Source organism: Erithacus rubecula, assembly GCF_903797595.1.
Source record: "Erithacus rubecula genome assembly, chromosome: 33".
Taxonomy (NCBI): domain Eukaryota; kingdom Metazoa; phylum Chordata; class Aves; order Passeriformes; family Muscicapidae; genus Erithacus; species Erithacus rubecula.
The window spans coordinates 952,907-1,218,162 of NC_136683.1; the positions used below are offsets into that span (position 1 = coordinate 952,907).

A 265,256-nucleotide genomic window follows, 5' to 3' on the forward strand; every position below is an offset into this window, starting at 1 on the left:
TTTCACACCCTGCCCTGAGGAGCTGCAGCTTTTGTTAAACCTCAGAGAATGATGGCACAGGAGGACAAAACCCTGAGCATGAAAGAGAAATGAGACAAGGTTGCAGGGATTGCTTTGTCTCAGCCTTCCAGCTGGGAACAGGCTGCCCAGAGTTGTGTCTGCCCCATCCTTGGAGGTGTTCAAGACCAGGTTAGATGGGGTTTGGAGCAACCTGGTCTAGTAGAAGTTGTCCCAGCCCATGGCACAGGGTGGAGCTTTAAATCTCTTCCAACCTGAACTACTCTGAGATTCCATGATTCTGTGATTAAATGAACTCCTTGAGCCCCAGAGAGCATCACTTCCTTATCTGCAGCCACTGAACTGCTGGAGCTGATCCCTACTGGATCACAAGTCTTAAACTGTTCTTTGGCACCCACACACATCCTGGCCAGTCTTCACAGAGCATGACGTGTCCAGGAATGAGCAGCACCTGTGGGACCAATTCCTGCTGCTTTTGTCCAGAGAAAGTCTAAAAGTTCCCACAATGGCCTTTTCCTGATCAGAGCTGCAGCCACTGCCATGCTGTGACACTGTTGTCACTGTCAGAACTGTGCTGGTCTCACCCTTCCAGGCCAGTCCAGCCCAGCAGAGCCCTGAGATCTGCCATGAGATCTGGATGCTCCTTGCTGGACCCCAGACATGAAATCTCTCTGCAGAAACCAGCTCTGATGGAGGAAAGAAGCTGGTTCTTCTGAGAGGCCAGGGCTGAGCCTCTGCTGCTGCCAGCTAGGTCTGAGGCTGCCAGGGCATCCCTGGTCCTCTGCACCACTCTCCCTTGGGCTTCTCCTGCCCAGCATCCCCCAGGCAGCTCAGAGCCCTGTGCCATGGCCACCAGGTATGTTTGGTGGGGGGCAATGGTGGTGATTGCTCAGCAGTTGGGCAAGATTCTGCTGCCAGGCTCTGGACTGGTCTGAGCTTCTTCTCACCCAACTCCAAGCTCCCTTCTAAAAGGTATCCAAAGGGTTTGAGGTCGTAGAGAGGGGCTTTTGCAGGAGAGAGGAAAAGCCTCTCTGTGGCATTAGTTATTTCCCTATGGGATGAGCCACCTCAGAGCCCTGTGAGGCACCAGGCAGGGCTCCAAAACCCCCTGCCCAGTGGGTGCTCTTGGCTGTGGGCCCTGGTGCTGTGGGTGCTGCAGCACCAGAGCTCTGTGCACCCAGCTCTGCTCCTCCTTCTGCCCAAAGTGTTCTTCCCCCTGCTGGGGTCTCAGCACTGCTTGCATGTCCCTGTGGTCAGGATCCAGCCCTGGGCTCCCATTCCTCCTTCAGGGCCAGTCTCTCAGCTGGAGGACAAGAGTGGGGGCTGGCCCATATGACAACAGCCCGTCCCCACAGCGTTGCCATAAACCTGAGCTGTACCCAGAAACAGGCATGTTTTAAACTATGGCTTTAACCTGTTCACTGTAAAAAGTGCCTTGGACTTTAATCTGAAGAGGTCAGTATCTAGAAGTATTTACCTGTGTTGGTGTGTAAGGATGCAGCTCTGTGCAGAGTTACACACACAAATATATGATCTATACGTACATCTACCAGTGCCTCAGACCCTCTGTTCTGCAAGCTGGGAGAGCTCTTTTCTTTCTGCCACTGGGGCCGACTGTGGAGTGATGTTGGGGGCATTCCTGACACAGGGACCCCTTGCCAAAGTGAAATTTTGTGCCATGAGGGTTGTGCTGGGTTCAGTGATTCCCCTCACCGGTGCTGAGCTGTCCTGTTCATCCCTGGGAAAGCAGCTCTGTGCTTCTCAGGATCCACCTGCACAGTTTGGGAAGACCCCAGTGAAGGGGATACATCCCTGTTCCCCTGTGCAGAGGGAAGCTGAGGCTGCAGTCACATCTCTGGACCTCCCCATGCCCCCTGGTGCCTTGTTTTATGGGAGCAATGAGGGGTTCTCCAAATACCTGCTCTCAAAAAGGATTTTTGGTTCCCAAGTTCTTGGGCTGTGCCTCAAGAAAGGAGTGTAGGAGGTTGATGGTGTGGCAGATGCTCTTTCCTCTGGCTCTGCACTGAGGCTCCCCATGCTCATTCAACTCTGCTCACACTGGGCTGCTGCCTCCAGTTTATCCCTCACCTTTAAGAAAAACATAGACAAAAGTTGTCTGGGGTGCAAAGGGCACACAAACAACACTCCCAAAGTGAATGCATTGATTGAGATAAGGGGAAGCTGGATCCTTTCCCACTGAGCACCACTCTGAGCCTTGCTCAGAGCCTGGCAATGGGGCACTGCTGGCTTCAGGTCACTCTGAAGATTGCAAGCTGAGGGACTGGTGCCCTAAATTCCAACCTTATATGCAGGCTAGGAGGATGCCTACAGAAGCAACTCCCCTAGCTAAGCATGGTGTTGTGGGGCCAGCAGAGAAGGGGGAAGAGGAGGATGATGTGCAGTAGATAAATTGTGATGAATCAATAGTTTGGGCTTTTTTAGTTTTAAGATAATACCTCTTAATCCTAAAAATATTAATCCTAAAAATACTCTCTATCAGTGAGTCCAGGGGTCTCTCTGATAGGTGATTAAACCCTTGGAGCTTCATTTCCAGGATTAATGGCTTAGTGCCATACAAAGGCAGCTGTAGTTCTGATACTGCCCACGAAGCCAAGGCAAAACATGTTAATCTTTATGTGCAGCATTAAATCTCTTTTTATTAATGGCTCAGGATTAAAGTTTTTCCAAAGAGAAAGGTAATAATGGCCATAGCATGGATCTCCACCTCCCTGTGACTGCCCTTTACTTTCCCAGTCCCAGCAGTGAGAGGGAGGAGGAGGAGGATGCCATTGGTGTGAAGGTCTGGGCATCTTTACACATCCCAGTGCAATGTGCCTGCATCAGCACTGGAGTGTGCAGTGACAGGAGGGGAAGTGCACTACTGAAGAAAAGAGGTAAAAAAAGGGGGGAGGAAAAAAAAAAAAAAGCTATTGTTTTGCTAAACAGTTCCTTACAGATATAACTTTTATAAACTGTGGGGAACTACTGGCCTTCCAGAAGGTAGAGGAAAACCCCAAGCAAACAGCTCCACAGGTTTGAATCAGCACCTGCCTGCTGGGAGCCAGCAGGATGTGGGAGGAAACTCCTGGGGGCGAGGGAGGGGCAGGCAGGGAACTGGGGCTTTGGATCAGCCTTTGCCTCTGCAGGCAGGCAGCTGCTCTGGCACTGAGCTACAGCCTCTAAATGCTGGCATTTCCCCAGGCAGGAGCTGGGAGCCTCACTCCCTGCAGAGAAGCTTTTGCTTCCAAGGGCATGGGGTGGGTGGTGAGTGAAGAGGAGATGTGGGTTCCAGCTGGGCAACTCAGATCTGGTCCCCAGCTCTTGAACCCAGGAAGAAAAATGTTCAGGAAACCCTCTTCTGCACTTGCTGCAGAGATAAAATGAGGTGGGGACCTGTCCTGTAGCTGTTTCCATCTTGAATGTGCTCCTTTTCCAAGGTAAAATTGAGCTCTGCTGTTAATTTATCTACCCAGCCTTGGTACTCCTGGCACCAAGGGGCTCCTTCATTACTGTTAATTATCAGCACAGCAGTCTGAGGTCTGCAGGCCAGATTGTGGGCAATATCAGCCAAACAGCTTGGAACCAGGAGAACATCCCCTGAACCCTCACAAACCCAGGGAGGGATGCCCCAGCTCTTGCCAGAGGCCATTCCAAAGGGAGCAGTTAACTGCTGGACAGTGACAGTGCCACTTCTGCAAGGCTGGGACTGTAGGCAAGGGCTGCCAGGATGCTTTTTACCTTCTGAGTGCTTGCATATCAACTTCTTCTTCTTTCCCTGTAATTCCTGGGAGCATCCACAAAGGATGGAGCTGCTGAGGGGTGAGGCTAATGTGAGTAGTATGTGTGTCCCTTTAGGTGTTTGATGGATTGAAGAAATCATCTCAGTCTCCCAGAGGCTGCTGGCCTGGTGTTTGCACAGTAAGAAGAGTTTTTGAGCAGGGACAGGCTGGAAAATGATACTTTGCTACTTAAAGGATTGTTTTGGGGGTTTCTGCTGGGTGCAGTGACTGTGTTGGAAAAACAGCAGCCATCACAAGCCAGCTGGTGGTGGGGGCTTTGCTACAAAACCCCCAGACAATTTGTCACTTCATCCATTATGATATTTCAATATAATAGCAGCCCAGGACCAGGAGTGGGGTTCAGCTCCTGGGTCTGCTGGGGAGAAGCTGTGAGAGGAGAGCAGAGTCCCCACAGCCACCCAGGGGGAGCCCTTGCACATCACAAGGACCAAAGAATTAAAACCATAAAGTGGCATTGCCAAAAGCACTTGAGATGTGACCAGGTGCTGCAGGGGATGAGGTTTGACATTGCCACCTAACCTGTACCAGTGTGTGCAGAGCCTATTTTCATGAAATCACAGACTGGTTTGAGCTGGGACCTTAAAAAATCACCTTGTCCAGCCCCTGCCATGGGCAGGGACACCTTCCACTAGACCAGGTTGCTCCAAGGCTCATCCAGCCTGGCCTTGGACACTTCCAGGGATGGGGCAGCCACAGCTTCTCTGGGCAGCTCTGCCAGGGCCTCATCACCCTCACAGGGAAGAATTCCCTCCCAGTATCCCATCTAACTCTGCCTTCTGGCAGTGGGAAACTAGTTCCCCTTGTCCTGTACCTCCAGACCTTTGACCAAAGTCCCTTTCCAACTCTCCTGGAGCTCCTTTAGGCACTGGAGGGGGCTCTAAGGTCTCCTTAGAACCTTCTATTCTCCAGGCTGAACCCCCAGCCCATCTGCACTGCAGAGGTGCTGCAGCCATGGCAGTATCTTCATGGCTTCTTCTGGAATCTCTCCAGCAGCTCCATGTCCTTATGTTGGGGCCTCAGAGCACAGCCCTGCAGGTGGGGAGTCCCCAGTCCATGCAAGCTGCTCAAAACTGAAAAGGCAAAAAGCAGAGAAGTCATTTCACTGCAAATGAAGCTGAGCTCTTTCCCATTTTAAAAATAACTGGATTTGTGGGAGAAGCAGTGAGCAGCTCCTAAGTGAGGTCAGGCACAGGCACAGAAATCCCTGTGAAGTCTCAGTTACTCCAGTTAATCCCAGCCAAATTCCTTGCTGCAGCTCAGTGTGCAAAAGACACTGACATGATTGGCTCTCCTTCATCCTGCTCTTGCTGCCTTGAAGAAAGTTGTAGGAGCTGGAGTTTGCCCTGAATCCCAGGTGTTGAAGAGGCACTGTCAGCTTCACATGGTTCTGTGAGGTTCCTCTCCTCCCTCCATGCCAAGCTGTGCTGGTACAGGGCCAGGGAAGATGCTGCTTTCTCCAAAGCTGGCACTGAATGCTGCTTGAGTGCAACAGGTTTTGTTCTAATTAAAGAGGAATCAATTAGGCTGCAAGATATTCAGCCACCTGGTGCTTCTGACTATTTTTTCCTCCTCCTTCTCTTTTTTCCTTAATGTGCTGCTGCTGCCTCCAGGGAAGCCATGAATGAAGCAAGACTTGCTTTCTTTTAGATTAAAAAATGCTGTTTGGGAGGAAATCTGTGCAAACCAACCAATTACAATGCTGTACATGTCCCTATGATCTGCAACTGGCATCTCCTCTGTCATCCATTACTCCCTCCAGCCAACCCTCCTGTGTCTCCATCAGCACATGGCACTGACTCCATCAGCAGTCAGTTTGTGCTGCACGAAAAAAAAAAAAAAAAAAAGATCTGCAGCAATTAAAGAAAAAGCAGTGAAAGAGGTGTAATGGGATCTCATGGGAGGCACAGACCCAGCTGCACCAGGGTTTTCCCTGTGAGATTGTGCATTAGAATCTCTCTGTGCTCAACAGAACATAAATCAAGAGGAGTGGAGAGCAGTGGCTGCTGCTGTGGGCAGCCCCTGGAGTTTGTTGAGCTTTGAGCTTCAAGAAAAATGGGAGGTCAGCAAGTACCTCAAGCAACACAGGTAAAAATCAGGCACTGGAGTGGTGATAAGTGGCAAGAGAGCAGTGGTGGAGAGCTCTGTCCAGGCTGCATGTAATGCTTTTACCCTCAGGTCAGTGCTTTTCTCCTCAGGTCAATGCTTTTACCACCCATGGCTCTGCCTCAGGGATGGATTGTGAAATCCTTTCGATTTTTCTGAGCACCTGACAAAGCACTCTTGCAGATAAATCAGATTTAATATTAAACATGAAAGGGTAAAAAGGGGAGCCCGGGCTTGGATGGTGATATAATGGTCACAGAAGGAAGCATTAATGCTATGTCAACTGACATGTACCAGGAAGATCTTTGAATCCTGGATTTAGGAAGGATTTATTATTTCAGCTGATTGACTCTCTGGAAACCACTGCATCAGATGTGCTAAGAGCAGTGAAAGGAACCCCCTTCTCCTTACTAGTCCCCCTCCAAGAAGAAGCTGGGGGGCTCACAGTCTGTCTGGGGTCCCCATCTGACCTGCAGCAATGCTCTGGCCATCAGCTGAGTCAACACCTTGTAAGGGAGAGCTGAGCAGCCTGGAGCCATGCCAAAGAGACACTGACATCTGAAACACGATTGCAGTGGCCAGTCTTTCCACAGCTCCTTTCCAAGCTGAAGGAGCCCCTGGCCACCCTGACACTGGTGAGGGAGGAGCCCAATGTCCTGGGAGTGGACATTTGGCCACACACTCTGTGATGGCTCTAAAACCACATGAAAAGAGCCCCTGAGCATGCAAGGGCTCCAAGTGAAGGCTGTGCTCATGTAGCATGTCCTGCCATACAGGTGGCTGAGCCACAGTCTGCCTTCTGCATTTTTCAAGGGTACCTTTTGTACCAGACAGAATAAAACTGTGCTGCTTCCCACCACTGCAGCTGCCGTGGGAGTTATTGTGCTGGCTCCTTCTGCTGTAGATGTGCTTACCTGCCTTTCACTGCTGGGCTCCACTGCAGCTTTGAGCCATTGGGAGCATCTGTCCATCCCTGGAGCACACTGCTGCCTGAGGGGAATGAGTGTCACAGAGACAGAGCTGGCAGGAGTGACCCTTCCCCTCTGATCCTCTCTGGGAGCTCTCAAGATGAGCAATCCCTGCTCGATGTCTTGACACCACAGACATGGCAGCTGCTGGGGTTGTAGCAAAGCTCAGGTTCACTCCTTCACTGAGCAGCAAGGCAGAAGTTGGTGCAATTCCCTGGGTAGCTCTGCTCCCACCCCAGCTGGGAATCTGTCTGTTGGGAGCAGCAGAGAGCAAAGCAGGGGGAGAAGTCCCTTTCTGGGAAGCAGCTCCTTGCTCTGGTGCCCATACCAAGGCTGCAGGCTCAGAGTGGGGCAGCACCTCCCATGCATAACCTGCTCCATGTTTATAGCTACCATAAAAATCCATTGGAAGAATCAAAGCATTTTTTCCCTTCCAGGGGAACTGATGCTCTGGAGTTATGGAGGTTTTCCATGTGAGTTCCCAGCTGTACATCTGCAGCCAGACTGGAGAAAGTGCAACACTTGGAACGACGTGGGAACCAGTTCCTCATTTCACAAATGAGGAGCCTGGAGTGTTTTGGGTGCTTCTGCAAGGAGGCCAAACCCTAATTGCAGCTCTTACCAGCAGTGTGAGAGCACAGCTTGGCCCTGGGGCAGAGGGGATCAAATACCAGCAGGGCAGGTGATAAACCAACACTCCCAGGGCTGCCTTCCCTTAGAAACCACTATCAGCTGACTAAGAAGTGCAAATCTCTCATGTAGGAACAGGCTGTCTGCAAGAGCAAGGAAGTGATATTTTAGAGTGTCTAATAAAGGAGTTTAAAATGAAACTCTGCAGAACAATAGCCTGAGCTGAGAACTGGCATCCAAGCAAAAAGTCAGGCGGGGGAGCTGTGCCACAATTTATTTCCTCTCTTTTCATTTCATAAGAGGGAAGCAAATCAAAGCAGACACCTGAGGCATCTCCAGCTGAGGCTGGAGGTTTAGTGAATGCTGCCATCCTGCGGGGAAGCCTCTGCTCAGCCTGGGCAAAGTGGGAGGTTTGGGGCAGCCCCCAAAGAAGCAGGGGAGCAGGATGAGGCACAGCATCCAAGAGCAAGTAATGGAGTTTTCTCCACCCTCCACCAAAATCAGCTGGGCAGCCTCAGGTAAGCTAGTTCTCAGCTCCTTATCTCCACCACCAATTGATTTGTTTTCCCATGAGTGCAATCTCCAGAGGCTGCAGGAGCTTCTGTCATGGCCAAGCAGATGCCATGGCTGTGTCAATGCTGGGCCTTCAGCAGCTGGAGGTCTCCTGGTCTCCCAGCCCATTCCTATGGAAACAGGTTGGGAGTCTGCCAATTTTCCATAAAGAAGGAGAAAGAAGAATGAGCTTGTATGGCTGAAGTGCCTGTTTGTCAGGTTTAGGATGATGCAACTCTAAAGGGTACATGGCCCAACAATGCCAGCAACACAAGATTTCATGAGCAGCCTATGTCACACCAAAGCAGTGGACAGCAGCACTGGAACCTTCCCATTCCATCTTCACAGCAGCTGAGATGAATCACATCCACCAAGCCTGGAGCAAAGCTTGGGAGTGATCACCAGCAATTAAAACAGAGTCAAAAAAAAAGGGAAAAAAAACCCCAAAACCAGGTTGAGGAGCTGGTAGTTGTGTCCTGTGTGTGCTGTGGGGTCATTTGCTGTTTGCTGAAGTGGATGGGAGGCACTGCTTATGTGCACTGTGACCCCCATGTCTGACAGTCTGCCATGAGCCTCATCCCAGGCAGGAGTCTTTGTGCTCCCAGACCCTCCCAGGAACAAAGATGTGACAACTTCAGTGAGCATGTGAGGCTCTTTTTTAGGCAAGGAGTCTCTCCATTACAGAAAAAAAACAAACACACCAAGACCACACTGTGACACACCAAAAATCACTTGAAGAAAAAATCCCAAATCCTGAACAATCCACAAGCTTCACTGAACATAAATCAGCAGCTGAGCCTGGCAATTCTGGGGTATGACTCACCATTTCTGCACCCTGCCACTACTCTGGGTTCATTGAAATGCCTTTGGAAAGCTGCAGGGAAGAGGCCACAGGGGAATGTGGTCCCCACCTGAAGGCACTTAGAGCTGCCTCTCCACTGGGACACACAGAGCTGCTGGTGAAGATCAGGGTGCTCTGAGGAGCTTCTCTTTGTATATTTAGCCTGTTCATGGACCTCTAAAATTCATCCAGAATCCTCCATGCCCATCCCTCCCAGCTCCCTCCACACACACCATCCTGGCAGAAGAGGGTCTGGGGACTCCCAGATGAATTACTCACTAGTTGTACCACAGCAGAATTACAGAAATGCAGATTCAATGAGATTGGAAAAGCCCTCTAAAATCATTGATTCCAGCTATTGATTCCCTATCATTGCCAAGGCCACCACTATCCGCAAGTGCCACATCCACTCCATTTTTGAACAATTCCAGGGCTGATGACTTCACCAATGCCATGGGCAGCCTCTTCCAGTGCCTGATCACCCCTTCCATAAAGAAATATGCCCTAACATCCAATCTAAACCTGCCTTTCTGCAACCTGAGGCCATTTCCTTTTGTCCTGTCATTTCTTGCCTGGAACAAGAACCCAACCCCCATGGCTGATCCATACATGCATCTAATAGCTCAGCTCTCATTGTGGTTATGATCCACACCCACAAATCCAAATACCACAGCACCCACTGCCCAACAGGTGCTGCTCCAAGCTGCTGACAGGCTCTGAGCCCAGCAGTGCTGCTGCAGCTCCTGGACAGCCCCTGCTCAGATCCCTGTGCCAGACAGTAAATCACTCTCTTGGGGTGACTTTATGATGCTTGGAATCCCCCATTGTCTGTTCTGTTGCTGTTGAATATTGAGTTCTGCAGCTTTAAGACTGGTTCCAGGAGTAAAGGGGGAGAGGAGAGTTTGTTATTAGAGACTGCACTTCCCTACATACTGTGTTGTCTGCAGTGAACAGCAGGACAGAGCTCTCCTTTGCTCTTGGTTAGTTTCTGGCTAGCTAAGGCAGAGAAGCTCCCTGGACTGTGTTTTTTTTTTCTTTTTTCTTGGAATTGTTTGAACCTTATCTGGACTGAAAACCCAGAGGAGCACCAGGAGCTCACACCTGTGACCCAGCAGGTCTGGCCTGGGCTGTGACATTTCCCAGCACCAGAGGGACTGAGAACAGCCTGAATGAGCTGGGCTGTGACCCACAAAAGGGATTCTTCTGAATTTCTCATCTCTTCAGAGCAGTGAGAGGTTCTGCTGTGTAATATTGTTCCTTTTTGTGCTGGGAAGTGCTTTATGCTTTACCTGTTAAATAAACTTTTTTTTTTTTTTTTTTCCACTTCTCTCCAAGGAAATATTTTCCCAAACTAGTTGGAGAAGGGACTGCTTGAATCTGTTTCCTGGAGGGACCCAGTTCAGAGGTTTCCTCCCAAATTTGCCCTAAGCCAGGACAATGACAGACAGCTATTGACTCGCACGGTGGAGAAGCAGACAGCAACTCTTTGTTCTCTGTCGGCAGTTTTGTAACTCACACGATCCGGGTGGTGTTTGCCCGAGAAAGGGAGGATCCAGCAGCAGCAGGGGCTGTGCCTGGTTTGGGATTAGGAAGGGGAATGTCTCCACTTGCCTGGCAAGAACCTCGGACAAGGTAGGATATGATTTGCTGCAGTCCTCCTGTTATGAATATTATGTTTCTAAAAAAGTTGTATCTACTGGCAGCTTGCAAAACAAGGTTTGCTGCCTTTGTGTGATCAATTGCAGCCTATCCCTAAAACCAGATTTCCTGACTTCTGCCATTCCTTATCTACCAAGAACAGATGTTATCTATGGGACTGGACAAATTGTCTAGAGACTCACCTTATCCAGCGATCCCACAGACCATCACTGCTTACCTGGCAAAATTATGACAACAAAAAAAAATAACAATTAATGATGACTACAAGGAAACTACGTTATAAAAGGGAGTGCAAACCAAAATTTAGTGGAGCATGGAATAAGCTGTGACCCCTCTGCCTCCCCAGCACTGCTTGCTCTGTCTATATAAAAAAAAAAATCTGAATTTTGCTGAATATCGAGACTTTTGTTTCTCATTTATAACAGAGCTCACAGGAGATGGGTATCCCACAAGTCACATGAGTGATAATTGATAAATGATTCGTCTTCATCACAGAAGTTTTGGAGTTTGTATAAACCAGAATACTTAAAATAAGAAAATAAAATGGACCAAGATAAAGGGAAATATATGATTAAACCCACTCTGTTTAAATCCCCGTTATGAATTTTGTATATTGACTATTGTATACCAGCTTGTAAAAAAAAAAAAAAAAAAAAAAAAAAAAAAAAAAAAAAAAAAAGGAGAAAAGGGGGTTTTCCACAGTCTGAAAGGTTTTTTGCAGAATCAGATTTCCTGCCTTTGTGTAATCAATCCCAAACTAACTGCTAAAAATCAGAATTCCCACTTCTGTTTTTTATCTACCAAGACCAGATGGTTACACGACCAATTGTCCCAACAGCTGTCCCACCGAAGTTTGGAAGTTTCTTTGCCCACCATTGCTTACCTTGCAGAATTACTCCAACAAAACAATAACAATTATTGATTACTACAAAGAAAAACCATCCTATAAAAAGGGAGCTGCACACCAAGTTGGGAGGAATCGTGGAGTGGGCGCTGACCCCTCACGCTTCCCCCAGCGCTTCTTGCTCTATCTATATAAAACAAACCAATCTAAATTTTGCTAAATATCGAGATTTTGTTCCTCGTTTCTAACCCAGGGACGGAGCTGGGGAGAAGCCCCAGCCCTGAGGGGTCAGGGCTGTGTGGGGACCAGCAGGGCGCACGCGCGGGTTCAGGCGGAGGGGAAACGCCACCTGAGGCGCACGGAGAGCAGCGCCCGTGCGCGCCGCCGCCTTCAGCCGGGGGATCGGGCAGAGTGCCGCCTGTCCCGCAGCGGGTTGAGCCGGGCTGAGCCGGGCTAAACTGGGCTAAACCAGGCTAAGCCGGGCCCACAGCGCCGGCACAGCCCAGCGCTGCCCTCACCAAACATGGCCGCCGCTCTCTGCCCTGAGCAAAGATGGCCGCCGCGCGTCCGCGTGCGCAGGCGCGCGGGGCTCGCGTGCGCCATCAGCGCGCGCCGGCGGCGGCGGCAGCGGCAAGGTAACGGGGCGCGGGAGGGGGCGGCCGCGGGCCGGGACCGGACTCGCGTGGGTCCCTACGAGCCCGCGGGGACACGGTGGAGGCAACCCCGCGGGTCTCCGGAATGCGGCGTGACCGTGTGCTGGCTTCCCCAAGGTTCCTATCGGGGCCGGGTTGCCTAGAATAAAAGCCTCGACTGTCGGTTTTCGGTGCTCGCAGCCCGCCGGGCGAACCCCTCGTGTTGTCGCTCCCGCCGTGGGTGCGCGGCCCGGGGTGTGGTTTGGCGTTGGTGCGGGTGGCAGGGGGCTCTGGGTCTGCTTTGGGGGTGTAGCTGAGGGTGGCAGGTGTTCCCTTCAGCCGCTCCCTGAGCCGGGAGAGCCGCAGCTCCTCTTGTGCCGAGCCGCTGGTAACCCGTGAGTGGCGGGGTCGCAGCAGCACGGGGGCCGGGGGAAGGCGCTGCCCTGCTGGGTTCGCTGCTCAGGAACCTGATGGTCGCTGCCAAAGCCAGTGTGGCACAGCCCGGAACCCGGCCGGCCCCGCTGCGAGCCGCCTGGGCGGGGCGGAGCGGCCGCTGCAGGAAGCGAAACCGAAAGGGAGCTCGCTGCCATCTTGGCCGTTCCCCGGTACCGCTCCGCCGGGACGCGTCCCGCGGGTCCGCCTTTCTTTTTATTTTATTCTCATAAAATAATTTGGCGTGCGGATGAGACTGAGGTAAGAGCGTTTTTTGCGAACCCCCTCTTCCTGTTTCTGGCTCACGGAGCTGTTGTAAAACGGGGTCACTGAGCAGGGCAGCGGGACTCCCTCAGAGCGGACTGTACTCAGCTTATCCGTGTTTATTGTAAAAATAAATCCTGGTGATGGCAGCCGAGTGCAGTTGTTTAATGGAAGTGAAATTTAAGTTGACCTTGGGGTGTTTGGTGGCGATGGGGAGCTTTATAAAGATGAGACTTGCATCGGAAAAACGATGTGACGATAGGTGTCTTAAGGAGGTCACGGAGGAGCAGGCAGAACGGGGACCCGGCCGTGTGTATCATGTTCCATGTCTTTATCCTCTCAGTTTCGCAGCAAATGTTATCAGAAAATTAGAAAATGCTGGGCTGAATTCCTTACTTTAGAACAGCATGTTAATAGTTTAGTCTTACCCCTGTACCCCAAGAGGGCAGCACGACTTTGTGTGATAGAGTGAAATTTGGGCTGTAATTGAAAAAACTCGTCATACTCTTGCCAGCTGCACACCTGTCCAATTTCTCTGCACGTTATCACTTTCATTCCCCTGTCATGTGATGTTTTACCTCTACAGGTCACATAGAGTCCAGGGAGGAGAAGACACTTGGGGTTTCAGACTGTTTTAGCCATGAATCTGAAAATAATTGCAAGCCTGGTTCTGTGTGACCATGCAAGCTGCTCCAGCTCACCTCCTTGCACTCCTTTATATCCTCATGCCCCCATTTCTCAGGTTGCAAAGTAGGTCTGAGATTCTTCACTCCCTCGGGCAGGGGAGTGCAACTTGCTGTGTTTTAGGAGTGCATCCTGAACAGGCCACCAGCCCTGTGCTGCTACCAGGAGCAGAGGGCTGTTTATGTCAAAATTGCTTCTTGTGATTGAGTTTACCTGCAATTTGGGGCTGCTGCTTCTCTGCTGGCAACCATAGTTTGCCGTTTGTGTTTACAGGACTAATTTAGACTCCTAGAAAAGTAGTAAAAAAAAATCGACAAGGCAGAAGGTATTTGAAATACTGGGAAGCTGTTTAAACTGCATGTCTGGAATCCTGTGGTTGTGTAAAGACCTTCTGAGCTGTTGTGTTTTTTCTCCTCAGGGCGGGAGAGTGTGGAGTGAGTGGCAGCTCCTCTCCTGGCTCCTCAGCAGCCTGGTTCCCCCGAGTGTCCCCGCAGTGCGCTATGATCAGAGGCACTGGCCGAGGCAGAGGCTCGTGTCTTACCCAGTCCAGACAGAACTGCCCCAGCACTAACCGAGGTCCTTTTAACCACCCTCGTACCCCACAAGAAACTAATCAGGAAACCTTTTTACACCAGCGCTTCCTAAAGGAGCAGGAGGCTGAAGTGTGTGTGTTGCAGGGGCGGGGATCACACCCGGAGCCGCGCGGCAGAGGCGGGACACCGGCTCCTGCAGGCAGATTGCAGCCCAGCCCCGGCAGGTCTGCAGGGCGTAGCTTCTCCAGCCAGCACGGGACTGTGCCTCGCTACTGCCCTCCGCAGTACCATCGCCAGGACAGCTCCAGGAGAGATTCTGACTCCGTGAGGCTGGATTTCCAACAGCTGTCTCTTGCTGGGCAAGACTATGAGCAAGAGATTCTGACTGTTCTCAGGCAGCTTGGGGAGGAGAGGACTTGCACGGCTATTGATCTGGCACGTAAACTTAAAACTCAGAAGAAAGAGGTCAACCGGGTTTTGTATAAACTCTTAAGAGAAGGGAAGTTGCACAAAGGGGGAGAGACACGGCCACTGTGGAGAATTGCCAGCCCTAGCTCGGGGAGAGAAGGAAACCCTGCTGAACACAGTGCCAGTTGCACGGATCCAGCTTGTGAGGGCAGAGGAGGAGAGCAGAGCACACTTGGCTCGGGAGACACAGACATGGCTGAGACAAAGGAGAAAATCTGCAACTACTTGTTCAGTGTGGTGGAAACAACAGCATTCAATCTTGCCAAAAACATTGGGCTTTCCAGAGCCAAGGATGTTAATGCATTCCTTAGTGCTCTGGAAAAGCTGGGAGATGTCCACAAGCAGAATGCAACTCCTCCACGATGGTCCCTGACAAACAGGAAACGGGAGAGGATGCAGATGAGGCTGAAGGCCAGCACAGTAATGCAGATGGCAGATCCCACACCTCCTGAGGCAGGTCTTCCCTCTTCCTTTGTCCCTCCATGTGCCCCAGAGATGACTACAGCTTTGCCAGCAGTGAAGAAAGAAAGTGTGGAAAATGAGCAGCAGCCTTTGGGTCAAGCTGGTCAAGGCAGTGTTGGTGACACAGAAGCAGATGCATCTGAGGACATTAAGCCTGAGTTCTCCAGTTTGAGTAATTATGATAACTCAGAAAACAGCAAGTGGACCACAGACGATATCCCAGATAATCTGAATGCTATCAACAAGCAGCCTGATAAGTCAGAATGCATCATGAATTCTCAGTCTTCCCCCAGTTATGCTGCCCATTTTGAAGCTGCTTTCCCATGTACACCTGTAGAGAAACTGATAGCTTGTCAGGAGAAGAACCCAGTGAGTGGCCTTACTGAATATTCCCAGTACACATACCAACACTGTGATTTTGTCATGTTGGAGCAGAATGGCCCCTCTCATGAACCACGGTAAGAAAATGTTCTGCTTTTTCTGAGCTCTTTTTCCATAAAATTATTTGACTTCAATTAAGTTCACCACTCATTAAGGGGCCTGCAATTAATATTTCTTTCATTTCTGAAGGATTAGTCTAGCTGATTCCTTGCATCAGCTTAAAAAATAAAGCAAGCCTAAAATTTAACCCTAGGTAGCCCAGTTTTGGCATTCCCCATTCTGAGCAGCAAAGATGGGATTAATTTCTTCACTAGGTTGCATATCAATTACTTGCCTTCAGTTTGATCATATAAAGGGAAACTGGTCTGTCTAAGCTGCCTCTCAAGATGCTCCCACCCTGGAAATGGTGTCAAGGGAGCCCAGAACAAAGTGTTTGGGATCAGGTGTCTTAAGTTGAACAAGGTGGCCCCACTCTGGACATTGCTGTGTTGTAGCAGGTCAGGTCTGAGCTGAGCATGTGACATGACACTGCAGTTGGTCAAGTCAGTCTCTGGAGTCCTGCTTCCCCTTGCAGAATCATGGCTGTTACTGTGAAACTCTCCCTATGTGCCACACTGGAATATGTCAATAGATCCACTAGAGGGGAAAATTGGCCTGATTTCTAAAGATGGGGTCCCAGGATTTTCTTATTTTGTTTTTTTGGTTGTTTTTTTTTTTAATGGATTCAGTGCCATAATCCCTCTCCAGATCTGGTTTGACCCACTCTCCTTAAAGCAGATTTCCAGGGATGGAGGATGGAAGATCAATTTTTGTTAGAGTTCACAGGAATAGGGGAGGCAGAAATGCCAAAGGCAAGAGATTTATGTGAGGCTAAGATGGGTGCCCTGGATAGCCACAGAATGCCAGAGGGAGGAGAATTTTTTATTTGGTGATTTTGTCTTCTGCACATGGCAGCCTGGATTTACTCTCCCAGCTGGGAGCTGACTATTTCTTTGAATTCCAAGAGCAACCTTGCTTGCTCTGAGAAGAGCACATTTCTGCTTCTCAATGTGTCCCTTTGGTTTTCTCTTTCCAAGGTTTAAGTTCCAGGCAGTGATTAATGGGCGCCGATTCCCACCAGCAGAGGCAGGGAGCAAAAAACTGGCTAAGCAGGAGGCAGCATCTAATGCAATGAAGGTCCTGATAAGTGAAGTGGAGAATGGAAGGCATGGTGGAATTAAATGTGAAGAGCCATTTCCCTCTGACAGCTCAGAAGCAGAATTGGTGAGTCCAGTTTTCTTTACTTTGTGAGGCTGCTCGGTGTTGAGTGTGACACTGATTTCCACCATCTTCTTGCTGTAGTCTTTGCAGCTGGAGCCAGAGCTGTCACCTGCAGCAGCTCACCTCAACCTGCTTCCTGGCAAGCACCCTATCAGTGTGCTGATGGAGTATGGTCAAAAGTCAGGGAACATAGTTGAATTCCAGCTGCTCTCTCAGGATGGCCCACCTCATGATCCTAGGTATGGCATATTCTTGTCAGCTTTGAGGGAGGGTGGAAACTCCCTTCACTTTCCTTCCCCTTCAGCATGCTGCCCACATTCCTGGACTTGTCACTGACCTGGGTGAGGCTGAGTGTTCCTCTTAGCCAAGGATTCTGGGCATGGCTCATCCAAGACATCTAGTTCCAGAAAGAGACCCAAAGCAATGCCATTTCTCAGAGAAAGGATGCTGTTTCTTCTACCAGAGCAGGAGTTGGTTTTAGTCCTGTACCCTATCTAGAGGTGCTCTGCTGGAACTGTGTAGGGCCATCACAGGAGATTTCAATTGCAGATAAATTGGAGACAACCCAGAAGGATTTACCTGAAAGTGGGAGATGGGGATAATAACCAGGTTGAGACACCTATGGTTAACACTTTTCATGTACTATAATGTCCTGTCAGGTTCAGCTACTGTGTGAAAATGGGTGACCAAATTTTCCCCGCTGTGGTAGGAAACAGCAAGAAGGGAGCAAAGCAAATGGCAGCAGAAGTTGCTGTGAAGATTCTTTCTGGAGAGTCTGTACCCCATGTCTTGCCTGAACAGGTATAAAGAGCATCTTTAGAATACCCAAGTGTTTTGAATTGGGTGTTCCCTCCCTCCCTTTTATTTCCTGTTCTGCTGCATTTCACCCCACAAGGTCATGTGAGGCAGAGCTTTGCTGCTGCTCTTGGCCTGCACTGAATGCAGCTGCTCAGTGTTTAACAGCCTTCTCCTTTCTAACTCTGCTCTAGCCTGTTGAGAAGCCCCACAGTGACCAGCCCATGCACAATATTGCCACTCCAGATGAATCCAAGGTGGTGAAAACAAAGGGTGTTGGGGAGCTCATCAAATATCTTAATGTCAATCCTGTCAGTGGCCTGCTGGAATATGCCCGTTCCAATGGCTTTGCTGCAGAGTTCAAACTCATTGACCAGTCAGGACCTCCCCATGACCCCAAGTAAGTAGCAGCATCTGACAGGAGGAAATTTTGCACTGCTGCTGTTGTCTTAGGAAAAGGGCAGAGAGCTCAGAATTGCTGCTGCCTTTTGAGATGGCAGCAGGGCTAGTTGCTTCCTCTGCCAAATCTTGTCCCTCTGATTCCCTCCTCTCTCCACTTAGGTAGTATAAAAACCAAACTGAAATCCACAGATTTCTTGTTCCTTTGTAGGTTTGTCTATCAGGCAAAGGTTGGTGGTCGCTGGTTCCCTGCTGTAACTGCCCACAACAAAAAGCAGGGCAAGCAGGAGGCAGCTGATGCAGCACTGAGAGTCCTGATTGGGGAGTCAGAGAAGACTGAGCGCATGGAAGGGATGAGTGTGACTGAGGTAAATCTTCTGCCAGAGCTGGGGTTGTGTTTGTAGTCCTGCCTATCCTCCTCCTTTCAGTCCAGAAGAAAAATGCTTTCAAAATCAGCTGTGATCCCTTTGTTCTCTGCAAAGAGAACCTGCTATGGTTTTCCTGAAGTGGGTTAGATGTTTCCTCAGGGCATAGGCATACCCTTCTGTCCTATGGGCCTCTGCTTTAGGGCTAAGTTACTACTAAATTCTTCCACAAGCTACTGAAACGTGTTCCTGTGGTAGAGTAGGAACATGCTTATTTTTAGTTATGTGACTTTTTCTTTGTGCTGCATTAAAAATTGTGTGTCAGCTCAAAACATTCATGCATCAGATAAATGCAAAGCCCTGGTTGTGTCAGGATGGCTGTCCCAAACTTGGGCTGATTTAAATCACACTTAGAGTGTTGTAATCTCTGAAAAGCCTCGTTCCAGGCAGAACAACTGAGCACTGCAGCTGGGGCTCTAAATAGCAAAGCCATCAGGGAGGATTTGTCAGCCAGCAATGCTGGAGGAGGTGAGTTGGTCTGCACTGGGAATGGATGTGCACTCTGCTCAGAGGCAGCCAGAGGAGGAATTCCTCCAAAGCCAGGAACAGATTTCCTTGGCTGAGTCTCTGGAAATAGGCAGGTTGGTTTTGTTCCTTCTTGCTCGGGGTTTTCCCTGGCATTCTCAGGAGGCCATTCCTCAGCCTGTGTTGTTTGCTGCTGTCTCTGATGTGCCTGAAACAGAACTCAAAGCCTTGCATTAAGGTTTCCCAGAAATACCTGAAGCAATTTCACCTGCCCCTTGACAGAGCATTGCCCAAAGCTCAAAATTTCCTGTGTTCTGCCTTCTGCTTGGAGAGGTTAGCTGGCACTGGAGTTGCCATACACCTGCTGAGCCTGTGCTGTTGTGCCCCCTCCCAGCTCCCTGTGAGTGGCAGCACCCTGCACGATCAGATGGCCATGCTGAGCCACCAGTGCTTCAACAGCCTGACCGGCCGCATCCAGCACAGCCTGCTGGGCCGCAAGATCCTGGCTGCCATCATCATGAGGAGAGCACATCAGGGCTTGGGAGTGGTGGTCAGCATGGGAACAGGTATGAGCAGCTTCTTCCAGCACATTCTGAACTCTTTCCCATGTTAGATTTCCTTGTCAGCCCCGGCTCAGAGCTGGATGTTGCTGTAGGCTCCTTCGGAGAGGGTACAAAACATTCCCAGACTCACATGGTGTCACAAGTGATCTGGTTAGAGAGAGAGAGAGGACAAAGCCAATGTGCCTGCAGCTATATTGCTCTTAATCTTTGCTTGCATTGCTGCATCCAACTCTGTGCATCAGAGCATGGCTTCCTTATGTGCTACAGCACACGATCCCCCAGTTTCTCACAGCCACACAGAGCTTATCTCCCTCCCTGCTTTGCTGCCAGGAGTGATGGGCTGAAAAGCCCTCGGCAAGGCACAGTCCCCCAAAACTCAGGGCAATTTAAGTCTGTCTGTCCCTAAAGTGCTGTCCCTTTATTTTCTTAACTGCTTCTGATAGTGATTTAATAGGCAGGGTTCTCATGTTGGTGCTGCTGCTCAACAGCCCAAAAGAAATAAGACATCCTCCCTCTTTCTCTGAAGCCATCTTGACTTTGATACCTGCCCTGTTATTTAATCCATTATTTGTTTGTTTGTTACAGGAAATCGCTGTGTCAAAGGAGAAGAGCTAAGCTTAAAGGGGGAGACAGTAAATGACTGTCATGCAGAAATCATTTCTCGAAGAGGTTTTGTGAGGTGAGAAAAGGGGAAGCTCAAAAGGAAATGAGGGGGGCTAGCTCCTGCTAGGAGCTGCCCTCCCATTCTGGAAGGGTGTAGCTGAAACACACCCCTAGTTCTTTGCTGTGCTGAGAGTTGCTGTGATTCTCAGACACTGTTTACTCATGTCTTGTTGAATAGAGGGAAGTTATTTCTGATAAGAAGGGGCCATGCCTAAATTATGCCCAAATAAGTACTGAATGGGAGACTTGCCAGGATCCCAAGGGCTACATCTGATGTACTTGATATTAAGCCTCCTGCTGAAGCTGCTGGGCTGATGTGCAGGGTGCTCTCCAGCCTGAGCACAGCTCCTGCCACACCAAGCCACTGCAGGCTTGGTCTCTTGGCCTTTCTGTGTCTGGGTGTAGAAGGATTCAGGAAAACATGCTGTGCATGTTTGCTTTGGTAAGTCAGCAACCCTTTTTTGGAGGCTGGAAAGGGTATTCCCAATTAAACTGCACAATTCTCTCCCTCTCTCACCCCTGCTCCTCCCTTCTTCCTCTTCTTTTCTCACATTCACTGAGGCACTTTATAGTTTTTGAAACCTAAAGTGAGATGAAGCTGAAGTGCTTGGTTAACATCTGTCCTTTGGTCATGAACAAAAAAATCAGCTGCTTTCTTCAAGCCTTTGTGTGCTGCCACCGTGCTCTGCATTCCTCAGCAAGGGAAAGTGTTGAGGGCAGGTCCCTGGGAAGTGATGAATCAGGATTGCATCTTGCTTACTGTCTGTTTTAGCTGTTAATCTTGACAGCAGTGGCTGCTCTGGCACAGCTCTGCCTCTCCTTGCAAAATCAGTCCCTGCCCAGGCTCTGCTCAAGGACTGTCTGCAAGGCTGCAGTTTTTCTTTAGTCCTTGACATGATGTTGGAGATTTCAGGGTTTTCCCTGGCCAGAAGCAGCCATAAATAAAATATCCCATCAGTGTAAACAGATCATGGGTTTGTTCTAACACCACTTGAATTCAGCTGCCTGCAGGGTTGTTTGCTTTTATTGCAAACTGGTTGCTGACTAAAGGTGCTGGTTAACAACCTTGAAGTCTTCTTCAGACTGGGATCAGATGCATGCAAGCAGCACCCAGCCAGGCCTCTTCTTTTCTCCTGCCACTGCTTCCTGGCCAGGATGCTGCTTTTCTACTGCTTGTCCTCTGCATGGCAGGAAATCTGCTGGATTCTTTGCCTGTTCTGTGCATTAAGCATTGTTCATTTCCTTCCCAGCATCCTCAGCCACAGCTCCTGGTCTCTGCTCTTCCATGTGGCAGGAGGGGGTGATGTGGGACCCTATCTGTCAATTGAAGCATTCCTTGTCTGAGAAGCAGGGCAGCCTTTTGACAGGATGGTGTTATTTTCAGGTTTCTTTACAGTGAGCTCATGAAGTATGACCCGTCCAATCCTTCCTCTGCAGAAGAGAGCATTTTTGAGCAAGCAGGAGGAAAGAAACTCAGAATAAAGAGCAGTGTTACCTTTCACCTCTACATCAGGTTTGTGGGGAGGTTTCAATGCTTGGCATCAGCAACACTGTCACTCCCTTGGCCCTGACTGTTTCCTCTACAGTCAGTGCTAACCAGGGAGGGTTTGTTTTCCAGCACAGCACCATGTGGAGATGGAGCACTCTTTGATAAATCCTGCAGTGATCAGGCAAACGAGGTGGGGCAGCCCCAACACCAGCCTCTCTTTGAGAACCCCAAGCAAGGCAAGCTGAGGACCAAGGTGGAGAATGGTGAGTGCAATCACTTTCTGCATGGTGGGGTGGCTTCATTCCTCTCCTCTGAGCCTTTCTGGTGCTCCAGAGCTTCATTACCCCTCTCTGTGTGCTGCTGTGGGATTTGAAGCATTCAGGAATCAAAAGAGGTACATGGGAGGTTTTAGAGAGAGTCCCTTCTCCTTCCCAGCTCTGCTTGTTTCACTGCCATGCTTGTGAAGTTTGCAGCTGAAGTTTGATGCAAAGTTGAGATCTAGGTCTGTGTCTCCCCTTTTCAAGCAAAGTTTTATTCTGCCTCAGCCATGTTGAAAATCATTCCCTGAACCTGATCTCAGACTCCTGAGTTCCCTCTGGATATCCAGAAATTTCTTGTGCAGTTGCTGATGGGGTTTTGATCTATTGAATATCTGACTCTGTACAGAAAATCTTTCATCTTCTCTTGTGCAGGGGAAGGCACCATTCCTGTGGAGTCGAGTGACATTGTGCCCACATGGGACGGGATCCAGCACGGGGAGCGCTTACGAACCATGTCCTGCAGTGACAAAATGCTGCGCTGGAACGTGCTTGGCTTGCAAGGGGCACTGCTGTCACACTTCCTAGAGCCAGTTTATCTGCACTCTGTCACACTGGGTGAGAACCTCTCTGTCCCTCAGGGTTAAATCAGGCTGCAGTGACAGCTCAGATCACTCCCCAGTGTGATGGCAAAGTTTGTTTATGGAGGGTGTAGGAGTAACAGACTGAAATGACTTTCTTGGCAGAGCTGTTTGGAAATACAAAGGGAGTCTGTGGATTTTAGGCTGTGGGTAGAGTCGGTGTCTCTCCAAATTCTGGATTTTTAGGAGGCACATGTGATCTAGGAGAGTGAGACAAACTTTGTGTCTTCAGTGAGAAATGCTGCAGTCTGTAGACCTTATAAGACCTTGTCTTATAGGATACATGTGGCTGTGCTGATCCACATGCTGTGGGGTTTTGGGGAGTCTGTGAGCAGTGCTGCAGTTCCTGGGGTTTGGCCAATCCTGTTTCCTAACACCTTTGTTTCTGTCTCCACAGGTTACTTGTACAGTCAGGGTCACTTGACACGTGCCATCTGCTGCCGCATGGAGAGGGATGGGAGCACACTGAAGGAAAAGCTCCAGGCTCCTTATCACATTAACCATCCTGAGGTACTGCAGCCATTGCACCTCTTCATCTTTCTGTCCCCCATTCCTTTGTGTGTGGGTTTGGGAGTCCCTGAGGTGCTCTGCAGGGAGGGCCAGCCCTTCAACCAGGGGCAAAAATTAGTGACCAGAAACAAAGAAACATACAATCAAGGGATATCCTGAGTTGGGAAGGACCCACAATGTCTCATCAGGTCTAACTCCTGGCCCTACACAGGACAGCCCCAAGAGCCTGACCTCTCTGTGTCACTCCACAGTTTGGGGGTTACTGGCAATGTCTTAATCTGGAAAAAAAGGACACTAAAATTGCCTCTCTAGCCTTCAGTTCAGTAAGAACCTTATCCTTGCAGCTGTGGAAGGTTTGGGATGAGCTAAAACTCTGAGGGATGAAAGGGGCAGAAGGCTGACACAGCAGAAGCAGGTTAAGGAACCCTCTTGTGCAGGTTGGGCGAGTCAGCGTGTATGACTCTGCAAGGCAGACGGGCAAGACAAAGGAGTCCTCAGTGAATTGGTGTCTTGCTGATGAAAGCGAAGTTGAAGTCTTGGATGGCACCAAAGGGAAAGTAGATGGGTAAGAAGAGCCTTTCCTGACACTGCCTTTTCCTGTCTGGGGAAGGGGGGCAGCTCTGTGGTGGGGAGTACACTCTGCTCTGTTACAGCACCCTATGCATGGGGAGGGTTGGATGGAGAAATTACAAACAGACATAAACAAGCTCTCCTGGATGAAAACAAAGTGCTGCCCAGCCTGCACTCTACCATAGAGCCCTGCCAAGCCCAGAGCTCCTCCAGCATGGGATTTTACCTGAGCCCCCTGCTCCTCTTGGCTCTTTTCAGTCTCTGTCCCTCACTGCTGCCATTGTCTTCCTCCTCAGTCTGAAGCTGGAGGTGTCCCGCGTGTCCAAGAGGAAAATGTTCACCCTGTTCCAGCAGCTCTGTGCAAAGAACAACCGTAGGGACCTGCTGGGGTTCTCAGTGTACTCAGATGCCAAGGAGGCAGCCACAGCATACCAGGCAGCCAAGCAGAGCTTCTTCAGCACCCTGGAAGAGCTGGGCTATGGCAGCTGGATCCGCAAACCCCAGGAGGAAGAAAGTTTCTCTGTCCTTGATGCCTAAGGAAGAGCTCTGCAAGGAGTGGGGGGTGAATGTGCACAGGCCTGTGCTCATCCTTATTTCACCACGTTTTTTGGAGTGGAATCAGGACTGTGCAGCAGTTTCCTCATAGGTCCAGCTGCCTTGTTTGTCCCTGTTACTCAGACCCTGCGTTTCTAAAATGTGCATGTAAATGATTCTCCTTTTTTTAAGCAAGGGTAGGCTCAGTCCCCACTTGCTTTTTTATAGTTTTGTCCCCCCCTTTTTTGATTTTTTTTAAAGAAGGCACGAAAAAACAGAGGAATTTTCAAGACTCTGAGGTTAAAATCTTTGGACCATGTACTGCAAATCCCTCTGGAAGGTTTTGAGGCAAATTTTCTCATTTGAGATTAAAAAAAAAAAAAAAAAATCAAGTTGTTTGACTGGTTTTCTGTGTCTGTTGGAAAATGACAAGCCAAGCTAGGACATGAAACTGACCTCTGCAAGGTGCAGCCAAAGGACCAGCATAACATTCTGCAGTAATAACAAAAAAGAAAGTTTCAGTAATGTTGGCCATGGGTTTGTTAATTCCCACTGAGGTGAAGAGGGGCCCATGGTGGGATTTGGAGAGGGACAGGGATGAGTTAGTATTTGCTAAAAGATGAAGGGAGACAGGTAGAGTTTGGTATTGAGCCTCTTGCCTCTGAAATGCTGGGGCAGGGCTCTCCCAGCTCCTCCCCTCACTGCTAGCTCTAGCATGGGGTGTCTTGTCTCTGGTGGCTGCAGGCCTTGTCCTGTGTCTGTGTCTGAGCTGAACCACATGCCAGAGATGCTGGTGGAAGGTGAGAATTAGCAATGCTGTTTCCATCCAACAGCAAGTTTATTGGGTGTTGTTGGAGCAGCCCCTTTCCCTGTGCAAGGCAAGTGCTGCCTTTGCCTGGGATGAGAGCTCTCTGTCTCCTGACCCAAGACCCTGCCTCTGGCTGTGGCTCTCCACAGGGAGCAGCCAGGCTGGGGCCAGGCAGGGTCACCACACAGTCTGGCTCTCACAGGTTCCCCCTGCCTGCAGCTGCCCATGGACATCCACTGCCATGCAGAGCTGTGAGGGGTAGGAGCTGCTGCCTTGGCCCCCAGAGCAGGGCTGGGGGGCTCCTCTGTCAGCCTCAGGCACAGCTCCCTGAGCAGCTGCTATGGGAGCTCCTGTTGTGCTTCCCACACCCTCCCAATATCATAGATCTCCACTCCCCACTGGGTGCAGCATGACCTCCCCCATCCTGCACTCGAGCTTGGACCAACAGCAGAGGTGGGATGAACTGGGACAAACCCCTGGCCTGGGGCTGCTTTAGGAGCAAAGCTCTTAACATTTAGGCTTGCACCCCTGAGAGCAGGAGCTCCAGGAGCAGCAGCTGGGATTTCTCTGGCTGGGTGAAGTGCTGGGATTTAAATTAATTTCTAGCGTGCGGCTTCCCCTGGCCCTGTGTGTTGCCAGGCCCTGCCAACACCACTCCCCCCAGCCCCGGGGATTAGTGGTATTTATAGCAAATGCTCCATTTCAATTTTCCCCAATGAGGCCAATTCCTGCTGGCCAAGGGAGTGTGGGGAATGCTGCTGGCCGTGGCTGTCAGCCCAGTGACCCACGGTGTGGCTCGGTTGCCAGCAGCTCCCAGCTTGGGTTGATTAATTGTGTTTTCCTTTTCCTTGTGCAACTCATCTTATGCCTGCTCTGGGCTCCAGCACACTGAGCCTGGAGTGGAGCAGAAGATGGAGCTGGAGCAGCCCCTGGCACTTGCTGCCCTGGCCCTGCCTGGAGGTAGGACCTAAAAATAGCCTCCTCCTGCTTGGTCCATGTGTTCGCCTTGGAGCCAGAGCTGAACAGCTCTGTCCTCCTCCCCATGCCTCTGCTCCAGATCTGTCATCTCCTGGGAGCCCCAGAGCTGGCACAGGGGCTGGCAGCACCAGGCTGGAGCCAGGGGCTCTGGCCCCACATGGCCTGAGAAGAGATGCAGTGAGTAACTGGTGCTCCCAGGAGCAGAGGATAGAGCTGGGCACATCCCCGTGGATCAGGTTTCATGCTCCCATGCTCTCTCCCACGCCAGCTGGGTTTTTATTTCTACAGAGATGATGCCTTCCTAGCCTCTTACCTTGGTCACAGGGAGCCAGACTCCCCCCAGCCCTGGCTGCATCCTGCTCTCTTGGGCCCGCAGAGCACAGTGTAGGATGAAATGACACCAGATGGAACTAGCCCGCTCCTGTTGTGAGTATTTATTGGTTTGCAGGGGCTGCCTGAGCCCAGTACCCAGCTGTCTGGCTCTGGGACTAGCCATTCCCCATGCTATTTGGAGGTGGGGGTACCCTGGCCAAGCTGCAGCAGGGAGTTGGTGGTGTAGTTCTGGAAGAGGGGCTGCAGGAACATGCCAATGGTGCCAAAGACACAGACGAAGACGAAGATCCATAGGAAGAGGCGGTCGATGACCATGGCCACGTACTTCCAGTCCTCGCTCACCTGCATGGGGCCAGGAAAAATGCTGGGTCAGGCTGGGGCCTCAGCTATTACCTGACACTGCCCTGATTGGGAATTTGGCATATCCTCAGAGCCTGAATCTGCTCCCTCAGCACTGCAGCTCCTGGGGCTGCCTGCCAGCCTGCTGTGGGCCTCGCGGGGCTCACTCCCCCTGCTGTCACCCGCACCACTGAGCCCAGGAAACATTTCCCCAGTGAGCAGAGCCAGGCTGGCGGGGGGGGGGGGGGGGTGCTCAGCAAAATCTGCAGCCTGTGACAGTGCTGTGCAGGGCCAGGCCTCCTGGGAGCTTCCTGGGTTTCCAGAGCAGCTGCTTCAGCCTGGAACTGCAGCAACCAGTCAGGGATCAGTGCTGCACCCCGTACCCAAGCAGAAGCTGCAGGATCTCACTGGACACAGGGCTGAGCAGGGTCCCCCTTGTTGCTTGTGCACATGTGTTGCAGACATGAGCCAGGACACACACTGCACCCCTGAGCCCTGCCCATCCCAGCTGCACGCTGCCCACCCCGACTCACGCTCTGATCGTCATCCTCGCTGCGCATGTGGTCGGCGATGAAGCGCACGCCATCCACGGCTTCCTCCAGCCCGCAGCTGCAGCCGGCCCCCGGGGCCGCCGCCTGCCCCTGCCGCTCCCGGTAGCCATTGAGCCCCTCGGCCTTGGCAGCACCAGGGTTGGCATAGCAGGTGCAGGTGCGAGCGCCAGCCTGGACGAAGAGGGCGGCGGCGGCGCGCTCCTGGGTGTGCCGGCGCTGGCGCAGGCGCTGGCGGGCGCAGCTCTGCCGCGGCTGCTTCATGAACAGCAGCGCCGGCAGCTTGTGCAGGAAGAGGGTGCGGACCCAGGGCGGCATGGTGTGCGTGGTGGGCGAGCGGTGGTGCACGTTGAGGACGCAGACGCTGGTGACGATGGAGAAGGTCACCAGCACCATGGTGAACATAAGATACTTGCCCACCAGGGGTACGTCCAGTGAGGTGGGTGGCACGATCTTGGAGATGAGCAGGAGAAAGACGGTGAGGGCGAGCAGGACGGAGATGCAGAGCGTCATCTTCTCGCCACAGTCGGACGGGAGGTAAAACACCAGGATTGCCAGGGAGGTGATGAGGATGCAGGGGATGATGAGGTTGATGGTGTAGAAGAGCGGCTTACGCCGAATGATGAAGTCGTACGTGATGTCCACGTAGGTGGAGTCATCGGGGTTCTCGTTGCGCCGCCCTGGCAGTGCCACAATGTCCCACTCGCCGCTGGGTGTGAAGTCATCCAGGCTGGCCACCTCGCTCTTCAGCACCAGGTCAATCTCGGTGCGGTCGTAGGTCCAGGAACGGAACTTCATGGTGCAGTTCTGCTGGTCAAAGGGGAAGTGCTTCACCTCTATCTTGCACGCGCTCTTATAGATGGCAGGTGGCAGCCAGAAGATGCTGCCATCATAGGAGATGACAGCGTTGGAGTAAAAGGAGACCTCGTACATCCCATCGGCGCTGGGGTGAAGAGAGGGGCTGTCAGTCCTGCTGTTGTCAGCCCCAGCAGCACAACAACAACATGGCCCCCTGCCCTGGGTGGGGTTGGGAGCATGCAGCACGCCTCAAAAAATGACCTACTTGTTGTAGAGCACCACATCAGGCAGCCAGATGTGCTTGGAGGGCAGGCGGACCTTCTTCATGTTGTCAAAGTCCTCAGGCTTCCACGTGAGGCGATAGTCCTCCCACTCCTGAGGACAGGTGGGATCAGGCCAGCCCAGCCACAGGATGGGGGCCTGGGGCAAGGGGGTGGGTCAGGACAGGGGCACACAGGGGTCCCACACAGGCTTTATGGAAGGCTATGACAGGACAGAGTAGACATTAGGGCCCCGCACAGGGTGTATGGGGGGTTCCCTATGACAGGGATGGGTCTCAAGGCAGAGGCTGGGGAGTCCTGAGGTGGACACAGGGGTCTCAGAGTCCAGGGTGCCCACCTGGGTCAGCCAGACGTTCGTGGTCATGATCTGCTCCCGCTCATGCTGCAGAGAGAGAGGGGCCGGTCACTCAGGGTGCTGGGAGGGTTTGGGGCCCCTTTGCTTGCCCGACAGAGTCCTGGCCAACTCACCACACTGATGAGCTGTGCCAGCGACACCATCAGCTGCACGGTCACCAGCTCTGAGCCGTTGGTCGCCGGCCGGATCAGCTTGTTATAGCGGGCAGGGTCCAGCAGATACTCAACCAGTCGCTCCTCCGTGTCCGTGCCCAGGCTCCCTGGGGCATGGCAGAGCCTGAGTCCCACGGTGGTGGGCAGGGCCCCCCCTTGAGGGTCCAGGGACCCCCCAGGACAGAGCCCGAAGCCAGCCTGGGGCTCTGTGCCTGGCAGCTGAGAGCAGGAGTGATGGGGTGCACAGTGATGGGGTGTGGGTGTCACAGCCGGGCACGGAGCAGGAGGGGCCGGGGGGAGAATGGGCGGTCTGAGGGGCTCCGTGACTGGGGACGAGCAGCTGGACAGGGCTGGGGGTTCCTCCCTGCCCTCCCCTGCCACTCCCCGCCATTCCTGCCGGTTCAGGACACCCCTTCCCTGCTCCTGTCCACACTCCTGGCACCACCTCGGGGAGCCGGAGCCCACGGCGGCCGCGCAGCCCCGGGGGGGTCGCGGAGCGCCGGTGGCACCGCAGAGGGGCCGGTACCGGCGGCACTCCGGATCTGCCCCGTGCAACAGGCGCAGCCCGGGGCCCGGCCCGGTCCGCTCCCCTCCCCGCCGTGCCGGTGCCATCCCCCACAGCCCCCGGCACTTACGTCTGAGGGCAGCGAGAAGGCAGAGGACGCGCAGCAGCGCCATGGGGGCGGCCCGGTGCCGCCGCCGGTGCCCGGCGCTGTCCGCGGTGCTGGCCGGGCGCTGTCCGAGGTGCTGGAGCCGGCGGCGGCCCAGGCGGGGCGGCCCCGGGCGGGAGGCGGTGCCGGGCGCTGCGCCGGGGCCGCCCCGCGCTCCGGCTCCGGCTCCGTCACCGCCGCCGTCAGCGGCCCCGGGGCCGCCCCCGCCTCCGCCCCGCCGCGGCCCGGCAACACGGCGGAGGGCTCTGAGCTCTCGCAGCTCGCCCTCCACCGAGCTCCCCCGCACGGCGCAGAGGGGCGGCGGAGCCCCGGGCGGGGATCGGAGCGGTGGGGCAGAGTTAGCGGGTGGAACCCGGGACCAGAGCCGCCGCGATTCCGCCGTACACCAGTAGCGCGTCTCAGAGCCGGGACCGCCGGGCCTCAGGGCGCCACGTCCCCTCCGGTGCTCAGGGATCCCCGTTCCCGCCCCGTCCCCGCCGGTGCCCGGCCGTGCCCGGTGCCCCCCGTGACCCCACGTGACCCCTACGGGGCGCTCCCCCCCCCCCCGCTGGGCCCCGCCCGCTTCTCCCGCGCTTACGGAGCGTCACTTCCGGGATGTCGCGAGACGCTTTCGGCGGGGCGGCCCCGCCCATTCCGGCGACGGCACTTCCGGGAGCGGGGCCGTGCCGCCGCCATCTTGGGCGGGCTCCGGGGCTGCGGCGGCGGCGGCGGCGGAGCGGGTCCCTCCATGGGAAGATGCAGCGGGCGGGGCCGGAGGAGGCGGCGAGGGCGCAGGCGGCGGCGGGGGGGCCCGGGCGGAGCGGGACCGAGGTGGCGGCGGCCCCCGCCGGGCGGCTCCTGAGGCGGGAGCTGCGGCTGCTCGAGTCCATCTTTCACCGCGGTCACGAGCGGTTCCGCATCGGCAGCGCCTGCCCGGACGAGATCAGCTGCGAGTTCGTGCCGGGCGCCGGGGCCCGCGCCGGCGCCTCCGCCTCCCGGGGGCCGCCGCCGGGACCCGTCCGCATTCACTGCAACATCACGGTGAGGCCCGGGGGCTGCGGCGGGCCCGGGGCTGCGGCGGGCCCGGCGCCCAGCGGCTCCTTCGCGCGTCCGGGCTGCCGCCGTTGGGGCTCTCGGTCAGCTGCGCCCGGGCCCCAACGTCCCTGCGGCGGCTGCGGGGCTCGGCTGCCCCCGGGCCCTCCTTGTGGGGCCACCGGCAGCTCCTCGGGGCAGCGAGGAAAGGCGGGGGTCGGTGCCCGCGGCACTCCCGCCATCCCCTGTACGGGAACTGGCCATTGCCTGTGCTGTTTGCAGCCTCCAGCTGCTCGTCCCCGCTCACGGAGCCCCTTAGCGTGCGAGGCTGCCCTCGGTTTTGTTTTGGAGGTTTCCCTGATTTTCTGTGTCATTCGCACCGGGATGCTGCATGGATTGGCACTGGTGTGCTTGATCACAGGTTACAACTGGTGTGTGTCTACGGGCAAGAATGGCCAGCAGAGCTTGGATAGCCCCTGGTGCAGATTCTGAATGGGACTAATGACCAGGCTTTTCTGGAGGGGCGTGTTGGGAGTGTTTCTCCTGGATTAAAGGTGCCTGCTTAGCCTCTGCCCTGCACCTGTGGGTGCTGCCAGGTTCTTCTGCCACTCCTGGTGCAGGGCTGTGAGGGTAGCATGGGACTCCTCAGTGTCCAGACTCTACTGCCTCCCAACCCTCAATGGCCCCATAGCCAGAGGGGTGGCCAAAATCCCACTGTCCTCCCTTCATGTTCAACCCTGGGCCAGGGGGACACAGCCCAGAGCCAGCCCAGCATGGTCAGAGTAGGAGTTTGTGTTGCCCTCAGCCCCAGATTTATGCTGGAGGGTGGATCAGTCACTTGTGGCCTGATCTCTGCAGTCCAGAGAGATCTGTTTGCAGAAACAAAGGTTCACCCCCCACCCTGTCTGGCTCACTGCTCTGTGCACCACAACACTCTCCATCCCACCAACAGCACCTTCTCCCCCTCTCTAGGAGTCTTATCCAGCTGTTCCCCCAATCTGGTCTGTGGAGTCAGATGATCCCAACCTGGCAGCTATCCTGGAGAGGCTGGTGGAAGTCAGGAAAGGAAATACATTGGTGAGACACATTCTGCTGCCTGGGAGAGGGGAGGGCTGACAGCTTTGTGGGGGAAACTCCCTGCTTGCATGTCCACAGCTGCCCAATGTGGGGATTGCCTCTGGTCTCATAAATGTTCCAGATATTTGGGATGAGCTTCTCTGACATTGTTTGATGCTGGGGTGGGATTTTACACCCATGTCTACCTCTGCTTGAGGTATTTGCTTGCTGGCTGCAGTGCTGAGGCTCAGCTTGGCATGGAGATCCCCACATTTCCCTGACCCTCTGTTCTCTGCACAGCTTTTGCAGCACCTGAAGCGAATAATCTCTGACCTGTGCAAACTCTACAACCTCCCCCAACATCCAGATGTTGAAATGCTGGACCAGCCTCTGCCAGCAGAACAGGTGAGTGGCTCAGGGAAAGGCTCCCAGAGCTCAGAAAACAAGTTCCCTGCTGTTTGCTCTGGAGGCTTTTAAGGGTTACCAGAGGAGGAATATGGTGAGGGGTTGGATTTCTGTCCCAGGTGATGCCAGCCTGCTCTTCTGAGCCTTGGTTCTGTTTTCTGTAAAGGCTCTTGGCTACCTTTTGTTTTTAATTTGGTTCTGCTTGTATATCCCTGTTTGACCTCACCTTGGAAGTGTCTGGGAAGGGAGGAGAGCATTTTCCCAGGATGCTGACCACAGAGTCTCCATCCCTATCCTTCTCTCTCCACAGAGCACCCAGGAAGAGGTGTCCTCTGAAGAGGAAGATGAAGAGATGCCAGAGGTAAGTGCCACCACAGGGTGTGAGGATGTAAGCTGAGTGCAGGGAGAAAGGTGCTGAAAGGTGTGAGGGTCCAGGGGTCTTGTCTGGGAGAAGCTTGTGGCCTCCAGACAGGGAAATTTGGATCAAAGCCATTTTTCTGCTGAGGATTCTGAGGCACAGCTGGGTGCCAGATATTCCAAAACCCCAGGAGAGCACAGAGGCTGAGCAGTGTAGCTGTGGCCTCCAAGGCACGTGGATGAGCTGTGAGCAGAGCTGCTTGGACAGTATGTGCTGTTCTCTAAAGCCTGGAATTTCTGTGAGAGGGATGGATTTCTGGGTTGCTGTTGCTGGCAAGGAAGTCACTGTTGCACAGGACTCCCACAGAGAGGATGAGGTCAGGTGGCTGAGTGTGCAAGTGATCTAATTGCCAGGAGTGGTGGAGGCAGCCACATTTCACTGCAGGCTGAGGGCACCTTGCTGCAGAACCCACAGGCTCTGGTTGTTTGGTTTGCAGTTTAGAGAGCTGTGGAAGTGGGTGGAATAATCTTGAATCTCCATGGTGACGTTTAGCAATGCCTCACACACGAGAGCAGCACGGGCACTGAGTCAGCAGTGCCTGGAGCCTGGGGGCAGGTCACTGAGCAGCAGCACCCCAGCACCTGGGGGGGTTTAGCAAAGTTAATTGCTTGCTAAATTAAGGCTGGGCTTTGCCAGGGTCCACAGGGAAAAGGGGGAGGGTTAAACTGGCACCAGCATAACCTTGTGAATGTGTAAATCTGCTGCTTCATGGCAAATCAGCGTGTGCAAGGCCTCCACTCCTGTGGGCTGGAGAATAAATCCCCAGGAGCTGAGCATTCTCCCTTGTGCTTTTTTCTAACACCATGCATTGTGGAGGGAGAACACTGATGTGGAGCAAAGGTTTTGTGCTGAGCAGTGGGATTTGTCCAGAGGAGTGGAGCAGCAGAACTGTGCCCTGGCACAGAGATTCATTATGCAGGTTAATCTACTCGAGGGATTTTCTAGGAGGATCTCTTTTCCTGTGTGAGTCTAAAAATGTCAAAGCCCTTCCAAAAATGCTGCTCAATAGCCACAACCAGCCCAGAGAGGCCAGAGGAAATGCTTGCTCAGAGGATTTAGTGCCAGCACTGGAGCTGTGCATACCCACAGCCATTTCCAGCCAGCTGAACCTTGTGTGTGTGGGGACAGATTTCTGTAGTGGGCCCAAATGGCTGCAGCTGTTTTTTCCCCATCAGGTTCTTGCATTGCCATGTGTTATTGTGGGAAACAGTGTGGGGCAAAGGTTCTTCTGGGGTCAGGAACTACACTTGGGGTGTGCTGAGCTGATCTAGAGGGAGGCATGCTGTGAAATACCCACTCTTGTTGAGGGAATAACATCCAGTGTAGCTGGGTTTGGGTGCAAGGGTCTGTTGTTGTGGTGCTGGTGACCTGTGTGTCCCTGTTGGGGTTTGGCTAGTGAAGGGGCCCAGGTGGCCTGGCAGCACTGCAGCAAGGGGCTGTGCTTTGTTCCAGCCATCCAGCAGCGTGGCACAAGCTGTTGAAGCCATGGGTGTGCCAAGATCCAGGGTCACTCAGTGACATGGGGCTTGTTGAGGAGGGAGAGACTAATGGCTTGTTGTGTAAACAGGCATGAGACATGGCAGGGGAGAATCCAGCAAACAAAGAGCTCTCATGAGCCCAATTGAATGCCCAGACCTTGTGTCTTCCACTCTATTTGTACATCAGATCAGGAGCTGGGGTGGAAGAGTTGCACTGGGAATCCTTCCTGGGTCAGGGCAGCGCAGTACTCAGGGCAGGGAGGAACAAAAGCACATCTCTGAGCTTTCCTCTTCCCTTCCCAGGACACTGAGGACTTGGACCACTATGAGATGAAAGAGGAAGAGCCAGCAGATGGGAGAAAGACAGAGGATGAAGGCATTGGGAAAGAAAACCTGGCCATTTTAGAGAAAATAAAAAAGAACCAGAGGCAAGATTACTTAAATGTACGTGTCACCCAGTGGGCAGGTGGGCTGGGGAAGCAGAGGGACTCAAGGGCAAGAGTGATGGAGGCCCTTGCCAGCCCTCCAGCCCTAAATCAGAGGGGCTGTTCCCAGCCAAAGGCACTGCTGTACCAGTTCTCTAGGGCTGATGGGGCTGAAGCAGAGAAGTCTGTGAACTGCCTCTGCAGCTCAGGGAGAGCATTGGGTGCCCCAGGGCAGTGGTGCCTCATGGAGCAGTTCTCCTGCAGCAAGATCTGGGGCTCCCTTGTGTCCCAGGAGCTGTGCCCCCACGATCCCCTGAGGCTGTGGAGGTGGGTTGTGCTTTTGTACCCATGGGCTGAGATTATAAGACAGTAGAGAGGACACAGAGGTGTTTCTGCTGCAGCTGTGCTGCCTGGGATGACATATTTGGGGCAAGGGACAGACAGAGAGGTGATAGGTAGGTTATGGTCTGGTATAGAGGCTGGACTGAGCTGCAGCTCAGGTGTTGATCTCATAAATCAATAGCCATGGTTGGCTGCAGCATAACAATACAACTTTCCCCTCCCTGTTCCTTGCAGGGTGCAGTGTCTGGGTCTGTGCAGGCCACTGACCGGCTAATGAAGGAGCTCAGGGATATTTACCGATCACCAAGTTTCAAGGGCGGTGAGTGCTGCCAGGAGCTCCATGGAGGAGGATTCCTTCTCCTCCTGTGGGGTACCCAGTGGGCCTTGGTGCTGCTCAACTGAGGGGGAGGATCTCTGGTGTTTGCTGGCTGGGCTTCTGTCAAGAGTGGACAAAACCACCTTACCCTGTCTGTTCCCTTGCACTGCTGGGTGGATGTGAGGAGCATGCTGTGGGTCACTGAGTTATCTGACTTTGAGGGGGGTGGTGTTCCTACTCCTTTCCTGAGCCCAGGGACTCAGAGAAGGAAACTGCTGCCCTCAGGACTCTCCTGGTGAAGGGGACAGGGGATTTGAAATCTGGGTGATGGCTCAGCCCCCTCTCATTCCCCCCCACCCCCCACAGTGACCCCCCTCTGCTCTCCTTGCAGGATACTATGCAGTTGAACTAGTGAATGACAGCCTGTACGATTGGAACGTCAAACTCCTGAAGTAGGTGGCCCAGCTTGGGATCATGCATTTGTGGTGGGTTTTGGTGATAGGACAGAAAGTCCCTGTGAGCAGATGGGACATGAGCATGGCAGGGGAGCACCAAGCAGACCTTGAGTTAGCCTCTCTCAGGCAGCTGGCTTGCTGTCTCCAGGGCAAAAAGGAGATGATATCTCCAGACAGGATGAGGTAATCGGAGGACTCTGCAAGTCTGTGCTGTTCCTAGAGTCCAGAAGGAGGTGTAGCAGGCAAACCCTGAGCTTTCACACCCTCCAGACACCAGTGCTGCCTTTTCCTTGGGCCAGGCAGCCTTTATTTTTAAGCTGGCTGAGAGAGCTTAAAGGGGTGTGATGATTCCTCTCTCCAAAGTGAAAACAGCATGCTGGCAACCCGTGGTGTCATTGCCCTCAGTGAGCCAGGGGTGCTGGCAGTGCCAGCTGTGCAGGTGCAGCAGCTCTGGGGGTGTGGCAGTGCCAGATGAGCAGGTACAGCAGCTCTGTGCTGGCAGTGCCAGATGTGCAGGTGCAGCAGCTCTGGCTGTGCTGGCAGTGCCAGCTGTGTAGGTACAGCAGCTCTGGGTGTACTGGCAGTGCCAGATGTGCAGGTGCAGCAGCTCTGGCTGTGCTGGCAGTGCCAGCTGTGCAGGTACAGGAGCTCTGGGTGTACTGGCAGTGCCAGATGTGCAGGTACAGCAGCTCTGGGTGTGCTGGCAGTGCCAGCTGTGCAGGTGCAGCAGCTCTGGGTGTGCTGGCAGTGCCAGCTGTGCAGGTACAGCAGCTCTGGCTGTGCTGGCAGTGCCAGATGTGCAGGTACAGCAGCTCTGGCTGTGCTGGCAGTGAGCACAGCTGGCCCCAGTGCCTGGCCCTGACTGAGCCTTTGGCTTCTCTTGGCACAGGGTTGACGAGGACAGCGCTTTGCACAACGATCTCCAAATCCTCAAAGAGAAAGAAGGAACAGATTTCATCCTCCTCAACTTTTCTTTTAAAGTAAGGCTCCCCCTCCTAGAGACACCTGACTGCAAGGCATCAGGGAACACCTTTCTCAGTGCTCTGCTTCTCTCATTCCAGGATAACTTTCCATTTGATCCACCATTTGTAAGGGTTGTATCCCCGGTGCTGTCAGGGGGGTGAGTAACTATCTGTGTCTCTCTTCTCTGCTGTGCTGTTTTTCATTGGGTTTATCCAGTGCTGTGCAATCCTATGACTTCCCTGACATGGATTTGCCATTGGGAAGCAGACAGTGATAGTGAAGTTTTTAGCATATTTTTTCCATGAGAAATCTAATCAGAGATGATGTTTCACCTCTGGAGCAGTGGGTGGGTACAATCACATCTGTCTGTGCAGTAACTTTGATTTCTCCCCAGGTATGTTTTGGGTGGTGGTGCCATCTGCATGGAGCTGCTTACAAAACAGGTGGGGTAGCTGTTCTGCCCATCACACTCCCTGTTCCTGACACTCCTGCTGTACCAGCCTGCCAGGGCTGAGGAAAGCCCTTTGGTTGCACTCCCTGTGGGGTGGGTCTGGCCTCACCATGTGTTTCATCCCTCAGGGCTGGAGTAGTGCCTACTCCATCGAGTCAGTGATCATGCAGATCAGTGCAACGCTGGTGAAAGGGAAAGCACGAGTACAATTTGGAGCCAACAAGGTAGGGGCTGGACAGTGTGGGAGAATGGGGGGTGGTGGATGGAGGCACAGCACAGGGAAGGTGTGGGGGGTGGCTTCCCCAAGGTTCCTGCTGGACTGATGGTCTCCTTGCCTTCCCTTGCAGAACCAGTACAGCCTGACAAGAGCACAGCAGTCCTACAAATCCCTGGTTCAGATCCATGAGAAAAATGGTAAGGAGGAGAGGAGAGGGCCTGCATTGTCTTTTCCCCTGCTTGTGTGGCCTCCCCAGACAAGCCACACTTGAGTTTTTCCCTGTCTGAAGTGTGGAGGTGACAGCAGCAGTGGCAGCTGCTGTAACAGTGTGGCTGCAGAGTGCTGCTGCACCTCACTGATTGCTTGGGCTTGATGATCTGAGATGTCTTTTCCAACCTCAGTGATTCTGTGATTGCCTGTGTGGTGTTGGGAAGTGAACCAAAGGGGAAACCTCCCAGTCATGGGGGTATGTGGCCCTTTGGAAGTGGCACTTGGCTGCTTTCAGCAGGTTTTTGCAGGTGCAGGTTCTCGTTGCCAATGCAGTTTCCTCCCTCACAGATCTCTCCTCATTTCAGGCTGGTATACACCACCCAAGGAGGATGGCTAGTGTGGATGCTGCAGGACCAATCTGAATATCTTCTGGATGCTCTACTTGGATCTTAGTGATGCCTCTTGGCTTTCTCCCAGGATGTAATAGCTCTGCCTGTTGCAGGACAATACTGGCTGTTCAAAACTCTAAATAACTGTTTAAGGAGTTGGACTGACCCAGAACACTTGCTGGGCCCATGCTAGCAGGCATTCTTGTTAAAACAAACTCTTGAGCCTCTTGTATTGCTGGAAACTTTTGACTCTACTCCAGTCTAGAGCATCCTCCTTACCTATGCTATGGATTTAATTTATTTTCTTATTTCATGTACACTGCTTTTTTTTGTTACGGTGTATGATGGATGTGTATGGAAAATGTATCTTTGGAGAAAAATTACAGTTTGTTAATTTGAGAATGCTGGTCTAACTAATTTTTCCCAGGCTCCTGCTGGGTGGGTTGTGCCCTGCAAACCCTGCTGCAGCCTTGGTCCCAGGGTGGGGCCATCAGTGGAGCTGTGGTTGGGCCCAAACCCTGCAGGAAGACTTGGCACAACTGCCTTGGAAGAGGAAAAGCCCTTTTCTGTTTTTGGCATTAAGGGAGCAGGGTTTCTGCCTCATCTTCCCTGGGCAAACCCAGCTTTTCTCTATAAACTGCAGACTTACAACTTGAAGCACAGAGTTCTGTGAGGCTGTCCTCTCCTCTGCAGTGGAGGAAGGGGTTGTGGGTGTATCACAGGGCTGCCAGCTCCCACCCCACACTTCTCCCTGTCCTCTTGCCAAGCAGTAAGATGAGCTGAGGCCTGAGCTTTGTCCTGTTTCTCCCCACTAGCCACACGTGGAGGCTGAGCCCTTGTTCCCATCCCTGCTGGGCTGTGGCTGGAAGCTGCTGCAGGGAGTGGGCACTGCTCTGTGCTGCCCCTGCTCCCATCCCTGCCCAGGACCTATTCCAGCAGAGAACACCCTGTTCTATGGGGTTTTATTTTACTTCCCTTAAGCTGTTGTTCCTGCTCGCCTTTGTACTCCAGCCCTCTGTGGATGGGGTTGCTGCAGTTGTGGCCTGTTGTCTTGAATCCCCAGGGCCCTTTTTGGAGTCTGCTGGAAGGAGATGTGGCTGTTGGAGCTCCTCTAACTTGGGCCATGTCCTCGTCTGGAGGACAGGACTGATGCACTAGTGTCAAAGATGGAACCATGCATATTAATTCACTGTGTTTGAATAAAAGTCATTAGAAAATCAAAGAGCCTCAGAACTCCATTATCTACTTCAGCAGCTGTTTCCCTGTCCTGCTCTGAGCCTTGGAATAAAAAGATGCTGTTAGGAGAGGGATTACTGACGGCTGCAGGAGTGGCTCTGGCCTCAGCTTGGGGACTATTTTTAAGTGCTTTGCTGAAGGACCAGAGGATTTGTGAAGCTGAGCACTCTGCCCTGTGTCCTCCAGCCCAGACCAGCACCTCTCAGGCTTCTGTGTCCTCTCCCACACTGTTCATGGTAGCTGGGGCTGGGGAAGCAGAGGTAGCTGCTCTCAGCTCCCACCTTTAGCTTAGGAACCTGCTAGGTCATGGGTTAAGTCAGCTTAATGAAGATTTAAATCACTGTGGGGCTTTCTCTTTGGGGAAGTAGGGGCTGCTCTGCTGAGCCCAGCGCTGGGGTTGGGTTGGATTGGGTTATGCCAGGGTAGTTGGAGAGCTCGTGGCAGTTTAACAGTTTGGGATGGGCAGAACTGGAGAGGGCCCTGCAGGACACTGTCACCAGGATCTGACCTGCCAAGCACTGAGGCTGCAAGTGCAGCAGGAGCAGGTGTCTAGCAGACCATCTGCCTCTCCTGTCTGTGCACACCTGCCCAGCCAGCACCCATCCCTTATTGCCACCAGGATGGCTCAGGGAAGGAGTGTGCAGTGCCATCTGTCACCACTGCCAAAGCCTTTCCCCGTGGGAGCTGGCAGACAGCAAGGATGGGGGAAGAATTCCTGAAGGGGACATGTGGCACATTGGAGTGAACACCACAGCAGCACAAAGCTGCACAAAATGACTGGGACGGTGCTGCCTGTATTGAGGCCCCATAAAAATTGAAGTCTGCCTTCTGAAGGAAAGAAAAGGAACCAGCACTGGTGGGGAAGAAGAATTTTCCTAGGCCTCAGAAAGGTGAAGCTGGAGCCAGAGGAGATTGCAGTGGCAGTTCAGGCACCAGCCTGCCAGTGGCACCGCATCACTGCCGGGCACATCCCGCCCAGCAGCACCAGCGCGGTAATTCCATCACTGCCCATGGCGCTGCCAGCACCCAGCACCTCCCCCTGGGCAGAAGAAGAGCCCTTGTCCTGCCCCATATTCCCATCCTGGGGCCTGTGGGAGCAATTTTGCACAAAACCCTCTCCTCTTTGCAGTGGTAAAACGGGAGGGGTTGCTGTTGTAAGGAAGACAAACCACCGGGCTGTGCCGCGCTCCTGGCAAAGTGACGCAGAGCTTGGGCAGCTGCGGTGTGAACAGCGGCAGAGAGCGGGACACCGGCTGCGTTCACAGGACACACAGCCCTGCCAGGCGGTGCTCAGGGGCTGTGCACACACACCGAGAGCACACAGCCCATGCCCAGGGTCGGTGGAGAGACCCCGCACGCAGATCTGCGCTGTCCGTGGGGTCTCTGCCCGGGGTCCGCCCGTACCCTCCATCCGCGGGATCCATCAGCCAGGCAGGGAGGGGCACCAGCTCTCTCAGCCCCACCGGAGCTTCCATCTCTTCCCACGCTCCCGGGGCCGTGCTGTCTGTCCGTCTGTCCGGCTGGTTCCCCGGGGCCGCCCCCTCCGGATCTGGGCGGGGAGCGCCGGTCCTGCCGCCCCCTCCGGCCCCTCCGGCCCCGGCCCCGCCGGCCCCGGCCCATCCCGTCGCCGCTGCATGGGGCCCCCCGGGCCAGCCTGACCCCTCGCCGAAGCCCCTGTGCCCCCGGAGACGGGCCCCGCCGAGGAGCCGCGACGGGACCCCCCGGCTGCCCGTCCCCGGCCGGGACCCCCCGAGCTCGGAGAGACCCCGCCGAGCCCCCTGGACCCTGCCCGGGACTGCCCCGGCCGGACTCCCCCGACAGCCGGCGAGACCCCCCGGCTCAGCCCATTGCTGGAGCGGATACCCCGGCCCGCTGCGAGACCCTTCCCCGGGGCCAGGCACCGCCGAGGGCCCCAGGAGCCGGCACCCCTGGGGACCCCCCAGCTGTCCCCGCCGGGGCCAAGGACGCCTGGAGCCCCGCACGGAGGCCCCGGTCCCCCGGCCGCAGCCCCGCTCCCGGGCTGGCCCCGGGCCGCCGCGGGTCCCGGTTCTTGGGCTGGGGGCAGCCGGGCTGAGCCGGGCTGAGGCGGCCCCGAGCCGGCGGGGCGGCCGTGGGGTGCCGAGGAGCCCCGGGGGACCCTGCGACTGCCCGGCTCCATGGCGGCCAAGTGGTTCAAGGAGTTCCCATCCAACCTGAAGACGGTTTCGGAGAGGGCTCGGCCGGGCAGCGGGAGCCTCGGCAAGAGCCGCAAGAATTCAACCGCTGAGCTGGGGGGCTACCGGGCGGCTGGGGGCGGCAAGGAAGGGGGCAGCCGGCTGTCAAGGGACAACCTGCAGGGTCTGCTCCAGGCCGCCACCGGGAAGATGAGGAAGAATTCCAGAGTGGAGGGAGGCACAGCAGAGGGACCCTCCAAAACCTACATCAACCGCCTCATCAAGGTGGAGGCTTCCGAGAAGAACGGGAAGGGGAACGCTGGAGCCCTGCCTGGCAGCCTGCCTGCCCCCGAGCAGGACAAGGGGAAGCCCCCCAAGACAGAGACGGTAAGGCAGGGACTGGGAGCTGGGGGCAGAGGGGGAGATGTGGGGAGTGTGAAGCATCGGCAGCTTTAACTAATTTGGTCTCCGACTCATTAGCCTGGCTGACTTCATCCTTTTATCCTGCCCGGCTTCATTGCCTTTGAATTCCTTCAAAGCTTCCTTCATCCCAACTGCCCTTCATCAGCCATGTGGGGGTGGGGGGGTCATCGGGCATCCTCATCACGGCCCACATGTCCCATCCCAGTGTGACCCCAGAGCTCAGCTGCTGGTTAAACAAAGGCTGTTGTAAAGCTTTTCTGGAAAGCTCCCTGCACAGCCTTGGGAGGACTGGGAGCCAGCTGGGGGATTGCTGTCACCCAAAAGGGTCCCAGAGCTCCCCCCAGGCTCCTCACCACCACTGAGGTATACATAGGAATGGTCTGGACTGCCCCCACCCAAAGGTGCCAGTGGGTGCATCTGGGGTTGTGGCAGAGCTCCATTTACCCCAGATGAGCCACCATCCTTCCCTGGGGATTGCAGTGTGCCTGTTCCCTGCCTGGCTCAGTGCTGCTGGGACTCCTGCAGCCCTCTGAGGCCAGCAATGCCTATTCTCTGCTCAGGTCATCATCCTGGAGGATTATGCAGACCCTTATGATGCCAAGAGGACCAAGGGGCAGCGGGACGCCGAGCGCCTGGGGGAGAACGATGGGTACATGGAGCCCTACGATGCCCAGCAGATGATCACAGGTATGTGCCATTTTGAACCGTGTCCCAGAGCTGGCACCGCTCCCCAGCCAGGAGCCTGTGGCTGCCCTTGGAGCCACCCGGTGCAGGAGGCTCCGGGAACAGGAAAGCTGCTTGCAGCTTCCTGCGGCTGCGCAGGGCCAGATAAGGAGTGGGAGCAAGGCCGGACACTGACCCGTGCTGGCCGCGTCCGTGACCCGCTGCCAGCACCCAACGGGCACATGCGGCCAGTGCAGAGCCCTCGGTGCCCCCCTGTCACCCCAGGGTTCCACCCCCCAAGAGTTCCCAATGGCCGTGCCCCCCAGCCAGAGACACCCCGGCTGGCGTGGCCACTGTCCAGCTGGCCACAACAACAGGAACTGACTGGGCCGGAAGCTGGAAATAAAAGATTTGCTGCTGATGTTTTTTTTCCGTGCGGGGCAGCCCGGGCTGTTAGGCAAAGACTGGCGCCGTGGGGAGAAGCAGGGGGCTGGGAGGGGTGAGCCCCTGGGGCGTCCCCCCGAACGGCTGAGCTGCATCTCGGGGTGTAGCATCCTGCTGCCACGGAGCCCAGCTGGCCCCACGGCCGTGGGTCCGTGCCTGTGGCGCCAGCAGCCTCGGGGCTGGACAGCAGAGCAGGCGCCATGAGGATGGGCCCCTTCCTGCTCCAGCTCCTCCCGAGCTGGTTCCCAGTGGGGCGTTGCCGCCGTGGGGTCCCCAGCACACATCCCTCACTGGGGGCTGGTATGGGAGTGGGGGGGACACACACAGACACACCCCTGACCCAGCATCCCTCTTCCCCACAGAAATTCGTCGTCGTGGTTCCAAGGACCCCCTGGTCAAAGCCATCCTGCTGCTGGACGGCCCTGGAGAGCCTGGGGAGGGGGGTGCCAAAATGGATCTTGCCAAACGACCAGGGGGAAAGGAAGTGGCAGGGAAGGGGCCACAGCTCTATGACACCCCTTATGAGCCTGGGGAGGGGGTGGCCGGGGGGACCCCAGAGCGCAGGGGGAGGGCTGGTGATGGGCGCCTGCCCGAGAACGACGAGCGCCCGGCGGGGGAGTATGAGCAGCCCTGGGAGTGGAAGAAGGAGCAGATTGTCAAAGCACTGTCAGGTAGGGGACAGGGACAGGATGGGAATGAGGATGGGGGGGAGGGACAGGCATGGAATGGGAATGGGGACAGCAACAGGGACAGGGATGGGAACAGAGTTTCTCGCAGGGCTTGTCACAAGAGGACAAGATGCAATGGTTTTTGACTGTCAGGGGCACTTTAGATACAAGAATTCTCTTGAGCTGAGGGTGGCAAGGCACTGGCACAGGTTGCCCAGAGGTGATGCCTGCCTGGTCAGGTTGGGTGGGGCTCTGAACAACCTGATGTAACAAGATGTCTCTTTTCATGGTGGGGTGTTGGACCAGATGGGGACAGGCACGTGGTTGGAGAAGGGTTTGGGACTGGCATTGGGAAGGTGCTGGGGCTGGGGACAGGGATGGAGCTAGGGATGGGATCGGAGGTGGGGCTTTGGGGGCTCACATCTTGTCCCTCCCAGTCCAGTTCGAGGGCTCGGAGCGCCCTAAGGAGGAGACACTGCGGCAGCATCTACGCCAGAAGAGCTGGACCCCCAAGATGCTGAAGCCGGCGGGCACCGAGCACAGCGAGGGGGAGCGGGTGGACCCTGCCCTGGCACTGGAGAAACAGCCGTGAGTTGTGGGAGCGATCCACGCGTGGGCAGCGGGGCGGGGAGGGATGGATGCCTGATGTTCTGGCGCGGCTCAGCGCCCCGACCCGCTGTCCCCCCGCAGCTGGTTCCACGGGGCCATCACGCGTGCCGAGGCCGAGAGCCGGCTGCAGCCGTGCCGGGAGGCCGGGTACCTGGTGCGCACCAGCGAGAGCGGCAGCGGCAAGTACTCCATCGCGCTCAAGTGAGTGTGGGGCTGCCCGGACCGGGGGGGCTCGGACCGGGGGATGGGGTGAATCCCCAGTCTGGGGCGGTGCCGCGGCAGGAATCACCCCTGGCTGCTCACAGCAAAGCCCTGATGGGGAGGAAGCGCCCAGATCCCCAGGGACGGCACCCCCTGATCCAGGGGGGGACCCAGGCGTCCTGGTGTGGGGCTGGGGCGGGGGGGTTGTACGGCGTGTCCCCCTCCCCGGCACATTGTCGGGAGCGCCAGCGGCGTTTCCTTCCTGAGGAAGTGCAGCCCCTGGAGCCGAAACAATCAGAGCGGGACGGGAACAAACAGGGGTGGATACGGCGCGGGGCAGGCGGGCGCCGGGGGGGCTGGCGGCAGCGCTGATGCCTGCCGGCCCCCAGGACCAGCCAGGGCTGCGTCCACATCATCGTGGCCCAGACCAAGGACAACAAGTACACGCTCAGCCAGGCCAGCGGCGTCTTCGCCAGCATCCCGGAGGTTGTGCACTACTACTCCACCGAGAAGCTGCCCTTCAAGGGGGCTGAGCACATGGCCCTGCTGCACCCCGTCCACTGCAAGCTGCATTAGCGTCTGCGACTGAGGCAGCCATGGGCATCTGTCACATCTCCGGTCCTCAAGGGACTCCTGGACTCCAGCAGGGCTGTCCCCCTTTTGCTGGGACAAATCCCGACCACCCTGTGCCAGAACCTCCCACGTGCCTGAGGTGGGAGCCCGCGGTGAGACTGGGACCTGTAATGATCTAGTAAAATAAACGTGTTGGCTGGGAAGCAGCAGTGGTCCTGTGGACAGGGATTCACCTTGTGCTGGCAGGACTCACCAGTTTTGGGGGCCAGAGGTACTGGGGCTCCCCCAGCAGCACATCTGCATCCTGCCAGGCTTTTTATAGCAGGAGGCCAGCAGAAGGGAAGCAGAACCCTGTCCCATGGGTGCTTGAGCACCCTCTCCCCTCGGCTTGTGGTTTCCTGCCTGGGTGCAGCTGCAGCTCCATGGGGTGTTGCACAACCCAGCATGGGCTGGGGGTGTGGGCAGGGGGTTTGTGGCACAGCATCGGGGTACAGCCTGGGAGGCACCAGTGAAACATGGGGTACATGGGGGGCAGAGCTACAGGGCACAGAAGGCAGGGGGTGAATGAAGTGAGGGTGAAACCCCACTGCAGCCAGTCCCAGGCAATGGGAGGGCTGCAGCAACCCCTCTGTTACCCCCCTCCCAGCATCCATTCCAGTATAAATCCAAAGCATTTATTTGAGTCACATTGTCTTGTTTCCCCAACATATGCTTTGAAAAGGAGCCCTGAGGGGGCTGGAGCAGAGGTATGGGGGCCTGATCCAGCCAGGCCTTCCCTCCCTGACCCCCAGGCCCTTCCCTGGGGACCCCCAAACCCAATCCTGGGCGAGCTCTGGTGCAGCCACACTTCCAGCGCTGTCACTCCTGGCCACGCCAGCTTGGCCATGGTGCTGAAGGTGCCCCCAGGACTCACTCTGGGGCCTCTCCCAGCTGCTTCTCCATGGGGGGTGGCACTGATTCTCCTCCTCAGAGGCTTGTCCCAGCCACAGAACCACCAGATAGTGGGGGGGAACTGCTCCCAGATGCCACATGGCAGCCCTGGGGCCCCCCATCCAACCCCCAAGCACCTACCAGCATATTCAGCCCCTGACTAGTGCCCTGAGGAGGAAAAATCTGCCTGAGTCGTGTGGAGTACTCCAGGGGCTGAGGGGGCAGGGTGTGAGAGCAGAGGGGTATCACTGAGTGTGGGATGGGGGAGGCCTAGGGGGACCAGCATATGCTGCCCCTCGCCCTCTGGCTTGGTTGTCTCCTGCCTGCTTGTCCACCATGTCTGCCTGTACCTGCAGGGGAGAAGAGAGGAGCCAGGTCAGGGAGGAGGGCAGACAGAGCCCCCCCAGATCAGCTCCCCAGCACTCACCTCACCACAATGCCAACAAACAGGGCAATGCCAAGGAGCAGACTTCCCCCAGTGACCAGGAAGGCATAGGGGAAGGCCACAGGATGGGTGCTGGATTCCATGACAGACCCTGACACAGAGAGAATGGATGGGCTCATTGTGAGGATAAGGGACCTGGGTGTCCCTGCCCTCCACCCTCAGTCCAGGAACCCACCAGCACCATTAGTATCATCCTCCCCGAAGAGCCTGGGGGACAGTGTTACCCCATAGGTGCCATCTTCCATGGGGACCTGCAAAAGGTGTAGTGGCACAATGGGACAGGTCAGCCCTCACACCCTGGTGTCCCCTTGTCCCACATGGAGATCCATCCAGGTGTGTGTGATGCTTCCCAGGGCCAAGAGCATCGTTACCTGTGAGCTGAAGGGCTCCATTTCAGAGGTGAGGTCCCAAGGGTCTGCACAGTGAGTGGGGAGCGTGAGACTGGGAGACCCCATGCTGAGCCCCCAGTCTCAGGACCCCAGGATCCCCTCCTACCTGTCCAGGGGGTGCCCACAGCCTCCTGGCTCCACTCGCTCCACGCGCCGTGGCCGAACTCGTCCTTGGCCCTCACCTGCACCACGTGCCTCATCCCACGCCACGCGTCACGGATGTCCAGCCACGTTGTTGTCACCTGATCCACCTGCAGGGGACACAGGGCTGGGGGTAGTCTGGCCAGGGACAGAAAACACGCCAGCAAGCAGGGTCTCACCTCCATGAAGGTCGGGGCGGGCTCGGGGCGGTAGCGGACCTGGAAGCGCAGCCAGTAGAAACGGGGGTCCCAGGATGGGGGGTAGGACCAGTTCACCTGCAGCCGCTGCGGCGCCTTCTCCAGAGCCTCCACTGTCACATTGACTGGGGGGGTCTGGCTTCACTGCTGGGGAAACGGGGGGCTTAGGGCCTCACCTGCACCCTCAGCCACCCCAGCTCCCAGCAACAGCAGCAGCACTCACGGACACTGCTGAGGGTGATGATCTTGTCTTTGCCAGCAGAGCCACCAGCGCTGTTGCTGACACATGTGGACACCACGAGGTGTCTGGTGTCATCAGTGCCAGGTGGCACCTTCAGCCGGCAAACGAACTTTCGTGCCTTGGAGAAGTAGCGGCACCGCTGCTCTGTGGCATTCTCAGCCACAAACCTGTGAGGTGATAGCTCAGGGGGGGCTGCAGCATGCTCTAGGCACAGGGCAGCCATGGGGATATGTGGGAGAGGGAGAGGGGCTGTGGGGAGGGATATATTCTGTGCCATGGGGTCCCAGGAAGCAATGGGGAATGGAGCCATGGGGAAGAAACACATCACGTGCTGTGGACTCTCAGCTACCAGCAGCTGCTGGGGAAGAAAGGGTCTGCAGGGAGGCAAGCATCCTGAGCAATGGGGTCCCAGATGGCACCAGGAAAAGGGTCCATGCAGAGGGACAGGCTCTGTCCTGTTGGGGTCCCAGCCCACAGTGGATGCAGTGACAGCACCCACCTCCGCTTCACCCAGAGCGTCGCCCGTGTCCCTGGGGACGGCTTCTCCTGCTGTGGCCACTCACACAGCACATCCTTGTCGTGGCTCCGCCGGTAGCAGGAGACCTGGGGAGTTTCAGGGGACTCTGCAAGGCAGGGAGGTGCTGGGGGACAGGGGCCATCACAGGCAATGCTGCCAGGGACGTTGCCACCCCAGCGTGGACCCACCTGCCACCAGCAGCCGCAGGGAGCGCAGCAGGTGGCTCCCCAGGGAGCAGCTGTAGTGCCCGGAGTCCTCGTAGCGCAGGTGCTGCAGGAGCAGCGTGTTCCCCTCGGCCAGCCGCCGGCCCCAGCCCCCTGCTGCCCCCTGCTCCTCCACCTGCCACAGCACCGAGCCATTTGCAGGCACCTGGTCCTGGCAGGTCAGTGTGATGTTGGCTCCCAGGCGGCCCAACACCGTGTCCCGTGGCAGTCCTGCAGGGACAAGAGGGGACCCGGCCATGGAGATGAGACCCCAGGAGCAGTGGGTGTCCCTGGGGATGGAAGGCACCCCATCATCTGCTCCCTGTGTGCAGTGACTGCTGGGGGTCAGGGCACTGAGCTGGAGAGTGGCAGTGGTTTCTCACTAGGGGGGTACTGGACCCCTGGCATCACAGTAGGAATGGGCACCACAGCAGCTGGTGGGCTGTGCATTGAGGGGTCTGGTGGTGGGGAGCACAGACTGGTGGTCCCGGCAGTCCCCGGCGGGGATCCATTGCCAGAGGAGTTAATGACCGCACTGGCTGGCGGCCCGGCTCAGGCGCGGGCAGCGCTCCCGGCTCCCTCCAAAGGTCAGTGGCCAGCGCGAACCTGCAGCTCCTTTGGCTCCTGCTGCCGGGAATGCGCCCAGCACCCGGAACACAGCACCCAGTGCCCGGCACGGAGCACCCAGCCCGCAGCCGGGACACAGCACCCCAGCCCGAGCTCCCGGCACTGCCGGGGTGCCCCGCACCGCCCGCCCGCCTTCCCGGGCCCCGCAGGGAACCGCATGTGTCCGTCCCCTCGCCGTGCCCGCACCCATGAGGCCCGGTACCGGGAGAGGCTCAGGCCACCCCCGTTCCCTCCCTGCCCGGTGCCCGTTGCACTCACTGGCGGGGCCGCAGGGCCGCCCGGCGGCGGCGAGGCGGAGCAGGAGGCGGAGAAGGACGAGCAGCAGCGTCCGCGGCGGCCGCGCCATGCGCCCGGTGCCGGGCAGGAAAACATCGGCGGGGCCGCGGTTGTGAAACCGGCGGGGCGGGGCGGCACGTGCGCCCGGGGGCGGGCAGCGCACACCGCCCCCACCCGCCGGACCCTCCCCCGGACACGGGACATGGCAGAACCTCCGCAGAACTGCATTTGCTTTTTTTAATTAATTTTTTTTTGTTTGTTTTGTTTTTTCATCAAGAACCATAAAATTATATTATTCCGCCAGACAGAAACTCGTCATAAATTATCCACTCCGATCTGCATCCCCTCCACTGAAATAACTCTAAAAATCCCAAATCCCCTCCAGCCCTCGCCAATACCCGTCTGGACAAGCTCCTCTTTGGTATCGCGTCCCTGGGACCCCAAGAGCCTCAGAGATTCCGCGGGGGTCCCGCACTGCCCACCCACAGCCCAGGAGCACTCGGTCCCGCAGGGGCTGGAGAGAGGAGGAGGAGGGAGGAAGCAGAGACCGAGGGTTGTGCAAGACCATGCGTGGGAGTGAATCACGGCAGCCTCCAACACCACCCTCCCCGGCACAGAACACTTCCCCTTTCCCATCTGGCACCCACTGTCCTGCTGAACGCTGAGGCAGGGGGACAAGGAGGGTGACCTTCCTCCCCCCTTCTCCCTGAACCCAGCCAAGAAATGAGTCGCTCTGCAAACTCACAGGGTTTTTCCTTAATTCTTTTTTTTGTTTTGTTTTGGTTGCTATTTTTTGGGGGTATTTTTTTTTCTTTTTTTTTTTTGTTTATATAAAAAAAAAGACACGTGGGTGAAGGGCACAGAGAGGCCACAGTCCTCGCAGAGCCCTCCACCTCTGGCATGATACATTCATGTGTGATGGGGCATTTGCACTCGGTGGAATTGAATACTGATGGAGGAGCAAATGGGAGGGGGGCTGATGGTGATGACACCCATCCATCCATCCATCCATCCATCCATCCATCCATCCATCCATCCATCCATCCATCCATCCGCCAACCTCAGAGAAGGAAAGACTGTATGTAGAAGGCAACAGTCCAGACTCCTCTAAACCTCACCACTGGCCCCCACATCACCTCTGCTCCTACCATGGGACCCTGCTGACGAGGATCTTTGCCCTCCCCAGGGCCAGGAGCAGAGGAGGGGAGCCCCCAGCTGCACTGGAGTGGATGTGACCCCCTCCAGCCTCAGACCTTGAGAATCTTGTCTGCACCACCGGGGCTGCCAGCACCGCTGCCCTCGCAGCCTTTCTTCTTGCGCAGGGTGTCGATCCAGCTGCTGCTGGGGCGGGGGGCAAAGCTGGAGAGCGCCAGGGAGCTGAGGCGCATGTTCTTGCCAGACATGATGAGCTCCCCGAAGCCCTCCTGGTGGGAGAAGGCGTAGCCGGAGCGGCGGGAGCCCGCGCGCCCCGCGTGCCGCAGGCACCGGTGCTGCGTCTTCTGCTTCTTGCGCACCAGCTGCGTGTAGCGCACCTGGGGACACAGGTGGGGTCAGGGGCTGGGCAAGCTCCTCTCCTCGGGGCTGGGGCACTGGGATCACTCCTACAGCCACGCACTCTCACCGTGTCTGAGAGCTCGGGCTTCAGGTCCAGCTTAAGGAAGCGAAAGGCCACGACGGGCACGATGCAGACGACGGTGGTGAGGGCGATGGTCAGCCAGACCGTGGGCTGGGCCAGCGTGTTCTGTGCATTACCTGGGGGACAGAGTGACTCCAGTGGGGGCTGGGCCAAGGCAGGACTGTGCTGGGGTGGGGAGCACAGAGCACCACGGGGACTCACCCACAAAGCGGAACTGATTGGGGAACATCCGGAACAGGCCGTCACTGTGCATGGTGAAGAGGATGGCGAAGTAGGCAGCAAGGCTGCCCCAGATGAAGAAGTGGTTGATGGCTGTCCAGAATCCTGTATCTAACCCGATCTGTTGGGGGGATGCAGGAGGAGACAGGGCTCAGGGGATGCCTGAGGTGCCCTGAGGGTCTGGGGCCAAGCACCACATCCCTACCTGCACACTGACAACAATCACCAGCGAGGTGGCGACGGTGACGGCGAAGGACTGGTAGTCAGCCAGCTGGGCACCATCATCACGGGTGGCATCAGCAAAGACCCCGTAGGGGATGAAGAACATGAGGATGGAGGTGTAGATGCCCTGGGCAATGCAGATGAAGAACTCCCGCTTGTTGAAGAGCAGGTTCAGCTGCCCAGGCTCATAGAGTTTGGGGTACTCCATGCTCCGCTGCTCTGGCACATCCTGGAGGCATGGGCACCTCCCTTTAGCCCTGGGCAGGAGCAGCTTCCACCACAGCCCATGGAAGGACAAGGACAGCCTGACTCAGGCACCCAGGCAGCCCTTCTTCCCACGGGGTGGGCATGAAGGGAAGTGGTACAGACTCCTCACACACCCAGGGACCCCTCACTACCCCCTGCATACCTGGTCAAAGACACCCATAGCGAGCACAGGCAGCGATGTGTAGACAATGTTGTACAGAGTGATGAAGTACTGGTCATACACTGTCTGTATGGAATAGAGCACTCAGCAGGACACGAGACCTGCCCACCCTGTGCCCCAGCCAGCCCCAGGTCCCTGTGCCCACAGCTGCAGGGACAGGAGAGCTGTCTCCATCCCCCCAGGACTGCCCACCCTGACCACAGGCTCCTCACACACTGCTGGATGCCAGGCTGTGCCTCCTGGCTCAGGATGAGTCCCCATAGAGAGTCCATGGACCTGAACATGCTTCAGAGCCGAGGAACCCTGCAGGAAAACCCTCCCCAGCTCCCAGTGTGAAAAGCCAACCCACCTGTGCTGAGAAGCCACAGAAGAAGCCAAACCAGAAGTGAACCATGGTGAAGGCAAAGTTCTTGTAGAAGAAGTAGCAAAGAAACTTGCACATGCGCAGGTAGGACCAGCGCCCGTGCACCAGGAGCAGGCGCTGCAGGAACTTGAACTGGGAGAAGGAGTAGTCAGAGGCCAGCACAGCCTGGATGCCTTCCTGCCCACTGATGCCCACCCCAATGTGGGCAGCTGTGGAGGGAAGGAGAGATGGGTAAAGAAAGGGCTGCCAGGAGCACAGGAGAGCAGCACCCCCAGCACAGGCACTTTGTTCCTGTAGGGCACAGAGGGGTGAGCGCAGAGGCTCCCACGGGCCCCAGGGTGGTGCAGGGGTGTGGCCTCTCTCTCCTGTGGTCCCCCAGATCCCAGGCCTTACTCTTGATCATGCTGACATCGTTGGCCCCATCCCCAATGGCCAAGGTGACAGCTTTCTTGTACTTCTTCACCAGCTCCACCACCTGGGCTTTCTGCAGGGGTGTGACACGGCAGCAGATAACGGCCTTGCAGGCACACGCCGTCTCCAGGAATTCCACCTCCATGTCTGCCTCCAGTGCATGGGCCTGCAAGAAGAGCTGTGGTCATGGCACACAGCCAGGCACAGGGCCTTGTCCTGCCTGGCACTCCCAGGGCCCTACCAGGCTGTGCCCATTGATGACCAGGGCGTACTCGCCCGCAATGGCTTCCAGCACAGAGGTCAGCTTGGAGGAGAGTTTCTCCTGGTAGGAGAAGCCATTGCACACAGAACGTGATGCATCCATCATCTTCTCCCGGGCTTTCCTGAGGAGAGAGGGGGCACAAGGGTCTATCTCAGGGCCCTTCCATATCTCTAGCTCCCCCAGTTGCAGCTGTGCCCCACACTGGCACTGTTGTGTGTCCTCTGCCCCCCAACCCTCACCTGAGCTCCTCTCGGACCTCCAGCACAGTGTGGCCTGTGACCACAAACACCTCTGTCATGTCATCTGTCAGCATCTTGCAGGAGTAGCCAATGTTCACAGCTGTTTCTGAGGACAGGAAACCAGGGTCTGAGCCAGAGTCCACTCAGGAGAGGGCAGTAGGGATCCCAGGCAGGTGGAATCCAGCCCACAAACATTCTCATCTCAAGCCAGCACCTCAGCCACGCCTCACCCTGCTTGTCCCCTGTCAGCACCCAGATCTTGATGTTGGCCAGTGTCAGGATGGCAATGGTTTCAGGGACCCCCTGCTGCAGTTTGTCCTCGATGGCTGTGGCTCCAAGCAGCTTGGGGACCCAAACAGGTGGGAGGTCAGCAGGAGCTGCCCCCAGCCACCCTCAGCCTCAGCCTCCAGCCCACCTACCATCATATCATGCTCCACCTCATCGTAGAGCCGAGCCAGGTGATCCTCACGGGCCTCAGGGGCACTGCCAGCTCTGAGCAGCCGCTCAGACCAGTCCCTGTAGTAGCTCTCCTCCAGGTCTCTGTAGGCCAGCACCAGCGTCCGCAGCCCCTCGCCAGCGTACTCCTGCAAGTGGTCAGAGCTGGGTGTGCTGGCAGACACTGCAGGCGTCCCCAGTCCCCAGCGGTGCTCCTAGGACAGGGCACAAAGCCCAGCTCAGGCTCCTGGGCAGCCATTCTTTCCTCCCCACCCTGCCTGCAAGACCCTGTCCCACGCACATTGAGGTGCTCGGTGGTGATGCTGCTCAGGTCCTGGTTGATGGGATGCAGCCGCTCCAGCAGGATGGTGTCAGCGCCTTTGCAGTACAGCCGGATCTTGCCCTCGGGGCTGCGGACTGCAGGCAGGGGTGGACAAGATGCCTGGCTCAGGGGGGCAGGAGCAGCACTGGACTGGTCCCCCAACACCCACAATGAGCCTCATGCTGCAGCCCCACGTGGCTTCCCAGCCCCACGTGGCTTCCCAGCCCCACAGCCCCGTGTCACGCCCAGCCCCTCACCGATGACAGACATGCGCTTGCGGATGTTGTTGAAGTCCAGGATGGCCAGCAGCTGGTAGGTGACAGCCTGACCCAGCTCTTGCACCGTGATGGTCTTGGGCGTGCGGGACCGGAACACAAAGCCAAAGTTCCTGGCAGCTGTGACCAGCGCTCCCTCATCTGGGGACTGTGCCTTGTACAACAACTCCCCTGTGGACAGCATGGCAGTGAGTGACAGTGTCCTGTGAGCCAAGGGATAGATCCTGTCCCACACCTACCTTCACTCTTCTCCTCAGACATGACGGTGTGACAGAGCGAGAGCAGGCGGAAGAACTCGTGCACGTGGAGGTCTCCCAGTTTGACAGCCTCCAGCAGAGTGGGGTCCCAGAACTGGAACCGTGGGTCCGCCAGGGGGTTGAAGGAGAAGTCTACTGGCTCTGGCCTCTGGTAGGGGCAAAGCTGGGGTTACATCTGGGTGGCACTTGGCATGGGCAGGTGTCAAACTGACAGCACACTTACCTCACCCAGCTCTGCCTTGTGACCCAGCATGTCCTGCACATCACCTGCAAAACAGAGTATGAAGTTATCCACGACAGAGACCCAACACCACAGCAGCTGCTGCTGCCCAACAATGCTCTAGCTCAGCCCCCTTGTCCCCTGACCACCCCAAACAGAGGTAGGGAGCCATCTCCCACTCTGTGGACAGCCCCAGCCCAGCTCTGGCAGTTGGCACTCACCATAGCTGTGCCCATTCACAGAGCACTTGCTGAAGACCATGATATTCTGGGTGAGGGTGCCAGTCTTGTCAGAGAAGATGTACTCCACCTGGCCCAGCTCCTCGTTGAGGGTGGTGGTGCGGGCTTCAGCTGGCGTCCGGCGCTTGGCACAGTACATCTTCTTGTCCCAGTTGATGAAGTAGCTGTGCCCAAGCCGGATCACCTCAACGCTGCAGGGAGGAGGTTGGGTGTCACTGGGGCAGGGCAGCACACCCTGCTGAGCCAGTGACAGGCAAACACACGCCCACCCCAAACCCTCAGTGCCACTCCAGCACCCCGGGCGCCCCCCTCCACTGCTTGCTAGCTCCCACACCCTTCCCAGGGGTTGGCCTGCAACCCATTCCTGCTGACAGCCACCGCTAAGCCAGGGCTGGGGACAGAGGCAAAGCACCCAGGGGGCAGCCCATGGGGCTCCTCAGGCATCTGATACACCTATGAACCCTGAACCCCTCCCCAGCCCCCAGGGCAGAGAGCAATGAGCTAGTGGGAGGGGTGGGGGTGACACATTCTTACCTCGGGGCTAAGGGTGACAGAACCCATGCTGGTGAACGAAAAGAGAGAGAAATTAAAAGAGAGAGAGAAGGGGACAGTGCAGGAGCCTGGGAGCTGTAGGAGGGCAGAGCAAAATAGCCAGCGTGCAGCCAGGGCAGGGACAGACGAGCAGCCAGACAGACACAGCCAGGGGGCCTTGAGGGACCCATGGGGTCCTCAGGTCTTGGGGCATCCCTGAAGGCAGACATGGCCTGTCACCAAGAGAGCAGCCCACACCCACCCACAGAACACACCGTTCTGCCTGTGGATCTCCATCCCTGTCTCCCCTCCCCAGAGGGCACCCCTAATTTCTCATACACCCCCTGCCCAGCCCCTCTGCCCCCTGCCCTACCTCACATAGAGCGAGATGGGCACCACAGTGTTGAGGATGATGATGTAGGACCAGAAGGAGAGGAAGCCAGAGAAGAAGGCACTGTGCACCCCCTCGTCCCAGGGCAAGTAGATCTGGAAGCAGACGCCCACCTCATGCTCCCAGATGGCATTGCCAATGGCCAGGATCACTCCCATGCATACCAGGAACCCAAAGATCTGGGGACAGGAGAGTACATCAGAGCCCTGAGTGGGTCAGAGCCAGGGCTCCCAGGATCTCCTTTCTCATACCCAGAGCACCAGCGTGTTCATCAGCCGGTCGATGCTCGTCCGCTTAAACTTGGTCCGGCCGCTGTTCTGCATCAGCTTTGTGTCGGGTCCTGGGGAGCAGGAAGGCATCAGGGGGTGTCTTTCCCTCCCCTCCCCTCCCCTCCCCTCCCTTCCCCTCCCCTCTGTGCAGCACAGCAGAAGCTGCTGCCTCAGCCCACCTGCAAAGATGACGAGGCCAAAGCACCACTCGGTGTTGCGCAGGACGCAGCCCCGCAGCAGCATGTTCTGGTTGCTCAGGGGGTACTTGTTCTCCTTCCAGTACAGTGTCCCACCAAACTTGTCCAGCTTGTTGTTGGGGGGTTCACAGATCACCTCACCTAGGTGCACAGTATGGCTCAGCTGGGATTTACCTTCTCCATATGGCCAGCTCCATCCCAGTGCTCCCAGCACCATCCCTGGCTCCCCAGAGAACCACTTCAAGTCACAGAATGGCAATGTCACGTGGCTGGCACTTGTCTTCCCAGGGTGACAGAGGAAGGAAGGCAGGCAGGTGGGGGCTGGCCATGGCAGAGGGCTGGTGGCAGCACTCACCATCAAAGCCAGCCAGCTGGCTGGTGTCCCCCAGCTCTGCCGTGACGGGGATGGCCTGGCGCACCTTCATGTTGGTCTCTCTGCAGACAAGGAGGCACCACATGTGGGTTAGAGACAGCCTGGCACAAGGGCCTTTGCAGGTACTGCCCAGCAGCTCCTGCCCTGCCTACAGCCCACTCTCACTCCCACCTCCTGCCTTCCCAGGCCCCCCAAGGTGAGCAGAGGCACTTACCCATCCAGCTCTGCAGTCTCTATGTAGCACAACCCATGGGGTTCGCTGCTGCAGAGGAGGAGGAGGTCAGCCTGCTGGGAGAGACTTGTGAAGGGCTGTGCCAATACTGGGGCTCCCCAGTGCCTCCCCCAGGGAAGCTTCTGGCCCTTGGATGTCCTTGGAACTCCCTGGAGCATCTGCAAAGGCCATCCCTAACCCCGTGTGTCCTTTGCACCCAAGCCTAGCCACCATTGCTCCAAGTGCCCAGATCCTCAGAGTTCAAAGCATGGCTCCACCATAGTTCCAACTCTCCAACCTAAATGCAACTTCCAGGTTGGAAGTCCCCAATGTCCCTACCCTGGGAAGTGATGGAGGAGCATAAAAGCAAAATGTGAATGCCACCCACCCTGCTGGAGCCAGACTTGTCTCAGGGCTGCACTCACCGCCACAAACTGGTTGTTCTCCAACTTGATGATGTCTCCAACACGGACGTTCATCCACTGCTCCTGCCGAAGGCTGTAGAGGGACAGCAAACTGTAGTCAGAAAGGAGCCCTGCCCTGCCCACTGCCCTGTGTCATGTCCCACAGGGTTCCTGACTCCCCCTCCACTGCTCTGTGCCCATGACACTCACACTCCACCGATCAGGACCTGAGACTGCCGGTTGTTCACCTGGTTGTCGCTTTTATGGCGGAACTGGGAGCAGGGGGAAAAGACAACAGTGTCAGACTCTTGGGGATGGGGTCCTGTGTCCCCCTACCATCTCAAATGCCATGGCCCTGGTCATTGCACCCCTGCACAGCATCCCAACCCCTGCCCCATGGGCAGAGGGGCACAGGGGGAAACACTCACATAGTCGTCGGTGGCGTCTTTGACAGCTGTGATGGTTAAGACAAGAACCAAAGGCACGATGGTAGTAAACCAGGAGAGTGAAGAGATCTGAGGGATCAGCTGGGGACAGGGAACAGGAATTACATGAGAACCAGCCAGCCCCAGGCCCATGCTGCCCCTGCTTGAGGGTGCCAAATCTCCCCACTTCCAAAGAATGGGACTAACTCAGAGCCCTGAGGACTGCACTCACCTGCAGGATGAGGAGGAAGAGGAAATAGGTGTTGGCCACTTCCTGGAACTGCTCGAAGAGATTGACAGGCAGGAAGGTGACAATATTGTACTTGGAGGTCTTGATGCAGTTGCTCTGGGGACAGATAGGGCAAGAAGGGGGTTTATAGGACATCAAGGCCCCATAACTCCCCTAGATCAGCTCACTCTGGAGAACAAGGGTTGTGGCTCACCACAGGGGCTGTGTACTCTTTTGGGGGGGTCCTGCTCCTGTGCTACCTCTGTCAGCTTCCTTGGGAAGCCAATTCCTCAGTCTCAGTCACCAGCTGGTACCCTGGGACCAGCCTCCTCCAGCAGCAGCACCTGGCCCCCACAAGGGTGACCACAACCCAGATCCCCTTTCCCCTCTCTGCAGGCAGCTCTGGAACAGCCAAGGATAACTTCCAACGTGGGGGGAGGTCAAGGTGAGCACTGCCCTTCCCTGGCACCTTCAGAAGCTGACTCATGATCCACCTTGGGATGTAGGACCAGGCTGGAACCTGGGCAGAGCCAGAGGGTTCTGGGCCTTGGCCAAGGATGGGCGGGCTTGAATCCTCCACACAGAGTGCACTGCACCCAGCCAGCCCCACAGCTATATTGGCATTAATGTCAACACCACCATTCTTTCAGGGACAAACATCTATTTTGTAGCCATAACACCACCCCCCACCTCCCCACTGAGGGGTGGGTGATCCAGACCCCAGCCCCACAAACCTGCCCGAGGACCCTGGGAAGCAGCTCAGCCCCCCTCACTCACTGCGTACTGGAACTTCTCGTTGTACTCCCGCGCGTTGGCTCGCACTCGACGCTCTTCCTCTGCAACACAGCTCCCTGTCAGCCCCATGCACCCCAACACCCCTGCATCTGCAGGCAGACAGCCCCCAGACCCGAACCCTGACACCCCAACCTCCTCTGCAGGCAGACAGCCCCCAGACCCAAACCCTGACACCCCAACCTCCTCTGCACCCTGAGAGCCAAGGCAGACCCAGAACCCCAGAGGGCAGGGAACAGGGAGCCTCCCTGGTTGTGTCATATGGCTCTGTGCTCCCCATGCCAGGACCTGTATCCCTGCACACCTAGAACCCCATCCTTGCTTAACTGCACCTGCACCCCCAAATTCTGCATCCCCAGATCCCCCCAGGCCTGCACTGATAGACGCCAGCTGTATTCACCTGTACTTCCACAGGTTATCTGCCCCCCAGCTCGGCACCAGAAGGTCACCAGATTCCTCCAGCCCTTCAGATACTGCACCCCCAGATCACACCTCTGCTGCCTCAGCCCTGCTGTGCTGCATTCCCGCACCCCCAGCCCCGCAAAGTCTGCATCCCAGCCCCGCTCAGCCGCAGTCCTGCAGCTCTGCACCCCCGGCCCTCATTTCTGCTCCCCAGCACCCGCCGGGGGCGCGGACCCGCGGCCCCTTCTCGGGCATCTCCCGGGGCACGGCCCCCGCCCGAGCTGCCGCTGCCGGCCCGGCCCGGGCCTCCCGCCCCGCCCCGCCGCGTTACTGAGGCAACGGCCGCACCGGGGCCCGGGACCCACCCGGGCCTCACCCAACGCGCTTACCCGGGGCTCGGTGTGCCGCGCACCGCTCCATGGCCCGCGGCCCCGCAGCCCATGGGCAGCGGGCGGCCGGGCCGGGCCGGGCCGGGGCCGCTGCCTCTGCCGCCGCCTCAGCTCCCCATGGCCGCGGCGGCGCCGGGCGGCGGCGGAAGTGAGGTGGGGGCGCGGGGAGGCGGCGGAGCGCGGCCGGGGCTGAGAGGGGCGGCCGGGGCTGAGGGGCGGCACGGGCTGAGGGGGCAGGCACGGGCTGAAGGGGGCGGCCCGGGCTGAGGGGAGCGGTACGGACTGAGAGTGGGCGGCACGGGCTGAGAGGGGCGGCACGGGCTGAGGGGGCAGGCACGGGCTGAGGGGAGCGGCCCGGGCTGAGGGGGCTGGCACGGATTGAGGGGAGCGGCCCGGGCTGAGGGGGCAGGCACGGGCTGAGGGGAACACCCGGGGTTCAGAGGGGCGGCCCGGGCTGAGGGGGCTGGCACGGATTGAGGGGCCAGCGGCGGATCCCGGCCAGCCCGGTGAGTCCCGGGGGGCAGAGACACCCTGCAGGGCCGGGGGTCCCGGGGACAGACCCAGATCCAGTGGGGCAAGCCAACACCAGGAGCGTGTGTCCCCTGCAGCCTGGCCTTCCCTGGGGCTGGGGGCGACGGCCTCCGGCATATTCCTGCACCCCCATGTCCACAGACGAGACACGCCGTGCCCTCAGGACTCTTTTAATGTTGTGACAGGGGCTGTGGGGACTGTGCTGCTGGCGCACGGTGGTGGGGGATATTCGGCAGGCGCGTTCTCCCCAGTGTCCTTCTCCTTGGGCGATATCCCAGCGTCTGCATCGATGCTGGTGTTGACGAGAACGATGGAGCCCTGCTCTGCCAGGACTTCGCTGTCCTCCTCTGGGTAGTGGAAAGCCACACAGAGCTGGTACAGGAAGGTGCCCAGGGCGGCCCCCAGCAGCGGCGCTACCAGTGGCACCCACCACCACGCATTGCCCCTGCTGAGGATGGGACAGGGTGGGCTGGGGATCATCCCTGCCATCCCCACCTCACCCCCTTCCCTCTACCCACCTGAAGACCTCCGAGCCCCAGCCTGCCAAATAGGTGAAGAGCCGGGGCCCGAAGTCTCGTGCAGGGTTGAGGGGGCAGCCACAGTTGGCCCCCATGGAGCACTCAATGGAGAGCACCAAGAGAGCCACAACCACCGGTTCCAGGCCCTTGGGGACAGGCTTGTTGCGGGCGTCCATGAGGCCCATGACACCCACCAGCAGCACCCCTGTACCGATCACCTGCGAGGACAGCGCAGCAGCTCAGCACCGTGGGGACTGGGGGGGCTGGGGGAGCTGACAGTGGCACCCACCTGGTCCAAGAAGCCGTTGGCGACAGAGATATTGTCAGCTGGGTAGGTGGCGAAGATAGAGGCGGTTTCTCGGGGACCAGAGACAGTAAGGGTCCCGTTGCTGTAATACCAGATGGCATCTGGGGGCAGAAGCAGAGCATGTCCATAAGCCTGGCCACCCCAAACATCACCGTGGAGTTCCTTTGCCCAACGCTGCTCCCGCCATACCATAGTAGAGGATGTAAACAGCTCCAGCAGATATGAAAGATGCAAAGGTCTGCACAACCACAAAGATGGGGAATTTCCACCAGGGAAACTGCCCAGTCAGGCACATGGCTAAGGAGAATGCCGGGTTCATGTGGGCCCCTGCAATGGAGTAGGGAGAAGGGCTGGGAGTGGAGGGTCCTGGGAGACTTAGAGCCAGGGGATAGCAAGAGCTGGGACCCCTTCTTCTGTCTCACCAGAGATTCCCCCTGCCGTGTAGATGCCCACCATGACAGCCACAGCGCTTCCCACGTAACTGGTGACGATGTTCCCCTTCGTCTCAAAGAAGGCAATCTTCTGTGCAGAACAGCCCAGGGTGATTATCTGGAGAGGAGAGATGTAGCCCCACCTCAGCCCTGGTGTTGTGCTGAGAGCCTCCCACCGCTGATACTGCAGGGCAGCAAGGCGAGGGCTGTGCTGGTGCTGCCCCCTGCTTTTGCTCCCCAGTACCTGGACATCAGGCAGGGAGGTGGTTACTGCCTTCACTTGTGGTTTTGATGGCAAAGCAACCAAATTATAAGCAATTAGGTAAACTGCTTTCTGTGGGAAGGTGTTGGGTAAGAGGTGCCACAACATAGCCCCAGGGACACCATTTGTCATGGCAGGATGCAGCCCAAATGCTAAGAATAGCACCAGAGCCCCAGCCTTTGCCTGTTCTGAGGCAGGAGGTATCGGGGCACACGCTGCCCAGCACCACACCCTGATTGCAGAGCCAGGGCACAGGTGGATCGTGCTGTGGGAGCAGGGTCCAAGCAGGAGGACAGGCAGTGCCTGTTGTACGTTTGAGTATGGTGCAGCCCCAAACCCCTCCAACCCCAAGGGGCAAGCAGCAAAGCCCTGGGGACCCCTCTTGCATGCCACCACCCCACTGTCAGCCCTGCCCCATCCCCATTCCAGCCCCTTCCCCCCAGCTCCAGCCCACCTGCGTGCCCTGCTTACTATGAGCACAAAGGTGGAGAGCAGCTCGGCCAGGCATTCCCGCACCAGCTGATTCCGGATGCGCAGCAGAGCCCGGGCCCTTGTCAAGAAAGAAGTGGTGCCCATAGTGCTCACCAGGCAGGGGCAGCAGTGACAGCAGTGGCAGCAGTGAGAGTGGTGTATATGTCTCATTCACAGCAGGTTTTATGAGCCCCAGAGCCAGGTGGGTGATAATGTGCAGACTTTAAACCAATCATGGCTGCACGAGGGAGACGCCTGACAGGGACCAGAGTCCTGTGTGGGGCCAGGGACACCCTGTAACAATGCTGCACCCCAGCAGGGCCAGGCCGAGTGGGAACACTCTGATCCCCAAGTGGCCGTGGGGAACCAAGATCTCACTCAGGTGAGCAGGCACAGGTATTTCCTGGCCAGAAAGCCCTTTATCCCTGTCACATCCCTGCCCAAGCCACAGCTGCAGCCAATACTAATAAAGAGGCCCTGGAAAAGCCTCTGGGCTGGGCCAGGCCCTCAAGAGTGCCCCTGGGGAGGCATTAGCACAGCATCTGGCAGGGAAATGGGAGAGGGAGGTAAGAAGGGAGCAGTGCAGGCACAGGAGCCTGGCAACCACCTGCACCTCTGAGGCAGGCCAAACGCATGAGATTCCAGTCTGAAGGAGCATGAAAGGTCACCATTTAGCATAAATAGACTTTATTGCTCTGTACACACATACACTTGAGCCCCACAGAGGTCTCTGTAGCTCTGCAGTGCTGCAGAAGGTGGGTAGCCTCCAGCTCGGGCACCACTTCCCAGCAAGATCTGACCCATCTACAACAAAAACAAGCGGTGAGAAGAGGCTGCTGCCCACTGCCTGCTCTGAGAGGCCTGGCAAGCCCAGGGTGCCCCCAGCCTGTACCTGCCACTGCTCAGTCAGGACTGGGCACAGCTACCGGCTCGAGAACCAGCGTCGGAAGAAGCTGCCCAGCACAGACGAGGGGTCGCTCGGGTTGGCAGAACGAAGCTCATCCTGCCCTGGCCACGTGCCAGCGAACTGTGCCAGCTCCCCTGGGAGGGCAGGGAACACTCCCTCAGTGGGGCCCCTGTCGATTCCCTGCATCCTCCCCAGCCCCTCACTCACGGTCATCCATGTTGACCACCTCCTCCCTGTAGTCCTTCCTCTGGCCGTGCTCCCTGGTGCTGGTGATGAAGGCCTGCTCGCCCCGGCGCCGCGTCACCGTGGTCTCCCGGCGGCCCTGGCTGTCCTGCACGGTGCGCCGCTCCTCCACTGCCTGCGCGGGGAGCCGGGCCCTGAGGCACTGCCCTGCCACGGGCACCGTGTCCCCAGGGCTGCCACAGCCCTGCTGCACCTGCGGGGACACTCACCCCGTCAGGGAGAGTCACTGTGGTCACAGAGACGCTCTGGAAGTAAGAGTGGGACTTGGGCTCGTCGGGTCTCAGGATGGTGCCCAGCCCCACGGAGGAGACCTGCGAGTCCAGGTCTGGGGGGAGATGAAGGATGGTGGCTGCAGCACGGGGATGCGCCCCAGAGGCTGTGGCAGCACAGCTGGGTGCAGCAGAGGCTCCCCAGCCCCTGCTCCCAACACCCACCTTGATCTTCCTTGAGGGCAGGAGGAGCCCGATGAGCATCTTCCAGCTGCAAGGCAAAGCCACACACCACTGACTCCAGTGAGGCAAAACACGACACTGGGGCAACAGCACAGAGCTGGCTTGCACTTCGAGCCTGCACCCCTCACCCAGCCCTGGGAAGGGTCTCCACGGATCGCCAGCGCCCGGCTCAGGCACTCACCGGCTGCTTCAGCATCGAGTCCCTCAGCGGCCGCCTGGCGCCGCCCTCAGCGGGGCCGGGCAGGGCGGGCTCTGGGCAGCAAAGGGCGTGGGTCAGTCAGGCCCAGGGGCTCTGAGCGCCAGAGCCCCGCTCAGCCCTTCCCGTACCCACCGAAAGGCAGCTGGGGCTCGGCCCAGAACCCCCCCAGGGCGCCTAGCAGCTCGCTCATATCCCGGAACAGCTCCTCGAAGGCGCCTCGGGACGAGCCAGGGCTGAAGCCGAAGCCGAAGTCCTGCGGGGGCTGCGCCATGGGCGGGCCGCCATCCTCATCCTCCTCCTCCTCCTCGTCCCACGGCGCGCCGCCGAACAGCGGGTCCCGGGGTCTGCGGGAGCGCGGAGAAATGATTCGTGTTAATCACAGGCGTTGTGGAGTTTGTATAAACCGGAATACTTAAAACAAGAAAAGAACATGGGCCTAGATAAAGGGAAATATATGATTAAACCCACTCTGTTAAATTCCCCTGGTATGAATATTGTATATTGAATATTGTATATTGAATATTGTATATTGAATATTGTATAGCAGAAAGAAAGTAAAAGAAAAAAAATGTTTTTCCATAGTCTGAAAGGGTTTTTTTGCATAATCAGATTTCTTGCCTTTGTGTGATCAATCCCAAACTATCTGCTAAAGATCAGAATTCCCACTTCTCCTGTTTTTTATCTATCAAGACCAGATGGTTCCATGACCAATTGTCCCAACAGCTGTCCCACAAATTTTGGAAGTTCCTTTGCCCACCACTGTTTACCTTACAGAATTACTCCAACAAAACAATAACAATTATTGATTACTACAAGGAAAACCATCCTATAAAAAGGGAGCTGCAAACCAAGTCGGGTGGAATCGTGGAGTGGGTGTTGACCCCTCACGTTTCCCCAGCGCTGCCTTGCTGGGCCGCGGCCTTGGGCCAGCTGGGGGTGAGAGAAGGACAGAGCCGCGGGGACGGGCGGCATGCCGGTTACCTGCAGCGTCCCGGGAAGCCGAAGAAGCCGCGGAACGCATCGTAGAAGCTCATACTCCCCCCGGTGCCGGTGCCGGTGCCTGTCTGTGTCCCCCGGCCCCGCCGCCGCTGCCGGGCCGCGCTGCCGCCAAGCGCCGCGGCCGTAAAGCGCCGCCGGGTGTCGCGACGCGGCCGGGCAGCGGGGCCGGGCCTGTGTCCGGTCCGTGTGTGTCCGGTCCGTGTGTGTCCGGTCCCCTGCCCGGTCCGTGTGTGTCCGTGTGTGTCCGGAGCCCTGCCCGGTCCGTGTGTGTCCGGTCCGTGTGTGTCCGGAGCCCTGCCCGGTCCGTGTGTGTCCGGCCCGTGTGTGTCCGGTCCGTGTGTGTCCGGCCCGTGTCCGGAGCCCTGCCCGGTCCGTGTGTGTCCGGCCCCGTGTCCGGAGCCCTGCCCGGTCCGTGTGTGTCCGGTCCGTGTCCGGAGCCCTGCCCGGTCCGTGTGTGCCCAGCCCGTGTCCGGAGCCCTGCCCGGTCCGTGTGTGTCCGGAGCCCTGCCCGGTCCGTGTGTGTCCAGCCCCGTGTCCGGAGCCCTGCCCGGTCCGTGTGTGCCCAGCCCCGTGTCCGGAGCCCTGCCCGGTCCGTGTGTGTCCGGTCCGTGTTTGTCCAGCCCGTGTCCGGAGCCCTGCCCGGTCTGTGTGTGCCCAGCCCCGTGTCCGGAGCCCTGCCCGGTCCGTGTGTGTCCAGCCCGTGTCCAGCCCCGTGTCCGGAGCCCTGCCCGGTCCGTGTGTGTCCGGCCCGTGTCCGGAGCCCTGCCCGGTCCGTGTGTGTCCAGCCCGTGTCCAGCCCCGTGTCCGGAGTCCTCCCCGGTCCGTGTGTGTCCGGAGCCCTGCCCGGTCCGTGTGTGTCCAGCCCGTGTCCGGCCCCGTGTCCGGAGTCCTCCCCGGTCCGTGTGTGTCCGGAGCCCTGCCCGGTCCGTGTGTGTCCGGAGCCCTACCCGGTCCGTGTGTGTCCGTGTGTGACCGGAGCCCTGCCCGGTCCGTGTGTGTCCAGCCCGTGTCCGGAGCCCTGCCCGGTCCGTGTGTGTCCAGCCCGTGTCCGGAGCCCTGCCCGGTCCGTGTGTGTCCAGCCCCGTGTCCGGAGCCCTGCCCGGCCCGTGTGTGTCCAGCCCGTGTCCAGCCCCGTGTCCGGAGCCCTGCCCGGTCCGTGTGTGTCCGGCCCCGTGTCCGGAGCCCTGCCCGGTCCGTGTGTGTCCGGTCCGTGTCCGGAGCCCTGCCCGGCCCGTGTGTGTCCAGCCCGTGTCCAGCCCCGTGTCCGGAGCCCTGCCCGGTCCGTGTGTGTCCGGCCCCGTGTCCGGAGCCCTGCCCGGTCCGTGTGTGTCCGGCCCCGTGTCCGGAGCCCTGCCCAGTCCGCGGATCGTGTGCTGTCGGTACCGTGCTGCTGCTTCTCTGTTATAAATGAGGAACAAAGTCTCAATATTTAGCAAAATTTAGATTGGTTTATTTTATATAGACAGAGCAAGCAGCGCTGGAGGAAACGTGAGGGGTCAGCGCCCACTCCACAATTCCACCCGACTTGGTTTGCAGCTCTCTTTTTATAGGATGGTTTTCCTTGTAGTAATCAATAATTGTTATTGTTTTGTTGGAGTAATTCTGCAAGGTAAGCAGTGGTGGGCAAAAACTTCCAAACTTGGTGGGACAGCTCTGGAGACAATTGGTCATGGAACGATCGAGGCTTGGTAGATAAAAAACACAAGTGGGAATTCTGATCTTTAGCAGATACTTTGGGATTGATCACACAAGGGTAGGAAATCTGATTCTGCAAAAAAAACCTTTCAGACTATGGAAAACCCTTTTTTTTTTTCTCCTTTTACAAACTGGTATACACAATATTCATAACGGGGATTTAAACAGAGTGGGTTTAATCATATATTTCCCTTTATTTAGGTCCATGTTCTTTCCTTATTTTAAGTATTTTGGTTTATACAAACTCCAGAACGTCTATGATGAACACGAATCGTTTATCAATTATCACATCTGTGAGACTCCGTGGGTGCAGCTCAGCTCTCCCCACACTGCACAGGAGGGATCCAGCTTTTTCCCTTACCTTGCAGCAGGGAGGGTGAGGAATAATTCATCAAAATTAGCCAACCTTAACAATGAGGAATGCCTGACATTGTGCTTGCAAAAATCGGGAGGATTTGGGATAAACGGAGCCAGAACTTGCAGACAGGTTGAGTGCAAAGCTACCAGGGATAAGTGATAACCCCAAAACTTTAAACCAACAAGAACCAATCTTAAAGTCTGGAATGTGTCCAAATAACCAGTATGTGTGCTCCGGAGACAAAATTGAGAAGTTCAAGTGTGATGATTGTGGAAGTCTCTGTCACAGACCCCCGAATTGAGGAGGTGCAAGCACAAAAGGGTTTTCGGTTCATTTCAATAGGAAGCGAAGGTAGGCGGGACTAGGCGGGGTTATAATGAATATTTATTAAGTGTATTGTGTAATCCTAGGCTTTTAGGGGATAAATTGAGCAGGGGTTTGAAGTTTCGTGGTACAGGCTTTGGGAAGAGCTATCCCCCCTGCATCTCAGCGCTGAATAAATGCATACCTACTTTATAACTCTCATTTCTCATGAGTTATAGTCTTTTTCCACATTATCAGGGTCAAGGGCAGCTCAGCAGGCACTGGTTCCTGCTGCACCAGTGCTCTCACTGCCCTCCCCAGCACCTGAACCCCCAAAAGGAGGAGCAGCAGCACCAGAGCAGTGGGCACAGAATGTGGAAATGAAGGGTGAGGGTCTCAGAGAAGGGAGGGGTAGAACAATGGTTATTATTCCTGTGCTGGCATCCTGCTGTCCATTGCTGCAGGTGGGAAAAGGAAAAATCCACAGAAGGAGGGGACAAAAACACGAGCAAGAAGATGGGGAGGGGTGGGGGAAGCACTGCCCACACTGCCCAGGGCCACCCACCCCCTGCACCAAAAATAGGGAATGAGGCTGAGAAGGTGGAAAAAATACACACATCACTTTGTGATCTTTATTCTCTTCAGTAAATCCCCGCTCGGGGCTGCAGCTGAAGGGATCAGGTGGAACTGAAAAATACAAGATCTGGACTGCATAGAAAAAACCAAAGAAACAAAAAAAAAACCCCAAAAAATCAAACCAAACAAACAAAAAAATCCCCACAAAACAAAACAAAGGAAAAAAAAATTTAAAAATCCCCAACCCAAAAGCAGAAGATACTTACAGCTTGCAAGCAGGGCAGGACCTGCACTCTGGGCCCATGAGGATGGAGGGACGCAGATGGAGAACATAAAATACCAGGGGGGACCCCTCGGTGGGGCAGGGGAGAAATGAGAGAACTAGAGGACAGCATGGGGTTTTTGTTTTTATATACAAGACACATTTATCCATTAAATTTAGAACACAGTACAAAAAAAACACTTCAACTAATTAATCTTACAATGCTGCTCATATCAATTACTGGTCTTAATCCTAATAATAAGGGGGTTTGCTGTAGGCGACTCGCAGCTTCCACTCCTTTGGATCTGAGAGATTTTGGGGCAGCTGGATGGGAGAGGGGATAGAAAGGAGTAAAAACCAAAAAAGGCCCCTACGGCAAACGGTTCAGATCTGAATGCGGAGAGAGAGAGAGAGAGAGAGAAAAAAAAACAAAAAAGGAATAAAACAAAAAAAAAAAAAAAAAAAAAAAAAAGAAAAAAAGAAAAAAATACAAATTCTATATTACATACAACAGGAAAGTGGCTGAAGACAGACAGCAGAGGTGCCTGCCCCGCGGGGCCCTGCCGGGCCGGCCTCCCTGCCACAGGGCTCTCTCCTCCCTGGGATCCTTCTCATCTTCGGGGTCACTGAGATTCTCTTCAGGAAGCAATGGTGGCAAGGGGGCCCGGCCTCAGTTGGCACCCCAGCTGTAGCTGTTGTAGGCAGACTTGTTGGCCTGGGATTTCTGGGGGATGGAGCTGCCTTGGCTGCGCTGCCCGGAACCGCTCTGGGGAAAGGGCAGAAGGAGAAGGGGGTGGTGAGTGCAGGGGAAGCACTCCCAGCCTGCTCCACAGGCAAGGCTGGCATGGACACAGCCCTGGCCAGGTGCTCTGGGTGACAGCTCCTCTGCAGCACTGATCCTCCCTGGCACTGGTGCCTCCAGCACCCTCCCTCAGCTCCACAGAGCAGCAGTGCTGCCTGCTGAGCAGCAGCACAGGAGATGGGGAGGGGTGGGTGTGTGTGTATGTGTGTGCACATACCGACTGAGGGCCTCTCTCCTCACCTCGGGGGCCATGGGGTAGAAGGAAAGGGCTATGCGATCCTGGGGAGCCTTAGGGGCAGGGGCAGAGCCCAGGGCAAGTGCAAATGCATTTTCAGAGAGTTCATTACCTGATCTTCCTGCTGGCGTTGGCAGCACAGTATCATCTGCAAATATGGAAGCTGTTGCAGTACCAGGATATGTAAAATAAAGGGACAAACTATGACAATAGAAATCCATGGTTAAACCTGAAAGCTCCTGCAGGGTTGTGGCTATGGCAAGTAACCCCTCTGGTGCTAGCCTGCAGAGCTGCCCCTCAGACAGCGGGTGCCCCAGATGTGTCTGCGTGAGGGGGCACTACCCAGCCACATCTGGTGCAGCTCAGGGGGGTTGTGCTGAGTACCCACCCTGGCAGAGCAGGGCCACCCTTGTCACCTTATCCTTGCTGGCCCTGTGTGTATGTGCAGGTGTGAGCGTGCGCGTGTCACCGCAGAGCTCCAGGCAGGGAGGCCGAGAGGGAAATCCAGGGGGAGCAAGAGCCCAGAGGTGCCAGGGGTGCTGCTTACCTGCCCATCCTGCTGCAGGTGGTGGTGCAGGATCTGCGAGTGTGGCTGCTGATGCGGGGTGAGGATGTGCATGAAGGGGGTGGGGGGGTAGGCTGCTGCTGTGGCGGGGTTGATGGGGCCGCCGCTGCCCAGCGCCGAAGGCAGGTTGAAGGAGGCTGCTGGGGTTCCAGTGTGAAATCCCTGCTTCTCGAAGGATTGCTAGCAAGGAGATGACAATGGCACAATAAGGGTTGGGAGCCTTGCTGGCAGTGTGCCCCTCCCAGTCTCTGAGCATCACAGAGTCAGCATGTGGTACAGAGAACAGAGAAATCTCTTCCTATGGATCTTTCTGGGCTTGGAATTGCTGTAAGCTGGGAAAGGTCAAACGTTTCCCTTCTCCCTGGCTGGCTGATCCAAAGGGAAAGAGATCATCTCATTGCCCAGGGAGGATGTCTCAGAGCTTGGCTTCTCCCTCCCCAGCAAGGCAGGAAGCACTGACAGACACTAACCTGAGTTTTGGAGTAGACAGAGCCCGAGATGTCTGGCACGCCTGTATTACTGGATGTCACAGATACACCTGGGGAAAAGGGAGAAGTGGGTGTTAGGCAGCAGCCAGTGGCTCAGCAAAAGTTGGTTGGGAGCAAGCAGGACCTGGTGGAGAGCTCCAGTGGTCAGAGAAAATCTGCAGACAGACTGGCCTGGGCAGCCAGGCCCTGGCATGACCAAATGCAAAGCATCCATATCATTATTATAAGTTATTTTGTTCTGGACACACACTGCTTCAAAATGCCTCCATAAACCAGCTGCCACCCAGAGAAACACATGGAAAACTACAGGTCTGGGGAGAGCTGGGGAACACAGGGAAACAAACACACAGCATGTGGCACAGCAGCAAGAACAGCCCTAAAGCTCCTTGGGTGTAAAACAGGCAACTCAGCTGTGGGCTGGGATGGCTGGTGCAGTGACTGACAGCACAAGCCCCATGGGGTGTTGGCTGTCCATAAAAAAGGGTGGCCCAGAGGATGCCTCAGCCATCATTTAACACCTGGAAAAAGTGCTGAAATGAAAGCAGTTCAAAGGACTCAGCACCAGGTGACCTGGTACAAAGCTGAAGTACCTTGGCAAAGACAAAATACTAACTTGAAGGGTCCTAATGCAGTGAAAAAAAGGGACAAAAGGAATTAAAAGACTGGAAGAGGGAGCCAAATGCAGCCCTGCCTAAGTCAGCCAGACATCAACTAAGTACCAAGACAGGCAGCAGGTTCATGACCTCCCCACATCTTTGAATCAAGGACATTTCCCTAGAAAGTGTCTTCCAAACACTGGTGGGAAACAAGCTCAAATCCAGAACAACTGCTGTTTTGTTAATCACATATAGCCAGTTAAAAAGCCAACAAACCAAACAATCCAGCAGGTTAAGCTTCTGATAGTGGTCCAAGGGCCCAGAGAGCTGACTGCAGGGCACAGAGGAGGGCACAACACGACCTGCTCACAGAACAGCCCTGGGTCTTTCTAAGGATAAGCAAACTACTTGGGAGCATTTTTCTCTGTCACTGCTGTAAAACAAGAGTCACTACCCCTATCAAGAGCAAGCCCTCTGCTGTGGAAGCTGCTTGTGGGTCTCTTACCAGTGCTGTACCCATGAGAGCCATAACCACTGGGCTGCTGGAACGGGGTTGCTGATGCATTGACGCTGACATTCACACCATGCTGCTTGGAAGAGGTAGGAGCAACCTGCACCCAACAGAGAGGAAGAGAGTGAGAAGAAGCCTTGCAGTGGCAACCTGCTGCCCCCCAAAGCCCAGAGCTGCCCCTGGGGACTCACAGGGAACACGGCGGGCCCGTACTGGAAGGTGCTGGGGAGCCCTGGTACCCCTGTGTAGTATGGCAGGCTGGTGTAGCTGTAGCCAGGAGGCAGCGCCGGGTTCAGGAAGGTCTGCTGAGTGGTGTGGTGAGTCTGAGTCTGGCTCTGCTGAGGCTGGGCCAGAGTTGTTGCAGGAGCAGGGGAAGAGGCATCACCACGGCCAAATTTTGTTAAGTCACCTGAAATAGAGGAGGTAAGAGTGAAGGACAGATGTTAGATCCTACTAAGCCCAAAGGTGACCCAGTCTTTTTTTAAACAGCAGCTTCAATCACCTGCCCCCTCCCCTCCCCACCTCCTGCCCGTGCCAAGGACTGTGGCCTTGAGACCTTTGCTCACTGATAAGGTGAAGATGTTAATTGCTCCTTGGAACTGTTAATTGCTCCTTGGCCCTAACAGGACTACAGAGGGAAAGGGAATCCATAGTAGCTAAGCCCACAATCTGGCACTGGATAAACCTGCTAGCACAGGCTGATGCTGGAGCTGCCCTTCATCCCACTCCATGCACCACCAGCAGGACAGAACACAACCCAAATCTTGCCTGGGCTGTGCAGGGCTGGGGGAATCTCCCCATGCTGATCTTGATGAGCACCTGCTTGGCTCTTCCTATGCTATTCAGAGCTCACACAGTGCCATGCTCTGAGCTTGGCATTTCATCCTCAGCTGGCCAAAAGCACTTCCACACAAACCAACTCCTGCCAAAGCTGAGAAGTGGTGCTAGAAAAGGAGCAAAGCTCCAAGTGCAACAATTCCTAAATTAAGTAAAAGCTCAGCATAGCCACTGCCCACTGCAGATTGGCAGTGCATTAATGCACTTACCAAGGTCAGTGAGAGGTCATACACCCACTGGGTGCTTGCCTTGAGTTTGACAGGTCCCAGATTTCTCATTTGCTTTCTCCATAAGACCATCCCATAGAAAAAAAAAGTAATTTCTCTATATTTTGTGTTTCTTTCTATTTTTACTCTCAGTGCTTCAGAAGCACTGCTTACCACCTGCCTCACAACCACTGGAAAGCAGTCCCCCATGATAGGCCTTGCAGAATATTTCAGCCTTTCCTACTGCCCCCTTAACTTTGCCCACCTCTTCCCAGTATCAGACCTTGACACAACCAGATGCTCAAAGGGAAGGAAAGAATTTAACTGTGAGAAGCATGTTCCAAACCAAAAGCAGTGCAGGAGGCACAGTGCAGGTGCAGATGTAGCTCCAGTGGACAAAGACACAGAACACTAGTAGAAGCAGCACAGACCCTGATGGGATGGGAATCAGAGCAGTCTTTTTCCCTACCAGAATATGGATTGCTGCTCAGGCTGCCATCTCTTCCAGTCAGTGGTGTGGTGGGTGTAGGGAATGGGATGCTGTAATAATCCTGATGAATAAAGACAAAAGGAGAAGATATTTTATCAGCTATGTCCAAAGTGCAAAGCAGTATCTTTTGGGAGAGAGGAATTTCTGTACTGTAGCTGCAAGATATGTCTGAGTACTGCAGTTCAACCAGCCACATCCAGGCTGATCATGACCTGCAACAGCCCCAGGTTTTTGTAGCATGAACCATCCCCCTCATCTGGCTACTACAAGAACCAGGTGAGGTCTACTGGTATGCAGTTCTTAAACTGCCTGGACCTCCCCCCCTCTCCACAAGAAAATGAACATGTCCTAATGCTAAATAAAGCCCATTCTCATCAGGTATTTAGTCACTGGCTCAGTCATGGATCAGAGGTGAATCTGTCTAACAGCCCTGCTGTTGTAACTCATGCTCCCTGGCTCTACAAGGAATACAGCTGTGGGAGTAACCCATGCTGCAAACTCCACATGAGCCAAGGAGCAACTGATTAACTCATCCCTGCTGCTATGGAGAGGTGCATCCACTCAGCACCCTCTCCTGCCAGCTCTTCAGGACTGCACACAGCTGCCCTGTCTCTACCCAAGCAGCACCACTGGATGTGGAGTGTCCTTGTCATTCTGCAGTACTCACCAATGGGAATCTCGTCTGGAGCATTTGCAAGTCATCATATCCATACACCTGTGGCTAGAAAAAGAGCCAGAGATGACATTAGGGACATGGACTACATAAGGACACCTAATTTTAGATTAAACATTTAGATAAATGTAAGGGAAAGCCAGAAGTAGCTGGTGAGCAGCCACATGAGCCACCAGGTGCAGGCAGCCAGAACCTCTACATACAGGCCATAAGTTTCTGTGAGTTGCTCAAAGGAAATTGCTCCAGACCATAAAGCCACTCAAGAGTTTTTCCTCTAGAAATCATCCCAAAATTGAAATCTGTCCTCACCTCTAGGAAAGGGTGTGACACACACCACTAGACTTTGTGGCCATGGCTACCCTTGCCTTGATTGCCCTTTGTCACCTCACGTTTCAGCCACAGCTCTGTGGTTCCACACACTGTGCTCTGCCCTAGGGCTCTGCTCCAGGGTGATCATGACACACATTTACCCCATGAGCACATGGAAATGATGAAAAAAAAAAACCCAGCAGGTCCAAACTCTGCCTGTCCAAGGCAGCCCTGCTGGCCTGTGGCAGAGTTTTTAGTTTCCCCACTGTGCAGAGGGAGCTGGGAGGAGCTGGTGGTATGACAGCACTCACCGGGTAGGCATGTAGCAAGCCTGGAGCCATGATGTATGGATTAGGCAACAACGGTGGCACTCCAGGAGGGAGGTTGGGAGGGGCTTTTCCTGAACAAGGAAGAGAAAGGAAAAGTTTCACAGTGAAGCAAACAGCAGCAGCTCACTCTCATAGCCCTGACAGCCTTGTCTGGTACAGCAGATGAGGGAAGTACCTGATGTGGTTGCAACAGAGCTGCGAGTGGAGGCTGTCACTGTGGAGTTGCTGCTGAGGCTGAGGCCCAGGCTGCTGACACTGCTGAGGCTGGATGACACACTGACCACTGGAGGGGCAGCTGACACCGTGCTGGAGGACGTGGAGAAAGTACTAGCAGAAGAATGGAGGCTTGCTTCACTCTCCACACTTGTGTGCTGGGGAAGGAAGGGAAGAGAGTCAGGGGATCAGGCAGATGGAGCCAAGTGCACAGGAACCACAGGACACTCTGTACAGAACATTATGCACCTCTGTCTGCATCTGGATGTTTCTGCAGTGAGCCTGGCTTCAGTCCAAAGTCCTAATAGCAGCCAATCCCTAATGCCTACAAGCCTCTCTCATGGTTACATCCCAACATATCTGTCTGAAGATCAGAGCAGGGCTTGACAGCACATTTGCAGCAGGAACTGTACTGCAAGAGCTCCAGCAGCAGATATTTGGTTGCACTGCATCAGCTACCAGTTGGCTCTGACTCTGCAGTACCTTCAAGGGCTACTACAGGCTCAAAAGAAGGCACTGCTCAGTCAGAAACAGGCAGGGTGCCAACAGCCTTGAGCCACAGCTGCACAGTGTTCTGACATAACCCCATCACCTCTCTCCATACAGCATCCAAACTCCAGCAGGAAGGACAGCCAGCAGCCTGGCAGATCCTGTGACAGCCACAGGCCCAAGATGAGGCACAGACCCCACCAAGCTGAGCAGAATGGGGTACACAGTGTGAGAGCACACCCAGACTCACCAGAAGAGTTGAAGTTGATGTTCGCCCAGAGGATGTGGATGAGGACAGACTGTTCTGCTGGGTGGGTAATGCACTGACAGAAGAGAAATAAAACACTGTCAGACCAAGATGAACAGAGTCAACACTGGTAGCACCATCCCATTTCCCATCTGCTTGAATGGGATGAGTCATCTTAGTCTTCCTCATTGCAGGAGGCCGACTGATGTCTGCTATGGATTCCTGCTTCTAGTTCTGCTCCTTCAGAAATCCACCCCTTGCACTCACTCACCTGCTGAGCTGGGCAGTGGTTGTACTGGGGAGCTCCTCACTGTGGCTCAGGCTGCTCAGAGCTGTTGAGTGTTGGCTGGCAGTTGTCAGCAAGGATGATGCAGACACCCCATCGTTGAGAGGTGCAATACTGGGAGCAGAGGGGGAGTCAGATTTCACTGCAGGGCCTGTAGCACCTGAGAACAAAAGCTTCAGGTTAAGGGCAGCTACTGGCAACTTCCAGAGAGTAACACAAGGGCAAAGATCAGCAAGTGCTCAGCTAGAGGATTTGGGGCTTCCCTCAATGCAGCCAAACAATTACACACTTATGATTGTGTTCTACATCTCACTTTACCCCAACACTACCAATGGCTCTTCAAAGAGCTTCAAGACCTACAGATGAAATGCATTCCACACACAAAGCAGAATAAATTATTTTCAGAAGTGATCCTTGATGGACCAGCAGAAAGCTGAATGTTTTGAGGCAAGCAAATAATCTGAATGGCAGCAATTAGTTGAGTGTGGAAAGGACTTGCTATAAGCACAGATAAAACATCTCATTCAAAGCAGAAAACACAAGCACAACAGATGCAGGACTGGCTGCACTGGTAAGACTCTTACCTTCAACAGCCTGTGTTGTTTGTAATGGCGTGGGTTGTACAGAACTGAAACCATTCTGAGGAAGAAACAAAAGTATTGGGCATTTTAACAGCACATTTCCAGAGCAGAGCAAGTGTCACCTCTCTCCCACACTCCCCTGTGCATTCATGAAAAGGTCCTGCTAGCAGTACTTGTTACCAGACTGTGTTTGGGTCAGTCCCATGCCAGCATGGTCACCAAGTGTGTATATAGAAATCAGTTCAACAAGTTTCTCTGCTGCTGGTAATCAGACTGCCTCAACATTCTCATTCCAAGTTCATTAGCCAAATCCTGATATTACTGAACTGGTGTGCAGCAATACAGACCCAAATCCTTAACACAAAACAAAATTCTCTGTCTGCATGCCACTCTCTAGCAGGGTAACTGTACATGACACAACACATGCCCTGCAACCAACTTGGCTGCTGTTAACCCCAGTGATCCAGGCCCAGGCACAAAACAGCTCTGATTAGAGCTCTCCAGTGAGGCTGGAGGATCACAGAATCAGCTTTCCCTGAGACACTTCACACCCCAGGCTTACACAGCACAATGGGTGAGCAAAGCTGTTCTCTTACCTTAGCCTGGGTCAGATCTTTCTGGGGTGAGGAAGAGATGGAGTTTGGGTATCGCCTCGTCTGGGTGGATCTCTGTTCATACAGTGGTCCCTGAGCACTGTTCTGGGAGGTAAATGTTGCTGCCTGTATTGTGCCACTCTGGTAACCAGACTCCTGGCTTTGATTGGACGAAATTGTGGATGAAGATTCACTACAAAAGGGAAAAAAAACCAAAAAAAGTGTTCCTCCATTTTCCTCCAAAACAGCTCTGTTGTAAACTGCTGACCAAGACTGGGCTCTTCACTTCAAATACTCAAAAAAAAAAAAAAAAAAAAAAGCCCCAAGCATCAGTATAAAGGTAGCCAGGCCAAGAAACATGCCCAAAGAGTAGGGGTAGCCCAACCATGGACATGCAGAGATACATTTACCCCACTGTGCCCCAATTTGCCAGACAGAAAGAAGGAAAAAACATTCAGAATCTGTCCACCAGTTGTGCTGGGGATTCCCCTCCTGTGTTTTCAACAACACAGTTTAAGGGCAGCAGGAAAACTGCTTTCTGTGCAAGTGCCACAGGCCAAAGAGCCACAGAGCTGCCTCATGAGTCTGCTGGCAACTTGTGCTTTGCTGTTGCATACACTGTCCCCCCTTTGTGACCACAGCACGGTCAGAAAGGGTCTACTGGTATGCACCACAAGTCCACAGGACCAGTTGTGTGAGCCCAGGGTGTACCCCTGGCCTCCTTGGAGGGGTCTCAAAACCCCCCTGGCAAGGGTCTAAAAGACTCCTGAGTGAGACCCTGGAGGTGTCTAAACCCTGGGGGAAATTACCAACACTGAGGGAATGGAAACAAGCTACCAAAATTAATAAAGTGTAAATCAGATTGTTAGAACGTAGATAAATAGACTTTTTGGAATGTTTATAAGGGACACGTGGCCAAGATGGAGAATTTGGGGGGGTGGACACTTTTTTCTCCTTCTCCATGTCATCCATATTGGGTGACATGTTGGCACTTTTAGATTGGATGGAGTCAGGGCTGGACCATTTAACAAGATTGTATTGTATTGGAAAATTGTTATAAACATGTAATATGTAGAAGAAGCTATATAAGATAAGCCCTGCCTTCACCAGGCAGATTCCACCATGAATGCCAGGCTGAGCAGACCCTGCTGGCCAAGTAAAAGATCCCTGAGATAAGAAACAATAAACAATCCTTGGAACAAGAGAAAACCATCTCCGGCAATCTCTCTTTGGCTGCTTCAGGGTTTGAACCACCTCATGTCCCTCTGGGGTGATCTCAGGACTAATCAGAAAGCTCAGATTGGGCCAGCAGTGGATGCCCCAAGTGCCTGCTTGCATGCACAGGCTGCTGGGCTGACCTGGCTGAGCTGGTGTAGAGGCTGCTCTGAGTCTGGCTGACAGCGGCGCTGGTCGTGGGCGTCGACTCGTACTCAGCAAGAACAGGCTCTGACCCAAACTGCAACGCCCCAAACTGCAGGTTTAGCCCTGAGATATCCGAGGAGCCAGGCATTTCCACTGCAAGGGCAGGAATCTGCAAGGGAGGAGCAACAAAATGGCTCTGTCATTCCCAGTGACCCAGAGAATGGCTTCAATACACACATTTCCCAGCACACTATGGCAGTGGGCTTGCAGCTCCTGAATCACACAGCTCCACCATCCCCACAAACACCCAGTGCTAACAGCCAAGCCCAGAGCTTCCCTCAGCAGCCCAAATGGCTGTTTCTGCAGCTCTGACACAACTCAGTGCCTCCCTCCCCACCATTGGTCTGCACCTTTGATGTTAACGACGCTTTTTTCTTTTGCTGCTTCAGCTTCTGCTGCGCTGGCTGGGGACTTGAGGACTGGTTGTCCGAGGACCCTGGGGACATCTGGGGAACTGGATTGGTTTTGCTGGGCAGGGGTGAGGATGGGGGTGCTGTTGTGGTTGTTGAAGCAGTCACCACAGGCTGCTTCTCCTGCATGAACACTTCTATCATGGTTGAAGTTGATGTAAAGCCCTGACGCTTGGTGAAAGGACTATGCACGGAAGAGTCTGTTGGATTCTTGAGATCTGTGGGACAAGGCAGGTGAGTTAGCAGGGTTTGTTTCCTTTAAAATAAACCAAATTCTGACACTTATCAAGAAAAATAAATCCTTTTCCTCTATGTTTCATCCTGAAGCCTGATAGAGAGCAGAGAACTTAAGCATCTCTGCTCCCAGCCTCACACTCTCACCACCATCTATGCCAAGCCTTTTTCAGCCCTTCTCCCCTCAGCTGCTTCCACCATCCCTACAGAACAAAGCCAGCTTGTGTGGCAGAAATCCTCCATTCTCCAAGAAAAGCTGGGCTCCAGAGTCCCTCGTGGAGACACTGCATGTCAGAGTCCTGCAGGCCACTTTCTTCCCATCTCTGTTAATAGTCCTGCATTCCATTGCCTCCTCCTTGCCCTGCAGGGATTAGGTATTTCCAAACCACATCACTGCTTGTGCTGCCTACCCTCAGGTCTTTGCACCACCTTCCTCCTCTGACTAAGCCTTTCCACAGTTTATTCAAAATCAACTCCTATTCTCTGTGACTGTCTTCTGAGGCTTCTTGTCTGAGAAGATCAGAAGCTGCCAACACTGACTGTCACTAGGACAGGGCTCAATTTTTCTTCAGCTTAGATTTGAACCAGAGCCATTTTCCTGTAATAAGCACAAGCTGAAGGAAATTACACTAGAAATCAACCACAGCAAAACTCAGCTTCTCATCTGAGAAGAGCCTCTCAATCCCTGTTTATTCCCTCATGCCAGCCCAGAGACAGAGATACTTCTTGACATTTAAGAGCAAATCCCCTTAAAAAATAATAGGAGCTCAGCAGAGAGAAGAGACTGACAAGACTCTGCAATTGGGAGCTGTTCTCCAGAGGTGCCCTTTCAGACCCTTTTCTGGCACAGCTTTACACTGGGAATTAGTTCTGCAAACTCTGAGAGGCTCAGGAATGCCAGAACTCTGGCTCTCAAACTGTCTGGAATCACACATTCAACTGTCCCAAGTATAAAAGGAACAAAGAGAGACTCACACACACTATTACACTTTAATTTTTCCTGCTCATCTGAATTGGTTGGAATTTGTGAACGCTCAGAGCATGCTCTGTGTTTCCTTACCATACTGCACCAGAGATGAGCTCTGTGTGCTGGATCCCATGTCCCAGGAAGCTGCAGTGCTGCTCCCAGCAGGCTGGGTGTGCTGAGCTGCCAGCTGAGCCAGTGCCTGGGCTGTCTTGAACTGCTCCAGGAACTGTGACCCTGTAGTGCTGCTGCCTTTGGCTTCCCCGACATCTCCAAAGCCTTTCCCCAACATGCTCACCTGTAATTTCAGCAAGGAGATAAAGTCAATGTTTTCCCTGGCTTGGATATAAGCCCAGATGGACTGTACCCTGCTGCTCCTCACTGGGTACCCCAGCTCAACATTCCTGAGCTCCAAACACACACACACTGCTGGCAGGGAGGGTTCATGTTCCCTTCCCAGCCCCCATGTGAACACAGGTATGTTCATCTCCTGCCCAGCCCATGCCATGCTACAGTGTCACTGAGGGTTACATAGGAAATGATAGGATCTTAAAAAATACATTAAATGATCCTCATGAATTCAGTTGCACTAAAAGAGAAACACCAGGAGATCTTGGCTTTGTAGTTAATGTGAGTTTGAAAATCTTTCCTGAACTATCTCACCATTAAGTACAAAATTTTTTGTTTCTTTTTGCTAAAGTTACACTAAGCAGCATCTCCCAAGGTCTATGCACATCCCTGACTCAATGTGTCCTTCCTTCTCCTGTCAGTGGATGCTAGTATTCCCATCCCACACCAATTCTCTCTCAAACTGTTGGAATTGCAAGCCCCAAAAGAGCTTTTCCTTTCCTTTAAGCAGGAATAAAGCATGTATTGCAAATCTGACAAGGGCAGCAGGGGAGGAATTACCACAATTATTTCAAATTGAGCAATGAACTTCAGGCCACTGCTTTTAAAGCAGACTTGCAAATTATTTGGCTCTACCACCCTAAGCAGTGAGCACATGGGCTGGATTTCCTTTATCACCCAAACAGAACAACAGGGGATGAGCAACCTCAGCCAAACACCCACAGGCAGAGAGCAGCATTTCCTTACCATGCTGTGGTGAGAGAAGGAATTTCCAGAGGCAGGTTGGGATAGAGCACTCTGCTTAGAATTGCTGAACACCAGTGGCTGTGCCAAGGAAGGAGTCTGGGATGACTCCAGGTTTGCTGACTCATTTTCCATAGAAGAGGGGGTCTTTCCTAGCAGGACTGCAAGATCAATTCTGGGTAGACAAAGACCCACTGAGGTTACCAGAAGCTCCATTAGAACAGTATTCCCCCTCCAACCTCAACAGCTCTCACTTTACAAATTGAAGGAATCTGCAGAACATTAACTTACAACTGCCAGCAGCAACCCCAAAAAGACTGACCAAGCACTGTCCTTGATTTTAAATCACACTTTACATTAATTTAACACAGCAAAATGCCCCCAAAGAAGAACCAGCAACAGACCCTACAAAAATTCTAATCTAGAATTAGAACCTAAAAACTTCTAAGGCAACTCTTCCATTTAAATCCATCCCATCTCATGCATTTTAGCTAGCTAGTAAGGTTTAGTTGAAGATGGCAAATTGTTCTGAGTCTCATGTGGTGCTACTTTTCCCAGGTAAACCATGGGCTCTCACCTTTGTCCAGCTGTGATTGTCACATTCTCAGCAGGCAGAGGCACTGAGGACACATTGGAGGCTGTGAAGATCTTTGTTTCTGACAGCTGAAAGATAAAGGAAAATGGAATCCAAAAGTGAGAACAGCAACTCATAACAGTCCCTATGATGCAAAGCATCATGAATCTTTGAGACAGACACAGAAAAATTCAAGAAATTCAAGTTCTTAGACAAACTTCTCTAGCATTTGTCTCCCATCAGAATCAGCTTCTATTTAATTTGTTTCTTCCCAGGCAAGCCACAAATCACCTGCCAGGGGAATAAAAAACCTCTCAAATCCTTGCACAAATTTCCCATACTCCTCAAATCCCCTAGGGCTGCTCTAGGACCTTGGGCTGCTGCTCTCAGTCAATGGAATGCAGCACAGACCTGCAAAAGCCACTGCACAGGTAGGTGCAAGCACTGGTAGTGAAGTCAAAGAGAAACTCTGGATCCATAGCTAAGCTTCCAATGATCTAGGCTCAATGATCTGACCAACATGGAAGAGAAAATAACATTGCTCAAAAACTGGTGGAGGGTTAGTGATGACCTGTGATACAGCCTGAAACTATCTGAACATGAACAGCTTCTATTCCAGACTGAGGAGCTGCTACAAACTGAACTGCCAGGGTTAAAAAAGTAAATCCAAAACTCCTGGGAGCATCTCACACACACCAAAGGTAAGAAAGGCTCTCAGAAGCTCCCTCTAGCAGAGACCTGAATGAACAAAGAAAAGCTGCTCATATCTCCAAACACAGCAGTAGTGCTTCCCCCAGGTGGTGCCTAGGAAAAAAACACTTCCCATGTTTGCCCATTCTATTGGCTGAGCCAAAATGAGCACACAAAAACTAACAATCACACTAAAATGCCCAATCCTGCTCCCATCTGCAAGAACAGAAGTCCTTCCTTGATTTGGAGAGGGACTGAAGAATCTTATAGATAGGCATTAACACAAAGTGCTAACAATATCCACTCTTTCCTAAAGGTAGAGAACACAAGGTGGTGACACACACCAAAGATCACATCAGAAGGTAAACTCATGATTTGGATGGAAAAGAAGCTCTTGAGGACCAGCAGAGGCACATGAAACTGCTGCTGGTGTGATCAAAAGCAAACCTTTCCCAACTGCCACTCCACCAGAGGAGCACAGCAAGAGTTCTGTGTGGAGTCAGGCCAGTTTTGGTAAGAATTCCATCTTGCAGTTACAGGAGATGAGAGCCTCAATGCCCCAGGAGATCCCTTCCTGTCTTGGGCACCTATGACAAGCTCTGTAACACATCCTCTAGAAGATGCAACAATTATTTATTCACCATGGGGCTGGGGTTCTGTCAACAGTTTGGGGAGGATGGGTTTGAGCTGCCCTGGCAGCTCTGTGTGTACAGATAGAACAGCAGCCTGATGGTAAATGCAGAGAGGGGATGGATTCAGAAAATACCTACATCTTCATTCCAGTCCTCTGTGCCCCATTCTTCTGTTGCTGCCCTCCATGCACCTGTAAGGACAACAAGAGGTACAGAAGTTATGCATGCATCAAAGCTGCACCTCCAACAGCTGGGGCAGCACTGGGGAGCTTTGCAGGCAGCCAGGAGGATTTTCATTTGCCAATCTCAACCCAACTTTACTCAAGGATCTGTGATGGGATCACCTCTGCCTTGGTGGCACAGGCTGGGATGAAAAGGAGGGACTGCCAGGCTGGCAGACAGGGCAGTGCACACCCTCCCAACACCCCAAAAGGGGAGCTGAGCTCCACAAGGAAGCCCCAACATCATCCTCAGCCTCCTTGTGCTGTTCCCCTGGCTTTCCCTTGTACTGCAGTAGCTGTAGGTTTGTGCACCTGCAAGCAGCCAGTGTTACCCCAGCAGCTTGGACAGAGCACCTCCCTCCTGGGCTTCCTGCCAGCTCTGGCACAGGATCTCACCATCCAGGTAAACCTCAAGTTTCTAGAAAACTTAAGGAGAACTGAGCCATTCCCACGATTCATCTTCCACCCCACAAAAAGGAAAAAAAAAAAAATCTTGAAACCTCAGTGCTCTAGAACCTCCTGTGCTCAGGCAAATGGGATTCAGAAAATAAAATTTATGGCACTAAGCAATTCCTGTATTTTCTGTGACCAGTTTCAGAGATATACTCAAAGTGTGCAGCTTGAAGTACCAGGGAGAAAAGCAGGAAACCTCAGCTGCAATCCAACACAGTGAAATTTAGGCCAGCAAAAATTTACCAGAAAATAAAGAGTTTTGCCTGGCTGCCTTTTCAACTTGTTCCAATCCTTATTTCCATCACAGTTTAATCTCTGTATTTTGAATATTATAGCAGTTGTAGAATATTTTATTTTGAACATTGTAGCAGTTTCAACAACTAAAATTTGGTTTGGGAGGAGAGCAGGAGCTTTCACACCCCCAAAAAACCTCAGAGCATAAAGCCAGTCCCATTTTGTGCAGCTTGTTTTCAGTCCACACAAACCAGATCAAGAAAATCTGGGAGCACCAACAGGGTTAATCCTGAAGACACTTAGTGGATGGAACAAGTTGGTATCAGCATAAAACAAAGCATGTGGGGAAGGAGAACATTCTGAGCTCTTCTGCAGGACACAGATCTCCCCATATAGACTTCACTTGTGTATTTAAACAACCACTTGTCTAGACTTGAGGGATCTAGTGCATAAGTATCAGTGAATTATTCTTCTTTCCTTGCTTTTTTGTCTTGCTTGATGAGTTGAGCCAATTCAAGAAGTCTCTCAAGATTTACTTTTTTATATATTCAAGTTTGAAATATGGGTATTAATACAACACTTGCCAGAGTGCCAGGAGTCTTAAGGCACATACCCCTTCCCTTCCTCCACAGCCAGAACCATCAACACATTCAATACAAAACACATATGCAGTTTAAAAACCTAAATTCCCACAACCCTTAGATTTTTTTTTTGTGCCCTCACAGCAGTAGCAGGAAGGCTGCTTTCCAAATTTTCATAGATCTGAAAGATCCTTGTAGCCCAAGCCTCACCCAAGAGGTGAAGTGAGAGCTGGATGTACCTGCAGCTGGCCCAGAGAGCAGGAAGACAGAGAGAGATGCCCCAAGAAGAGTTTGTGCATGCAGGAACACAGCATGGGGCACTGAAGTCTTGTTTGTTTGGGGAAAATAAGAAGAAAAGCAGCACTAGAAGCAGAAGGGAAGCCTGCAGATGAAGAACAGCCATTGACAGGGCTTTCCCAGCAAGTCCATTCCTCAAATACCAGACACTGACTCAGCAGGGTTCCAGCTCCCCACACACAAAGGGGCAGATGGAGAATCAAAGACCTGTGATGGATTCACCAGGAACACTCCAGAAAGCTCCCAACTAGCACAGAACAGGAAGGTTTTTTTTTAAAGAAACTGACTCTCCATTCAAGCTGTTCTGAAGGGGAGAGCTGTAACACAAGCAATACCCTGAGCCTTCTAACACCATTTCAGAAAGGTGATCTTCTGAACAGCAAGCCTTCCTCTCTGCTTTCAGAAAGCCCTTCAAAAAGCTGCTGCTCTTTAACCTCCTCAAACCAAGAAAAGAGGAAAAAAGTAAAATTAAGCCAACAACATGTGCAAATATGAATACAGTGAAGGAAAAAAAAAATCTCATTGTGTCTCCCAAGTTTTTCTAATCCCTCCTCTTGCACACTCTCTTCATTTTAAACTGGGAGATAAATACCCAGCTCAGCCTGCTGCCTCTCAAAGACTGGATAGAGGCTGCCACCCTGCACTAGGAAGGCAACAGACCCAAAACAGCCTCAGCTCTGCACCTCAAAGGAATGTTTATCCAAACAAAGCCAAAGGGCAGCAACATCACAATGGCAGTGCTGGAGCAGGTGGCCTTGTACTGCCTCTGAAGTTAAAGATTAACCCTGAGGTGAGAACCAGGAAATGCTCCAACACAGCAGAAGCACTCCATGTCTGTCTGCCTGCTTTTGAGCCCTTGCCCAAGAGACTCCTCAGCCCCAACATTTCTCCTGACCTTCATGAATCAAGTTCTTCTGGAAGGTTCCTTAGCCTCAACTTCAAAACCTCAAGTTAGATGGAGGAGATAGTCAAACAATCCTAATTATGGACACCAATGGAGTTTTCTGGAGGTAAGGCAAACTGCATCATCTCATGGACATCCCTTGGCCTCACAAGGATAACAAGGATACAAGCAGGAAATAAAGTAGCCAAGCACAGAGCAGCTTTGCCATCAAGCATCCCTGTCATCTCAAAAGCCACCACCATCTTCAACTGCAGGGAAGTGAAGAGCAGCAGCCAGGCAGCCTGAGCATGCTGGAGCAGCCATAAGCAGAGACAAAGCAAAGAGAGCTCAGCCAGACCAGCTGCCCTTGCAGCAGTGGTGTGACCCTAGGCAGGAACAGCAGGGAGGGCAGCAGAATGGCATGGGGGGACAACAGCAAGTCACAGCTTTTGAGTTGTGAGACAAAGGGGACATGACTGAGCTGCCTCACACTTCCTGCCCTCGGGTGGGATGCTCTGTCACCAGCACTGTGGGCACAGAGCTGCTCTGGGCACTGAGAAGCAATGGCTGAAGTTCAAATTTGCACAGTCCACAGCAATTGGGTGTTAACCTCTCCCAATTTACATTCAAGGTGTCAACGTTAGTAAAAGCACAGTCAGAACAAATGTCAAGTAATAATTCAAATTAACAAATGAAAAGAGAGAAGAATGACATATCCACAGATATTTCAGATTGTTTTTAAAAAGCTGTAAAGTAAAGGTATCCGGGGCAGTTAGTGCACCTGGATGTATCGTACCAGGAGCAGTGTCAAATTTTCGGGGATAATTTGACCCCTCACCCCCAATGAAATCAAGTCCTGAAACAAAAAAAAAAAGAAAAGAAAGACAAACGGTGAAATTTTGACTTGAAGTGTAGCTGAGTTTCACTGCCCCCATGTAAACCAGTCACATTGTACCTGTGGATATTATTAATTTAAAGAGATGCCTGTGGCTGCTAAATTGGAAACAAATCAACCACACATAACACAGGTGACCAGTGGTGTTGCACAATCAACTTTACAGCTGTGTTGTAGCACTAGAGTAAATCTGAGTTGTTTGTCAGAAAATTCTTCCATTCCCCCTAACCACACACTAACCCACAAATTCCATAAAACACCAACATAGGAAAAAGAAATCTGTTCACACAGAAGCCTGTTCCTGCTAGACAGTTCAACTTCCAGCACACAGAGCTTGTCCACCCCTGCACACCCACTGCCCCAAAAACAGCCCCCCACTCTACTCCCTCTGGTATTTAAAGCCCCTTCTCAGCTGCCAAGGAGATGATCAACCTGTCTGCTGTTTTCTGAAGGAAAAAAAAAACAAAATCCAAAAAAAACCCCATGAAAACACAAACCATCTCCACAACATCAAAACTATGAAGTGAAAGGTATCCCAGTTAATGGGACTCTAATTCTCTCTTTCCAAACCTACCATTTTTTCAGCAAAACCAAGAAGTTTGGAAGTGGCCTGAAGCACCATTAACACAGGTGTGGATGTTTCTTATACCCAAAATATGGTATTTACTTAAATTCTCAGCAATCATGGAAAAATAGTTTGACTTTGCAGTGGTGCAAGATTGCTCCATAAAAAAATAGACAACAAAACCATCAATGAGTCCTGCCTGTCCCCCCATCCATGGCTACTTATATTCCAGGACTGTGACTGCCCCATTCTCACACTGCAAAATCTGAGTTCACCTGTGTCTCAATATTGTGCACATGTGAAATAAAACCCAGAGTTCTCCAATGCAGGAAAATGTGCAGAGGCAGTTGGGGGCTCACAATCCCCCAGCAAACATGGAAGGAAGCAGAATTGCCTTCAGCTCATTTCTGTAATGAAGTCCTATCCCACCATGGTTAGAGCAAGATGACCATGAAAGAAAGAATGCTTCCAGTATGAAAATAAAGAGCAATACATCTGACTTTTAAGTAATTCTCTGGAGGATGTACCAAACACTAGGAGATCTTGCTTATCACACCACAGTTTATAAAAAACATCTTTTCAAGCAGCAGCATGGTTTCTACAGGAAAACAAATAGAGGTGAGTGTTCCTGTGCCTCTATCAACAGCACCCACACACTCACCCCAGTGCAATCATCCAGCTCCCATCTCTAATGTGCAAAGTACCAGGGTCACTGAAATCCATCTCTGAACCAGCAACCTCTTCCTCCATCCCTGAGCCTAAGACCTGCCTTGAATGTCCTCATGGCAACTGGATGGATGCAAAATTCACTCATATTCAATAGAAACCAGCACACACACATGTGAGGACACTCACTAGAAACCAGCACACACACACATGTGAGGACACTCACACTCAATACAGACCAGCACACACACACATGTGAGGACACTCACACTCAGTACAGACCAGCACACACACATGTGAGGACACTCACACTCAGTACAGACCAACACACACACACATTGAGGACACTCACACTCAATAGAAACCAGCACACACACATGTGAGGACACTCACACTCAACAGAAACCAGCACACACACATGTGAGGACACTCACACTCAGTAGAAACCAGCACACACACACATGTGAGGACACTCACACTCAGTAGAAACCAGCACACACACACATGTGAGGACACTCACACTCAGTAGAAACCAGCACACACACACATGTGAGGACACTCACACTCAGTAGAAACCAGCACACACACACATGTGAGGACACTCACACTCAGTAGAAACCAGCACACACACACATGTGAGGACACTCACACTCAGTAGAAACCAGCACACACACACATGTGAGGACACTCACACTCAGTAGAAACCAGCACACACACACATGTGAGGACACTCACACTCAGTAGAAACCAGCACACACACACATGTGAGGACACTCACACTCAACAGAAACCAGCACACACACGTGAGGACACTCAACAGAAACCAGCACACACACACATGTGAGGACACTCACACTCAGTACAAACCAGTACACACACACATGTGAGGACACTCACACTCAGTACAGACCAGCACACACACACATGTGAGGACACTCACACTCAATACAGACCAACACACACACATGTGAGGACACTCACACTCAATACAGACCAACACACACACATGTGAGGACACTCACACTCAACAGAAACCAGCACACACACACATGTGAGGACACTCACACTCAACAGAAACCAGCACACACACACATGTGAGGACACTCACACTCAACAGAAACCAGCACACACACACACATGTGAGGACACTCACACTCAACAGAAACCAGCACACACACATGTGAGGACACTCACACTCAACAGAAACCAGCACACACACACATGTGAGGACACTCACACTCAACAGAAACCAGCACACACACACATTGAGGACACTCACACTCAACAGAAACCAGCACACACAGACATTGAGGACACTCACACTCAGTAGAAACCAGCACACACACATGTGAGGACACTCACACTCAATAGAAACCAGCACACACACATGTGAGGACACTCACTCGTGCCATCATCTGGCTCAAAGCTCCCAGTGTTGTTCCACGTGTTGTTGTTGCTATTCCCATAGTTCTCATCCGTGCTGGCTGGCTCAGCATAGTCAGCTGGGTTGAAAGTTCTGTAAGAAATGTGAAGATGGAAATGCTCACTCTGCCAAAGCATTTGGAAATCAATTGATTTTATTCTGATCAGAACACATCACAAGGCAGTTCCCTCAGCAGAGGGGTGCTTCAGCTACACCAGTCATCCCAAATTTAAGTTACTGTGATGCAGTTTGGGCCTTATTAACAAAAAAAAAAAAAAAAAGAAAAATGCGAACAGACATGACTGACAAACTGTCAGTCATGCACAAACTTATTTTTACTGTGTTTGTGTCAGTGAAACTCACCCCATGCCTTGGGCAGAAAATCTTCCCCCTCGCCGTCCAGAGCCACCTGTAAAACACACACACATGCACTGCTGTCCCTTGGCTCTACATCACTGGGAAAAGAAACACTTGAACAACATACAGAGTTCTGATGTCCAGAATACGAAAGTGGAGAGGATCCTCCTGGCTTGATGGGATTGCCAGCAACATCTTTCGATGTATGGGAGTGACCTCAGCTGGCTGGCAGCATGATTAGCAATGCATCATTCCAGGCTCAGATGAGGTTTCCAGCTGGCACAAACCATAAGTACTGGACCCCAGGTTCTGATTTCTGCAGTATGTGACCTCAGCAACAAATCCTAAGCAGTAGATTTTGGGGTAAAATTAATTTCTGCCTCAAGTATTTAAAGTTCAAGCCAGTGGTGGTGCTCAAGATACATGTGCAAGGATGATGAAGATGCAGGTGCTGTTGCTAACAAGCCAGTGGCCCACCTGCTAAAAGAGTCAACCTTGAGGTTTTTAACTTCCCACCTCTAATAAAGCATGTTTTTCTAACTCCATGGATGTGATACAAAAACTAGGTGCTATTTCTAGCATCTTTAAGATGGGAAAGCAACATGTAGGCACTAAAAGTAAACACGAGAACAGAAAAATCGAGTGCATCTTTTCAGTTTGACAATTCCTCCCATAAAAGAGGCTTTGAAACCTCATGGGAGATAGATCCACCTCTGTAATTCTTCTCCTCCCACCCCCTGGGGACCTCCCATCCCGTGTGTACCTCGGCCTCGGCCACGTCCCCGCCTCCCTCTTTCCGTGCCTCTTCCAGAAGATCCTCCACTCTTACCACCATCCAGTCCATTCTCCTGGCCTCGAACTGAAAGACAGAACAATGCAAAGACAATGTCAAGACTCATCCTGTTTTAGCAGGGATGCTAGACCACATCTCAAACCCCAAAATGCAGTGGGCTGTGTGCAGCACCACATCACCACACTCTCTCTGAACTTTCGATTTAAGCTGACGCTAAGTGAGAGCATCACGCAAAGAATCAGATGGGAGAATTCAACAGATGCACACATGCAGGTGGGTGATTTTCCTCACAGGAAAAGCTCTAGTGACAGCTGTTGTGCAGCACAGAGTGCTTCAGTGGGAGGGGTTATTAAAGGGTAGTCCATACACTCTCTTCCACGGGTGGCACCTCGCCCTCGCCTGGGCAGCCCGCCACGTCGCCGGCTGAAATCCCGCTCCCGCTCCCGGCTCTCTTTGCTCTCCTCACTGGCTTCTGTCTGGCCACTCTCCTTCTGTCCTGAGACACCTTTCTTCTTCCCAACCATCTCCCAGGAATGCTGAAGGTGTGCAGAAGGGAAAGAAATTCATCACAGTTAGATCAATGTTAGGAGCAAATACATAAAAGTTCAAAAATGCTACAGAGAAAAAATAACAGGGGTCTCCATAAAAATGGGTTCCAGGTGAAATTTTTTAGGAGCTTACATACAGCACATCATCTGCCTTTGAGCCAAGCTCTTACAGCTGACTGGCATGCAGTTTGAGGTGACAGAAGATAAATTATTCTATTTCTGCAAAGATCTACTAGAATTCTTCAATAGAGAGGTCATGATACTTCTAGAATTAAAAGCATGGATAAATTTAACTTGCTTAGGGGAAAAAAAAAAAAAAAAAAAAGCCTGCCATTTCATACAGGTCACCAGGAACTCAGAATAACCCAGGTAAATATTCCATAGTGAACTGTAGTCAACATTTGGGGTAAGTTCTTTCTGCAGATGCAAAGTTATTAACAAAACCTCTCCTCTAAGTATCATCTCAGATGGAGAAAAGCATCACAGAATTTAACCAACAGGCAAATTCAGCTGCAAAATGTTAATTCTGACTCCAGCTCACTGCTGTGGGCCTGCACCCAGGTATTTTCTGACAGTTGCAGTGTTGTCATACTCAAACTGATGCTGCACACTGCTAGAACAATTAAAAATAGTCTTAAGCTATTGACAATCACCTGAAAACACAACTGTTTGAATGGCAGTACACAGGGACAGAGACAAAAAACCCAACAACACAGTGTCACAAACTGCCATCAAACCCAAGGCTTCCAAAGTCTATCTCCACGGGTATCTGACTCAGAAATAAACTAGAAAATTACAGTATTCAAATAAACATTTTTGAAGTAAATGTTTGGGGTTTTTTAACCAAATCTAATCTAATGGTGAGATCACACCTGCTCCTTTACTGTTTGAAATACAGTACATGACCAGTAACTGTGATAGCAGGGGTTTGTTCTCTGACTAGAAGTCACTGATTACAGGAGTTGTGGCAGAGCTGTGCCTCAGCAATGCAGATTCCTATTAGTCCCTTTTCTAAAGGGATTTTCCAAAAGCTTTTTTATTCAGTTGTCAATGGAAAGGGCTTTCTAAAGACAAGGAGGAAAGCATATGTGTGCTGTTCAGAACCTGTCTGAAACCAAAGCAAGAAGAGAACCAGACACTGGGGAGTAGCTGCAATTCACAAAACTGTGTCTGAAGTGTCCAGCTCATTCACACACCCCCAGGAAAAAAAAAATGAGCTAAAGCATAATATTCTAAAATTATATTGACTCTCAACTCAAGAGTTGAGTTGGCTCCATCCAAACCAGAGTGCCATGAGGATAAATCAGCAGTGGTTATCACATTTGTGAGCTTTTTCTTGGGCTGCAACAGTACTTGCATCTCTGCTGTCTTTATCACAAAAGAAATGACAACCTGCATGCAGGTGGAAGGCTCCTCCTAAGCAAGCACTCTTGTTCTTGGGACTTCCCTGAGACAAGCATCTGCATGAGAAACAGCAGCCAAGCCCAATCCACAACAATAAAAATCCTCAAAAAAATCCTCAAAATCATGGTACAGGCAGCAGCACAGAAGCCAGTCAGTGTATCAGTGAGAAATGATTCTTTAGGGCCAGAGACACAAAACCCACATTGCTTTGTCAGAAAGGAACCACAGCACACCTGCACTCACTGGTGTGAAAGCACATGCAGATATCACTGCACTATTGTTGAACTGCTTAGATTCAAAATTAATAGGAAGGAAATTACTTATGGCATTTTCTCCTCTGCTCCCTCAAGCCTAGGGTCATTCTCACAAGCCAATAGAGAGCAGTGCTGAGCAGCCAGGTGACAGTCACACTGTGCATGCTCCTGTGGAACTAGCCAGCCATAGTGGCACTCCTTATCTTGACACCACTGGATGCCTCACCTCCAAATATGCAGTTAGACTGAACTAGGCCTGGCCAGATGGACAGGATCTATTCCTACCGTGTCTGGATTGCCCTCCAGCAGCACGTTGATGGCTCTGTTGACATCCCCATTGCAGTCATGCAGAGCAATCACACACTCATCCTGGTTCTTGCCTGTGATGTCAATCAGCTGGAGAAAAAACACCACCATGGTCAGCATGTTCCAAACCAAGATGGTAGCAAAATGTCTATGGGTGTCTTAGGGTGAGTTGAATCCTAAAGCAGAAACCCTTTAATAAAAAAATGGAAGGGCTAGGGAATCTCCACAGCTTTCTCAGCTTAACTGTGTTTATGTGGCTTCCCATTGCCAGAGGGCAGGGTTACATAGGCTATTGAGGAGAAATTCTTTCTTTGGTGAGACCCTGGTACAGCTTACCCAGAGAAACTGTGGCTGTCCCAGCCCTGGAAGTGCTCAGGTCAGATTGGACAAAGCTTGGAACAACTCAGGATAGTGGAAAATACCATCATAGCACAGGGGTGGAACTGGATACCCTTTAAGATCTCTACTGACTCAAACCATGCTGTGATACAACCTTAGGAAGCCACTCCAAGGAAATTCAGGGAGCAGCCAGGTGTGTCCCTCTCAGGCCCCCCAGTATTCACAGTACTCCCAGTACTGATTTTGCCTTCTTGTCAGAGTTCACCATCATTTTCCACACTCACCTGTTTCACCTTCTCCTCAAAGTCAGCATCGTTGTGGTCCGAGATCATCTGTGCAAGTCGAATCTGTTCTGCAGTAGCCTAAAGAAATCAGAGACAGAGCACATCAGAGTGGTGCATTTCTAAACTATCCAAAAGCCATTCTGCTAAGCCAAGCTCTCTGCAAACTCTGGAAAAGAATCAGTACAGCAAAGAGAAGGCACAAATAAGGGTCAGAGAAGGAAAACTCCAGGGAGCAAGTGAAATGAAAAAGGAAAAAGAGGAGAAAGGGATATACTGTTGAATGACTTCATGGCACCAGATGAGCAGCAGCCACCCAAACCACACCTGACTTCTCAGCCAGCTGCATTCATTAAAGCATCTGAGGAATGGACAAATGGCAGCAAACCCAAATCTCAGCAGCAGCTCCCAGCTGGAGACAGACATGGAAACCCCAACAGCTGCCCAGTTAAGCTGGCTGTGTCAGCAGCACTTTGTGGCACCAGAGGAGTTTCAGCATGGAGCAGGCAGGGGTGGCAGGTGCCCACCTGGCCTTACCTGCGGCCGCTGCTTGTGCTGCGTCTGGCTCTGTGTCTGTGTCTGCTCCCAGCTGCCCCGGGCTCGGGTGGTGCCCACCGATGTCATCATTTACAGTATATACAAATAACAGTATTTACAAGGTAGAACTCTGTGGTGGGTCAGGGGAGAAGAGAGAAGGGACTGTTAGGCATCAAAGACAAAAGGCTGAGTAATCACAAAGGTAACAATGTCAGAATGGCTGTTGTAGGTCCCCACCCTCCCCTAAAACCACAGGGCCAGGCTGCCATCACCACATGTCCCCCACACAAAACAGCCACTTGTACTCCTTGTACTTTCTCTCTGAATACCACAGCAGAGGGTGCCAAATGGAATATCACCTGCATCCAGGTAGGAGCAATCAGGCATCACAGACTGAGACTGGTTTGGGTGGAAGGCACCTTGAAGCTCATCCAGTTCCAACCCCTGCTATGGCAGAGACACCTTCCACCAGCCCAGGTAAGTCCAAGCCTTGTCCAACCTGGTCTTGGACACATCCAGAGGTGGGGCTGCCACCTGGCAGCTGTGCCAGGGCCTCACCACCCTCACAGTAAAAAAAAACAACAACTCTTTCTCAGGTAATCTAGATTGAAGCCATTCCATGGACTTGAGGCCAAGAGTTTAACAACTTCTTGTTGAAACGTGTGAGTGGTCACAGACCTGCCATGAGCCCAAGCTGAGGCCATCAAATGGAGCAGGAAGGCTTGAAAAAAGCTTCAAAAGCAACTTCACTTGGAGGACAGAGCATCTCAGACACATCAGCTACTTCCCCTTCTCCTGTCTTGCCTTTAGAGCAGGGCATGAGAAGTAAAAATGCTCCAGCAATAAGTAGTGCTACAGGTCTGTGCAATTTTGGTTTTAAGGAAAACCTGCCCTGGCAGAAGTGCTTATTTTCACTTATTTAAATTATTCCCTCAAACTGGAAAAATGAAGTTTTTCTTAATATTCTTGATTAAAAACATACCCAAAAAAAGTGAACAAGATATCTACAAGGAATAACAGCCACTAACACTGTTAGATAACACTGCTTGAGGCAAAAAATCCCAAAAAGAGTTTGAGTGTCCAAAGCAAGCAGTTTTCTAACCTCACTGGGCCTCAGGGCAGGGGGTGATGGAAAGGGATTAGCACTGAGGTTTTACCCTCTCCAGGCAGAAAGGATGTGAGATGTAAGACATCCCACAGCATTTATCAGGACTCCCACCTTCTGAGCCCCTGAAATTTCAATAATCATAGAAATCACATTTTTGTGTTTCACTACTAAGACTGCAAAGCCTTTCCCCCCCAAAGCAGCTGCTGGGGGGAACCTGCTGCTGCACCCCAGGCAGTCAGGAGGGACGTGGGAAGGAGCCAAAGAGTGCAGAATCAGAGAGAAAAGCTTAGCAGGACAATCAGACCTGCAGGATCTGATCTGAAACACTGTACAGGAGCAGGGCAGCACAGAGAGAAACAGAGTGTGCCAAGCAGGGCAGCTCAGAAGCTTAGCAAATAGTGCAGGAAAAGCTGGAGAACCTCCTGCTGAAGTTCCCAAGTACTGGACTGGGTGAGAAATCCCTCCTGAGAGCAGGGAGATCCTAAAATTGCCTCTACACTAAACACACTCCCCACACCTGCTCCCACCAGTGCCTTTCTCTGTAGGCAAGTTTCTGTGCAATTGCACCTGCAGCACCCCACAAAACCTCCAAATTCCCCCCCTTCACAGCCACCCATGCCTCATGGCCACTTAACAATACAGTTTTACAGCTCTACAGTGCCAAGGTCCCTTATCAGGAAACAATCCAAGCTACCTGTGCAGTTACCAGGAGCCCCTGAGGTCCAGGGGAAGAGCAGAAAAACCCTTCTATCCCCAGCCATCCCCTCTGCAGGCTCTGTTCCCATGGATAAATTTATTTTTGCTTTCTTCCAGTTCCTAGTTTCACACACAATTTGTTGTATTAAACCAAGCTGGCAGCAGAACCACAGGCCCAGAGGGAAATGATTCCACATGTCCACAGGAACCCAACCTGTAACTTGTTTGGGCTGCAGGTCCAGCAGACTGAGCCCAAAGCTTGTGCAGTGCCCAGGCTCTGCCCAGCTGCATCACTGCCACCACCAACACCAGCATCTGTCCTTCAACGTGCAAAAAATCCCTAAGAAAAATATCTAAGGAAAACATCAGCCAGGCCCTGGCTCTGCTGAGGCCATCAGGTGAGGGGGTGTCCCCATGCAGACCCCAGAGCAGCCTTGAGGAAAGAGGACTTGGTTACTGGTAACTTATTCCTGAATGGATCAGCTCACTGGCAGCACTGAGCTGCATTACCCCAATGCCTGCACTGGCCCCACAGCAGTTTCCCACGTCAAAGCCATCCCAAAAGCATTTTCACCTCTTCTCTCAAAAGAGCAAAGCTGCACACAAGCACCCAGAGGTGAAAGAGCAGCTCCAGCCAAAGCAAGTGGTGCCCAGCCCACACTGGAGCACCAGCATTAAATGGAGCAGCACTCACACCTCAGGCCAACAGCGCTGGCTGGGACAGGGAAACTCGGGGAAAACAAGAATTTTCACAGTTACAGGTTACAATAAACTCTGGTCAAAAAACACAGCATCAAATGAGACGTTTGCTGTTACCCCCTTTCCTTCTCAGACCACACCACTGCCTTCCCACCAGGCCTAAAGAGGAGAGTCTCAACTACACAAGTGAAGTGCAGAGACTCCAGAAAATGAGGGGATACAAAAATGTAACAAACTGTTCATTTTATTAGAAACGTCAAGTAAGTTACAGTTTCAGAAGCAGGATCTGTAGGCCCCATGGCAGCGCCAGACCTGCTGGCTGCCATTTGCCCTGGCACATCCCAGTTTCAGTTTCCCTGATGCGTTAAATACAGAAAACCGGTATTTTCATCCCACTCCAACAAAGCTTAATTAACGTGTGCAAAAAGCTCCAAAGCCCCAAAGGAAATGGCCAGAGAAGGTGAAGCTTTTCCTGCAACACGGGGCAGAACGAGGACCCAAAAAAGAGGATTATCAAGGTGAGAAGTTTCCCCCCAGAGCAAAGGCACGGTGGCCGCAAACCGAGTCATTCGGGGTAGGCAAAGCCCGAGCTTTTCGGGAGATATGTCAGAGCCCCCGGGCCGGGATCGGCGGGCAGCGCTTTGCTGGGGACGCTGCCGGGCCGGATGGAGGGACGCGGAGCAGGGCGGCACCGGCGGGGCTCCCCCAGGACCCCCGAGCCGCTGCCGCCCGGGGGTTTCACGCGGGCAGCGGAAGCGGCCCCGCCGCGGCCCCCGGGGCGCCGGCGAGGAGCGGCGGGCCCGGCAGGGCGGGAGCGCGGCGCCCATTGTTACCGCCGGCGAGGAGCGGCGGGGCCGGGCGGGCCCCGAGAGCGCGGCGGGGCCGGAGCCGCCCGACCCCCGCGGGCCGATCCCCGGCACACAATGAGCCGACGGAGCGGAGCGGAGGGCGCCGGCGGGAGCCCCCACGGTGGCGCCAGGCCGGGCCCGCAAAGGAGAGGCGGGCGAGTTCGGGCGCTTCCGCCCTCATGGCCGCGGCCGCCATTTCACCCCCCCCCTCCCCGCCCGCAACCGGCCCGCCCGCCTCACCTGCGGCGGCCGCGCGCTACGCCAGCCCCCGGCTACGGCCCGGCCCACTAGGCCGCGCGGGGCCCAGCGGCGGCGGCGGCGGGACTCAGAGCCGCCCCCGGGGCACTGGGCGCGGCGGGGCCGGGCGGGCGGCGAGCGGCGAGGCCGGGCAGGGAGGGGACGGCGGCGGGAGGCGGCGGGGGCGGGTTCGGGGGCCGCGCGGTACCGGAGCCGCCGCCGCCGCCGCCGCAACTTTACCTGGGTCCGCCCGCACTGACAACTCCCCCGGCCCCGCCCCCGGCACGTGACCGCGCGGGGCGGGGCTGCCCGCGCCGAGCACGTGACGTACGCGGGGGCGCTGCGGCGGCCCCGTACTGATCACGTGATCGAGCTCCGCCGGTCACGTGGTGCGGGCGCAGGGCGGCTTTGTGGCCGCCATGTTGTGCGGCCCCGCGCCGGGCCGGGCATGGCGGGGGCCGGCAGCAACTGGCTCTCGGGGGTCAACGTGGTGCTGGTCATGGCTTACGGCAGCCTGGTGAGGGCCGGGGGGACGGGGCGGCACGGGCTGGTGTGTTTGTGCGGCCTGGAGGGTCCGCGGGGCCCCCGCGAGGCTGATCCCGGCGCGTCCGCGGAGCTGGTGTGGGCCCGATGAGGCTCCCGTGAGACAAGACCCGGCTGTCTCTGGGGAACTCCTCGGGGCCCTCACGGGTCGGTGGGGCAGGGAGAGGACGTGAGCGGCAGCCTGTGTAGGAATTGGGAGGGTGTGGGGCTCTCAGTGGGCTGAAGAGCGCTCAGCGGGGTCGGAGGGCCGGGCACGGGCTGGCCGTGAGACCTTCACCCCGCTGTGGCTCCACAGGTCTTTGTGCTGCTCTTCATCTTCGTGAAACGCCAGATCATGCGCTTTGCCATGAAGTCCCGCCGTGGTCCCCACGTGCCTGTGGGGCAGCACGCACCCAAGGTGGGTGTTCTCCATTCCCCACAGCCACGGGCCCGTCTGTCCATCCTCTGAGTGCTGGCAGGCAGCGGGGAGGGTGCAGTTTATCTCAGCCCTCTTCTTATCCTTTGCATCCCACGAAGTCTAAATGTTTTTTTTTCATGCTGTCCAGGATTTAAAGGAAGAAATTGACATTCGACTATCGAGGGTGCAGGACATCAAGTATGAGCCACGGCTGCTGGCAGAGGATGATGGTCGGCTCCTGCAGCTGGAGACACCAGGTACCACCCTGCTCTTGTTCCCCTGCAGCCAAGTCACACCTTTGACTGCTCCTCTTGGTGTCCTGGCACACGAGATGGTGTCTCTTCTCCTGTTTTCCCTTTCCCCACTTCCCTCCAAGGTTTGCAGAGATCTCAGTTTGTGCTTTCCCTTTCCCAGGCTGCTATAACTACTTGTACCGGATGAAGGCTCTGGATGCAATCAGGACATCAGGTAAGGGAGCCCAGAAGTGGAAGCAGAAGGGGGCACAGAGACCCTGAATGAGGGTGCCAGAGCCCTGTGGGGAGGCTCCAGGTGCTCACTGGGGAGTAACAGTCACTTCTCCTGCTGGTGACTGGGCAGATCCATCCGATGATTCCTGGCCATAGGGATGAGCACAAACATTTTTATCTACACTTCAGCTGTTGTGCCTTTTTGCAGAAATCCCTTTTCAAGCAGAGGGCCGGTACCCAAAGTCTTTAATAGGGAAGAACTTCTGTGCCTACTTGCTGGAACTGAGGAATTCCAGCACCTCCTTCAAAGGCATCCGCAAAGCCTTGATTGACACTTTGCTGGATGGCTACGAGAGCGCCCGCTATGGCACTGGGGTGAGTGCTGGGGGCACTGCTGGCCCCACAGGGCATCCTGTCACAGCTGGGTGTTCCATGGTCTGCTCTCTTTGTGTCCAGGTCTTTGGGAAAATGGAATACCTGAAGTATGAGGAAGCTCTGAATGAACTGGCAAACATGTAAGTGTTGCTGCCCTGATGTAGGGGTGGGTTTTGGGATGCAGCCATCATGTGAGAGAGGGGCTGTCTGTGCCCATCTGTCCCTCTGGGTTCACTTCTTCCTTGCAGCCCATCTGTTACTGCAGTTTTGGGTTTGTTCCATGGTCACTGTATACATTACTGCTTGCCCCTGACCACTTTGAGTCAGGGACTTGCACAGAACCAGTGGCATTAGATGTCAGGACCTCAGTGAGTGCTGTTCATCACGAAAGCAGATTTGCTTTGTGTTGGACAGACAGATACACAGCTGAGTGGCTCCTCTGGGGTGGCAGCAGCAGTGATGGTGCCTCTTCTCTGCCTGCAGAACCAAGGCCCGGGGCAGCAGCCAGCGGCAGCACCAGTCAGCAGTGAAAGACCTCACTCTGTCCCCTGAAGCCTCCAGCCCCACCACCATCCAGGTCACCTACCTTCCTTCCAGCCAGAAGAGCAAACGTGCCAAACACTTCCTGGAGCTGAAGAGTTTCAAGGACAACTACAACACGCTGGAGAGCACCCTGTGAGCGTGCAGGGGCCTGGTGCAGTGGGTATGCTGGGCAGGTCTGGGCTTCAGCACTGAGAGGAACCAGCTGCTCTCTCAGATCTCCCCCTCACACCACGTTGGAGATCATCTTTCAGCAGGGGCTCCATTCCAACTGCTGGAGTTTGGCCCTCACCAGGAGCCCATTCTGGAGCTGCTGAGCCCACGGGGATCAGCCCCACGGCCTTCTCTGCCACAGGCTTATAACACTCCAGGCTTTGAGTCTTGCACTGTCTTGGACCCTGTGAATAAACTCATGAGCTTGAGCTTATTTATAAAGACCTGGACCCCAGCCAGCGCTCCCCTCTACCCGTCCTTCCCTGCGGCAGCTGGCAGGAACTGTTTGTCCGTCCTGTCCGTGTGGGTCTTGGGTACTGGAGCCACTTGTCTGTTTTTTTCTGAAAGGTGAACACTTCTCCCCATGATGTCATTGTTCCTGCTGTCAGCCCTTTGTGCCCAGCCTGCCTGGATGGGGTAGAAATAGTTTGGTGCCTGTTCCTTGCACCGTGGCTAAGGTCCCGCTTTGGGCTGAGGTTTCTACTCGTTCTTCTGCAACCGGGCATTTGGGGACATCTGAGTGGACAAAGCAGTGTAAAATGTCCCATCTGTTCTGCCAAGGGGGTGTTTGCTCCCACTCTCACCAGCGCCTCGCATGCCAGCGTCTGCCCAGCTCCTGGGGCTGGAAGCTCATGGTCCCCACCTTGAGTCTGTTCTGTCAGGCTGAGGACAGTGCCGGCAGCTCAGCCCTCACTGGCGTGGGTGACACAGAGTGGAGGGTACAGACCTCGGCACTTTTTAATTACTGTTTAATAAAATGACAGTTTAGCTCAAAGTAGGGTGTGTGCCACTGGCCTCTGACTGCAGGGCCCCATCACTACCCCATCTGCAGGCTGCATTCCTCCTGAAGCTGCTACAGAGTAACCAGGAAGCCATTCATGGTAGCCAGGATGCTGCCATTAGTGCTATGGTAACTGAGATGCCATGACAGTAACTGGCACTCAGTTCTGGTAACCAGCGTGCCACCATTACACCATTACAGTAACCAGGAGGCTGTTACTGTAACCAGGGTGCCCGTTACTGCATGTATTCCATGAACACCCTGGTGTTCCATTAACACCGTGGCCGTTGCAGGGTCCCCGTGGCACTGGCCATGGCAGTACCAAACAGCCAGAGCTCCTCGCTGCAGCAGGAGGTCAGGCAGGGCAGGAGTTGGGAAGGTGAAAGCTGTCCTGGGAGCAGGTAGGTAGGGACAGTGGGCTGAGTGTGCCCAGGTTAAACCTCAGTGAATGTTGCTCTTTGTGGCTCTTGCTGGCACAAGGCTCCTGGAGAAGCGGAGTCAGCAAAACACCCCAGGGGCTGAATCCCCCGTGCTGGGGATCTGTGGGCAATGAGGAGTCCTAGCACAGGGCAGGCTGGGGAGAACATCTCTGCATCCCTGACCTGCCCACTCTGTGTCTCAGTAGCTGCAGGCAGGAGGCCAGGGAGCACCCAAAGTGCTGGGCATCGTCCCTTGGGGTGCTGCGGTGCCTCATGGAGCCATGGCTGAAGAGACGTGTGGACTTGGAGCTGCACCTTGCAGGCAGGGAGCAGGCACTGGTGAGGCTGGGCAGTGGTTGGTACTGCTGGGGGTGGGTTCCCCCCTTGTCCTGCTCCACTACATGCTGGGGAACAGTTTCTCCCAGGGCTGATGGGCTGGGGGATGTGGGAGTTCAGCACAGCCCCTGTACCTGCAGATCCGCCGAGATGCCCTGTGCCAGCTTGTCCTGGATGAGCACCTACAGCACCAGCAGGAGCTGCGCCAGCAGGGGAAAGCCTTCTATGTGGAGAGGCTCTGAGTGCTCAACCCAGAGTGTGGCACTGGCCTGGCACTGCCCAGCTCCTGACTGAGAATAAAACGTGTTGAGCAAGACAGGCTGCTGCATGTGAGGCGTGGGACAGCCCAGGGCAGCAGTGGGGGGAAGACACAGCCCAGCACAATTCCTGTGGCTGGGATCCAGCCATGTGGCCTGAGACGCTGGGTGCCCTGGGTCCTGCACACTTTATCCTGCCCATGGCTGCGCCAGGAGGTGGCAGCACAGCCAGCATGGCTCACCAGACTCGCTGCTCTGCACCGGGTGCCTGTCCCAGCACAGCTCCTGCTGCGCCGTGCCGTGTCCCACTGTGCTGCTGTCCCTGTGGCACAGCCAGCACAGCTGAGCTGGCTGCAGTGCTCCCTGTCCCCACTTGCCATCCAGGCACCCCAGGATCCCTCTCTGCTCCCCAGCTGGGAGGGCCCTGTACCCCCCTCCCATCCCTTCTGCCTGTGCCCGACCTTGGTGTCTCCCAGCCCCAGGGCCCATCAGTGCCTGCTCTGGCTCTGCTTATTGACAGGGCTGGGGGCTGCTGGGCTGGCGCCCCCCCCCACAGCCCTTCATTAGCTCGGCTGTCAGGCTGCATCACATCACCCCCTGCCACACACATGCCCCCGGCTCTGGCACTGCTGCTGCCACGTGTGTCCCTGCTGTCCCCACTGCCACCTCATTGCGTGGCCATCTCGGGGGGCTAAAGCCACTGATCCCCAACGCCAGGCTGTGTCCCTCTCTTTCCCATGGCACACAGGATTGTGGCTGCCCCATGTCCTGTCCCATGGTCCCCCAAAGCTTGCACCCCCACAAAGCCCCCAGTGCCATTCCCAAGGCTGATGTGTCCCACTGCAGCAAAGCAGTGCAGTGGTGTGGGGAGGCTGTGCTTCCAGCACTCCATGATATCCCGTGTGCCCTTGTCACTAGACAGCACCACTCTGGGCCCAACAGCTACCTCAGTGTGGGTCGGGGTCCTGCTTCTGTCACCCAGCACGAGGGACATCCATCCTCAATGGATACAGCAGGGTGACACACAGCCCCTCCAACTGCTCCTTGGAAGAGATGCTCCCATAAGTTCCAGCAGCTCCCCCAAAGCGAGGGGATGTGAGGCACAACTCCCCTGTGTCAATGGGACTCGTCCTTGGGCAGGGTCATGTGCAGCCCCTCGGTGGCCCAGGCCCGCAGGCCAGGGCTGGTCCCGCAGTATTGACAGCCCGCTAATGACAGGAGTGTGACCAGGGGCAGGAGCAGGCGGCGCGGGGCCATCGACCGCATCGACCCGCAGCGCTGGGCGGCAAGGGCGCGGGGGTCCACGGAGGGGGCAGGGGACGTCAATGGGTGCTAATTAATGGGAACGAGGCCACGTGTGCAGGGCCAGGGCTGCCGCTGGCCACGTCCCTCTGCTCAGGGCACTTATAAACGGCGGCCAGGCGACCCCCGAGCCAGAGCGCAGCAGAGTCCCCCAAGCCAGCCCAGGTAAGGTGCTGATGGATGTGGGGTCCCTTCGGTCCCAGCGCTGCCTGCCGTGACGTGCTGCTCCATGCCAGTGCATGTCACGGTGTGCCCTGACTCGCCATCCAGGAGACCAAGCCTGCACTGCCCTGCTCCAGCTTCATCCCAGCCACAGGACGCCTCCTGCTCCAGCTCTGCATCCCGAGCAGCCCGGTACCGGCACAGGCACCGAGGTGAGGCTGGGCACTGCCCCTGCAGTGCCTCGGGGGTTTCACCTGGATACCACTCCCACCCCAGCTCTCAGCGTGTTCTTGTCTTTTTCTTACAGGCAGCAGAGCTCCGGGTCTTCCCACCTCCATCTGCCCCTGTCTCTGTCTGATATGTTTGATATTAGGTTGTTTTATTGGAAAACCAACTAAATATCAAACATATTCTTACAGCGCCAGGGACGCCCAGCACCGACTTGGCCAGATGCTGCCTGTGCCCAGCCTCAGGCAGGGGGGCCCTCTGCACCTGTCCTGCACCTTCTGCTTGTCCTCACTGCCACAATAAAACCTGTCTCCCCATCTCCACGGGACTTGAGAGGGGGAGCCCGGAGCCGTCCTGGGGGTTGGCGGAGGTTTGGGATGGCAGCGGTGTCAACGCTTGCCACCTGTCCCCCCGCTCACGCCAGGGATGATGACAATACAAAGGCCCGTGGCCCTGTGCCCAGCACTGCTCCCACTGCCTTGGCGTGGGGGGTTATTTATGGAGGTGCAGCCACTGCTCAGGACCCTTGGTGGGCACTGTCCCCTCCTGCCCAGGGTGCCTGGAGCTTCCACCAGGTCTCTGTCCCCCAGGTCTCTGGATGCTGACTCCTTTAGCCTTCAACATCTGTCCCTGGGTGGGAGCAGTGGGTCTCTTCCATGGGAGATCTAACTGATTTATGGGGCCAGGGGGACCTCTGGGCTGGCACAAGGAGGCTGCAAATTCCTCGGCTGAGAACGAAGAGTCACCACTTGCCCTGAGAATTCCTCCCTGCCCCTGGGGAATCTGCTCCTCCAGCTGCCATTATTCTCCACCTCAGCACCAAGCATCAGCATGGCCAGAGCTGGGCTCAGGGCTCACTGGGCTCCTGGGAGGCTCTGCCCCTGGTGCTGGGTGCAGTTTCCCCTGCTGCAGAGCCAAACATTCTCAGCCAAGCCCCTGCTCCCAAAATAGCGCCAGGACGATCTTGCCCTTTTCCATGCCGCCCCCGGTCAGGGGTAAATGTCAGCCCAGGGCCACCAAAACAACCTAAGCCCCCATAGGAAGGCAAATGGGGGGCGAGGATTCCGTGCCAGTGCTGCAAGGACCCAGTTCGACATCCTGAGCAAGCGCTCGGGTCACCAGCCAGGGTGTCCCGTTGCATCGGGGGAGGGGGCACCTGGGACAATGCAGGACCCCCTCTGCTGCTGCTTTTTATAACACGCCAGCTGTCCTCGGGAGCCCAAATAAGGCTGTGACCACTGGTAGCCCCCGGGATGCACAATGGGTCCCGAGCACAGACTTTTTGGGAAGGTGGGGAGGCGGGTCAGCCCAAGAAAGGCAAAGCCCCTGTGCTCGGCAGAGCTGATAAACAGTCAGTGGGGCACAGGCAACACAGCTGCTCCACCCGCCCATTGTCTGTCCTGCGTCCCGCTGCCCACCACTGCTGTGTCCCACCAAGGATGGAGGCCATCAAGAAGAAGATGCAGATGCTGAAGCTGGACAAGGAGAATGCCCTGGACCGGGCAGAACAGGCAGAGGCGGAGCAGAAGCAGGCGGAGGAGCGGAGCAAGCAGGTAGGGCAGACAGCCACAGCCCCCAGCCCAGGAGTGTTGGGGGGTGGCTTCTGCCTGTGCTGGGTCACTCTGAGCCCAGACCCATCAGAGACTCTGCCTGGGGTATGAGAGTGCAACACTTTGCCACTATCCCATAGCTCAAGGGCACCCCAAGGGCTGTCCCGGGCTCTGTCCCTGACAGCTGGTGGGATGTAGCAAAGGGACAGACACTGTGGGGCAGAGCTGGTCCCAGGGATGGGGCAGGAGGGATGCCATGGGGCAGGGCTGAGCCTGGGATGGGACAGGAGGAATGCCATGGGGCAGAGCTGAGCCTGGGATGGGGCAGGAGGGATGCCATGGGGCAGGGCTGAGCCTGGGATGGGACAGGAGGGATGCCATGGGGCAGAGCTGAGCTTGGAATGGGGCAGGAGGGATGCCATGGGGCAGAGCTGAGCCTGGAATGGGGCAGGAGGGATGCCATGGGGCAGGGCTGAGCCTGGAATGGGGCAGGAGGGATGCCATGGGGCAGGGCTGAGCCTGGGATGGGGCAGGAGGGATGACATGGGGCAGGCAGGACTCTTGGGGCACTGGGGTTCAGAGTGGTGTCTACCTCTGGTGACACCATTGTCCTTCCAGCTGGAGGATGAGCTAGCTGCTATGCAGAAGAAGCTGAAGGGGACAGAGGATGAACTGGACAAATACTCTGAGGCCCTGAAAGACGCCCAGGAGAAGCTGGAGCTGGCAGAGAAGAAGGCAGCAGACGTACGTATGGAGTGCAGGGTGCAAGCTGAGCTCTGCCTTGCCCACCTTCCTGGTGGGACTGCAGCCCTTCCCTATGCCTTGGGGACACAGCAGAGTCCCTGTCCGGCTCAGTGTACTCCCGGTAAAGCTGTGTAGGTGTCTAGGAGCAGAGAATGGCCCCGTGAAGGATTCATAGCCGGGCAGCCAGCAGCCCATCGAGTGCGGGATATGGGGTCCACGTGTAACCAGGAAACTCTGAGTCACGGCTGGGGGTGGAGAAGCCGAGCTCCGAGAAAGAGGAGGAGGAGGAGGGGGGAGCCCTGATGGGCAGCGTGAGCTCTGCACAGCCCGGCTATTGTTGTCCGCGGTTTCCAGGAAAACAATGGTGCGAGCGGTGCAGGGTTTCAGGCGGCGGCCGCTCTCCTGCCATCACGGGGCATGAGGCCCCGCTCATCACCTGCCAGACCTGGCAGCGCTTGTGGGGATGTCAAAGCCATGCAGCCCCTTCTCTGACGCAGAGAAGGCAGGAGCCGCCCTCTCCCACCGTGCCCGGGGGAAGAGCCTGAGTCCCAGCACAGCACAGCACTGGGGCTGCTCTCAGCTGGCAGCTCCAGAGCCCTGGGACATCTGTCACCCCGCAGCTTGGCTTGTAGGTCCCTGTCACCAGCTCTGCACTGCAATCGGCTTGTGTCAAGCACAGCATTGTAAAGCTCTTGGGAGCCCTTTCCCTCCCTCACACCCTTCTTGCTTCCCTCTGCTCCTCGCTGGCATTTTCTCTGCTGTCACCACATCCCCATTTGCTTCCTCGTGGATCCCTCTCTGTGCACCCGTGGGGGTCCCCCAGTTTCCCCCGGCTGGGAAATAGAGGAGTTTTGCACCCTGGAGTGTTGAAAGGGCAGAGCTGTCTCCCGGGTGCTTCCTGCCCAACAGAGCCCTTCTGATTCCCACCTCATCCCTGGAAACATGCTTTGCCATCCAGGCAAATGCTCCTGCAGCATCTACCTGCCTGCCTGCCGAGGCTTTCACCAGCAGCCCGGAGCCTTTCCCTTCTATCCACATGCTGAAGCACGGCTGAAAAGGCTTCGTGGGGAATGAGAATTACAGGGCTCCGTGATGCATTTATTGAGCTCTTGGGGGGCTCCATGACCCTCACGACAGCGAGGAACACAGCTCTGATGAATGCTGATCCTGGCAGTGTTATCTGCCCTGAGACAGGAGGGCTTTGCCTCGGCTCAGGCCGTTGCACCATTGGGATCTGGCACACGGAAACAGAGCGGGAGCCTGGCGGCCACAGCCCCGTTCCTGGGATGAAGGAAGGAGCAGGATCTGCGGCAGAGCTGTGGGCTCCTGGCCCCGGCAGAGCCTGGGCACTGTCCAGCCGTGCCCCGGTGCCCAAAGGCAGCCCCGGGGCGAACGGGCACGGAGCGGGGCGGGAGTGACGTGGGGCAGGGCAGGGACACCCGTGTGACCTGTGACACATAACGCCAGTCCCGGTGTCCCCACGCCATATGGTGGACCCAGGTCCCCGTGGGGCAGACCCCGGTGCTCCCCCCGGCCCGGTGCCCGTGCCCGGCTCTGGCGTGTGCCCGTCCCACCGGGGCCGATCCTGGTGTGTGTCTGTCCCCTGCCCGGTGCCGGTGCCCCCATTTCCACCGGTCTCGGTGCCGGTGTCCCTATTCTCGCCGGTCCCGGTGCCGGTGCCCCTGTTCTCGCTGGTCCCGGTGTCCCTGTTCTCGCTGCTCCCGGTCTCGATGCCCCTATTCTCGCTGGTCCCGGTCTCGATGCCCCTATTCTCGCTGGTCCCGGTGCTGATGCCCCCACTCCCGCTAGTCCCGGTGCCCCTATTCTCACTGGTCACGGCCCCCCCCATTCCCGCCGGTCCCAGTGCCCCCATTCTAGCCGGTTTCGGTGCTGGTGTCCCTATTCTCGCTGGTCCCGGTCCCGATGCCCCTGTTCCTGCTGGTCCCGGTCTCGATGGCCCCATTCCCTCTGGTTCCGATGCCCCTATTGCCCCTGGCCCCGGTGCCAGTGCCCCTACTCGCCCTGGTCCCGGTTTCGGGATTCCCATTCCCGCCGGTCCCGGTGCCCCTATTCTCGCTGGTCCCGGTTTCCGTGCCCCCATTCCCGCCGGTTCTGGTCCTGGTGCCCCCATTCCCGCTGGTGCTGGTCCCGGTCCTGGTGCCCTCATTCCCGCCGGTCCCGGTGCCCCCATTCCCGCTGGTGCTGGTCCCGGTCCCGGTGCCCCTATTCTCGCTGGTACCGGTTCCGGTGCCCCCATTCCCGCTGGTGCTGGTCCCAGTCCCGGTGCCCCCATTCCCGCTGGTCCCGGTTTCGGTGCCCCCATTCCCGCCGGTCCCGGTGTCCCCTCCCCGGGCGCGGCCGCCGCTCCTCATCTCCCCGGTAACGCGCCCGCGGGGCGAGGCGGAAGTGACGTCACTTCCGTCCGGCCGTTCCGGGCGCGGTCCCGGTGTCTGGGGGCGGCGGGGCAGCAGCGGAGGCACCGAGCATGGCCGGGGCCACCACTATCGAGGCGGTGAAGCGCAAGATCCAGGTGCTGCAGCAGCAGGCGGACGATGCGGAGGAGCGGGCGGAGCGGCTGCAGCGGGAGGTGGAAGCCGAGCGCCGCAACCGCGAGCAGGTAGCGGCGGGGCCGCCGCGCGGGGGCAGAGCCGGGCGGGCGGCGCGCCCGGGGCCGGGGGTCGTTCTGATGCCGAGCCGGGCCGAGCTGCCCGCTGGGACCGCGGCGCTTGCTGTGTGCCCGTGGCTCTGCCTGGGTCCCCGGGACCCGCCCGCGGTGCTGAGCGGACACCGATCCGGCGGGGATCGGCCTTGTCGGTGTCCCGCTGTTCCCGGTGTCCCGGGACGGGCAGCGGCAGCGGGGGGACCCGGCCGGGGGGAGGGGGAGGCCCCGGCCATCTTGTGCGGCCCCGAGCCCGGAGCTGCGCGGGTAAGATGGAAGGAGAGAGCGGCTCCCCGGGACGCGGCCAGCCCTCTGGAACGCTCCCGAGCTCCGCATCCTGCCCCGGTCCCCCCGAGACCCGCGGGAAAGGACGGCGGCTGGCCGGGATTGCCTGGAAGGGAGGGAGGGCCAGCAGGATCTGAGCTGGCAGCGCCGGGCTGGAGCACCGGGGAGGCTGCGGACAGGGGTGAGGTGACACGGGCGGCACCTCCAGGTGGCCTCGGGAGCCTGGGACACCCGCGAGGTTTTGGGGTGGCACGGGCAGGTCCTGGCTGGATCTCGCAGAATTTGTATGACTTTGCTGTGTTCGAGGCGTGAAGCTGAGCCCTCCCCAGCGCTGTGGCAATGCTGCCCAGGCCCGTGGCAGAAGCTCCTGCCACTCCCAGCCCTCAGCTGCCTCTTTCTTTGCAGCCACATAAGGAATTCTCCTTGCAATAGCAGCACTGTCGTGGGTACAGGCGTGTTTGTCCTGAACCTCCCTCCGGGGAGAGAACCAGTGCTCCCAGTATGGCACCCAGGGCTTGCCTGGTCCTGGGGAGTCCTCTTAAATATCTTGGGGGAGCAATGGTGAGTCCTGAAGGCCTGGATGAGCTTTTTACTTGATTTGTTGGGGTTCAGGTGCTGCCTTTGTGAAGGAAGCATGGGATAACAGCAACATGCCACTTTTAGCAGGGGTGCCTGGAAGAGTCACCTGAAAGTGTCACCCCCTGCCCTGGGAAAGCCTGACAGTTTCATCTGTATCTAGAGAGAAGCAGCAGAACAGGAGGTGTAAGGGCTCTTCTGCAACAGGGGAGAGGCACTTCCTCAAAATTAATGGTGGTTTTGGGGTGGGTGGAACACTGCCTGCAGGAAGTCAGGGCTAAGTGATGGAGTTCAGAGGGTGAAGAAGTGGAGCCTCATTGTTGGTGTGTCTCCATTGCCTGGGAGAAGGAAGGAGGAGGTTCTCCACCTCAAGGGTAGCCCCTTTGACAGGGACAGATGGCTGTCAGGCAGTCTCCTTCCTTCCTGCTTCTGTATAAGGTATTGTTGTGTTCCTCTTCGGGCAGACCACTTCCCCTTTCAGTGGTGGGCGTTGGCTCTGGGCACCGGAGGGGTGTGGGGTTTTCCAGGGGTGGGTGTGCCTGCACGGGAGCTGCTCTGTGCCCTCCAGCCTGGTGCTGGAACCTGCCGGGGCTGCCTCAGTGCCAGCGGGGGGGAGCTTGGACAGCCCCTCTGAGAACTGGACACAACCAGTGTTGGGCCCCACTGTAACACTGGCGCCTTTCATGGCTCTGCTCCTCCCTCCTGCAGCACGGTGAGGAGCAGTGTGTGGGGAAGGAGGCTTTGTTATGTGCAGCTGGGCTGTTTCGTGTTTGTCTGCCATGTGCCCGCGGCTGGGTGTTTGCAGAAGATCACAGTGCTGCCCTGGGATGGCTGCACTCCTGCCTGCCTTTGTAATCCTGTCGGGGAGCAGGATTCTGGGCTCAGCAAGGGGTGCCAGAGTCCCTAAAACATCTGGGCTCCTGTGGGCTCTGCCTGCAGTTAAGGTGGATGTGGCTGTAAGCAGGGGCCGATCAGGTCATGCCCCCAGGGTCCCAAAAAGATTGCCAGTCTCTAGTTGATTGTTTAGTCTGGGTCTGATCCAGAAGAGGAGTGCCACTGAAGGGATTTTCATCTTTGGCCTTGAGGTGCTTTGTTTTCAGCAACACTGAAGGGCAGTTCCTGTCCTCTCTATCTGCCCTGGCTGCATTCTGACTCAACCAAGCCACAGGGTGATGGCAGTGCTGTGCTGCCTTCCTGAGCACAAGCAGCTCTGCCACAGAGTGATGAACTGAGCACAAAGCTGCATGCTCTGTGTCCCCACCATCTCTGCTGCCAGCACAGCACCATGAGGGCTGCCTTGTGGCCTCTTTGAAGGCTGACTAGGACATGGATGGCAGTGGCTGGGAGGGTGGGGTGGGATGGCCTCTGATCTATGCCAGCTCTTTAAAGCCTCAGTCACATTTCTGGCAAATGTCTGCAGGCTATCAGCTTCCCCAGCAGCTCCACCAGCTCCCAATGTGTATGACTAAACCAAGGCAGTTATTGCTGAGGAACAGCTTCCTCGACCTGTCTCAAGACTGGAGAAGGCTTTTGCTCCTTCTCTGGATTGTTAGTGAGTCACTGGGAGGAAGGAAACTTCAAGCACTGCAGGCTCTCTGCTGGGGCTGTGGGCAGTGCAGTGACAAACCCTGGGGCTGGGCAGCACCTGTGACCAGCCCAGCCTTTCAGCACCCAATACAGCCTGGCACATCTCTGAAGGTGTTAATCCTTCTCACCTTGCTGGTGAGAGGCTTTGCCTCAAGCTCATGTCCAGATCACACCAGTAAACTGACTCTGTGCTAAGTGGCAGCTGTCACCACGCTCTGGTGTGGTGGATAAACAGAGCTGTGATGAATGGCCTGGCAGGATCCTGGCAGCTGCAGAGGCAGCCCTTGGTGTAAGCCATCTCCTTGGTGTTTGTGGCTCAAACTCTCAGAGCAGTGCAGGCTGGCAGTGAGAAACCTGCAGGAAGCTGCTGTGGGGAAGTGTTGCAGAGCTGAGTGTGCTGCTGTCCTCTGGGAGAGTGGCTGAAGCATCCTGGGTTTGTTTTGGTCTCCTGTGTGCTGCTGCTGACCCCGTGGCAGATCTCAGCTGCCCTGCCTGAGCTGCTGAACCTGCCCAGGCTGAGTTAGCTCCTGTGCTCCCTCCAGGCTGAGGCAGAAGTGGCATCTCTGAATCGCCGTATCCAGCTGGTGGAGGAGGAGCTGGACCGAGCCCAGGAGCGCCTTGCCACAGCTCTGCAAAAGCTGGAAGAGGCAGAGAAGGCAGCAGATGAGAGTGAAAGGTGAGTAAGGACTCCTGCTCTCACTCTATCAAACACTGAGGGTCCAGTGCCATCAGCATTTTGGGCTTCCCAGACTGGGGGAGGAGATCCTACATCAAGGCTGGATGTGGGAGTTGGTGCCTGTTTATGCAGAGCAGTTTAAACAATGCAGATGAACCTGAGGCTGCTGATGACTTTGAGTGTCCTGGAACCTGAGGCTAGGAAGTGCCATGTGCCACCATGCATCCCCACCTGCAAAGGAGAAATACATGGGTTCAGGGGCACCATTGCCTTGGAAAGGTGGCTGCTGCTGGGGCAGCCTCTCTTCCATCTGCCTCTGCCAGCATGCTCTCTGACCTGGTATGTTATTCAGAGGGGAGTGGTCCACTTCCAGCTGTCTGATGTGCTTCCTCATGCACACACCGTGAGCAGCCTGGCCCAGCTGGTGGCCTGCCATAAAGGCAGACTTGGCTCTTCCTGCATTCCAGATGGGGAAGTGCTTGGCTTGGCTGTGCAGAGTCCCTGAGACAGCTGGGCTTGTTCTCAGCAGCACTGCACTTCCCTTGGTCTGGGAACCCAGTGATCTGCTGGAGGAATGTTCCAAGGAATAGTTAATTTCAAGCAATTGAGGTTACTGTATTCACATCAGCCCAGCAGCCTCTGCCTTCCTGTGCCACTTCTGCACTCAGAGGAATCATGGCTTGTTGGGAAGCACTGTGCTACCAGGGCAGTGCTGTTAATGCTCTGAAACTCACTGCACTGCTGGCTGGTCCCAAGATATTTTACACACCTCCCTTCCCTGTGCTTGCTTTTGGGCAGAGGCATGAAAGTTATTGAAAACAGAGCTCTGAAAGATGAGGAGAAGATGGAACTGCAGGAGATCCAGCTCAAGGAAGCCAAGCACATTGCAGAGGAGGCAGACAGGAAGTATGAGGAGGTGAGACCTTTGGGTGCTCTGGTATGACTGACCTGGGCCATGAGTCTCCTGCCTGCTGGCAGCAAACCTAACAGCAGAGCCTGGCTCTCAGCAGAGAGTGCTCTGCTTGGCCAAAATCTTCCTTCCTGCAGGCACTCCTTCCATTCACTGTGCAATACTATCCTCCTTGCTCTTGACTCTGCTTCTCCTGTGCAGGTGGCTCGGAAGCTGGTGATCATTGAAGGGGATCTGGAGAGGACTGAAGAGAGAGCTGAGCTGGCAGAGTCGTGAGTAGCCTGCTTGCATGCACCTGGCAGCTCTGCCTCTGCATGGGAACTAACACTGCATTGCTAACCTTGTTACACAAGGCCTGAAGCACAGGGTGGGTGTAGGTCTGCAGAGGAAAGGGATGAAAGCACTTGAGACAGGATTAGCTCCACCTAGGACATGCAGTTTGTGATGCCACTTGCCTTGGGTGGAGATGCTCTGCCCTTTGCATGGAGGCCTTCCTGAGTCAGGGAGGCTGCAGAGCCTCCCTCTGCCAGCATTCACCAGCACTGCTTTGTGATCATTCACCTTGCTACAGAGCACAGTGCTTGTCCTGAAGTGGCACTTGGCCTCCTGGGCCAGGGGCTGAAGTGCCATAAGGGGTGGCCAAGGGCAGAGCTGTGGCTCAGGCTGGTCTCTGGGCCTCTCCAAGTGTTTGCAGTAACCACTACAGGCTTCTGCACTGCTGAACAGAAATCTGGGCTTCCTCTGCTCAGAGCAGAGACACAAATCCTGGTGTTTGGGCCCCTTTCATGTGTCTGGATGCTTGAGGAGCTGGTCAGGGCCTTTCTGTGCTCTGGGCCTTGTCTAACACAGTTGGTGTGCACGCAGCAGCAGCAGCACTGTGCTTCCCCCCAGATGTGCATGTTGTGACCATGACTTTTTTGTGTTTCCTCCCACCCCTTTTTTGCTCTGTGGTGGTGTGGTTTTGGTGCTCCTTTTGACCTTGCCCCTACCTGGCTTGTGCCCTTGTGTGACCGTCACTAACAGTCATTGCCGGGAGCTGCAGGAGCAGATCAGAGTGATGGACCAGAACTTGAAGTGTCTGTCTGTTGCTGAAAAAAAGGTACTAACCTTTCCCTTCTTGAACCATTAAACCAGAACTCATGTGGTCTCCTCAATATGCTCCTTCCCTCAGCTTAACTCCGTCTCTCTCTCTCTCTCCTGGAACATTCTGTCTTCTCTGCCCATAAATATCCTTTTCTGAGTGCTGGTGGCTGTCCTCCTGTCCATCAGAACAGCTTCCCTCCATACAGCACACTAAACATGAAGCTTCTCCTTGGAGACTCAAAGTCTGGCAGAAACCTGTGTCCACATCTCACTGCTCAGCTCTGTGCCCCGTGCATGTGCTGGCAGAAAACTTCAAACCTGAGCTCGGAGGCAAAAAGGGAACTTACTTTCTGCACAGGTGCCTCAAAGCAGGGTCCTATCCAGTCTGATCTCAGACAGTCTCCTAAAGAACTTCCTGGTCTTCCCTGCACGTGGATTCACTTCTTGTCTCCTGTCTTTCCCTCCCACTTCTTCTTTTCCTTTTTTTCCCCCTTTTCCTTACAAAACCCCACAGTAAATGTTCCGAGCTGGAGGAGGAGCTGAAGAATGTCACCAACAATCTCAAGTCTCTTGAGGCTCAGGCTGAGAAGGTAGGGCTGCCTGTCCCAGGGCCAGAAACATTGCTGTTGTGCTAGGAGGGTGTGTAAACAGCAGAGCACCCACTGGGGTGGAAATGATTCAACTGCAATCTTAAGCAAGCCAGGAGTGCTGTGCTTGCTCTGCTGGGAGGGCTGACATACTTCACTGGAGGGCTGTGGGAACTGGGGTGCAGGAAGCCTGGCTGCCCTTCCCTGCCTTGGGGCAGGCTCAATCAGCCAGGATGTGTAAGCTGCTAAAATGTTAAGATGAGAATTTCTCTGCATCCAAGTTTGTGTTCCATGCATGATGTGAGACTTTCTGCCTGACCCAGTCCTGCTGGACTTGGGTGAGGATGTGAACAACTCCCAGTTGGAAGGTTCTGTTGGCATGTGTGCTGCAGTGAGGAGTTGATGTTGCCCTCTGTAGTGTGGGCTCAGTGGAGAGGGAGGTATCTGGGGCTGCTGACTGCTGACTCCTTTTCCACAGTACTCTCAAAAAGAGGATAAATATGAAGAAGAGATCAAGATTCTGACTGATAAACTCAAAGAGGTGAGTGACCAGGGTGGCCCAGCTGGGTGAGCTGGCCTCATCTTGGCTGGGGAGAGGTGTGGAGGGTGGGAGACTCCATGTCCTTGGGCTGATTGATGCTCTCTGCTGTAGATCTGTTGCACTAATGGCTGATTTCTGTCTGGCAGGCAGAGACCCGTGCTGAATTTGCTGAACGCTCTGTAGCCAAGCTGGAGAAGACCATTGATGATCTGGAAGGTACATTCTGGGGATAGGAAACCAAAGAATGTGTGTTGACTGAGAGGCTAAGCAGGGCTATCTCTAAGGTAGCTGGAGAGTGGAGAGACTGTTGTGCTCATTACTTGGAGCATAACCTGACTTGGCCTCCAAGGTGAGGCTGGGCAGGAGTCCTGCCCTGTGCCTCTGCTCTGCAAACAATTCCTTGGCTGTGCTGCAGCAGGTCTTGAGCTCTTGATCCAGACATCTGGCCTTATCTAGATAGCTGGTGTATTTTGGTGGTGATGTCCTCAGCAATGTAACTAAATCCCTGTGCTCCAGCTTAATCCAAATTATTTATAGGGAAGGAACACCTGAACTTGTAAGAATTGTGTGCAGAAAGTCATGCATGTGCTGGCTACTGCAGATGGCATCTTGCAAGTCAACCACAGGAGTCAGGGAGTGTTGAAACAGCCCCCATGAAGACTCAGACTCCCCAGTGTGAGTCCTGAATCAAGGTTAAATCTCCAGCAGTTCAGTCCACAGGACAGTCAGCCTGTGCCAAGGGTGGGCTCCTTTCCTCCTCCCATTCCTTCACACAGTTCTTCAGGAACACTTCTGAGGCCACCCATCCCAGAACCTTGCCCCAAGCCACAGAAGCCTCCTTTTCAGCTGCCTCCCTTCAATCTGGGACTGTGGCCAGATCCTTCTATGGATTGCTGTGGCTGGAGTGGTGGTGCTGGTAAGCCAAGACCCTTACAGGTCTCCTACCTTGGCCACAGGTGTGCCTTTGTGGTCTTTTAGTTCCAGTTCTTAGAGATACAAAGCACCATCCTACTGTCTGGAGTCACTCTGGAGGCTTATCTAGAAATAGCAATGGTGTCAGCTGGGCTGTTCCAGAACTGCAGCCAAGCAGCAATCTGAGCCACCTCATGATCCAGGACAAGCTTTTATTTGGAACTGCAAGAACTCCTCCAAATCCCTGCATGCTGCCCTTGAAACCTGTTGATTGAGACTTGGCTCTGGTCTACAGCCTTGCTGCTGAAGTGAACTAGCTTAGGACAACTGACAAAGTTCCCCAGGCTCTGCAAGGCTGTGAACAGCATGCCCAGCTGTACTAGAGCCCAGGCAGCCAGAGCTGGAGGAGGCTGTGCCAGCTCTGCAGGGCTCAGGGTGTGTCAGCACAGCCCCAGGCCTGCCCCTCCCTGGAGGTGGAGAGCTGCCTGTCTGCTCCATTATCTGATGGAGAGCTCTGGTGTGGCCAGTCTGCTCCCCCCCCTCACTGCTACCTGCAGGATTGGAATTTCCTCTGATGCCCAGCTCTATTACATGACTGACTTCTCCCAAGCCAGTCTTTGCATTGAGACACAGGTGAGAACAAAGCACCTCAATTATCAGTGCTGTCCTTAAGTATAACAAGCTTCTCCCTAAGTGGATGGAGTTGCCTTTCCTGCTGCTCCTCCTGACACTGGTTCCTGCTGACCTAGCTGGACAGCTTGTTTTTACAAGGTGATGTTGTTTGAGTGCTTGGCTCTGCTGCCCTTGGAGCTGGGTTGCAATCCTGGAAGGCACCTGTGGGTCATTGGCTCCTCAGGCTGCTGGAACCCTCCTGCTCATGGCTGGGGATGAACACAGAGTCGTGATGGCTCCACATCTAACTTCATTTTCTTCTGTTTGTGAATCCCATCCTGCTTTTCCTGCCCCAGAGTGTTGGAAGAACTCCTCTGCCTTCCCTCATTGTTTTACTTTTGTTCTCCTCCCGAACTCTTCTAGATGAGCTCTATGCCCAGAAACTGAAGTACAAAGCAATTAGTGAGGAACTGGACCACGCCCTGAATGACATGACTTCCATGTAAATATGAGCTGGCTGGTGTTTGCCTCTCGCTTCAGCAGCCTGGAGTGCCAGTGCTTGCTTGGTTTGCTGTGGTTTCCATAGTTGGAGAGTTGACAGTGCTGTGCTGTCCAGGTTACTTCTACAGATCTGCCCAAGGAGCCCCAGCATGCTGTCCTCTAACTCTAGGTCCTTGTGATCTGCATGTGTAACCAAGTGCTGTGCTGGCCTGAAAGGGTTCTGACTTAAATTCCACTGCAATTCCCATTCCCACTGGGAAAGGCTTTGTCAGGAAATGTGGCTGTGTCATCTGCTGGAGCCACTGGGCCATGGTCTCAGGATTCCTTCTGGAAGAGGCTGTGGATGGTGCTCAGGTGGATTCCTTTGGAATTGCCACAGTAGGCTTGAGATGGGCCAGATCATGAACTGATCTGTGGAAGTAGCTGAACTTGTGTGTTTCTGCACCTTTGCTCCTCAGCTTTGTGTGGAGATCTGCAGTGGGTGCTGCTAACAACTGCTCTGTCTGGTCCTTGCACTAACCCAGGAGAGGCCAGGTCCTCACCCTGTAGAGAAGAGCCTTAACATGAGTGTCCCTGAGTTCCCTAAGCAGAGTTTGCTGTGCACAAACACTGAAGCTTCTCTTAAAATCAGTGTCTCCTTCTGTCTCACACAGATAAGTCTTGTGATTCCAAACTCCACTTTGGATTTGTCTCTCTGCTTGGTGGCTTGTTCTGCATCTGCACCCGGCATTCACGCTCTCTTCATCTCACTCTGAGTTCCAGTACCTTTTTCCAGTTACTGTGCCCAGGGCATCCCTGGGAATGGGTGCTGTAAAGACACAGAAGCAGCAGCAGCAGCCCCCCAGTTGTGCTGCACTTGCTCCCAAACAAAGCTCCCTCTGTGTGACCTGATGTGCCAGACACAGGCTGCTCTGAGGGGCTGCCCTTTCCCTGTCGGGGGAGCTGGGAGGATGTTGTTCTCATCTGCATATCTTGAGTGGAGCCATAAAGCTCTTTTTGTATTTCTATTGCCTCTTGCTCGAGCATGATGTCACCTTTTTTAAGGAAAACAGTTCCTGTATAAATGGCTGTTGCTTTTGAGAAATGGGTTTTTAGTGACCACTTGCTGCTTTAGAGTAACCCTTTCAGCATTTCCTTCAAACCTGTGTCACCCTCTGTGGAGCACAGACCTCACTAGCATGCTGGATTTTTCTTTGAGGTGTGTCACTGGCTCCTGCAGACAGGGCTTGTGGGGTCAAACAGGAGGCTGGGGGTTGCAGCAGGAGGCCCTGGAGCTCTGCCTGACTGAAGACACTCCTCATTCCTGCCTGCTTTGGATTGTTCACCAGCACCAGTTGCCAAATGCTGGCTTGCACTGGGAGGTCACACAGCTGATAGCCATTAGCCAGGGTTTGGAAGCCAATAAATACTGTGTGAGCTCTGGCTGGTCTCCACTGGGACAGAACTGGTTGAGTGTGCAGTGATGCCTGTGCCAGGGGGAGGGTTGTATGGCCTCTTGCTTCAGGGATGAGAAAGCACTGCAGCAGGGCTGTGACATCTGAGCCAGGAATCTTTTGCAAAGAGAGCTGCAGGATCCTTCTGGGAGCGTGGCATGGAGCTCCCCACTGAGCACTGCCCCTGGGCTCTGAGTGCCTGGCCTGTCTCACCACTGCTAGTTGATCTGGTATGATAAACACTGGTCAGCCTCTCCAAACAGTATGTGCTGCCTCGTGGTGGTTGGTCAAATACTTTTTCCTTTCTGGATTGGTTCATCTGCCACAGAGCCCGAAGAGCCCTTCGTGAGCAGGGTGCTGATGACATGGCACACTTCCCATGGCTCCCTCAGGTTTGTGCCCTTCTGCTCTCCACCTGACAGCACTGGCAGTCAGGCTAATCTGGGCATACTCACCTGTCCCACTCTGTCTCTGGTGGCAGGTCTGGGTGGGGAAGGGAGGGAGCATTCAAGGAATTTCGGAGTGTGGTCTGACTCTCCTGGGATGTGGGGCAGTAGCTGTGCCTTGTAAGCACAAAGCAAGAACTCAGAACTCTTCAGTAACCCAGTTGGAGTTGGGGATCTGGATCCTGTGGGAGGGGCATGGCTGTTGTAAATGTGAAGGCTTCCAGTGCAGTGTTCATTGTCAGCTCTTAGGACAACAGAGATGCCATCATTGTCTGTCAGAATGTGAAGGGAGGGTGTCAGAGATGGACCAGGTTCTGCCCAGTGGTGCCCAGCACTAGGACAGGCAACACACAGAAACTGATGCCCAAGAAGTTCTACCTGAACATGAGGAAGAATTTCTTTCCTGTGTTGGTAACTGAGCACTGATCAGATTGCCCAGAGATGGTGTGAAGATATTCCAGAATGATTGGGACACAATCCTGTGTGATGTGCTCTGGGATAGCTCTGCTTGAGCAGGGAGGTTTGACCAGATAACCCACAGTGATCCCTTTCCATCTCACAGGAGTGATTTTTCCTGGGTGGGAGGTGGCAGCCTGCCCTCAGGGAGTGCCTCTCTCCTCACAGGGAGGTCTGGCTGCATCCTCACTCTTGCTGTGGGGAGCTGGTGGCTCTGCTCTGCACAGTGGTGTTCCCAGGAATGTTATCTAAGGCTGGGCTGTGGCAGGCTCTTTCCCCACTCATCTGGAAGGAATCCACTGGGTGGTGGATGGGTATGTGGGTGGGTGATGCAATGGTTACCCTGGGAGGTTTTGGAGACATCTGGTCTGACTGGATTGCTGGGCTTGTGCAGGCTGGTTACTGTGAGCTGTGCTGTGATGTGGGAGTGCTGCAAACACAGGTTAACTGTCCAGGAGGGCCAGGTCCTGGAGCTCTCCACATCATGGGGCTCCCTGAGTGCCAGGGAGAGCTGGTGAGGCTGCCCTGGGGGTGGGCAGACAAGGGAGCAGGCCAAACATGGCATAGCTGCTGCAGACCTGGGCAGGTGTTCTGTGTGGAGAAGCTGTTCCTGAAGTCTGGGAAGTTTAGTTATGCTGAACACTCCAGTCTGCTGCCTTGTGTGGGTGAATCATCAGGACCCTGTGCACAAGCAGGAATGTTTGCTTGGAAGCTGGGAGGTGTTGCACCCTCCTGAGCACAGTCCACTCTCATCCTCTGCCACTCAGGAGACTCAGGACCAGCCTGGTTCACTTGGTTCTGGGGACTGGCACTGGGGCTGCTCAGAGCCAGCATGAAGCCAGAATTCCTCACATGCAATAGCAGCTGTTGTGCAAGGCATGGGCCAGGATGCCTCATACCCACAACTTCCAGATTGTGGTAGGACAAAAATCACTGGCTTCTCTGCCTGTGCTTGGGTCCCTTGGTGTTTTTACAGGAGGGACAATCACTCAGCATTACTGCCCTCTCCTGCAGAGTGAGGTGCAGTTAGAGCAGGTGCTGAGGACTGAGAGAAGCTGAGGGTGAAGCTGAGTTGAGCTTCCCTCTCTCTGTGCAGGTGTTACACTGGAGGGACTGAGCTCAGATTGGGGAGGGCTTTGGCTGCTCCATGTAAACCATGGAATTTTACCCACCTAGGTCTTGTTCAATCACAATATTCTGAGTTTGAAAGCCATGAGGGAGGGTGTAGCTCCCCTTCAGAGGGGGCTTGAGTGTCTTAGGACTTCCTAGTACAAGGACTAGAGGCTCACTCCTCCAGCAGAGGCATCACTGTGTCACTGCAGGTGGTGCTGGTGGGTTCTGCCAGGCTGTAAGATGGTGTGTAAGGTTTTATCACTGCCTGGAATTTCCCTAAGAGCAGGAATTGGAGCTGCCAGGCTGGGAGGACTCTGCCCATGCAAATGAGCAGGGAGAGATGCTGAATGTGTTCTCTGTAGTGGCTGCTTGTGGCTGACAGGCTGTGTGGCCAGACTGTGACAGAGAAGTGACAGATCCTGGAAAGGGACCAAACATTCTGATGGGCATGAGTGCTTGGCATGAGCCTTGAGGGTGTGTGTGGCTACTGGACCTCTGTGGGGCTGTAAGGACAGGGACTGGAGAGGCCACAGCTGCAGGGGCAGTGGCAGCTTGTGCCCTGCTCGTGGAGTTGTTCTGGGCAGATGTAAAAGAGGATCCTGTGCTCCAAAAGTCCCTCTGTCCTGTCTCTGAAGCAGCTGCTGCCCCTGGTCCTATCTGGATTGTTAGTGTGGCACCAGGGGTGTTCTCAGGGAGGGTCCTCCAGGCCAGGGATGAGATGTTGTCATTCTCAGTTCTTCTGGTGTGCATGTCCTGCTGTCAGTCCCATTGCAGCGTGGCTCCCTCTGGGAGCTGTGTCTGGGACAGACTCATTTCTGCAATGTGCTCCACAGGCTTAAAGCACATCCCAGATCTCTGGCTTTGCTGGGGTCCAGCCCTGCCCTGCCTGCAGGCTCCTCTTCTGGTATCTCTTCTTCCTTTCTTTGCCTTTGCACATCTTTGGCAACACTTTCACTTCTCTGCCCACACTCGGTTTCCTCTGTGGTCTTTCTAAGCTGAAGCCCAAATCCAAGACAAACAAACCTTTGGGAATAGCCCAGGCTGTCCACAGAAGCACACATAATGGAGACAGCTTGTTTTGATGTGCTCATCTTGGTGCTCTACTAACCTTCCCTTTCTCTCTTTTTCTCTCTTGTTTCCCTCATCCTGTCACTGCTGCAGAGCGCCTGTACAGCCAGCTTGAGAAAAACCGCCTGCTCTCTAATGAGCTGAAGTTAACGCTGCATGATCTGTGTGACTGAGAGGGGCCCACTAATCCCCATTAAACAAGCTTATCTCCACCACCACTGCTGTGGAACCACTGAGAAATCTGATCATTAAGACTGGCAGACTTGCCAGTTTTATGCAATTGCTGCTTTTTAATGAGGCATTTGGATTTATCCTGTAATTTATTTAAGTTTTTTTTTTTTTTTTTTAATATATAAAGGTAACCTCTGTTCTTAGTGAAGTCACCACCAGACTTGGCTGGTTTTTGGAGAAGTCTTGTTTGGTTGTCTAGGGGGTCCTGCCTGCCTCCCCAAATGAGGGGTGAGGTGAAGTTAGGCTTAGGTCTGCTTGAAGCTGCCTATCAAGTGCTACAACTTAATTTACTGTTAGCTGAATGACTGTAGGATTTTCTGGTGCATGGAACAATGGCTTCTACCAATAAATGACTGACCCTGTGGTCTGTGAGACATTGCACACCTGTAGTACATTCCTATCTAGGGGAGTCCTAACTGAGAATATGTGGGGGCAGCAGTGACTTCCCAGGCCTGACCCCAGTGCAGCTACAGAGCCCTGAAATGGGTTGGGAAAGCTCCCAGACCTCTTGACAGCAAGTGCCAAAATGCACAGCCTGGAGCTGTGTCCTGGGTGCCTGCAGGGAGAGCTGTTGTGTCTCTGTGCACAGTTCCTGGCCCTGGGGAGGTTGGGAGTGGCTTTGGGAATCTGCCTGTACCTAAAGGACATTTTTTACAGCCTGTGTGTCCAGCCTCCCAGCGTGTGGATGTCTGCAGTGATATGGGTGGGCTCACCTTTGGAGTGAAGCCCACTTAGAGCACTAGCTGCTGATCTGCTCTCCTCCTGCCTTAAGGAACATGTGAGAATTGACTGCACAGCTGCCTGTAGTGTTGGGCAGGTGCAGCTCCCTCACTCCTCACTCTCTGCTGGCACTGCCCCACTCCAGGCTGGTGGTCTGCTCCCTGCTGCTGGGCTTGGCATCCCTGCCCTGTGCTGGGGGGAAGAGGGGCACAACCAGCTCTACTTCCAGGGGGTGGTTCTCAAGTGTGTGTTGCTCTTGGGTGCCTTGCTGGGCCACGTGTGTCAGCTGTGGAAGCCCTGGGAAGAGCTGGCTGCATGTGGAACACTGCCTAGAGCTTTGGCTAAAGGTGCACCATGGCCCTGCTGACTGGGAGCACCAGCAGTGAGAGAGGCAAGGGCTGCACACAACCCAGGGTGCTCAGAGCTTCCAGCTGCACCCAGCCAGGCACTGCAGTCCAAGGATCCCGTGGGGAAGGGGCTGGCACAAGCTTTCTCTGGCTAAGGACTCTGGGTTGCTGATGCTGGTTGGTAACTCTTGACTCTTGCTTCCTGCCAGATAAACTGAAATCCACCAAAGAGGAGCATCTCTGCACGCAAAGAATGCTGGACCAGACCCTGCTAGACCTGAATGAGATGTAATGGATCCCTGCCACTGCCTCTGCCACGTGCTGCCAGCCCAGCTGCTGCTGCCCTCTAACCCTGGCACCAGAGTTTACTTTCTGTTGCCAACTTGACCAAACACAAATCTCCTTTGTTCCAGGGTTAAAGGCCACCAGGTTGGGCAGAGCTTCAAACAGCATCATTAAGGGAAGAAAACAATGCAATAATGTTTGGAGAGCATGTTTGAGATGTACACATTTTGTAACTACCTTTTTTGTAGCAACCATTGTAAACATTCCAAATAACTTGTGAGGCTGGTGAGCTACACTTCAAAGCTCTTGGCTTTAAAATTTGGTATTAACCTTCTGTTAATCTGGGCCACCCTGCTTTGGCAGGGCAGGAAATGGATATGATGGTTCTGGCTGTGAGTCAGAGTAGCCAGGCTAGGGATGAAAGCCTGTTGGGAAAACTTCCTTTCCAGGAGCTGTTTGCCAAAAGCACAGTTCAGCTTTTCAGCTTTAAGGTAACTCTGTGTTAGGAAGGAACAACTTGAGTGAAAGGCATCTTAATTTTGGGTTTGGTTTTTTTTTAATTTTTAAGCCAAGTTATCTGAACAATTGAACCTTCACAGGGATTGTGTCCCTTCCCCTCTACACCTGAAGGGCTCAGAGAAGCCACTGTCCCTGTAACCCATTGCTACCCTGGGGCTGACTTTGCCTTCACTAAGTGCTGATGCACCAAGCTTCACTGCTCATCACTGGGTTACACTTAACAGCTTAAAGTACAACAGCCTTGTGTTCTTGGAGAAGTGTTTTTGCCTACCTGGAGGGAGGGAGCCAGGCCTTCCCTCCTGCCCAGGACTGCTCTTACTGTCTTAATTGAGTCCAAGCCATCTTGCTGTGCATTGCTGATGTGTCGTGGTTGTGAGGTGAGTGTGGCAGCGTGCAGCTTGTGGTTTGAGCATGCTGCTTGGTTGTAGCAGTTTTTGGGGCCAATCTGGAGACAAAAACCCTATCCAGTGTTTTGATACTAAATTGAAAAATTGTGTTTTACTGTCTTTTGAAATAAAAACTGATCCCTCCACACGGCTGCTGGCTGCAGAGTTTTACTTTGTGGAGGGTGAGGGTGGGGATGAAGGGTGGTTTACATGCCCAGGCTTTGGTGGTGAGACCAGGCATAGGGTGACAGCACTTCCCAGGGCAGGGGTGCAAAAGCAGGACTGGTGATGAGTTCCTGTCAGTTTGGAGATGACTGAGTTGGGTGGAAGTGTGAATCTGATCTGTACAGTTTGTGGGGGAGGCAGTGGTGGAAGCTCAAGTGCCAGGTTCTGTCTTTGGGTCACCATAACCTGGTGCAGTGCTCCAGGCTTAGGGAAAATAGCTGGAAAACAAGCTGGGAGCTGGGGAAGCCTGTGTCAGGATTGCCTACATGGGACTGCTCTGCTGCTTGCTGGCTTTTTTTCACCGTGGAGTGTTTGGATCCAGGAATTAGCTGTCAAGTGATTTGGGTATTTAGAGGATGAAGAATGAGAACACTTCTGCTTCAGTCCCTGATTCCTGCCCAGAAGAGTTTTACAGTGACCAGTGCTGCCACTGCCCTGTGCCTGTCCTCTGTCCCTCACTGAAATCTGGGATCTGGCAACAGATATGTCTGCTACAGAAATCAGCATTGCTGCCACTCTCCTTGATCTGGGACAAAGCAACTTTCAGGTTTCCAAGCCAATTTAAGAGTGCTTCTACTATTAATCCCCAGATTAATAATTTTTAAAAATAGAGTTGCATTTCTTAATGAAAACCCTGTTACCAAGTTCTTGTTGATGGCTCTCGGGAGCAAACCTCATGTTTTATTTCAGGTTTCTGCACAGGAGACAGGAGGAGGCTGGAACTGAAGCTGTGTGTGGTGGCCATGTAAGTTTATGACAGCAAAGTGTATTTATCTGATGGGAATGTGTGTTTACTTAACAACTAACCGCTGCCAAATGGAGTGCTCTGGGTAATTGTGCTACAGATTTCAGCACTAATAAGGAAATGAGAGAGTGGGAAGGGACTTGACCCTCCCTGTGGTGTTATCTCAGTCTCTTCCTCACACACAATTCTATTCCCATATATTCACAAAAATCCTCTGTGTGACAAATCACTACAGAAATGCAAAATTCTGGGAGTATTTTTGGAAAGTGCACTGGGTTTTCCTTGGAAGGGAACACAGTGTCCACTGATTTCTGCCAATTCACATAACCTGAGGATAACTCACCATTGTAAAACAGAACTGTTTTCTGTTCTGCAGGTAAGAGGCAAAGGTGGCAGTAATTTTCTTCAGCTTTTTTTTTCTCTAGTGCCTCATATATATAATAACACTATTGTTCACATCTGTGTGAAATAAACTGCTCTTTGCTATGGCTATGCCATATTTCATAGAGTTCAAACACTCACAGACTGCTTTGGGCTGGGAGGGACCTTAAAGATGAACCCATTCCACCCTTTTGGCATGGACAGAGACACCTTTCAATAGACCAGGTTGTTCCAAGTCCCTGGACATTTCCAGGGATGGGGCAGTCACAGCTTTTCTGGGCAGCCTGTACCTTACAGGGAAAAATTTTTTCCCAATATCCCATCTCTCCCTGCCCTCTGGTGTTTGGAAGCCATTCCCCCTCACCCTGGCACTTCAGGCACTTGTCCAAAGTCCCTCTCCAGCTTTGTTGGAGCCCCTTGAAGCCCTGCAAGGGGCTCTAAGGTCTCCCCAGAGCCCTCTCCAGGTGAGCACCCCCAGCTCTCAGCCTGGCTCCAGCCCTTGGAGCAGCTCTGTGGCCTCTGGACTCACTCCAGCAGCTCCTCATCCTGCCTGTGCTGGGGATCCCAGAGCTGGAGGCAGCTCTGCAAGTGGGAGTCTCACCTGAGCACAGAAGAGGGGCAGAACCCCCTCCTCCACCTGCTGCCCATGCAGGGGGATCAGCCCAGCACAGTGCTGGCTTTCTGTGCACTGGTCTGCCAGTGCACATTCTCTACAAGGCTGTCACTGCCCACCCAGGGACGCCAAGTGTCCCAGTTTGAGGTTTTTCCTTTGCCCTGAGATCACCCCAGAGGGACATGAAGGTGGTTCAAACCTTGGTTTTCTCTGAAGCAGCCAAAGAGAGATTGCTGGAGACAGTTTTCTTTTGTTCCAAGGATTGTTTATTATTTCATATCTCAGGGACTTTTTTGCCTGCTCAGCCTGGCGTCCCTGGGTGGGCATTGACATCTGGCATCCCTCTGGGTGAGCAGTAACATAAGGCTTCCACAGACAGTTCCTTCTGCAGCTCCTGCAGCTGTGAGCTGTCTCCAAGAGGTCTCAGAAATGTGAGAAACCAGACACTTGCATAGAAAGGACAAAAAAAAAAAAAAAAAAGGAATTGCAGCAGCAACTCTTAAGCTTGGCTCTGGCTCTGGAGCAGTGGCAGGTCTCACACAAGCCATGTGCAGCATGGCCCCTCCTTACCTGACCAGGTGCAGGTCCCTGCTGCATTCACCCTGAGCCAAGTACTGTTCTTGCAAAGGATTTCCAAAGTTTTCAAGTGAATGTGCCCTGGGACCACTCCCCAACAGTGAATTGGATGTAGTTTCTGAAGTTGATGAAGCTGTTGATCAAGTTGTTCTGTGCCAACTGGCCTCAGCACCTGGCAGTGTAAATTAAACATGTTCAGGAACCATGAATATAGTCACAGGCTCCTGTCTCTAATTTTATATAAAACAAGACATTATGGTGGCAATGCAGCATGACAGAGCAACAGTTTGATTACCAAAAAAAGAATCAGTGGTTTGATATGTGTTTTGTAAGCTTAGGGGTTTTTTTTTTAAAGTCCTAAACAGTGGATAGAAATTTTCTCTGCTGTATTTCAGGCTCGTTTCCAGTGCCTGATTCTGGTGAGGGTGTCCATGTTTCAGCAGGGGTAGAGTTAATTTTACCTCCTGTCATTGGTAACAGTTCAAAGCTTTCTCCCTTTGGTGGTAAACAGCTTTGTGGGAAGATTGCTCCCTTTTCCCTTAGCTCTAGGGTGGCTCTGCAGTTCACCTCCCTGTGCCAGGCAGCAGTGAACTGAAGATTTACCTTCCCATCATTCTGTCACTTGCTGTCCTTGCATTTTCACACCATCCCTTGGAAGTCTGGTATCAATATAAACTTCATGTGCAGTAGACTTCAGAAGTGAAGTCAATTAAAAACTTTGAGCCAGTTGAGGCATAAATGAGGAACCTGAGCACTGATTGGGTCAAACTATTCTCATTTTCCTTCTTTAGTCTTGCAAATGCTGTCCTCCTTCTACACTCCTCCCTAAAACAAACCCCATTTTAGGGGATAAAGTCACATACTCTTTTCCTTTTTCCAGAGATGCCATGCTGTCCTCAAGTGCTCTTGTGTTTTTACCCTCTCTGCCTCTCTCAGGTCCTTTGGTTGCACTGGTCTCTGGTTCTAGCCCTCTATTCCCAGATTGTTTTCTGTTCACTGTGCAGCAAAGTTCACTGGATTTTTGTTCTGTTGACAGCAGTGTGTGTGTGCTTTCCCTCTGTTCTTTCCCAGACTTTGGTCTTTGATCACCTGGGGTAAATGGCCTCCCTGTGTTTGGGGTAAATGGTCTTCCTGTGTCTGGGCTGGGAAAATGGAGTTTATTTGGTTTTCTTTAGGCTGTGAGACAAGCCTGGATTTAGTTCATTTGACTTCTGATGGTCCATTGCAAGGCATTCCACAATTTTGAAAAGCAATTTGAGATGTTCAACTCTGAGAGTCCCAGAAGTGCTGCTGCTGGGGGTTGCTTGGGATTTTCTTCATTATTCTCAGGGGCAGGGATGAACACACACCAGGCAGAGCAGCCATACCCACATTACACCACAGACACACAATCCAGTCTGGCTCCCTGGAAACCTCTGTGCCCACAGCAGGGTCAGACACACAGCCTGCTTCCCTGGACATGTGGCACACACATGTCCCAAGCTGTGTCCCCCTTGCCCAGCCCCCCCAGGGCCAGCAGGGAGTCACAGTGACCCCCCCTGCACCCCTCTCCCTCCTCTGCCTGCTGCTGCCCTGCTTTGGAGTGAGGCAATTGGGTTTCCACACCCAGTCTGGGCTCCAGCCTTTCCTCCCTTTGCAGGAAACTCCTTCACACACTGGCAGGAGCCCCCAGGCCAGCTTGGATTGTGGTTAAAAAGAAGAGACAACATTTATTGGGGCATAGAAGGCCCAATATGGCCATTGAGATGGGGGGGACCCCATAGCCCCCAAAGGCCCTGGGCAGGAGGTGCACTGGTACTACCCTCACCCAGTCAAATAAAAACAATAAAACCAGGATTTGGTCCTGGCAATACTGGTATTTGCAGCATGTGGGTCTCAGGCTGGGTTTCAATCCAGTTTTCAAACTGGGTTTTCAGTCTGTTTCATCACCCTGCTGCTGCCCCAGCTCTTTGAGCCACTGGTGCTCATCTTTGCTGTTTTTATTCTCTGTTTGCATTTGTTGTTCCTGTTTCTGCTCCCAGCCCTGAAAACAGCACAGGGAAGGTGCTGCCTTCATCTGCCAGGTTGCAGGAGGCCTCACCATCACCCCTCAGAAAAGTTGTGATCTTTGCCTTGTCAGGAAAATTAAGCCACAAACACCAGAGATTTATGTCCAAAAGGAGACAGAGGAGTCCTTTTGGCTTTATTCAAATAAAGAGAGAGGCCATGGGGCATTCCCCTGGGATCTCTCAATTTTTTGGAGGATTCAGCCTCCTTTTATCCTGTTTTCCCATCTGCATTTCCCTCTCCCCATGGGCTGAGGTACTGAAGAGGTTGTGCTGATTTCACATGGGGGGAGGTGGATTCACCTGAGGGAAAGCAGCACAAGGCCATTGTTAAGCAGCTGAAACCCTTTTTTTTGTGGCCTATAAGGGGACTGTGACTACACTAAAATTCATTTAAACTGTGAAATATACTTGGGGAGATTAAGTGCTTGAAAATAAGACCTTTTTGCTTTGAGGAAATGGAGCTCTCTGTTTTGGCACTGGAAATATGGACAGAGACATTTAATAGAAAAAGAGATGAAGAGAATTTTGTCTTTCAGCAACCTGCCTTTAAAAGTGGTACCCCAAGTGTGTAACATAACCCATAGCACAGCTCTGGAAGGACTGTGGAGATGAGAGGAGACTCATAATCTGCAATATTTCCCGGGTGGATGTAGATTATGAAAGTGAGACACCCCCTAAGCCTAAACCAAAAAAGGAACTTTTCTCTCTGGAGTGAACTGAAATGATTATTTAAGTAGATAACTGACTGAAGTGTTTTCTGTTTGTTGTTGTTAAGAAATGTGGCATGAAGGAAGGGGAAGGAGGGAATAATCTAGATATTTTATTCTGAATTCTTTTTGGGTTATTAATAATTTCTTCTTATACCCTTTTAAGTTTTAAGCCTGCCTTGTCTCTGCTGCTAAATCCTCTCTCTAGAGGAAACCAAATATATTAAAATTGGTAAACCCAAGTCACACCATGACAGAGGCACAGACTTCCAGGAATGCCTGACACCTGAGATTCCCCTCTAATGTATAATCCTCCCTTTTCATTTTTAATTCTTATAGAATTCATAGTTTTTTTCCCATTGCTCCTTTCATCTTCCAATATCCAATTTAATTTATGAGTGAACCTACAGTTTGTTTATAAAGGCAAATATCTTTTTCCATTCATCAATCAGTGGAATTGTTTCTTTTGTCTCATTTACCAGCAGATCCACAGCTCGTTTGTAAAGACAAATCCAACATTTCTCTCAGCCTTGATCAACCTTCATCTCACAGGACAGATAATATCTCACCTCAACTGTCCAATACTGTAGAGACCCCTGCCTCAATCTGCCAGCACAAGGGAGACTTTCAACTCTTTCTCAGGGCAGCAGAGATCCCTGTCTCATCCCCCAGGACATCACAGATCCCAGCCTGGCTTGTCCAAGACTGGACAAGCACCTGTGCTTCCAGGTGAAAGAAATGAGTGGGATTTGTCTCTGCAAACAAACTGTGGCCCTGCTGGTAGATAAAGCCAGACACTGATAGATGAATGAAACAGTGGGTGGAACCATAAATTCCAGATGAATTCCACTAATTGATATAGATTGTTGCTCACCCAAGGCTGTGCTGAATTCCTGGACTCAGAGAAAAAGGAGAGATACAGAGGAAAAGGATGTCTGTGTTAGGCTATTCAGGAAGTCTGTAACTTTCAAGTACCTCAGTCAATGGGAAAAGAGAGAGAAATGCAGTTGGAAAATTAGAATAAAAAGGGAAAGGAAAGGAACACCCACCTAGGAGCAGCTTGTTCTTGACTGACCCCATGGAGGAGCCCCCCCTGAAGCAGTTTATGCAGAACTGCAGCTCGTGGGAACAATTAATGTCGGGAAAATTGATTGAGGACTGTCTCCTGGGGGAAGGGACCCCACACTGGAGCAGGGAATGAGTGTGTGGAGTCCTGCCCTGTGAGGAGGAAAAAGTGGCAGAGACAACTGCTGAGTGTGACTAACTACAACTCCCATCTCCCCTCTCCTCCATTGCTGGGAGGAGAGAGAAAATTAGGAATGAACTTGAGCTGAGCAGGAAGGGAAAGCTGGGGGAAAGTGTTTTGAGATTTGGGTTTACTTCTCAGTATCCTGCTTTGATTTGATTGGTTACAGATTAAATTAATTTTCCCCAAGTCCAGTCTGTTTTTCCTGTGCTGGTAATTGGTGTGTGATCCTTTCCTGTCCTTATCTTGACTCACAAGCTTTTTGTTGTATTTTTTTCTCTAACTCTTTCCAGATGAGGAAGGGGAGGGATAGAATTACTTTGGTACCTGATGTCCAGTCAGCATCTACCCATCACAAATGACAACAGAGCATGGTCTGAAACAGCACAGGCACAAATAAACTTGGCACTCAGGATGCACTTGGAGCTTCACATCAACATCAAGTGGTGACAAGAAGCAGGAGAAAGTTCCTTGAGATGTGGCAGCCTTGGGGAGCCTGATCAGTGCCCAGTCAACCACTGGGGAAGAAAAAATTCTTCCTGATTCTGATTCTGATGCAAGAGTGAAGAGATCAGTACCTGCCCCTCCACTTGCCCTTGTGAAGAAGCTGCAGATGCCAATGAATCTCCCCTTGGTCTCATTTTCTCCAGGCTGAACAATCCAAATAACCTCAGCCATCCCTCACAGTGCCTCCCCATATTCGTGTCCCTCCCTCAGCCCAACAGCTCAATGTCTTTTTTATACTGGGATCCCCAAAACTGGGACTAGAGGCTGAGAGGAATGATGGATTTGCCTTTCCAAACAAGTTGTGGGTCTGCCAGTAGATAAGAGTAGCACTGAGAGACAAAGGAAACAAAGGGAAGGATTTCACTGATTGATGAATGGAATAAGATATTTGTTTTTAAAACAAACTGTAGGTTTGCTGGTAAATTAAATTGGATATTGACAGATGAAAGAAGCAATGAGGTAAAACCATGAATTCCATAAGAATTAAAATTTAAAAGGGAGGGTTATACATTAGAGGGGGGTCTCAGGTATAGGGAATTAGAGCCCTGGAACCCCACTAGTGCCTGATTGCCACTCTGATGCCACACCATTCCCTGCCACCCTCTGAGCCTGGCACAAAATCTACTTCCTGACCCACCTCCAGCTGTTCATCCAGCTGTTTATCCAGCTGTTTATCCAGCTGTGCCCTGGACAGCTTGGCCAGAAGGACACCAGGAGAGATGGTATCAAAAGCTGTGCTGAAATCCAAAAAGATTACATCAACTGGCTTCCCTCGATTAGCTAGGTGGGTTAATGTGTCATAAAAGGAAATCAGATTTGACAAAAGGAAATCACATTTCCCCTCCTGAATCTGTGCTTAGACCAAATCTTCCTTATCCTTCAGGATTTTTTCAATATGTTTTCCTTTTTCTCTTCCCCAAGTTAAAAATTGGGTGCATGAGAAGCAGATTTTCGGGGGTCTATAAAAAAATCGCGTTTGGATAATTGTTGGGGAATAGGATTCTTCCTTTTCTTTTGTTTTGTTTTGTTTTTTTCACTCGTGGAATTTTGTTCCTATGTGTTGCTAGGAGACAATAAGGACCGGATATTTAAGAGAGACAAAAGAATTGCCACAGCTCAGAGGGGGAACAGCTGGATGCTCCCTTTACCCGGGTTTTTTTTTTGGGAAAGGGAGAAATTCCACAAAAATCAGGCTGGAAAAAAGGAGTTGGGTGCAATTCCTGCTCTCCCTTGCTGTGGAGTTTCTGAAACATCTCATCTACTGTTATAAGTACATATTATATTATTGGATTTTTGCAAATATTCATATTTTTATATATATGTGTATATATATATATATATATACACAATTATATGTATAATGCTATAAAACTTTTCTGAGTGAAAACAATTTCTTTTAGTTCTGCTATTAAAACAGAGATAGCAGTGTGATAAATATATTTTTTCTTCAGCTATAACATTGTGATGTAAAAAGCTTTTGTGCATGTAACTGACTCAGAGAATAATAAAAAGATAATTTAAAAATTCTTCACATTCTTGGATTATCCTATCTAAATGGAGACAGGAGTGAGGAACACCAAAACTGCCAATAAAGGATTTATTGATCTCTGTCGTTAAGAAGTGCACCAACAAAAAGGAGCCACAAAAAAGGTGGGGGGAAAAAAAAGGAAAAAAAAAAAGGTAAAAATGTTGATTTACAGGTGGGGGGTGATTTTGAATTTTCACTTTTACCAACTATTACTTAACTTAGCTGTCAATGTGAAAATTATTTTGCATTTCCTCGCCTTAATAATTTGATTTAAAATATTAATTATTTGACAAATTTCTTCAGCATTGCTTTACACTAAAAAATTCTTCTAAATAAGAATAATAGCAGCTGTTTCAAATCAGTAATTTGTTAAACAATCCCACCTCATTGGTTAATAGCAGGGAACTTTGTGCTTTAAAAAAACAATCCTAACAAAAACAAACAACCAAATAAAAACCCAGATACCTTCACAGCCAATTTTATCAAGCAGACGCTTTAGGAAAAGCTGAATAGCAGAATTTCTGACAGCATTTCTTTATAATGTTTCTTTGAGCTGCTCAAGGGAATTCTTAAATGGGGAATAAGCCAAATGAAAAAAATCAGAGGCACTTAAGTGGCATAGGATGTGTTGTTTGGTGCTCTTACCTGTGAAATCTTGTATTTTAGAATGTCACTGGGCAAGTTTGGTATGAAAAATGCTGTTTTTGTTAAAGTGTGAGGTCTTTGTGCAAACTCTATGGATGGAAGTTTATACCCAAGTGTTTCTGTGCTGCTCATGTGTACAGATGGGGAAAAGGGAGGGAGCAGAAATAAATGTGCATATGAGGGGTGACTTTGAATAAAAATTGATCTGAGCTGCTGCTTGGCACCCCGTGGCTTCAGGCCCTCTGAAGTGCCCATCCCTGTGGATTTAACATGTTTTCATCATGCTCTGCTCCTTTTGCTTTTCCCCTGAGGAAGGTCCAGAGGTGACACTGCAGGAAGAAGGTGGCACAGCCTCCCCCAGGAATCTATCCCAGTGCATCTGGGGACAGGGATAACATCTGTCCCCAGAGTGGGGCAGGGGGACAAGGAGCCTCAGGGCTCCTCCAACTCTGGTTTGTTCTCCCAGCTCCTTCCTCCCAGCCCTGAGGCAAGGGGAGGATGGAAAACACTGCTCCAGAAACATCTGTAACTGGAGAAATCAGCCAAGGAAATCCCCAAATCAGTGGGAAATTGGAGCTGGTTCCTTTTGGGGCTAGTGCAGCTCCTGCTGCAGCTTCTGCTGCTCCTGGTGGGAGAGCTGGGCTGGCTCAGGGACCCTGCCACAACCCCCACAGCTGGGACTGGAGCACCCAGAGCCACCAACTGGAACTGGGAGCCTTCTTGGCCCCTGCCTGAGCCATCCCTCAGTCCCATGGACCTCACCTGAGCCACCTCTGGAATTCCTGGTGGTCTTGCTCCATCTGCATGGCCAAGTGCTGTTCCTTCTGGGCCTCAGCTGCTGCTCCATCCCACCTTCCTCTGTGTCCTCTCCAGCTCCTGCCACCTCCATTCCCAGTCTGCAGCCTCTTGGTTCCTCAGAGCATCCTGCCCAAAGAAGGGACAGTGCTGGGCTTCCCTCTGGAGCAGCAATGGAATCCCTTGGCTGTGGCTTTGGTTCTGCCAGCACCAATCCAGGACAACCCCTGGCTCCAGAAGTTAAGGAAAATGGATGAATTTCAGCACAGGAAAAAAAGTGAGGAGATGGGAAAGAAGCAGAATAGAATCAGCTGCTTCTCCACACAACCGAACACAATATAAAAAATTACACAATATATAAAATTACAGCATCTCATTAGTGTCACAAGAGTCCAATCTGACATCAACATCATAATCGATACTTCTTTTTAGCAACTCAGCATGTTTGTGCCTGCCTCTAAAAAATATAAAATAAAAACCCCCCAAAAGCCCCAAACCCCCTTAATACTTTTCCCCACTCTCTCCCTTACTTTCATATTTTCCCTGCTCCTTTCCCAAAGTTTCTCCAAACTGCTAATTATGGAAACAACCCAGGGGTTCATTATCTGTTGACCATTGAGGCCATGGAATCATAGGCTGGGCTTGTCTCTGCCACCCCACTTTTCACAGGATTTGCTGTAGCCAGGGTAGGCTGGTCCCAGTCTCCAAACAGTGACACAATCACCTGTCCTGGGCCTGAGAAACTCAGAGATTTCTATAAAGAAGAGACTCAACTTTCTCTGCAAAGCATCTTCCTCATGCTGGCTGCCAGAGGTAAACACACCCTACACCTTTCCTGTATTTTCCTTCCTCTCTGCCAGGTGCCTTTTCCTGATTCCCAGCCTAAACCTCCTGTTCTGGCTTTTTCCACTGCTTTTTTCCTCCATCTGCTACCTGGAAAAAGAACAATGAGGGGCAACGGCGTTGCCGCAGAGACAAATGGAGCAATTAGGAAACAAAAGATGTTGCCAGGTGAATTCCGCTGAAATGGCCCCGGGTGAGCGGGTTGGGGGTGATTCCTCCAGAAAAAAAAAGGTGAAGGGGTTACCCCAGGGGTTTGGTTGAGTTTTTGGGGATGAGTTTCCGCGTTTGTAAGGAGCCTGTTTCCCTGCGGCCTGAAAGGAATGAAGGATTTGTCATTTCAAACAAGCTGCGGGTCTGTTAGTAGATAAAAGTAGCACTGAGAGATAAAAGAAACAATGCGAAGGATTCCGCTGATTGATGAATGGAATGAGAGAGATTTGTCTTAACAAACTGCAGGTCTGGTGATAAATAAAATTGGATGCTGAGACATCAAAGGAACAATGGGAAGAGCCATAAATTCCATAAGGAATTCCACTGAGTGACACAAGGAAAAGACAAAGGTGGAGATATTCATTAGAAGGGAGTCTTAGGAATTAGGTGTTTTGGGAAGTCTGTACCTCTCAAGTACCTCAGGCAATGGGGAAAGAAAGAGTTAAATTAGGATGGAAAGGAGGCTGCGTCCTCCAAAACTTTGAGAGACCCCATGGAAAATGCTCACGACCTCTCCCTTTATTCGAATAAAGTTACAGGACTCCTCCGTCTCCTTCAGAGACACAAACCTCCGGAGTTTGTGGATGAATTTTCTGCCAGACCCGACCGCTGGGAGCTCAGAACCAGCGCGCACAGCACCGAAACACCGAGCCCGGTCCCTGTGCCCGCAGCGCGTGTCGGGGGCATTCCCGTGTGCTGGACTCGGCGATTTTTGCTCATTCCTGCTGTCCCAGATTGCTGCTTGTGAGAGCTCTGCTGGGGCACCGGGACCGGCTGGCCCAGGGTTTGTGAAGGAAAACTTCTCCATCCCTTGTCTGGGGATGAGGACGGGCCGTGGCAGGGTTTGGGAGGCAGCCCCCTCCTGCATCCCCCCGCCCGGCCCTGCGGACATTGCCGAGCGCTGCCCGAGCCGCCCCGCAGCGCCCCCAGAGCGCCCCCTGCAGCTGCCCCACAACTGCCCCACAATTGCCCCAGAGCGCCCCCTGCAGCCGCCCCACAACTGCCCCACAACTGCCCCACAACTGCCCCGCAGCGCTCCCTGCAGCCGCCCCACAACTGCCCCACAACTGCCCCACAACTGCCCCAGAGCGCCCCCTGCAGCTGCCCCACAGAGCCCCACAACTGCCCCACAGCACCCCCTGCAGCCGCCCCGCAGCGCCCCCAGAGCGCCCCCTGCAGCCGCCCCACAACTGCCCCACAATTGCCCCAGAGCGCCCCCTGCAGCCACCCCACAACTGCCCCACAACTGCCCCACAGCGCCCCCTGCAGCCACCCAACTGCTCCACAGAGCCCACACAGCGCCCCCTGCAGCCGTCCCACAACTGCCCCACAGCGCCCCCACAGCGCCCCCTGCAGCCACCCCAGAGCTGCCCCACAGCGCCCCCTGCAGCCGCCCTACAGAGCCCCCAGAGCCGCCCCACAGCTGCCCCTCAGCGCCCCCACAGCGCCCCCTGCAGCCGCCCCACAGCGCCCCCGCAGCCGCCCCACAGCCGCCCCACAGAACCCCCTGCAGCCGCCCCACAGCGCCCACGCAGCCGCCCCAGAGCCGCCCCACAAGTGCCCCGCAACGCCCCCTGCAGTCGCCCCATAGCGCCCCACAACGCCCCCACAGCTGCCCCACATCTGCCCCACAGCGCCCCCCACAGCCGCCCCGCAGCGCCCCCTGCAGCCACCCCGCAGCGCCCCCTACTGCCGCCCCACAGCGCCCCCACAGCCGCCCCAGAGCCGCCCCACAACTGTCCCGCAGCCCCCCCACAGCGCCCCCCACAGCCGTCCCACAGCGCCCCCTGCAGCCACCCCACAGCGTCCCCTGTAGCTGCCCCACAACTGCCCCACAGCGCCCCCTGCAGCCACCCAACTGCCCCACAGCGCCCCCACAGCCGCCCCACAGCGCCCCCTGCAGCCATCCCACAGAATCCCCTAGAGCCGCCCCACAGCGCCCCCTGCCGGCCGCGCCCGGAGCTGCACCCATGGAAATGGCTTAAAGGCTTAAAGAGACTTCATTGGGTTTTCTGATTTTGTTATTGCTGATGGTGTTGTTTGTTTGCCTAGTTATACATGTACATACTAGTAAAGAAGTGTATGCATATCACTTTTCCCATATCTTTTCCTGAAAGCCCTTTGATTTTAAAGTTTAAATAATTTGGAGGGAAGAGGGGAGTCTTATTTTCCATTCCAAGGGAGGTTCCCATTTTTCTTGGCAGACACCTGTCTTTCAAACCAAGACACCTTCCCTGACACAGTTTCATTCCAGTGCCTTGATTCCCATTCTCTGGTTTGGCTGGGCTCTTTCTGTGATACAGCATTGCAGGATGGGAGGTAGGACAAGCCAGACACCTGGCAGATCTGCAACTAGAGTGGCTTTTCCTGGATTGGGTGGATTTTTAACTGCTTTGGGTTATGATTGAGAACTGAGGCAATCAGACATGCAACTCCCAAAGGTCCATTCACACCTGAATGAGGGCTCAGCACCCATCCTGGGGAGGATTGGCCATCCCTAACCCCGGGCAGTGGCAAACCTGGTGCCATGTCACCCAACCCAGCCTCTCCCTGCATCCCTCCCTGGGGAGGGCTTCCTCCCTCCTGTCTGACCAACTGGTTTGTGAACTGGGTGCTGAACCTCACCAGGAGGAAGAGGAGGGACAAATAGGGTGAGACTGGCTATGCAGGGACCCAGGAGTGGGATGCAGGGTTGGGAGAGGGACAGTCTGGGGAAATATTTTTTCCCTTTTGGAAATGTAATTTTGAGGCTGGATGATTGCATCCTGTAGCAAAGCTCTGAGTCATTCTGTGGGGAATTTAACTCACCCTCTGCAAACCAGCCACAGAGCTGCTTGGTAAGGACTTTATTGGGCAAAGTTGGCTACAGCAGGAGGGGAAGCAAATCCCACCCCATTCCCAGGGAACAGGGCTCGCTTGCTCTGGGCCTTGTTCACCTTACAGCAGCATCTCCTGGTGCAGAGGGTTTGCAGCCTGGTTCTGTGGGCCCACTGTGTCCAGGCAGGGAGCAGGGGCACAGCTGGATCTGCCAGTCCTGTGCTGTCAGGACTCTTGAGGCAGGGCATGAAGAGCATTTTAGGCTTCAGGAGCCCCATCTCCTGGCCTCCCTCAGCCCCAGTGGCGGAGCTTGGCTCGGCTCTCCTTGGGGTGGCCCTCGGGCGTTGGTGCTGCCACAGAGAGGAGGTTCTCGGGCTCCAGGATGAACATGCCATACAGGTTCCAGAGCAGCATGGCCAGCAGTGGCAGGAAGGTCATGCTGAAGCCGAAGGCACGGAAGGAGCGGCCGATGGCGTAGGACACCCAGAAAATCAACCTGGGGAAGGCAGAGGGTGCAGGCTCAGCCAAGGGTGCATTCTGACCAGTGAGGATTTCCCAGGTTTGGCTGCTGTAGGAAGAGGAACCCTTCCTGGCTCTGGTGAGCCGGGTGAGGTGCACAGAGAGTGGGAGTTTGCTGGCACTGGCAGAGCCCAACAGCACACCGGGGTGCAGGAGCCACTTACCGGGAGATGGCGAAGAGCGCTGTGAGCAGTGGAATGAGCTTGAGGAGCTCCTGTGGGAGGTAGGTGGCCAGCACAGCCATGTTGAAGAAGTAGAGGATGAAGAGGTTGACAGACTGAGAGACGTAAGTGCGGTGGATCTCCACCTCCCTGTGGAGCTCTCCAAAGGGCTCCAGGGCAGAGGAGCAGAGGCGGGAGATGCCGCTGACGATCATTCCTGAGGGACAGAGACAGAGGCTGAGCGGGTGCCCAGAGGAGCCACGATGGGGTTTGGGGAGCACCAGGAGGGGAGAAAAACTCCAATCAACTGCTCCTGATGGGAGCAACAGAACCACCAAGAGCCCAGCCCCAGCTGTGCTCCTGCAGCCCCAGGGCTAACACAGCCCAGAGCAGGAGCAAAGCGCTCACGCCCCACGCCCACGGCTCACCCAGCACGATGGGGAAAGTGGCGAAGGCGGTGCAGCGCAGTGTGTACACCAGGCGGGCGCTGGTGGTGGGCAGCAGAGGGGCGTCGAAGGGCAAGAAGATGTAGGCCCCATAGATGAGGCAAGGGCAGAAGAGCAGGGCCCCTATCACCGAGGCCACGACCTTGAGATTGTCAGTGCCACAGTCCCTGGCGCACGGGCACCGTGACTCCTCAGCTGGGGGCTTCACCACGCGCCCCTCAAAGCCCAGCGGGTCCCGGTAGCGCGAGGGGCCGAGGGGGAGGAAGACCTGCTTGTGGTGATGGTGGCTATTGGGCCTGTCACTGGGGGGAACATGGTCCCCCCTGCCCTCCTCCTGGGGCCACGGGGTGGGCTGCTGCTTCTGCTTGAAGGGGCTCTGCTCGATGCACTGCGGGTCGATGGGCACGAAGACGTGGGCTGCCATCACGGGCAGCGGGGGGATTTCCTCATCCTCGGCCTCGGCTGTGGGGCAGGGGGGAGCAGCTTCCTCTGGGTCTTCATGGCCCCCCTCAGGACTCGAGCGTCTCTTTGTCTCCACAAGCTCTGGCTGGCCCTGGGCATTCTGCTGGCACTGGTCCCATGGCAGGGTGGCATCAGGGTCCCCCAGGTGTTCATCTGGGGCTGGTGGCACCTTGTCCAGGGCCACCTTCCCCAGCTCCAGCAGAGCCACCTCCTCGGGGGGCAGGGCAGGGTCTGCAGCAGCCATGAGAGCAACCAGTTCCACACTGCTGCCTGCACTTAGGGTGTTCAGAGGGGACAAAGTTACTGTCCTTTCTGCTTTCACCCTAGACCAGGAGAAAGGAGACAGATAAATTTACATCAGAAATGAGAGGTCTGGTGTCACGTACACAACCCCAGTGACAAAGTGGGAGCAAACTGGCACCCTGGAGCCCACACCACCCACCTGTTCTTGCACTAGAAGGGGAAAGCAGTGCCTGGTGTCCCTGTGCTCTGTCCCCTGCAGTGTCCCCTGGCAGTGGGGTCAGGCACTCTCCTGGGAGGAGTGAACCCTGGAGGTGAAGGTCTGCCCGCAAAACAGGGCAGCCTGGGAATTGCTTCCCCCACTTTGAACAAACATCCTGGGGGCTGAGACTGACAAAAGGGGCTCTGGATGCCCTTCCATGGGGTGCAGGAAGTACAGGCAGAGCTCCCACGTTGTTACTCTTTAGGGGAGCCCTGTCTCTTGGCCCGTCCTGGGTGTTCACCCGGCTCCTGCAATGAACATCACTCCTCTCAGCACATTCATCCCTGCACCCTCGCAAGGAGCCTTGGCCTGGCCACAGCTGTGGAGAAACCGAGGCACGGAGCCATTTGGGGCCTCCTCTGAGATGCAGACACGGAAACAAGGCTGAAACATCTCCCTGATCCTGCCTCTCCCGCAGCGCCCGGACCCCATCCCCACCGCCAGCCCCGCTCCCCCCGCCGCAGCACTCACCCGGGCACAACCGGGACACCATGGGCAGCTCTGCGGGACTCTGCGGGACCCCGCGGGACCGCGGCGCTCTCCCGGCGCCTCCCCGCCCCAAACCGGCCGAACCGGCTCGGCTGGGGCGGGCGGAGGGGCGGGACGGGCGCTCGGGGCTGTGCCCGGTGTCCGGCGCGGAGCCCCGAGCCGGGGGTGCGGAGTTCAAACAGCTCTCAAAGCACAGGGAGTTGTGATAATCAATAAATGAGTCATGTTCATCATAGACGTTTTGGAGTTTGGACAAACCAGAATGCTTAAAACGCGGACCTAGTAAAGGGATATATATCATTAAATCCTTTCTGTTTAAACCCCCCTGTTATGAATATTGTGTTGTAAATGTTGTAGAATAAAGGGTTTTCCATAGTCCGAAAGGTTTATTTGCAGAATCAGATTTCCTGCCTTTGTGTAATCAATCACAAACTATCTGCTAAAGATCAAACTTCCCACTTCTTCTGTTATTTATCTACCAAGACCGGATGGTTACACGACCAATTGTCCCAACAGCTATCCCAGGGAAGTTTGGAAGTTTCTTTGACCACCACCGCTTACCTTGCAGAATATCTCCAACAAAACAATAACAATTATTGATTACTACAAGGAAAACCATCCTATAAAAAGAGAGCTGCAAACCAAGTTGTGGGGAGGCGTGGAGTGGGGAGTGACCCCTCACGTTTCTCCCAGCGCTGTTTGCTCTGTGTATATAAAACAACAGCCACGGAGGGGCTGTAGCGGAGCAGCGATCCGGGCAGGGGGACGCTAACCCGCCGGGCCAGCGCTTTGTGCTGAGGGGAGCTCCCGCCGGGTGAAGCCGGGGCCGCCATGCTGCCAGCACTAAGTGCGGGTCTGTGCTGAGGGGAGCTCCCTCCGCTGCCGCCATGTTGCCAGCACTAAGCGCGGGTCTGTGCTGAGGAGAGCTGACGCCGCCGCCGCCATGTTGCCAGCACTAAGTGCGGGTCTGTGCTGAAGGGAGCTGACGCCGCCGCCGCCATGTTGCCAGCACTAAGTGCGGGTCTGTGCTGAGGGGAGCTGACGCCGCCGCCGCCATGTTGCCAGCACTAAGTGCGGGCGCGCCGCGCGGGTTGGCTCTCGCGAGGCGAGGTCGCCCCCGCCGCCGCCCTGCCCGGCCGGCGCGGCTCAGCCGCGGGAAATCTCGCGAGAGCAGCGAGGGACAGGGGGCAGCCATGGCGGCCGTGCGGGCCCGGGGGCGGCGGCGGCGGCGGCGCGGGCGGTGCTGAGGGGCCGCGGGGCCGGGCCGGGCCCGCCGCGGGCGCCATGAGCCAGGGTGGCGGCGCCGCCGGCGAGAGCGGAGAGCCGGAGGCCAAGGTGCTGCACACCAAGCGGCTGTACCGGTGAGGAGAGGGGCCGCAGGGGATGGAGAAGGGGAGAGGGCTCGGGGACGCTGGAGGGAAGCGGTGTGGGGAAGGGGCCGGGGCGGCTCCGGGTGAGGCCGGGGCAGGGCAGCGCGGAGGGGCTCGGGGGTTACTAGAGAACGGGGAAGGAGCTGGGGAGGAGGGTAACGGGGTGCTCGAGGAGATCTGCGGGAGAATGGGGCTGGGCAGGGTCCGGGGGAATTGGGGCGGGGGAGCACAGAGTGCTGAGGGTGGTGGGATGTGAGGAAGATGAGGAAGATGAAGGAAAGGACGCGGGGGAGTTGTCAGGATGGGTTCGGGGGACTGGGGAAGGAGATGGCGGAATGGAGGTAACAGCAGGGATTAACGGGGAGGGGTGGGCTCTGGAATCCGGGGGATCCCTGGGGGAACTGGGGATCGGAGGGATGTTCAGAGGAGATGGGGAAAGGAGGTGATGGGATTTATGGAAGATTGAAGGGAAGAAGTTGTGGGGAAATCCAGGGAAAGGATGCAGTGCAAAGGGAGAGGAGGAGGAGGTTTAAGGAATTATGAGGTCCAGAGCAGCACATGGAGGGGTAGCACTGGGGAAAAGGAGTCTGGTGGTTCCAGGGCAGATGAGTGAGACCAAGGGGCTGTGGGAGATGGACAGAGGAGTTCTGTGGGATTCAGGGAGGATGATGGGGGCTGAGAGGAAAGGAGTGGTTGAGAGACAATGAGATAAGGGTGAGATGCAGGGTCATCTAGGGAGGGGGGTTTGCAGAGGGTGTCCCTGGTTTTGGCAGTAAGAAGGAATTATATGATAAGTGCTGGAGGAAGAGGATGTGATGAGCAAGAGTGTGAGTGGGGCACTTTGCTTTCATGGAGAGGGCAGGACAGTTTCAGCTGCAGATCTTTAACATTAAGCACTCCCTGGGACTCTGGTCCCACATTTCCACACCATGCATTGGAAATGGCATCAGAGAGCAGGACTGGGGCACTCCTGCTGGCCTTGGTGAGCTCAGACCCCTTCTGCTCTGCTTGTGACTTGTTTTGTGAGGGCAGCCCAGAAATTGTTCCCTTCTGACTCAGGTTCCCTGTCAGGAGTTCCAGCAGCAACTCTGGGTCTCAAAGATGAGCAAAGTGATGGAGGCAAGGGATGAATTTTACATGGGGGTCCATTTCTTTGGTGACATTGGTCCTTTCACCTCGTGGAACCTCACTGCCCTCCCTAGAGCAGGGCAGAGCTTTTCCTCCTGCTGGGGCCAGTGGCAGGATCTGTGCCCAGGAATCTCTACCAGTTTTGGGTAGTGGTTATTTCTCTTTTTCCACAATGTGCTTGGTGCAGGCACGTTCCTGCACTTTGGAGATTCAGTGAGTTGCTTTTCTTGGGTGAGCTCAGGAGTGGGAGCCAGGGCTCAATGTGCTGGAGCTATGGGCTGCATGCTCCTGCCCAGAGCACCTCATGTCTGCTGCCATGCTGAGACACTTGCAGTGATCTCAACCACTTCAGCTGGAGGCTGAGCTGGAGCAGCAGCGTGCTCTGCCTGCCCAAGGAGTGTGGGACAGAGCTGGAGAGGATGTGCAGGATGTTTGTGCTTCTGCCTGCAAAACACAACATGTTCTGTTGAAATCATCCTTGTTGTGGTTCAAGACCTGTTCTGCTTTGTTTTCCTGGTGCTGCTCAGCTCATCTGTCAAGTGGAACCTCACGTTCTGCTGCAGCCAGCAAGAGAATGGCCTGTGGCCAGATGAGGGATTGGCATCCTGGTGAGGGAGGGCTTGTTTTCTGTTTGAATTTTTACAGCAGAATAAGCTGTGTGGTTGCTCTAGAGCATTTTTACAGCAGAAGAAGAACCACCCCCCCCTCCTGCAGGGACAGTTCTTCTTTAGCAGGGAGGAAGTATTGTGATTTTAGTACAGGATTTATAGTACCTGCAGTGGCCACAAATTTCCATCTCTGTAGCTGACAGCTCTCTGAGCAAGTTCCCATCTAACCAGTGGCCTGTCAGTTGTGTGTTTCAGCCTGAAAGGTGAGGTGGGAGTTTCCTGCCCTCCAAGCAGCCTGTTGTGTGCTGACTGTGCTCTCTGGAGCTCATGACTGTCACACTAAGTGGCGCCTTTGAGTCACAGATGCCTGAATGTCACAGTCCCAGCTCTAAGCTGTGATCCCAGGGAGCTGAGCTCAGGTCTCCAAGGTCCTTGGCAGCATGCTGGCTGCTGGGGTGTCCTTTCAGAGGTGAGGGTACCTATTGCTGCTTATAGGGTATTTATTCCAAGGTTTCACCTTAGAATGTGGTAACTATTACTGTGGGTGCACTTTTACAGTGTGTGTTGTAGTGTAAGGTCACCAGGTTTATTTTACAGGTTTCTGGGTAACCATTAGCTCATGGACTCAGCATTGCTGTTCCTGTGTGGAGCCTGTTCCAGTCAGTGTGGACTGACACATGCCAGAGCAGAGATGAAAGACTTGCAGGTCTCTTCTCTGAGGAGTGTTTTACTCCTCAGAACACTGTGGCTCTTAGTAATGTACTGAATAAAGAAACAGAGGGGACAAATAATTCTCCCTGCTGTCCTGCTCCATCCCACAGAGGAAAAGGGACAGCTCAGTGTCTCTATGGCTCAAGAGGACTTGGCATTGGCCTGTTTCCACCCTGCTTGGCACCATGTGCTCTGCTTGTTTCTTTTAATAGACTGGCATATGATGTGCCTCCTTTGTGGCTCTGATGTGCTGTCTGAAAGCAATGTTTAAACACAGCAGGTAGAAAAATGGGTCCTGGGACAGGATTTGTGCTCTTCACTACTAGGGAGAGTTCATCCTGTGGTCTCAGGCCATTCAGGGCACAGATGCTAAAGCACATTTCCAGCAGTGCATGGTCCATAGCACCTGTGTTGGTGTTTCCCAGCATTTCTGGAGTGAGGCCAGCTCCTGTCCCTTTTGTCCTCACCTCCTCTTTCCTCAGCAGCACAGATGTGGGATCCTGGCAGGGAATCACCTGCTATCACAGATTCTGCTTTACTCCTGCCTCCTTCACTTCCAGCACCACCACAGAATCTGTTTTACTGCCTGTGTAAGGAATCAGCAATTGTAGTTCTCTCTGGGAATCAAGTGCACCAGCAGTTCCCCTTTCCTCTGGTCACCCTTTGCACAGGAAGCCAGTCAGCTCCTGGTGTGCTGGGAGGGACTTGGAGAGACACAGCAGTCCCAGGCTGCAGTGAGGAGATGTGCATTGCCTGTGCTTTGTGGGCTTCTGTTGTGGGGAAGCTCAACCAGGGGCTTTTTGGAATGTCCCAACCCCAGTATGAGCTTGGCTGGATGCTGCACAAACCAAAATGTATTTTACTTCTTTCCTTTCTATGAGGGTATGCAGCTGTCAGAGTTTGCAAATGAGAAAAAGGATGTCATTCTTACTATCTCCTTGATTTTTCTTCCTGATTATTCAGGAAGAAGTTGGTTCAAGTCTATGGTGTTCTGCTCTCTCAAAGCATTGTGTGTGATGCTTCTGTTCCCCACACTTCCCTTTTCCTGTCAGTTTCTGTGGTTATGGAAAACAAGTGAGGTTTCTTTACCTCTGTAGCATAGCAGGAGATGGGACATTTTCTCTGTGAGTGTGATGGGGGAGTTCCCAGTCTGCAGGGGAGGGGAAGCACCTCACTGCTCTGCTTGGTGGGAGTTTACTCTGGTCCTGCTGCCTTTTGTGTTTGCAGTGGATTGAGATTGCTTTCATCTCCTTGTTTCAACAGGCTCAGCAGCTGCAGAGGGACAGGTGTTGGAGCAAATGAGGAATGTCAGTGGGTGGGGTGGATATGAAGCTGAGGGGAAGAACAAGAAGCACTGGGGTTTGGTGGCTGATGTTGGGAGATGTACTGCTTGAAGAAGAGCTGGGCAAAGCTGACTTCAGGAGTGGGTTTGGTGACCTCAGATCCAGGCAGAGCAAAGGCAGAGGCTGGAAATGACCTTTTGTGTAGGAAGGGTTGATGGTTATTGTGCTTTATTGAGCTGTCCCTGAGCTATTGATGAGGTTCAGCACTAATGGTGCTGAAAGTCCCTGGCTTTGTTTCACTGCAGCATTCAGAATTGTGTGATTTGTTCACAGCTACAAACTTTTGAGTGCTTGAGATTTACACACAATATGAGATCCTTCCTCCAGGAGGAGGGTCTTGGGCAATGATTCACCAAAGTACTTTTTTGCATGGCTCAGAGGTTTGGAGGTCACTCTCTCTGTCTTTTGGCTGGCTTTCAGGGGAGAAAACCTTGGAACAAATGTCTTCTTTTAGGCTGGGTTTGAATATCTGTTACCTGTCACTGAGGGAACTTTAGGGGTTTAACCAGTAATGAAGATGGGGAAGTTTTGGCAAATGAGAGACTTGTGTTGCCTTCTTTTGTAGGCAGGTTGGTAAGGAGACAGTAATTGGTGGAGGTTTGATTCTTACACCATTAAAACTTATCCCATCAAAACAGTAGTTATTAGAATTCAATACATTTTTAAATCACAGAGTTTCAGACATTTAAATTAATCTGAGTGTAGGTATAGCAGGTTTAATTGCTGAGGTTGCCAACGTGTCCAGAGACATTTCTGATTTTACAACTGTAGAAATAATTGACATATTTGATCAGACAGGCAGCAGTAGGTGGTGATGAAACCACTATTCTGCAGCAAAATACCAATAATATGTGTTACTCTGCTTTTTTCTACATTCCATAACCTTTTTCAAATAGAGTGCAGAAAGGAGATCAGTGACTGTGGTGGTACAAAGCTGAGAGTGGAACTAAACAGGCCAGTGTGGTTCTTTGCAGCCACCTGTGACCTGCAGTGATTGCAGGTGCCCTGCAGCTCTTGGTTCTGTTTCTCCTGCAGGGCAGTGGTTGAGGCTGTGCACCGGCTGGATCTCATCCTTGGCAATAAGGCAGCTTATCAGGACGTGTTCAAACCAGAGAACATCAGCCTGAGGAACAAGTAAGTGGGGCAGCATGCTTGTGTTTGTGTTTGCCTGGGGGATACCCATGTGGAGCTGTTGAATCTGCAGTTTTAATGTTTATTTGGTTTGTAGTGTGCCTGTTGGACACAGGGATCCTTGCAGGTTTTGGAATCAGAGGCTGGATTTGAGCAGCACAGTCCATGGCTGGAAGTTTTCCTGGATCTCAGTTCTTTCCTTGTAATAAAAACTGTGGGGCAGAAATTTCTTACATGTGTGTAAAATCTTTTATCAGGTTTAGGGGTTGCTGAGCAAGGAGGATTATTCTTACTAATTTTTTAAGCTGTCAATTCTTGTCATTACTGCAACTGAGGAAATCACTGATGGCCAGCTGAGCCTAGAGGGCCCTGGTTTAATGACATGGCTTTTCCTGGTGCTGTGGGAGTGATCCAGGCTGTACCTTCAGCAGATGGCCTGGCTCAGCCATTGTAATGGATTTGGATTTTCCTCTTCTGTGCTTCTCTGGTGGCAGCTGTGTTTGAGGCTGCAGCAGCTCACTGCCAATGCTCTGCTCTCTGTCCCAGGCTGAGGGAGCTGTGTGTGAAGCTGATGTTCCTGCATCCTGTGGATTATGGAAGAAAAGCAGAAGAATTGCTCTGGAGAAAGGTTTACTATGAAGTTATCCAGCTCATTAAAACAAATAAGAAGGCAGGTATCTATGGCTCTGGCTGTGCAGTGGATGAGGTGAAGTTGAAAGCTGCATTTGCTTGGAGCAGCTGTGGTCTGAGCCCAGGGTGGGAAGCTGGGCACTCTCAAATTCCTGGGGAGCTTTGTCTGACAGTGAGCAGTTCAGCACTAAAATGCTGTTTAGAGACCTGCCATTGCAGAAGGTATTTCAACAGAATTTGCTTATTTTTTGTGTTCCCCTCTTCAAAAGACAGATCTCTCCAGGCAGAGTGATTGTTTTAAGAAGCTTTATCAATTCTGATTGTTTTCACAAGGGTTGGTCACTGGAAGACCCTCAGTGCTCTCTGACCTTTCCAGAGGTCTGGGTACCCTTAAAGTGCTCTAACCAGATACTTTGATTTTATTTACTTTTGCAAGTATCTCTCCTTGATGTTGACCCTTAGAGGGAACACTCCTGAGCAAGAGGAGATGCAGCTATGTGCAAAACCAGTTACAGCTGAGCTTCCAGTGCCTTGCTTCACACTCAGCAGCAGTTGGGAGCCCAGGCTGAGCTGTTCCCCAGGCTCATTAACATGTTCTGTTCCTCTGCAGCACATCCACAGCCGTAGCACCCTGGAGTGTGCCTACAGGACCCACCTGGTGGCTGGCATAGGCTTTTACCAGCACCTCCTGCTCTACATCCAGTCCCATTATCAGCTGGAGCTGCAGTGCTGCATCGACTGGACACATGTGACAGACCCTCTCATAGGTTTGTGCTCAAGGGCAAGGTTGAATTCCCCCACATGAGACTTCCCCTTGCACTACTCTGTCTTGGTTTCAGCATTCAAGGGATTTTTTCCTCCTGATTAGAACCTGCTTTCTTTTCCATGGCACTTTTTTTTTTTTTTTTTGTTGTAATACTGAATTAGGGAAGAAAGATTTCTAATAGGAAGAAAACAGTGTGAGGAGTTCTTTAGTGAAATTTTTTATGGAAAACTGAAGCACTGCTGGCTGTATAGAATGTTTCTAAAAGCTTAGTTAAAGCAGATAAACAGGGGAAGAGGTTCTTGAAATCAACAGATTTCTGTCAGTCTGTCCTATTCACTAGATGTAAGACATTATTCCTCCTTTTGGTGCTTCATGTCTGTGCTGTCTTTGCTTTGAAATAACTTTTGAATCTTGGACTGAGAGCACAGGAAAGCCTTGTAGTTCATGTTAGCTGGCCTCTGCAAGGCCTTAGGTGCAGGGAAATCTGAGGTATTGTAATCTGTTAAGGGAGGAAGAATAAGAATATTTACAATCCTGAAAAAGCTCAAGGCTGCCTGTGCATTCACATCCTAGATTGTCTTGTAATGGTCTGTTCTCATTTGCCTAGGGCTGTGCTCAGTGGTCTCAGGGTACATGTTTCTGTTGTGGGGGCTGTCCAGGTGAGAAATGGAGCCTCTGTTTTTGTGAGCTGTATTAACAAGGGTTTAATTGGTGTGCTTGAAGTTGGCAGGGAACAGGATGGCAGCAGCTGGCTGAGGGAAGTTAGTGTGTCTTTAGCAGAAGAAGGTTTTACTTGCTGTGTTCCTACTCTTAGTTCTGAGGAATGATGGTGTCACTATTGGCTTCAAAATGTTGGTGTAAAAGGCCATGATGTTCTTTGCTTCTGTTGCTTTTAGAAATTTATCTCAGTGCTGCAGAATTAATAAATCCTCCATATGCACATTCCAGGTGGGTTTATACCCTGAGGGGTGATTGCATGTGAAAGGCTCCCTTTGTTCAGGTTTTCTGGTGTGTTTGAGCTCTTCATTTAGAAGGATGCTGCAGGTGAGCATGTGGCTGGAGAGTAGAGATGCAACTTTTTCCTATCCAGAAAAGATGGATCTGAAAGGATCTCCTATAAACCACAGATGGGGATGGGCACAGCTTGATGGTTGTATGAATGGGAGCAAGAGGATTCAGAGCAAACAAAGGAGGGTGAATCCAAGGGTGTATGTGGACACAGGAACTTTCTCCTGCAGAAGGTGTGAGTCCTTGGCAGCAGGAAGACTGAAGGCAGCCTAAGTCCATGAGTCTGGTGGCCCAGTGGCAATGGAAGCTCTCCGCAGGGGAGGTGCAGCCAGCAGCCTTTGCCTCCTGGTCTCTGGCTGAACTGTGGGAGCTGGGATGTGCACCAGGAACTGAGTCATGTTTGTGACTTCACTTAGTTCAGATCAGCTGGCTGCAGCCTTCCTCTGTTACTCTTGACACTTTCCACTGCCTAATTGCTCTTTTTTAATGAGTTTAGTATAGAATAGACAAGACTATTTCAGTAGGAAGGGACCTATGATTGTCCAGCCCAACTGTCTGAGCAACTCAGGGCTGACCAGGAGTTGTTGTCAGGGATGTTACCCAAATGCCTCTAAAACACTGACAGGTCTGGGGCATTGACCAGCTCTCTAGGAAGCCCATTCCAGGATGTGACCACTCTCTGATAAGGAGAGGCTTCCTCATTTCCAATCTAAACCTCCTTGGATGTATCTTTGAACCATTTCCATGTGTCCTATCACTGGATGTAAGGAGAAGAGACTTCCCCTCCTCAGGAAGCTGCAGAGAGCAATGAGATATTCCCTGTCCTCCTCTTCTCCAGCTTAGACAAGCCTGAGGTCTGTGGCCTCTCCCCAGGCTGTGCCTTCCAGCCCTGTCACCAGCTCAGCTGCCCTTCTGAGCCAGCTGCAAAGGCACTCTTGTCCAGAGGCAGTTCTTTCTCCCTAACTGATTGCAGCTACCCTGCCTACAGCACAGATTTCTGTCCTGGTTTTTGCTTGTTTAACTTCTTTCTCTTTGGCTGTTCAGTCCTAAGTCTAAATCTTGGTCCTGAGACAATTAATTTATTTCCAGCTTCAGTGTTGGAGAGGGTCTGTCCCTACTGTGTGTTGCTGCTCAGTGCCAGTGCTCAGAGTTTGTTCTGGATTCCAGGGATGTGTCTGCTCCCATAAAGGCCTCATTAGTCATGCTAATAAAATCAGCCTTATTACTTGTGCCCAGTGCTGTGTTAATGTGATCACACATATAGGACAGGAATTGGCCTTTGTCCTCTCATGTGAGAGCAGATGGAGCCAGGTCTCTGTGGCAGACCTTATAGATGTGGTGACAGTTATTTCAGTGACTGTTGGTGGTGTGGTGACACACTGCCCCCATCACAAGGGAATCCAGGGTGAGTGGGTGAACAGCAGAGTCTGAAAGTATTTTTCTGCATTCATTTTCCACATTTTGACAAGAGTGACCCAGTGCTGTTGCTCTACAAGATGGCACAGCTGGCAATGAGGTCTGACCATGGGGGATTTGATTTGGGTGTCTTGGGCAGAGGCATGGGCAGCTTTGGTGGCTTCCCCCCAGTGCTCTGAAGTGATTCTGTTTGCTTGTAGGCTGCAAGAAACCTGTGTCTGCCTCAGAGAAGGAGATGGAGTGGGCACAGATGGCCTGTCACCGATGTCTGGTGTATCTGGGAGATCTGGGTAAGGACAGCATTGCCTCTCAGGGCAGCCTTTACAATGGCAAAAAGGTGTTCCCTCAGCCTGCCATGGGAGGCTGCTGCTGTTGGGCACCAGCCAAGGTTACTTGCAGATTGTGTTTCCCTCTGACACCTTCCTCACAGACTGGGATAAGCTGAAATCCTCATGGCTGGACTGCTGCAAGTTGCAGGAGCTTTGTATTTGGTCAGGTAGATAAGGAGTTTGCTGCTGATAAGCAGCTGTAGCCTTGGCTGTGAGAGTGGAAGCCTTTCCTTTTATTTATGTTGTTTTGACAGTATGAGGGATCAAGGTGAGTTCAGTTCACACTGCTTAGCTGTGACTCACAAAGCCACTTCCATCACTACCAGTGGGACTGAAAATCACATTTAGGCAATATTGTGCATCAGTCCAGAGTTTTACCACTGCAAAGCCCCAGGTTCTTTGTCATTGTGCTTGGCTGTGTGACATCCTTTTTATAGCAGGCATGACTGTCCCACAGTCACGACCTCCTGAAGTGTGTGGTGTGTCAGCTGTTTGATTGTGAGCCTGTGGGAGTAAAGGCAGGGAGAAAATGTAGCTGTGTGGAAAGCAGCTCCTGGAAGTGTGGCACAGGTACATGTGTCTGACACTGCAACCTCCAAGCTGGTGAAAGCTGTTTGGCATTAGTGTTGCATATGAATCAGCCTAAGAATGGCATTGCAAGTAAATGTCTTGTGGGGGAGGTAGGAATGATGTACCTGAGTGGTGGGAGAAAAATGTGCTCACCTTTTCACAGTTCTGTTGCCTAAGGGTTCCAAAATAATACCTACATTTGTTAAAAAAAAAAAATCCGTCTAGGCATAGTCAGGTATTTTATTTAGTCAGCTAACTTGATTTAGATTTCACACCCTGCTGTACTAGAATACAGTCTGAGGTACAGGAACACAACTCTGAGTTACTTCAAGGATAGATGAATCAGCACTTTATACATGGACCAAACAACGTTTTCCTTTTGTTCATGTGATGCTGCAAGTGTGGCAGGCTCTGCCCTTGGAGTTGTGGTGTGAGCAGGTGAAAGAAAAGTGTTCAGCCAGGCCTGGCAAACCCTGTGTGTTGCTGTTGCAGTTTTTGCCAAGAGCAGTTCTTTGGTGGATTTGTTGACTTGGCCAGCATTTCAAGTTTTGGATGTTTTGAACAGGGAAACTGTGCTGCTCTGCAGCAGATGCTGCCTGCAGGATTTGATGCATGTGTGTGCTTTCCTTTCAGCTCGTTATCAGAATGAGCTGGCAGGTGTGGACACAGAGCTGCTGGCTGAGAGATTTTACTATCAAGCCCTTTCTGTTGCACCACAAATTGGTGAGTGACTTACCATGAATTTATAGTTGTTAAAATCATGTTGTTGCAACATAAGAACAATGTTGTACTACACTGGTTAGGTTTATATCCTGCAGCTGAGAGAGGACTGGTTTTATCTTCTGGTTAAAGTTGCTTCCTTTGAGAATATCTCTTGTTGGCAAGTCAGGGTGCTCTTTGCCTGTGACCTCACTGTACTCATCTGAGAAGCTCAAACTTCCCTGACTATGGTGATGTTATTCCTGTGTGCTAAGGGCAAATCCTGCTCTTCATTGCTAAGAGCAGAGCATTAGCAGTCACCTTCCCCTTTACCCATGTAAAAAAAATAAATCTCAAGTGCTGCTTCCTCCTTCAGAAATGTCTCCTTCTGGGAACACATCAGTTCTGGAGTAGAGGGCATGTCATACCTTGAAGTGTGTGATTCCAACCAAATGTCCTCTGCATGCTGTCTTTGCAGAGTTCTCACTAAATTGTTTGAGAGGTTGTTCCCAAATAAAAATGGTAAAAGTTTCTGCACCACAGGAGCTGGAATAGAGCACTCAGATGCTGATAAGATGATGTCTGTCAGGGAATATGGAGTCAAGGCCACACTGCTGTTAATACAATGGAGGAGGCATTGTTTGCTCTTCTCTCTTACATGGATAACTGGCACAAGGTGGGGAGGATCTAAAATCTCTGTAAAGTGGAAAACAAACCCTGGATGGTGGATTGAATAATAGTCCAGATCTTTGTACTACTCTTTGTATCTCCTGGCTTCCATTCTATGTGGAAGTGTACTGAAAGAAAAAGGGTCTACTTTCTAGCCAGGGGCTTTGGAGAATTCCAAGTGGATGCCATTGCCCCTCTCTTCCTGACAGGAATGCCCTTCAACCAGCTGGGGACATTGGCAGGGAGCAAATATTACAATGTGGAAGCGACCTACTGCTACTTACGCTGGTGAGTTGCTGCAGAGCTGGGTGTGCTGGGCAGGGAATGGAAAAGAGATGAGTTTGGTTCATCCTTGAGTTGGACTGGTGGTAATGAGAGTGAACCTTTGTCAAACCAGACCCACTGATCACCTGTGCAGGGCTGCAGCTTTGCCCAAACCTCTTACATGAGCTGAGAGCCAGGCTGGAAGGGGGTTGGAGGTGCAGAGGGAGGGCACCCTGTGGTGTTCCTGGGTGGAATTCCTGGCTTGAAGGCACTGATTTGAGAATGTGTAAGCAGGTCAGGTGGAAGCTGTGAGGTAACTGAAGTGCAGTTTGCAGCCATCAGTGGGAGTTTAGTTGCCCAGCATGTTCAGACAGTAGCACTGGGTACCTGTCCTCATGCCTCAATGCCTGAATAACTTGCTAGGGAGTTAAAACCATAAAATGTGAACAGTCTTGTGGAGAAGTTACTTTGGCTGTGTCCTGTTTTGGTGCTTTAGCATCCAGTCTGAAGTGTCCTTCGAAGGTGCCTATGGGAACCTGAAGAGGCTCTATGACAAGGCAGCCAAGATGTATCATCAGCTGAAGAAATGTGAAACCAGGAAGTTGTCACCAAGCAAGAAAAGGTAAGAGAAAGAAAAGGGGAGTTGCAGGCTGAGAGTTTGTAGTGCCAATAATGTATCCTGTGGGTTGAGAGTAGTGTCTCTGTGGGAAGTGGAGTTGGTAGATGGGCCATTCAGCACAGTGAGTGTTCCCAGAATTTTGAGAGCCCCACTCTAGATCTCATTCTTGCTCTCTTGGGTCATGATTTCAGGAGGAAAGTTAAATGCTGGCCAGGTGTAGAGTTTGCATTGAGAGATTTTCTTGCTCTTCCCTGGAGTTGGGGGCTGTTCATGAGGGTTGGAACATATTGGTGAAAGTTGCCAGTCTATAAACTCTCTTCTTTCTGTCCATTTTCATCAGAATGATGGTTTTGGTTGAGATCTGATTGATCTGTTAATAGAACCCTTTCAGCCCAGCCAGTCTCTGTGATGGGGCACCTGCTTTACAGTGTTTTTTTCTCCTCCATCTTTTCAGAGGAAAGGACATTAAGAGGTTGCTGGTGAGCTTCATGTACCTGCAGAGTCTTTTGCAGCCAAAGAGCAGGTAAGGTTATGGTAGATTGTATCTTCTATTGATAACTCACAGTAGCAGAGACTTGGAATTGGAAGAGGTGGTTTCCTGTAGGATAACAGTGCCAAAAACCCCAAGGCTGTTCACTGCACTTGGAATTCTGGAGCCAAACACCTTGTTAAAAGAAACACCAAAACCTGGTTGTGTTAGAATAAATGAGAAGCTTTGTATTGCTGTGTGATTTTGGGGCTTTTAGATATTTTTATTGATTTTCTCTGTCTGCTGGAGGGTTTTCAGGTGATTTTAATAAACCTCTTACTACTTGAAAAAGAACAGGTGTTTGAAAGGGCTTAGATAAGCTGCAGTTAAAGTCACTGTGGAATGGTTTAGTTTGGGTCTTCTGGGGGTGCAGTACTTCCCCAAAGTAGTGTTCACTGTGAAAATAGATGCAGATGTGAAGTTGGATGAACTTGCTCAGAGCATCATCACACTGAGTTTTGTCTGGATCCAAGGACAGAAATCCCACACCTTTCTGGTCCCCTTTCCAGTGTTTGACCACCTTCACCATAGAACTTTTTCTCCTTCCATCTAATCTCATTTTTCCTTCCTGTAGTGTGTACCCATAATTTCTCCTTTTTTTTTTGCTGTGCACCACTGAGGAGAGTCTTATTCAGTCCTCTGTAATCACCTGTTTGGCATCTGGAAACAGAAGATAGTCCCCCATGCCTTCTGTCTTTCAGGCTGAGGAAACTTGGTTCTCTCTGCCTCTTCTCATACATTGTGTTCTCTGTTTCTCAGCTGGACTAAATCCAGTTTGTCAGTGTGTTTTTGTTTGGTGTTTGTTTTTTTTTCCTGGGGAAAAGGCCAGTGAAGATGCTCCAGATGCTGCCCTGTCAGTGCTAAATGGAGAGGGAGAACACAACCTCAGCCTGCTGGCTCTGCCCTTGCTCATGCAGCCCAGGGTGGGATTGACTTTCCAATACTACCTTATACTGAGATGGAGCTAAAAGGCTCCTCTAAATACTCAGCATGGATTTAGCACATAAGAAATTTGGGAATTACTTCGATTTCCCAAGCACACTTTCTCCTGAAAAGGCTTTGCTGGAAGTTTCACAGGCAGGTCTGTTTTGTAGCTAGGAGGCTCCCACTGCCCATTGGTTTGATCTCATGGACACTTCCTTTGAAAGACTGAATAACTGTGGAGGACTTTGGAATATTCTGGGCTGCAGGACAGACATGGGAGGAGAGAAAACTGAGTCACATGTTTGTGGTAGTGCAATACTTTTAATTAAGCAGTGCATCTAGAACTTTTGCTCCCTTTAATATTTAAGAGCCTTGTGTATCTTAATGGCCACTGCTGAGCTCCCAGGTGAAAATTAATCTGGTTTTTGGTGACCCATCTCTAGGTGTTGTTTGTCTTTAGTTTAGCAGCTTTAAAGAGGAAAATATAATCTGATTATTGTCACTTACTTCCTGTAGCTGTTGTTGCCTGCAGTATATTCCCTGGTGTTTGTGCTAAAGGACAGCCTAACTGGCAGTTTTGGTTCAGTTCCTGGACACATATACCAGAAGCATGAGTCTTGAGTTAATAATTCTTATTTATTTTCCACTCTTTTTAAGCTCTTTGGATTCTGAGCTGACATCTCTCTGCCAGTCTGTGCTGGAGGATTTCAACCTGTGCTTGTTCTACCTGCCCTCTCCTCCTAACCTGAGCTCAACTAGTGAAGATGAAGAGGAGTATGAGAGTGGCTACTCCTTCCTTCCTGACCTCCTGATCTTTCGCATGGTGATCATCTGCCTGATGAGTGTCCACAGCCTCAAGAGGGCAGGTGAGCAGTGCTTTGGGAGTTTCCTGGTGAACATCCAGTTAGGCTGGAGGTGCTGTCTGAGCTGCTGTGGTGTAGTGCTCAGCCCCTCCATCTCTCTGTGCTGTGTGGTTGCAGGTTCCAAGCAGTACAGTGCAGCCATTGCCTTCACTCTGGCCCTCTTCTCTCACCTGATAAACCACGTCAATATTCGCCTCCAGGCTGAGCTGGAAGAAGGGGAAAATCCTGTCCCAGCCTTTCAGAGTGATGGCACAGGTAAGAGAAGAGAGGCAGCAGCACCTGGCTCTCCCAGGCTGTCTGCCTACAAGGCTTTCCCCTTTCTCCCCTGGGCATGTTTTGTAGTGTAGAGGTGGAATGATCTTTTATTTCTGGGTTGGAATCAAGGTGGTTGATGTCCTGAGTTGTCTGCACTTGGATGCTCTTTCTGAATAGCTGAATCTGCAGAATGGACATGTTGCTTTCCTTATAAGGGGTTTGCTTTCTGTATCTCTTGGCAGTTCATTCATCATCTGTTTATCCCAGTCTGGGATTTATTCTCTGTCTCTGTTTGCTGCTTTCCTCCTCCACTGAGGAGATGATCTTGAGTAAAACACCTTGGCTGAGGGAGGCAGAATGGGACTGAGTGGTGCTGAAGGAGACAGGCCCTCAGTTCTGCACAGGCAAGGGTGGCTCTTGAATTTCTGGGGGATTTTATTGAGCAGCAAATAAAACTGCTAAACCTTTCCCCTGCACACAGTCCAGTTGCAATACCCCACTGAATGTGGAGTGAGGGAGTTTCTGGTAAAAGCAACAATGAATGACCCCTCCTCTGCAGGTTTTGAAGCTGTCACAGTGATCCAGGGCTGCTAGAAAGGCTCCATGCATGTTGGTCAAGAAAGGGATTAGGTCAGGTCAGTGTAGGTACAGAGCACATGTCCCTGCCCTGCTCTGTGGGTCATTCAGTTCTGGCTGTAGGAAGGTGGGGAGGAGAGTTAAATGGAGAATTCAGCTGTGTTCTATGCAGCCTTGAACACTGAGACTGCCTGGTAAGAGCTGCCCTGCTTGGGCAGTAGGAATCCTGGTTTCCTGGGTGCTTTTAGAAAGTGAATCTTTCTTCTGGGGTTGCTTATTCTGCAATGGAAGACGCTGATAGAAGTGATGGCTGAAGTTTGCAGCCCTGGTTCCCTGGGCTGCAGCAGCCTGTGTGAACACACTGTGACTTTATTTATACTCTCCCTATAAATGCAGATGACCAGGAGCCACGGGAGCCTGTGAACTCAATTGAGAAGGAAGCTGAAGCTGAGTTGACCAACCATCAGCCTAGTGAGGAGCAGCAGAAGAATGACTGCAAGAAAAGCAAAAAATATTCTCGTCTGTCCTGTCTGCGCCGCCGCCGCCACCCCCAGAAGGCAGATGAGAGCGACCTGAGCGAGGGCTTTGACTCTGATTCCAGCCAGAGCTCCATCAAGGGCAGTGATGGCTCAGAGAGTGGCTCAGAGAAGAGTGATGAGGAAGCAGAAGCTGCTTTTGATGTGGAGACAGACTCTGACATGAACAGCCAGGAATCTCGGTCTGACTTGGAGGACATGGAGGATGAACCGGGTGAGGAGGGAAGCAGCCAAGGCAAAAGTGGGCCCAAAGAGGCCTTAAAAAACTGTGTGGATGGCAGTGGGCTGGGGGACTCCAAGAGCCCAAGCATCCCTAAAACTGAGCCTGTGGATCCAGCAGTCAATGGGCCAGCTTCCCTGAGCACTAATGATGCAAGCATAGCCAGTAATCTCCAGGCCATGTCCACCCAGCTGTTCCAGACCAAGCGCTGCTTTCGCTTGGCTCCCACCTTCAGCAACATCCTCCTGAAACCCAGCAGTGAACCAGCTGCCTTGAAGGATGGGATGGAGAGCAAGCCATGTGTCAATGGAGATCTGGAGAAGCCCAGCTTGGCTGAGCAAGGTAAGGGTCTTATTACTGTAATTATGTGTAGAAAATGGCAAACTATAGCAGTCTGTTTGCTAAATTCACCATTTCCCATGGTGCAAGCTTTTCTTTGGCTAGGTTTGGAGGAGAAGGTTGCCCAAGTAGTGGGCAGGCCTTAGGTTGGGCATTTCATGATGGAGGAGCTTTACTTGTACTGCCCAGCATGCAGGAATATGTGCACTGAGCAAAGGAGCCAGATTCCTCTGGTACCATCTCTTCCCTCAAACATGTGACCTCACCACACAACTCAGTGTTGTCACCAAACTGGCTGAGGCTGCACTTGATCTCACTGTCTGACACCAGCAAGGATGTTAAAAAGTGCTGGTCCCAACCCCTGAGGAAGCCCCTTGTCACTGCTCTGCACTTGAACACTGAGCTGTGGGGTGCAGCTCTTTAACTGTGACTGTCCAGCCTAGTTGTCATTCACTAAGTGATCCATCCATCAAATCCATGTCTCTCCAGTTAATGGACAAGGATGTTGTGAGCACAGTGTCAAATGCTCTACACAAACACAGGTAGATGAGGTCAGTTGCTTTTCCCTCATTCTCCACTGCTATAACCCCATTGTAGAAGGTCAGTGAATTTTTCAGGCATGATTTGCTGTAGTGGAACCATTTTGGCTCCATAGGATAATTCCAACAGACATCTTCCCTCTTCCTTTTGTGAAATATCAGGACACTTACTATTGCTTCTGGTGACAGACAGGGCAGGTGGAGGACAGAAGTTCTCCATGAGATGACAGATTATCAGCCCAATGCTCATGTAGAAGTTTGTGTGGAAGATGTGACCCAGGTGGATGTGAGAGGTGTTGAGGGTCTCTCTGTGACCCCCTCAAAGTGTCTCACTGACTGTTCCATCCTGGGAGATGCACAGCAGGTGGAGCTGCCATGTCTCCATTACCACTTAACTTACACAACTGAGTGATGTTCTGGGCAAAAACAGCTGGAAAGGGAGATCTGATAAACTACAGGGAATTATTTGTATTTCACATAAACTGTATGGGCCTGTTCAGTCTTGTTTTTCATTCCTCCCAGCTTCCCTGGAGCAAGGAAACATTCTGCATCCTGCTGCCAAATGCAGCTGGCCTACAGCACTGGCAAGAGTCAGGCTTTGCCTGGGCCAGCATTTGAAGGCACAGTGTTAGATCATGTTAGTGTTGACTGGCTTCTGGCACTGCTCCATGGCCACATGAAAGAGTTGGGGGGTAAAGGAAGAAACAAATGGGCTTTGGTCTGTTTAACCCTTTCCCTCAGTGGTTATCTCACTATTGCAGCTCCAGGGATGTGGCCACAATAACTTGACAGGTGTAGGAAATGAGAGATGGAGTGAGTTCATTGTGTCCTTTTTAGCTTTGAGCTCTCCTCATCTGTGCTGTATCCAAACTGCTTTTTCATGGTGTCACACTGTCAGTGGTGGGTTCTGAATAAATCACTCCTTCCTTGTGTTTCTGAGGGTTTATGGAATAAAATATGGAGTGCTGATAGGAAGCAATGGCAGCATTTGGAATAAGGAGCTGTTGCAAAACCTGTGGTTGATTCCCACCCTGACCTCAGGTCACTCGTGTCACATGTGATTCCACTGGCAGTGGCTTTGAGATGCTCAGGTCTGGAGAGTTAGAAGAGTGCAAAGAATATGTTCAATATTTAAAATTCTCTGACTCCTAGCACAGCCCTGCCATCTCCTTCTCTTGCCTGGCTTGGAGCATGTTGCCTCTGTTCCCTGCAGGAACTGCCCTGGTCCTTGTGCTGGCATGTGCTGCCCCACTGTCAGTGAGGCTGCTGCAGAGATTAGGCATTGGTCAAACCTTCACAGGGAGGTTTTAACCCTCTTATCCCAAGGAGGAAGGAAATAGAGGGGTGGCACACTCTAGTGAAAGCACAGGGGACAGGGACTGGTTTTTTGAGGATATCTGGTATTTCAGCTCAACTATTTCCAGCCCAGTGCTGTTCTGACACCAGCAGGGCTTGGCATCTCAGGGGGTTTAACAGCTGCCATCCCATGCATGCCTTTGTTTTCCAGATGATGTGTCTGACTCTGAAGAAAGCATTTCAAGTAACAAATCCTGCAGAAATGAGAGATCCCTTCAGGAGAAGTTGGAGATCATGACCAATGAAGGGCTGCTGCTTACTGTCAAGGTGTTCCTGGACTGGCTGAGGACAAACACAGACCTCATCATTATGTGTGCTCAGGTGGGGATGCTGTCAGGGCTCTCTACAAGGTTGTGTCTGCTTCAGGGTCAGCTTCCCTGGGCTGGTTGCAGCCATGGCCCCACTCCTGGGCAGAGGGTGATGTGTCCCCCACCAGCTGAATTAAGCTAATCTAGGCCTGAGAAGGATGGTGAGCTTTACTCTTCATAAAGCATTCTGAGGGTTGTGAAATGCTGAAAGGCCTAAGCCTCCTAGTTTTTATATATATCTGTCTTGACATTTTCTATGCCTTTTGTGTTTTATTCCTGCAGAGCTCTCAGAGCCTGTGGAACAGGCTGTCTGTGCTCCTGAACCTTCTGCCTTCTGCTGCAGACCTGCAGGAATCAGGTACTGGAGAAAGAAGTGGCAATGTCATGTTTCACCAAGCCCAGTCATCAGTGATTCCCAGGGTGTGTGAGAGCCCAGGGAGGGAGTTTTCCTATAGCAGTTTTTATAAGCACAATAGAAATAACACATGCATGTGTTGTTTTTTTTGTTTAAACACCATTCCAGTTAAACACTGTCCCATAGTCTTTAGAATAATATAATCATAGAACATCCTGAATTGGAAGAGACCCTGCTCACTCCAGGATTGAGTTCAGCTCCTGGCCCTGACAGGACAACCCCAAAATTCACACACAAAAATGCTGTATTAATGCATTAATATGGCTGGCAGCATACTGAAACACTGACACCAGCATGTGTGGCCAACAGGAGTGAAATGCACTGCTAGTAGCAGGAGTAGGGCTGTGATTTTTGCCATGGTAATTCTGGAAAATAGTATTGGAGCTCCAACTGCTCATGATGTGCCCTGTGCCTCTTCAGGGCTGAGCCTGAAGTTTCCAATGGTTCATGAAAAGCAGAGTTTGAGGAGGTGTCAGTTGGAATAGGTGGGAAAGCTGTCCCTCCAAACATGGCATTTCCTAGAGTCCCTTGCAGATTGTTTGGGAGAGTTTTTCTTTATATTGTGAATGATCTTGTGTTTCCTCCTTAAGCAGGAACATGTGTCATTAACACCTGTGACCATTACAGATCATGTGCCTTAAACCAATTCTCCTCTTACCCCCCTCATCAGTTGCTCTGCTCTCCTCCTTTCCCCTCCTCTCCAGGGCTGGCCCTGTGTGATGAAGTCAAAGACCTGCTGAGTGATGCTGAGCTCCCAGACCTGAAAGCCAACCTGCTGCTCCCTGAGGACGTGGCCCTACGCAACCTCCCCCCTCTGAAAAATGCACACAAGAGGTTTAACTTTGAGCAGGACAGGCCCATTTTCTCAGCAGTTGAGGAGGTGAGTTGGGGTAAATACTGGAAAAAAAAAAAAAAAATCAGACCTGGATTGTGGTCTGTGCTGTTTGAAGGATAGGTGTTTGTCAATAAAGGCAGAAGCTTCTCTTGGAAATGGAGAATGTAAACCCCCTTCCTCCAAATTATTATAATTCTGAAATTAAGGGGCTCTCAGGCAAAGATATGGGAATTAGGAATAACAATTATTTACTAAGAAAATTAAAATAGAACTACAGTGTTACAAAGAACAATCCCAATCCTGCCAGAGTCAGAATCCAAGCTGACACCCATCAGTCACTCAGGGTGTTGGCAGCAGTGCCATTCAATGGTGGCTGCATCCTCCTGCAGTGGCAGATGTGGTTCAGCTGGAGAAGGTGCAGTTTTCCTCTGAAAGTCCAGGGATGATGTGGAAAGGTCTGGTTTTCCTCTGGAATCCAGTGGTGTCCAAAATCTCATTTTTTATCAGGGTAGGAAAGGCTTGGCTCCTCCCCTGGCTGGAGCATCTCCCAGTGGGATGATGGAATTTTATCAGCCATGCACTGGGACTCAATGGCCATGAACAGGAGATATCTCCTGGAGGGAGGATGGGCTGTGGGAAGATAAAGATGATTGCCCAGCTGGTTTAAAGCTGGCCCATTAGCAGATAATGTGTGCCAGGAGATAAAGATCACTGCCCCAGCTGGTTTAACAGCTGGTGACAGAATCCACATTTCTGGCCACATCAACCCAACAGATGTTGTTATGTGGTTCCTTTCCTAGCACTCAGGGCCTGAGCAGAGGTTATGGAACAGATGTGGCAGGGTGCTGCTCTTGTTTCCTGTGATTTTCTTGGGTTGAGGAATCCCAGACTGCTGGCACCTCTGAACCTTCTGGCCAGCTGTAGCCTTTCCCACAGCCCCCTCCTGCAGTCTCTGACTTCAGAAGAGATCAGAACTGGGCATTTAATAGCAGCTCCTGCCTTTTCCAAAAGTGTGAGCTGAGGGTGGGTGACTCCTCCTCCTTCCTTACAGTCCGTCGTGCGGATCTGCTGCATCCGGAGCTTCGGCCACTTCATCACCCACCTGCAAGGCAGCATCCTGCAGTTCAACTCAGAGCTGGGGATCTTCATCAGCATAGCACAGTCAGAGCAGGACAACCTGCTGCACCAGGCCCAGGCCCAGTTTCACATGGTGAGTTGGTAGAGCTGAATGAATTCTCTGTACTTGGCAGTTTCCTGTTGTTTACTGTTAGTCTGTAACTATAATCACAGATCTTTGGGGGGGGGGAGATGAAATTTCTGTTCCTTAAAGCTATTCCAGTGCCCCCTTTTCACTCTGAAGTGTGTGCTAGTGTCAGCTGGTGTGTTTCCTGCTAACTGACATGGAAGTTTGGTTTGCAATTAGGCTGCAGAGGAAGCTCGTCGGAACCGGCTCATGAGAGACATGGCTCAGCTTCGACTGCAGGTAGGAGGTGCCAGGGAAAGGGAAGGGGAGGGGAGTTTTGGGAAGGAAAGGGACCTCTGCTCCTGTCCCACACAGAGGCAGTAAGTCCATTCTGCATAGATCCAGCTGTAGAATATCTCAATTTGGAAGGGATCTCATAAAGATCGTGGAGTCCAAGTCCCTGCTCCTCTGGGGCCACTTTAAATTGAATGCCCAAGAGTTGTTCAGGAACTCCTTGAGCTCTGGCAGGCTTGGTGTTACAACCACTTTCCTGGGGAGCTTGTTCCAGGAACCTGCCACCCTCTGGGGGAAGAACCTTTTCCTAATATTCAGCCTGAACCTTCCCTGATGCAGTAATGAAGCTAAAAATGAAATGTACCATTTCACTGGAGAGAGGAAGTCAGCACCTCCTGCTTGCTGACCCCCTCAAGGAAGGTCTAGGCTGTCATGGGGCAGTCACCCTCAGCCTTCTCTGCCCCAGGCTGAGCAAACTGGGTGACCTCAGCCACTTGAGGCCTTTCACCAGCCTGGTCATCCTGCTTTGGACACTCTTAATATTTCAATACCCCTCTTACATCAAGGTGCCCCAAACTGTTCACAGTAGTAGAGGTGGGGCTGCACTGGGCAGTGCAGAGTGGGACCCTCTGCTGCAAAATCCAGCCCTGTGTTCTGCATGCTCAGAGGTTGGAAAAGCCTGGTGGAGCTTTGCAGGGCAAATCTTGCCCTGCTTGATGGTCTGTTTCAGCATAAATGTGAAGTGAGTGTCTTTGCATGTGTGTTTTCAGCTGGAAGTGTCTCAGCTGGAGGGAAGTCTGCAGCAGCCCAAGGCCCAGTCAGCCATGTCTCCTTACCTTGTCCCAGACACCCAGGCCCTGTGCCAGCACCTGGCTCTTGTCAAGCAGCTGGCTGCTAGTGGCAGGTTCATAATCATCATCCCTCGAACAGGTAACTGCAGTGCTGCCTGCCCCTGGCCCTCCTGTGCTGGCAGCAGGCCCCAGGGGCTGGCTGCTGGCTTGTCCTCCTCCTGCTTTTATCCTTGACTACATCTGGAACAGTTGCAACACCCTTTGGATGTGTTGCTGTTCTATGCTTGGGATTTTGACAGTGTCAGAAGAGCTGAGAGGAGAGAGATCCTGTTCCTCCTCTGCCTCTCCTGTGGCAGCTGTGCATCAGACAGTGTTCTGTGGAATGGGGAGGACTTGACACCTCTGGGTTAGTTTGCAGAAGTACAACTGTAAACAAGATGGTTTCTGCTTTTTGTTGTTTTTTTTTTTTCCCTGTTAGTTATTGATGGCCTAGACTTCCTGAAAAAGGAGAACGCTGGTGCTAGGGACAGCATTCGGTATCTGGAGGCAGAATTTAAAAAGGGAAACAGGTGAGAGCAGGAGAGGGGTGGGATTTTCATTTGTGTTTGGAATGGGTGGGCTTTGGGTGCAAGCAGGCTGTGGATCCCTTGGAGCAGAATGAGGAGTGGGCCAAGGAGAAGCCAGATTTCAGGAAGGGGAAGGTGATGAAGGAGTAGATTCAGCTGCTGGTTCTTCAGATGTGCTGGTACTTGCTGCCCAGCTGTGAGGTGCAGCTGCTTTGAGCATTGGTGGAGTTGCATCCCTGTAGCTGTACAAACTGGAGCAGTGACCTCTGCCACAGCACTGGAAGAGCTGAATTATTCCTGGGTGCTCTACAGAAACACAGTTGAGAGGACAAACTGCATCTCTGAGACCAATGTCAGGGGATATGTGGTACTGTGAGCAGCATGTGGGAATGGTGGTGAGGCAGGGAACTGATCAGAGGAACTCACAGAGGATTGATTGCATGGATCTTTGGGTATTAAATTTGGGTGGGTGGAAGCCCTGCAGCCCCCAGAGGAGCTGCTGTGGAGCACTGACTCTTGCCTGTGTGATGCTCTCCATGTGAGCTCAGACTCTGCTTTCTCCTTAGGTACATTCGTTGCCAGAAAGATGTTGGGAAGAGCTTTGAGAGGCATAAATTGAAGAGACAAGATTTAGATGCCTGGTAAGATTTCAGCATCTGAAGTTGTCTGAGCTGGGTTTGCAGCAGGCAGGTGGCTTTGGGAAGGGGTGTTAGCAGTGGCACCCATTGCAGAGCTTGTTGTGTGTGAGTGATGAAGAATTTCCCTGGAGATAAGGACAGCAACCTGTGCATCTTCCACAAAGCACTCTGTGCTCAAAAACTCTTTAATGGGACAGGAAAGCAGCCCTGCTTCCTACTTACTGTCCCAAGCAGATATGGTCTTCCTGCTGACCTTCTGTTTGTGTTTTCTGCCAGGAATCTCTATAAAATCCTGGACAGCTGCAAACAGCTGACAGTGTCCCAGGGCAGTGGAGAGGACGACACCACAGGCATGGTCACCATCATCACAGGCTTCCAGCTGGAGGACCCCAGCTCCTTCTCAGTGCCCATGCAGGTCAGCAGCTCTGCCCTGCCTGAGCTGAGCCACTCTGCTTCCTGGCAGGGACATCATATGATATATATTTTTTTTTGCCTTGGCTAATAATTAGCCTTGTTTCACCGAAGTTATTTTATATGTTGAGGTTGCTTATTCCCTTGAGGCTTCTTGATTTTGTTGTACAGAGTATTCTGGGACAGGTGAGAGAATTTAATTTCATGTCTGTGCAGGCCTCTTGTACCAAAGCAATGAGAATTGGGAGGATTTGTTCTTCCAGCTGTTCCAGGCTCCCAGAGAGTCCCAGGTTGGAAATGGCAGCTATCTTGACAGGGCAAGTTAAAAATTAACCACCTGTTTTATCTTGTTTGCTTGCAGTCTGCCATCCAGGCAGCTACCAACGCCAGCATAGAGATAAAGAATGTTCTGGAGTTCTACAAGCAGTGGAAAGAGATGGGCTGATGGTCAGAAAGGCATCGGGTTGGTGAACCTTTCTCTCCCCCTCTCGCAACGTGCAGCGTCTGAACGAAGGAAACGACACGAAGAAGCAGCAGCAGCAACAGTAACAAAAACACCTACCCAAACCAATTAAAAAAAAACCACAAAAAAACCAAAACAAATCCAATGTGGGCAGCACACCCTCCACCTGCATCCTGAGCAGAGGCTGCACAGCTCTGATGGCCCCAGCTGCTCGGAGAGAGGCCTGGGTGTGGCCAGGGCAGAGCTCTGCCCTTCTCCCAGTCGGCAGAGATGGGCGAGAGAGGGGCAGCCCTTCAACTCCTCCTTCCTCCCAAAGCTTGCTTGGCCAGCAGAAGCAGCCTGGTGCTTCAAAGCATGGACTGAACCTCAGCACAACCAAACCAGTGTGGCAGAAACACTGAGGGACCCTCAGCCTTGGGAAAGAAGATCCAAAGAGATGTTTTTGCTCTTGTTTGGCAATCTGGGGGACAGGAAAGTGGATAGGATTCCCCCCCACCTCCCCTGCTTTTGAATTAATTATTTTTCAAGGTTTTTTTTTTTCCTTTTAATTTTTAGTTTTTATATATATGGATAATATTAAAAAAAAAAAAAAGAAAAAAGAGGAGTTCCTTTGGGGTTTTGGATACTCTTCCAAAGTCAGAAAGAAAAGGAAACACTCTATTTAAAAAGGGGGGGGGAAAGCTCTTAATATAATTTTTTTTTTTTATCTTAGAACAAGCATATTTATTTCCTTTCCCAGGCCCTCATGGAGCAGGCTGAGTGCAAAGGGATGTTGGCCTGTGAGGAGGGAGCAGCCCCATGTTGCACTCCACTCTCCCTGGGAGCTGCACACTTCATGAGCAACACGCTGCTCCAGGGAGGCCACAGGACCCTGGGGGGATGTGGAGGCCATCCCCAGTTTCTCCCACTTTGCATTAGACCCTGGAGGAAAGGAGGAATCTGGCAGAACTGAGAAAGAAGAGCTGGGTGGAATTCATACACCATTAAGGCTCAGATGCTTGGCTTGAGCACTGCAACACTGGGATGGAGCAGATGTCTCCAAAGGACCCAAAGCCTCTTTTTCATCTTTTCTTTTTTTTTTTTTCCCTTTTTTTCCCCCCACTAAATCTTTCCAGTAGGGTGTGGAGGAGGAAGGAGAATCTCAAAGCCATTATTTTCTGCTGGTTGTTTGATGCATCACTGCTGCAATGCTGTGCTAGAGATGGTGACAGAGCTGGAGTGTTTGTGTCCCCCTTTCTCATGTCCTTGTGGGCTGCAGGGGCAGTGACCCACGGACTGTTCCTGCTTTTGGCACCCCAGACAGGAGGGCTGGTGCTATCTGCACAGAAGAGCTGTGAGAGATGCCTCAGAGCTCCATGCTGACAGCATCTCCTGCAACCTGTGTCTGACACTTGGCCAGTGCTGGGATATGAAGCTGCAGGTTGCTCACAGGGAGAGCCTGGGCAGTCTCTTCATGCTCCCCCTGTGTTCCCATGGAACAGATGTCTCCATCCACATGAACCAGCAGCAGCTATGCAAGTACAAACCACTGGAGTCTTCTGTGTTCTCACATGGGCCAGCCAGAAGCTGCTACAACCACAGCATAACATGAGAAGTTGAGTCACATCTGCACTCTGTGCAGGCTCCAAGCATGGATGTTGTACTGCAGGGGCAGGATGTTCCTTGGTTTCAGGTAAAAACTAAAAATACCAGCAACAAGTACCAGAGGATGAATTTCCAGTTCCAGCTCCTCTACAGCACAGCAGAGGGAAATACAGCTGGTCCATCCCTGGAGGCTGACAGCCAGTTGTGAGGGACAAGGGTTTCCCTGCAGGATCTTCCCTTTTACATCTTCCCCTGAAACTTAGAATGCTTTGCTTGGCTAAGCCAAGAAAAGGTCATATGCAAGACAGAGACTCTGGCACACCTTGGGGATTCTTGGAGATCTGAGATGGGTTGTAAAGCTCCCAATCACTCTTTCCTCCACTGGTTTTATTTGAAGCCATTTGTTTGTGTAGCTCATTATTTCTGTTTGGTGGGGTAGGAAAAGAGAAGGGAATCACCTTGTTGGTGACTGTTGTTGAGGTGAAACCCTCCTTGTCTGGCAGGGGGCACAGAGGGTTAATGTGCTCTGCTTTTTCCTGGGGCTGAACCCAGCCTGTGTCACCAAAGCCTCAGTGTCACCCTTGTGGCTGCTCTTGGGGTTGGTGAGGAGAAGCTGGGCTGTGCTCAAAGCTTCAGCTTCACTCATGCCTGTCTGGCTCAGGGCAAGTGTTTGAGTTCCTGGCAAGTGTTTTCACTTCTTGCAGCTCCCACAGCTGGGCAGGGTGGCACTGGCAACCTTAGGAGGAGCTGTGTTCTGACTCACTGAGCCTCCAGTTTCACAAGAAAAGTAAAGTAACTCCATTTTTGTAACCAGAGGCAGGGGAGCTGCAGTGAGCCCATGTGGGGCTGCATGGTGACAGCAGGGCTTGCTCACAGCTGTCCCTTAGTCACCTCTCTGGTCCCCTCAGGGGTTGGTTTAATATTCCAAGGTTTTGCATACCTGGAGGGGAAAAGGAGCCCTCACTGTGCAATGGGGCATCCTGGCTGTCCCATGGCACCTTCCACTCTGGGCTTGATGGGGAGGGACTGTGACCCTGTGCTACCCTCACCCTCTCCAGAGCACACAGCTGTGCTTGAGCACCTGCTGGATGGTTTTTGGGTTTGAATCCCCAGTCAGAGATAGCCAGAGCTGAGAAACTGAGGGGCTCTGCAGTGTGGGAGCAGCCCTGGGGAGGTGGCATGTAGTGTTTTCCAGCAAGCCTGGCCTTCTGAGGGGGCTCACCATACCATCCCCAGGACTGGGGTAAAGGAGGGCCCTTCCCTGCCCCCAGCCCAGCACTCAGGATGAGCTGGAGTTTCCTCCTCCAACAGATCTGCTCTGTCCAAGTGCATGGTGGGTGCTGGTGTGATGTGGATCTTGGGGTGGAAGCAAACAGGATGGTCTGTGAGAGGCTCCCTGAGATCCCCCACCCTGTGCATCCCTCTGCAGGCCAGAGCCATGAGCTGCCTCAGCAGGATGGAGACACTGCAGTGCTGCTCCTGCACCAACTCCAGCCTTGCCCTGCAGCACTGTGAGTGCCTGCTGTGCTGTGAAGGACAGCAAACAGCAAAACCATCTTGTGGGCTGAAAATAAGAGTTTTCATATGTTCTGGTGTGTTTCTTGGGTTTGGTTTTTCTCTTCATTACCACCCTGTTGAGCTGTTGGGGGTTTTTGGGGTGACCCCTTGCTGGGAGGACACAGGTCTGTGGTGGCTGAGACTGGCTGGGCTGTCCCCAAACCATGGTGGACACAGTCACTGGTGCTTGCTGGGCTTTGCTCCATGATTTCATGGGCTGTTCCCTGCTCCCATCCTTGCTTGGCTCGAGGCCACCCACAAAATGCCTCGAGTTTTGTCTCACATCTTCCATTTAGGGCTCTTCTCCTTCTTGGTGTGCAGCAGCACTGGCCAGGGTGGGGACAAGGCAAGCTGGCACTGGGCTCCTGTTGCTGGCCTTGCCACTTGCAGGGAGGGGAGTTGAGGTTTGAGGGACAATCACCTCTCCTCAGCCCTTGCAGGGAGCCCTCATTGAGGGACAAGGGGATGTGGGGCCCAGCTGGAAGAGGAGGGGCTGGGGCTCCCAGCATATGTCTGACCATGGTCTGAACACAGCAACTGGCTTAATAAAATACCAGATGTTTGTACTCTGTCTCCTGTGGTCGTTCCCATCCCACCTTTCCTGCACAGCCCTGGGGCTGAGTGCATTTTCCATCTGGAAATCCACCCTTGAGCATGAACTTTGCTGACCAAACTTTCCAGTGAGGAATTGCAGGTGGGTCCTTCCTTACCCCTGTGATGGGAATAGAGTTTCCCTTGCTGCCAACACCCCTGGGACAAGTGATTTCCCCTTGGCTGGGGGAAATTTTGGCTTCACAATCCTGGTATACTCAGCCCTGAACCCTGGGAATTCCAGCCCCAAAATCCTGGGAATTTCAGCCTCCAAATGCCTGGAAATTTAAGACCCAAACCCTTGGAATTCTGGCCCCAAAAACGTGGAAGTTTTGACCTCAAAATCCTGGAACACCCATCCCTGAACCTTAGGAATTTTATGACCCAAACCCTTGGAATTCTGGCCCCAAAATGCTGGGGGGCAAGCTGTGGATGAGGATGAGAAGAGGATGGAGAAGGGGACAGGAATGGGATTAGGGACAGGATGGAGTTAGGGACACAGACAGGGACAGGAATAGGGATGAGAGGGGTTAGAGATGGAGACAAGGATGGGGACAGGGACAGAGCTGACCTCAAAATGAGCTGTGCCAGCAGGTGTCCATGTGCTGCTGCCTGGTGCTCTCATCCTCCCTGAGATCTGCTGGGCTCACCCCTGCCTGCTGCTTGCCTGCCCCTGCCCTTTGCTCCAGCTGTGCCCACCCTCCAGCTCTGTGTTTGTGCCTGCCCACCACATCTGTAACATCTGGGAGTGCAGAGCCCTCAGCTGCTGTGGCCTGGGAGAGGCTCTGTGGCTTTGGGCTGGCCCAGGGAGCTGCAGACACTCTGTGTCTGTCCCAGGCTGTGTTTGCCTGCACCGTGCCAGACTCCTCCTGCCCCAGCCTGTCTGGCCCTTTGCTTTGTCCCTGAGGCTGGTTTGAACCTCTCTTGCTATCCCCACCATGTTTGGGATAAGGAAACTGCTGCTGGATGTTTCCTCCTTCTCAACTTTTTGGTTCTCTTGGTGGTTCCCCTTGCTCAGGTCAAAAGCCAAGGTTTTTGCAGCTCCTTGCTGTGGAAGCTGACAGGGGTCTGTGCCCTTCACAACTTCCCCAAGCTGGAGCAGCCCCAGCTGAGCAAGGTGCTGCAGATGGTGACTTTTGTGTGCCCTTCCCTTCCAACATCATCCTGCTCTTGGACCTGGTGAGTCAGGCTGGCCTGGGGCAAGAGACTGCACAGGTCCCAGGGTGCTGCTGCACCCCCTGCAGCAGCCATGGGTGATGCTCTCAGCCTGCCAGGACACAGCCACCAGCTTCACCACGTCTGTTCTGTGCTGGAGGAACATCCTCTGTGATCTGTGCATGCACCTGAGCCCCACCAGGACCCCAAGAACCTTTGGCACAGTGCCCTGACTGTGTCCTTGCCCCTGCTGGCTCCTCAAATGTCCCCACTGGGACACTGGGACCATCCTGGCAGCTCTTTGTGCTGGGAGTCTTGCAGCATCCCTCTCTCTTCACCCAGTCTGTGCCTTAGTTCTTCCAGTGCCAACCAGTAGTGATGCCATCAATTTGGGGCATCTGGGTCATCCTGTGTGGGTACCCAGCAGTGTAAGTGTGCAGGTATGTCTCAAGGTTAATGAATAATTAAGGTGGTTTGTGATGAAACTCCTGGCCAGGCCACAGAGCCCCGGGGTGCATGGAGCAGCTCTGCTGCTCCCCAATAATCCCTTGGGAGAAGCAGCTTTCAATTAAACTGGAATAACAATAGTGCAGCTCTGGGCTCCTCACTGCTGGGAGCAGCATCTGGGGGTGGTGGCACCACTCCTCCTTGGAGGGAAATCAGGAGTCCCCAGCTGTGTGTGTCCCCATGGGTCACATCCACTGCAGCCTCCCACCCACCCACACCCCGGGCTCGGCAAGGAACCGGCTCCACCGTTTGCATTTATTTCTTTCCAGGACTAACAGAAGGGGTGGGAGGGGGCAGAGGAGGGGCTGCTGTGTGTTGAGGGGAGCTCAGTCCCTGCCCCACAGCACAGGGGGGATGCCTGGGGCTACACCAGCCCATAATAACGCCGATAAGCCTCCTGGAAGCCGATCTGGTCTGCCAGCTCGTCACAGTCGGGGTTGAGCTCGCACACCTCGCGCTTGGCCTCCAGTGGGTCCGGGGGGGCTGCAGGAGCACCACTGGGGACAAAAGGGGGTGTTGGGGGTCCCAGGGGAGCTGCAGGCTCCTGGGGAGGGGCTGAGCAGCAAGAGGAGCCGGGATCCCTCACCCAGCACTACCTGGCAGAGCCAAGAGTCCTCTTCTGCCTCTGCACCAGCTCGGCGCTGGCGCGGCGCGACACGAAGGCTGCAGGGAGGGACAGGGGCTGGGTCAGGGGCTGTGCCCCCTCCCCAGGGTCAGGGGGATGTGTCCCCCCCTCCCCAGGGTCAGGGGTACGTGTCCCCCCCTCCCCAGGGCAGGGGGATGTGTCCCCCCCTCCCCAGGGCAGGGGACAGAGCAGCTGGTCACTCACCTTCAGATCTGGGTGAGTCACCGGTGCCGGGGGAGCCATCGGCAGCTGGGAGTGACAGGGTGGGGGGCTCAGCAGGGCCGGGGGGGGGGCTCAGCAGGGCCGGGGGGGCTCAGCAGGGCCCGGGGGGGCTCTGCTCTCACCCCAGTGTTTCTGGAGCTCAGATCCCTCACTGAGACCTGCTCCCTATCTCCCTGTTAAAGCCCCATACCCTATACCCCACATCCCATACTCCATACCCTACTCAATACCCCATACTCCATATCCCATGCCCCACACGCCATATCCCACACCCCATACTCCATATCCCATGCCCCACACCCCATATCCCATATCCCATATCCCATACCCCATACCCTACTCCATATCCCACACCCCACTCCATACCCCACACTCCATATCCCATGCCCCACACTCCATATCCCATACCCCATACCCCATGCCCCATACCCCACACCCCAAGGCTCAGCAATTTTTTCCCAGTCCCTCTGCTCCCTCCAGAGCCCTTCCCAGGGCACAGAATCACCCCCAGCGTCCCCAGCCCCCCCTGTACCTCTATGGCAGAGACCAAAGGTGAGCAGGGCCAGGAAGGTGAGCACGATGAGGGACTTCATGGTGCCTTCCTGTGCTGGGCAGGGTGCAGCCCTGGCTCCCTGGGTGCCTTTATAGGGCCCTGTGGCCCTGGCAAGGGGGGACATGGCCTCAGCAGGGTTATTTCCAGCACATCCCCTGTGGCCGGAGATGCTGGCAGAGCTGGCAATTGTGGTTTGGGATGAACTTGGTCCCCCTGTGCCCAGCCAGAGCCCACAAAGGGAGGGAAAAGTGGCCCCAGGCCAAGGGGGGATTTGTTGTGGAGCAGCCCTGCCAGCCTGGCAGCAGCCAGTCCCCACTGGGATGGGTGATGGGGCACTGGGGGCTCCCCAGTCACACACTGCCCTGTCCCAGTTCCCACTGCTGGATCCCAGAATTGTCTTCTGCAACACAGGGAGACTTTCCTGCCCAAACCCTCCCTGGACAGGAACCTGCTGGCCCATTTTGGGGGGACCAGCAGACACTTCTCTCATTGCTGCACTGGAGGAGGGTGAGCAGGTGCCTTAGCCTTGGTCTCCACAGCCCCTCCCTGCCACAGGGGCAGATGCTGCGTGGCCAGGGCACTCAGAGCCCCTGAGTAACATTCCTGTCCCAGATCCTGACCACTCTTTGATCCTGTCAATCCCAGCCCTGGCTTGGAAAACGGAACTGGAGCCTTTGAGGCAGAGGGAGCACAGAACTGCTGAACCAGAGCCTTTGTCAGACAAACCCACAAAGTACAGAGGACATGGGCCAAGGAGGCAGAGGGAGCCAAGCTGGGAACAACAGCTCCAGTTTATTGAGATTCCAGCCCAGCAAAGGGAGGCAGAGGGGAAATGCTGCAGCCTCTGCCTGGGCTCTAATTGCAAACAGAGGTTGGGGTGTGGTGTGAGTGGTCACTGCTGCTCCCAGACAGGGCACAGCCTCCCCTTGGGGTGCAGAGCACAGAACCTGCTGGACTCAGAACCTTTCTGAGCCCCCATCAGGTGTGGGGGGACTCCCAAGGAACAAGCTGCTCATGTTGGAGGCACACATCAGTGCCAGGCAGATCCTGGGAGCCTTGGATTCCCCAGCCCACAAACTTCCCATGAGGCAGGAACAGAAACTCTGGGTGGGGAAAGCCAGTCTGGTTCTAGAAGGTTCCACAGAACAACATTAAAACCCTGTGCCACAAGCCCACAAAGTGGAGGCAGGGCCATTCCAGCCTCTGCACAAAGCCCTGGATACCCCAGGCTGCAGGGAGGGCACCAGGGCTGGACAATAACTGGGGGAACAGAATGAATGATAACAAGGAACTTGTGCAGCAGCTGCTGCCACATCTGCAGTGGGCAGTGGTTTGAACACATGGAGACTGAATCAACCTGCAAGGACAGGCAGGAGTGACTGTGACCCACCCTCAGCTGTGTGTGCTCTCAGGCTTGGGGCTTGGGGCACTGAACTTTGTCTAATGCACAGCTCAAACAGCCACAAACCCCACACTGCAAACTGGAATCAGGCTGTCACAGCACTGAGAGGGGCAGATGGGAGCACAGACACACTTTGTGACATTCCTCTATGTCTAGCTGAGCAGGAAACACAGAATTGCCATTAATTTCCAAGTTCCCAATGTCTTTTTTGTTTCTGCACCAAATGTGATCAAACCATGCCAGTCCAGCAGCTGTTTCAGTCTCTCTGCAGTCTCCAGTGGCCTGACAGGGTGGTTTTCAGTTTGGCTTGTGCCACACCTTGTCCCATCAGTGCTTTGGGATGATGAACTGTCTCAGCAGAGCCTGTGGGACATCCTGCAGCCTCACTGGGGCTCCTGGAATGTCATGAGGAGTTCTTGGTGCTCCTTACTGATTGCCTGGAAGGAACACAACCCACAGAGCTCAGCATGAAGCTTTCCCCACCCTGGCACACTCAGGGCACAATGTCACACACTGCTGTCCCCTCATCTCCCCCAGGAGCACCCCACATCCCACCCACTGCATGGGGAAAAGCACCTGAGACCTCCAGAGAAAATGCCCACACCTGAAATTCCAGCAGCAGTTGGCTGCTGGGGAGAAGTGGAGGGTTTGAAAGTCAATCCAGGGCCACTGAGCAGTGAGGAGGAGGAGGTTGGTTTGGTTTGGTTGGGCTGGGTTTGGTTGGGCTGGGTTTGGTTGGGTTGGGTTTGGCTGGGTTGGGTTTGGTTTGGTTTGGTTTGGTTTGGTTTGGTTGGGTTTGGTTTGGCTAGGTTGGGTTTGGTTTGGTTTGCTTTGGCTGGGTTGGGTTTGGTTTGGTTTGGGTTTGGTTTGGTTTGGCTAGGTTGGGTTTGGTTTGGTTTGCTTTGGCTGGGTTGGGTTTGGTTTGGTTTGCTTTGGTTGGGTTGGGCTGGGTTTGTTTTGTTTTGGTTGGGTTTGTTTCAGTTTGTTTGGGTTTGGTTTGGTTTGGCTTTGGTTGGGTTAGGTTTGGCTGGGTTTGTTTTGTTTTGTTTTGGCTGGGTTTGTTTTGTTTTGGTTGGGTTTGGTTTAGCTAGGTTTGGTTTGGCTGGGTTTGGTTTGGGTTTGTTTTGTTTTGGCTGGGTTTTGTTTTGGCTGGGTTTGGTTTGGTTGGGTTTGTTTTGTTTTGGGTTTGTTTTGGCTGGGTTTTGTTTTGTTTTGGCTGGGTTTGGTTTGGTTTGGCTGGGTTTAGGTTTGGTTTGGTTTGGTTGGGTTTGTTTTGTTTTGGGTTTGTTTTGGCTGGGTTTTGTTTTGGCTGGGTTTATTTTGTTTTGTTTTGTTTTGGCTGGGTTTGGTTTGGTTTGGCTGGGTTTAGGTTTGGTTTGGTTTGGTTTGGTTGGGTTTGTTTTGGGTTTGTTTTGGCTGGGCTCTGTTTTGGCTGGGTTTGTTTTGTTCTGTTTTGTTCTGTTTTGTTTTGTTTTGGCTGGGTTTGGTTTGGTTTGGCTGGGTTCAGGTTTGGTTTGGTTTGGCTGGGTTTGTTTTGTTCTGTTTTGGCTGGGTTTGGTTTGGTTTGGCTGGGTTTGTTTTGTTCTGTTTTGTTTTGTTTTGTTTAGGCTGGGTTTGGTGTGCCTGCTCTCACCTGCCAGGCCTGCAGGCGAGCCTGGATCAGCTGCTGCAGCTCTGCAATGCTGTCCCTGCCCTGCAGCACAGCCTCAGCCAGCTGCTCGTTGTGCTGCTCCCTGTCCCTGAGCGCCCGGCGCAGCTGCGAGCGCTGCTTCAGCAGGTAGGGAACCAGAGCAGCGCGTACATCCTGCTCGGGGACACCACTGGGGCGCCTGCAGGGAGAGATGGAGCCCAAACTGCCCCCAGAGACCCCAAACTGCCCCCAGAGACCCCAAACTGCCCCACAGAAACCCCAAACTGCCCCCAGAGACCCCAAACTGCCCCCAGAGACCCCAAACTGCCCCCAGACTGCCCCACAGAAACCTCAAACTGCCCCCAGAGCAGCGCGCACGTCCTGCTCAGGGACACCACTGGGGCGCCTGCAGGGAGAGATGGAGCACTGACAGCCCCCAGAGACCCCAAACTGCCCCCAGAGACCCCAAACTGCCCCCAAACTGCCCCAGAGACCCCAAACTGCCCCCAAACTGCCCCCAGAGACCCCCAAACTGCCCCAGAGACCCCAAACTGCCCCACAGAAACCCCAAACTGCCCCAGAGACCCCAAACTGCCCCCAGACTGCCCCACAGAAACCCCAAACTAACCCCAAACTGCCCCCAGAGACCCCAAACTGCCCCAGAGACCCCAAACTGCCCCACAGAAACCCCAAACTGCCCCCAGAGACCCCAAACTGCCCCAGAGACCCCAAACTAACCCCAAACTGCCCCCAGAGCAGCGCGCACATCCTGCTCGGGGACACCACTGGGGCGCCTGCAGGGAGAGATGGAGCCCAAACTGCCCCCAGAGACCCCAAACTGCCCCACAGAAACCCCAAACTGCCCCCAGACTGCCCCACAGAAACCCCAAACTGCCCCTCAGAGCACCCAAACTGCCCCCCAGAGACCCCAAACTGCCCCCAGAGACCCCAAACTGCCCCCAGACTGCCCCACAGAAACCCCAAACTAACCCCAAACTGCCCCCAGAGCAGCGCGCACGTCCTGCTCAGGGACATTGCTGGGGCGCCTGCAGGGAAAGATGGAGCCAAAACTGCCCCCAGAGACCCCAAACTGCCCCCAGACTGCCCCACAGAAACCCCAAACTGCCCCCAAACTGCCCCCAGAGCGGCACGCACGTCCTGCTCGGGGACACCGCTGGGGCGCCTGCAGGGAGAGATGGAGCCCAAACTGCCCCCAGAGACCCCAAACTGCCCCACAGAAACCCCAAACTGCCCCCAGAGACCCCAAACTGCCCCCAGACTGCCCCACAGAAACCCCAAACTGCCCCCAGAGACCCCAAACTGCCCCATACAGCCCCCAGCCCCACAGCTCCCAAACTGCCCCATACAGCCCCCAGCCCCACAGAGCCCCCAAACTGCCCCACACAGCCCCCAGCCCCACAGAGCCCCCAAACTGCCCCACACAGCCCCCAGCCCCACAGAGCCCCCAAACTGCCCCCACACAGCCCCCAGCCCCACAGAGCCCCCAAACTGCCTCACACAGCCCCCAGCCCCACAGAGCCCCCAAACTGCCCCACACAGCCCCCAGCCCCACAGAGCCCCCAAACTGCCCCACACAGCCCCCAGCCCCACTGCCCAGCCAGCCCCACATCCCCTACAGTGCCCAGCCCCACTGTCCCCACACAGCCCAGCTGCTCAGGACCAGCTCTGTGCTCTCAGATTGCTCTGCCAAGAAACTGAGGGACCCCAGTGCTGAGTGCCCCTGGCTGTGAGAGGATGATGGAGCAGGCAGAGTGTCAGTCACCCCTCAGCACAGAAACACATCTTGTTTCTGGTCACAATTCCCTGTCTCTCTGTTGGGTTGATGTGGCCAAAAATGTGGATTCTGTCACCAGCTGTTAAACCAGCTGGGGCAGTGATCTTTATCTCCTGGCACATATTATCTGTTAATGGGCCATCTTTAAACCAGCTGGGCAATCATCTTTATCTTCCCACAGCCCATCCTCCCTCCAGGAGATATCTCCTGTTCATGGCCATTGAGTCCCAGTGCATGACTGATAAAATTCCATCATCCCACTGGGAGATGCTCCAGCCAGGGGAGGAGCCAAGCCTTTCCTACCCTGATAAAAAATGAGATTTTGGACACCACTGGATTCCAGAGGAAAACCAGACCTTTGCACATCATCCCTGGACCTTCAGAGGAAAACTGCACCTTCTCCAGCTGAACCACATCTGCCACTGCAGGAGGATGCAGCCACCATTGAATGGCACTGCTGCCACCACCCTGACTGACTGATGGGTGTCAGCTTGGATTCTGACTCTGGCAGTGCTTGGGATTGTTCTTTGTAATACTGTATTTCTATTTTAATTTTCCTACTAGAGAACTGTTATTCCTAATTCCCATATCTTTGCCTGAGACCCCTTTCATTTCTAAATTATAATAATTGGGAGGGAGGAGGTTTACATTCTCCATTTCAAAGAGAAGCTTCTGCCTTTTTTGGTCTCCCAGGTGGCCAAACAGCACCTGCAGTGTCTGCTGAGGCCTGAGCCAGGGACACAAAGAGCACCCAGGGGAGCTCTGCTGTTAGACAGGTGCTGTGCCCATCAGCACTTTGGATTGGTGAGAATTGACCTGTCCCCCCATTTCAGTGGCACTAACCTCCCCTGCACTAAGCAAGTGAATAGAAATGGATCCTGGACCAGAGAAGCACAAATTAAACTGATTTTTGTGTGGTTTAGTCCTAATGACATTGCTGTAAAGACACAGCAGCTTTCAGACCCTCCCTTGCAGCACGAGGCCAACAGGACACCCCAAGGCTGCCATCCATACCAAGCTGGCTCTTCTCTGTCCTTTGCCTCCTCCACAATCTTATCCAGTGAACTGAAGAGTCCCTCCAGGTTCCCTTCATTTTTCACCTCCTGGATCTCCTCCTGTGAAAAAGGACACAAGGTGAGAAAACACAGGCACCACTCTGCTTGTGAGCCTTCCCTGGTCATGGAATCAGGGAATTGTTTGGGTTCAAAGGGATCTTAAAGCACATCTTGTTCCACCTTCCATTATCCCAGGTTGCTCCAAACCCTGTCCAAACTGGCCCTAAACTCTTTCAGGGATGAGGCAGCCATAGATTCTCTGGCAACCTGTGCCAGTGACTCACCTCCCACTTCAGGAAGAAGTTATTCCCAGTATCCCACCTAATCCTGCCCTCCAGCAGTGAGATTCTTCCCTGTTCTGCCCCTCCAAGTCCTTCCAGCTTTGTCCTGGATGAAGAATCCACACCCTGGGAATGCCCATCCCTGAGGTAATTAACAGAACTCAGGGACATGGTTTAGTGGCTGGGGAAATGTTTGAATTTATTTGACAAGCACCATCCTAGAGGTGTTTTCCAAGCTGAATGATCCTCCAGCTTTTCTGGGGGAGGCAGAACTCTGGAGAGCAGCCTCAGCTTTCTGCTTTGAATCCACTTTTGGGTGCTCCAGGTCCTTCCCCAGCTCACCTTTATGGATGTCTGCAGCTGGGAGATGAACTGATCATAAATGCTCTTGGTCAGCTGGGGCTGCAGCTTGTAGAAAGAGCGGTAGCAGCTGACAAACTTCTGGTAACTGCAAAATGGATTGGGGGAGAGGAGGGCAGGATCAGCACTGGGGTCACAGAGGGGCTGGGGTCAGAGCCAGGTGTGACAGTTGATAAATTATTTGTGCCAATCGTAGAAGTTTTGGAGTTTGTTTAAACCAGGATACTTAAAATAAGAAAAGAATGTGCACCTAGATAAAGGGAAATATATGATTAAATCAATTCTGTTTAAATCCCTCTGTTCTGAATATTGTGTATACCAGTTTGTAAAAGAAAAAAAAAGGTTTTTCCATAATCTGAAAGTTTTTTTTTTGCAGAATCACATTTCCTGCCTTTGTGTAATCAATAGCAAACTAACTGCTAAAGATCAGAATTCCCACTTCTCCTGTTTTTTTATCTCCCAAGACCAGACGGTTCCATCACCAATTGTCCCACCGAAGTTTGGAAGTTTCTTTGCCCACCACTGCTTACCTTACAGAATTACTCCAACAAAACAACAACAATTCTTGATGACACAAGGAAAACCAGACTATAAAAAAAGAACTGCACACCAAGTTCAGGCTGTGACCCCTCACGTTTCCCCCAGCGCTGCTTGCTCTATCAAATAAATCAATCAGAATATCGAGATTTTGTTTCTCATTTATAACACGGGGCAGGGTTGGGGCCGTTCCCGCGTCCCTCCCGCTCCGCTCCCCCCTCACCTCCCGGCGGCCACCAGCTTCTCCAGGAACGTGTCCACCACGGTGCCGAACACCTCGGCGCGACCGGGAGTGTCCGCCGGGGCCGCCCCCGCTTCCTCCGCCGCTCCCGCGCCGCCATCGCCGCCCGCCGCCGCCATGGCGCGGGGCCCCGCCCCCTGTGCCGCCAGCGCGGGAACGGAGCGCGGGAACGGAGCGCGCGCGGGAACGGAGCGCGGGAACAAAGAGAGCGCGAAACTGAGTGACACACCGTGCTTATCTCGCCATGGGAATGCCCGCCCTGCCCCCCAGCGACTGAGCTCTCCATCATTTAGTGAAATTAAAACCATCAAGCCTGAAGAATTCAGCGAGGAAAGAAGGGGCAAAGAATAAAAAAAAAAATACGGTATTTTCCATGTAGCCAACCAGGACTCAGCCACATCCTCAGGGCAGCTGTGGGTCACAGCTGCTTCCAGGCACTCCATGTGCTCCTTCAGCCACTTGTCACTGCGTTCTCAGGCAAATCACATCCCTCTCCTAGTCCAAAGGCAAAGGGTGAAACCCTTTCTGTGACAGGACAAAAAGCAGCAGCCTCCCCTGGCATGGAGTCATGTGCTTTTAAACACAGGCACCAAAGAGAAGGTCTCTCAAGTTTATTATTTATCAAGAACGTTGCTGGTTATGAGAGGAACATGAAGTTTGACAGTGTCTCCCCACACTGGTGCTGCCACCCCTCCATGCCACACACTGGGACTGGCCCTGCTGCACTTGGCAGAGGTCGATTATTATTGTTCCTGGTAATATTAGCATTACTGCTGCCTTGCAATTTGCTGTTGTTCTGCTTCTCAGAGCAGAATCTGTTAAACTGGTGTCAATTTTAACCAATAAACAGGTGACCAGAGCAGCTGCAGAAGTTGCTGCTCCAACAGCTCCACCAGTGGTTCCAGCATTCACTGCCTGATCACTGCAAGAAACAAAATTGGGATGAAGAGGCTTTGATGACCCACCCACAGCCCCAAGCCTCAGAATCAAGCTCTGCCCTCAGCAGAGAAGCCTCTCCCTCACCTCAGCAGCAGCTTCAGCACTCTCCATCTCCAGCAGACATGGTGGCATGTCCATGCCTGCTGGGCAGGGACAACACTGGGATGGAAGGGCAGAGCCACACTTGGTGACTCCCCTCAGGAAGAGACAGCCAAGGATCAACACCTCAACCAAAATTCCTGGTGATGGCAGAAGGGGGATGGAGGTGGTGCACTCTGCTGGCTGGAGGTGCATCCCAAACCCCCCCAGGTGTGGCTAACTAGAATGAGCACCATGTGTGGGCTGGCAGCATGAAAAGCAAATCTCAACCACCAAGAGCAGCAGAGTACAGTCAAACAATCCCTTCCCTCCCCAAAAAGCAGCCTCTGGTTTCATCCCCCTGAAGTTTTCACCTGGTAAAATACACAGACCATAGCTCAGGCTTCTGATCCAGCAATTGTGCAAAACATTATCCTTGCCCTTCCCAAACTGGATGAGCAGAATTTAATCTCATGAAGTGAACCACCACTTCTTATTCAATATGAACATGCCTGTCAGGTTTGAACTGGATCAAAAGCCAGCACAAGGTTTTCCCTTCCCCACCTCCCATTGAATTGTAGCTCAAACCCCACTCAGCTCTCATCCAGCTGCCAGCAGCACCACACTCAGACACTTCCAAACTGCATTTCTGGGCTTAAACTAACTAAGGTGGGAAGTGGCTGCAGCCACTCTGAACATGCAGGATTGACACACTGAACAAGGCCACAGGACAATCAATCAGTTTCCCAGAAATCAGAGTAAGTTCCCCTAAAATAAAAAAAAAATTAAATTACAACAGATTAAAAAACACGGGTTAGGTGTCAAAACTGACATCAGCTAATTCCAAACAGGCAGCTCAGCTCCTGACTTGCTGTCAGCCAGCTTGCTGTCTGGAGGATGAGAGATAGGGAACATTTTCCAAGAATATTACAAAACAAGTATGTAGATCTATTCAAAACACAGGAAATCAGGTCTGAAGTGTACCAGGTTACTCTTGTCTCACATCTTCTAGAAATAAATGCAGGTAATTGCAGAAAGTCACTTGTCCATTTTCTGCTTCCAGCTTCCCATAGCACAAGTGCCACTAGAGACATCCCACCAGAGGGTCCTGCTGCAGGCTCTGAGACTCCTCTCCTTGGAAGTTTGGCAAAGATGAAAATAATTTAAAGAGAATAAACTGGCTTTTTGGTTAAGCCAGTAAGTCTTTAATTAAAAAAAAAAAAAAAGAATTAATAACTTGCCAGGACACGTTCACACACCTGGAATGGACTGTCCCAGGCAAACAGCACTGACAAAGGTCACAGTTTAAGCAAAACCAGCAGCAGACCACTGTAGGAAACTCTTTAGAGAGGTTGAAGTGCAGTTGTTTTGTATCTGCCTTGTGCTGTGAAACCAGCCAGGGACAAAGGCACAGCAGCTGTGTCACATCCCAGGCTCTCCCCTGCAGCAGCCCAGACTCAGAGGGTTCCCAGGAGATTCTCCTCCAGCAGCTGCCCCTACCAGTGCCTGGAATCCACCAGCTCAGGGCGCAGGCTCAGCTTCTTCAGGGTCTCATAGCCCACCACGATGACAATGGTGGAGGGAGTGGCTGAAATGATCCTTGCAGAGAGCCCCTTAGTCAGCCCCCAGGGACCCTCCTCTGCAATCAGCTGCTTGAAGGTGAGAATGATGGAGCTCTTGCCTTCCACCTGCAATGGCACAACAATCATTGAGCTGCCACACTCTGCAATCAGCTGCTCTGGGGCTCTGCTGCAACTGAACACTCTGGAGACAACACATCAGCCAGTCCAACTGCCTTGATCTGGTCTCCAGAATCCCCTGAGGAGGGCAGCAAAACAAGCACAAAGGAGGCAGCAGGAAGCATCTCTCCCTTTGTGAAGGGAAATCCTGTCTGAGCAGGCCAGGCCAGCACTGCCAGCCTTGCTGCCTGGGCTCCTCTTGCTAATTCTGAGGGCTAATTAAGGGCTAACCAGGCAGGATGAAAGGCCCAGGGAGAGCAGGGAAGCAGCTCACCTGGAACCACAGAGATCAGAGAGCTGAACCCCACCCCAGCCTGTGCCAAGCATGCAGAGCTCTTACCTGGACCCGAGCCCTCACCACATCCATGGGGTTGGTGAGGGTGGAAGCTGTTGCAGCTGCAAGGGGCCCTGATATGGCTTGCAGAAGGAGGTGGGGACAGTCCTTAGGAGTCAAACTTGAAAGCTGTTCTGGGAACAGGAGAGAGAGGGAAGTTTCAGACTTTCAGTGGTCACTTATTTCCTTAACTCCAACTGATTTGCAGCTTGCCAGTTCTTCCCACAGAATCTCAAAGTGGTGCTTCCTACACCAACAGGGAGCAGGGCTCATCATACTGGTGGCTCCAGGACACTCCCCATGCTTTGTCCCATCAGCTGTCACACTGGCTCCCAAGCCTGTGGGGCAAACTGGACAGAATGAGCTTCCATGTCCCCAAAATAGGGCATGAAAATACTCACCACCCTCTTTAGAAGGTGGGGGAAGCCTTAAGGCTCCACTGGAAGGTGTCTGCAGAGATTTGCACAGAAAGCTGACACTACCCTAGTATCCCACTGTGGATCCCAAAAGAGAAAAGCACCATGTGGTGCTCATCCCAGATTTCCTCACTCTGCCCCTGCTGCCTGGCTAACAGGATTTGAATCTCCCACACTTTTATTGGTTAAGGTTGGCCAGAAGACTGTTCAAAAGCCCCATTTTTTTTTTTTTTGACAATAAGGAAGCCTGTCTGGCAAGAGGGAAGGAAGTGTCTCTGTTCTAGACTTTGAACACTGACTGGAATCAGGGCCAGCAGTGTCCTTTGAACCCAAGGAGGGTTCAGTGACTCTTGCTGCTGCCCTGGGGACACAGGACTGGGAAATGCAGCCAAAGAAGAGATTCACTGACAGCTGGGACTTGTGTTTCCCATCATCTCAATTTCTACTGAGAAGAGCAAACACCTGGAAGGTGAGAGTTCCAGTCTCTCCATGTCAACTGCCTTGTTCTTACACGCCCTCCTCTGAGCTCTTTTGGCATGAAAATCTTACTATGGTTAATACAGTGAGTTTTGGTCTTACAGACTGATGGGAGCACATGCCAAGCTGTCACTTCCATTTAAATGCAGAATCAATACTTCCTCTGGCTACCAGAACTCTGGAAAGCAAACAGGACCTTTGAGACACCCAGATTTTGAAAAACAGGTGATCTCCAAGATGAACTTTAGGCCCAGCACAGCAAAACCCAAACTGCTCACTACCTCCACCTTTTGGCAGAGATTAGGCAACTGGACATGTAAAAACCACGTGCAAAGCAGAAATTGAAAGGATCATCAGAGGTGGGAATAAACCTTAGCTGGAAAATACCTTTGCCCTTTGGAAATACCCTAAGGAGTATGAGAACTGAGCTAGGGAGAAAGAACATTCTACTGAGTGTAGCTTTTCATCACAAGCCTTGGTGCCAATTTTAAAGTTGCCAAAACTGAAACAACAACTTAAAGAAACCCAGGGAAGAACTGGCCCTTGTCTCTGCCATGAGATTTGTGGCACTAAAAGTCCCTTTGCAATATATGAGATTCCTGAATCTACATGAACTGAAAGATGGACTATACTTACATTGTGGCTGCAAAACTCTGCCCAACACAAGAACCTTCCTCACTCCAGTGGAGAAGGCATTAGTTGGGATTAGTGGAAGAGAAAGTTAAAGCAGATGCATGAAGTCCCACTTGCCTAGAGCCATCCAGTTTGACATCCTCCAGCACCTGAACCCCTTGTTCTGCATTGAAACTGCTGCTCTGTTCAACTTCCACCCAACACCTGCAGAATTCCTACACAACCAGGACTGATTCTGCCCCCACCCCCAGAGTGAATCATGCTGAATCCACTCAACCTGAGGGGCTTCTGGGATAAGATACACTTGCAACTCCTTTCACTTACCAGCATAGAAGTGGTAGAAGGGCCACCAGACAGCACTGTTGGGAATATAGGTGAGCAGCGAAGCCACATAACCCCTATAGAAACCTCTAAAACCGTCAGCCTTGAAAATCTGCACAATGATATCCTTGGTTTGGCCGAAAACCAGCAACCTCTTGCCTTCCTCACTGTGCACCTTGAACCTGCCCATGCTCTCCCCTTTCCTCTGCATCATCAGGTGCTGCGAGACGACGTCGATGGGCACAGTGATGCTCTGGGCCACCAGCGAGGCCGAGCCGCCGGCCACCAGCGATTTGACGGCGTTGTTGTTGTTGTAGCGCGCCACGTACTTGCGGGTGAGCTCGTAGGTGGTGACGTAGCACTGGCCCGAGATCAGGGTGAAGGTGTTGACCAGGAAGCCGCGGTACAGCCCGGCCGCGCCCTCCGTCCGCAGGATCTTGACGAAGGCGTCGAAGGTGCCTTTGTAGAGGCTCTTGCCTTTCTGCACCTGCAGGCGCGTGCGGATCAGGGTGAAGGGGTAAACGCTGACGCGGATCATCATGGTCATGCAAATGCCCAGCACGTAGAATTTCCTCTTGTCCAGGTGTTCCCATTCGATGATGGGGATGTTGCGTTTGTCCTCCATGGTTGGTGTCGGGTTCTGGGTCTCCCCTCGTAGGGATAGAGCAGATCCAGGCCTGGGGATGATAAGGCTCTGAAAAGGATCCCCTGGGATTTTGTGCCTTTCATTTCGGATTTTTATTGGTCTTTTCCCACTTAGATAGTTCTCAACTTATAATTTTATTGGTTAGAATTTCAATCCTGCTAAAGCCTATAAAGACCCCTTGCTGTGCATCTGGATGCACATATCCAGATTTTGCTGGTAGAACTGTCCCAGTCTGAGGTTTCTCCTTTGCCCCAAGATCACCCCAGAGGGACACGAAGGTGGTTTAAACTTAAGCAGCCAAAGAGAGATTGCTGGAGATTGTTTTCTCTTGTTCTAAGGATTGTTTATTATTTCTTTTTTCATGGACTTTTTGCCTGGCCAGCAGTGATTTGCTCAGCCTGGTATCCATGGTGGAATCTGCCTGGTGAAGACAGGGCTTATCTTATATAGATTCTACTATGTATTACATGTTTACAAAATTTTTCCAATACAATACAATACAATTTTATTAAATGGTCCAGCCTTGACCCCATCCAATCCAAGAGTGCCAACGTGTCACCCAACATGGATGACATGGAGAAGAAGGAGGAAAAGGTGTCCACCCCCCAAATTCTCTATCTTTGCCACCTGTCCCTTATTATAAACATTCCAAAAAACCTATTTATTTACATTTTGAAGGTCTAATTTACACTTCACTAATTTTGGCAGCTTGTTTCCATTCTTTTTGTGTTGACAGCTTTCCCCAGGGGTTAGAATTCAGCACCTGTGACACCAGGGTCTCACTCAGGAGTCTTTGAGACTCTTACCAGGGGGGGTTTGAGACCCACAAGGAGGCCAAAGGTAACCCTTCTAAGAAATAAAGCTACTTTCAGAACCTCTACAGCAGCTCCCAAAGTCTCATCTCTTGCTGGCTGAGAAGCTGAATTCTGCCTCAGGAGCCCTCTGAGCTATCCAAACCCCACAGCAGCCTGAAGCTAGAACCACCCTAGCCCAGCCTACACAGCCCCAGCCTTCCAGCCTTGACCAGGCAGACTGCAAGTGCTGGCAGCTGAAATGAGAGAGCCCTGGGGTAGAGGACAAAGCCACTCACATCACTCAAACTTTGCTGACTCTCCTCAAGCACACAGCCCTGTGCTGGCCAAGCAGAGGGATGTAACCTCCACAGGCAGGGTGCTACCATGTAGCTGATGGTGACACCTTCTGATGTCACCGTGGCTGTTCTCTGGGCTCCAGGAGCAGCTCTCAGCACAGCCCAGGCTGCTCTGTGGAAAAGCAAAGCTGCATGCTTTGGGAAGCAGGCTGAGAGAGGCAGCAGATGAGCAGCACACACACCTTTTAATGGACAGGCAAGATCAGGGATGGCCAAGCAAAGCAGTTTCTCCCCCGTCATTCCAGGTCCCTGATGCTCCCAGGTCACTTTTCAGTTCCAGGATCTGTACAAAGAAGAAAGTGACAAGTCCTTTTGTGTTCTTAGATTTCCTGCATGAATTAGATACATTTCTTTAGGCACTTGCATTCTTATCTTCCTAAAGCTGAAGGGTGATAAGAAGGTGAGAAGAACAATGGGAAAACAAGGCAAAACAGCCATGTAGAACCCCCACACTGATTACCCTGAAAAGAAAGGGTTAAAGCACAGCCCAGGATCTCTCTGTTGATCTGCCTGACAGTTACATGAGCAAAGTTCACCCTCCCTTCCAACACTCCATTGCACTCCTGGTCTGATAACCTCCCTTCCCCTGCTGGCTGCAATGGGGAGGATGAGGAGGGAGGGGCTGCTTCAGCCTCCCCCAGCCCCCATTGCTGCAGCTTTTCACCATGTTGTCTCCACAACCTGGCTCCTGGTACCTTCAGCTGCTGCCCTGCTTTTATAGCAGGGCTTTTTTAGCTTTTTCAGATTCTCTGCTGCTTGGTGTGTAACTCTGAAACTTCATATTAGGTGTTAGTAAGTTCTTTTCACAGGAGAGTTGGACAAAACAATCCCTTCCCAGCTAGAGAATCAAGGACAACTGGTACCCAAAAAAGCAAAAATAACAGTGAGGGAAAGGAGGCAACCAGGGGGCTGAGACTTCATAGCCTGGGGCTGTGGTTGTATAATCGACCCCAAGATGAACCAAAACTTATAAAAGTGTAAAACTCATAACCAGGATCCACCTTGGGTTTGATCTGGGTGTAGCCCCAGCCAGGCTCTTGCACTGCCCAAAATGAATCCTTTCAATAAATGCTGATTTTATTCCTTTTGTTCTGTCTAGTCTCTGTTCCAGCTCAGCCTTTTCCAGGCATCAGTTCTGACACCCCAAGAAGGGACCTCAAGACATCATAATTAGTAAATTAACTTGCTGCACAATTAACCAAGCTTGGGTTAAGCAAACCTACACACAGGGCCAGGCAACAAGAGAATCACCCAATGCAACATGGATCATTTCACTGCCTGTAAGGACTTAGTTCCCACATCAAATTAAAAACAAACCCTGGGGTGTTTGGGTGGCTGAACTTTTGGGAAAGGCCTGACTGCAGCTGGATCATAACTTGTGGCAAATGAGTATTTGCCATATTTCAAATTCCTCTGCCACCCAGGGACAGAACTGAGCTCCCCACAAAGGAAAGGGAAGGGCTGCCTGCAAAAAACATTCCCATATTGCAATATGGAAAACAAAATATAATAGCAATAATAATAGTAATGGAGACATATCCTTGATCTTTACTTAGTTTTATGTGCTCTAGTGCTTTGGGTTTAGAATTTAAGACACAACTTATTGTGGAAATAGCTTTCCCTGGACTCTCACCAATAATTCCCCTCCTTCAGGACCTGTATTAGAGAAAATCACTTTAACTCCATGGCTCTAAGGCACTCAGAGTCTCCCTGTGTGTGAGAAGGAAGGGATCCAGGGATCACCAGCATGGCTGCAATTCTTACTTTTTTGCTCAGAGCATTTAATCTTGCAGAAATTTAGACCAAGGCCTTGCTCAGGGATCCCAACATGCTCATTAAGCAGCTCTTTGATGATCTTTCCAGTAATTTTAAGGAGACTGGTATCAAAGTAATGGTTACACCTCCTAAGAATTGACCTGCCCTCCAAAACAAGGTATGAGCACACCACAGCTCACACATCCCTAAACTCTGTAGCAGCTTATGTGCCAAAACCATCCCTCCAGTAGCTCCTTCCCACAAAACAGCATTTCTTGAACTTCTGCCTGGAAATCCAAGCAGGGCACACAGAACTCAATTTAGCATAACCCCCCCCCTTTTCAGTTTATATCCTTTTAATGCCACCCTGTCAGTCTGGTGCCCAAAGCTCTCTGCTGCAGCTGGAGCTAAAGATGATTCTGTGGCAAACACAGACAGAGCCTTTGTGAGCCCCGAGCAGGGAAGTGTCCTGCCCAGCATGCTAATGCCCCAGCACCTCCTGCAGCCAATAAGCACAGAATAGCCCAGCTGGACGGGCCCCAGCAGGGCATTCTCGAGCGAATTCAGGGATGGAACCTTGACCTTGGTGTTGTGAGCACCGTGCCCAACCCACTAAGGCACTGAGGGCTCCTCAAACCAGCGCGCGGTGCGGGCGGACCCAGCGCCGCGGGGAGCGCTGGCGATGACCCGGCGGGCTCTGCAGGATGGCAGCGCTGCCTTCCCCATGCCCTGCCCCACCTCTGATCGCTGCTGCTGCTGCTGCTCCGGGGCCGCCAGCAGCGGCACAGCTCGCTGCGGGAGCCGCTCAAGGTCACAGCCGGGCCAGGCGCCGCTGTCGCCGCTGTCCCCAGAGCGGCTCTGCTGACCCTGCACAGCCCCGGCTCTCCCGGAGGGGACATCGGCCTCTGCCCCGCGGAGGTGCCTGGGCCCCGCAGATCCTTTCCCCGCGGTTCTTCAATCCCCGTCCCGCTGCCCCGGGGGGCTCCGTGCCGTTCCCGCTGGCCCGGGGATCTCGCTGAGGGCGCTCCGTGTCCTCCCTCCCTGCCCCGGGGGTCTCGCTGAGGGCGCTCCGGGGGTCTCGCTGAGGTGGCCCCGGGGGTCTCGCTGAGGGGGCTCCGTGTCCTCCCTCCCTGCCCCGGGGGTCTCGTTGAGGGGGCTCCGTGTCCTCCCTCCCTGCCCCGGGGGTCTCGCTGAGGGGGCTCCGTGTCCTCCCTCCCTGCCCGGGGGTCTCGCTGAGGGGGCTCCGTGTCCTCCCTCCCTGCCCCGGGGGGTCTCGCTGAGGTGGCCCCGGGGGTCTCGCTGAGGTGGCCCCGGGGGTCTCGCTGAGGGGGCTCCGTGTCCTCCCTCCCTGCCCGGGGGGTCTCGCTGAGGGGGCTCCGGGGGTCTCGCTGAGGGCGCTCCGTGCCGTTCCCCGCTGCCCAAGACACTCCAACCTCTTCTCCCCGGGTCTTTCAAAGCCAAGCCGGTCTCACGCCAATCCTCTCCCCCACCCCGGTTTACTGCACCAGCCGCCCCCTCTGCCCTACGTGCCGCCCTCCCCTTCAGCCTCCACACCTGCCCAGGCCGCCGCCCGCACCGGCACCGCGCCACCCCCGCGAGGCCCTGCAGCGCCGCTGCCGGCCCACATCAAGCCTCTCCCCGGCCACACCAGCGCCATCCCCTCACCTCTCGCCGGCGGGAGGGACCCGCGGCCGCCCCGCGGCCGTCCCGGCCTCGCCGCCCCATGGCCGCTCCCCGGCCGGAAGTGACCGCCGGCGTCAGCACCCGAGCGCCGCCGCCATCTTGGGGTCGGGCAGAGGCCGCACCGGAAGTGCTCGCGCGCTTCCGGCCCGCAGTAAAGAGGGCGGCGGGGGGTGGGGGGGGCGCCTTAAAGGGACCGCGCCGAAATACGGGTCTTAAAGGGCCAGGCCCTTGTGATAGTTGATAAATGATTGGTGTTCGTGATAGAAGGTTTGGAGTTTGTATCAACCAGAATACTTCAAATAATAAAAGAACATGCACCTAGATAAAGGGAAATATATGATTAAACCCATTCTGTTTAAATCTCGCTGTTACGAATATTGTCTATACCAGTTTGTAAAAGAAAAAAAAAAAAAAAAGGGGTTTTCCATAAGTTTGAAAGGTTTTCTTGCAGAATCAGTATTCCTGCCTTTGTGTAATTTTGGGGGATATCGAGACTTTATTTCTCATTTATAACACCCTGGCCCACACTGCCCAAACCCCCAGAGCTGCTCCATGGACCCAGCAATGTGAGGCATCGAGTTTTCCTTTTTTTTTTTTTTTTTTTTAATAAAAAAGCAAAGAGCAGGAAAATTTACAGCTGGCTTGACTTTTAAACAGATCAAAGGCGTTGGAAATGGGGTGGGGGGATAGCTGAGGAGAAGTGGGGGGCTCTGCCACCCCGGGCACCCAAGGGTGGGGGTCATGCAGGGTTGGGGGTGGGTGGCAGTGCAGGGTGAGTGCCCATGGGGTTGGCACAGAGCCCGTGGAGCACAGCTTGTCGAGGTTTTTATGGAACCTGGATTTTTTTTCCCTGTGGTGATACCAGTGCCAGCATCCACCATTGCCAGCCATCCCCACGCCATGTCCTTGTCCCCCAGCCACATTTCTCCTCTGTGCCACATCCTTTGCCTGTCCCCATGACCTTCTTTTGCTCTCCCCACCCCACTCCCTCACCCCATCCCACCCTTGCTGCTCTCAGACCCTGTTCCACCAGAATGCGAACCTTAGGTTAAAATAACTGTATTAAATAAAAAAAACCACCCAAACAGAACATCACAAAACCAAAACCCCTCCCCATCCCCACCCCCATCCCCAGGGTCTCCCGACCCGCTGGCATTGTCACGCCGTGTCCCCCGCCGGCACGTGCAGCCGGTTATTATCAGCATCGATGTCCCCATCCAGCTGCAGGCAGCAAGCTCGAGAACTTTCCTCCTCCTCCTCCTCCTCGGTGGCAGCTCCCGCTGCTGCGGGCTCCCTGCTGCCCCCGTTGAGGGGCACCTTCTCCCGGTGCCGGGATGGGGGGCTGTGGGGAGCGCTGCAGCCCCGCACTTTGCTGCGGGCTTTGAGCTGGTCGCGATAGGCGAGGAGAGCCAGGCAGGCAGCCACGGTCAGTGTCACGGCCAGCAGCACCGTCACGGCCACAAACCCTGCCCAGTAGGAGCGCGGGGTGCCGAGGCTGGAGGATTCCCAAGCCAAATCCTCCTCGCTCAGCGCTGCCCCGGCAGAGTCCCGCAGCTGGTAGTGAGCCACGGTCCAGGTGTAGCCGTTCTCTGTCGCCTGGCATTTGTAGGTGCCGGCCATTCCCTGCTGCATGACCACCACCAGAGTGTGGTCCGGCAGCAGCACCGTGTGTCCCCGGGCGCTGCTGGGCTGCTGCCAGCTGTAGGTGGCCAGGGAGGATTGGCCGGGACACGGCAGCTGGACCACGGTGTTCAGCTGAGGGCTGAGCCCTGTGGGTGCAGAGAAAAGGGTGAGCCGTGTGTCCCGTCCAGCCCTGTGTGCCCCATTCTGCTCCCGTACTCAACCTTGCACGGAGGGATCGTCCGGTGCCCCCCGGGATCGGGGCATGGCTGCACTCCTCCCGCGGTGGCACGTGGTGACAGGGTTCCCTGTCTCGACATCCTGCAGCCACGCGTTCCTGCGGCCGGGAGAGCGGGGTCAGCATGCCAGGGACACCCACATCCCCTCCCTGCCCGGGAGAGCGGGGTCAGCTTCCCAGGGACCCCCACATCCCCTTCCCGGCCGGGAGAGCGGGACCTCCACATCCCCTCCCTGCCCGGGAGAGCGTGGTCAGCATGCCAGGGACCCCCACATCCCCTCCCTGCCCGGGAGAGCGGGGTCAGCATGCCAGGGACCCCCACATCCCCTCCCCACCCAGGAGAGCGGGCTCAGCACCCCAGTGACCCCCACATCCCCTCCCTGCCCGGGAGAGCGGGGTCAGCATCCCAGGGACCCCCACATCCCCTTCTCGCCCGGGAGAGAGGGGTCAGCATGCCAGGGACCCCCACATCCCCTCCCCGTCCTAATCCCACTGCTTATGCGGCCAGGAGAGTGGGGTCAGCATCCCAGGGACCCCCACATCCCCTCCCCACCCAGGAGAGCGGGGTCAGCACCCCAGTGACCTCTACGCCCCCCTCCCCGGCCAGGAGAGTGGGGTCAGCATCTCAGTACCCCCACGCCCCCTCCCCGCCCGGGAGAGCGGGGTCAGCATCCCAGTGACCCCCACATCCCCTGCCTGCCCAGGAGAGCAGGGTCAGCATCCCAGTGAGCTCCACATCCCCTCCCCACCCAGGAGAGCAGGGTCAGCATCCCAGGGACCCCCACATCCCCTCCCCGGCCGGGAGAGCGGGGTCAGCACCCCAGTGACCCCCACATCCCCTGCCCACCCAGGAGAGTGGGGTCAGCACCCCAGGGACCCCCACATCTCCTCCCCACCCAGGAGAGCGGGGTCAGCATCCCAGTGACCCCCACATCCCCTCCCCGGCCAGGAGAGCGGGGTCAGCACCCCAGTGACCCCACATCCCCTCCCCACCCAGGAGAGCGGGGTCAGCATGCCAGGGACCCCCACATCCCCTTCTCGCCCGGGAGAGCGGAGTCAGCATGCCAGGGACCCCCACATCCCCTCCCCGTCCTCATCCCGCTGCTCCTGCAGCCGGGAGAGTGGGGTCAGCACCCCAGTGACCTCTACGCCCCCCTCCCCGGCGAGGAGAGCGGGGTCAGCACCCCAGTGACCCCCACATCCCCTCCCCACCCAGGAGAGCGGGGTCAGCACCCCAGTGACCCCCACATCCCCTCCCCGGCCGGGAGAGCGGGGTCAGCACCCCAGGGACCCCCACATCCCCTCCCCACCCAGGAGAGCGGGGTCAGCACCCCAGTGACCCCACATCCCCTCCCCACCCAGGAGAGCGGGGTCAGCATCCCAGTGACCCCCACGCCCCCTCCCCACCCAGGAGAGCGGGGTCAGCACCCCAGTGACCCCCACATCCCCTCCCCGGCCGGGAGAGCGGGGTCAGCACCCCAGTGACCCCCACGCCCCCTCCCCACCCAGGAGAGCGGGGTCAGCACCCCAGTGACCCCCACATCCCCTCCCCGCTCTCATCCCGCTGCTCACACGTCCTGCGCAGCGAGGTGGGCGGGCTGGCAGGAGCCCTCCAGGCTGTGCCAGGCGCAGTACGGGTCCCGTGCCAGCACGCACTCGGCGCAGCTCCGGTGCAAGCTGCAGTTGGCCAGCGGGACCTGCAGGACTCCTCTGTAGTAGCCCACATAGAGGACGCCCTGGGGAAGCAGAGGAGCGGGGCTGAGCCTCCTCCCAGGCTCTGGTGCTGCTGTGGGATGGTTGTTGGGTGGTTTGGGTGATCACATCTGCCCTACCTTCCCTCGGGCCAGCAGCAGGTTCTTCACTGGCTGTGGCACTGCAAAGAGCTGGATGCTCTCCACGATGTGGGAACCCCCAGGCAGCTCCACTGCTTTGTGCAGGAGACCCTCATCTGTGGGGTACAGGGGACATCACTGAGGCTTCAGAGCCAAGGGAAGGGCTGGAGGGGTGACCCCGGGTGTACCCCCATATAAACCCACCTGTGGCCAGGAACATGACACGGTACATGGCCCCCGAGACCCCCCGAGTCTCATCCACTGTGATGTGTGTGTAGGTGACATCTGACTTCACCAGGAGAGGCTGCCCCTGGATGGGTGACACCTTCCCGTCCATCAGGAAATGGTCCTTCATGAAGGAGAGGACTTTGTCCGAGGAGGGACCCATGGAGCACTGTGGGGGAGAGAGAGGGGTGTGGGAAACTGAGGCACGGGGAGGGGAGGATGTGCTCCATCACCTCACTGCCCTGTGCCAGCATCAGTGGGGTGCAGAGGGACCCTTTCCTTTCTCACCCCGCTGGCAGTGCGAGCACACAGAACAAACTGGTCCCCATTTCTCGGGGACCAACACTGTGCCCTGGAAAGTCCAGTCCCCCTGAGCAGGCAGCACTCACGCTGCCAGGCCGGGGATGCATGTCAGGGCCACTGTAGACAGTCCAGCGAGAGCTCTCCTTGTTCAGCTCCTTGAACTTGCCCTCGAAGACCTTCTCCAGATCCTCCTGGCTGTAGGCACAGACGGCGGCGCTGCCCGCCCTGCCCACCTGCCTGCAGGGAGGGATAGCCAGGTGGGCAGTGGCAGGGCACAGCCCTGGGCTCCCTGCACAGCCCTGGGCACTCACCACTGCGAGGTGAAGACGGCGTAGAAATCTGCCCGGCCGTCGTGGCGGGGCAGGGCGAAGGCGTGGTGGATGACATTGAAGGGGAAGCGGCCAGGCTGGGAGCACACCAGCTGCGCCTTCAGGAACGTTGTCCACTTCTTCTGCAGCACCTTGTCCCCTCCTACATCGCTCTGCCGGAGCCAGAGGGTGCTCATTACCGAGGTGACAATGTCCCCTGTCATTGTCTCCCATCACGGTGTCATTATCCCATGTTATTGTCCCCCATCGCTGCACTCCCTGGCAGCCCACCACCACTCCCTCCTGTCCCCCTGCACACACCTTGCAGACACGGGCCACCCGCGGCACCAGCAGCCGCTCGAAGAAGTCGAACTCATCCGCTGTCTCCTCGAAGAAGAAGTAGACCTTGTCGTCCCCAGGGATGCTGAAGGAGGCCACGAAGGCAGCGTCGGCTGCAGGCACAGCCAGGTAGGTGGGTGAGGAGCTGGGGGCCGGGGGGGGGCTGCAGGCAGCTCCCCAGGAATCCCCCCCAAAGCTCCCCGTTTCTCACCCGAGAGCCAGCGCAGGAAGGCGTCTGTCTTGAGCAGGGTGCGGCTGCCCAGCGAGCGGGAGATGATGGGCTCGTTGCCCTGGAAGTTGTTCATGGTGCCGGCGTAGAGCTCTCCATCTGCCCGGGGATGGCAGCAGTGAGGACCCTCAGCCTCGCCCTCCTCTCCCTCGCAGGGAGGGGAGCCCACCCGTGAGGCCGCTGGCCCCATACTCACCCACCAGCAGGGCCGTGTAGGTGTGCTGGGGGTCAAAGGGACACTGGCCCTTCCCATCCAGGAAGGGCTGTCCTCTGCCACTGGACACCAGCGTGAAGTTTTCCAGGTCCTGTGGAAAAGGGTAGAAGAATCAGCCAAAGGAGTGGAAACAACCCCAAATGTGTAGGAAATGATTGTGGGATGCTTTGCAGACATGGGTTGGCTCATGTCTTCAAGGGGAGTGCAGGGATGGTGGCAGGGGTGACCACAGAGGATGCTGTGGGTACCCAGCTCCTGCCAACTTCCCTCATCTTTGTTTTGGGGAGTGGCAGTCCCTCTGCTCAGCACAGAGGAAGTGAGACAGGGACACAGAACCTGGAGTCACCTGAGGGACCCAAAATTAGGCTTTCCTTGCCAGAGGAAAAGTTTCTGGCAGCTGAGTGAGAATCACCAAGGGCTCCTTTAGCAGCTGGGACACAAAGATGCCACTTGGCGGGGACACCCAGCACCCCCAACCTGAGGACACCCCACGATTTACATGTTGGACCGTATTTTGTGGGTCCTCACAGCCACACTACAGCCTGCCCAGAGACCCCTGCAGCCTGTGCTGGGGAGGACACTCACAATGTAGGTGCAGGCTGGGCTGAAGGCATAAGTCCCACAGACGTAGAGGTGGGTGTGGTTCAGGGCCACCAGCACTCGGATGAAGTTGAAGCACTCAGTCTGAGGGGGAAAGAGCAGAGTTGGCTGCTGAGCACCCCAATGGCTTTGTGGGACCCCTGAGCCCCCACAGAACCATCTCACCTCTTGGCTCTTCTTCTTAAAAGCACATTCAGATGTTTTCTCCTCTGTGGGTCCCCACATTATCTGCAAAGGGAATGAAGGTGTTCCTGGGCTGTTGTGCCTGACCCCATGGGGGAAACTGAAACAGAGCAGAGGCTTCACCCCCTGCTCCCCAAAAAGTGGTGTCTGCACCCCAAAAGTGGTGTCTGCTCACCGAGGCTTTGGCACGGATGCTGCCAGGGGTGCCCACAGCCAGAGCCAGCAGCCAGTCCCGTGCCCCCACGTACAGCTCCTCCTTGCTCTCATCCAGCAGGAAAATGTCATAATGGGAGACGTTCTCCTGGCTGAAGTGGGTGAGGGTCCTCCGGGGGTCGCCTGTCAGGAGCAGAGGGGGTGATGGGGGCCGAGGGGGTGACACGCACAACCACCAGCACCACTCACACACGTGTGGCTGTGGCAGCAGCTGCCACTGCAACTCGTCTACATCACACAGGAAATGGGGTGTGCTTTTTTCCCCTTCAGCTCCCACAGCACCATCACCCCTTCTCCCTTCAGGTCCCCACCTCCCCCTGTCCCCTCCACTGCAAGAGATGAATACCCCCAAGCTGCAGACCCCCAGAAATGGAGTTCATTCCCCCCAAGCTGTGCCTCTGATGATTTGGGGCCGTGGCCAAGGGCAGTGCTCTGTTTGGGGGATGCACTGCCCCAGGATGCCACCCTGGAGGGATTGCAACCCCCCCGAGGTGCCAAACTGGGGGATGACCAGCCCCCAGGGTGCCCTTGGGGACAGCCAGGGACAGCAGATTATCCTTCATCCTCATCAGGCATCGAAACTGGGGATTTTTGCAATTCTGGGTATGGCTGCATGGTGAAAGGGAAGTGAATCTGCAGTCAAGGCTGGAAGGGCAGGACCCTGCTGTGGGGCACAGACCCTCTAATACCCCAATTGCCACACCACAGCCCCCCAAGCTCCTGCTTTGCCACCTACCTTTCAGCTGGACACCCCATGCCCTGTCCCTTCCAGAAGCAGCTTTTCCTCCCCGCGGCCTGACCCTGACCCAGGGTGACCCTGGGTGCCAAGTGGGTGCCAAAATTGGATCTGGCCCGTTGAGTGCTGGGGATCCAACAGCCCCACCTGCTCTCATCCCCCAGGGCATCACCAGCAGCCTCTGGCACTGTCCCCAACCCCATAGAAGGTCAGTGATGGGGCAGGGGGGGCTGCGAAGGGGGCACCCCAAGGTTCCTGATGCTGGATCCGCCCAACCCTGGGGGGTGGGCACTTTCCCAGGCGGAGGCTGTGCATCCCCCTCCCCAGCTGCCCCATCCTGCCGGGTGCCGTACTCACCGCTGGGGAAGGCGAGGCGGGGCAGGGGCTCTGCGCAGAGCACGGCAGCGGGCACCAGCACCCCGCAGAGCAGCCCGAGGGCGGCGGGCATGGCGGGGGGCGCCAGGGATGCGCCCCAAGAGGGTCCCAGCACCATCCCTGCGGGGAGGGCGGGGGACAGTGAGGGCACACGCGGCTGGGCTTGGTGTCGCTTCACCCAGCGGAAACAAGACAGGGGAAGCAGTACCCGGCAGAGGCGGGGGATGGGGGGGGCCCTCAGCGCCTCCAGATGCTCGTGGGCTCCCCCCAGTTTGGGCACTAACTTCCTACTGCTACAGCGGCACAGTCAGAGGCATCCCCTGCCCCGGGGGCTCCTGCACCGAAACTTTTAGCGCAGAGACATCCCCTCACACTCTGGAGCTTCTGGACCAAAACCTCTGGCACAGTTAGAAACAACCCCTCACCCTCTGGAGCTTCTGTACCAAAACCTCTGGCACAGTCAGAGATGTCCCCTCACCTTCTGGAACTTCTGAACCAAAACCTCTGGCACAGTCAGAGATGTCCCCTCACCCTCTGGAGCTTCTGAACCAAAACCTCTGGCACAGTTAGAGACATCCTCTCATCTTCTGGAGCTCCTGCACTAAAACCTCTGGCACAGTTAGAAACGACCCCTCACCCTGAGGGATTTCATCAAAATCTCTGGCACAGCCAGACAACCCTTGCCTTAGGGGCTCCTTCACCAAAACCTCTGGCACAGTCAGAGATGTCCCCTGACCCTCTGGAACTCCTGAACCAAAACCTCTGATACAGACAGAGACATCCCCTCACCTTCTGGAGCCCTGCACCAAAACTTTTAGCACAGAGACAAACCTTCACCTTCTGGAGCTCCTGAACCAAACCTCTGGTACAGACAGAGACATCCCCTCACCTTCTGGAGCCCTGCACCAAAACCTCTGGCACAGAGACATCCCCTCACCCTCTCAGACTCCTGCACCAAAACCTCTGGCATAGTCAGAGATGTCCCCTCACCCCCTGAGGCTCCTGCACCCTGCAGAGGTGTCCAGATGCTCCTGCCTTTGCCCCCAGAGCCCATCCCCATCAGAGATTCCTCTGTCTGGCTCCATCACTTATCAAAGCACAAAACGCGGTGGGGGGGGGGGGGAACACACACGGGACCCCCCCCTCCTTGCAGCCCTTTCTGCATCTCGTGCCAGAAGCTTTGTGGAAATGTCTCAAGAAACCGAGGGTGCCCGTGCCCCCCTGGCTGACAGCAGCGTTCCCCAGCCAGCGGCATTACCTGTCCGGCAGGTGAGCCGCTCACCTGCAGCCCTGCAGCTCCCGAGCCCCGGGGGCTGCGGCCACCAGCCTGCCCCGGGCCCATGCCCCGGATCCAGGGTGGCCCAGCTCCCAGCCCGTGCTGGGCTCGCTGCAGCTCGGCCCAGCCCAGCCCAGCCCTGCGTGGCTCCGCCGCGGCTGCGGGAACCTGAAAGTCCTGCTGGAAGAGGACGAGCCTCGGCAGGTTGGGGCAGTGGGAGCCTGCGCCCGCCTCCCCTGCCTCGCACGCTGTTTTTGGGCGGCAGCGAAACCTGGTGGAGGCGGCTGGGATGGGAATCAGAGAGCTCTGCACCTCCGGATGGATGGCCAGGGGGTGACACGGGGGGGAAAGATGTGCCCACATGCCTGGGTTTGCTTGCTGGGGATAATCTTTGGGGTGAGGAAGAAATGGAGTTTGTCCTGTGGGTTGTGGGGACCTACAGCGAACCTTGAGCATCACCCCCAAAAACAGCATCAGCCCCAAAACACCCCCCCAGGGCTGACCATTGCTCCCCACAAACACCCTCATGGGGCTGAGCATCGCCCCCAAAAACAGCATCACCCAGAAAACAGCACTGCTCCCCACAAACATCCCATGGGGCTGAGCATCACCCCCAAAAACAGCATCACCCAGAAAAGCAGCATTGCTCCCCACAAACACTTCCATGGGGCTGAGCATCACCCCCAAAAACAGCCCCACGGAGACAAGCATCACCCAGAAAAGCAGCACTGCTCCCCACAAACATCCCATAGGACTGAACATCACCCCCCAAAACAGCATCACCCAGAAAACAGCACTGCTCCCCACCAACAATCGTATGGGGCTGAGCATCACCCCCAAAAACAGCATCACCCCCAAAAACAGCCCCCCAGGGCTGAGCACTGCTCCCCACAAACACCCCCATGGGGCTGAGCATCACCCCCAAAACCAACATCACCCCCAAAAACAGCATCACCCAGAAAACCAGCATTGCTCCCCACAAACACCCCCACGGGGCTGAGCATTGCTCCACACAAAGCTCCCTCAGCTGTTCCAGGAACCCACCACCCTGGAGATCCCCTCCTTAACTCCTGGCTGTAGGCAAGAAATCCCCCAAAACCAAATCCCTGGATTTCCTCGAGGTCACAGCTGCACCTGAGGCACCCCAACACCCCTGTGGAGCATCCTGGAGCCTCCTTACCTGCCTCTCCCGTCCCCACAGCAGCACACTGGGACATGGAGCCCTGGGAGAGCAGAGCTCTGCTCACCACCTAGCTTGGCTGGGACAGAAGCTCCTTGTGAGCACAGAAAGTAGGTTATTCTGCCCCGGATTTCCCACTTGGCAAAGGGCTGGCTGAGGGACGGGGCTGCACAAACCTTGGATCAGCTTGGACCTTGGATATTGTTCTGCCCTGGGCCACAGCCCAGGCTGGGGAGGGGAGGAGGGATGGGAAAGGGAGCAAAGGCTCTTTGGTGAAGCTGAAGGCTTGACTGGGGTTGTGATGGGGCTGAGGGAAGCTGCGAGTGTTCCCCAGCGTGAGCCAGGGCTGACACAGGATGTGAGGTGACAGCAGCCTTGAGGCTGCTCCAGCAGCGTGGGAAGCCAGAATCCCCTCTCAGCCCTGCCTCTCCTCTCTTTTAGGTCCCCTGGCCACAGTGGTTTGGGGACAAGGATGTGATTTACAGCCTCCCCATACAGGATTTTTGGGAGTGAGTGCCACCAAGGGTGTCTCAATAATGGTGTGGTTTTGTTTCCTCTGGTATTTTCAGGTAAACCACAGCTGTGGCTTCCTGGGTCTTGCTCCTGCTTGGAGGATTCCCTCTAAACCAGGGGATATTGTGCTGCCAAGGAACAGGAATACTCCCTGCAAAGAGCCCATCACCTGCTATGGGATGGAGCCAGGTGCAGCCCTGGCACTCAGCAAGCTGTGATGGATGCAGGGCAGGTGGGAAGCTGGTGGCACTGATCTCCCAGCTGCCCAGACATTCCCTGTGCCTCAATTTCCCACAGCAGACAAGAGTTTGGTCCTTCTCTGCAGCTGGACTGCAATCCCATGTCAAATCCCAGGAGTATCCCAACATCCAAGAGGGGCTGGGGCAGCTCAGCCTGGGGGAAGCTCTTTTAACCCCCCCAGATCTGGATCGGGGAGGTGTGTGAGATAAAAGGCAAGGGAGGAGAGGGGGTGGTCTAAGGACATGAAGGGGAGGAATTTGGGGGGTGTACACGGGAGGAAATGGGAGATGATTCACGGGTGGGAAGAGCTGGGGGATGCAGGTAAGAGAGAGGAGGGATTTTGGGGGGGGGTAGTGAGGGAGGTGTGGAGGGGGATGTGAAGGCAGAGAGTGCGGGGAGCTGCCGGGGGGAGCGGGGGGTCTCCCCAGGGCCGGACCTCCCCCTCTTTGTTGCTTGCCGACATCACCAGCGCTGGGGGTCCCCCAAGCCCATCCCCACTATGGCGACCTCCCCCTTCCCTCTCGGCCTCCCTCCGCCTCGCAGAGCCTCCCCAGCCCCCCCGAGAGCCCCCCGGTCGCGGTGCGGCGGTACCGACCTGCGGCGGGCGGGCGGGAGCAGCATCCCCCGGGCCCGCATCCGGCTCCCGTCGCCATGGCTACGGCGGTACCTCGGCGGTACCTCGGCCCCCGCGGACCCCCGGGGATGGACAGGGGGCTGCGGACCCCCAGGCCCCCCCCTCCCCGCAGTGGGGCACGAATGGAGGGGGGGCGTTGCCTCCCCTACCCCCCACACCCCTACCCCTCTGCCCCCAGCCCCTCTCCTGACACGTTCCTGTGCCCCCACAACTGCACTGAGGCGCTTCACCCCCCTTTTTGCTCTCAGCTTTTGGCAACAAATCCCTGCACCCCCATCTCAAGACCTCCAGATCCTGTCCCTGCATCCCATCCCCATCTCCATCCCTGCATCCCCTTTCCTATCCCAGCCCTCCCACTTGACCCATCCCAGGGAAGTGCTGCTGGCTCTGGCTATGTGGATTTGGGGGGTCCCAGGAGGAGGCTTGGGGTGCAGCAGTGGCACCAGGCTGCCCCCCCCCCCCACCTAGCACCCACAAATTTTGCTTTATGGCATTTCCCCCCCTTGGAATTTCCCTTGCCAGAAATCCTGGCCTGGCTGGTGCTTCTCATGTGGAACTTGTCTCCTTCCCCTTCCCAGCAGTGTGAGCCCCAAAACAGGATCCCCAGCCACCACTTCCCTTCCCTGCACAGCCTCAGCCACAGCCTCTGCACAGCTGGGTGCAGCAGCAGCACCCCCAGAAACCTCCAGCCTGCCCTGACCCATGGGCTGGGGTGAGAGCAGAGCCAAGTGTCCCTGCAGTTCCCACAGGGCTTGGGAGGCTGGAGCCTTGCTCAGGGATCTGTAAGGAGCTTGTGCCTAGTGCCCAGCAGCACTGAAAGCTTAGCTGGAGCTGCTGTGCAGAATCCTCCCAGCCCAAGGCTGAGCTGCAGCCCCTCAGCCCTGCCTGGACACCCCCAGAGTGCCCTGTGGAGCTCCTACAGCATTTTGGGATGCAGCTTTTGGGGGGCAGCAGTGGGTACAAGCTCATATCTTACCCCCCTCCTACCCTTGGGATTAGTGGGGTGGCTTGACCTTAATCCCCCTGGGCATGCAGGGGCCTGGAGGGGCTGGTGTGGGGCTGGCAGGGCCCCCAGCAGCCTCTGGGCCATGGTAAAAACCCTGCTGCCCTGCCAGACACTGACTGGAGTCAGTCCCAGCTCCACCCCATCCCTGTGGGCAGAGCTCCCCTGGGCTGTGCAAGATCCCTTTGGGATGCACATGGCTCCAGAGGGATGGGAAAGGTCCCCTTGGGATGCACATGGCTCCAGAGGGATGGGAAAGGTCCCTTTGAGCTGCACATGGCTCCAGAGGGGTGGGAAAGGTCCCTTTGGGCTGCACATGGTTCCAGAGGGATGGGAAAGGTCCCTTTGGGATGCACATGGCTTCAGAGTGATGGGAAAGGTCCCTTTGGGATGCACATGGCTCCAGATGGGTGGGAAAGGTCCCTTTGGGATGCACGTGGCTCCAGAGGGATGGGGAAAGGTCCCTTTGGGATGCACATGGCTCCAGAGGGATGGGAAAGGTCCCTTTGGGATGCACATGGCTCTACAGGGATGGGAAAGGTGCCTTTGAGCTGCACATGGCTCCAGATGGGTGGGAAAGTTTCCCATGGGATGCACATGGCTCCAGAGGGTTGGGAAAGGTCCCCATGGGATGCACATGGCTCCAGATGGGTGGGAAAGGTACCCATGGGATGCACATGGCTCCAGAGGGATGGGAAAGGTCGCTTTGGGTTGCACATGGCTCCAGAGGGATAGGAAAGTTTCCCATGGGATGCACATGGCTCCAGAGGGGTGGGAAAGGTCCCTTTGGGGTTATTATGGGCCTCCAGCTCAGCCTCTCCCCAGCATGACCCAGCCTGGGAGTGCCAGGACACTCATTGCCAGTGGGGGACATGGGGAGGCTCCAGGGCATTATTTCCCTTTTGCATTTCCCCATGGCAGTTCCCTGACAATTCTCCTGACCTGTGTCCTCCCAAGATGCCAGCAGCATGGCTGGCCTCCCCTCAGCATTCCAGAACCCACTATTTCAGGCACAACCTCGTGACTTTTGGGGTGCCAGGCCTGGATGGGGTTGAATCCCCATGGAGCAGGACAGGCTGCAGGAATGTGGGGGTGGCTGCCCCAGTGTTGGGGCAGAAATGGGAGGCAAACAGGGCACAGAGAGAGGGGCAGGATGTCCCCTCTCATACTGTGAGCTCCTGCCCCAGACCCCCTGGCACCCCCTGCACCCCTCTCCTGGGAGGGGAGGGGGACATTGCTGGGTCTCCATGGTCTCACTGCAGGCTGGGAGGTGACAGCAATGCCCCAGACCCCCTGCACCCCTCTCTTGGGAGGGGAGGTGGCATCTTGCTGTGTCTCCATGGTCTCACTGCAGGCTGGGGGGTGACAGCAATGCCCCAAACCCCCTGGCACCCCCTGCACCCCAATCCTGGGAAAGGAGGTGGTATCTTGCTGTGTCTCCATGGTCTCACTGCAGGCTGGGGGGTGACAGTCATGCCCCAAACCCCCTGCACCCCTCTCCAGGGTGGTGGCACCTTTCTGGGTGTCCACAGGCTCACTTCAAGCTGGGAGGTGACAGCAATGCCCCAGACCCCCTGCACCCCTCTCCAAGGAGAGGAGGGGCACCTTGCTGGGTCTCCACAGGCTCAGTCCAGGATGGGGGGTGACACCAATGCCCCGAACCCCCTGGCACCCCCTGCACCCCTCTCCTGGGAGGAGGTGGCACCTTGCTGGGTGTCCATGGTCTCAATCCAGTCTGGGGGTGACAGCAATGCCCCAGACCCCCTGACACCCCCTGCCCTCAGCCCTGCTGCACCAAACCCAGCCCCACAGGCACGGGGAGCCCCAGGCACCCAGTTTTTGGGGCGGGGGCACCCCCAGGGCGGGCAGCCCGGGCACATACCTGGCTGTGCTGCTCCCGGCTCCCCTCACATCGCGGCTCCGTGCCTGCTAAAGCCGATTATGCGCCGGCTTTGCAGCCCTGCCCAGCCTCCCCTCCTGCCCTCCAGGCACTGCAGTGCCTGGCACGGCCCGGGGGCACCCCCTTGGCACAGAGTGGGGGGTCATGCAGGAGCAAACCTTCCTCCCACCCCATCCCAAACTGGGGGATGTCTGGGCATCAAAAACCCAAGGGGAATTTTAACTCAAATTCCATCCCCTCGGGGGTTCCTTGTTCAGCTAGCCCAGTTTTTAGCAGCCCACCCCACTCCCCCCAACCCTGGCTGTGGGGCAGGAAAAGATCCCCGTGGGGGTCCCTGCCCCAAACCCCCCCGGGCAGCAATGATGACAGCACACAGCATGGGAAGGGTTCAGCTGTATTTTGACTCTGGAGGGAAATACAGGCAGTAATACAGAAGCTTTGCAAGCATGGGTACATACATGACCTCCACAAAACCCACTGGAGGGGGTGGCTTGTCCTGGCACCTTCTCCAGCCCCACCCCTCTGCTGCACCTGAGGTCTGGGGGGGGCTGCAGGTGTTTCCCAATCAAGGCAAGAAGCCAAAATATCTGCCAATGGCTGGATGGACTCTTGCCAAGGGGGAAGCTGCACCTGCCACATCCCAAAATCCGCCTCACTCGACCAAAAATCCTTCCCAGGTGCTTTCCTGGCAAAGCAGCTCTGAGCTGGACTGAGCATCTCTTGCTTAATCCCTGAAACAGCCCAAAATGAGCCCAAATATCCTCACAGGAAGAGCTGGGGTGAGCCCTGCTGGATGCAGAGGGTCCCACTGGGGCTGAGCTCGTGGGACCAAGGTCCATCAGCCCAGCTGCCAAATCCACCTGGTCCCAGAACCTGTTTCCACTTCCCCTGCTCCACCTCCACTGGGTGCCAGGTGGGGTCCCAGGGGTTCCCACCTCAGCTAAGGCACAACTTGGCTAATTAAGAAAAAAAAAAGGGAGTCCAAAGGGCAGGAGGTGCCTGGGGAATCTGGGGAATACAGTACACAGAGCCTGGGGTGCAGGCAGGCAGGGGCTGGGGAGGGGGCAATGGGCATCACCCACCAGCTGCCAGGAGCCCCCGCGCCAGCACCGCCAGGAACCACAACTCAAAAAAAGAGAGACAAAAAGGGAATTTTGGCTTCAGATCCCAAGAAAAAGGGTTGTCAAGGCACTGTGCTCCACTGGAGACAGGAGAGCAGCCCCTGTGGCACGCAGCTCCAGTGGGCATGGCTGCATTTCTCCCTGTCCTATGTAAAATGCTTTGGCAAAAGAGATACAATCTAAGGAGCATTTCAGCTACAAACTCCTCCTGCATGGCTGCTCTGTAAACACAGTTCTTTGCTGTCTTTGGCTGAAGTTCTAAAAAATATTTGAAGCTGAAAAGCTGTTTTTTAGTTTGTTTTTTTTTATATAGAAATAGATTTTTTTCTTTACAAAAAAAAAAAATCAAAGCATCTTTTAGCACTTTTAATATATATATATATATAAAATTCCTGCTATAGAAAACAAAAAAATCAACCTTGGTTTTTGATATCTTGTTTTTTTTTTAAGGGAAGGAAAAAAAAAAATCTGTTTCTTTGGGAAGAAAAAAAAAAAACCTAGCTGGAGACAGGCAGGAACCACAGGAATGCACCGTGGAATTACATGATGCTGCAGTTCTGCACAGCCTGAGCCTGGAAGGGAAAAAGAAAAAAAAAAAAGAGAGTTAGGAAAAGCCCAGTGTCACCACCCATTTGCCCTGACTGCAAAGTGTCCATGGGATGCTTTGAATGCCCAGAGTTCCCCCAGGCTCTCCTCCATCCTTGGGATGTGATAAATAAAACCTCCCAAGCAGGGATGTTCATAAGTCTAAAATTTGAGAATTGTTGGTAGGTGATATATGAGGATTATAACATTGACTGGGAGTATCAATATAGAATATATTATATATTAATCTAATACATAAATATAAAAGATATATTACATTGAATATTATTCAATTCCCAATTATTCACACTACCAGCAGCAGTGGGATGGGTGATGAGGAGAATGGGGAATGCTCTGGGGGGCCAGTGTAAGCTGGAATTCCCTCTCACAATCTCCCATCCCTTACAAAGAGGCTGGTGGGAGCTCAAAGAGGAAGAGGAGGGAGAAGGAGAGGTGGGAGGAGATGGGATCTGTGTGGCATTGCCCTGCTGGGAAAGGAGGGTGCCAGGACAGGGTGGGGAGCCAGCAGCACCAGGAGAGGGTGATGAGCCAGTAGCACTGGGACTGGGTGCAGTGCCAGCAGCACAGGGACAGGGTGCAGTGCCAGGAGCAGCAGGACAGGATGTGGAGCCAGCAGCACCAGGAGAGGGTGATGAGCCAGCAGCACTGGGACAGGGTGATGAGCCAGCAGCAGGACAGGGTGTGTGCAGTGCCAGCACTGGGACAGGGACAGGGTGCAGTGCCAGCAACACCAGGACAGGGTGTGGAGCCAGCAGCAGCACAGGGACAGGGTGCAGTGCCAGCAGCAGCACAGGGTGCAGTGCCAGCAGCACTGGGTGCAGTGCCAGCAGCACAGGGACAGGGTGCAGTGCCAGCAGCAGCACAGGGTGCAGTGCCAGCAGCAGCAGGACAGGGTGTGGAGCCAGCAGCAGGACAGGGACAGGGTGCAGTGCCAGCAGCAGCACAGGATGCAGTGCCAGCAGCACAGGGTGCAGTGCCAGCACCAGCAGCAGCACCAGCAGCAGTGCCAGCAGCACAGGGTGCAGTGCCAGCAGCAGCACAGGGTGCAGTGCCAGCAGCAGCACAGGGTGGTGCAGTGCCAGCAGCACTGGGACAGGGTACAGTGCCAGCAGCACAGGGTGCAGTGCCAGCAGCACAGGGTGGTGCAGTGCCAGCAGCACAGGGTGCAGTGCCAGCAGCACTGGGACAGGGTACAGTGCCAGCAGCACAGGGTGCAGTGCCAGCAGCACAGGGTGGTGCAATACCAGCAGCAGCACAGTCTGGGGGCTCTGGCACGGCACTGACCTGCCTGCGCGGGCTGGAGCTCCCCAGCAGGTAGTTCCTGGACACCAGGCTGTCGCCCAGGCCGATGCCCGAGTCGCCCATGCTGCGGTAGCTGCGGGTGACGGTGACGCTGGAGCTGGACGAGCCCGAGGACATGGTGGCCACGCCGGCGTTCTGCGAGCCGCCCTTGTCGGCCGGCTGGCCGCAGGTGCCGCACACCACCGTGCGTGAGCGCAGGTTGTACTCGCCGGGGTCCCCAGAGCCGCTGCAGCCCTGCAGAGGGACAGACAGAGTCACCTGGAGCCTGCCACAGCATCCTCGCAGCCCTGTGGCAGCACCAGAGCTCTTCACGTCGGGATTTGGGGAGAGTTTGACTCAGCTGTGCTCTCGCACGGTTCAAAAATAAGGAAATGAAATCTTTATTATTGTGTTGTTAATCGCGAGTGACTGGGGACAGCACGCTGCCCTGACCTTGCACCCGAGCTCTCAGCACACCTGAAAACATCCTCTTCCTCACCACTTCAGGAGCTGGCAGCTTTCCCGTGGGAAATTTGCTCTTGGAAAGGATTTAGCCTCCAGAGAAACTGGCAGCACTGGCTGCAGGAGCTTGGCTCCTCTGCCCAGGGATAGTCAACATAGAAGAGAATCACAGAATCATGGAACGGTTTAGGTTGGAATGGACTTGAAAGCTCATCTCATTCCAGCTTCCTGCCATGGGCAGGACATCTTCCACTATCCCAGGTTGCTCTAAGCCCTGTCCAGCCTGGCCTTGATGAACACTGCAGCCACAGCTTTCCTGGGTAACCTGTCCCAGGGCCTCACCTCCCTCACAGGGAACCATTTCCTTCCAGTACCCATCTAACTCTGTGCTCTGTCAGTGAGAAGCCATTCTCCCTTGTCCTATCACTCCAGGCCCTTGTCCAAAGTCACTCTCTAGCTGTCTTGGAGCCCCTTTAGGCCCTGGAAGAATTTCTAAGGTCTCCCTGAAGTCTCCTTTTCTCCAGGCTGCCCCAACTCATCTAGTCTGCCTCCAGAGCAGAGACTCCAGCCCTCAGAACACTTCATGGCTACTTCTGGATTTGCTCCAGCAATTCCTCTTTTGCTGGGGGCCTGAGAACTGGAGCCTGCACTGCAGGTGAGTCTCACAAGGGCAGAGTGGAGAGGACAATCCACTGGCTCAATGTGGTGATATCAGTCCCTGCAGGATGGGCTGGTGGGGTTTGCTGGGCTGCAGCCAGGGATGGTTCTTTGGGAGAAGTGGCTGCAGCTCTTCTCCTGGCAGGCTGCCTGCTCTCTGTCCACTGCCTGCTGCTCCTCCTGGTGCATATTTCAGCACCATATGGGGAAAGACGGGCTGAGAGGAAGGACAAAGCCACCTCTGGATTTGTTCCAGCACCCTCATGAGCAGAGAGGACAGAGCAGCTGCTGACAAGAAGTGTTGTCTATCAATTTCCCACCATCCTACCCTCCAAGCAATGCTGACAAGCTCAGCATCCCTCTGACTCTTCTGGCCCTTTTCACAGCACGCCAGGCTTCCTTAGAGCTGGAGACAACTTCCAGCAAGATCTTCAGAATCTCCTCCAGATGCCAGAGGTCTGTTGGCTTCTCTCATGCAGTTGTTTCCACAGCAGCCTCCCCACTGCCTCTTCTGTGTGATGCTGAGCTCCCTCCCACCCTGACTGAACCACAACCCCCCAGAACCTTGGGCATTCCTACTCACGTGGTGATGGCGGTGGTGGATGCTCATTTCATCATCATCCTCATCCTCATCATCATTGATGATCACGGTGCGGACCAGTTTCCTCATGGCCACCTCCTGTGGGGGACAGGAGGTGAGGTGGGGGGTTCAGAGCCTGTGCCCCCCTGCCCTGTGCTGAGCTGGCCCAGGCTCTCACCTCCCCGTTGGAGTTGATGAGGGCGGTGCGCAGGCTGTCCCCAGAGCCCCAGCTGCTCTGGGCTTTCCACACCAAATTACTGGGGGGGCTGTGGGTTGCTCCAGCTCCTGAGGCCCAGATCTAGAGAGAAAAGCAGGAGAAAAGTGACTTCTCAAATCTGCAGGCTCCACAGCTCCAGGATGGGGGTTTTATCACCACAAAATGCCACACACCAACCATTCCATGCAAGAAGGGGCCTGGCAGGGTTTGGGATGTTGCCTGGATCCTCCACCAGGCAGTGACTCACCGTGACCACCTGGCCAGCCTTCAGGGTGAACTTTGGGGGGAAGCGGTAGGTGAGGGGGGGATCGTCCCCGTTCTGCCTCTTGATCTGCCAGTTCCCCATTGCCTGGTCCTGTCAGAGAGATAATGACCTTCAGAACCCTGGTTCCTCTCCAGATTGCCCCATTCACATCCTGCCTGCAGGGTGAAGCAGGGTGTCTTGGGTTGCAATACATGATGTCGCCAGAAATGTGGATTCTGTCCCCATCTGTCAAACCAGCTGGGGCAGTGACCCTGATCTCCTGACACATATCATCTGCTAATGGGCCAGCTTTAAACCAGCTGGGCAATCATCTTTGTCTTTCACACAGCCCATTCTCCCTCCAGGAGATATCTCCTGTTCATGGCCAGTGAGTCCAAGTGCATGACTGATAAAATTCCATCATCCCACTGGGAGATGCTCCAGCCAGGGAAGGAGCCAAGCCTTTCCTACCTAGATAAAAACCGAGATTTTGGACAGCAAAATTCCAATTCCACTGTATTCCAGAAGAAAACCAGACCTTTCCACATCATCCCTGGACCTTCAGAGGAAAACTGCACCTTCCCCAGGAGCACTGCTCCAGTTGAACCACATCTGCCACTGCAGGAGGATGCAGCCACCATTGAATGGGACTGTTGCCAACACCCTGACTGACTGATGGGTGTCAGCTTGGATTCTGACTCTGGCAGTGTTTTTGTAATACTGTATTTCTATTTTAATTTTCCTAGTAAAGAACTGTTATTCCTATTTCCCCTGTCTTTGCCTGAAAGCCCCTCAATTTCAAAATTATAATAATTTGGAGATCGGGGATTTACATTCTCCATTTCAAAGAGAAGCTTCTGCCTTTATTGTCAGAAATCTGTCCTTCAAGCCAGCACACAGGGCTCTACAGATCTCCCCGAAGGCAAACTCACCTCGTTGGACTTGTTCCTGAGACGGACAAACTTGCCCTCCAAGTCCACCTCCTCCACACCAACACGGCCACTGGTGCGGGCATGGTGGGAGAAGCTGGTCCTGCTCTCACTGTCCTCCAGCTTCCTCTTCTTGGAGGAGCCCGAGGTGGACATGTGGCTTCGGGATGCACCTTTATGGGATGAAGGGCTGGGGGACAGCCTCAGCCTGGCAGGGGGAGAAGAGGAGATGAGGACACAGGGATAGGATCTGTGCAGCCCAGAGCTGTGCCCAGAGCTGTGCTCACCGCTCCTCCTCGCCCTCCAGCAGCTTGCGGTAGGCGTTGATCTCCATGTCCAGGGCCAGCTTGATGTCCAGCAGCTCCTGGTACTCATCCAGCTGCTGCTGCATGCGTGCCCTCATCTCAGCCATCTCCCTCTCCTTGTCGGACAGCAGGCGCCGGTTGGTCTCGCGTTCCCTGGCCAGAATGTCCTCCAGATCGTGCAGCTTCGCTTCCTTGGCAGCCAGCTGTGGGCAGGGAAGGTGAGGGTGGGTCACTGCACCTGGGGACATCCCCAGGAGGGGCTATCCCCAGTGGATTGGGTGGATGTGGCCAGAAATGTGAATTCTGTCACCATCTGTCAAACCAGCTGGGGCAGTGACCCTGATCTCCATAGCACATATCATCTGCTAATGAGCTAGTTTAAACCAGCTGGGCAATCATCTTTACCTTTCCCATGACCAACCCTTCATCCAGGAGCTATCACCTGTTAATGGGCCATTGTTAAAAACTGGGTGTGGCAGCAATTCTTATCACTGTGGGAGATATCTCCTGTTAATGGGCCATTGTTACAAACGGGGTGTGGCAGTGATCTTTATCTCCTGGCACATATTATCTGCTAATGGGCCAGCTTTAAACCAGCTGGGCAATCATCTTTATCTTTCCACAGCCCATCCTCCCCCCAAGAGATATCTCCTGTTAATGGGCCAGGTGTTAAAACCAGCTGGGGCAATCATCTTTATCTTCCCACAGCCCATCCTCCCTCCAGGAGATATGTCCTGTTCATGGCCAGTGAGTCCCAGTGCATGACTGATAAAATTCCATCATCCCACTGGGAGATGCTGCACCCAGGGGAGGAGCCAAGCCTTTCCTACCTAGATAAAAAACGAGATTTTGGACAGCAAGTTTCCATCTTTCCACTGGATTCTAGAGGAAAACCAGACCTTTCCACATCATCCCTGGACCTTCAGAGGAAAACTGCACCTTCTCCAGGAGCACTGCTCCAGCTGAACCACATCTGCCACTGCAGGAGGATGCAGCCACCATTGAATGGGATGCTGCCAACACCCTGACTGACTGATGGGTGTCACCTTGGATTCTGACTTTGGCAGGGTTTTGGGATTGTTCTTTGTAATATTATATTTCTATTTTAATTTTTCTAGTAAAGAACTGTTATTCCTAATTCCCATATTTTTGCCTTAGAGCCCCTTAATTTCAAAATTATAATAATTTGGAGGGAGGGGTTTTACATTCTCCATTTCAAAGAGAAGCTTCTGCCTTTATTGGCAGACACCTGTCCTTTCTACCAGGACACCCAGGAACACTTTGGTCTCAACTCACCTGCTTCTGCAGCTGGCTGACTTCTGAGGAGAGGTTGTCAATGCGGATGCGGGTCTGCTGCAGCTCCTCATGGGCAGCACCCACCATGTTGCTGTTCCTCTCAGCTGACTGCTTGGCATTCTCCAGCTGGGGGACAGGACAGGGGATCAGCATCAGCACCCACAGGGGAACAGCACCTCAGCACCCACACGGGTTCAGCATCAGCACCCACAGGGGAACAGCACCTCAGCACCCACAGGGGATCAGCACCTCAGCACCCAAAGGGGATCAGCACCCACAGGGGATCAGCATCAGCACCCACAGGGGATCAGCATCAGCACCCACAGGGGATCAGCATCCACAGGGGATCAGCATCAGCACCCACAGGGGATCAGCACCCACAGGGGATCAGCATCAGCACCCACAGGGGATCAGCACCCACAGGGGATCAGCACCAGCACACACAGGGGATCAGCACCCCAGCACCCACAGGGGATCAGCACCCACAGGGGATCAGCACCAGCACACACAGGGGATCAGCACCCACAGGGGATCAGCATCAGCACCCACAGGGGATCAGCAACCACAGGGGATCAGCACCCCAGCACCCACAGGGCATCAGCATCAGCACCCACAGGGGAACAGCACCTCAGCATCCACACGGGATCAGCATCAGCACCCACAGGGGAACAGCACCTCAGCACCCACAGGGGATCAGCACCTCAGCACCCAAAGGGGATCAGCACCCACAGGGGATCAGCATCAGCACCCACAGGGGATCAGCATCAGCACCCACAGGGGATCAGCATCCACAGGGGATCAGCATCAGCACCCACAGGGGATCAGCACCCACAGGGGATCAGCATCAGCACCCACAGGGGATCAGCACCCACAGGGGATCAGCACCAGCACACACAGGGGATCAGCATCAGCACCCACAGGGGATCAGCATCAGCACCCACATGGGATCAGCATCAGCACCCACATCCCTCCTGTGCCCCGTGAGAGCAGCGTGGGGAGGCTGCTCACCTTGGCCCCGTAGGTTTTCTCCAGCTCCTCCTTGTAGAGGCGGATCTGGGCCTCGTGCTGGCTGCGCAGCTCCTGCAGTGCCTCCGAGAGTTTGCTCTCGAATTCCCTCTGCCGCCCGTTGTCGATCTCCACCAGCCGCGTCTCGTGGCGCCGCTTGGTCTCGCGCAGCTCCTGGGGACGGGGCAGGGAACGTGTCACCTCAGGGAGGGGACACAGCACAACATGACACACGAGTGATCCCAGCCCCGTGGCAGCCCAGCAGGGCTCACCTCGCTGTAAATGTTCTTCTGGAATTCCAGCTCCTCCTTCAGGGTCTGCAGGCGGTTCTCGGCATCCACGCGGCGCAGCATCTCGTCCTGCAGCTGCTTCTTGGCTTCGCTCAGGGCACTTTCCAGCTGCCAGGGAATTGAGAAGGAACATCACTGCCTGGGGACTCACCACCCAGCTGCATCTGCCCCACATCTGGCATAGCAGGGACCCCCAGGTAGGGGGTGAAAAAGTATTTCTGGGTCAGCTGGAGTCTGCTCACCTTGGCCACCTGTCCCCTCAGGTCCCGCACTTCAGTTTCCAGATTCCTCTTCTCACCCAGGGCTGTGGAGAGTGCAGCCTCCTTGGAATTAAGCAAAGCCTCCACATCCTTAAGGCGTGCCTGGGCAGTCAGCAGGTCCCCTTCCTTCTTGGCATTCCTGCAGGGCAAAGGGTGGCACAGGTGAGTGGCACAGCAGGAGTAATCATAGCTATAAGGAAATTATGGAATTGGTTTGGTTCAAAGGGACCTTAAAACATAGCTAGTTCCATGCCCTGCCATGGGCAGGGACATCTTCCCCCATCCCAGATTGCTTCAAGCTCTGTCCATCCTGGCCTTGGACATTTCCAAGGATCCAGGGGCAGCCACAGCTTCTCTGGGCACTCTGTGCCAGAGCCTCACCACCTTTACAGGAAAGAATTTCTTTCCAATATCACATCTAACCCTGCCCTGTGGCAGAAGACATTCCCCCTTAGCCTGTCACTCCAGACCTTGGGAGACTGGGCAGTGTGGTGGGTGCTGGGCAGTGTGATGGGACACTGGGCAGTGTGGTGGGTGCAGGGCAGTGTGGTGGGACACTGGGGCAGTGTGGTGGGGCATTGGGCAGTGTGGTGGGTGCTGGGCAGTGTGGTGGGGCACTGGGCAGTGTGGTGGGTGCTGGGCAGTGTGGTGGGGCACTGGACAGTGTGGTGGGACACTGGGCACTATGATGGGGCACTGGGCAGTGTGGTGGGGCATTGGGCAGTGTGGTGGGGCACTGGGCAGTGTGGTGGGACATTGGGCAGTGTGGTGGGTGCAGGGCAGTGTGGTGGGGCATTGGGCAGTGTGGTGGGACATTGGGCAGTGTGGTGGGTGCTGGGCAGTGTGGTGGGTGCAGTGCAGTGTGGTGGGACACAGGGCAGTATGGTGGGACACTGGGACAGTGTGGTGGGGCACAGGGCAGTGTGGTGGGACACTGGGCAGTGTGGTGGGGCACTGGGCAGTGTGGTGGGACACTGGGCAGTGTGGTGGGGCACTGGGCAGTGTGGTGGGTGCTGGGCAGTTTGGTGGGGCATTGGGCAGTGTGGTGGGACACTGGGCAGTGTGGTGGGTGCAGGGCAGTGTGGTGGGTGCAGGACAGTGTGGTGGGGCACTGGGCAGTGTGGTGGTTGCAGGGCAGTGTGGTGGGGCACTGGGCAGTGTGGTGGGTGCAGGGCAGTGTGGTGGGACACTGGGGCAGTGTGGTGGGACACTGGGGCAGCGTGGTGGGACACTGGGCAGTGTGGTGGGACACTGGGCAGTGTGGTGGGACACAGGGCAGTGTGGTGGGACACTGGGGCAGTGTGGTGGGGCACTGGGCAGTGTGGTGGGTGCTGGGCAGTTTGGTGGGGCACTGGGCAGTGTGGTGGGACACTGGGCAGTGTGGTGGGTGCAGGGCAGTGTGGTGGGGCACAGGGCAGTGTTGTGGGTGCAGGGCAGTGTGGTGGGGCACAGGGCAGTGTTGTGGGTGCAGGGCAGTGTGGTGGGACACTGGGCAGTGTGGTGGGACACTGGGGCAGTGTGGTGGGACACTGGGCAGTGTGGTGTGGTGCAGGTGCCTCTCCTGCACTGTGACACTCTCCCAGTGCCAAGAGCTCGATGCCTTTCCTGGAGAGCACAGGGAGCACCTGAGTGGGGCTGGGGGCTGCCCCGCTGTGGCTGTGCCTCGCCACGGGCTCAGCAGCTGCTCAGTGGGGCTTCAGCCCCCCAGCCCGACCTCTGGCATCACCAGCCACACCCCTGCACCATCCCGGCCCCCAGTGCCCCCCTCTCTTTTCCAGTCCTCTGACAGCCGCTCCCGACAGAGCCGCCGTGTGACCGGGGAACCTGATCTAACCGCGCCACCAAAACACAGCCCGCAGCTATTTTGGTACGTCCTAAAAAAAGAAAAGACCCAACGGCCCCCAGCAGCCGCCAGGCACGGGGTGGGACTGTCACCCCCCCCACCTCAGAACGGGGCGGAACAGGAGGGGGAACTCGCCCGGGGACCGGCCAGGGAGCCCCGGCCGCGGGCGAGGAGCGGCAGCCGCGCGTTCCTGGGGCGAGGAGAGCGCACGGACAGCGGGGAGAGGATGCGGCACGGCCGGCACCGAGAGCATCCCCGAGCACCTCCCGGATCCAGAGCATCCCCGAGCACCTCCCGGATCCAGAGCATCCCCGAGCCCATCCCGGGATTCAGAGCATCCCCGAGCCCATCCCGGGATCCCCCGCCGGCACCGAGAGCATCCCCGAGCACCTCCCGGGATCCAGAGCATCCCCGAGCCCATCCCGGGATCCAGAGCATCCCCGAGCCCATCCCGGGATTCAGAGCATCCCCGAGCCCATCCCGGGATCCCCCGCCGGCACCGAGAGCATCCCCGAGCCCATCCCGGATCCAGAGCATCCCCGAGCTCATCCCGGGATCCCCCGCCGGCACCGAGAGCATCGCCGAGCACCTCCCGGATCCAGAGCATCCCCGAGCCCATCCCGGGATCCAGAGCATCCCCGAGCACCTCCCGGGATCCAGAGCATCCCCGAGCCCATCCCGGGATCCAGAGCATCCCCGAGCACCTCCCGGGATCCAGAGCATCCCCGAGCCCATCCCGGGATCCCCCGCCGGCACCGAGAGCATCCCCGAGCACCTCCCGGGATCCAGAGCATCCCCGAGCACATCCCGGGATCCCCTGCCAGCACTGAGAGCATCCCAGAAAATATCCCGGGATCCAGAGCTGGATCCAGAGCAGGAGCCAGAGACCATCCCAGGGTCCAGTACAGGAGCCAGAGCTCATCCCAGAGCAGAAACCATAGCCCATCCCAGAGCAGAACCCAGAGCAGGAGCCAGAGCAGAACCCGGAGCAGGAGCCACTGCAGGAACCATAGCCCATCCCAGAACAGGATCTTAAAGCCCATCCCAGAGAAGATCCAGAACTCCAGCAGTGGCAGCAGGGATGGCATTCCCAGACTCGGGATGTCAGAAGCTCCTGGATTGGCCAGCAGCAGATTTTCCTGCATTTCTGTTTCCTGACCCGAGCCAGCATGAAGTTATTCTGTTATTTTGCAGACTAAAGCAAAGGTTTCAAACTCCCAGGCTACTGTTTTTAAGTGTAAACCTCACTTCAAATCCCAGGATATTCCATGTTAAAAGAGCAGGAATTCCACTTAAGGACAGTTTAAAATAATAAAAATTCCTACATGTACAGTAACGAAATTCAGAATCACTTATGTCAGGAAAAGCAGAGTGCAAAAACCTCTGGGAATCCAGCAGCAGCTTGCAGACTTTTTCTTGGAAGTGAGTGGAGATCTGTCTTCTGCCTTTCCTTCAATGTCTGAAAGCTCCTTTCCCAGCCCAGAACACTCACTATTGTGGTGTAAAGCCTCAGTATAACATATTAGATCTGTAATGAATTCTAGAATGTTTCTGTGGTCAGATTTTCATATTTTACAGTTCGGGCCTCTCAGGTAAAAGGGTCTCAATGATATGCACGGAGTATGATTTCATAGTCCATAAATCCCATAAAACAGCCACTCTTATGCCTAAATAGCATTTAAGCAGTCTAGAGAATTTGGAATTTCGCCCACAGTGGAATAACCGACCAAGAAAATGCTGCTGGTCCCTCTTTTGCAGGGAGCCACAGCCTCGGCTGCTGCTGGAGCTGAGCGCTGGCTCCTTCCTGTCCAACCCACTCCTTTTGTGCCAGTGACTCACAGCCCAGGAATGCCAGCCGCCAGCGGATCCGAGGCTCCAAGGCTCGCTGCAAGCAGAGTTTGGGGCCGAGTTTTCCCCTCTAGTCCTGGCTCAGCCAGCGTGGCCACCCCAGCGGAGCCGGCGGGTTCTCCTGCCAGCTGTGGAGGTTTGGGCACAGCTGGAGGACGCTCCTCGGGGTGGGGATGTTGGTTTGTGTGATTCTTTCAAGGGACAGCAGTTCATCGGTAAGTGATAAATGGGAAAAGTGATGATGGTTACATTTGCCTCTCCAGAGAGCAGAAGTATCCAGGGCTCTGGAAAGCCCCACTGTAAACCCCAGATGGCTCAAGGATAAATTGTTTTTCCTGAGAAACCTCCTGTGCTCAGCTCTGGGTTGTGCTGTGAGGAGCTCACCAGCCACGGGGCTGAGCTGGGATAGTTCTGCCACAGGGAGAGGGACAAATCCTCTCCTCTGCTCTGCTCTGGGGAGTCAGTGGTTGGCAGAATTCGGCTCCCTGAGCCCTGAGCATCTCCCCATGTTCCTTCAAACACACCCTGATCCCAAACCTGGCCTCACACAGGTGAGTCCTGTCCCCCAAGGACCCCCCCACTGCTTCACACCAGCTCTGCTGATCCCTGCTCCAGCCCAGACAAGGTCTGAGTTTTCCATTCTCCTGCCCTCAGGTCCTGCTTTTATTCCAGGGAAGCCTCACAGGCTCCAGCTGGCGCTGGGCTAAAAATAAAAAACTTCCATGGCAGCTGTGTCACTCCCACTTCCCTGGAGAGGAGGAGGAAGACAGACCTTCCTCCTCCTCCCCAGAGGGTTTCACTGGCCTCTCCATCCTGCCTGCTACAGCCTACAAGATCCCAAATTCCCCACTGCAAAGGGAAGCAGAGACTCATTCTGGAGGGCTGGGTGCCTCCAAATCCCACAGGATTTGATCCCCTGTGCTGTGAGAGCCACGGGTAAAAACAATCCAAGAAGAGAAAAAACAACAGAGGCATCAAATCCTCAAGAAACAAATGTCTCAAGAGAAAAGATGGGGAGGGGAAAAAAGGGGCCTCAAGATATTTTATTTTTAGCTTTTAAAAGCAGGAAGAAGGAAAAAAAAAAAAAAAAAAGATTGAAAATTGCAGCTGAGCTGCCAGAAAATCCAAATGTTAATGGAAAGTTGGATCTGCTCTGGCTGTGCTCAGCACAGACGTGATGGATTCAGGGAGGGCTCAGGGACAGCCCCACTGAGCAGCATCTGCTACTGCTCCCCACCCTGCTCTGCCCCAAAATCCCAGCCAGGAAACCTGGCAGCTCTGGGCTCTCCCTCTGCAAAAGTCAAGACAGGACAGAGTCATCAGAGCTCGTTGGAGCAGCTCCAGGCATGAGCCCACCAGGCTGCTGGACCCTCCCCACCATGCCACAGCCCCTCAATGCATTTTTAGGATACTAAAAATCGGGTTCCCTCTCCACTATTAGTCCCCACAAGAGTTCCTGAAGTTTGGGCAGCTCTGAGCTTCAAACAATGGAAAAGGATCAGTGAGTGGGATGGAGCCCTAGAGTTGCAGGCGTTCCCTCCTTCCCTGCCTCCAAATCACAGCTGCCCCACCCTGGAAAAGGTGCCAGCTCAGGGAACTCGTCAGCTCCTGCCCCACCATAAATATTTATGGGTATCTGCAAATCCCCCAGGACTGCAGGTCTCAGTCCCACCTGGCTGCCAGGGGCCACAGCTGCCTGCTCCTGCCCACGCAGGCTGAGAACATCCCAGAAAAGGCTCTACCTTGTTTACAACTTGGGAAGCCCAGCAGGAGTGGCAGTGTGTGCCCATGGAATCTCAGAGTGCTGCAGGAAACCTGCTCTGCCCCACCTTGGGCAGGGATCTGTCCCAGGATCACCAGACGTGTTCCAGGGATCACTCCTCCACCCCAGGGATTGTTCCCCACCCCAGGGGTTGTTCCCCAGTCCCAGGGGTTGTTCCCCAGTCTCAGGGATTGTTCCCCAGTCCCAGGGATTGTTCCCCAGTCCCAGGGGTTGTTCCCCCATCCCAGGGCTGTTCCCCAGTCCCAGGGGTTGTTCCCCAGTCCCAGGGCTGTTCCCCAGTCCCAGGGATTGTTCCCCAGTCCCAGTGATTGTTCCCCAGTCCCAGGGGCTGTTCCCCAGTCCCAGGGGCTGTTCCCCAGTCTCAGGGATTGTTCCCCAGTCCCAGGGGTTGTTCCCCCATCCCAGGGGCTGTTTCTCCATCAAGGATTGCTCCCTCATCCAGGGGCCAGGGTCCCACAGGACCAGCAGCAGGGACAGGACGAGGAGAGGCAAGCCTGGAAAACCTCTGCAGTGGGGCAGTGGGAATGTGGCAAAGCAGCTTCTCCCAGCTGGTGACTCATCTGTGCCACAGCTCCTCTGCCAAATCACCAGGATAAACACAGCCTGTCTCCTAGCAGGGGAGCTGGAAATAGCCAGCATGATGTACAGAGGATGAGGTCTGCACAGAGCCAGCATCCTGTTGGGCACCAGACCCCAGCAGAGGCATGGAAACAGCTTCCAGCTCTGCCAGCAGCAGTGCCAAAGAGCCCTCCTGGTGCCAGGCCCTGCCACACCTCCTGATCCACTCATGGCATGCTCATCCATGGGCTTGTCCAGCTCACTGGTGTCTCCCAGAGCTGGGCTTCCCCTCCTGGAATTGGGATCTGGCCTTTCCTTGCAGCCTCAATATGAACCACAACTGGGAACCAGGAAAAAGCCTCTCATGGGGAGGCAAACAGACCTAGGATTCCCCAAATCCAAGATGCTCCTGTCCCTCCCCAGCTCCCATCACCAGGAGCACTGCTGGCAGCTGTGGGTGCACAAACTCGAGTGTGGTGGGTCCTGAGCACACCAGGAATCAGCCACACATCCCCTCCCAAGGTCTGGAGGAGACTTTTCTCCTCCTGGATGCAGCAGAGCAAAGACCTGTCACCCTCCTGGTGTCAGCCCTTCATCCTCAGCAGCATCACAGCCAACAGCCACGCTCTGCCCAAAGCTCAGAGCACATTTCTGAGAACAGATAGTGTATTAATTGTTCAGAATTAACAGTGTTGCAGTGCTGGCTGGGGAGCCCCAGCGCTGCTCACTCCCGGTCGGGGCTGGTGACTCATCTCAGGAGCAGAATGGAAATCCCAAATCACCCAGTGACGCTGCTGTTTGGGCTGAGTCCCCCATGGTAACAGCACAGCCCATGCTTTTGGAGGGTGGGTGGCATTACCAGAGGGGTTTCAGAGCTGGAAAAGTGGGGGTTTGTCCTTTTGCCATGTGGGAGTCACTGGGAGGATTGTGGTTTTGGGGAGGTTTGTGTCAGGTATAAATCTGTGTGTCTGCACAGACAAAGGGCAGGATTTATCCTTCAGGGACAGCTGGAAATATAACAACACTGCCTGGAGACCCCCTGCCACCTGTGGGACCCCCTGTTACCCATGGAAATCCTTTTCCCAAGGGGACAGATGCAAAGAAAAAGCAAATTGGAAGGAGGATCAGCCACAGGAGTGCCCAGTGCTGGGAACACACAGAGCCCAGCAAAATTTCCCTATGGGGAATATCTATCACCAAACCCTGGGATACAGGAATGAGCCTCCAGCCTGGCCTGACATGCAAAATGCTGAAACTTCATTTAGCAAACCTGGCCCAGCCCCAGGTGTGTTACCAGAGCTGGTCCTGAAGAGTTGGGAGTTGTTTGCATGGCACTGGAAAAACCTAGCCAGTGTCTGTGCAGATCCTGAGCCCAGGTTTTCCAGAGGGAGGACAGTTCCTTGCTTGAAAAAACTGCACTTTCCACTGAAAAAAAAATCACCAACACTTGAACAGGCTGCCCAGGACAGTGGAGAGATTCCACAGATGTGCAGATGTGGCATTTGGGGACAAAGATTAGTGGTGGCCTTGGCAGGGCTGGGGGAACTTGGTGATCTTGGAGGGCTTTTCCAACCTAAACTGTTCTGTGATTTTATCTCTTGATAAACCTGAACATCTCAACTGCTCAGAACCAACATCAAACACTGGCCAGCCTCACTCACATCCCACCCCAAACTGAACATGCCAACCTGCCTTTTCCAGCTTCCCATGAAATCTTGAATTGGGTTAAAAAGACACTTGATGGCCTGGAATTGAACCATCCTAAATATAGATTAAAGCAATATTATCTTTCATCAAGAAAAAAGAAACTTGCTAAAAATAAAAGCTTGGAATTGAGCTGGAAAAAGAATTTTTTTTTAGATACAACTCAAATATGTCAATACAGCACCTTCCACACTGCTCAATTCCACCTTCTGAGGGCAGGATTTCAGTAGGAGAGATGTGAGAATAAAGCTTTGAGATAATGGAATATCCCAAAATGGAAGGGACCCACAGGGATCATTGATTTCAACTCCTACTCAGGACAGCCCCAAAAATCCCACAATTTGTTTGAGGGTGTTGTCAGCTTGTTTTTCATACCCAGAACTTGCTAACAGTTGGAAGTGTTGCCTATTGCTGACTAAAGTCAAAGCTTTTGGGAAGAGGAGGGAAGAAGGAAATTCCAAGTTTTCATGGCATTACTCTGAAGACTCACCATGGTAGCAAGTGAGTTAATTAATATAGTTAATATACCTAATTATAGTTAATATACCTAATATACATTAATATAGTTAAATTAATGTCATGACAAATTAAGTTTTGGACTGGAAATTTAAGGAGTTTGGCCCAGCCTTCACTATCTCACTCCAACATAGCAAAAACTAGTTTTAAAAGAATTGGGCTAAAACTAAATAGGAAGTTTGTGGGTTTATTGTTTGTTTTGGTTGGTTTTTTTTTTTTTTTCCCACCTAGAACATCTCTGAGTGTTGCCCCTCCATGGAAACCCCAAACATTCCATTCATTTCAACACATCCTTCTGCAGATGAAGGAGAAATGCTAAACCCATAAACTACCATCCCAAAGGATAAAGACAAAGCAGAGATTCCTGGTGTTTCCCTGGGAGATTGGGCATGGCAGGAACCTTACAAAAAAATTAAAAACAGGCAGCTGAGTCACTTGTGTTAGTCATGTCTCCAGCACCAGGAGCTGCTGTTTTGCTGGGAACTGGCCACACAGGCAGGATGTGGAGCAGGGATGGCAATCCCAGCCCCAGGAGCAGGGAAACACTCTGGCACTGTGCAGGTGTGGCTGGAACTCCCCTCTCTGTCCCACCTGCAGCTCCTGAGCCCAAAGAGGGGATGGCAAAGGATGAGGAGGTCACTCTGTACCTGCTGCATCCTCATCATCATCATCATCATCATCATCAATGGAAACCCTGAGCAAGGCAGAAAGGAGCCAAGAGAGGCAAAACAGGGGGTGAGTTCAAGGCCTCCCTTTTCTGCTCAGAAGCAGCAGCAGCAGCAGCAGCAGCTCACCCTGTTTTTCATAAACTGGCTCAGCAAAGCTTCCGGCCAGCAACATTTGCTTAAGAAACAAAGCAGGGGATTGTGTGATCCAGATGCCACAGGTATTCCTGGGAACAAAAGGGTGTGCTATCCTGGCTCCAGCAGCCCAGATAAAGGCAGCCAAGGTGTTTACATTGCCACAAGGTCTGTTTGCATGTGCTGGTGGCAGGTTGAGTCACCGGCAGCTCCAGCTGCTCTTGGGGTGGCTGTGGGGATGGATGTGGACAGGGTGGGAAAGTGCAGCTCAGCACGGGGATGAGCAGCACCAAGGTGACTGTTCTCTGTGCTCTGTGCAGAGCTGCCAGCACAGCTCTGCCCACCTCCCCTGCCAGCCTGCACCGTGCCAGGATGGAGCCCAGAGCTGCTTGGCACGTGGGCAGGAAACAAGCACTTCCCCAGAGCAAAACTGCAGACGTGGCATCCCTAGAAAGCACAATTTAGCCCCAATTGCTGCTTGCACAGCACTGCCTGTGATGACCATGAGATGCTCCAGCCCTGCCATCCCCTCCCTCTGCTCAGCCTCACAGGTTCACAGCACACTCAGCACCAGGCCAGGCACAGTCTGGTGGTTTTTGGCACTGGAACTGCAGAGCTGAGGATGGGCTGCACATCTCTGCCCTGAAAAGGGGCAAAGCACCATGCCCAGAGGTGAGGCTGCTCTGCTCAGCACTCCCCTCCCCTGCTAAAGCCCACAGCATGGAGATTCATCTTAGAAAATTCCCCCAGTTTCTCCCAGTGCAGCCCGCTGGGGGAGCATCCCTGCACCCCGGGGATGCTGCTGGTTATCTGCAGGAAAAGGAAAGGGGCAGAGCGTGACTGCCGGGCTGGGGGGGCCTCCCGATCTCAGCCCTGCGGTGCCACACCCTGGGACACATGGCTGAGCGTGACTCATCCCCTGGGCTGAGCCAGAGGCACTGCAAGAGAGGGGAACACGGGGCTCTGCACAGCGGTGAAGCCCTCAGTGATGATGGGTTTGCTTTGGGCTCCCACCCCTTTTAAAGCCCACATTACACATCCACAGCGAGAGCTTGGATGTTTGGTTGGGTTTATGTGACTCAGATGGGAGAGGGGGTGTCCTTAAGCTGTTAATAAATAAAAACCCCAACAAACTGAAAAGTTCTGCAGCGTGGAGACCGAGCTCTGCCCGGTGGGAATGGAAAGCAGCAGCCAGAACAAGTGGCTGGAGGTGGCCTTTGTGCAAGAGGGAGGAGAGAGCTCTGCTATCAGAACCCTGCTCCTTTAGGCGCTCCTGAGCCACTCCCAGCCCCAGCACAAAAATCCAACAGCTTCAGGAGAGCCCGTGTTTGTTTCTAGCCTGGCTCTGCCACCTCTCCCACAGCACCAACCCATAATTAAGGAGGGTAAGTGCAGGCAGGGCAGCTCCCACCTTGCATCCTGCCTGCTGGGGAACTTTGTCCCTTGTGCTGTTGCAATTCCTAGCAATTCTGTGAAATAGAGCATTGGGGGCAGCTTGGGGGACACCCCAAGCCAAGGGCACCTGCACCTGGGGAAAAAGGTAATTGGTTTATGACAGAGAATGTGAAATGTTGACTCAGCCTCACCAGCAGCAGAGGTGTCCCAACCCCAGCTGGGGTTTGTGGTATCACTGTGGGCTGAGTTCAATGCACTTCATTAACTTCCACACCCTTTGGCTTTCCCCAACACCCACAGCACTGGAGCACACCATGGTTCATGGACGTGCTGTGACACCCTTCATACACAGGAACAAGGAAAAAAAATATATATTTTATTATATATTGTATTATATGGTTTATTATACTCTTACCAAGGACATGGAGTGGCTGGGCACAGCAGAATGGCTTTAAAATGAGAGGGCAGATTTAGGTGAGGTATTAGGAGGAAATTCTTCCCTGTAAGGATGGTGAGGCAGAGCTGTGGCTGCTCTATCCCTGCGAGGACAAGGCTTCTCCTGGGTGGCTGTCACACAGATGTCCCTGCAGCTGTCACTGCGCCAGGTGGGGCTGCCAGGCTCTGCCAGCCCCCACAGTTGTTCAGCTTCACACTGGGGATATTCAGCCCTGGGCAGGGAGGGGAAGGGGGCAGAGGCAGGTGGGCACCCAGCCCTGACACCATGCTGTGTGATGGCAGCTGTTGACAGGGACAGGTTTTACATGGCACCAGCCTCAGCTGTTTGGGAACGTGCTGAGCTGGTCACAAAGGAACAGGCTCAGCAAATATCAGAGCAGGATGGTGAAACAGGTACTGCAGCCAGTGGTGGGACAGTAGAAGGTGATCCCCAGCTCATCCTGAACCCACTGGGCTGACACTTCCTGGGGAATACTCCAACACAGCTCTAATTTTGGCCAGGATCAGAGGGAGAACTCTGGTGACTTCCTCCTGTCCTTGCCAGCAGCACAGAAGGAAGCTGCATCTCCCAAAGGGCATGAATTCAGCAGAATACAGAGCTGGCAGCCATCCCACATGTCCCACCCTCTCTGTCTGCATTCCTGAGCACATGGGAACAGCCCCCTGTCCTCTGGAGTCTGAGTGCTGATGGGATTCAGACTGAAGTGACACGTGCAAGGCTGAAAAACACTTGTGGGACCAAGGCAGGCTGGGCTGGGCTGGGCTGTCAGGGATGGATCCCTTCCCACACCAAACCCAGCCCTGATTCTCTTTGCAATCGCTTCTCTTTAATCCCCAGCTCCAAGAATAAGGTCCTTAATTTACCAGAGTGGATCCTGTCTTCTTAAATACATATAAAGCAACAGGAATTCCTCTCACTCCCCCTCATCTCTGGAAAAATTGAGGGAATGAGTGGCTAGGAGACACTGGCAAACACAGCAGTGGGAGCAAGATCACAAACCAAAAGTGCTGGAGCGTGTTTCTCTGCCACAACTTTTCTGGGAAAGAAGAGAGGCTGGATGTTTGCACAGGCCAGAATTCCTCTGCACTGGGAACAGCTAATGAAAACCTTCACCTCACAGACACGTCCTGCCTCGCTCCAGCCCTGCCAGGCATGCCCAGCCCTCCTGAGCTGCAGATGTCAAGGGACAGCCAATGTGTCCACAGGGCTGGAGAATCAGGGTGGGGTGTTTCAGAGGGTCCCAGAGGGCTGGATCAGCCTGGCTCTGCATTGGTGACTCCCCCAAAGTGTCCCCAGCTGCACAAGCTGCTCTTTGTTTGCTCCAAAAGGGCAAAGCCTCCTCCCAGCCAAAGCATTCCCTCCCTGGCAGGGATTCCACCAGGCAGTGGGGGAGAAGCCCAGGAGCCTGAGGTTTCACCCCACGCAAAATGTTCCAGCACCAGCTCATTGCTGCAGAAGGGAGTGTGTGCCCCCCCACACCTACTCACAGCACTGAGCCTTAATTCTTTTTCCTCCCTTTTTTTACAACTAAACAAGTTTTGTTTACCTGCTCCTGCCTGGAGGGTCATTGCTGAACAAAGCATGAGGCAAAACCCCCCTGGGCTGGGGAAGGGTTGTGGAGTTCACCTCCCTTGCTCTGCTGCTGGATGAGCTTCCAGCCTCCACAGCAGCGTTTGGGAAACAGGAGATTTGTCCTCATTAGGGGCAGGGATGAGATCCAGGCCCCGGGAGGAAGAGGCACTGGCTTAATCAGGTTAGGGGCTGCAATTCAGGAAGGCATTGTTCATCACCATGGTACTAACAAGGGCTGGTTCCTGCCTTGGAGGGGGGAGCTGGTCACTGTGTGGCCATCACACGGCCACTCCTCACCCACGGAGTGGGCACTGAATTCCTCAGGGACTGAAGGTGTCCAAGGGCTGTGTTTTACACCCCTGCATCCCCAGACTGGGGCTTGCACTGACAAATGGCAGTGACAAATGCAAATGGGAGCAAGGCAAGGGCTGTGGCTCTGTTCACCCTGTGAGTCAGAAGCCAGCTTAAGGAGAGGGGGGCAATGGGCAGGACCAGGCACAGAGCATCTCTCTGGTGCCAAGCTGGAATCCAGGTGTCCTCCAAGGAGGGGGACAGAAGCTCAAGGTCACCAGGGACAGGGGCATTTCAGACTAGTCCTATCTCTGCCCACGGCCTGGGAGGGAATAGTGCTGGTGTTGCCAGCACTCCTGAGTCACCAGCCACCCTCACTACACCCCTCTGCTCTGCCTGAGGCCATCCAGAGCTGGGGACAGGTGTGGCACCGGGACAGGCAGGATTGCCCAGAGGGGTGAGGGGTGCTTTGGGACCCCCCTCCTGGATCACCACTGGAAGCAGCCAAAGAATCCCACTGGGAGCTTCCCCAAGAGAAGAGCAGCTGCCCAGGAGCAGAGGGCAGGCAGCTCAGACCCTCCTCCACCCATGCAGCTCTTGCACTCACGCCTCGGTACTGGTTAGACTGGTCTCGTGTTTCCACACCTTGTCCCCCTCCAGTCAGCGGTTTCCCCACCCCAGACAGAGCACCCAGGACCCGGGATCGTGTCACATCACTCGTCATGCCCTGGCACCCCGGCCCCCCGCCCTCCCTCTGTGCCGCCGAGACAACCCCGGCAGGGGCAGTGGCGATGCTGATAAGGCGGCCCCGAGCGCCTGCCCTGCTGGAGATACTCGGCGCTTCCCCAGGGCTGACGGGCACGGCGAGGGCTGCACAGAGCTGCCAGTTACTCATTAGCCAAAGTCTGAGTGTGTCAAGGACAGTGAAGTGACCCCAGAGCAGGTGCTGGTCCGAGGGCTCAGGGTGGGCACATCCCTGCCCAGCTGCAGAACATCTGGGCAGGGCTCTCTGATCCCACCAGCAGTTCTGACCCCTCCGAGGGCTCGGCTCGTGGCTGCCCTATTCCCTCATGTCCCAGAGATTCGGGACACCCCAAACTGAGCCCAGTCTGCAGCCGATTGCGCTTCTCCCTGAGGCAGCCCCGCCACACCGAGCGGGCCCCCAGGGACACAAGATGAGCCGCAGCCTCCTTGCAAAACTTTTGGGGTTGGAGAGCAGCCCTGATACCGCGCTCTAGGAAGACAGGACAAACCAGAGGCAGGAACGAACAGCACCGGCTTCCCCCGCATCTCCGCTCTCCCATCTCACCAGCCGTGACTCAGAGATGATTCAACACGGAAACACCCCAGTCCCCTGGAGCCAAAACCCACCGAAACCCATCTCTCGAGCACAAGCTGCTCTTCGGGAACCCCCGCGAGTCACGGCACTTTTTCAGGGGATTTGTCAGCGCCCGGGAAGAAGCACAGAAGCTCCCGGGGCGCAGCCCATCGCAGGGAAAAATTCCACATCCGTTTTCCACACGGCCGGCTCCACAGCGCAGCCAGCGCCCAGCTCCCCTCCACTCACTGCTGCGGGCCGGGCATTTTTTTCCAGCCCTCGAAAGATTGTGGCCAAGATAATTCTGCGTTTGTATAAGGCAGAAAAAAAGCCTTTAGACAGCTCAGCTCTTCTTCTCACCAGCATCCGGATCCTTGGGATCCGGGAGCAGGGATCTGGCGAGCAGCGAGCCGCTTTATCCGAGGACGAAGCTGCAGCAGCGCACGGGAAATAGAAATCTAAATATAACACATGGCTTTCGGAGACGGCTGAAACAGCCAGCGCAGCCCCTCCCGCCCAGGTAGAATGTTTATGGCATCTACTAAGGAAGTTAATTTTAGCCTCATTTGGTACAGGCTCAAAACGAGGTGTCCAGAATAAAAGGCAAAAGATCAAATGGAGTAAGAGGGGGCTGTCCCGCCACTGCCCAGCCCGGATCCGGCTGCGAGCCAAAGTCGATGACGGAAAGGGATCCGCTCGTTCCTTGCTTGGAGCGGGATTCGGGGAACTGCAGGGACACATCCCGACCCTGCACGGGCTGGCAGAGCCCGGGGGAAGCCCAGTGCCAGCCCCTTCCTGGCCAGCAGTGACACTGGCCAGGGAGCCCCGTGTCCTCAGGGGACCTGTGCTGGTAGCCGGTGACAGCCCTGAGGACGGCAGTGGCAGCAAGGAGGGGGTCCACGAGGGGGACATTTCTGATGGCAGGGAGGGAAAGAAACCAACCCGATGGGAAGCGCCTGGAGGAAATCGTGCCTCAGCGCGGACTGGGAGCATCTGGACATCGCCCAGTGACAGCTGGTGGGAGGGGGACACGTGTGCTGCCCGAACACCGATCCCCCAAAACCAGGCACCCCACAGAGTGGGAGCAGCTTGGCACAGGGAGGGTTAAAGCAAACAAAACCTGGAGCAGGTTCTTTAAACGGTGCCAAAGACAGCAAAGGAAAATAGGACGAGCAGGCGAAATCTGTAGGCAGGACAGAGCCAGCTGGCTGGCAGCGCTCCCCGGGCTGTGCCGGAGCGTGTTTAGGAATAGCTCCAGCATGACGAAGGCACAGGGGCCGCCAGCCCGGCGCTCGGGCCCGAAGAACACGGACCCAACCGGGGGCCCAGGGCACGGCTGCTCAGCCCCAGCCCCGAGCGCCCCAGCTCTGCCCCCAAATCCCCGCTCCAAGGGCATCCCGGCCAAAGATGGCGCTTGGAATGAGAGCAGGAATGACGAGAGAGCTTCTCTGTCACAGACACTCCAGCCCCGGCCAGGCCACGGATTTTTCCTCTCTCTCCCTGCCTCCTCCAAGTCGCTCTCTCCCGGCTCCCTGCCAAGCATGACGGCAGCACCCGTCCCGCCGAGTTCCCCCGCATCCCCAGGGCACTCACCGCGCTTTCAGCTCCTTGTGCTCCTCCCGGACTTTACTGAGCTCCAGCTGCAGCCGCGCTCTCTCCTTGGCCACCGAATCCAAGGTCTTGCGGGCATCCGCCAGCTCCGACTCGTAGGCAGCCTTGATGCCCGAGACCTCTCGGCTCACCACCTCCTCGGACTCGGTGATGCGGAGCCTCAGGCCGGCGTTCTCCAGCTCCAGCGAGCGCACCTTGTCGATGTAGACGGCCAAGCGGTCATTGAGCTCCTGCAGGTCCTCCTTCTCCTGCAGGCGGGTGATGCGCGTGGGGGACAAGGGGGTCCCCGAAGCCCCGCTGCGGGTGCTCCTTTTCTGGGAAGGCGTCGCCATGGGGTCCGGCGTCGAGGTTCAGGGCAGGGCTCAGGTCACGGCGCGATGTCCCACGCCACCCCCCACAGCTGTCGCGGCAGCTCCCGGTGCCGAAGTGACTCGCTTATATCCCAGCTGGGCTGTGCACCGGGAGGAGGAGCTGCGAGGCGGCGGCGGGTGGAGTTATCCAAAACCTGGGTGGAGACAACTCGCATCAGTCCCAGCCCTTCCTTAGGAAAGGCTGGGAAAATATCCCGGGGTAAAGGGGCTTAGGGAGGGCGTCTCTGGGGGCGCAATCCGGGGTAACCCCCTTGCACACCCCGACAGAGGCTATATTGCAGTCTGGGGAGACTTGAACGGGGAAAAGGGTACCCTGAGAGTGGCTGCAATGAGGGGGAGCGGCCAGGCACCCCCAAGAGCCTTGGGCTGAGCACCTCCAGGCCACTGCTGTCCCATAGGACAGCATCTTAGCAGCACCCCAGGGTGCAGGGGGTCCTGGCACATCCTGGATTCAGGAGCCACAGGCTGCACAGGACTCTGGGGTACCTGAAACTCTGGGGTCCAGGGACACAACTACAGCCCCAGGTCACCAAAAACACTCTGGTCTGGATTCCCCTGAATGCTGAGACATCCCATACAAAGAGTTCTGGGGCACCAAAGAATACCCCTACCCACATACCCACTTCCTTGCACTGGTTTTGCCCAGTTCTCTCAGCACTGCTTGTCCTCATTTCCCAGTTCTCCTCAGTGCCAGCTGTGCCAGTTTGTAACTCCCCAAATTCTGAGCACCAGTTGAGCCCCCACCCCAATTCCCTGTGCTGCTCCCTGTTCTCCTGCCTCCCACTTCCAGCCCTCTCCATTCCCAACCACCCTCCCAGTAATGCTGGCTCCCAGCAGGGGTGATTCCCAGCCCTTCCAGGGTCCGGGATGCTCGTGATTTCCAGATCTGCCAAATGCTTCTGGGCACTCCCAGTGCTACCACACAGAGGGTGTCCCCTCCTCGGACTTCAATCCCGTCCCTGCGTTGTGCTGTGGAGCCAAACCCTCCCGTGTGTGAGAATTGGGGATAAAATGACAATGGGAATGGAAAAGCAACCCTTTTACAGCCTACAAATGAAGGGTGGGTGGGGGTCCCGGGGGGTCCAGATTCCTCCTTGTGAGCTCCTGCTTGGAAAGTTGGGCTCTGCGGCAAGGAAAGCTGGGGCGGGCAGCTGCACCTGGCAGCTGGGGACACTGGCGACAGCCGGAGCACCCTAAAGGAGACCCCCCCGCCCACCATTCCCTGCGAACAAAGGGGTCCAAGGTCAAGGGCACAGCGTACCCGAGGCTCCTCCCGAGCCACGGCCGCCCGGCTCCTCCTGCCCGTGCTGCAATCCAAGCTCAATTTGCTTCTCGGCTCAGGGGGGAGCAGCAGAACCGCAGGCAGGCTGAGAATGACTCACACAGCAACGGAGCAACACACGCAAACACACGGAGCACACACAGGACACACGCGTGTGCGTCTCCGTCAATGATTAACCCGCTGGCAGCCGCTCAGCCCCGCCTGCCCTGCACGGGAGCGAGCGAAGGAAGGAACCTCGGCAACGATCCAGGGCCAAACTTTCAAAAAGCAACAGCTCGATGCAACAGTTCCATTCCGGGAATCGGAAAGGAAAGGGGAGAAATGGTGGTGATGGGGGGGTGAGGAGGGTGTCAGCTGGGGACAGCCCTCCTGGCTCTGCCATATGGGGGTTGGGATTCTCCTTCCTTCCCCCGTTCTCGCTCCCCTTCCCCAGCCTGGCTGTGCATGGAGGAGCCCCATGAGCGCTGCGGGCAGGGGGTGATTGTGCCACCACCCACCCGGCACTGCTGTCCCTGCATCTCCAGCGGGCTCTGCGCTCCTTCGCTCCACTCCTTTGTTCAGTTCCACACAAATCCCTCCTTCCCTGCCTCCTTGCTGTCCTTCCCCAGCTGTCCTTCCTTGCGCACACCTTTCCTTCCTCCTCCCTTCCCCGGCGGGGGGACACGGTGCGTGTGACACACCGAGGCAGGTGACAGCGGGCAGGACCCTGTGGCCGGGCCAGGAACAGCCAGGGCTGGTGGCCACGGTGGCCACGGTGTCCCCTCCTCCCATCGCAGGGCGGGTGACGCTCGGGGCTGCGGGACGCGCGGAGCCGCCCGCCCTGCGCGCCACCGCTCCGTTTTTTGTTTTGTTTTTTTTTTTTTGTTTTGTTTTGATTCAAACAGTGACCCCAGCGCGGCCGTTTGGCCTCAGGGTGCTCCCTCAGCAGGAGGTACCCGCCAGGGTCCGGGGCATCCACGGGGGCACAGTCCAGGGTATTTCCAGGGTCACCAACGGCGGGGCTGAAGCTTCCGTGCCTTAATATTGGAAACGGCATCGAGGGTAAAGGCAGGGAGGGAGCAGCTTGAGCAACAGCTGGAAATCACAGCTAAGGGTCACTGGCACAGCCTGTCGCTGAGCTGGCACCGCTGGCACCTCCTGGCTCCTGCTGTGAACGGGACCCCGGCCCAGTATTCCACATTTCGCAGCCCGGGGGATCAAACCTCAGCAGGACAGGGCGGGGGTCCAGGGGCAGCCTGCAGTGAAGAGCCCCCAGGGAGGGTCAGACTTCAGCTCCTCCGCAGTGGTTGCTCCACACACGGCTCCCCGGCAGTGCTGTCCCTCTGCAAACCCCCTCCTGGGCACGGACAGACCCCTGCTGCCCCCTCTGCCACCACCCCCGGGGACAGGAGCATCCCAACCCGCCAGCCCAGCCCGGAGCTGGGCACTGCTCTGGCACTTGGGCAAGGCAGGGGGGCTTAACTCTAACCAGATGAGGCAGGAGGAGTGGCAGTGCTCCACAGGCACGGTGCTTCAACCCACTAACAGAGATTTCTCCAGGTTCTGTGTGCACCCAGGAACTCAGAACGCTGCAGCAGAATCACGGGCAGGGCAGGGACAGGGTAGGAACACGGGGCTCCAGGAGAGGCTCCAGCAGAGGCTGGATCCCACTCCTGTGACTCAGAAGGCAGAAAGCAGCCACATCCCTGGAATTTCAACGCACTTCCTGCTCTTTAGCCTCCAAAAAAAAAAAAAAAAGCCCAGTTTTGGGGCCTGTAGTTGATACAATTCCGTGATACAAACGACATGAGGGCAGTAGTGAAGCTCGGTTTGGGAGCAACAAGAGGAGCTGCAATTCCAGGGACCCCCCAATCCCTGTCTGCTCCTCATGGAGGAGTGCAGGAAGGGCAGGAGCTGTGGGGTCAGACACTGTCCCTGTGGCTGCTCTTCTGATGGGTTTTCAGGTCTTTTAGGCTCTTTGCAAGGACCCTGGGGGTCTCTTCCTAGACTGCACATGGTGCAGAGCAGCCCAGGGCTGAGCAACTTGTCTCCCAGACACCTTCCAAGTTGTCTCCCAGCCAATGTACTCCCCTCAATCCTGCTCCCAGCTCAGGGCCATTTCTCCTTTCTAGGGCAGGCACACCTCATCTTCAAATGGGGTTTTTCCCCTCTAAACCCATTCTTCTGGCTAAGGCCACCCTGAGCCCTACAGCCCCACACACCTCACTACCCAGGAGAAGACCCCAGCCTCAAATTTTTCTCCCATCTGATCCCAGAAGGATGAAAATCACTGGGTGGGATGCACACAGCAGTCCCAATCCCAATCCCTCCCAGACCTGCCTAAGTGACACACCCAAGTATGCACAGATGGATGGTGGTACAGGCAGAAATGGGATGTAGAGAAGAGTGAATGGCTTTAAACTGAAAAAGGGAAGGTTTAGAGGAGATGTAGGAAGGAAATTGTTCCCTGTGAGGGAGGTGAGGCATCAGCACAGGGTGCCCAGAGCAGCTGTGGCTGCCCCATCCCTGCAAGTGTCTGAGGACAGAGCTGGGAGCAGCCTGGGACAGTGAAAGGTGTCCCTGCCCATGGCAGAGGTGGAATGAGATGAGCTTTATTGTCCCTTTCAATCCAAAGGAGCCTGTGACTCCAGGATCTCCCCATCCAGCATCCTGACCCATCACACCGTGCCCGGCATCCTGCTGACCCCAAGACCCAGCTGCAATGGGCTTCAGTTCCCCCCATCCAACAATCTGTGCACATAAGGGGGTTGGGGTGTGTGCACAGAGGAGTTTTAATTAGCTAATAATCTTTAATAGGGTTTAATTGCCTTGTTATAGAAGGTAATTACAGCGATACATCAATTAGAGCTGTAAAATTAATAGATTTACCAGTTGTATTTATTGAGGAGCTGCGAGTGGCAGCAGCCAGGGCAGAGCTGGTGGCTGAGCTCTGATATCCAAGCAGAGCAGCCACCAAGCCTCTCTGGCATGGATCCACCCAGGACAATCTGAGAACCACCAGCAAACTGCCCCAGCAGCAGCAGCCAGGCAGAGCAGATGGACAGAAAGCCAGAGGGGAACATGAGGCTCTGTAGGTGCAGGCTCAGCCTCAGGGGAGTGTTTTCTGAGTGTGCAGCTTGCTCCAAGCTGTCCCAGAGCCTCCCAACCTCCAAGCACGGGGTGCTGTGGTCAGACTGCCAAGAGGCAAGTGGTGACCCAATGGAAAATGCATCTCATGGCTTCCCATCAGAAGCATTTAAAGGAAGAGCTGTTCTGGTGCTCTGTGCTCTGTCCTCCTTTATTCACTGCATGGGTTAAGTACAAGGGGATCAGGGATGAGATGTTGAGCCCTCCTGCCCCTTTTCCAGCTTTGCTGATCCTTCTATTGAGCAGGATCAGCCTATTTTCCATAAAGTCAGTAGACCACAGGAACATCTGCTCAAAATATCCCATTTCACTGAAAGAAGTGTTTCTGAGCACTTAAAATCCCAAACGAAGGAGTTCCCTGCTCCCCACAGCCCCCAGCACTGGGGGTCATGCTCACATTCTCATGACCAGCTCTCCCAAAGCAGTGAGCTTGGTGCCTGCAGGAAAAGCCAAAAGACAATGGGCTGGCAGGAGCCCAGGCCAGTATGGGGCAGAGGGATGGGGGTTCACACACACACAGACACCAGCCTGGATGTGCCCCATTAAATGCCACCTTGAACAGCCCCCAAACCCACAGTGACTGGCAGCACCCTGGCTCACCCCCATCAATCCTGAGGGGGGGACCCAAAGGAGTTAAAAAATCCCTTTGTGCTTTGCCCAGACACCTGGGGCAAATTAGGGGAACCTCGGCAGAGCTGGAAATGAGTTTTTTCTTCCCACACTGCAGCAGCAGAGTCATCTCACCCTGGCATGCAGAGCACTGAGCCCCTCAGCACCAGCAGAGGATGTGGATCTGCCTGGCTCACCCCAGGCCAGAGGAACCTCAGTTTCCTGGCAGGGCAGTGGAGGTGCTGAGGGGATGTTTGTGCAGAATGGAGCTGGAGAGGATCCAGGCCACTGGCAGGGCTCAGCCCTCCCCAGTGCCACATTGAAGGTGGATAAAAGCCATCCTGCCTCCAGGGCTCACCACAGCCCTGCTGAACTTGCCCAGCATCCTCCAGGATGCCAGCCCAGCCCCAAATCTGGCCTGAGGGCACAAGTCCCTGGGTTGGCAGAGCTCCCAGCACCTTCACTCTACTCTGGGGAAGCCCCAGGACAGCTTCTGATGTAAGGAACTGCAGCCCAGGGCTGCTGCTGCTGCTGCAATAAAACATCCTCCTGCTCCATTGGACCCCTCCATTGCTTGGGGCTTTAAGAATCCCACAAGAAAAATCTCAAGGAAGAATTTCAGGATGAATTATTCCCACCTCTATGTGACATCTTCCCATTTTACACTTTGCCCATGTGCAGTGTCCAGCTGTGCCCCTCTGCTCCAGCTGCAGGGATCAAAACTCAGCTTTGTTGGAAATGGAGAGCAACCCCCTCATTCCTGCTGCCCTGGGGAAGGGATGGAGACAGGGACAAGGCACATGAGCTGGGACAAACACCTGGAGCCCCACACTGGCTGTGCAGGTATTCACATCCCTTCCCAGCACCTCTGAAAGCTCCTGGTGCAGAAGGGACAGAGCAGACACAGCCCATATTTCCAAACCATATCCCATCTCCCCAGCAGCCTTCATGCTGCTCCAGCTCCTCAGGGAAGGGCCATGTCAGTGACCAGCTGGATCATTCCCCCCTGGCAGAGGGAAATCAAACCCAGTTCTCAGCACCTTGAGGTTTTCTTATGCCAGAGATGTTTTATAAACTCACTGCTCCTCCAAACCCAGCATCTTATCCCTGTTTGTCCTTTGGCCACCCTGTCAGCAATGAGCACCTCAGTGTCAGCACATCCTTCCAGAAACATCCCAAATGTTTTCTGATAAAGTGTGGTGTTAGCTCATTTCAGCTCAGAATGACATGGAACTCTCCATTCTTCCATTCTTTCCTTCCAAATCTGCCACCTTAGCTGCTGCAGAGGCAGCTCCAAGCAATGTTAACAAGCTCAGAAAGGAGGATTCCATGGGAAAAAAAAAAACCCCATAGAATTATGGAATTATTATTATTCAATTCCACAGAATTTTGGAATATCCTGAGCTGGACCCACAAGGGTCATGAGTCCAGCTGCTGGCCCTGCACAGACACCCCAACAACCCCACCTTGTGCATTTTCCAAATGCTGCTGGAGCTCTGGCAGCAGTGACCATTCCCTGGGGAGCCTGTGCAGTGCTCCCTTGGGGAGGGGAATATCCTGATATCCAGCCTGACCCTCCCCTGGCACAGCTCCAGCTGCTGTGGGGGTTGCTGAGCACCTTTCCCCCTCCCCACACTCTGGATTTCCTGGAGATGAATACATTGCTGCCTGAATTCATCAGCAGGAAAAGCTGCCAGCCCTGCCAGGTGTGTCCACAGCCACTTCCATCCATTTCCATCCACAGAGCTTTCTGCAGCAGGGCTGTTTTCCTGCTGTTCACTCCACTTCTCCCCATTTGTGGAGGGGCAGCATGATGTGGCTAGTTGGCTTCACCACATTTAGTGACCAAAAAAGGCAAATAAAAAAAAAATAACACTCAAAATAGTACAAAACTTAAGTGCTGGGAGAGTCCTTCAGACTAAAGGAGAAAATGAAAATGGGTTCAGTTGTAGAAATTAGAGCAGGACACTGCACAAAGCCAGAGTGAGGCATGAGGGGGGTGTGGGACTCACTATTATCCCTGCACAGACAGAACAGCTCTGAGGCTGCTCTCATCCCAGCTGGGAGCTTCAAGTCTTTTCCCAAAACAGGGTGCAGAAATCTGACCCATGGGGAAAGCTCTGGAAAGGGCCTGGAGCCCCAAAATATCCTCAAGGAGACCCTGAGCTGTGGAGGAATCTGGAGCTGGCAGCATGGGACAGAGGCAGAGCAGCTCCACGGCCAAGCTCACCTGTGCTGCTCACTGGAGCTGCTCCTACAGCATCCCCAGCCCAGCAGGCAGAGCAGCAGAGGGAGTTTTTTAATGGGGTTTGGACAAAAAAGGCAGTAGAGGCTGGAGATGAGCAGATTAACATCAAAGGAAAAATGTGATCAAGAAGTTCTTCATGGCAGTTTGTCCCAGGCTGGAGAGGCTGTGGCCAAAGAGGCTCCCCATGAATCACTGCTGGCAGAGCCAGGACTGGCTGTTTGTTTGCCTGTTGCCAAGGGCTGTGGGCTGGGAGCCCTGTGCCTCAGGAGAATTTGGGATGGGGAGCTGGGGGATCCCTGCTGGGCTCAGAGCTGAGACCACAGGGTGGGGATGGGCTGGGCAGGGTGGAGCTTGTGGTGCCAGGGAAGGGAACTGGGCTGGTGGAGATCCCAGTTGCTGCAGGGAGCAGCAGGATGGAGGCTGTGGGGGCCAGTGGCAGCAGAAGCAGAGGGTGACACACACCAGCCCAAAGAACCACTGCACAAGGGGGGCTGGAGGACAGATCCCACTGGGAATGACTCATCAACAACCAGAAAACAGCCTTGGCTCCAAGGACAGACAGCATCAAACTGCCTCTTGCTCCATGCTGGAGGTGAGTTCCTCTCTCCACTGCCTCCATTTCTGCCCTTTGCCTTTCTCTGTGCAAAGCCTGGCCCCACTCACTGGATCTGCCTGCCTGCAGTGCTCAGCCCAAGTGCTGAAACATCCCCTCCACCCTCCAGTGAGGTGTGGGGTGTTCAGAGCTCATCTGCCAATGATGCAGACCTCTGTGCCTCAGTTTCTCCATTTGCCAGGCTGGCTTCAGCACATTCTTCCATTTTTCCATTACTGTCTGCATAGAAAAGGTGTCTTCAAGCATATAGAATCTCACAATCACAGACTGATTGGGGTAGAAGGAACCTTAAAACCCATCTCCTTCCACCTCCCTTCCATGGGCAGTGACATCTTCCCCTGGGCCAGCTTGCTCCAAGCCCTGTCCAACCCTCAACACTTCCAGGGATGGGGCAGCCACAGCTTCTCTGGGTAACCTGAGAAGTGCTGGTGCCTCACCACCTTCACAGGGAAGAATTTCTTCCTAATATCTAATCTAAACTTGCTCTTTTGAAGTTTAAATCCATTGCCATTTGTCCTCTTTCCATGATCCCTGCTCCCACTGCCTGTCCAATTCCTTCTTGCCCTTCCAGATGACCAGCAGGTCTCCACTCAGCCATGCCAGTCTCTTGTCTTCCTTTCCTGATTTCTTACTCATGTGGATTGAGAGTTCTTGCACTCTGTTGAAAGAGTCCTTAAAGACCTGCTCACTCTTTTCTGCCCCCTTGTCCCTAGGGGCAGTTTCATTAACCAACTCCTTGAATAGTTTGTAGTTTGCTTTCCTAAAATTTTGGGTCTAGTCCTAACTTGAATCTTTGACTGTCCCACATCTCTCAGGGCTGTGAACTCCACTGCAGTCCAGGCTGCCTCCAATCTTGATATTCCTGATGAGTTCAATTGCTCTGGTGATTAACAAATCCCATGATTTTTCCTCTCTGGCAGGACTTCCATACATGGTCCTTGCAAAGCCAAGCCCTGCTCGTCTGTGAGAGTGCTGGAAATGACCACAATGTAAATAAATCCATGTATTATTAATGATTATACAGCATCATCCACGCTGCAGGATCTGCACAACCCTCTGCTCTGTCTGAGGATAAAAGGAGGAGGGGGTGAGGCAGAGCAAAGGGATGGCAGCTCACTCCCGATAGGACACAGGGATCACAGCTCAATCCCGACGGGGCACAGGGATCGCAGCTCCATCCCGATAGGACACAGGGATCACAGCTCCATCCCGACAGGACACAGGGATCGCGGCTCCATCCCGACAGGACACAGGAGGAATCGGCAGTTCTATCCCGACAGGGCACAGGAGGGATCGCAGCTCCATCCCGACAGGACACAGGAGGGATTGCAGCTCCAGGAGGGATCACAGCTCCATCCCGACAGGAAACAGGGATCACAACTCCATCCCGACAGGACACAGGAGGGATCGCAGCTCCAGGAGGGATCGCAGCTCCATCCCGACAGGGCACAGGAGGGATCGGCAGTTCTATCCCGACAGGACACAGGAATCACAGCTCCATCCCGACAGGGCACAGGGATCGCAGCTCCATCCCGACAGGACACAGGAGGAATCGGCAGTTCTATCCCGACAGGGCACAGGAGGGATCGCAGCTCCATCCCGGCAGGACACAGGAGGGATTGCAGCTCCAGGAGGGATCACAACTCCATCCCGACAGGGCACAGGGATCACAGCTCCATCCCGACAGGAAACAGGGATCACAACTCCATCCCGACAGGACACAGGAGGGATCGCGGCTCCATCCCGACAGGGCACAGGAGGGATCGCAGCTCCAGGAGGGATCGCAGCTCCATCCCGACAGGGCACAGGAGGGATCGCAGCTTCAGAAGGGATCGCAGCTCCATCCCGACAGGGCACAGGAGGGATCGCAGCTCCAGGAGGGATCGCAGCTCCATCCCGACAGGGCACAGGAGGGACCGGCAGCTCCATCCCGACAGGACACAGGGATTGCAGCTCCATCCCGACAGGACACAGGAGGGATCGCAGCTCCAGGAGGGATCGCAGCTCCATCCCGACAGGGCACAGGAGGGATCGCAGCTCCAGGAGGGATCGCAGCTCCATCCCGACAGGGCACAGGAGGGATCGCAGCTCCAGGAGGGATCGCAGCTCCATCCCGACAGGGCACAGGAGGGACCGGCAGCTCCATCCCGACAGGACACAGGGATTGCAGCTCCATCCCGACAGGACACAGGAGGGATCGCAGCTCCAGGAGGGATCGCAGCTCCATCCCGACAGGGCACAGGAGGGATCGCAGCTCCAGGAGGGATCGCAGCTCCATCCCGACAGGGCACAGGAGGGACCGGCAGCTCCATCTCGTGTCTGACACTCGCAGTACAGAGCGGGGCTCGCAGCCTCGGAACAGCGCTGGCCACAGAACCTCGCCCCGCGTCCCGGGGGTGGGCTCGGGGGGTGCCCCGACCCACGGCAGCCTCACCCTGAGGCTGCTAAAGGAGGCTGGCACTGGGGACAGAGGTGGCACTGGGGACAGAGTGGCACTGGGGACAGAATTGACATTGGGGACAGAGTGGCACTGGGGACAGAGGTGGCACTGGGGACAGAGTGGCACTGCGGACAGATGTGGCACTGGGGACAGAATTGGCACTGGGGACAGAGTGGCACTGGGGACAGAGGTGGCACTGGGGACAGAGTGGCACTGGGGACAGAATTGGCACTGGGGACAGAGTGGCACTGCGGACAGAGTGGCACTGGGGATAGAATTGGCACTGGGGACAGAGTGGCACTGGAGACAGAGTGGCACTGCAGACAGAGGTGTCACTGGGGACAGAGGTGTCACTGGGGACAGAGTGGCACTGGGGACAGAATTGGCACTGGAGACAGAGTGGCACTGGGGATAGAATTGGCACTGCGGACAGAGGTGGCACTGGGGACAGAGTGGCACTGGGGACAGAGGTGGCACTGGGGACAGAGTGGCACTGGGGACAGAGGTGTCCCTCGGCTCTGCCTGGCGGCTCGGAGCGGCGCGGGGATGGTCCGGCTGCCGTCCCCATCCCCAGGCTCGCAGCAGCCCCGGGGGCTCCCCCGTGTCAGTGCCACCCCCGCGCTGTCCCGTGCCACCCCCTGCCCCGGCCGCACAGCACGTGGCACCGAAAGCACAAGCACAGATTCATTTTTGCAGGCACGGGGCCAAAGCTGGGACTGCTTCTCATTAGGGAAGCAGAACTGGGAGTGAATGGTCCCGTAGCAGGCTGGGATTCCCGAGGGGATGAGGAGAGAACCATCCCTGGCCGGGGATGTCCTGTCCCTGCGGGTCTGAGCACCCAGAGGGGAGAGTCCCCTTGACGCTGGTGTGGGAACAACATCGTGTTCTGACCGATTCTCCCTCCAGACTTTGTGCCAACAGCAGAAAAGGGGAAAAAGGTTCCCGGCCAGCAGATAGTCCTGGCGAGCCAGCGAGGAGCCTGGTGCAAGCGGCAACCAGAAACCGGCTGGAAACCAACCCGAGCGAGCGCGGTGCCACCGAGGAGCGGCTGGGACGGGGATGGAGATGAGAACAGCGCCCTGAGCACTGCAGAACACACAGGACAGAAAACTCCTGCATCCATGCCGGACACACAGCCAGGCTCCCGCCTGCCGGTGCCCTCCCCCGAGCAGAAAACCCCTCTGGCTCTTGCCGGCACAGCCCTGGCGCCGGGATCTCGTTGCTCGCACGGCAGAGCGCCAAGCGCTCCGGCCGGGAGTGCAGGTGTTGGGCTGGCGGCAGCACCTCCCACTGCTCGGGGAGCTGGCGGGGCAGCGCCAAGGCTGCTCCGGTTTCCAGAAACAAGATCTCCAGGGAGGCTGCTGGCCCAAGCACCAACTGGCAGACGTGGCAAGCAGGGCGGTGGGGAGGTGCTGTTCTCTGCACCGCGACCTGGCCGAGGCAGGAACATCGCCCTCCGAGCATCCCTGGGGGACAGGAAGGAATATGGGGGGTTTGGTGGTGCTCCAGCCAGCTGGGACTGGCTCTGTGGCTGCTCCAGGGAAGGGAACAGGCCAGGCATGGCCCAAGGTGCCCATTACATCCCCCTACTGGGATTGGTTTTGTGAGTGCTCCAAGGAAGGGAACAGGCTCAAGGTGCTCACTGCATCTCCTCACAATGGGGTCAGGGACAGAGCCCCGTGTGTCCTGGAAGGGCAGGAGGGGCCTCAGACTGCTGGAGGTGTCTTTGCCCAAATGCTGAGTTCTTGCCATATGCAGGAAACTCCTCCCTGCGCTCACCCACCCTCTCCAGGGCAAACCCAAGGTGGAATTTGAGGGAGGAGCAGGGTAAAACCTGGGATCAGCATTGCTGCCTTGGGTGCTCCCCCTGTACTAACCCACAGGATCCTTCTTGGCATGGCAGAGGGACAGGGTGGCACTGTCCTGAGCCATCTCCCTGCCTCCCAGATGCTGAAACTAAGTCACTGTGAGGTGCAGTGGAGATCTCCTGGATTAACAAAAGCATTACCAGCCTGCCCTGTGCTCCATAAAGGGGTCTGAGCCCAGGGCAGTGCTGAGTGGTGAGACAGCACAGCTGGGGCTGTGGGAGCCTCAGGAATTGCCTCCTAATCCCCTTCCCCTTTCCCTCCTGGCTGTGTCCATGTGACAAACCCCCAGTGCCTTTGGTGCTGCCCTGTGCCCCACGGGGGGCCAGGACTCAGGGAGCTCCTGAGAAGCAGAAGATGCTCCCAGAGCCGAGGCAACCCCGGCATTTTGGGAAGCATGCAAGCATTCTGCATGGATTTACACCGCTGGGATGGCCCTTTGCTGCTCGCCGAGGCTCCGAAACGATCCCGAGCCCCCCTGCTTTGTTATTAAATCAAATCCATCTGGCCTCGACCACAGACGGTTGTTATTCGAGATCCCTCTCCTAGAGGAGCTGGGATTAGCTCCGGGCATGGGGGATTCTCCCTCCCTCCCTCTCTCCCACCGCTCCCAGCCCTCCTGCCTCTCTCTTTTGTGTTTCTCCACTTCTCCAGGAGCAGGGGGAGGGAGGCGCGGCCGCGCTCGGCAGCTTTAGCTCAGCTCGGAGCTGCTGCACGATGTCCCCGCGGTGCCACCGCCCCGGGCGGGTCCCATCCGGACACACCTGCACCCACCCACCCACATCGGGGCAGCCAGAAAACCCCGAACCTTGGCAATGCACGGCTGGCACGGGGGTGACAGTGACGTGAGGCTTTGTCCCAGCCACTTGCCACCCCCATTTCTGACCCCAAACGCTGCCGGGAGCTGCTCTCCCCAGGGACAGGCAGGGCTGATCCCCTCTCCCAGCCCCACAGAAACCACTGGCCCAGCAGAGCAGGGTGAACTGGAGTGATGTGGGATGTGCTACTGTGGAGAAAGAGCTTTCAGCTTTACAGCAAGTGTCTCCAGTGCTGCTGCTTGCCCAGGTGTCACTCCTTGAGGCTGCAGCTTCCAAACCCCTTTCGAGGAGCTGCTGGATGAAGGTTTTGGATGGAACCTTCATCAAGACGATTGATTTCCACTGCTCTGACAGCACAAAAAGCAGTGGGCAAATGAATTGGTGATGCCAATCTGCCAGCAGGAGGCAAAGGCAGGGCACCCTGCCAGTGTGGGGGTGTGTCTGCTCCTGGGGCAGCCCCTGGGGCCACCTGGATCAGCAGGGATAAGGTGACAGCATGTCTGGCTCCAGCCCTGCAGGGACTCCTTGAGGTTGGGCAGATGGAGCTGAGGTCCCCATGGGCTCCCCAGTGCTGGGCCCTGTGTTCTGGCTGCCAGCAATTAGTGCTGCAGCTTGTTTTGGAGTGATGGCTGGGTATGGGCTCTCCTGGAGCAGTGCTGGGCTCAGAACAGATTTCTGGCTGAGCTTGACCTTGGCCTCTTGCATCTCCTCTGCTTCTGTTGCACAGCCTGACATGCATCCACAATCAACGGGGTTGGACCCCAGAAAATGACACCCCCAGCCCCTGCACCCTCCAGAAGGTGTGTGTGAGGCACATCCCTCCTGGGAGGAGTGGCTGTGGCACTGTGGGGACAAATCCAGCCGAGCACAGTATGATGGGTCAGAGGCCAACTTTACACATGGGTTCAGTGTTTAAACCCCTTTAGTGTGTAAATCCACAAAGCAATGTGCTGCAGTTACCTTCCCAGCCTTGGCAAAGCTTTCAGCACACCCCAGAAGAGCCAGCACCCATCTCTGCATTCCCCTCTCACACCTGAACCACAGCCTGCAGACAGCCTGGGAATGGGAAGTGGCACCTGAGCATCCTGGATGGTCCTTTGTCCCTGGAACCAAGGCTCAGAGCTTCCCTGCATGCCAGCAGCAGCCCCCAGCTCACTGCAGACCTCTGGGGTCTGGCATCCTGGACTTCAGCCTGGCTTCCAGGTCCTGGTACTTCTGCAAGTGACTGGAAAACATGAAAGGAGGCAAAGCACTTTCTGAGGGAGTCCTAGAGCCCAGGGAATCAGCAATGTGAGAATTAGCACTCCTGGGTCACACAGAGGTACAAACACCACCACACCTGCTCTGCTCTCTTGGGGCATCTGCAGCATTTAGGCACAAAGTCTGCATCCCACAGGAACTTTTTAATGGCACAAGGGACTCTCCAGTGACAGAGATGGTGCTCTCATCTTTCCTGGAAGGCCCTGCTGGTACCATCCCCTCGGGGGACCAAAGCACAGCCCCTTTCATCAGCAGTGGGCTGCCAGCCCATTGGGGAGGAGATGAGAACATGTCCACTTGACGTGCCTGAAAAGCAGCACACGTCTCCCTGTTGCTATGGAAACACTGCTTTTAAAGCAAATTAATAATAATAATTAACAGGATCTATTAAATAACGGTAATAAAAGCACTGGTAATGACTTGTAATTGGTAAAGCACTCGGAACAAAGCAGGCTCAGCCTGTGACCTGCTCCCAGTGCAGAACTGGAGCTGGGGCAGCATCTCCCACCACGGGGCAGCCCTGGGTGAGGGTGAGTGCCCTCTGCCTTCAGCACCACACAGGCAGGGGCTTAGTGGGATTCAGGGAGGGATCAGACTTTTATCTGGATAATGAGGATGTCTAGACTGATAAGAAGAAGGGGTAAATTGGCTCAGGGCCTGATTCTGCCTTGCCATGTGCTTGGCTCAGCAGCAGGTTGTGGTGCCTGGGAAAAGCTGAGGTGGGTTGAGAGCATCAGGCTAGACAAAGACCTTGCTCCTCCTGGCTTTTAAACCTAGAAATCAGGGCACTTCCAGGACTGTTAACCCCTGGGAGGCACAGGTGAAGAGAACTCTAAGAAACTTTTAATGTGTTTGAATTCAGACTGTAGAAGAGAAAGATCCAGGGAGAGCTTAGAGGTGCTTCCAGTGCCTAAAGGGGGTTCAACAGAGCTGGAGAGGAACTTTGGACAAGAATCTGAAGGGACAGGACAAGGGGGAATGGCTTCCCAGTGCCAGAGGCAGGGTTAGATGGGATATTGGGGGGAAATTCTTCCCTCTGAGAGTGGTGAGACCCTGGCACAGGGTGTCCAGAGAGGCTGTGGCTGCCCCTGGATCCCTGGAGGTGCTCAAATCCAGGTTGGATGGGGCTTGGAGCACCCTGGGATGGTGGAAGATGGTACTGAATGAGATTTAAGTTCCCTTGAACCTTGGTTGCAGCCAAGGGGATGGGGCAGCCACAGCTTCTCTGGATCCCTCTGCTTGTGTCCCATCAACCTCCACCACCAGAAGCAGTGTCCAGAGCAGAGCAGAGCCCAGAGCTATGACAAAACACCCTTTTCAAGCTGTGAGATGCTTCCAAAAAGGATCTGGAACTGCAGAGAGAAAATAAATGCAAAGGCCTGACAGGGTCACCTGCTTGTTTGTGCCCAAAGTCCCTGTGCTGACAAGGCCTTCTCTGCATGGCAGAGCAAGAACTTTCTCTCTCAGAAAGGCTCAGCATTCCCACAGGAGCCTGCCCAGACAGGTGGAGCCAGGAGGTGAACACCTGGGAAAACCTGGCCCTGCTTGAGGTGCCTGCATGAGACTGAACCCTTTGGAAAAGCAGGTCCCCACTGTCTCTGCTGTGCCCCTGGAGAGCTATCAGCCATCCCTGGCCTGGCACAAGCAAGTGCAAAACAGCTCCAAAAGTGCCAAGATGTGTTCCTGAGACTTTTCCCAGCAAGGTCTGGCGTGCAGGATGCAGGAGCAGCAGCAGGATTGCAGCACACCTGCCTGGCTCAGGCTCCATCCCATCCCAAGCACTTCCAGCATGAGACTAAAATTAGCAGCAACAGGAAGAGCTCTGGAGCACGACAGGATGATTAGAGGCTGCCTGGAAAGGAGGCATCACCTGCAACGTGATGACTTTCCCTCATCTCTGTCAGAACGTGCAACAACCATTGTGTGATGAGGGAAAGTGAGGCAGTGAGGCAGGGAAAGGTGTTTCTGCAAAATTGGAGTGTCCAGAGGAGAAAAAACAGGATGTTGGCTCTCTGGATTACAGCCTGGACCTGCTGCATGACTTAATCAAATTGCTTAGAAAGATAAAAAAGGGTTAAGGATCATGTATGACAACACCTGTAATTCATGAACAGCAAGGAAACACCCAGATAGAAGGTAAAAAAATCTCTTTTAAATGTGTTTAACTCTATGTGTTGTGTGAGTAATCAGTGTCACTCCTCTCCATCAGCAAATTCATGCTTCAAAACTCTTTGTTGGCCTTCTATGGCTAAAAATAGCCAACACCACCCACATCCATGTTCCTGAAAGAATGGGATTTCATTGGGCATTGCCCCTCCTATAAACTTGCCCTGTTTTCATTTAAAATAGCTCATAAGTAGAAACTTCAAAAGTGGGTGCACTGAGACTCCCAGTGGGAAGATGTCACTGTGCTGAGGGAGCTCATGTGTATCTCACAGAAATTCCAGAGCCACTCTTGTTGCACCTTGTTTGACATCATGACTCACATTCCTGTCTTGAAACTGGAAATTGTAGAATCATGGGATGATTAGTGTTGGACAGGACCTGGAATTCAAGTTCCATCCCCTTGTTCCAGGTTGTTCCAAACCCCATCCAAGCATCCCTTCTAGGAATGGGGCATCCACAGCTTCTCTGGGCAACTTGTGCTTCACCTCCCTCACAGGGAAAAATTTCCTCCTGATATCTAATGTAAACCTCCCCTCTTTTTGGTTTGAAACCTTTTTATTCAGAATATGGCTCATCCTCCTCTCTCAGCTTGACCCTTACAGACAAAGCTCATTGATCAGGATAACAAGAGACAGGTAAGTCCCTTGGATGAAGCTGCTGAATTTCCCTTCAAGATTTCCTGGACAGAAATATGTGCACATGAGCTGCACAGCTTGACAATCCTGGACATGTTGGATTTGCTGGGCACACATGGAACCATCTGGCCAACACATGGGCCTTGGGATTGACATGTCCAGGAAGAATTTGAGTGATGGAGGAGGCAGCAGGCAAGCAGGGGGGAGCACATGCAGGAAATCAGCCCCACTGGCACCATGCTGGAGGTGGGTGTGATGCTCACAGAGCTGATCTCTGGCATTGCTGGGCTGGTGGGGATTCAGGTAAATGCCAAAACCCCAATGGATAAAATTCAAAAGAGGATGTACACAAGGAAACACATGGTCATTCTGATGTGCTAGAAACTGAAATTAGGAATTGCCTGCTTGCAAAGATGGGATTCTAATGGGAGGAAAATATGTTGCTTGGAAAATGAGCTACATGTATAAGCAGCAGGAATAAGGAGAGAGTGTGACCTTGAAATTTTGTTCCCACACCTAAGATCATTCAGATTCCAGCAGAAGTTTCCTCAGCAACCTTAGTGCAGATTTTATAAAAGAACCCCTGGTGACCAGAAATCCAAACCCTCCACATTTGGAGTGCACCCAAGTCTGCCAAGGGTGCAGCACCCACCATCCCAGCACCAGATTGTCCCTGTAGCTTAGCACCCATCTGCAGCCAATATGCTGAGCTCTTAACAAAATTGAGGGGTTTTAAAGCATGATCCCATGGACCTGAGCTCACCAAAACCAATGGACTTCAAGGAGCTTTGGATCAGGCTTTGCAGTTAATTGACTTATCTCCTAGAACAGCTTAATTAACAAATGTTTGCAAAGCACTTTAGGATCCTTGCAGGGACAGTGAGACTCCTCTTGCTGCCAGCCCATTGACAAAGCAAAAAGGTTTAAGGTCAAGGGGCAGCAGATGAGTTGCATGGGCAGTGGTGGCCACAGGGGATGGAGGGACATCCCTGGAGGATTGGTCACCATGGAATGCAGAGTTCCCCTGAGCTCCTGAAGGGCTCTGGGCTCAGGGAGTGGAGAAGCATTTGGGATACTTCTGTTTCACCTGCAGCTGAGCAGTTTTTGAAATGAGCTGCCCAGGGACAGGGGTATGACATCTCAAAGCACTCCTGGTAATGGTATCCCAGCTTGAGCTTTCTAACTCAGAGCATTCAAAGATTCTGTGCAGTATGAAAATGAAGAAAAGCCTAAAAAAGGTGTCCTGCTTCCAAGCAGGGGTTTGTTTCCTGTCCTCCCCACCATCAGCTCATCACCTCAGTCTATGGGATGTGGGATGCTTGCACAGCATTAAACCTTCCCCAGCAGCTGCCACCTTTCCCCCAGACTTGGATCATGTTGGTGGGGAGAGGGATGCAGCACTGGGAAGTGCCAAATTCATCTTCACATTGATGACACAAATTCATCCAGAAAGTTTCTCTCTGCATTAGCTCTTGATGGTGACTCTAAGCTGCTGGTTTGCCTAAGGACAGGCTGCTGGCACCTCCTCAGTCAATGTCAGCTTTATTCCTGCCTCCTACAGAACTTTCTGTCACCAGCCCTGGTGCCTGGCCACCCCTCCCCAACAGCTCTGGCACCAGCAGCAGCTGCAGTTTGCATTTTCTGCCTTTTCTTTCTGCAGCCTCCTGCCCTGGGAAGGGGCACGTGATGCCTCTGCCTGATCCTGATCCTTCTGCTCAGAGGGCTCAGCCACCATCCCTGGCTTTAATTAATATTTTTCCCCCCCCCTTGACAGTAATTCTGGGATGTGGATTTTAAAAACATTTGGAAATACCCACTTTTTAACCAGAAACACTGTGCTTCTGCCAAAGTTTTGGCAAGGGGTGTTCCCAGAGTGGATGTAGCTGTGCAGAGACTACACCCATGGTGAAATCCTCACTCAGAACCCAGCACTATACCCCCCAAAAATAACCTTTTACCCTCTATCCAGAGAGCTGGGAGTGATCCAGCCCCCAGAAACACGAGTCCCTATGACCTACTCCAGCTCATTGAGCTGGTTCAAGCCACCTGGCAGAGCCAACTTTAACCTGAATTACTCCTGAAATCCAGTTTCCCCCAGAGGCAACCATGGAGGCAAGATCATTCCCAAGCAGCTGCTATCACTGGGAAGAGGATCAAAGCCTTGGTTGTAGCCCAGCTACACCCCCAAAATATTGTATGAACTGAGAGATGCTGCTATCAGGGACCCATCAGGATTAGTCACAGCCCATGTTGCCAATTCCTGTGATTTTTCTACCAGCGTTTCTGGTTGCCTTAAAATTCCCAGCTCTGTGAGTCATGTGAATCTGAGAGAGTATGAATTTTTTGTTTTTTTTAAAGTTTCTAGACCTTGTGGCTGTGCAGAAAAGCAAGGTGATGTAACCAGAGTGAAATCCAACAGCCTCAGGAGAAGGCAAATTAAAAGAAACTCAATTTTCAATTTTTTTTTTGTAGTCACACAAACTTTTTAGGCAGTTTGGTGATTTCTGGGCCTGGCTCGTGCTGCTGGCATGCTCAGAGGTGGAGCTCCATAGTTTTTCCTCTTTTTTCCTTTCACTTTCTGATTTCCAGGGGCACTTTCTTCTCCTGAGACCTCCGTGACAGAACTTAAAATGGAGGTGGAAGCAAAACCATGCCCTTAAAATGACATGCTGCCTCCAGAGCAGTCTCACACATGAGATCCAACTTGGACAAGTGAAAAGTCCTTAATTTAGGGCAGAACACAATAGTTCCCACCAGCACCACGTGTGTTCTGGCACATGGGCACACACAGTCCTTGCCCTGCATGGAGATGTGTGTGCACACAAACACCTCATACACAAATTTGTGTGATTTATGGATATATTTCCATGTACATAATCCCATGTGTTTGCACCTGTAACACACATACACAAGGGTTTCACCTGGTTGTAAGCATGGAGTGAGGCACAGCCAGCAGGTGTGTGCAAGGAAAACTGCAGAGAGTGTGTGTGTGTGTGATCCATGTGCATTAAATGCTCATTTTTGGCCATTTAATGGGGCACACCCAGCTGAGTGCCTGTGTTAAAACTTGCCATCTGATGTGTATGTGCCCTGTAGAGCCACCATCCATCACATCCCAGTACAAACAGAAGAAGGAATATCCCAAACTGCCACAAAGGAAAACATCCCAAACTGCCCCTCTCAGGAGTCCCATCACCACACAAAGGTGAAAAAAGAAATAAAGCCTGAATCAGGACACTGTTCTACAGCCACGACCACGAAACATAGCATTGGGTTTACTTTTCCCCCTCTTTTTTTTGTGCAAAACCACCACAAGCTCCAACCCACAGCTGCTCCACTCCAGGTCCTGCCAGCAGCAGCAGCACCTCCCTGAGTTTGTACTACACACCAGGAAACCTGGACGCCAAAACCAAACTAGAAGCACAAATTTCCCTTCCCAGAAAGTGGCTGGGCAAACTCAGAGGGAAAGCTCCAGCAGCACCTTACCGGCTGAGTCAGTGGATGAGCCATCTCCTTGTGCTGGGTGCCCCATCTGCCGAGTTTAGCTGCAGCTGAGATCTTCTGCTGGTAGACCCAGAAAGGGGAGGGGTAGAGGGGGGAGAAAGGAAAAGAAAAACCTTCCTGTAAGGATCCCAGAACAGGATGCAGCGGGGGGCAGAGGTCCAGCCCCGGGGACAAGGCAGCAGTGCCACCCCCCAGCGCAGCCATTGCCTCTGCCCGAGCCGCAGCGCGATGTGGCTCGGCGGGAGCCTCGCATCCCTCTGCATTGTCCCTCTCCAGCGTGAGCTCCGGCAATCTCATGGCATGGGAGACATCTGGTTCGATTCAAAGGGAAGAAAGGGGCGAGGGGAGAGCGGCGCGCTCACAGGCTCACCGCCCAGCCCGGCTGCCTGGGAGCTGGGGAGCGATTGTCAATGCTTCCCTCCACGCTGAATCCTCCTCATTTCAATGAGAAAGGCCAGCCCAGGGAGCAGGGCTGTCCCACGGCCCCCCCCTCCAGCATTCCCAGTCTGCAGGAGGGGGTTTTGCTGGAGCACGGAGCCAAGGATGGGGAGCTGAGCCCCGGCAGCCTCACCAAGCCTCGCTGGCCTTGAGGGGCTGGGGGGCTCCCCATTCTCGTTCTCAATAATTCCCAGGCCTGGTGGACATGCAGTATTGCCCCTCAAATGCTTGTGGTTGTGTCCATATCGTGAGACTGAAGTTCTCGTGTTTGTGGGGATCCCTTTTGGAAGGCCAAGTCCTCCTTTCAAGGACAAGCAGTGAGCTCCTTGTCCATGGGAGGGGGTTCCTGCCCCATTGTCCCACCATTCACCCCGCTGACCCCGGTGCCCTGCTGGCCTGCAGCCACCCAGAGGTGTCCCTGCTGAGCCACCACTCCTCCCAGGGATCCCTGTGAGTCTCTGGATGGATCCCAGCCCTGGACACCTCTGCAGCACCCCTCGTGAGTGGGCAGCAACAGGTCCCCACGCAAACCCTCCTTCACCCATGACCCCTCAACAGCGGGGGACACACGGTGGGTTCCCACCTAGACCCCTTCCACTCGTGACCCCTCCATGCTGGGTGCACCCCTTCTTTCCTGGGATGCACAGAGTCACTCATGGAGCCCAGAGTGGGTCCCCACGCAGGTCCCTCCACAAGTGACCCAGGAAATCCCACTGCAGCCCGCTCCACCCATTGCACAGCAGATCCCACCACAGTCCCTTCCACCCGTGACACGGCCGACTGCCGTGTCACAGTGGCTTTTGCCACTGTCCCCTCCAGCCGTTTATTGGGTCCCCTCGCACCCCCGCAGCCCGTGTCACAGCGTGTACCCCATCCCCACCCCCATGTCATGGCATGTCCGTGACAGGGTGGATCCTCCTGCATCCCCCTCCACTGGTGGCACCGCGTGGTCCCCCCGCATCCCTCACACCCGCGGCACAGCGCACGCCCCTGGAGCCCCTCCATCCACCCCACAACGTGACCCCCGCTCCGTGTCCCGCACATCACTCCACCCCTATCACCGCGCCTGCCCCTCTCCACTCGTGTCACGGCGGGTCCCCGTGTCACATCCCACACCCACCCGTGGCACCGCGTGCCTCCGCACATCCCCCTTTTGCCCGTGTCCCCGCGGGTCCCCTGCCCCCCGTACCGCCCGTGCCCGCCGCCCCCGGGCCCCGCCGCCCCGCCGCTCGCCGCCCCGCCGCCCGGTGCCGCGGGCGGGGGTGTGCCGCGGCCGGACTACATCCCCCAGCAGCCCGCGGGCCGGGCCGCTCCCGCAGCGCCCAGCCGCCTTCAAACAAAAGAGTTTCCCCCCGCGGGGCCGCGCTCCGCTCCGCGCCCCCCGCACCCCCCGCACCCCCCGGCGGCGGCGGCCGGGGGCGGGGGCGTCGGCGGGGGGACCGCGGTGGAGGCGGCGGGCGCGGGGCTCGGGTTACACGGGAAAGGGGCTTGGCCAGGCGGGGGGCGGGGGGCGGAGGGTCCTTTTCTCTCTCTCGTTCTCTCCCTCTGCCTTTTTTTTTCCCTTCTCCCTCCCGAGCTCTTTGTGTCCCCCCCCTCCCCTCCTCTCGCCCCCCCCCCCCCCCCCCCCCCAGCCCCCAGCCCCCTCCCAAGCCTTTGTTAGCCATGCCTAGCCTGGTAGTCCCAGGGATAATGGAAAGGAACGGGGGTTTCGGCGATTTAGGCTGTTTCGGTGGGAGCGGCAAAGACAGAGCGCTGCTTGAGGATGACCGGGCGCTGCAGCTCGCCCTGGACCAGCTCTGCCTGCTGGGGCTAGGCGAGCCTTCCTCCTCCTCCTCCTCCTCGGCCGTGGTGCTGGTGGAGGACAGCAACAACAACAACAATAACCCGCCGCCGCCGCCGCCGCAGCAGCCCCCGCCGCCGCCGCCGCCGCCGCAGCAGCCGCCGCCGCCGCCGCCGCCGCCGCCCCCGGCGGCCCCGAAGGGCTCGGCGGCGCCCAGCGCCGGGGCGGCGGAGCCCAAGTTGTGCGCGCTCTACAAGGAGGCCGAGCTGCGGCTCAAGAGCAGCTCCAACACCACCGAGTGCGTCCCGGTGCCCAGCTCCGAGCACGTGGCCGAGATCGTGGGACGGCAAGGTGAGCGCCGGGCCCCCGGTACCCCCGAGCCCCCCGGAGTCGCCGCTCGCCGGCCCCGGGACACTCCCCCCCGCTGCGGCCGGGGGGCCCCGCCGCTCCCTCCCGCCCATTGTTCGGGACCGGGGCCGGGGCCGCTCGGCCCCGCCGGGGACAAAGCGCCCGGGCTGTGGGCGGGTGGCTGCGCTGCCGGCACGGGGGGTTTTTGGGCAGGGTGGGATGGGGGGGTCTGTGGCGATGCTGCGGGGGCTTGTCCGGCTGCCGGTACCGGAACCCCGCGCTCCGCTCCCCGCTTCTGCCAAAGAGCCGATCTCGACCGCGCTCTCCTTAAGAAAAAAAAAAAAAAAAACTGGGAATAAGGCGGGGGAAGGGCGGGGGGTGCAGGCTGAGCCCGGCCCCGCGGCTCGGAGTCCCCCTTTGTTGGCCGGGCGGAGGGGGTGTGGTGGTGCCGGGCTCGCTGCGAGCGGAGGGAGCCGCGCTGCTGCCGCCGCCCCCGGCAGCGCGGGGACCCCGGGGCAGGAGCCGCCGTCCCGCGTGGGCCCCCCGCAGCCGCTGCCCGCGCACCGCCACAGTGATGCTTTTGTTCTCCTCGCGGCTCCGTTCGGAGCGAGGTGGAATGGAGGAGGGCTTAAAAAAAAAAATCATATATATATATATATATATATATTTATATATATACCCATACCACACCCACTCTTAAGTCACCCCTCGCCCACCCCCACCACTCCCGGGTGTGTGGTGCGGGGCCCCGTGCCGCCCGTGGGCACTGCAGGAGCCGGGGCACGGCGCTGCCGAGAGAAGTTTTGAGTCGCTACAGAGAAAAAAAAAATAATAATAGTGCGGCTAAGTGTTGGGCTTTTTTTTTTTTTTTTTTTTTTCTTTCTTTCTTTCTTTCTTTCTTTCTCTGAACAAGTAACTTGACGCTCTGGAAGTGCGGTGGGCAGAGCCTGCGGCTCCACGGGCAGATGCTCCCCTGTGGGTTGGGATGGAAGGAGCCTTAGCAGGGGGTTTGTGGTGGGACCCGGGGGGTGATGACCCCAATGCCCCGAGAAGGATCGAGGTGGGCGAGGGGAAACCACGGGGAGAGGGACACAAATGGCTCCTTGCTGGGCATCCCTGACGCTAGGGCGTGCGGCTGGAACAATGGGGCCTGCGGAGGCTCTGCCCGCTCCCACCCGTGAGCGAGGGTCCGGTTCCTGCGCCGGGATGGAGGGTGGGCAGGACTCCGGGGGTGCTGACCTCCCCAAAACTTGGGGCGCCTGCAGCCGGGGGAGCAGCTCTTGCTCTGGCATCCACACTGGGATGGGGGCCCCTCACTGGGGCACGAGGTCTGGCCCGGGAGATCCCGATCCTAATCCTGATCCTAATCCCGATCCTGATCCTCACTGTGCTGCCTCTACCCAGCCGGGAGTGGAGCGCGGGCAGACAACGGTGGGCTCAGCACCAACTCTGCACGGGTGGGTGTGAGGCCGTAGAGAATCAGGCCCCCTTTGTTTAATAAAGTTGGGGAAAAGGATTCGGCAGGCGGAACGGAGGGGAAATGTGCCAGGGCTGCTTCCTTGCAGGGTCTCGCTGCCGCCCCAGGCTCTTTGGAAGGGGGTGTGTTCCGATGTGCTCAGAAGGCAGCACGTGCCTCTTGTGTCCAGAGCGATGGAGAGGAACGTGGAGACCTGGATTTTTTTCCACCATTTTTTTTTTTTGTGTGTGTGAGGGTTTTCCCACATCTGGGAAACTGAAATGTCACCGTGCTGGGGCTCTGGGGGTGTGGCTGTGACTGTGCTCGTGTGGCTGGTGGGGCATTGATGGTGCAGCCTGTGTCCCTTTGAGGAGATGGGTGGGATGGATCCTGTGCTGAGGATTCCTTCAGCACTGTCCCTCTTCACTCCAGCAGAGATCATGGCCCACACTTGTTTCTGAAGGCATGTGGGAATGTCTCCACTGTCTCCTGTGCCTTGTTTTGTATAGAAGGACAGATTAGGAGAGTCTGGATCTGGGTGTGGGGTTCCCAAGGGGATTGAATCCTGAACTCTCATGGATGCAGGAATCCCAGAAACTGCAGATTGTCACCCCTTGGTAGTACTGCTCCTGTGGCAGATGGTTTTTCAGTAAAACAATTGTTTTATGGGTACCTGTGAACAGGGTGATGAACACCTTGAAAAAGGGAGGGGGAAAGAAGTAATAATGAAATAAAAAATATTTCACAGCTTTGCTTGGTAACAGGGTTTAGCTTTTTCTTCAACTTACTAAACACATCATCCCTTCAGATTATTTTATAGTAATATCAACCATCTATGAAGTGTTCTTCACAGGCAGGCCTGGATCTGGGCACAGGGGCCATGGTGCAGCACTTGGCCTTGGGAATTCCACCTGCCATCAGGCACCCCTCCCTTTGCCAAGGGAGTGAAAAGGCACTTAAGTGTAAATAAGGCTCAAGCCCGATGTATTTTTATTGGAGTGTCTGTAAGGGTGGTTTGTGAAGAGGTGTAATTGTGGCAGAGGGGGTGGCTCCACTCCAAGCAAGAGATGCTGCAGGAACTCAACCTGAGCTTGGCAGCTCCTGCTTTCCCCAGGAGCTGTGAACGTGCCCTCACAGAGCCAATCTCCTGCTGGAAACCTTGCTCTGGTTTGAGCTGGGGCTGCTTTGTGTGCTGAATTTGAGCAGTGTGTGTCCAGCAGTGCAGCCACAGGCTGGGATGGGGCACTGGATGGGATGAGAGAAAGGGGGATTGGTGGGAATGGCCAGACTGGCTCCTGTCCACCTGGTGCCCCAGGGTCCATGGCAAAGAGCTGGGTGGCTGGTGGGATGTGCCAAGGGCTGCTTTGCAAACTGGAAAAGGAAGAATGAGGGGATGAAGTCACAAGAATCCCTTTGACTCGTGTCTGTGACATGGTTGGAAGTGACATCCCTTCCCTGGCTGGAGATGGAGCATGACCTCCATGCCTGCCCTCCTGCAGCTGTGAGGATGAGGAGCAGGGGTGAGTCTCTGCCTGAGTCAGGGCTCCTGCAGGTCATCCTCCTTCCCCTGGCCTGTGTGTGAACTCCAGCTGTGCTGAGATGAGTGACCAAACCTGCTTTGTGCTGTGGCACGGGCAGTGCTCCCTGGGTCTGCAGCCAGCCCAGGCCTGTGTGGCACATCAGGGTGCTTGGTGGCTCTTGCATTTCTCCTGCCAGCTCACATTGTGGGTGTCCTGCCTGCAACAGCCCATCATGACTGTGCTGGCTCTCACATGCCAATGAAATTGTAAAGACAAAGCACTGGAGGTGTTTGCAGTGGATCTCTGAGGAGATGGTGGGACACCAAGGGATGTGAGTTGAGATGGGAGGAATGGAGAGTGTCTGAAGGGCATCGTGTTTTGGTTGTGCAGACTGTGAAATTGGAAAGGGACAGAAATCCTCAGTCACTGGTGTCTGGGTTCTTCCCTAGAAGTGATCTGAGGTGGGTGTGGATCAGACAGATTGAGATTCATATCCAACTTTTCTGCCTGCTCCCATGGACAAACTGGGCTGCTGTTGGTGGAGCCAGGGAAGAGCCCACAGGGCACATTTAGGGCCAGATGTTGTGGTTAGAGAGACACAGTGCTGGTTCTTTGTGTGTGCAGGTGTTGGGAGAAGGTGTGGGGTTGGTTTGGCTTCATTCTGCAACCACTCCCAGGTGAGACTTTTCCTGTAAGGATTTTTTGGACTCTCTGAGGATTTTTGGTCCTTCTGAGGGTTCTTGGTCTCATCACAGTAGTAGCATCCATTGTCACCTGTACTCACAGACACCCTTTGATGCAGCATCTCCCAGCCTGCTCCAACCAGCCTGTTGTCACCAGGAATGAGATTATGTGAGAGTGTATCTTAACATAAATTGCTCTTTCTTGGCAAGGTGAAGTCAAATAACAAGAGGCTCCGCTAAACCCAGGTGATTGGGCTCTTTGTGTAGCTCCAAACATGCTCCAATGCTTTCAGCATTTAAAAATAGTCCAAGGAAGCCTTTTCCATTGAGGAAGTCTGATGATGGCAGCTCCCCCACCCACCCTGTGGAGGTGGATGTATGTACAGCATCCGAGAAGCAGCGAGGGGGGCAGATCTTCTTGTCTCCTCGCTTCACCGAAATCTTGGAGCAAAAGCCACCGGGTCTGGTGGGGATCTGAAGAAAACCTCCGTCCGCTGCTCCGGCAGCTCGGGATGGGCCTTAAAGGGAGAGAGATATTGCAGTCAGTGTCGGGTTGTTACAAAGTGCTAATGAGAATCGGTCTGAATTTTCACAAGGGAAAAGTGCGGAACGGGATCGACTTTGTGCTGTTTGAACTGGAGGTGGGAGGAGAAAACGGGTCTGTGAGAGAGACAAAGGGAATTTTCTCGGGAGACACGCACGCTGCCCGCGCATGGGATCGGGCTGGGTGCCGCGCTGACCGAGTGAACCGCAGCGCAGCCGCCCGGAATGTAGGGCAGTGGGAAAGCGTGTGCTGCCATTGGGTGGGGGCCCCCGCCTTTGTCTGGCAGCCCCCTCCTCCCTCTCTCCTCCCTGCCCGCGTCCCCGCCGCTCGCCGTGCCCCGCATCTCCCCGCACCGCCGGGCTCTGCACCGCCCTGCCCCGCATCCCCCTTGCTCACCGTGCCCCGTATCCCCCTTGCTCACCGTGCCCCGCATCCCCCCTGCTCACCGTGCCCCGTATCCCCCTTGCTCACCGTGCCCCGTATCCCCCTTGCTCACCGTGCCCCGTATCCCCCTTGCTCACCGTGCCCCGTATCCCCCTTGCTCACCGTGCCCCGCATCCCCCCTGCTCACCGTGCCCCCGCATCCCCCCTGCTCACCGTGCCCCGCATCCCCCCTGCTCACCGTGCCCCGCATCCCCCCTGCTCACCGTGCCCCGCATCCCCCCTGCTCACCGTGCCCCGCATCCCCCCGCACCGCCCGGCTCTGCACCGCCCTGCCCCGCATCCTCCCTGCTCACCGTGCCCCGCATCCCCCCTGCTCACCGTGCCCCGCATCCCCCTGCTCACCGTGCCCCGCATCTCCCCGCACCGCCCGGCTCTGCACCGCCCTGCCCCGCATCCCCCCTGCTCACCGTGCCCCGCATCCCCCTCTCACTGAGCCCCGCATTCCCCGCACCGCCCGGCTCCGCACCACCCTGCTCACCATGCCCTGCATCCCCTTCACCATGCCCCGCATCTCCCGCATGGCCCAGCCCCACATCCCCCCGCACGGCCCAGCCCCGCATCCCCCCCGCACCGCCCTGCCCCGCATCCCCCGTTCACTGTGCCCTGCTTCTCCCCTGCTCACCGTGCCCCGCATCCCCATCCTCACCGTGCCCCGTTTTCCCCGCACGGCCCAGCCCCGCATCCCCCGCACCGCCCGTGCCCGTTTTCCCCGGGGATCGCCCGGGGCGCCGCGGGCACACCCACCCCAAGCCAGCACGGCCGGGGGCAGCCACTTCCCAACTTTCTTCCACCGCATAAGGCACTGATTGTGACTCTGATGCTGTTGGGTGTTTTTTCTCCTTTTTCTTTGTTTTGTTTTTGTTTGGGTTTTTTTTTTTTTTTTTTTTTTTTTTCATAAACAACTTTCATCACAATGTGAAAAAGCGTAAAATCGCCGCACTGGAACGAGGCAGTCACTGATTTTCCTGGCATGGTGTGTTGGGTGGTGTTTTTTCCCCTTTCTTGTAAACACAACTTGCATCATCAGGACAATAAACCCTCGGTGCAAAGAAATTTGGTTGGTTGGTTGTGGTCCTTTTGTGTGCATTTGCGTTTTTTTGACACCACTTCCATCAGGTTTTTCAATGCAGCAAAACCTTACCCCACAGGCCGTCAGGAGGGTTTACTTGTGAGGTTCTTTGTGTGCTTGTCTTTTAACAAGGCTTTCATGTTAACGGGGAAAAGAATGCCCCACCTTACCCGAGGTAGCTGAGGGTTGTTGATTTTATGATCCTCTTCAATTTTATGACTACAACAGATAAAAAAGACCAAGTTCTGATTTGCCCTTAGACCTTTTTGCACCCCACTAGCGCTGCCAGAACAAACTGTGTGGGGTATTCACAGGTGTAATTTGTATCCTTGCAGTGTAGGTGCCTTGAAGAGGGCTAAAAAGCTTTTGTCTGTAGAGATTACTTTGTATCTGATGAAAACAAGAAATATCAGAACCTGGAGTGATTAGTGGGGTGTGTTTTCCAAAATGAAACAAAAAGATGCACCCCGGGGGTTGGCTCCGGAGCTGTTGGCTGTGGCTGGTGCATCTCTGGTGTTCCCAGGGTTGGGATCGTGCTCCTGGTGCCAAATGGGAATCTCTGGACTGCATCAGCAGCTCTCACTGTGAATTTACAAAGTGAAATTATTTGAGGGATGGCTGCGTGTGCCATTGCACTGTCCTGGTGGCATTGTCACCGTGCTGGCACATCCATCCCATGCCCTGATCTGTCCTCTGCCTGCTGCTGGGAGTTTTGGTGTAAACCCCATGAGAACACCTCACTTTGGGGCTGCTCAGAACATTTGGGGTGGGCTCATGGCAAGGAAACACCATCTAGATCTGATGCATGCAGCACCTCGTGAGCAGCTGCCTTTGCTGGAGAGGTGAACCAAGCTGCTGGAGCCTTCTCTGCTGATTTTGATGGATTTGTTGCCCTGATGCAGGGATAAGCAGAGAGCAGAGGGTGGCTGTGCATCCAGATCTCCCCCTGACCCCCTCCACCCATCTTGGCAATGTCTAGACTCAATTTATTATATGTTTTCAGCCAGAGATGGCTGCTCTGTGGATTAATTCCAGTTAGCTGACTGGTCTGGGCACCAGAGGCTCTCCACTCCTCCAGGGTTTGGTCCTGTGTGGGAATGTTTGTGATGTACTCAGGTAATTTGCAAACACGTTTACTTTGAGTCAATTGGTAATCAGTGAAATTAAAGAGAAAAAAGGGTAAGGGGAGTAACTGAGCTTACAGCCTCCTTCATTAAATGCTTTGGGATCTGCATTATTGACAAAAACCTGGATAATAGAAGGTAGGCTGTGGGAACACAATGAGAAAGGGCTTAATTCTCTGTTTAATATAAAAATCTAAGTGGCAGGGGTCTGCCAGGGATCGACACACTGATGTCTGTGAGCTGCCATAACGAGGAGAACATACACCAGGTTATGTGTTAGTGTGGCTTTCATGGGTCCTTTTCTTCCCTTAGCTTCATTTTGTCACCACCTGCTAGGCAATTCCCTCCCTTCCACCTCCCTCCCCTTTGAATAATCCCCCGAGTAAAATGCTTTGTTAGGTGGTGTTTTCAAATTTCCGTTTTCAAAGTATCCAAAAAAACACCCCGTGCAGGGCAAATTTTGTTTGGAATAAACAGATGGGGGGTGTGCTGGGATGTCCCAGGTCACATCCTGATGCAGCTGTGCCCCAGCAGAAGCAGGGTGATCTCAAAGGAGGCTCAGACCCTTTTTAATGTGCAAAGCACAGTCGGGTGGGGCTGAGATGAGCCCGGAGCCTTGGCACTGAGTGAGTAAATCACGTTTGAGCCCAGCCTGGTTGTAGCTGATGTAAACCAGTGCAGCACCCCTGGAAGTTGGGGAGTTCTGTGGGTTTGGGCTGCTGATGGTTTGGCCATTGTCCCTGCCAGTTTAGAGCTGCTGGAGGTCAGGGCTGCTGATCCCACTGGGCTGGAGTTGGTCTAATTTCCTAGGAGGTGATTTTCTGCTGTTTTTAAGCACAGGATCCCCATCTGTCTGTCTCCACAAAGCTGCCTTTCCCGTCTGCAGGCCTGCACAGGGACCCTCCCTCCTCCCCCTCCCCACACCACCGACTGCACCACGCGTCCTTTTGTCCCTTCCCGATCCTCCTTCCCCTCCCTCTCCCTGCTCTCTCCTTGCCCATCTTCCTTTTGCCCTTTTGGGCTGTCCTGGCTTTGCCTCCTTCTCCTCCTGCCTTGGAGGGGGGGGATCAGGGTGTGCCTTTCCCTCAATTTCCATCACCTTTGCTCCATCTTTGCTTTCATTTGCCCTCATTCACGTGTATTCATTGCCTCTGCTCCCTTCCATCTGTCCCCAGCACGGAGCCCTGTCCTTTGTCACAGCTCTGCCTGCCTGACCCTCCCTGTGGGCTCTGTGATTGTTTCCTGTCCTGCCGGGCTCAGATCCCTCTCCCCCACATTGTCATTGTCCCCCAGCTCAATCCCTGCCCGAGGTCATTTCTGCCCAGGAGATGAGCCTTGGGTGACTGCGGGATCTGATGGTGCTGCTGTAGCCCGGGGTGATGCACGGGGAGGCATTTCCAGCTCTCTGCTTGCTGGGAACACCCCTGATTTTCCATCTGATATCCCTGGGGAAATGGTGGCATCTCAGATAATCTTCCCTAAGATGGAATCTCCCTCTTTGGAGTGAGCAGCACAGGAGTGGGGCAGGGACAGCCCACCCTGCCCAAGGGTGACAGAAGGTTTAAGTGACATCTCACAGTTTTGTCCAGCTCTCCTTGGGATGAACCTTTATCATGGGTTTTGCCTGTGTGGGTTTATCCTACAGCTGAGTTGTGCCTGGCTCCATGAGGTCCTGTCCTTTGAGTTTCCTGGGAAATAATAGCCACCACTGGGCTGTTTGGAAACTTTACTGCACAGAGCATCACAAATGGACCTCATGGTGCAAACTCTGGGGAGTAACCCTTGAGCTGGATTTAGCAGGGGGTAGGTTTGGTTTGGATTTGGGGATTTCCCCAGATTTTTCTTTGTGCCAGATCTGGCATTTCCATTCTCCAGGAACGTGGAATTGCTGTTTCAGAGATGGGTTTAAAGACCCTCTGAGGGGCAGTGGGTTCAGGGCTGTGCCCAGTGCCTGGGGATGGGATGGGATGGGATGGGATGGGATGGGATGGGATGGGATGGGCTGAGCTGAGCTGAGCAGAGTTTAGCTAAGCTGAGCCTGCTCCACCCCAGGCTGGGCTGGATGCAGCAGCACCTGTGAGCCCAGGGAGTGGTTCCTGTCAGCTCCAGTGACACCAGGCTGTTCCCATCAGGTGCAGCTTCAGTTCTTGCCAGTGATACTGGGATCATTCCCGTGACCACCCCAGTGACACCAGGCTGTGTCTCACAGGAGGAGCTGTGGATGAGTGGCAGCCCTGAGCTCCCAGCCTGAGAGATGCTGTTGTTTATTAGGGTCTGTATAAATAATAATGTTCCAGCCCAGGAGCTGAGGAATCTGCATTTTGTGGTTGCAGAGGCATCGTTTGCAGGTCCTTGTGTGTGTGATGTCAGTGGAGTGTGTGGAGGAAAACCTGCTGGTTCCAGTAGTCAGAGAAATGCAGGAGATGGTGTTTTCTGGGGAGAGAAGGTGGGGTAGGAGGTGCTGGGGGATCTCACAGTGGTCCCAGTGCTGTGTCCTCATCCTTGTGTCAGACACCCAAATCCTCAGGAAACAGCAGCAAGGTTCTCACCTTACTTCATCTACACTGGAGAATCACAGGTTTTAACTTTTCTTTGAGCTCTGAGCTCAGAGCAGAGGAACCCCCATCCTGCACAGGAGTTTGGTGCCAGGCTTCAGGAATGCCTGGGGGAGGCTTTTCACGAGAGGGGTCTGAGGGGCAGGACAGCAGCAAGGAGGGGTCCAGGAATATTTACAGAACTGTGCCACATCTGTAAAAAAGACTTAAGTTGCTTGATGGTTTCCTGGTGTCTTCTGGGAACTTGGAGCCAAACAGCTGGATGAAAAACCTCCAAAAGGTCTTTTGGAAGCCAAAACACACTGGGAAGTGTTTTGCCCTTTTTGGGAAAGCAGAAGGCTGCTTTCTGAGCTGGGGAATGGGCTTGGTGGGTTCCAGGAGTTGGGGAATGGGCTCAGTGGGCTCTGGGACATGGATACTGGGATACCAAAGCACCACTTGGCCAGTGATCTCAGGAGAGGGTCTGAGCACATGGAGCAGGAGTCTTTGCACAGCCTGCTCACTGCCCTGCCCCATTTCTTGCTGTTTCAGCCCCAAAGCAAATCCTGGCCTCCTGCTACCCCTGGCCATCTAGCTCTGCTGGCATTTGCAGTCCTGTCACATCTGCAGTGGGGAGGCTCAAACTGCCTGAAGTTCACCACAGTAACCTCCTCAGGGGTACCAAAATCCTCTGTCTCTCTGAGTCGTGGTATCTACAGGCAGGCAACTCCCCTTGGGATCTGGCACAGGGTGGCCAAAGGGTTTTCCACATTGGCCATGCAGGCTGTGGATCCCACTGTTTCCCTGTGCATCACCCTGTCCCCAGAGCCCAAGGATGGCCATGGTGGTGTTGGGGTGTGCGGGAGGGAGATCTTTGGGATGACTGCGATCCCTATTTTTGGGGGGTTGAGGAGCTCAGCCTCACTAACCTCATTGCCTTTTCTCTCTCCCCCCTTTAAAGGCTGCAAGATCAAAGCCCTACGAGCCAAAACCAACACGTACATCAAGACGCCGGTGCGGGGCGAGGAGCCGGTGTTCATGGTGACGGGGCGGCGGGAGGACGTGGCCATGGCGCGGCGCGAGATCATCTCGGCGGCCGAGCACTTCTCCATGATCAGAGCCTCGCGCAACAAGGCGGGCAGCACGTTCGGCAGCGCGCCCACGCTGCCGGGCCAGGTCACCATCCGCGTGCGGGTACCCTACCGCGTGGTGGGCTTGGTGGTGGGGCCCAAAGGAGCCACCATCAAGAGGATCCAGCAGCAGACCAACACCTACATCATCACCCCCAGCCGAGACCGAGACCCCGTCTTCGAGATCACCGGCGCGCCCGGCAATGTGGAGCGCGCCCGGGAGGAGATCGAGACGCACATCGCGGTGAGGACGGGCAAGATCCTGGAGTACAACAACGAGAACGATTTCCTGTCCAGCAGCCCCGACTCCGGCATGGAGAACCGCTACTCCGAGGCCTGGCGGGTGCACACGCCGGCGCCGGGCTGCAAGCCGCTCTCCACCTTCCGCCAGAACAGCCTGGGCTGCATCGGCGACTGCGCCGTCGACCCCGTCTACGAGACGCCGCGGCTCAACGACCAAAACGACTTCAATTACGGTTACCTCTTCCCCAACTACGGCGTCAACAAGCAGGATCTGTACTACGGCGTGCCGGAGTCGGGAGCCCCGATGTGGGCCGGGCAGGAAAACACCAACCCGGTGTCGGTGCTTTTCTCCAAGCAGCAGCGCTCCGGCAGCACCGGCGCCATCCACCCCAACTCGCACCGCTCGCCCTCCTCCTCCTCCTCCATGGCCGAGCCCGGGCTGTCGGCGCTGCCGCGGCGGCCACAGGGGGAGGCTCTGCAGGGTTTCTCCAAGCTGGGGACGCCGGGCGCCGGCCGGACGTCGGTGGGCAGCAGCCGTGAGTGCATGGTGTGTTTCGAGAGCGAGGTGACGGCAGCGCTGGTGCCCTGCGGCCACAACCTGTTCTGCATGGAGTGCGCCGTCAGGATCTGCGAGAGGACTGATCCCGAGTGCCCCGTCTGCCACGCCGCAGCCACTCAGGCCATTAGAATATTTTCCTAAAGACACACAGCAGGGCGTTGGGAGGGGTGGGGTGGGGGTAGGAAGGGAGAAGTTTTGGGGGGGGGGGGGGGTCCGGAGAGAAAAAAAAAATGATGACGGTAATAATAATAATAATTATGACATCTGAAGAACAAAAAAAAAAAAAAAAAAACCACATGAAAGAATAAATTAATTTAAAGAAGAAGAAGAAGAAGAAGAAATTATTTTACGAGCAATGTATGTTATTTTTTAAAAAAATAAAAAAAGAAAGAAGTGAATAATAAAATTAAAATTAATAGCAAAGCCAGAAATTTTGAAGGGCGAACAATGCTCCAGCCTGCAATGTCTTTTGTAAAGCAAGGACTCAGAACGCACACTCGGATCTCGCAAGCGAAGTTGGTTCAGTTTTTTTTTTTGGTGGTGAGACTGTGACTCCTTGGCAATGACCAAGCCAGGCCACCTGGATGGACAGGGGAGGGAGTTTTAGGATCTGCCAGCCTTTCTCCAGCCACCTTCAACCTTTGTCTTGGCCTGAAGCCCCCACTCTCCTCCCCCTCTCCCCCAGGGTTGTCGGCCCAACTGGGAGCTCAGAAAGAAACAACAGAAAGAAAGGAAAACGGATGACAGGGATTTAGAAGAACAAGAAAGAAACCATCAACCTCTGGGAACCTGTTAGAACGAGGGCACAACTGTATTACCTCAAAGATTTAAACAAAAAAAAAAAAAATCACAGCTAAAGAACTTTTATTGTTTTCCTTTTTTTCCTAAAAAAAAAACCAAAAAAAAAAACCCACAAAAAAAAAAAAAAAAAAAAAAAATTAAAAAAAAAAAACAAGGTGAAGAAATAAAAACGACGCCAGTGAAACTGAAGAAGGTTTGCAAGAACCTATTGGGATCACACCAGGCGACGAGCGTTTATTTTGTTATTCTGAGCCACCGTGGAGTCTGGAACTTTGTTCTTTTTTCCTTATCCAAGCAGGGATTTGTTCATCAGTCCAATCAGGAGTCACTAACAGGGTATTTCCAAAGCAGTCCCGAGTTCCCATCCATGGGGGGAGTGCATCGACTTCCACGTTTCATTCTTTTCTCCAAGTGATGCCAGCTGCAGCTACACACACACAAACAGAGAACATTGTGCTTTTCTTTCCTTAAAAAAAATATACCTATTGCACCAAAACCTAAGAGAGACATCATGCAATACAGGCAATGAGCCCATATGAAACCAACATGCATCCCAACAGAGAGCAAAAAAAAAAAAACCCCGAGTTTATAGAGATAATTTTGTTGTCGTTGTTTTTAAACTGGACCAAAACTTTTGTTACCCAAATCAAGTGGGGAAAAAAAAAAAAAACAAAGAAGTATTTCTTTATGGACCAAAACCTCTTCAGCTGTCCTTTTCCTGGATCTTCCTGAGGTTGGCCACTTTTATATATTATATTTTTTTCAGAACGAAGCAAAACAGAAAAAAAAAAAATTGCCTTGTTGAACATCCTTTAATCATTTCAAGACTCCTGGTTTTGTTTATTGAGATACTTTAAAAGCATTGGGAAGTGGGAGAGGATGAGCTCCAGATCTGGCTCCCGTGCCAGCACCTTCACTCCATCAGGTTTGTTCAGCTGGTCTGTGGATGCCAAAATGCTGTGATGGTAAAAAAATGTGTTGGATTGACCTATTGAGTACCAGTACACCCAGCTATAAATATATGTGTGTATATATATATATAGGCACTTAATTAATCAAGCACCTATATATATATATATGTGTGTATATAAACCCATATATATAATTTTTCTCCCACTACCACCACTTCCCCATTTCCTACCCCTCAACTTCTGCTCACAGATCCTGGACCCTGATTTAGAACTGAACCAACAAGTTTCACAACTTGGCAGAGACAGTTCTAACAGCAAAAAACACCCAAACCAAACAACAAAAAAAAAAATCACCTGAGATTTTTTTATTCCCTTCAGTTACAGGAGACTTTATTTTCATCGTAATAACATTCCTGGGAATATCCTCTCTGCTTGCTCCCAGTTGCTGTCTGTGCCCTGGCACGGTGGGCTCAGGCCAGCCACAGTCACTGGAAGGGCTGAGCTCACTGTGCTGGGTGCTCTGTGCTGATAAAAAAAATCCACTTTTGATCTTCAGACACCAGTTGGAGGGTTTGAAATGATGGTGGGGTGATGGGATGCCTGCACTGTTTGGCATCAACAGTGATGTGTTCTGTAGGGGCAGGAGGGGGGTTGGAGGGGTGGGCAATGTTCCCAGGCTGCTGATGTTTTAGGTGCTGATGTTTTGGAAAAAGTGAAGACAAAGGTAACAGTGCTGTGCTAACTGGGCACTGTCAGGCAGAATTGGTACTCCCCTCCTCCCCAAAGCTTTAAGAAACCCCTGGCCATGGGGTTGTTGTAGCCCCTGGGCACAGCAGGACTGGGTTGGGGTGTGAGCCCTTCCTGGGGAAGGTGCAGTGTGCTGGACCCATGTGGTGATGGGGGCTGGGGGTGAACTCCCAGAGCCCCCATGTCCCAGCACTGGGGCACAGCCATCCCTCCCTGTGACAGCCACAACCTTCCTAAAGCCACTTCTCAGTCCAAATCTGGCCTGTTTGGTCCCACTTAAGGGGAAGGGAAGGGAGAGGGGGACATGTTTCTCTGGGAACCTGTCCCCTCCCCAGTGCCACCTTCTCCATCACCTCCTGCCCTCCCCAGCCCAGGGTGGTATTTTCTCCGTTCATTGTGCAGAATTCAGAGAGAGAGTGGCTGGAGCAGGAGTTGGGGGGCAGGGTGGGGGGTAAGGGGGGTCAGCCACCCTTCAGAGGGGCGCTCAGAAATGTTGGTGTTGGTGCTGGAGGGGCTGAGCCCTGTGTTAGTGAGTGATGAGTAGTCGTTCTTGGCTGAGTGGAGTCTGTTCGTGGTAATGTGAGCAAGTTCTTGATCAATGTCTTTATTTGATGCCAGGTTGTGAAGAGGTGGGTGGGAGTGGGGAGGGGGGAAGGAGACCCCTGTGTTGGGG

At 54.4% G+C, this 265,256-nt stretch overlaps 20 protein-coding genes across 43 annotated transcripts; 8 read left to right on the top strand and 12 right to left on the bottom strand.

The window, feature by feature from the left end:
- Positions 1–11,967: 11,967 nt before the first annotated feature.
- On the top strand, positions 11,968–24,225 carry ADAR (adenosine deaminase RNA specific; the record flags this gene model as incomplete). 3 transcript variants are annotated; one of them, XM_079329361.1, is made up of 16 exons in its annotated part: positions 12,253–12,740; positions 13,846–14,003; positions 14,105–15,348; positions 16,348–16,534; positions 16,613–16,770; positions 17,191–17,332; positions 17,521–17,726; positions 17,937–18,093; positions 19,010–19,181; positions 19,764–19,857; positions 21,226–21,354; positions 21,460–21,593; positions 22,023–22,205; positions 22,626–22,738; positions 23,176–23,303; positions 23,605–24,222. In XM_079329361.1, the coding sequence occupies 14 exons, from the start codon at positions 14,621–14,623 to the stop codon at positions 23,843–23,845; spliced, it is 2,772 nt and encodes a 923-aa protein (XP_079185487.1). In that variant the 3' UTR covers positions 23,846–24,222. The 3 variants fall into 3 exon arrangements, with proteins under 3 accessions (XP_079185485.1, XP_079185487.1, XP_079185486.1); XM_079329359.1 differs by lacking the exon at positions 12,253–12,740 and adding an exon at positions 11,968–12,050 and having other exon boundaries at positions 13,846–15,348; positions 23,605–24,225; XM_079329360.1 differs by having other exon boundaries at positions 13,846–15,348.
- A 1,822-nt stretch (positions 24,226–26,047) lies between these two features.
- On the bottom strand, positions 26,048–29,447 carry CHRNB2 (cholinergic receptor nicotinic beta 2 subunit). 3 transcript variants are annotated; one of them, XM_079329384.1, is made up of 6 exons: positions 29,070–29,447; positions 28,396–28,541; positions 28,265–28,309; positions 27,912–28,021; positions 26,834–27,791; positions 26,048–26,303 (listed from the first exon to the last, which is right to left on the bottom strand). In XM_079329384.1, exons 1-6 carry the CDS (start codon positions 29,110–29,112, stop codon positions 26,133–26,135), a joined length of 1,473 nt encoding a protein of 490 aa, XP_079185510.1. In that variant the 5' UTR covers positions 29,113–29,447; the 3' UTR covers positions 26,048–26,132. The 3 variants fall into 3 exon arrangements, with proteins under 3 accessions (XP_079185510.1, XP_079185509.1, XP_079185511.1); XM_079329383.1 differs by lacking the exon at positions 29,070–29,447 and having other exon boundaries at positions 28,396–29,053; XM_079329385.1 differs by lacking the exon at positions 29,070–29,447 and having other exon boundaries at positions 27,912–28,129; positions 28,396–28,481.
- A 230-nt stretch (positions 29,448–29,677) lies between these two features.
- Positions 29,678–37,643, top strand: UBE2Q1 (ubiquitin conjugating enzyme E2 Q1). Of its 2 annotated transcripts, XM_079329425.1 has the most exons (13): positions 29,678–30,125; positions 31,089–31,193; positions 31,473–31,577; positions 31,888–31,938; positions 33,777–33,917; positions 34,475–34,559; positions 34,948–35,008; positions 35,901–35,991; positions 36,073–36,131; positions 36,369–36,417; positions 36,554–36,649; positions 36,773–36,839; positions 37,218–37,643. In XM_079329425.1, exons 1-13 carry the CDS (start codon positions 29,700–29,702, stop codon positions 37,247–37,249), a joined length of 1,368 nt encoding a protein of 455 aa, XP_079185551.1. In that variant the 5' UTR covers positions 29,678–29,699; the 3' UTR covers positions 37,250–37,643. The 2 variants fall into 2 exon arrangements, with proteins under 2 accessions (XP_079185551.1, XP_079185552.1); XM_079329426.1 differs by lacking the exon at positions 33,777–33,917.
- Positions 37,644–40,032: 2,389 nt separating this feature from the next.
- On the top strand, positions 40,033–44,414 carry SHE (Src homology 2 domain containing E). The gene is made up of 6 exons (XM_079329429.1): positions 40,033–41,017; positions 41,614–41,740; positions 42,523–42,831; positions 43,266–43,416; positions 43,519–43,638; positions 44,028–44,414. Exons 1-6 carry the CDS (start codon positions 40,634–40,636, stop codon positions 44,212–44,214), a joined length of 1,278 nt encoding a protein of 425 aa, XP_079185555.1. The 5' UTR covers positions 40,033–40,633; the 3' UTR covers positions 44,215–44,414.
- A 457-nt stretch (positions 44,415–44,871) lies between these two features.
- IL6R (interleukin 6 receptor) lies at positions 44,872–48,306 on the bottom strand. The gene is given in 11 exon segments (XM_079329423.1): positions 44,872–45,491; positions 45,569–45,674; positions 45,756–45,837; positions 45,958–46,001; positions 46,082–46,226; positions 46,296–46,445; positions 46,447–46,457; positions 46,537–46,721; positions 47,054–47,177; positions 47,260–47,505; positions 48,160–48,306. Coding segments are annotated over 11 exon segments (1,371 nt in total). The 5' UTR covers positions 48,248–48,306; the 3' UTR covers positions 44,872–45,301.
- Positions 48,307–48,924: 618 nt separating this feature from the next.
- On the bottom strand, positions 48,925–58,469 carry ATP8B2 (ATPase phospholipid transporting 8B2). Its single transcript, XM_079329358.1, has 27 exons — positions 58,319–58,469; positions 57,513–57,571; positions 56,739–56,852; positions 56,510–56,608; positions 56,292–56,353; positions 56,103–56,175; positions 55,681–55,751; positions 55,449–55,528; positions 55,076–55,234; positions 54,879–54,967; positions 54,610–54,806; positions 53,688–53,896; positions 53,470–53,513; positions 53,229–53,394; positions 52,972–53,160; positions 52,694–52,809; positions 52,377–52,607; positions 52,188–52,299; positions 51,958–52,063; positions 51,698–51,839; positions 51,439–51,622; positions 51,031–51,254; positions 50,664–50,747; positions 50,238–50,483; positions 50,015–50,153; positions 49,799–49,929; positions 48,925–49,709 (listed from the first exon to the last, which is right to left on the bottom strand). The coding sequence occupies exons 1-27, from the start codon at positions 58,347–58,349 to the stop codon at positions 49,425–49,427; spliced, it is 3,642 nt and encodes a 1,213-aa protein (XP_079185484.1). The 5' UTR covers positions 58,350–58,469; the 3' UTR covers positions 48,925–49,424.
- Positions 58,470–58,933: 464 nt separating this feature from the next.
- Positions 58,934–61,357, bottom strand: AQP10 (aquaporin 10). 2 transcript variants are annotated; one of them, XM_079329401.1, is made up of 6 exons: positions 60,839–61,357; positions 60,097–60,223; positions 59,864–60,001; positions 59,657–59,775; positions 59,368–59,585; positions 58,934–59,297 (listed from the first exon to the last, which is right to left on the bottom strand). In XM_079329401.1, exons 1-6 carry the CDS (start codon positions 61,007–61,009, stop codon positions 59,009–59,011), a joined length of 1,062 nt encoding a protein of 353 aa, XP_079185527.1. In that variant the 5' UTR covers positions 61,010–61,357; the 3' UTR covers positions 58,934–59,008. The 2 variants fall into 2 exon arrangements, with proteins under 2 accessions (XP_079185527.1, XP_079185526.1); XM_079329400.1 differs by having other exon boundaries at positions 60,097–61,357.
- Positions 61,358–61,508: 151 nt separating this feature from the next.
- HAX1 (HCLS1 associated protein X-1) lies at positions 61,509–63,781 on the bottom strand. Its single transcript, XM_079329450.1, has 7 exons — positions 63,621–63,781; positions 62,772–62,983; positions 62,622–62,692; positions 62,423–62,468; positions 62,198–62,313; positions 61,953–62,103; positions 61,509–61,879 (listed from the first exon to the last, which is right to left on the bottom strand). The coding sequence occupies exons 1-7, from the start codon at positions 63,671–63,673 to the stop codon at positions 61,761–61,763; spliced, it is 768 nt and encodes a 255-aa protein (XP_079185576.1). The 5' UTR covers positions 63,674–63,781; the 3' UTR covers positions 61,509–61,760.
- A 2,831-nt stretch (positions 63,782–66,612) lies between these two features.
- Positions 66,613–96,236, bottom strand: UBAP2L (ubiquitin associated protein 2 like). 6 transcript variants are annotated; one of them, XM_079329367.1, is made up of 28 exons: positions 96,166–96,236; positions 92,338–92,467; positions 91,804–91,881; positions 91,160–91,270; positions 89,036–89,204; positions 88,639–88,734; positions 87,882–87,927; positions 87,499–87,611; positions 81,439–81,491; positions 79,982–80,067; positions 79,408–79,579; positions 78,409–78,610; positions 77,055–77,332; positions 76,641–76,813; positions 75,286–75,475; positions 74,693–74,747; positions 74,094–74,268; positions 73,826–73,898; positions 73,049–73,244; positions 72,856–72,944; positions 72,230–72,283; positions 71,542–71,623; positions 70,221–70,438; positions 70,024–70,129; positions 68,905–68,972; positions 68,417–68,614; positions 67,982–68,032; positions 66,613–67,598 (listed from the first exon to the last, which is right to left on the bottom strand). In XM_079329367.1, exons 2-28 carry the CDS (start codon positions 92,425–92,427, stop codon positions 67,503–67,505), a joined length of 3,318 nt encoding a protein of 1,105 aa, XP_079185493.1. In that variant the 5' UTR covers positions 92,428–92,467; positions 96,166–96,236; the 3' UTR covers positions 66,613–67,502. The 6 variants fall into 6 exon arrangements, with proteins under 6 accessions (XP_079185493.1, XP_079185490.1, XP_079185488.1 ...); XM_079329364.1 differs by lacking the exon at positions 67,982–68,032 and adding an exon at positions 84,766–84,825; XM_079329362.1 differs by lacking the exon at positions 67,982–68,032 and adding an exon at positions 84,751–84,825.
- LOC306813800 (protein C1orf43) lies at positions 96,227–100,312 on the top strand. Of its 2 annotated transcripts, none has more exons than XM_079329451.1 (9): positions 96,227–96,442; positions 96,764–96,865; positions 97,014–97,122; positions 97,280–97,333; positions 97,541–97,707; positions 97,789–97,847; positions 98,191–99,642; positions 99,864–99,999; positions 100,137–100,312. In XM_079329451.1, exons 1-7 carry the CDS (start codon positions 96,374–96,376, stop codon positions 98,384–98,386), a joined length of 756 nt encoding a protein of 251 aa, XP_079185577.1. In that variant the 5' UTR covers positions 96,227–96,373; the 3' UTR covers positions 98,387–99,642; positions 99,864–99,999; positions 100,137–100,312. The 2 variants fall into 2 exon arrangements, with proteins under 2 accessions (XP_079185577.1, XP_079185578.1); XM_079329452.1 differs by having other exon boundaries at positions 99,867–99,999.
- A 1,785-nt stretch (positions 100,313–102,097) lies between these two features.
- Positions 102,098–105,293, top strand: LOC306813841 (uncharacterized protein; the record flags this gene model as incomplete). Its single annotated transcript, XM_079329502.1, has 4 exons — positions 102,098–103,498; positions 104,114–104,291; positions 104,468–104,550; positions 105,198–105,293. Exons 1-4 carry the CDS (start codon positions 103,199–103,201, stop codon positions 105,291–105,293), a joined length of 657 nt encoding a protein of 218 aa, XP_079185628.1. The 5' UTR covers positions 102,098–103,198.
- A 1,346-nt stretch (positions 105,294–106,639) lies between these two features.
- LOC306813797 (uncharacterized protein) lies at positions 106,640–122,320 on the top strand. Of its 8 annotated transcripts, none has more exons than XM_079329437.1 (11): positions 106,640–106,856; positions 109,889–110,022; positions 110,821–110,938; positions 111,134–111,204; positions 111,956–112,031; positions 113,081–113,143; positions 113,290–113,359; positions 115,091–115,169; positions 116,930–116,993; positions 120,573–120,693; positions 121,192–122,320. In XM_079329437.1, the coding sequence occupies exons 1-10, from the start codon at positions 106,725–106,727 to the stop codon at positions 120,648–120,650; spliced, it is 885 nt and encodes a 294-aa protein (XP_079185563.1). In that variant the 5' UTR covers positions 106,640–106,724; the 3' UTR covers positions 120,651–120,693; positions 121,192–122,320. The 8 variants fall into 8 exon arrangements, with proteins under 8 accessions (XP_079185563.1, XP_079185568.1, XP_079185562.1 ...); XM_079329436.1 differs by lacking the exon at positions 111,956–112,031 and adding an exon at positions 112,530–112,605 and having other exon boundaries at positions 106,642–106,856; XM_079329440.1 differs by lacking the exons at positions 111,956–112,031; positions 116,930–116,993; positions 120,573–120,693; positions 121,192–122,320 and adding exons at positions 112,530–112,605; positions 115,822–115,846 and having other exon boundaries at positions 106,644–106,856.
- Positions 122,321–135,259: 12,939 nt separating this feature from the next.
- Positions 135,260–138,745, bottom strand: TMEM79 (transmembrane protein 79). Its single transcript, XM_079329432.1, has 4 exons — positions 138,620–138,745; positions 137,167–137,969; positions 136,742–136,955; positions 135,260–136,554 (listed from the first exon to the last, which is right to left on the bottom strand). The coding sequence occupies exons 2-4, from the start codon at positions 137,888–137,890 to the stop codon at positions 136,350–136,352; spliced, it is 1,143 nt and encodes a 380-aa protein (XP_079185558.1). The 5' UTR covers positions 137,891–137,969; positions 138,620–138,745; the 3' UTR covers positions 135,260–136,349.
- Positions 138,746–139,767: 1,022 nt separating this feature from the next.
- Positions 139,768–165,179, top strand: SMG5 (SMG5 nonsense mediated mRNA decay factor). Of its 2 annotated transcripts, XM_079329373.1 has the most exons (23): positions 139,768–139,998; positions 144,833–144,931; positions 145,475–145,598; positions 146,169–146,325; positions 148,949–149,038; positions 150,281–150,370; positions 151,225–151,303; positions 151,776–151,901; positions 152,353–152,421; positions 154,009–154,217; positions 154,332–154,469; positions 155,442–156,143; positions 158,187–158,356; positions 158,626–158,701; positions 159,463–159,638; positions 160,645–160,803; positions 161,017–161,076; positions 161,841–162,000; positions 162,340–162,430; positions 162,994–163,068; positions 163,342–163,480; positions 163,838–163,939; positions 164,679–165,179. In XM_079329373.1, the coding sequence occupies exons 1-22, from the start codon at positions 139,922–139,924 to the stop codon at positions 163,919–163,921; spliced, it is 3,150 nt and encodes a 1,049-aa protein (XP_079185499.1). In that variant the 5' UTR covers positions 139,768–139,921; the 3' UTR covers positions 163,922–163,939; positions 164,679–165,179. The 2 variants fall into 2 exon arrangements, with proteins under 2 accessions (XP_079185499.1, XP_079185498.1); XM_079329372.1 differs by having other exon boundaries at positions 139,902–139,998; positions 145,475–145,602; positions 163,838–165,179.
- A 4,474-nt stretch (positions 165,180–169,653) lies between these two features.
- Positions 169,654–171,159, bottom strand: BGLAP (bone gamma-carboxyglutamate protein). The gene is made up of 4 exons (XM_079329503.1): positions 170,686–171,159; positions 170,163–170,207; positions 169,930–169,996; positions 169,654–169,830 (listed from the first exon to the last, which is right to left on the bottom strand). The coding sequence occupies exons 1-4, from the start codon at positions 170,855–170,857 to the stop codon at positions 169,698–169,700; spliced, it is 417 nt and encodes a 138-aa protein (XP_079185629.1). The 5' UTR covers positions 170,858–171,159; the 3' UTR covers positions 169,654–169,697.
- Positions 171,160–171,506: 347 nt separating this feature from the next.
- PMF1 (polyamine modulated factor 1) lies at positions 171,507–178,168 on the bottom strand. Its single transcript, XM_079329458.1, has 5 exons — positions 178,017–178,168; positions 177,239–177,344; positions 176,575–176,675; positions 173,769–173,964; positions 171,507–172,572 (listed from the first exon to the last, which is right to left on the bottom strand). Exons 1-5 carry the CDS (start codon positions 178,151–178,153, stop codon positions 172,519–172,521), a joined length of 594 nt encoding a protein of 197 aa, XP_079185584.1. The 5' UTR covers positions 178,154–178,168; the 3' UTR covers positions 171,507–172,518.
- Positions 178,169–178,630: 462 nt separating this feature from the next.
- SLC25A44 (solute carrier family 25 member 44) lies at positions 178,631–188,334 on the bottom strand. 2 transcript variants are annotated; one of them, XR_013777034.1, is made up of 7 exons: positions 188,188–188,334; positions 184,950–185,050; positions 184,619–184,665; positions 182,975–183,648; positions 181,131–181,258; positions 179,248–180,739; positions 178,631–179,156 (listed from the first exon to the last, which is right to left on the bottom strand). XR_013777034.1 is itself a non-coding variant. In XM_079329434.1 (6 exons), the coding sequence occupies exons 4-6, from the start codon at positions 183,594–183,596 to the stop codon at positions 180,548–180,550; spliced, it is 942 nt and encodes a 313-aa protein (XP_079185560.1). In that variant the 5' UTR covers positions 183,597–183,648; positions 184,619–184,665; positions 184,950–185,050; positions 188,188–188,334; the 3' UTR covers positions 179,194–180,547. The 2 variants fall into 2 exon arrangements, 1 of the variants encoding a protein (XP_079185560.1); XM_079329434.1 differs by lacking the exon at positions 178,631–179,156 and having other exon boundaries at positions 179,194–180,739.
- Positions 184,901–227,782, bottom strand: LMNA (lamin A/C). 2 transcript variants are annotated; one of them, XR_013777031.1, is made up of 13 exons: positions 227,298–227,782; positions 211,602–211,758; positions 211,342–211,467; positions 211,073–211,243; positions 210,065–210,190; positions 208,751–208,971; positions 208,467–208,671; positions 207,538–207,645; positions 207,252–207,371; positions 207,077–207,172; positions 205,378–205,629; positions 203,975–204,059; positions 184,901–184,912 (listed from the first exon to the last, which is right to left on the bottom strand). XR_013777031.1 is itself a non-coding variant. In XM_079329382.1 (12 exons), exons 1-12 carry the CDS (start codon positions 227,645–227,647, stop codon positions 204,027–204,029), a joined length of 1,965 nt encoding a protein of 654 aa, XP_079185508.1. In that variant the 5' UTR covers positions 227,648–227,782; the 3' UTR covers positions 202,742–204,026. The 2 variants fall into 2 exon arrangements, 1 of the variants encoding a protein (XP_079185508.1); XM_079329382.1 differs by lacking the exon at positions 184,901–184,912 and having other exon boundaries at positions 202,742–204,059.
- Positions 188,811–199,558, bottom strand: SEMA4A (semaphorin 4A). Of its 2 annotated transcripts, XM_079329375.1 has the most exons (15): positions 199,425–199,558; positions 195,603–195,740; positions 194,472–194,632; positions 194,279–194,341; positions 194,099–194,197; positions 193,496–193,604; positions 193,282–193,398; positions 193,053–193,183; positions 192,735–192,904; positions 192,510–192,660; positions 192,100–192,289; positions 191,896–192,011; positions 191,636–191,799; positions 190,050–190,162; positions 188,811–189,974 (listed from the first exon to the last, which is right to left on the bottom strand). In XM_079329375.1, exons 1-15 carry the CDS (start codon positions 199,480–199,482, stop codon positions 189,364–189,366), a joined length of 2,391 nt encoding a protein of 796 aa, XP_079185501.1. In that variant the 5' UTR covers positions 199,483–199,558; the 3' UTR covers positions 188,811–189,363. The 2 variants fall into 2 exon arrangements, with proteins under 2 accessions (XP_079185501.1, XP_079185502.1); XM_079329376.1 differs by lacking the exon at positions 199,425–199,558 and having other exon boundaries at positions 189,357–189,974; positions 192,510–192,648; positions 195,603–195,750.
- A 22,542-nt stretch (positions 227,783–250,324) lies between the features above and the next one.
- Positions 250,325–262,275, top strand: MEX3A (mex-3 RNA binding family member A). The gene is made up of 2 exons (XM_079329406.1): positions 250,325–250,821; positions 261,154–262,275. Exons 1-2 carry the CDS (start codon positions 250,353–250,355, stop codon positions 262,263–262,265), a joined length of 1,581 nt encoding a protein of 526 aa, XP_079185532.1. The 5' UTR covers positions 250,325–250,352; the 3' UTR covers positions 262,266–262,275.
- Positions 262,276–265,256: the final 2,981 nt, after the last annotated feature.

What these genes read in the sequence shown, in the direction of transcription:
- AQP10 (XM_079329400.1), bottom strand. Translation starts at nt 61,009, where the DNA reads ATGAGACATATACACCACTCTCACTGCTGCCACTGCTGTCACTGCTGC. An exon ending in CACGGCAGGGGGAATCTCTG is followed by an intron (nt 60,002 to 60,096) that starts GTGAGACAGAAG and finishes ACTCCATTGCAG; the next exon opens with GGGCCCACATGAACCCGGCA. An exon ending in TGTTTACATCCTCTACTATG is followed by an intron (nt 59,776 to 59,863) that starts GTATGGCGGGAG and finishes TTCTGCCCCCAG; the next exon opens with ATGCCATCTGGTATTACAGC.
- CHRNB2 (XM_079329383.1), bottom strand. Translation starts at nt 29,046, where the DNA reads ATGGCACCGGCACGGCGGGGAGGGGAGCGGACCGGGCCGGGCCCCGGG. An exon ending in TGGCACAGCTCATCAGTGTG is followed by an intron (nt 28,310 to 28,395) that starts GTGAGTTGGCCA and finishes CTCTCTCTGCAG; the next exon opens with CATGAGCGGGAGCAGATCAT. An exon ending in GCGAGGATGACGATCAGAGC is followed by an intron (nt 26,304 to 26,833) that starts GTGAGTCGGGGT and finishes GGCCCCATGCAG; the next exon opens with GTGAGCGAGGACTGGAAGTA.
- LOC306813800 (XM_079329451.1), top strand. Translation starts at nt 96,374, where the DNA reads ATGGCGGGGGCCGGCAGCAACTGGCTCTCGGGGGTCAACGTGGTGCTG. An exon ending in TGGGGCAGCACGCACCCAAG is followed by an intron (nt 96,866 to 97,013) that starts GTGGGTGTTCTC and finishes CATGCTGTCCAG; the next exon opens with GATTTAAAGGAAGAAATTGA. An exon ending in GGATGCAATCAGGACATCAG is followed by an intron (nt 97,334 to 97,540) that starts GTAAGGGAGCCC and finishes GCCTTTTTGCAG; the next exon opens with AAATCCCTTTTCAAGCAGAG.
- LOC306813797 (XM_079329437.1), top strand. Translation starts at nt 106,725, where the DNA reads ATGGCCGGGGCCACCACTATCGAGGCGGTGAAGCGCAAGATCCAGGTG. An exon ending in AGCGCCGCAACCGCGAGCAG is followed by an intron (nt 106,857 to 109,888) that starts GTAGCGGCGGGG and finishes TGCTCCCTCCAG; the next exon opens with GCTGAGGCAGAAGTGGCATC. An exon ending in TGACTGATAAACTCAAAGAG is followed by an intron (nt 113,144 to 113,289) that starts GTGAGTGACCAG and finishes TCTGTCTGGCAG; the next exon opens with GCAGAGACCCGTGCTGAATT.
- ATP8B2 (XM_079329358.1), bottom strand. Translation starts at nt 58,349, where the DNA reads ATGGAGCGGTGCGCGGCACACCGAGCCCCGG. An exon ending in AGGTGGAGCATGATATGATG is followed by an intron (nt 52,300 to 52,376) that starts GTAGGTGGGCTG and finishes TGGGTCCCCAAG; the next exon opens with CTGCTTGGAGCCACAGCCAT. An exon ending in TCTGTGGCTTCTCAGCACAG is followed by an intron (nt 50,748 to 51,030) that starts GTGGGTTGGCTT and finishes TATTCCATACAG; the next exon opens with ACAGTGTATGACCAGTACTT.
- SEMA4A (XM_079329375.1), bottom strand. Translation starts at nt 199,482, where the DNA reads ATGGCGACGGGAGCCGGATGCGGGCCCGGGGGATGCTGCTCCCGCCCG. An exon ending in GCCCAGCCTGCACCTACATT is followed by an intron (nt 193,605 to 194,098) that starts GTGAGTGTCCTC and finishes CCTTTTCCACAG; the next exon opens with GACCTGGAAAACTTCACGCT. An exon ending in TGCTGCTGGCCCGAGGGAAG is followed by an intron (nt 191,800 to 191,895) that starts GTAGGGCAGATG and finishes CTGCTTCCCCAG; the next exon opens with GGCGTCCTCTATGTGGGCTA.
- SMG5 (XM_079329373.1), top strand. Translation starts at nt 139,922, where the DNA reads ATGAGCCAGGGTGGCGGCGCCGCCGGCGAGAGCGGAGAGCCGGAGGCC. An exon ending in CACACCAAGCGGCTGTACCG is followed by an intron (nt 139,999 to 144,832) that starts GTGAGGAGAGGG and finishes TTTCTCCTGCAG; the next exon opens with GGCAGTGGTTGAGGCTGTGC. An exon ending in CCCAGGCCCAGTTTCACATG is followed by an intron (nt 160,804 to 161,016) that starts GTGAGTTGGTAG and finishes GTTTGCAATTAG; the next exon opens with GCTGCAGAGGAAGCTCGTCG.
- MEX3A (XM_079329406.1), top strand. Translation starts at nt 250,353, where the DNA reads ATGCCTAGCCTGGTAGTCCCAGGGATAATGGAAAGGAACGGGGGTTTC. An exon ending in CGAGATCGTGGGACGGCAAG is followed by an intron (nt 250,822 to 261,153) that starts GTGAGCGCCGGG and finishes CCCCCTTTAAAG; the next exon opens with GCTGCAAGATCAAAGCCCTA.
- UBE2Q1 (XM_079329425.1), top strand. Translation starts at nt 29,700, where the DNA reads ATGTCGCGAGACGCTTTCGGCGGGGCGGCCCCGCCCATTCCGGCGACG. An exon ending in AAGATGAAGAGATGCCAGAG is followed by an intron (nt 31,939 to 33,776) that starts GTAAGTGCCACC and finishes TTCCCTTCCCAG; the next exon opens with GACACTGAGGACTTGGACCA. An exon ending in TGGAGCTGCTTACAAAACAG is followed by an intron (nt 36,418 to 36,553) that starts GTGGGGTAGCTG and finishes TTCATCCCTCAG; the next exon opens with GGCTGGAGTAGTGCCTACTC.
- HAX1 (XM_079329450.1), bottom strand. Translation starts at nt 63,673, where the DNA reads ATGAGCTTCTACGATGCGTTCCGCGGCTTCTTCGGCTTCCCGGGACGC. An exon ending in CAGTGACTCTCCCTGACGGG is followed by an intron (nt 62,104 to 62,197) that starts GTGAGTGTCCCC and finishes CTCCCCGCGCAG; the next exon opens with GCAGTGGAGGAGCGGCGCAC. An exon ending in GGTGGTCAACATGGATGACC is followed by an intron (nt 61,880 to 61,952) that starts GTGAGTGAGGGG and finishes CTGCCCTCCCAG; the next exon opens with GGGAGCTGGCACAGTTCGCT.
- BGLAP (XM_079329503.1), bottom strand. Translation starts at nt 170,857, where the DNA reads ATGTCCCCCCTTGCCAGGGCCACAGGGCCCTATAAAGGCACCCAGGGA. An exon ending in TGACTCACCCAGATCTGAAG is followed by an intron (nt 169,997 to 170,162) that starts GTGAGTGACCAG and finishes CCCTCCCTGCAG; the next exon opens with CCTTCGTGTCGCGCCGCGCC. An exon ending in AGGACTCTTGGCTCTGCCAG is followed by an intron (nt 169,831 to 169,929) that starts GTAGTGCTGGGT and finishes TTTTGTCCCCAG; the next exon opens with TGGTGCTCCTGCAGCCCCCC.
- SHE (XM_079329429.1), top strand. Translation starts at nt 40,634, where the DNA reads ATGGCGGCCAAGTGGTTCAAGGAGTTCCCATCCAACCTGAAGACGGTT. An exon ending in TGCCCAGCAGATGATCACAG is followed by an intron (nt 41,741 to 42,522) that starts GTATGTGCCATT and finishes TCTTCCCCACAG; the next exon opens with AAATTCGTCGTCGTGGTTCC. An exon ending in CTGGCACTGGAGAAACAGCC is followed by an intron (nt 43,417 to 43,518) that starts GTGAGTTGTGGG and finishes GTCCCCCCGCAG; the next exon opens with CTGGTTCCACGGGGCCATCA.
- PMF1 (XM_079329458.1), bottom strand. Translation starts at nt 178,153, where the DNA reads ATGGCGGCGGCGGGCGGCGATGGCGGCGCGGGAGCGGCGGAGGAAGCG. An exon ending in AGCTGCAGACATCCATAAAG is followed by an intron (nt 176,676 to 177,238) that starts GTGAGCTGGGGA and finishes CCTTTTTCACAG; the next exon opens with GAGGAGATCCAGGAGGTGAA. An exon ending in GACAGAGAAGAGCCAGCTTG is followed by an intron (nt 173,965 to 176,574) that starts GTATGGATGGCA and finishes CTCTCCCTGCAG; the next exon opens with GCGCCCCAGTGGTGTCCCCG.
- LMNA (XM_079329382.1), bottom strand. Translation starts at nt 227,647, where the DNA reads ATGGCGACGCCTTCCCAGAAAAGGAGCACCCGCAGCGGGGCTTCGGGG. An exon ending in CACAAGGAGCTGAAAGCGCG is followed by an intron (nt 211,759 to 227,297) that starts GTGAGTGCCCTG and finishes TTTGCCCTGCAG; the next exon opens with GAATGCCAAGAAGGAAGGGG. An exon ending in TGAGGGGACAGGTGGCCAAG is followed by an intron (nt 211,468 to 211,601) that starts GTGAGCAGACTC and finishes ATTCCCTGGCAG; the next exon opens with CTGGAAAGTGCCCTGAGCGA.
- UBAP2L (XM_079329362.1), bottom strand. Translation starts at nt 92,427, where the DNA reads ATGATGACATCGGTGGGCACCACCCGAGCCCGGGGCAGCTGGGAGCAG. An exon ending in CTCTACACCAGCTCAGCCAG is followed by an intron (nt 75,476 to 76,640) that starts GTCAGCCCAGCA and finishes TCCCTTTTGTAG; the next exon opens with TGAATCTTCATCCACAATTT. An exon ending in CATCAACTTCAACTCTTCTG is followed by an intron (nt 73,245 to 73,825) that starts GTGAGTCTGGGT and finishes TTCCTTCCCCAG; the next exon opens with CACACAAGTGTGGAGAGTGA.
- TMEM79 (XM_079329432.1), bottom strand. Translation starts at nt 137,890, where the DNA reads ATGGCTGCTGCAGACCCTGCCCTGCCCCCCGAGGAGGTGGCTCTGCTG. An exon ending in CACTTTCCCCATCGTGCTGG is followed by an intron (nt 136,956 to 137,166) that starts GTGAGCCGTGGG and finishes TCTGTCCCTCAG; the next exon opens with GAATGATCGTCAGCGGCATC. An exon ending in GCGCTCTTCGCCATCTCCCG is followed by an intron (nt 136,555 to 136,741) that starts GTAAGTGGCTCC and finishes TGCCTTCCCCAG; the next exon opens with GTTGATTTTCTGGGTGTCCT.
- SLC25A44 (XM_079329434.1), bottom strand. Translation starts at nt 183,596, where the DNA reads ATGGAGGACAAACGCAACATCCCCATCATCGAATGGGAACACCTGGAC. An exon ending in CTTCTACCACTTCTATGCTG is followed by an intron (nt 181,259 to 182,974) that starts GTAAGTGAAAGG and finishes TCCTGTTCCCAG; the next exon opens with AACAGCTTTCAAGTTTGACT. An exon ending in TGGTGAGGGCTCGGGTCCAG is followed by an intron (nt 180,740 to 181,130) that starts GTAAGAGCTCTG and finishes GTGCCATTGCAG; the next exon opens with GTGGAAGGCAAGAGCTCCAT.